This window comes from Dendrobates tinctorius, unplaced genomic scaffold (genome assembly GCF_039654945.1).
Source record: "Dendrobates tinctorius isolate UK_male_01 unplaced genomic scaffold, ASM3965494v1 ptg000213l, whole genome shotgun sequence".
NCBI classification, from domain to species: domain Eukaryota; kingdom Metazoa; phylum Chordata; class Amphibia; order Anura; family Dendrobatidae; genus Dendrobates; species Dendrobates tinctorius.
The window spans coordinates 7,850,165-8,138,522 of record NW_027361880.1 but is presented as its reverse complement, the minus strand read 5'-3'; positions in this window follow the sequence as shown (position 1 = coordinate 8,138,522).

The window sequence follows — 288,358 nt, the reverse complement described above, 5'->3', positions numbered from 1 at the left end:
CGTGTATTTGTGAAAAAAGCAGAAATTTGGCGAAAATTTTGAAAATTTCGCAAGTTTCAATTTTTATGCCCTTAAATCACAGAGATACGGCACAAAGAAACCTAATAAGTAACATTTCCCACATGTTTACTTTACATCAGCACAATTTTGGAATCAAAATTTTTTTTTGTTAGGAATTTATAAGGGTTAAAAGATAACCAGCGATTTCTCATTTTTACAACACCATTTTATTTTTACGGACCACATCACATTTGAAGCCACTTTGAGGGGTCTATATGATAGAAAATACCCAAAAGTGACACCATTCTAAAAACTGCACCCCTCAGGGTGCTCAAAACCACATTCAAGAAGTTTATTAACCCTTCAGGTGCTTCACAGGAATTTTTTGAATATTTAAAAAAAAATGAACATTTAACTTTTTTTCACAAAAAAAAATTTCAGGTTCAATTTTTTTTTTAACAAGGGTAAATGGAGAAATTGGACTGGAAAAGTTATTGTGCAATTTGTCCTGAGTACGCTGATACCTGATATGTGGGGGGGAACCACTGTTTCGGCACATGGCAAAGCTCAGAAGGAAAGGAGCGCCGTTTGACTTTTTCAATGCAAAATTGGCTGGAATTCTGATCGGACGCCATGTCACATTTGGAGAGCCCCTGATGTACCTAAACAGTGGAAACCCCCCACAAGTGACCCCATTTTAGAAACTAGACCCCCCAAGGAACTTACCTAGATAAGGGCTTCACAGAAGTTTATAACGTACAGCGGTACAATTAAAAAATCATATTTTTTCCACAAAAATGATATTTTCACCCCCAATTTTTATTTTCCCAAGGGTAACAGGACCCTAAAAGTTATTGTGCAATTTGTCCTGAGTACGCTGATACCCCATATGTGGGTGTAAATGACTATTTGGGCGCATGGCAGAGCTTGGAAGGGAAGCAGCGCCATTTGACTTTTTTGGCTGGAATTGAGATCGGACACCATGTCGCGTTTGGAAAGCCCCTGATGTACCAAAACAGTGGAAACCTCCCACAAGTGACACCACTTTGGAAACTAGACCCCCCCAAGGAACTTATCTAGATGTTTGGTGAGAACTTTGAACCCCCAAGGGCTTCACAGAAGTTTATAACGTACAGCCGTACAATTATAAAATCATATTTTTTCCACAAAAATGATCTTTTCACCCTCAATTCTTACTTTCCCAAGGGTAACAGGACCCTAAAAGTTATTGTGCAATTTGTCCTGAGTACGCTGATACCCTATATGTGGGGGTAAACCACTATTTGGGCGCATGGCAGAGCTTGGAAGGGATGCAGCGCCATTTGACATTTTTTGCTGGAATTGAGATCGGACACCATGTCGCGTTTGGAAAGCCCCTGATGTACCTAAACAGTGGAATCCCCCCACAAGTGACCCCATTTTGGAAACTAGACCCCCTAAGGAACTTATCAAGATGTGTGATGAGCACTTTGAACTCCCCCAGTGCTTCACAGAAGTTTATAACGCCCGGGCGTGAAAATAAAAAAAATCATATTTTTTCCACAAACATGATCATTTAGTCCCCAATTTTTTTATTTTCCCAAGGGTACCAGGAGAAAATGTACCCCAAAAGTTGTTGTCCAATTTGTCCTGAGCACCCTGATACCCCATGGAGAAAACTACTGTATGGGCCCACGTCGGGGCTCGGAAGGGAAGTAGTGACATTTTGGAATGCAGACTTTGATGGAATGGTCTGCGGGTGTCATGTTGCCTTTGGAGAGCCCCTAATGTACCTAAACAGTGGAAACCCCCCACAAATGACACCATTTTGGAAACTAGACCCCCTAAGAAACTTATCTAAGTGTGTGGTGAGCACTTTGAACTCCCCCAGTGCTTCACAGAAGTTTATAACGCCCGGACGTGAAAATGAAAAAATCATATTTTTTCCACAAACATGATCATTTAGTCCCCATTTTTTTTATTTTCCCAAGGGTACCAGATGAAAATGGACCGCAAAAGTTGTTGTCCAATTTGTCCTGAGTACACTGATACCCCATATGTGGGAGAAAACTACTGTATGGGCACACGTCGGGACTCGGAAGGGAAGCAGTGACGTTTTGGAATGCAGACTTTGATGGAATGGTCTGCAGGTGTCATGTTGCTTTTGGAGAGCCCCTGATGTACCTAAACAGTGGAAACCCCCCGACAAATGACACCATTTTGGAAACTAGACCCCCTAAGGAACTTGTCTAGATGTGTGGTGAGCATTTTGAACCCCCAAGGGCTTCACAGAAGTTTATAATGCCCGGTCGTGAAAATAAAAAAATCGTATGTTTTCCACAAACATGATCATTTAGTCCCCAATTTTTTTATTTTCCCAAGGGTTTATCCTGAGTACCCTGATACCCCATATGTGGGAGAAAACTACTGTATGGGCCCACGTCGGGGCTCGGAAGGGAAGTAGTGACGTTTTGGAATGCAGACTTTGATGGAATGCTCTGCGGGTGTCATGTTGCCTTTGGAGAGCCCCTGATGTACCTAAACAGTGGAAACCCCCCACAAATGACACCATTTTGGAAATTAGACCCCCTAAGGAACTTATCTAGATGTGTGGTGAGCATTTTGAACCCCCAAGGGCTTCACAGACGTTTATAATGCCCGGGCGTGAAAATAAAAAAATCGTATTTTTTCCTCAAACATGATCATTTAGTCCCCAATTTTTATATTTTCCCAAGGGTACCAGGAGAAAATGGATCCCTAAAGTTGTTGTCCAATTTGTCCTGAGTACCCGGATACCCCATATGTGGGAGAAAACTACTGTATGGGCCCACGTGGGGGCTCGGAAGGGAAGTAGTGACATTTTGGAATGCAGACTTTGATGGAATGCTCTGTGAGTGTCATGTTGCCTTTGGAGAGTCCCTGATGTACCTAAACAGTGGAAAACCCCACAAATGACACCATTTTGGAAAATAGAGCCCCTTAGGAACTTATCTAGATGTGTGGTGAGCACTTTGAACCCCCAAGGGCTTCACAGAAGTTTATAACTCCCGGGCGTGAAAATAAAAAAATCATATTTTTTTCCCACAAAAATGATATTTTTGCCCCCAATTTTTTATTTTCCTAAGGGCAACAGGAGAAATACGGCCCCAAAAGTTGTTTTGCAATTTGTCCTGAGTAGGCTGATACCCCATATGTGGGGGTAAAACACTGTTTGGGCGCAAGGCAGAGCTTGGAAGGGAAGGAGCACCATTTGACTTTTTCAACGCAGAATTGGCTGGAATTGAGATCAGACGCCATGTTGCGTTTGGAGAGCACCTGATGTGCCCAAACAGTGGAAACCCCCCAATTCTAACTCCAGCCCTAACCCCAACACACCCCTAACCCTAGCTCAGCCCTAACCCTAGCCCTAACTCTAATGGGAAAATGGAAATAAATACATTTTTTTAATTTTATTATTTTTCTCTAACTAAGGGGGTGATAATGGGGGGTTTGATTTACTATTCATGGAGGTTTTTATTTTTGGCAGCTGTCACACGCTAAAAGACGCTTTTTATTGTAAAAATAGTTTTTGCATCACCACATATTGAGAGCTATAATTTTTCCATATTTTGACCCACTGAGTTATGTGCGGTCTTATTTTTTGCAGGACGAGTTGACGTTTTTATTGGTATCATGTTCGGGCACGTGACATTTTTTGATCGCTTTTTATTCCGATTTTTGGGACGCAGAAAGAACAAAAACCAGCGTTTCATGAATTTCTTTTGGGGGGTGCGTTTACACCGTTCCACGTGCGGTAAAATTGATAAAGCGGTTTTATTCTTCGGGTCAGTACGGTTACAGCGATACCTCATTTAATGTCATTTTTTTATGTTTTCGTGCTTTTATGCAATAAAAACAATTTTATATAAAAAATAATTATTTTTGCATCGCTTTATTCTGCGAACTGTAACTTTTTTATTTTTTCTCTGATAATGCTGTGTGGCAGCTCGTTTTTTGTGGGACAAGATGACGTTTTCAGCGGTACCATGGATATTTATATGCGTCTTTTTGATCGCGCGTTATTGCACTTTTTGTTTGGCGGTATGATAATAAATCATTATTTTTTGCTTCGTTTTTTATTTTTATTTTTTAAGGGGTTCGCTAAAGGGGTTAACTAATGGGACAGTTTTATAGGGCAGGTCATTGCGGACACGGCAATACCAAAAATATGTGTACTTTTATTGTTTTTTTGTTTTTTTTTATTTCCAAAAAATGAATTTATTAGGGAATATTTTTTTTTTTTTTTTATTTAGCGATTTTTAAAAAAAAAAAAAATTTTTACATTTTTTTTTTTTTTTAACTTTATTAGGTTGTCCCAGGGGGGACATCACTGTCCTGTGACAAATCGCTGATCTGTCACATCACAGATCACTGTGACAGATCAGCAATCTGTCACAGGCAGTGTGCAGGTCTCCTCTTTGCCTGCGCTTTGCAGGCACTGAGGAAGCCAGCTCCCTACAGGCCCGCGAAGGTCCCTGTCGCCATCTTGGATCCGGGGACCTGTAGGGAAAGAGCCCTCCGCAGCAGCGCTGCACATTGCGCTGCTGAGGGGGGCACAGGGAAGCACGGAGGGAGCCCCCTCCCTGCCGATGCTCCCCTTTAACCTCCGGTACACCGCGATCGTGTTTGATCGCGGTGTACAAGGGGTTAACGTGTCGGGGGCGGTCCGTGACCGCCCCTGACACATAGTGCCGGGTGTCATCTGTCATAATCAGCTGACACCCGGCCGCGATCAGCGGCGCTCACCATGTGGGCGCTGCTGATCGCGCTAGACGTACTATCCCGACCATGGACATAGGGGCCCGTGTCCCATGGGCAGGATAGTACGTCTGATGTCAGAAAGGGGATAAAGACTCTATAGAAACAGGGTCTGTTCCTTTTGATTGGCGGCAAGCAAATGTGGTACCAATATTCAAAAAGGCGTGTAAATGGGAACCTGGAAACTATAGGCCGGTAAGCTTAACATCTGTTGTGGGTAAAATTTTTGAAGGGTTTCTAAGGGATACCATTATGGAATATCTCAATGTTAATAAATGTTTAACTCCATATAAACATGGATTTATGAAGGATCACTCCTGTCAAACTAACCTGATCAGCTTCTATGAGGATGTAAACTCTCAAATGGACCAAGGAGAATCATTGGATGTCATTTATCTCAACTTCTCTAAAGCATTTGACACTATCCCACATAAAAGATTGGTAAGTAAGATGAGAAAGCTTGGGCTACGGGAAAATGTGTGTAGATGGGTAGGTAGCTGGCTTAGTGATAGAAAACAAAGAGTGGTTATTAATGGTGCATACTCAGATTGGGCAAGGGTTACTAGTGGGGTACCACAGGGTTCTGTATTGGGCCCCCTACTATTTAATATATTTATTAATGATAAATGATTAATGATAAGTAAGGTAGTTAACACAAAGGAGGACAGTTTGCAACTACAGACAGATTTGAGTAAATTGGAGCATTGGGCTGAAAAATGGCAAATGAGGTTTAACACAGATAAGTGTAAAGTTATGCACATGGGAAGGAGAAACAGATGCTATAATTACTTACTAAATGGGAAACTGCTGGGGAAATCAGACATGGAAAAAGACTTAGGCATCTTAGTCAATAAGAAGCTAAATTGGAGTGCCCAGTGTCAGGCAGCTGCCACCAAAGCAAATAGGGTCATGGGATGCATTGGAAGAGGTCTGGGAACACGAGATGAAAACATAATTCTCCCTCTGTACAAATCACTCGTCAGACCACACTTGGAGTATTGTGTGCAATTTTGGACGCCGGTGTTCAAGAAAGACATTACTGAACTTGAAAGGGTTCAAAGGCGGGCTACTAAAATGATAAATGGAGTTGGTTCACTACAATACCCAGAAAGGTTGTCAAAATTAGGTTTATTTACTCTAGAAAAGAGAAGACTTAGGGGAGACTTAATATATATGTACAAGTATATCAGAGGGCAATACAGAGATCTCTCCAATGAACTGTTTGTACCAAGGACTGTGACAAGAACAGGGGGCATTCTCTTCGTTTGCAGGAAACACAATTTCTGCACCAGCATAGAAGAGGGTTCTTCACGGTAAGAACAGTGAGGCTCTGGAATTCTCTTCCTGAGGAAGTGGTGATGGCCAACTCACTGAATGAATTTAAGAAAGGAATGGATGCTTTTCTTGTGAGTAACAGTATAGAAGGTTACGAATAACAGAATATTATAGGTAGATGGTTGACCCAGCTTAGGGGAAGGAATTTTTTTCCTTATGGAGAAAATTGGCTTCTACTCTGTGGGTTTTTTGCCTTCCCCAGGATCAACAATGCAGAACAGCTGCACTAAAAATAGGCTGAACGAGATGGACATAAGGTCTTCCTTCAGCCTTCAAAACTATGTTACTATGTATGTTACTATGTAGTATATAGAGGATGTGTCCCGCGTGGTGTAGTATATAGAGGATGTGTCCCGTGTGGTGTAGTATATAGAGGATGTGTCCTGTGTGGTGTAGTATATAGAGAATGTGTCCCATGTGGTCTAGTATATAGAGGATGTATCCCGTGTGGTGTAGTGTACAGAGGATGTGTCCCGTGTGGTGTAGTGTACAGAGGATGTGTCCCGTGTGATGTAGTGTACAGAGGATGTGTCCCGTGTGGTGTAGTGTGCAGAGGATGTGTCCCGTGTGGTGTAGTATACAGAGGATGTGTCCTGTGTGGTTCAGTATATAGAGGATGTATCCTGTGTGGTGTAGTGTATAGAGGATGTGTCCCGTGTGGTGTAGTATATAGAGGATGTGTCCCGTGTGGTGTAGTGATCAGAGGATGTGTCCCGTGTGGTGTAGTAACAGAGGATGTGTCCTGTGTGGTGTAGTATATAGAGGATGTGTCCCTTGTGGTGTAGTATACAGAGGATGTGTCCTGTGTGGTGTAGAATATAGAGGATGTGTCCTGTGTGGTATAGTATATAGAGGATGTGTCCTGGGTGGTGTAGTATATAGAGGATGTGTCCTGTGTGGTGTATATAGAGGATATGTCCCGTGTGGTGTAGTATATAGAGGATGTGTCCCGTGTGGTGTAGTATATAGAGGATGTGCCCTGTGTGGTGTAGTATATAGAGGATGTGTCCCGTGTGGTGTAGTATACAGAGGATGTGTCCTGTGTGGTTTAGTATGTAGAGGATGTGTCCTGTGTGGCGTAGCATATAGAGGATGTGTCCCTTGAGATGTAGTATATAGAGGATGTGTCCCGCGTGGTGTATTATATAGAGGGTGTGTCCCGTGTGGTGTATATAGAGAATGTGTCCTGTGTGGTTTAGAATATAGAGGATGTGTCCCACGTGGTGTAGTATATAGAGGGTGTGTCCCGTGTGGTGTATATAGAGAATGTGTCCTGTGTGGTTTAGTATATAGAGAATATGTCCTGTGTCGTGTATATAGAGGATGTGTCCTGTGTGGTTTAGTACATAGAGGATGTGTCCTGTGTGGTGCAGTATATATAGGATGTGTCCTGTGTGGTGTAGTGTATAGAGGATGTGTCCTGTGTGGTGTAGTATATAGAGGATGTGTCCCGTGTGGTGTAGTGTAGTGTGCAGAGGATGTGTCCCGTGTGGTGTAGTGTACAGAGGATGTGTCCTGTGTGGTATAGTATACAGAGGATGTGTCCTGTGTGGTTCAGTATATAGAGGATGTGTCCTGTGTGGTGTAGTGTATAGAGGATGTGTCCCGTGTGGTGTAGTATATAAAGGATGTGTCCCGTGTGGTGTAGTGTACAGAGAATGTGTCCCATGTGGTGTAGTATACAGAGGATGTGTCATGTGTGGTTTAGTACATAGAGGATGTGTTCTGTGTGGTGTAGTATATAGAGGGTGTGTCCCGTGTGGTGTAGTATATAGAGGATGTGTCCCGTGTGGTGTAGTATACAGAGGATGTGTCCCGTGTGGTGTAGTATACAGAGGATGTGTCCCCTGTGGTGTAGAATATAGAGGATGTTTCCTGTGTTGTTAGGGCTGGCGGAACCCACCAAATAATAAAGATGGTAACAAGGTGCGTTCGCAGCCCGGGGTCCACCGTGCCGGGGTGGTAACCTGCTGCTCAGTAATGGCGGATGCTATATGGTGGTTTACTATAAGAACACACGCGGGTTATCGTCACCCGGTGTGTACAGAGGTGGACTCTGTTGCTTCACAGAGCTGCACTACCGCTGAACATAAACGCCGGAGCCTGTTTGTGCTCACAGAGCTCGGCTAAAAGAGCGCACAGTGTACGGCCACAGAACGCTACCCCAAGGACACAGGGTTAGAGTCCCTGTAGGCCCACTGAGCGCGCGGCGTCGCTGCCACGAGCGCCGCTAAAGACGCTGGCAGTGGAGTGTGGAGCACGTGCACTGAGGCGTGCTGGATCACTGGTGAGGACCAATGTCTGACTCAAACCCTGACCTACCTACACCTAAGCCTGGGCGCTAGCAGGCTAGGCTGCACAACACATGCGTACCAAGGGTTGGGGTTTCATAATGAGTCAGTCACCAGATTCATTCATGCGTGCATACATCTCTCACACCTTATAGTCTGTAAATACAGTATCCTAGCGCATGGGCGAGCGGCCATGCGAACCTTTTATAGCCACGGGCGTCCGGGACCTTCCTGGCTTCTCAAATGGGCCAATCCGAACACGAGCAGGACCTGAGCACGTGACCCTCGATCTCCAATGGGAGATCACTCCACAGGCATGCTCAGTGGCCCGACATGAGGACTTAGTCCCTGGAGAATCTTACTGCTGAGCAACATGCATTGTCATAGCTGTGCCAGAGGTGGCAGCAGCAAGCAAATCCACGGAGTTGACCTGGGCAGAGCGCCGGGACCAACGAATCTGCTGAGCAGGCTCCACTGCGGCCGAAGAAGAATAGGAGACCACTGGGGGCAAGGCTCTGGATTCCTGCTGTGCAGTGGCAGGAACCCGACGCCTAACATTACCCCCCCTCCTAGGGCCCCCTCCGAGCCTTGCTACGCTCAAACACCGCAATGAGGAGCGGAGCGTGGATGTTCTCCACTGGCTCCCAGGTCCGAGCCTCTGGACCATGACCCTTCCAATCCACCAAATAAAACTTTTTGCCCCTCATCACCTTGCATCCCATGATGGCATTGACCTCAAACTCGTCCGAAGACAAGTCTGATGTCCCGGCAGATGACTCGGAGAACCGGGACAAGTGAACAGGCTCGAAGGGCCAGACGGTAGACCACAGAGCTGATATGCTCGAGGACCTTGAAGCGGCCAATGTAGCGCGGTGCGAACTTAGCGGACTCTACCCGCAGCCTGATGTTTCGGGCGGAGAGCCGCACCAAGTCGCCAGGGGCAAAAGTCGGAGCAGGGCGCCGGTGTGCGTCAGCGGAGGTCCTCATTCTCTTTTTGGAAGCCCGGATAGCATCCTGGGTGCAGTCCCAAATGTCGCGTGCCTCCACCGCCCAGTCTGCCACCCTGGAGTTGGTGGATGACACGGGCATGGGCACAGGGACGCGCTGATGCTGGCCGTAATTTAGGAGGAATGGGGTCTGACCGGTGGAGTCGGCCACAGCACTGTTCAAAGCGAACTCTGCCCACGGCAGCAAAGATGCCCAGTCGTCCTGCCTGGCCGAGACAAAATGTTGAAGATATGTTATCAGGGTCTGGTTGGCTCTCTCTACCAACCCGTTCATCTCGGGATGATAGGCCGAGGAGAGATTCAGCTCTATGCTGAGCAGGGAACAAAGCTCTCTCCAAAACCGGGACGCAAACTGAGGACCCCGGTCACTGACGATCTTGTCCGGCATGCCATGCAGGCGGAAATGTGCTTAATGAACAACACTGCCAGGTCCCGCGCAGAAGGTAACCGGGAGAGAGGTATCAGGTGCACCATCTTAGAGAAATGGTCGGTGACAACCCAAATGACCGTGCTGCCACTGGACTTGGGTAGCCCCACCACAAAGTCCATACCGACCATCTCCCAGGGCCTGTCCGCTACAGGCAGAGGATAAAGAAGCCCAGCGGGCCGCTGCCAAGAGGACCTATTCTGGGCGCAAGAGACGCACGCCTGAATATAGTCCCTGACGTCACGGGCCATATGTCCCGAAATGTCCACCCACCCTGGACGAATGAGCCCAAGAGAGGACCTCCGGTCGCAGACGGGCAGGGCCAAATGTCTTGCCCGGAGGTACTGACTCAAGGGCAACTGGAGCCACAGTCCTCAGGCTCTCGGATGGGACGATCAGCCGAGGTTCCTCTTCCTCCGATGACACTACGGAGCGGGATAGAGCATCGGCCCGGACGTTCTTCTCCCCGGAGAGAAAATGGAGGGTGAAGTGGAACCGGGAAAAGAACAAAGACGATCTGGCCTGGTGAGAGTTTAGCCGCTGGGCTGTTTGCAAATACACCAAGTTTTTGAGGTCGGTGAACACCCAGAAAGGGTGGCGATCCCCCTCCAGGAGGTGCCTCCACTCCGAGAAAGCCAACTTCATCGCTAGCAACTCCCTGTCCCCGATGGCATAATTCCTCTCCGCCGGTGTGAAGGTCTTGGAGAAAAAGAAGCATGGGTGCTTCCGACCTTGCGTGTCCTTCTGAAACAGGACCTCTCCAGCACCGAAGGAAGAGGCATCCACTTCCAGAATGAAGGGCTTATCTACATCTGGGCGATGTAGAATGGGAGCGCTAGCGAAATGGCTAGCGAAATGGCCGGGGCATTACAGAGGCCGAAGGGCATCACCAGGTATTCATAGTGCCCATCCCTGGTGTTAAATGCCGTCTTCCATTCGTCCCTATCACGGATGCGAATCAGGTTGTGAGCCTCCTGCAGATCAAGTTTGGAAAACACCCTCGCTCCCCGTAGCCTATCAAACAGCTCTTATATCAGGGGCAGAGTATACTTATTCTTAACGGTGATGGCGTTAAGACCCCTGTAATCAATGCAAGGACGTAGTTCCCCACTCTTCTTCTGGACGAAGAAGAATCCCGCCCCTGCTGGCGACACTGACTTCCTAATGAATCCTCTTGCCAGATTCTCCCTGATGTATTGAGACATGGCCTCTGTCTCCGGGAGAGATAGGGGATAGGCTCGACCCCGGGGAGGCTCAGCACCAGGCAAGAGGTCAATAGAACAGTCATAGGGGCTATGCGGTTGAAGTGTCTCCGCCTCCTTTTTGGAGAACACGTCGCATACTGTCGGTAGTGTTTGGGGAGCGAGGAGAGATCTGCGGGAACCTCGGTGGAGGCAACCTGAACGCATTCCCTCAGACATCTACCCTCACATGATTTACTCCACCCAATAATCCTCCCTGAGGACCACTCTATATGGGGGGAGTGGTACCGCAACCAGGGGACCCCTAGAAGTACCTGGTCAATACCCTCTGGCATGACGAGGAAGGATATCGTCTCCTGATGAGATGGAGCCACTGAGAGTATCAAGGGGGCGGTCTGGTGGGTTATCTGTGAGGGTAAAGTGGGGTCGTTCACCACTCTGACGGTGACTGGTGTAGACATCATAACCAGGGGTATAGCGTGCCGTTGAGCGAAGGCTGACGACATAAAATTGCCCTCTGCCCTAGAATCCATGCAAACCTCCACCGCCAGAGTGGAAGAATCAAACTCAAGTGTCCCCTTAAAGGACAGCTTGGAGGAAAATGCCGCTGATTCTAGTGCGCCGCCTCCTACGGCCACTAGGCGCGAGCGTTCTCCCAGCTGCTATGGGCACCGGTTGGCAAGGTGACCGGACTGCCGGCAAACATGACAGTTCACAGGATCTCGAGTGGACCGGGGCCTGGATCCCTCACGGGAAGCCCCCTGACGCTCGGACGCCCGATCGGAAGATTCCAGAGGTTTAGCAAAACTAGGTGCCAACCTAAACCTCTGCCTACACTGGTCCCGCTCCAACCTTCGCTCGGCGAAGCGAAGATCAGTACGGGTGGAGACAGTGATAAGCTCCTCCAGTGTAGCGGGAATCTCCCTGGTGGCCAGAGCGTCCTTCACATGGCCAGCCAAACCTCTCCAGAATGCCGGAATGAGGACCTTATCTGGTCACTCTAACTCTGAGGCAAGCGTCCGGAACTGGTTGGCAAAGTGGCTGACCATGGACGAGCCCTGTGACAATGCCAGCAGCTGGAGCGCGGTGTCATGGGTGACTCGTGGTCCCAGGAAGACCTTCTTCAGAGTGTCCAAGAACCGCAAGACACTCTGCACCACATGATCACCACGCTCCCACAGCGGTGTGGCCCACTCCAAAGCCCTGCCCGACAAGAGGGAAATAATAAATCCCACTTTAGCCCGCTCAGAGGGGAATCGTGCGGCCCGCAGCTCCAGCTGTATAGAGCACTGGCTTACGAAACCGCTACAAGAAGCACTATCACCCGAGAACTTCTCGGGAGGCGGGACAAAGTCGGGGCAGGGATGGCTGTGGCCACACGGGAGACAGCCTCTGTGGCTGCCTGAACAGCGACCGCAGTAACATCCGCAGCTGAGGCTGAACGCTCGAGAGCCTCCAACCTGCCCTGCAGCTGCCGGATGTACTGCAGCAGTCGCTGTTCATCCGCCATTTCTAGCCAGACCCTGGAGCTAGGATAATGTTAGGGCTGGCGGAACGCACCAAATAATAAAGATGGTAATAAAGTGCGTTCGCAGCCCGGGGTCCACCGTGCAGGGGTGGTAATCTGCTCAGTAATAGCGGATGCTATATGGTGGTATACTATAAGAACACACGCGGGTTATCGTCACCCGGTGTGTACAGGGGCGGACTCTGTTGCTTCACAGAGCCGCATTACTGCTGAACATAAACGCCGGAGCCTGTTTGTGCTCACAGAGCTCGGCTAAAAGAGCGCACAGTGTACGGCCACAGAACGCTACCCCAAAGACACAGGGTTAGAGTCCCTGTAGGCCCACTGAGCGCACGGCGACGCTGCCACGTGCGCTGCTAAAGACGCTGGCAGTGGAGTGTGGAGCACGTGCACTGAGGCGTGCTGGATCACTGGTGAGGACCAATGTCTGACTCAAACCCTGACCTACCTACACCTAAGCCTGGGCGCTAGCACGCTAGGCTGCACAACACATGCGTATTAAGGGTAGGGGTTTCATAATGAGTCAGTCACCAGATACATTCATACGTGCATACATCTCTCACACCTTATAGTCTGTAAATACAGTCTATCCTAGCGCATGGGCGAGCGGCCATGCGAACCTTTTATAGCCACGGGCATCCGGGACCTTCCTGGCTTCTCGAATGGGCCAATCCGAACACGAGCAGGACCTGAGCACGTGACCCTCGATCTCCAAGATACAGAGGATGTGTCCCATGTGGTGTAGTATACAGAGGATGTGTCCCGTGTGGTGTAGTATACAGAGGATGTGTTCTGTGTGGTGTTGTATATAGAGGATGTGTCCTGTGTGGCATAGTATATAGAGGATGTGACCCATGTGGTGTAGTATATAGAGAATCTGTCAGATCTCCTGTGTGGTGCAGTATATAGAGGATCTGTTAGCTCTCCTGTGTGGTGTAGTATATAGAGGATCTCAGCTCTCCTGTGTGGTGTAGTATATAGAGGATGTGTCCCGTGTGGTGTAGTATATAGCTCTCACGTGTGGTGCAGTATATAGAGGATCTGTCGGCTCTCCTGTGTGGTGTAGTATATAGAGGATCTGTCAGCTCTCCTGTGTGGTGTATATAGAGAATCTGTCGGCTCTCCTGTGTAGTGTAGTATATAGAGGATCTGTTAGCTCTCCTGTGTGGTGTATATAGAGAATCTGTCGGCTCTCCTGTGTGGTGCAGTATATAGAGGATCTGTCAGCTCTACTGTGTGGTGTAGTATATAGAGGATCTGTCAGCTCTCCTGTTTGGTGTAGTATATAGAGGATCTGTCGGCTCTCCTGTGTGGTGTAGTATATAGAGGATCTGTCAGCTCTCCTGTGTGGTGTGTATATACAGAATCTGTAAGCTCTCCTGTGTGGTGTAGTATATAGAGGATCGGTCAGCTCTCCTGTGTGGTGTATATATAGAGGATCTGTCAGCTCTCCTGTGTGGTGTAGTATATAGAGCAGGGGTGGGGAATCTTTTTTCTGCCAAGGGCCATTTTGATATTTATACCATCCTTCGGGGGGGGGGGGGGATGGGGGGCATACAAACTCCGCCCACAAAGTGCATCCTGACTCTGGCACTGGTTTCATGACTTAATCTTTCATTGCATGCCCTTCAATGTTCAGTAGAGCACTGCGTGTGTGCTAACAGAGCAAGAAGAAATTAATGAGATTGAGGCAATCAAAATACAGCTCCCTGTCAAAGAATGCGACCCCTGAGAATCTGCTCGGGGGCCTGATAAAAGGTAATCGAGGGCCGTAAATGGCCCTGGGGCCTGAGGTTCCCCACCCCTGATATAGAGGATCTGTCAGCTCTCCTGTGTGGTGTAGTATATAGAGGATCTGTCAGCTCTCCTGTGTGGTGCAGTATATAGAGGATCTGTCAGCTCTCCTGTGTGGTGTAGTATATAGAGGATCTCAGCTCTCCTGTGTGGTGTAGTATATAGAGGATGTGTCCCGTGTGGTGTAGTATATAGATCTCACGTGTGGTGCAGTATATAGAGGATCTGTCGGCTCTCCTGTGTGGTGTATATAGAGGATCTGTCAGCTCTCCTGTGTGGTGTATATAGAGAATCTGTCGGCTCTCCTGTGTGGTGTAGTATATAGAGGATCTGTCAGCTCTCCTGTGTGGTGTATATAGAGAATCTGTCGGCTCTCCTGTGTGGTGCAGTATATAGAGGATCTGTCAGCTCTCCTGTGTGGTATATATACAGAATCTGTAAGCTCCTGTGTGGTGTAGTATATAGAGGATCGGTCAGCTCTCCTGTGTGGTGTATATATAGAGGATCTGTCAGCTCTCCTGTGTGGTGTAGTATATAGAGCAGGGGTGGGGAATCTTTTTTCTGCCAAGGGCCATTTGGATATTTATACCATCCTTCGGGTGGGGGGGCATACAAACTCCGCCCACAAAGTGCATCCTGACTCTGGCACTGGTTTCATGACTTAATCTTTCATTGCATGCCCTTCAATGTTCAGTAGAGCACTGCGTGTGTGCTAACAGAGCAAGAAGAAATTAATGAGATTGAGGCAATCAAAATACAGCTCCCTGTCAAAGAATGCGACCCCTGAGAATCTGCTCGGGGGCCTGATAAAAGGTAATCGAGGGCCGTAAATGGCCCTGGGGCCTGAGGTTCCCCACCCCTGATATAGAGGATCTGTCAGCTCTCCTGTGTGGTGTAGTATATAGAGGATCTGTCAGCTCTCCTGTGTGGTGTAGTATATAGAGGATGTCGGCTCTCCTGTGTGGTGTAGTATATAGAGGATCTGTCAGCTCTCCTGTGTGGTGTAGTATATAGAGGATCTGTCGGCTCTGCTGTGGGGTGTAGTATATAGAGGATCTGTCGGCTCTCCTGTGTGATGTAGTATATAGAGGATCTGTCGGCTCTCCTGTGTGGTGTAGTATATAGAAGATCTGTCGGCTCTCCTGTGTGGTGTAGTATATAGAGGATCTGTCAGCTCTCCTGTGTGGTGTAGTATATAGAGGATCTGTCGGCTCTCCTGTGTGGTGTAGTATATAGAGGATCTGTCGGCTCTCCTGTGTGGTGTAGTATATAGAGGATCTGTCGGCTCTCCTGTGTGGTGTAGTATATAGAGGATCTGTCGGCTCTCCTGTGTGGTGTAGTATATAGAGGATCTGTCAGCTCTCCTGTGTGGTGTAGTATATAGAGGATCTGTCGGCTCTCCTGTGTGGTGTAGTATATAGAGGATCTGTCAGCTCTCCTGTGTGGTGTAGTATATAGAGGATCTGTCGGCTCTCCCGTGTGGTGTAGTATATAGGATCTATCATGTGTGATATTTTTATATAACTGCATGGTGGGCCCCAAGAATGATTTTTCTCTGGTGAGCCCAAGGTCATCCAGTCCGACGTTGTTCCCACATATATAATGTCCCCCACAGACCCCCATACATAATGTTCCCACATATATAATGTCCCCCACAGACCTCCATATATAATGTCCCCCACTGACCCACATATGATATAATGTCCCCTATATACTCACATATATAATATCCCCCCACAGACCCCCATACATAATGTTCCCACATATATGATGTCCCGCACATGATATAATGTCCCCCACATTCTCACATATAATGTCCCCCACAGACCCCCATATATAATGTGCCCAAATATATAATGTCTCCCACAGATCCTCCCTAGTCAGTGGCCAAATAACAAAAGGAAAAGATACAAACCCTTATACTCCCCTAATCCAGGCTCCGGGACCACCACAGCCTCCATCTCCTCGTCTGTCTCTTCTCTCAGCCGACGCTGGCCAGTGCCATGCAATGACGTCATCGTGACACCGGCCTGCAACGGCTAGAAGTAGCCTGCGTCCTGCTGAGGTAACAAGGGGAGCTCCTTAGTTTCTGTCCTGGGCGGTGCTGACAGAGCAGGGAGGTACCGACGGCTGGGGGCAGGGAGCGGTGTTAGGGACCGCCTGCGCTGCGGCCGTCTCTTGGCTGGTGCCGGATGGAGGAACCTGATGGCGACGCTGGCACATGACAGCTGGTGACTTTTTTTAATTTTTTTAAATTGCACCCTCTACCGCCCGGTAAGTGAATACACAGGACATATAATGTTCGGCTTTCTGCTGCTCGCTCCTGTGCTCCCTCTACTAGTACTAGCGGCTGCTGGTAGCCGTCATGTCGCCGTTAGTACCAGGATGTCCATATTTCTAGAGTCTACCCTGTGCACAATAGCAGTGATTCTGGGGCTCATCCTGTGTTGTGATGTTGGGGGTGGTTCTATCAGAAAGAAGCCTCTAAATAAATATTTATTACAGGTCACAAGCAAGATGTTTTCAATGCAGTGAACATAATGTGCTTCTGTAAGAGATATTGCTGTGCTAGTCCTGGGCTTCACTCTTCTCTTATGACATCATAGCCTTCTCTTTATGACATCATCGCCTTCTCTCTTATGACACAGTTCCATCGCCAGTCGCACCAGTTGCAGCCGATCGCTGTAGCAGATCAGTCGTCTCCCCAGCAGTTGTGTCCAAACAAGACCAGAGGTTTCTCCAGGCCACAGATGGAAGATTGGGATTTACTAAGTGACGGATAGGTATCAGTGATCCGTTTCTGTATTCCTCCCTCCGCTGTCTTCCCGCCATCCTGGGGACACATTCACACACACAGATTATGGCCTGGATTTGTGTTTTGGAATTTGTAAGCCAAAACCAGGAGTGTGTTCAAAACACAACAGAGGTGCAGATCACTCCAAAATAGGTTCCATCTGTTTAGGTTTCACTCCTGGGTTTTCTCTTAAAAATACTGATGTGATCCATAGTGTACTTGTGATGGATGTACATGTGTAGTGTAGATGTGCTGTCCTTTTACACACAGTATGTGTAGTGTAAGTGTAGTGTTAGTGTATTGGTATGTGTATATAACGTGTGCAGTTTATATTTGTATGTGAATATGGGGCAGTGTATTATGTGTCCTATGGATATCCAGTCTGTGCACTATGTGTATATACAATGGAGAAAATAAGTACCATATTTTTCTGACTGTAAAAGGAAAATAGAAAAAAAATGAATAAAAATATGTGGTCACAGCGCACTGTTCTGAGTGGGGATATCTGCTGCTGACACTGTTATACGAGTATTGTCCTCCAGTTCTGTACTAATATCCCCCATCCTGATATATGTCCCCTTCCTGTTATATATGTCCCCATCCAGGTATACATGGCCCCCAACCCTGGTATGCACTCCCCATCCTGGTATATATAGCCCCATCCTTATATACATGGCCCCCCATCCCCATCTTGGTATACATGGTCCCCTTGCCAATCCTGATGTACATGGTCCCCCATCCCCATCTTGGTATCCATTGTCCCCTCATCCCCACTCTGGTATACGTAGTCCCTTCATCACCATCCTGTTATACCTGATCCTCTCATCCTCATCCTGGTATACACGGCTCCCATCCCCATCCCCATCCTGGTATTCATGGTCCACTCATCCCCTTCCTGGTATACATGGCCCTCATATCCCCATCGTGGCATACATGGTCCCCTCATCCTCATCCTGGTATACATAGTACACTGATCCCCATTCTGGTATACATGGTCCCCTCATCCCCAATCTGGTATGCATGGTCTCCTTATCTTCATACTGGTATACATGGCCCCCATCACCATCCTGATATATATGGCCCCCATCCTGGTATACATGGTCCACTCATTCCCATCCTGGTATACATGGTACACTGATCCCCATCCTGGTATACATGGTCCCCTCATCCGCTTTCTGGTATACATGGTTCCCTCATCCCCATTCTGGTATACATGGTTTCCTCATCCTCATCCTGGTATACATGGTCCCTTCATCCCCATTCCGGTATGCATGGTCTCCTCATCTTCATACTGGTATACATGACCCCCATCACCATCCTGGTATACATGGCCCCCATCCTGGTATACATAGCCCCTATCCCCATCCTGGTATACATGGTACACTCATTCAATAAATATTTAAATAAATATTAAATATTTATTACAGGTCACAAAATAATTAAGATGTTTTCAATGCAGTGAACATAATGTATTTCTGTAGGAGAAATTGCTGTGCTCGTCCTGGAATTCTCTCTTCTCTTATGACATCATCGCCTTCTCTTTATGACATCATCGCCTTCTGCTTTATGACACAGCTCCAGCCGCACCAGTTGCAGCCGATCACTGGAGCAGATCAGTCATCTCCCCAGCAGTTGTGTCCAAACAAGACCAGAGGTTTCTCCATGCCACAGGTGGAAGATTGGGATTTACTAAGTGACGGATAAGTATCAGTGATCCGTTTCTGTATTCCTCCCTCCGCTGTCTTCCCGCCATCCTGGGGACACATTCACACACACAGATTATGGCCTGGATTTGTGTTTTGGAATTTGTAAGCCAAAACCAGGAGTGTGTTCAAAACACAACAGAGGTGCAGATCACTCCAAAATAGGTTCCATCTGTTTAGGTTTCACTCCTGGGTTTTCTCTTAAAAATACTGATGTGATCCATAGTGTACTTGTGATGGATGTACATGTGTAGTGTAGATGTGCTGTCCTTTTACACACAGTATGTGTAGTGTAAGTGTAGTGTTAGTGTATTGGTATGTGTATATAACGTGTGCAGTTTATATTTGTATGTGAATATGGGGCAGTGTATTATGTGTCCTATGGATATCCAGTCTGTGCACTATGTGTATATACAATGGAGAAAATAAGTACCATATTTTTCTGACTGTAAAAGGAAAATAGAAAAAAAATGAATAAAAATATGTGGTCACAGCGCACTGTTCTGAGTGGGGATATCTGCTGCTGACACTGTTATACGAGTATTGTCCTCCAGTTCTGTACTAATATCCCCCATCCTGATATATGTCCCCTTCCTGTTATATATGTCCCCATCCAGGTATACATGGCCCCCAACCCTGGTATGCACTCCCCATCCTGGTATATATAGCCCCATCCTTATATACATGGCCCCCCATCCCCATCTTGGTATACATTGTCCCCTCATCCCCACTCTGGTATACGTAGTCCCTTCATCACCATCCTGTTATACCTGATCCTCTCATCCTCATCCTGGTATACACGGCTCCCATCCCCATCCCCATCCTGGTATTCATGGTCCACTCCTCCCCATCCTGGTATACATGGCCCTCATATCCCCATCGTGGCATACATGGTCCCCTCATCCTCATCCTGGTATACATAGTACACTGATCCCCATTCTGGTATACATGGTCCCCTCATCCCCAATCTGGTATGCATGGTCTCCTTATCTTCATACTGGTATACATGGCCCCCATCACCATCCTGATATATATGGCCCCCATCCTGGTATACATGGTCCACTCATTCCCATCCTGGTATACATGGTACACTGATCCCCATCCTGGTATACATGGTCCCCTCATCCGCTTTCTGGTATACATGGTTCCCTCATCCCCATTCTGGTATACATGGTTTCCTCATCCTCATCCTGGTATACATGGTCCCTTCATCCCCATTCCGGTATGCATGGTCTCCTCATCTTCATACTGGTATACATGACCCCCATCACCATCCTGGTATACATGGCCCCCATCCTGGTATACATAGCCCCTATCCCCATCCTGGTATACATGGTACACTCATTCAATAAATATTTAAATAAATATTAAATATTTATTACAGGTCACAAAATAATTAAGATGTTTTCAATGCAGTGAACATAATGTATTTCTGTAGGAGAAATTGCTGTGCTCGTCCTGGAATTCTCTCTTCTCTTTTGACATCATCGCCTTCTCTTTATGACATCATCGCCTTCTGCTTTATGACACAGCTCCAGCCGCACCAGTTGCAGCCGATCACTGGAGCAGATCAGTCGTCTCCCCAGCAGTTGTGTCCAAACAAGACCAGAGGTTTCTCCATGCCACAGGTGGAAGATTGGGATTTACTAAGTGACGGATAAGTATCAGTGATCCGTTTCTGTATTCCTCCCTCCGCTGTCTTCCCGCCATCCTGGGGACACATTCACACACACAGATTATGGCCTGGATTTGTGTTTTGGAATTTGTAAGCCAAAACCAGGAGTGTGTTCAAAACACAACAGAGGTGCAGATCACTCCAAAATAGGTTCCATCTGTTTAGGTTTCACTCCTGGGTTTTCTCTTAAAAATACTGATGTGATCCATAGTGTACTTGTGATGGATGTACATGTGTAGTGTAGATGTGCTGTCCTTTTACACACAGTATGTGTAGTGTAAGTGTAGTGTTAGTGTATTGGTATGTGTATATAACGTGTGCAGTTTATATTTGTATGTGAATATGGGGCAGTGTATTATGTGTCCTATGGATATCCAGTCTGTGCACTATGTGTATATACAATGGAGAAAATAAGTACCATATTTTTCTGACTGTAAAAGGAAAATAGAAAAAAAATGAATAAAAATATGTGGTCACAGCGCACTGTTCTGAGTGGGGATATCTGCTGCTGACACTGTTATACGAGTATTGTCCTCCAGTTCTGTACTAATATCCCCCATCCTGATATATGTCCCCTTCCTGTTATATATGTCCCCATCCAGGTATACATGGCCCCCAACCCTGGTATGCACTCCCCATCCTGGTATATATAGCCCCATCCTTATATACATGGCCCCCCATCCCCATCTTGGTATACATGGTCCCCTTGCCAATCCTGATGTACATGGTCCCCCATCCCCATCTTGGTATCCATTGTCCCCTCATCCCCACTCTGGTATACGTAGTCCCTTCATCACCATCCTGTTATACCTGATCCTCTCATCCTCATCCTGGTATACACGGCTTCCATCCCCATCCCCATCCTGGTATTCATGGTCCACTCATCCCCATCCTGGTATACATGGCCCTCATATCCCCATCGTGGCATACATGGTCCCCTCATCCTCATCCTGGTATACATAGTACACTGATCCCCATTCTGGTATACATGGTCCCCTCATCCCCAATCTGGTATGCATGGTCTCCTTATCTTCATACTGGTATACATGGCCCCCATCACCATCCTGATATATATGGCCCCCATCCTGGTATACATGGTCCACTCATTCCCATCCTGGTATACATGGTACACTGATCCCCATCCTGGTATACATGGTCCCCTCATCCGCTTTCTGGTATACATGGTTCCCTCATCCCCATTCTGGTATACATGGTTTCCTCATCCTCATCCTGGTATACATGGTCCCTTCATCCCCATTCCGGTATGCATGGTCTCCTCATCTTCATACTGGTATACATGACCCCCATCACCATCCTGGTATACATGGCCCCCATCCTGGTATACATAGCCCCTATCCCCATCCTGGTATACATGGTACACTCATTCAATAAATATTTAAATAAATATTAAATATTTATTACAGGTCACAAAATAATTAAGATGTTTTCAATGCAGTGAACATAATGTATTTCTGTAGGAGAAATTGCTGTGCTCGTCCTGGAATTCTCTCTTTTATGACATCATCGCCTTCTCTTTATGACATCATCGCCTTCTGCTTTATGACACAGCTCCAGCCGCACCAGTTGCAGCCGATCACTGGAGCAGATCAGTCGTCTCCCCAGCAGTTGTGTCCAAACAAGACCAGAGGTTTCTCCAGGCCACAGGTGGAAGATTGGGATTTACTAAGTGACGGATAAGTATCAGTGATCCGTTTCTGTATTCCTCCCTCCGCTGTCTTCCCGCCATCCTGGGGACACATTCACACACACAGATTATGGCCTGGATTTGGGTTTTTAAATTTGTAAGCCAAAACCAGGAGTGTGTGCAAAACACAACAGAGGTGCAGATCGCTCCAAAATAGGTTTCATCTGTTTGGTTTCACTCCTGGTTTTCTCTTAAAAATCCTGATGTGATCCATAGTGTACATGTGATGGATGTATGTGTAGTGGAGATGTGCTCTCTACTTACACACAGTAACGTGTGCAGTTTATAATAAGTGTATGTGACTGTGGTGCAGTGTATTACTGTATGTGTCATGGATATTCTGTTCAGCATCTATCATCCTATCTACATACATACACATACATATATGAGCTCATTTACCTGATGTAGAGATCTGATTTCTCTCCATGCTGCATACATTGATTAAAGGGAATCTATCACCTATTTTTTGCCCTATGAGATGTGGCCACCGCCATCAGGGGCTTATCTACAGCATTCTGTAATGCTGTAGATAAGCCCCTGATGTAACCTGAAAGATAAGAAAAACGAGTTAGATTATACTCACCGGTGGGGGGGAACGATCCGGGTCCGATGGGTGTCGGGGTCCGGGTCTGGCACCTCCTATCTTCTAGCGATGATGTCCTGCTCCTTGCTTCATGCCACGCTCCTGCACAGGCGTACTGATCTGCCCTGTTGAGGGCAAAGCAGAGAACTGCAGTGCGCAGGCCTCGGGAAAGGTCAGAGAAGTCCGGCGCCTGCGCACTGCAGTACTCTGGTCTGTCCTCAACAGGGCAGATCTGTACGCCTGCACAGGAGCGCGGCATGAAGCAAGGAGAAGGACGTCATCGCTAGAAGATAGGAGGCGCCGGACCCGGACCGTGATATCCATCGGACCCGGACCGTATCAGAACGCCCCCCCCTCCGGAGAGTATAATCTAACTTGTTTTTCTTATCTTTCAGGTTACATTGGGGGCTTATCTACAGCATTACAGAATGCTGTAGATAGGACCCTGATGGCAGTGGCCATAGGGCAAAAAATAGGTGACAGATTCCCTTTAAAGGGATAATTCCTATATGTCCAAAAGGTCAGTCATCGTTAGACACTTCAAAACCAAATACCTCAACCTGGTCTATTACGGTTAATAGCCGTTAGACAAGAAGAGATTCCAACAAAAAATTATTACATTTAAAAATACATATTTATTCATAAAAATAAGATAAAACACGATAATGAGATAATTAAAAAGACAGGGCAAAAAGAAAAACCTCCAAAAAGAGAGGGAGATGCACAGTATAATTGCCTGGAAAGTGCAAAGGGACCAAAAGAAAATGTACCTAAGTTACTTAAGAACCACTAAGACTTATATCTGAATGCAAAAAATGAATATCATATCAAAGCATAAGAACGTGCGATGTGCTGGTATAAAGGGCTGTTTAGTGAATGAAGTAAAAGTAGTAGAAAAAAATATTTCAAGTAGTTCAATAGTGTTAACCCCTGGAAGTATTTTCCGCTCCCCTTCTTCCCAGAGCCATAACTTTTTTATTTTTCCATCAATATGGCCATGTGAGGGCTTGCTTTTTGCGGGATTAGTTGTACTTTTGAACGACAACATTGGTTTTACCAATTAAGTGCAGTGAAATTGCAAAAAAAGTGCAATCCCACCCACACTAGTTTTTTGTTTGGCTTTTTTACTAGGTTCACTAAATGCAAAAACTGACCTGCCATTATGATTCTCCAGGTCATTATAAGTTCATAGACACCAAACATGTCTAGGTTCTTTTTTATATAAGTGGTGAAAAGAAATTCCAAACTTTGTTAAAAAAAAAACGCCATTTTCCGATACCCATAGCTTCTCCATTTTTCATGATCTCGGGTTGGGTGAATGCTTATTTTTTGCGCGCTGAGCTGACGTTTTTAATGATACTATTTTGGTGCAGCAACGATCTTTTGATCGCCTGTTATTGCATTTTAACCCCTTAAATGGCCGCCGATGCACCTTTTAACAGTGGTAGTTAAGGGTACTTAAACCACAGCGCCGCATTTTAAGTGCGCCCGCCGATATCTGTTTGTATGTTCTCCCCGTGTTTGCGTGGGTTGCTCCCACATTCCAAAGACATACTGATAGGGAATTTAGATTGTGAGCCCCATCGGGGACAGTGCCAATAATGTCTGTAAAGCGCTGTGGAATTAATGGCGCTATATAAATGAGTATAATAAATACATACACTGTTTGCTAAACACTCGCACACAGCTTTCCTCATACACAAAAACTCATATTAGCAACACATACAGCTCCTGTATGTACACTCACAAACAGATATATATATATCTAATATATAAAGCTCAAAGTGTGTATGTATGTGTGTATGTATGTATGTATGTGTGTGTGTGTGTGTGTATGTGTATATGTCCGGGATAGGCATCCGCACCGTCGCAGCTACAGCCACAAAATTTGGCACAGTCACACGTCTGGACCCCGAGAGCGTCCTATGCTATGTTGTGAGGCGAAATTTTAACCCCGCGCGTTCCAATTCACCATACAATTTTGCCCCCGTCTACATACTGGGGAAAAAGTGTGTGCGCGTCAAGCCCCTCCCCTCATTATGATGTCATAATGCCCCTATTTACTTTAGTTACTATGCCCGGGCAGCGCCGGGCTCTTCAGCTAGTATATATATATATATATATATATATATATATATACAAACACATATACATCAACACAACCCCTGTATACATTACCACATTTTGAAATTCCTTTCAAGAATGTGACTGATCACATGCTGTGAAAGGGCCTTCAGCTACACAGGACGTGCAGTATCCCTGCAGGTCCCAGTTTCATTCTCTCCAGTACAGCACCAATCAGATAGATCAGTGTAGGGCAATAACAGAGAAAACAGTTCTCTCAGTGATCAGGAAGGATGTTGTCAGCATATTGCTCATTCAGAATAAGCTGCCTCTAGACTGTAACACACATACACTTTTTAGTAAGATTTTTCTTTGCTAAATATGCTAATTATTGTCTAGTTAAGGGTTCCCCAACTCCGGTCCTCAAGGCCCACCAACAGGTCATGTTGTCAGGATTTCCCTTGTATTGTACAGGTGATGCAATTCACCTGGGCAATACTGAGGAAATCCTGAAAACATGACCTGTTGGTGACCTTGAGGACCGGAGTTGGGGAGCCCTGGTCTAGTTGATATAGGAGTTAAAAAGTACAATTGTTTACACAGAGTCAAAACCTAGAGTTTTAGCATCCTGGGTTCTGTTGTGGTGCCTTTACCATTGATAAGATGTCACATCCTTGCCTATAATTTTAGTATTACTCCAGTAAGCTTTATATGCCTGACAGCCTCTTTATATAGCATATTGAGATGTAATTAAGTGCTTGGGACCCGTTAAATGCCATTGATGGTGCCCATTTCTGGAGATGGATGGTGAAGGCCACCTAATTTTATATTAATACCTACTAAAAAACAAAGTAGTGTAGGTCAGGCATAGAGAAAATATTACAACTAGTGTTTAATAGGCTGACCTCACATGTAGAGTATCCATGATATACCTTCCAGCTACTTTATCTAAATTAGAAGCAAATTGTTTGAAGATTACTTCTACCTAAATGGCAGAAAGCGCACCTATCTTGGTGATGGATAGGACAGCTTCAGGGGATATGGAGGTGGCTGTTTTTTTGATAGGTGTAATGTAAACATTTTGCTATTAATTTATGTAAAATTTCAAAGTTTTCTAACTATTAGACACACGTTAATTTTAAACACACCCCCAGGTTTACTTAGTAAAAATATAGGATAAAAACTTTTGCAACTAATTAAAATTTCCCACAGGAATAAATTTGTAGGGGATTTGATAACACTAACTTTTCTGCTGTAGGGAATAATATAGTGGATAGAGATCTAATGTTAGTATTTCTCTGGAGCATGTATGTTATACATGTGTACCTTTGCAGCAGGCAGTTTATATGCATTTTCTGGAGCACATGCGTAATTACATCACTACTGCATGCACAGTATATGCACACTAAGCTCTGCTATGCATACGCACATGTCTGCAACATACATACACACATTTCAGTTACACACAGCTGTCTTGCATACACACACCTCTCCAACACACACACAGCTCAGCTACATAGAAACACACAACTCTCCTATGTTCACACACACACACCTTTCCTATATAACACTCAGCTCTCACACGTACACATATATGGTTTTCCCACATTCACATACAGCTCTTCGACTTACACAAACACAGCTACCCAAAAACAAACACGGCTTTGAAACATGCACACACACATATGTGCTACTTACATCGGCACGGTACCTCAGTGGTTAGTCCCTCAGCGATGCGGTCCTTAGTTCAAATCCCAAAAGGACAACATCTGCAAAGAGTTTGTATGTTCTCCCCGTGTTTGCGTGGGTTGCTCCCACATTCCAAAGACATACAGATAGTGAATTTAGATTGTGAGCCCCATCGGGGACAGTGCCAATAATGTCTGTAAAGCGCTGTGGAATTAATGGCGCTATATAAATGAGTATAATAAATACACTGTTTGCTAAACACTCGCACACAGCTTTCCTCATACACAAAAAACTCATATTAGCAACACATACAGCTCCTCTATGTAAACTCACACAAACAGATTATATATATATATATATATATATATATATATACACACAAACACATATACATCAACACAACCCCTGTATACATTACCACATTTTGAAATTCCTTTCAAGAATGTGACTGATCACATGCTGTGAAAGGGCCTTCAGCTACACAGGACGTGCAGTATCCCTGCAGGTCCCAGTTTCATTCTCTCCAGTACAGCACCAATCAGATAGATCAGTGTAGGGCAAGAACAGAGAAAACAGTTCTCTCAGTGATCAGGAAGGATGTTGTCAGCATATTGCTCATTCAGAATAAGCTGCCTCTAGACTGTAACACACATACACTTTTTAGTAAGATTTTTCTTTGCTAAATATGCTAATTATTGTCTAGTTAAGGGTTCCCCAACTCCGGTCCTCAAGGCCCACCAACAGGTCATGTTGTCAGGATTTCCCTTGTATTGTACAGGTGATGCAATTCACCTGGGCAATACTGAGGAAATCCTGAAAACATGACCTGTTGGTGACCTTGAGGACCGGAGTTGGGGAGCCCTGGTCTAGTTGATACAGGAGTTAAAAAGTTCAATTGTTTACACAGAGTCAAAACCTAGAGTTTTAGCATCCTGGGTTCTGTTGTGGTGCCTTTACCATTGATAAGATGTCACATCCTTGCCTATAATTTTAGTATTACTCCAGTAAGCTTTATATGCCTGACAGCCTCTTTATATGGCATATTGAGATGCAATTAAGTGCTTGGGACCCGTTAAATGCCATTGATGGTGCCCATTTCTGGAGATGGATGGTGAAGGCCACCTAATTTTATACTAATACCTACTAAAAAACAAAGTAGTGTAGGTCAGGCATAGAGAAAATGGAAGTTTTGTAAACACATATTACAACTAGTGTTTAATAGGCTGACCTCACATGTAGAGTATCCATGATATACCTTCCAGCTACTTTATCTAAATTAGAAGCAAATTGTTTGAAGATTACTTCTACCTAAATGGCAGAAAGCGCACCTATCTTGGTGATGGATAGGACAGCTTGAGGGGATATGGAGGTGGCTGTTTTTTTGATAGGTGTTATGTAAACATTTTGCTATTAATTTATGTAAAATTTCAAAGTTTTCTAACTATTAGACACACGTTAATTTTAAACACACCCCCAGGTTTACTTAGTAAAAATATAGGATAAAAACTTTTGCAACTAATTAAAATTTCCCACAGGTATAAATTTGTAGGGGATTTGATAACACTAACTTTACTGCTTAGCGTACATTTTTTTGCAAAAAAACGTATCAACAAAATACCCTGGTTTTGCTAACATCTTTTACTAGCACTTGCTACTTACAGTTACGTATATTTTACAACAGAGTATTTATGCACGTTTGTCATACTGTGTTCTGTTTCTGTGTCTTAGTTCTTGGGTGGTGTGAACAGGGTCTTATTGACCCGTTCAGTTTTTGTGCATGTGTCATGTGTTCTGACTTTACTGCTGTTGGGAAGAATATAGTGGATAGAGATCTAATGTTAGTATTTCTCTGCAGCATGTATATTATACATGTGTACCTTTGCAGCAGGCAGTTTATATGCATATTCTGGAGCACATGCGTAATCACATCACTACTGCATGCACAGTATATGCACACTAAGCTCTGCTATGCATACGCACATGTCTGCAACATACATACACACATTTCAGTTACACACAGCTGTCTTACATACACACACCTCTCCAACACACACACAGCTCAGCTACATAGAAACACACAGCTCTCCTATGTTCACACACACACACACACCTTTCCTATATAACACTCAGCTCTCACACGTACACATATACGGTTTTCCCACATTCACATACAGCTCTTCTACTTACACAAACACAGCTACCCAAAAACAAACACGGTTTTGAAACATGCACACACACACATATGTGCTACTTACATCGGCACGGTACCTCAGTGGTTGGTCCCTCAGCGATGGGGTCCTTAGTTCAAATCCCACCAAGGACAACATCTGGAAGGAGTTTGTATATTCTCCCCGTATTTGCGTGGGTTTCCTCCTACATACCAAAGACATACTGATAGGAAATTTAATTTGTAAGCCCTATCGAGGACAGTGGCAATAATGTCTGTAAAGCGCTGTGGAATTAATGGCGCTATATAAATGAGTAAGGAGTTTGTATGTTCTCCCCGTGTTTGCGTGGGTTGCTCCCACATTCCAAAGACATACTGATAGGGAATTTAGATTGTGAGCCCCATCGGGGACAGTGCCAATAATGTCTGTAAAGCGCTGTGGAATTAATGGCGCTATATAAATGAGTAAAATAAATACATACACTGTTTGCTAAACACTCGCACACAGCTTTCCTCATACACAAAAAACTTATATAAGCAGCACATACAGCTCCTCTATGTACACTCACACAAACAGATATATATATATAAACACATATACATCAGCACAACCCCTGTATACATTACCACATTTTGAAATTCCTTTCAAGAATGTGACTGATCACATGCTGTGAAAGGGCCTTCAGCTACACAGGACGTGCAGTATCCCTGCAGGTCCCAGTTTCATTCTCTCCAGTACAGCACCAATCAGATAGATCAGTGTGGGGCAAGAACAGAGAAAACAGTTCTCTCAGTGATCAGGAATGATGTTGTCAGCATTCTGCTCATTCAGAATAAGCTGCCTCTAGACTGTAACACACATACACTTTTTAGTAAGATTTTTCTTTGCTAAATATGCTAATTATTGTCTAGTTAAGGGTTCCCCAACTCCGGTCCTCAAGGCCCACCAACAGGTCATATTGTCAGGATTTCCCTTGTATTGTACAGGTGATGCAATTCACCTGGGCAATACTGAGGAAATCCTGAAAACATGACCTGTTGGTGACCTTGAGGACCGGAGTTGGGGAGCCCTGGTCTAGTTGATACAGGAGTTAAAAAGTACAATTGTTTACAAAGAGTCAAAACCTAGAGTTTTAGCATCCTGGGTTTTGTTTTGGTGCCTTTATCATTGATAAGATGTCACATCCTTGCCTATAATTTTAGTATTACTCCAGTAAGCTTTATATGCCTGACAGCCTCTTTATATAGCATATTGAGATGTAATTAAGTGCTTGGGACCCGTTAAATGCCATTGATGGTGCCCATTTCAGGAGATGGATGGTGAAAGCCACCTAATTTTATACTAATACCTACTAAAAAACAAAGTAGTGTAGGTCAGGCATAGAGAAAATATTACAACTAGTGTTTAATAGGCTGACCTCACATGTAGAGTATCCATGATATACCTTCCAGCTACTTTATCTAAATTAGAAGCAAATTGTTTGACGATTACTTCTACCTAAATGGCAGAAAGCGCACCTATCTTGGTGATGGATAGGACAGCTTCAGGGGATATGGAGGTGGCTGTTTTTTTGATAGGTGTAGTGTAAACATTTTGCTATTAATTTATGTAAAATTTCAAAGTTTTCTAACTATTAGACACACGTTAGTTTTAAGCACACCCCCAGGTTTACTTAGTAAAAATATAGGATAAAAACTTTTGCAACTAATTAAAATTTCCCACAGGTATAAATTTGTAGGGGATTTAATAACACTAACTTTACTGCTGTAGGGAAGAATATAGTGGATAGAGATCTAATGTTAGTATTTCTCTGCAGCATGTATATTATACATGTGTACCTTTGCAGCAGGCAGTTTATATGCATTTTCTGGAGCACATGCGTAATTACATCACTACTGCATGCACAGTATATGCACACTAAGCTCTGCTATGCATACGCACATGTCTGCAACATACATACACACATTTCAGTTACACACAGCTGTCTTACATACACACACCTCTCCAACACACACACAGCTCAGCTACATAGAAACACACAGCTCTCCTATGTTCACACACACACACCTTTCCTATATAACACTCAGCTCTCGCACGTACACATATACAGTTTTCCCACATTCACATACAGCTCTTCTACTTACACAAACACAGCTACCCAAAAACAAACACGGCTTTGAAACATGCACACACACATATGTGCTACTTACATCGGCACGGTACGTCAGTGGTTAGTCCCTCAGCGATGGGGTCCTTAGTTCAAATCCCACCAAGGACAACATCTGCAAAGAGTTTGTATATTCTCCCCGTATTTGCGTGGGTTTCCTCCTACATACCAATGACATACTAATAGGAAATTTAAATTGTAAGCCCTATCGAGGACAGTGCCAACAATGTCTGTAAAGCGCTGTGGAATTAATGGCGCTATATAAATGAGTAAGGAGTTTGTATGTTCTCCCCGTGTTTGCGTGGGTTGCTCCCACATTCCAAAGACATACAGATAGTGAATTTAGATTGTGAGCCCCATCGGGGACAGTGCCAATAATGTCTGTAAAGCGCTGTGGAATTAATGGCGCTATATAAATGAGTATAATAAATACATACACTGTTTGCTAAACACTCGCACACAGCTTTCCTCATACACAAAAAACTCATATTAGCAACACATACAGCTCCTCTATGTGCACTCAGACAAACAGATATATATATATATATATATATATATATATACACACACAGACACATATACATCAACACAACCCCTGTATACATTACCACATTTTGAAATTCCTTTCAAGAATGTGACTGATTATATGCTGTGAAAGGGCCTTCAGCTACACAGGACGTGCAGTATCCCTGCAGGTCCCAGTTTCATTCTCTTCAGTACAGCACCAATCAGATAGATCAGTGTAGGGCAAGAACAGAGAAAACAGTTCTCTCAGTGATCAGGAAGGATGTTGTCAGCATTCTGCTCATTCAGAATAAGCTGCCTCTAGACTGTAACACACATACACTTTTTAGTAAGATTTTTCTTTGCTAAATATGCTAATTATTGTCTAGTTAAGGGTTCCCCAACTCCGGTCCTCTAGGCCCACCAACAGGTCATGTTGTCAGGATTTCCCTTGTATTGTACAGGTGATGCAATTCACCTGGGCAATACTGAGGAAATCCTGAAAACATGACCTGTTGGTGACCTTGAGGACCGGATTTGGGGAGCCCTGGTCTAGTTGATACAGGAGTTAAAAAGTACAATTGTTTACACAGAGTCAAAACCTAGAGTTTTAGCATCCTGGGTTCTGTTGTGGTGCCTTTACCATTGATAAGATGTCACATCCTTGCCTATAATTTTAGTATTACTCCAGTAAGCTTTATATGCCTGACAGCCTCTTTATATGGCATATTGAGATGCAATTAAGTGCTTGGGACCCGTTAAATGCCATTGATGGTGCCCATTTCTGGAGATGGATGGTGAAGGCCACCTCATTTTATACTAATACCTACTAAAAAACAAAGTAGTGTAGGTCAGGCATAGAGAAAATGGAAGTTTTGTAAACACATATTACAACTAGAAGTGTGTCCTAGAAGTGTTAAGATAAATTTTAGAATTAAAACCAGAATTGAACCAGAAGGGAACTGAAGGTAACTGTACACAGTCATTGTAAACAGTGTTTCTGTTTGTTTTCACTTTCACCCCAATAATCCTTCACTTTCTGCTAATTCTCCTAATCCCTACTCCTAGTAAGGAACTGTTCATCTCTTCTTCCATCCTCCCCATCCACCTCGCCTCCTCCTCAAAACTGTTCCTTAGCATACAATCCTCTGTCTCCAAACACAGACAGCCCCCTCATGCCCTCTCCTGCTCCCACCTGCTAACACTTTCTCTGCTCCTTCTCACTGCTGGTGATATCTCTCCAAATCCTGGTCCTCCTCACCACATTCCCACAGTCATTTCTACCTCCCGTCCACGCTCTATCACAACCTTCCGTAACCACTCCAACCTTATACCCATTCACCCAGCCCCCGCTTCCCCAGTCCCACTAACAGGAGCTCTGTGGAACGCTCGCTCTCTCTGCAACAAGCTTTCCTACATCCATGATCTTTTTGTTACTACCAAACTTTCCTTCCTCGCCATCACCGAAACCTGGCTCACCCCTTTTGACACAGCCTCTCCTGCTGCACTTTCATATGGTGGCTTCCACCTTTCTCACACTCCCCGCCCCACCAGCAAACATGGCGGAGGAGTTGGTCTTCTCCTGTCAGATACCTGCTCCTTCACCCCAATCCCACTGCCACCCTCTGTTACTCTCCCTCCCTTTGAGGTGCACTCTGTGCGCATCTACTCCCCCTCCAACCTCCAACTGGCTGTCATCTACCGGCCCCCAGGGCCTGCCACCACCTTCTTTGACCACTTCACCACCTGGCTACTCCATTTCCTTTCCGCGGACATCCCTACTATCATCATGGGCGACTTCAACATCCCCATTGACACTTCCCTCTCAGCTTCCACTAAACTTCTATCTCTCACTTCCTCCTTCGGCCTCACTCAATGGTCTTCTACAGCCACCCACAAAGATGGCCACACACTGGACCTCATCTTCACCCGCCTCTGCTCCCTATCTAACCTCTCTAACTCACCTCTTCCCCTCTCTGACCACAACCTTCTCACATTCTCTTCCCTCTCCACTCCATGTCTACAATCCCCACCCCACAAACTTTCACACCCTCGCAGAAATCTTAAACACCTTGACCTACACTCATTCTCTGAATCCCTCCTCCCTCTCACAGATATAAGTTCCTTACACAATGCGGATGACGCTGCTCTATATAACACCACCATAGCTGTAGCTTTGGAATCTGCTGCCCCACTTACACATACCAAAGCTCGCAAAATCAACAGACAGCCCTGGCACACCAGCCTGACCAAAGAACTGAGGCGAGCTTCCAGGGCTGCTGAGCGCAGATGGAAAAGATCCCACTCCAACGAGCACTTCATCGCATTCAAACAGTCTCTCACTACTTTCAAGACCACACTCGCCACAGCTAAACAAACCTACTTCTCATCGCTCATATCCGCCCTGTCTCACAACCCTAAACAGCTATTCAACACCTTCAACTCTCTCCTCCATCCCCCAGCACCTCCTCCCTCCCCACTCATCTCAGCTGAAGACTTTGCCTCATTTTTCAAGCAGAAGATTGCTACCATCAGAGACAGTTTTGGTCAACAACCCCCAGAGCCCCTTCTCCCGTCTTCCCAGCCCTCCACCTCCAAAACCAACTTCTCCACCATTACAGAAGATCGACTCTCCACTCTACTCTCAAGATCACATCTCACCACTTGTGCACTTGACCCGATCCCTTCCCACTTCATCCCAAACCTCACCACAGTCTTCATCCCAACCCTAACCCATCTCTTCAACCTATCACTAACAACTGGTGTTTTCCCCTCAAGCTTTAAACATGCCTCAATCACACCTATCCTCAAAAAGCCCTCTCTTGACCCATCCTCTGTATCTAGCTATCGCCCTATATCACTTCTCCCCTATGCCTCCAAGCTACTGGAACAACACGTCTACCTTGAACTGTCCTCCCATCTCTCTTCTTGCTCCCTCTTCGACCGCTTACAATCTGGCTTCCGGTCACACCACTCCACCAAAACTGCCCTTACTAAGGTCACCAATGACCTCTTAACCGCCAAGAGATAGCGACACTACTCTGTCCTCCTCCTCCTGGACCTGTCGGCAGCCTTTGACACAGTGGACCATTCCCTACTATTACAGACCCTCTCATGCCTTGGCATCACAGACTTGGCCTTGTCCTGGATCTCATCATACCTAACAGACCGGACAATCAGCGTCTCCCACTCACACACCACCTCCTCACCTCACCCCCTATCTGTCGGAGTCCCACAAGGTTCAGTCCTAGGACCCCTGCTCTTCTCCATTTACACCTTTGGCCTGGGACAGCTTATAGAATCTCATGGCTTTCAGTATCATCTCTATGCTGATGACACACAGATCTACATCTCTGGACCAGATATCACCTCCCTGCTAACCAGAATCCCTCAATGTCTGTCCACTATTTCATCCTTCTTCTCTACCAGATTTCTGAAACTTAACATGGACAAAACAGAATTCATCATCTTTCCCCCATCTCACGTGACCACCCCAACGAACCTATCCATTACAGTAAATGGCTGCCCACTCTCCACAGTTCCACAAGCTCGCTGCCTCGGGGTAATCCTTGATGCTGATCTCTCCTTCAAACCACATATCCAAGCCCTTTCGACTTCCTGCCGACTTCAACTCAAAAATATTTCACGAATCCGTTCATTCCTCAACCAAGAATCTGCAAAAACCCTAGTACATGCCCTCATTATCTCTCGCCTTGACTACTGCAACCTCCTGCTCAGTGGCCTCCCCTCGAACACTCGCACCCCTCCAATCTAATCTAAACTCCGCTGCCCGACTAATACACCTGTCCCCCCGCTATTCCCCAGCTTCTCCCCTCTGTCAATCCCTTCACTGGCTCCCCATTGCCCAGAGACTCCAGTACAAAACCCTAACCATGACATACAAAGCCATCCACAACCTGTCTCCTCCATACATCTGTGACCTTGTCTCCCGGTACTTCCCTGCACGCCATCTCCGATCCTCACAAGATCTCCTTCTCTACTCCCCTCTTATCTCCTCTTCCCACAATCGCATACAAGATTTCTCTCGTGAATCACCCCTACTCTGGAACTCTCTACCACAACATATCAGACTCTCACCTACCATCGCAACCTTCAAAAAGAGCCTGAAGACCCACCTCTTCCGACAAGCCTATAACCTGCAGTAACCACCGATCGACCAAACCGCTGCATGACCAGCTCTACCCTCGCCTACTGTATTTTCACCCATCCCTTGTAGATTGTGAGCCTTTGTGGGCAGGGTCCTCTCTCCTCCTGTACCAGTTATGACTTGTATTGTTCAACATTATTGTACTTGTTTTTATGTATACCCCTCCCTACATGTAAAGCGCCATGGAATAAATGGCGCTATAACAATAAATAATAATAATAATAATAATAATAATAACTAGTGTTTAATAGGCTGACCTCACATGTAGAGTATCCATGATATACCTTCCAGCTACTTTATCTAAATTAGAAGCAAATTGTTTGAAGATTACTTCTACCTAAATGGCAGAAAGCGCACCTATCTTGGTGATGGATAGGACAGCTTGAGGGGATATGGAGGTGGCTGTTTTTTTGATAGGTGTTATGTAAACATTTTGCTATTAATTTATGTAAAATTTCAAAGTTTTCTAACTATTAGACACACGTTAATTTTAAACACCCCCCCAGGTTTACTTAGTAAAAATATAGGATAAAAACTTTTGCAACTAATTAAAATTTCCCACAGGTATAAATTTGTAGGGGATTTGATAACACTAACTTTACTGCTTAGCGTACATTTTTTTGCAAAAAAACGTATCAACAAAATACCCTGGTTTTGCTAACATCTTTTACTAGCACTTGCTACTTACAGTTACGTATATTTTGCAACAGAGTATTTATGCACGTTTGTCATAGTGTTCTGTTTCTGTGTCTTAGTTCTTGGGTGGTGTGAACAGGGTCTTATTGACCCGTTCAGTTTTTGTGCATGTGTCATGTGTTCTGACTTTACTGCTGTTGGGAAGAATATAGTGGATAGAGATCTAATGTTAGTATTTCTCTGCAGCATGTATATTATACATGTGTACCTTTGCAGCAGGCAGTTTATATGCATTTTCTGGAGCACATGCGTAATCACATCACTACTGCATGCACAGTATATGCACACTAAGCTCTGCTATGCATACGCACATGTCTGCAACATACATACACACATTTCAGTTACACACAGCTGTCTTACATACACACACCTCTCCAACACACACACAGCTCAGCTACATAGAAACACACAGCTCTCCTATGTTCACACACACACACCTTTCCTATATAACACTCAGCTCTCACACGTACACATATACGGTTTTCCCACATTCACATACAGCTCTTCTACTTACACAAACACAGCTACCCAAAAGCAAACACGGTTTTGAAACATGCACACACACACATATGTGCTACTTACATCGGCACGGTACCTCAGTGGTTAGTCCCTCAGCGATGGGGTCCTTAGTTCAAATCCCACCAAGGACAACATCTGCAAGGAGTTTGTATATTCTCCCCGTATTTGCGTGGGTTTCCTCCTACATACCAAAGACATACTGATAGGAAATTTAAATTGTAAGCCCTATCGAGGACAGTGCCAATAATGTCTGTAAAGCGCTGTGGAATTAATGGCGCTATATAAATGAGTAAGGAGTTTGTATGTTCTCCCCGTGTTTGCGTGGGTTGCTCCCACATTCCAAAGACATACTGATAGGGAATTTAAATTGTGAGCCCCATCGGGGACAGTGCCAATAATGTCTGTAAAGCTATGTGGAATTAATGGCGCTATATAAATGAGTAAAATAAATACATACACTGTTTGCTAAACACTCGCACATAGCTTTCCTCATACACAAAAAACTCATATAAGCAGCACATACAGCTCCTCTATGTACACTCACACAAACAGATATATATATACACAAACACATATACATCAACACAACCCCTGTATACATTACCACATTTTGAAATTCCTTTCAAGAATGTGACTGATCACATGCTGTGAAAGGGCCTTCAGCTACACAGGACGTGCAGTATCCCTGCAGGTCCCAGTTTCATTCTCTCCAGTACAGCACCAATCAGATAGATCAGTGTGGGGCAAGAACAGAGAAAACAGTTCTCTCAGTGATCAGGAATGATGTCAGCATTCTGCTCATTCAGACTAAGCTGCCTCTAGACTGTAACACACATACACTTTTTTGTAAGATTTTTCTTTGCTAAATATGCTAATTATTGTCTAGTTAAGGGTTCCCCAACTCCGGTCCTCAAGGCCCACCAACAGGTCATGTTGTCAGGATTTCCCTTGTATTGTACAGGTGATGCAATTCACCTGGGCAATACTGAGGAAATCCTGAAAACATGACCTGTTGGTGACCTTGAGGACCGGAGTTGGGGAGCCCTGGTCTAGTTGATACAGGAGTTAAAAAGTACAATTGTTTACACAGAGTCAAAACCTAGAGTTTTAGCATCCTGGATTCTGTTGTGGTGCCTTTACCATTGATAAGATGTCACATCCTTGCCTATAATTTTAGTATTACTCCAGTAAGCTTTATATGCCTGACAGGCTCTTTATATGGCATATTGAGATGTAATTAAGTGCTTGGGACCCGTTAAATACCATTGATGGTGCCCATTTCTGGAGATGGATGGTGAAGGCCACCTAATTTTATACTAATAACTACTAAAAAACAAAGTAGTGTAGGTCAGGCATAGAGAAAATGGAAGTTTTGTAAACACATATTACAACTAGTGTTTAATAGGCTGACCTCACATGTAGAGTATCCATGATATACCTTCCAGCTACTTTATCTAAATTAGAAGCAAATTGTTTGAAGATTACTTCTACCTAAATGGCAGAAAGCGCACCTATCTTGGTGATGGATAGGACAGCTTCAGGGGATATGGAGGTGGCTGTTTTTTTGATAGGTGTAATGTAAACATTTTGCTATTAATTTATGTAAAATTTCAAAGTTTTCTAACTATTAGACACACGTTAATTTTAAACACACCCCCAGGTTTACTTAGTAAAAATATAGGATAAAAACTTTTGCAACTAATTAAAATTTCCCACAGGTATAAATTTGTAGGGGATTTGATAACACTAACTTTACTGCTTAGCGTACATTTTTTTGCAAAAAAAACGTATCAACAAAATACCCTGGTTTTGCTAACATCTTTTACTAGCACTTGCTACTTACAGTTACGTATATTTTACAACAGAGTATTTATGCACGTTTGTCATACTGTGTCTGTTTCTGTACCTTAGTTCTTGGGTGGTGTGAACAGGGTCTTATTGACCCGTTCAGTTTTTGTGCATGTGTCATGTGTTCTGACTTTACTGCTGTAGGGAAGAATATAGTGGATAGAGATCTAATGTTAGTATTTCTCTGCAGCATGTATATTATACATGTGTACCTTTGCAGCAGGCAGTTTATATACATTTTCTGGAGCACATGCGTAATCATATCACTACTGCATGCACAGTATATGCACACTAAGCTCTGCTATGCATACACACATGTCTGCAACATACATACACACATTTCAGTTACACACAGCTGTCTTACATACACACACCTCTCCAACACACACACAGCTCAGCTACATAGAAACACACAGCTCTCTTATGTTCACACACACACACCTTTCCTATATAACACTCAGCTCTCACATGTACACATATACGGTTTTCCCACATTCACATACAGCTCTTCTACTTACACAAACACAGCTACCCAAAAACAAACACGGCTTTGAAACATGCACACACAAATATGTGCTACTTACTTTGGCACGGTACCTCAGTGGTTAGTCCCTCAGCGATGGAGTCCTTAGTTCAAATCCCACCAAGGACAACATCTGCAAGGAGTTTGTATATTCTCCCCGTATTTGCGTGGGTTTCCTCCTACATACCAAAGACATACTGATAGGAAATTTAAATTGTAAGCCCTATCGAGGACAGTGCCAATAATGTCTGTAAAGCGCTGTGGAATTAATGGCGCTATATAAATGAGTAAGGAGTTTGTATGTTCTCCCCGTTTTTGCGTGGGTTGCTCCCACATTCCAAAGACATACAGATAGTGAATTTAGATTGTGAGCCCCATCGGGGACAGTGCCAATAATGTCTGTAAAGCGCTGTGGAATTAATGGCGCTATATAAATGAGTAAGGAGTTTGTATGTTCTCCCCGTGTTTGCCTGGGTTGCTCCCACATTCCAAAGACATACTGATAGGGAATTTAGATTGTGAGCCCCATCGGGGACAATGCCAATAATGTCTGTAAAGCGCTGTGGAATTAATGGCGCTATATAAATGAGTATAATAAATACATACACTGTTTGCTAAACACTCGCACACAGCTTTCCTCATACACAAAAAACTCATATAAGCAGCACATACAGCTCATCTATGTACACTCACACAAACAGATATATATATATATACACGAACACATATACATCAACACAACCCCTGTATACATTACCACATTTTGAAATTCCTTTCAAGAATGTGACTGATCACATGTTGTGAAAGGGCCTTCAGCTATACAGGACGTGCAGTATCCCTGCAGGTCCCAGTTTCATTCTCTCCAGTACAGCACCAATCAGATAGATCAGTGTGGGGCAAGAACAGAGAAAACAGTTCTCTCAGTGATCAGGAAGGATGTTGTCAGCATTCTGCTCATTCAGAATAAGCTGCCCCTAGACTGTAAAACACATACACTTTTTAGTAAGATTTTTCTTTCCTAAATATGCTAATTGTTGTCTAGTTAGGGGTTCCCCAACTCCGGTCCTCAAGGCCCACCAACAGGTCATGTTGTCAGGATTTCCCTTGTATTGTACAGGTGATGCAATTCACCTGGGCAATACTGAGGAAAACCTGAAAACATGACCTGTTGGTGACCTTGAGGACCGGAGTTGGGGAGCCCTGGTCTAGTTGATACAGGAGTTAAAAAGTACAATTGTTTACACAGAGTCAAAACCTAGAGTTTTAGCATCCTGGGTTCTGTTGTGGTGCCTTTACCATTGATAAGATGTCACATCCTTGCCTATAATTTTAGTATTACTCCAGTAAGCTTTATATGCCTGACAGCCTCTTTATATGGCATATTGAGATGTAATTAAGTGCTTGGGACCCGTTAAATGCCATTGATGGTGCCCATTTCAGGAGATGGATGGTGAAGGCCACCTAATTTTATACTAATACCTACTAAAAAACAAAGTAGTGTAGGTCAGGCATAAAGAAAATGGAAGTTTTGTAAACACATATTACAACTAGTGTTTAATAGGCTGACCTCACATGTAGAGTATCCATGATATACCTTCCAGTTACTTTATCTAAATTAGAAGCAAATTGTTTGAAGATTACTTCTACCTAAATGGCAGAAAGCGCACCTATCTTGGTGATGGATAGGACAGCTTGAGGGGATATGGAGGTGGCTGTTTTTTTGATAGGTGTTATGTAAACATTTTGCTATTAATTTATGTAAAATTTCAAAGTTTTCTAACTATTAGACACACGTTAATTTTAAACACACCCCCAGGTTTACTTAGTAAAAATATAGGATAAAAACTTTTGCAACTAATTAAAATTTCTCACAGGTTTAAATTTGTAGGGGATTTGATAACAGTAACTTTACTGCTTAGCGTACATTTTTTTGCAAAAAAACGTATGAACAAAATACCCTGGTTTTGCTAACATCTTTTACTAGCATTTGCTACTTACAGTTACGTATATTTTACAACAGAGTATTTATGCACGTTTGTCATACTGTGTTCTGTTTCTGTGTCTTAGTTCTTGGGTGGTGTGAACAGGGTCTTATTGACCCGTTCAGTTTTTGTGCATGTGTCATGTGTTCTGACTTTACTGCTGTAGGGAAGAATATAGTGGATAGAGATCTAATGTTAGTATTTCTCTGCAGCATGTATATTATACATGTGTACCTTTGCAGCAGGCAGTTTATATGCATTTTCTGGAGCACATGCGTAATCACATCACTACTGCATGCACAGTATATGCACACTAAGCTCTGCTATGCATACGCACATGTCTGCAACATACATACACACATTTCAGTTACACACAGCTGTCTTACATACACACACCTCTCCAACACACACACAGCTCAGCTACATAGAAACACACAGCTCTCCTATGTTCACACACACACACACACCTTTCCTATATAACACTCAGCTCTCACACGTACACATATACGGTTTTCCCACATTCACATACAGCTCTTCTACTTACACAAACACAGCTACCCAAAAACAAACACGGTTTTGAAACATGCACACACACACATATGTGCTACTTACATCGGCACGGTACCTCAGTGGTTAGTCCCTCAGCGATGGGGTCCTTAGTTCAAATCCCACCAAGGACAACATCTGCAAGGAGTTTGTATATTCTCCCCGTATTTGCGTGGGTTTCCTCCTACATACCAAAGACATACTGATAGGAAATTTAAATTGTAAGCCCTATCGAGGACAGTGCCAATAATGTCTGTAAAGCGCTGTGGAATTAATGGCGCTATATAAATGAGTTAAGGAGTTTGTATGTTCTCCCCGTGTTTGCCTGGGTTGCTCCCACATTCCAAAGACATACTGATAGGGAATTTAGATTGTGAGCCCCATCGGGGACAGTGCCAATAATGTCTGTAAAGCGCTGTGGAATTAATGGCGCTATATAAATGAGTAAAATAAATACATACACTGTTTGCTTAACACTCGCACACAGCTTTCCTCATACACAAAAAACTCATATAAGCAGCACATACAGCTCCTCTATGTACACTCACACAAACAGATATATATATATACACAAACACATATACATCAACACAACCCCTGTATACATTACCACATTTTGAAATTCCTTTCAAGAATGTGACTGATCACATGCTGTGAAAGGGCCTTCAGCTACACAGGACATGCAGTATCCCTGCAGGTCCCAGTTTCATTCTCTCCAGTACAGCACCAATCAGATAGATCAGTGTGGGGCAAGAACAGAGAAAACAGTTCTCTCAGTGATCAGGAATGATGTTGTCAGCATTCTGCTCATTCAGAATAAGGTGCCTCTAGACTGTAACACACATACACTTTTTAGTAAGATTTTTCTTTGCTAAATATGCTAATTATTGTCTAGTTAAGGGTTCCCCAACTCCGGTCCTCAAGGCCCACCAACAGGTCATGTTGTCAGGATTTCCCTTGTATTGTACAGGTGATGCAATTCACCTGGGTAATACTGAGGAAATCCTGAAAACATGACCTGTTGGTGACCTTGAGGACCGGAGTTGGGGAGCCCTGGTCTAGTTGATACAGGAGTTAAAAAGTACAATTGTTTACGCAGAGTCAAAACCTAGAGTTTTAGCATCCTGGGTTCTGTTGTGGTGCCTTTACCATTGATAAGATGTCACATCCTTGCCTATAATTTTAGTATTAGTCCAGTAAGCTTTATATGCCTGACAGCCTCTTTATATGGCATATTGAGATGTAATTAAGTGCTTGGGACCCGTTAAATGCCATTGATGGTGTCCATTTCTGGAGATGGATGGTGAAGGCCACCTCATTTTATACTAATACCTACTAAAAAACAAAGTAGTGTAGGTCAGGCATAGAGAAAATGGAAGTTTTGTAAACACATATCACAACTAGTGTTTAATAGGCTGACCTCACATGTAGAGTATCCATGATATACCTTCCAGCTACTTTATCTAAATTAGAAGCAAATTGTTTGAAGATTACTTCTACCTAAATGGCAGAAAGCGCACCTATCTTGGTGATGGATAGGACAGCTTGAGGGGATATGGAGGTGGCTGTTTTTTTGATAGGTGTAATGTAAACATTTTGCTATTAATTTATGTAAAATTTCAAAGTTTTCTAACTATTAGACACACGTTAATTTTAAACACACCCCCCGGTTTGTAAGGAGTTTGTTCTCCCCGTGTTTGCGTGGGTTGCTCCCACATTCCAAAGACATACAGATAGTGAATTTAGATTGTGAGCCCCATCGGGGACAGTGCCAATAATGTCTGTAAAGCGCTGTGGAATTAATGGCGCTATATAAATGAGTATAATAAATACATACACTGTTTGCTAAACACTCGCACACAGCTTTCCTCATACACAAAAAACTCATATTAGCAACACATACAGCTTCTCTATGTACGCTCACACAAACAGATATAATTAATATTTCCCACAGGTGTAAATTTGTAGGGGATTTGATAACACTAACTTTTCTGCTGAAGGGAAGAATATAGTGGATAGAGATCTAATGTTAGTATTTCTCTGCAGCATGTATATTATTCTTGTGTACCTTTGCAGCAGGCAGTTTATATGCATTCTCTGGAGCACATATGTATTCACATCACTACTGCATGCACAGTATATGCACACTAAGCTCTGCTATGCATACATACATGTCTGCAACATACATACACACATTTCAGTTACACACAGCTGTCTTAAATACACAGACCTCCAACACACACAGCTACATAGAAACATACAGCTCTCCTATGTTCACACACACACACCTTTCGTATATAACACTCACCTCTCACACATACACTTATACAGTTTTCCGGCTACTTTATCTAAATTAGAAGCAAATTGTTTGAAGATTACTTCTACCTAAATGGCAGAAAGCGCACCTATCTTGGTGATGGATAGGACAGCTTGAGGGGATATGGAGGAGGTTTTTTTTGATAGGTGTAATGTAAACATTTTGCTATTAATTTATGTAAAGTTTCAAAGTTTTTTAACTATTAGACACACCTTAATTTTAAACACACCCCCAGGTTTACTTAGTGTCCCGTGAGATGTAGTATATAGAGGATGTGTCCCGTAGGTGTAGAATATAGAGTATGTGTCCCGTGTGGTGTAGTGTACAGAGGATGTGTCCAGTGTGGTGTAGTGTACAGAGGATGTTTCCCGTGTGGTGTAGTATACAGAGGATGTGTCCTGTGTGGTTCAGTATATAGAGGATGTGTCCTGTGTGGTGTAGTGTATAGAGGATGAGTCCCATGTGGTGTAGTATATAGAGGATGTGTCCCGTGTGGTGTATTGTACAGAGGATGTGTCCCGTGTGGTGTAGTAACAGGATGTGTCCTGTGTGGTTTAGTATGTAGAGAATGTGTCCCGTGTGGTGTACTATGCAGAGGATGTGTTCTGTGTGGTTCAGTATATAGAGGATGTGTCCTGTGAGATGTAGTATATAGAGGATGTGTCCCACGTGGTGTAGTATATACAGGATGTGTCCCGTGTACTGTAGTATATAGAGGATGTGTCCTGTGTGGTGTATATAAAGGATGTGTCCCGTGTGGTCTAGTATATAGCAGATGTATCCTGTGTGGTGTAGTGTGCAGAGGATGTGTCCCGTGTGATGTAGTGTACATAGGATGTGTCCCGTGTGGTGTAGTGTACAGAGGATGTGTCCCGTGTGGTGTTGTATACAGAGGATGTGTCCTGTGTGGTTCAGTATATAGAGGATGTGTCCAATGTGGTGTAGTGTACAGAGGATGTGTCCCATGTGGTGTAGTATACAGAGGATGTGTCCTGTGTGGTTTAGTATATAGAGGATGTGTCCTGTGTGGTGTATAGAATCATAGAATCGTAGAGTTGGAAGGGACCTCCTGGGCCATATGGTCCAACCCCCTGCTCAAAGCATGATTCGCTAAATCATCCCAGTCAGATGTCTGTCCAGACTCTGTTTGAAGACTTCCATTGAAGGAGAACTCACCACTTCTCGTCGCAGCCTGTTCCACTCATTGATCACTCTAACTGTCAAAAAGTGTTTTCTAATATCTAATCTGTGTCTCCTCCCATTCAGTTTCATCCCTTTGCTTCTAGTCTTTCCTTGTGCAAATGAGAATAAAGTTGATCCTTCTACAATGTGACAGCCCTTGAGATATTTGTAGACAGCTATTAAGTCTCCTCTCAGTCTTCTCTTTTGCAAACTAAACATTCCCAAATCCTGCAACTTTTCCTCATAAGACAGGGTTTGCAGACCGGTCACCATTCTGGTCGCTCTTTTCTGAACTTGCTCCAGTTTGTTGATGTCTTTTTTAAAATGTGGTGCCCAAAACTGGACACAATATTCCAGATGAGGTCTGAGCAAAGAGGAGTAGAGGGAAATAGTGACTTCACGTGATCTAGACTGTATGCTTCTGTTAATACATCCTAGAATTGCATTTGCCTTTTTTGCTGCTGCATCACACTGTTGACTCATATTCAGTCGTGATCTATTAGTATACCCAAGTCTTTTTCACATGTGCTGTTGCTTAGCCCTATTCCTCCCATTCTGTATATGCTTTTTTCATTTTTATTGCCCAGATGTAGTACTTTGCATTTTTCCCTGTTAAAACCATTCTGTTAGTTGCTGCCCATTTCTCCAGTTTATTTATATCTTTTTGAATCCTCTCTCTCTTCTCTAGTATTAGCTATCCCTCCTAGCTTTGTGTCATCAGCAAATTTAATCAGTTTACCCTCAATTCCTTCATCTAAATCGTTGATAAAGTATTGAACAATACAGGGCCCAGGACAGAGCCCTGTGGTACCCCACTTGAGACATTCTTCCAACTGGATGTGCAGCCATTTACGACCACTCTTTGGGTCCGATCACTAAGCCAGTTATGAATCCACCTAACAGTTGCCTTGTCCATTCAATACTTAGTCATTTTTTCAATAAGGATTGTATGAGATACTTTGTCAAATGCTTTGCTGAAGTCAAGATATACTATATCTACAGCATTTTCTTGATCCACCCAATCAGTGATTCCATCATAGAAGGAAATTAAGTTAGTCTGACATGACTTATTAGTTACAAACCCATGCTGACTTTGTTTAATCACTTCATTATCCACGTACTGACATACATGTTGTTTAATAATTTGTTCAAAGATCTTTCCTGGTATAGAAGTCAGACTCACCGGCCTAGTATAGTATATATAGGATGTGTCCTGTGTGGTGTAGTATATAGAGGATGTGTCCCGTGTGTTGTAGTATACAGAGGATGTGTCCCGTGTGGTGTAGAATATAGAGGATGTGTCCTGTGTGGCGTAGTATATAGAGGATGTGTCCTGTGTGGTGTAGTATATAGAGGATGTGTCCTGCGTGGTGTAGTATATAAAGGATGTGTCCCGTGTTGTGTAGTATATAGAGGATGTGTCCCGTGTGGTGTAGTATATAGAGTATGTGTCCTGTGTGGTGTAGTATATATAGGATGAGTCCCGTGTGGTGTAATATACAGAGGATGTGTCCCGTGTGGTTTAGTATATAGAGGATGTGTCCTGTATGGTGTATATAGCGGATGTGTCCCGTGTGGTGTAGTATACAGAGGATGTGTCCTGTGTGGTGTAGTATATAGAGGATGTGTCCCATGTGGTGTAGTATACAGAGGATGTGTCCCGTGTGGTGTAGTATACAGAGGATGTGTACCGTGTGGTGTTGTATATAGAGGATGTGTCCTGTGTGGCGTAGTATATAGAGGATGTGTCCCATGTGGTGTAGTATACAGAGGATGTGACCCATGCGGTGTATATTGAGAATCTGTCAGATCTCCTGTGTGGTGCAGTATATAGAGGATCTGTCAGCTCTCCTGTGTGGTGTAGTTTATAGAGGATCTGTCAGCTCTCCTGTGTGGTGTAGTATATAGAGGATGTGTCCCGTGTGGTGTAGTATATAGCTCTCCCGTGTGGTACAGTATATAGAGGATCGGTTAGCTTTCCTGTTTGGTGTAGTATATAGAGGATCTGTCAGCTCTCCCGTGTGGTGTAGTATATAGAGGATCTGTCAGCTCTCCTGTGTGGTGTAGTATATAGAGGATCTGTCGGCTCTCCTGTGTGGTGTAGTATATAGAGGATCTGTCGGCTCTCCCGTGTGGTGTAGTATATAGAAGATCTGTCGGCTCTCCTGTGTGGTGTAGTATATAGAGGATCTGTCGGCTCTCCTGTGTGGTGTAGTATATAGAGGATCTGTCGGCTCTCCCGTGTGGTGTAGTATATAGGATCTGTCATGTGTGATATTTTTATATAATTGCATGGTGGGCCCCAAGAATGATTTTTCTCTGGTGAGCCCAAGGTCATTCAGTCCGACGCTGTTCCCACATATATAATGTCCCCCACAGACCCCCATACATAATGTTCCCATACATATAATGTCCCCCACAGACCTCCATATATAACGTCCCCCACTGACCCACATATGATATAATGTCCCCTACATACATATATAATGTCCCCCACAGACCCCCATACATAATGCTCCCACATATATAATGTCCCGCACATGATATAATGTCCCCCACATACTCACATATATAATGTCCCCCACAGACCCTCCATATATAATGTGCCCAAATATATAATGTCCCCCACAGATCCTCCCCGGTCAGTGGCCAAATAACAAAAGGAAAAAATACAAAGCCTTATACTCCCCTAATCCAGGCTCCGGGACCACCACAGCCTCCATCTCCTCGTCTGTCTCTTCTCTCAGCCGACGCTGGCCAGTGCCATGCAGTGACGTCATCGTGACACCGGCCTGCAACGGCTAGAAGTAGCCTGCGTCCTGCTGAGGTAACAAGGGGAGCTCCTTAGTTTCTGTCCTGGGCGGTGCTGACAGAGCAGGGAGGTACCGACGGCTGGGGGCAGGGAGCGGTGTTAGGGACCGCCTGCGCTGCGGCCGTCTCTTGGCTGCTGCCGGATGGAGGAACCTGATGGCGACGCTGGCACATGACAGCTGGTGACTTTTTTTATTTTTTTAAATTGCGCCCTCTACCGCCCGGTAAGTGAATACACAGGACATATAATGTTCGGCTTTCTGCTGCTCGCTCCTGCGCTCCCTCTACTAGTACTAGCGGCTGCTGGTAGCCGTCATGTCGCCGTTAGTACCAGGATGTCCTTATTTCTAGAGTCTACCCTGTGCACAATAGCAGTGATTCTGGGGCTCATCCTGTGTTGTGATGTTGGGGGTGGTTCTATCAGAAAGAAGCCTCTAAATAAATATTTATTACAGGTCACAAGCAAGATGTTTTCAATGCAGTGAACATAATGTGCTTCTGTAGGAGATATTGCTGTGCTAGTCCTGGGCTTCTCTCTTCTCTTATGACATCATAGCCTTCTCTTTATGACATCATCGCCTTCTCTCTTATGACACAGTTCCATCGCCAGTCGCACCAGTTGCAGCCGATCGCTGTAGCAGATCAGTCGTCTCCCCAGCAGTTGTGTCCAAACAAGACCAGAGGTTTCTCCAGGCCACAGGTGGAAGATTGGGATTTACTAAGTGACGAATAGGTATCAGTGATCCGTTTCTATATTCCTCCCTCCGCTGTCTTCCCGCCATCCTGGGGACACATTCACACACACAGATTATGGCCTGGATTTGTGTTTTGGAATTTGTAAGCCAAAACCAGGAGTGTGTTCAAAACACAACAGAGGTGCAGATCGCTCCAAAATAGGTTCCATCTGTTTAGGTTTCACTCCTGGTTTTCTCTTAAAAATACTGATGTGATCCATAGTGTACATGTGATGGATGTACATGTGTAGTGTAGATGTGCTGTCCTTTTACACACAGTATGTGTAGTGTAAGTGTAGTGTTAGTGTATAGGTATGTGTATATGACGTGTGCAGTTTATAATAAGTGTACAGGTGCTTATCACAAAATTAGAATAACATCAAAAAGTTATTTCAGTTCTTCAATACACAAAGTGAAACTCGTATATTATATAGAGCCATTACACACCGAGTGATCTATTTCATGGGTTTATTTCTGTTAATGTTGAGGATTTTGGCTTACAGCCAATGAAAACCCAAAATTCATTATCTCAGTGAATTAGAATACTTTATAACACCAGCTTGAAAAATGATTTTAAAATCCAAAATGTTGGCCTACTGAAATGTATGTTCAGTAATTGCACCTCTAAATAAATATTCCAGATTATAAAACATATTACAATATTTTCAATGATCATAATACATTTCTGTAGGAGAAATTGCTGTGCTAGTCCTGGGATTCTTTCTTCTCTTATGACATCATCGCCTTCTCTTTATGACATCATCGCCTTCTGCCTTATGACACAGCTCCATCCGCCAGCCGCACCAGTTGCAGCCGATCACTGGAGCAGAGCAGTCGTCTCCCCGGCAGTTGTGTCCAAACAAGACCAGAGGTTTCTCCAGGCCACAGATGGAAGATTTGGATTTACTAAGTGACGGATAAGTACCATTGACCCGTTTTCGTATTCCTCCCTCCACTGTCTTCCCTGAGGTGTAACTTTATAGGACCCCCGTACAAAGGCCGCCGTACTGCAGTATACAAGCATAGCACCAAGTTTCACCCCTCACCCAGGATCATATCTGTTTACTGTGTCTGAAGCTGCAGGGACTATGGGAGAAATGATAAAAGCACTATCCCATTACGGCTGCCATCCTGGGGCCACTTTCACACACACACAGATTATGGCCTGGTTTTGGAATTTGTAAGCCAAAACCTGGAGTGTGTGCAAAACACCACAGAGGTGCACATCGCTCCAAACTAGGTTTCATCTGTTTAGGTTTCACTCCTGGTTTTCTCTTAAAACTACTGATGTGATCCATAGTGTACATGTGATGGATGTATGTGTAGTGTAGATGTGCTGTCTACTTACACACAGTATGCGTGGTGTAAGTATATAGATATGTGTATATAACGTGTGCAGTTTATAATAAGTGTATGTGACTATGGTGCAGTGTATTACTGTATGTGTCATGGATATTCTGTTCAGCATCTATCATCCTATCTACATACATACACATACATATATGAGCTCATTTACCTGTTGTAGAGATCTGATTTCTCTCCATGCTGCATACATTGATTAAAGGGAATCTATCACCTATTTTTTGCCCTATGAGATGTGGCCACCGCCATCAGGGGCTTATCTACAGCATTCTGTAATGCTGTAGATAAGCCCCTGATGTAACCTGAAAGATAAGAAAAACGAGTTAGATTATACTCACCGGTGGGGGGGAACAATTCGGGTCCGATGGGTGTCGGGGTCCGGGTCCTGCACCTCCTATCTTCTAGCGATGATGTCCTCCTCCTTGCTTCATGCCACGCTACTGCACAGGCGTACTGATCTGCCCAAAGCAGAGAACTGCAGTACACAGGCCCCGGGAAAGGTCAGAGAAGTCCGGCGCCTGCGCACTGCAGTCTCTGGTCTGTCCTCAACAGAGCAGATCAGTACATGAAGCAAGGAGAAGGACGTCATCGCTAGAAGATAGGAGGCGCCGGCCCCGGACCGTGATACCCATGGTAAATGCCTTTACCATTGATAAGATGTCACATCCTTGCCTATAATTTTAGTATTACTCCAGTAAGCTTTATATGCCTGACAGCCTCTTTATATGGCATATTGAGATGTAATTAAGTGCTTGAGACCCGTTAAATGCCACTGATGGTGCCCATTTCAGGAGATGGATGGTGAAGGCCACCTCATTTTATACTAATACCTACTAAAAACAAAGTAGTGTAGGTCAGGCATAGAGAAAATGGAAGTTTTGTAACACATATTACAACTAGTGTTTAATAGGCTGACCTCACATGTAGAGTATCCATGATATACCTTCCAGCTACTTTATCTAAATTAGAAGCAAATTGTTTGAAGATTACTTCTACCTAAATGGCAGAAAGCACACCTATCTTGGTGATGGATAGGACAGCTTGAGGGGATATGGAGGTGGCTGTTTTTTTGATAGGTGTAATGTAAACATTTTGCTATTAATTTATGTAAAATTTCAAAGTTTTCTAACTATTAGACACACGTTAATTTTAAACACACCCCCAGGTTTCCTTAGTAAAAATATAGGATAAAAACTTTTGCAACTAATTAAAATTTCCCACAGGTATAAATTTGTAGGGGATTTGATAACACTAACTTTACTGCTGTAGGGAAGAATATAGTGGATAGAGATCTAATGTTAGTATTTCTCTGCAGCATGTATATTATACATGTGTACCTTTGCAGCAGGCAGTTTATATGCATATTCTGGAGCACATGCGTAATCACATCACTACTGCATGCACAGTATATGCACACTAAGCTCTGCTATGCATACGCACATGTCTGCAACATACATACACACATTTCAGTTACACACAGCTGTCTTACATACACACACCTCTCCAACACACACACAGCTCAGCTACATAGAAACACACAGCTCTCCTATGTTCACGCACACACACCTTTCCTATATAACACTCAGCTCTCGCACGTACACATATACGGTTTTCCCACATTCACATACAGCTCTTCTACTTACACAAACACAGCTACCCAAAAACAAACCTTCTTTGAAACATGCACACACACATATGTGCTACTTACATTGACACGGTACCTCAGTGGTTAGTCCCTCAGTGATGGGGTCCTTAGTTCAAATCCCACCAAGGACAACATCTGCAAGGAGTTTGTATATTCTCCCCGTATTTGCGTGGGTTTCCTCCTACATACCAAAGACATACTGATAGGAAATTTAAATTGTAAGCCCTATCGAGGACAGTGCCAATAATGTCTGTAAAGCGCTGGGGAATTAATGGCGCTATATAAATGAGTAAGGAGTTTGTATGTTCTCCCCGTGTTTGCGTGGGTTGCTCCCACATTCCAAAGACATACTGATAGGGAATTTAGATTGTGAGCTCCATCGGGGACAGGGCCAATAATGTCTGTAAAGCGCTGTGGAATTAATGGCGCTATATAAATGAGTAAAATAAATACATACACTGTTTGCTAAACACTCGCACACAGCTTTCCTCATACACAAAAAACTCATATAAGCAGCACATACAGCTCCTCTATGTACACTCACACAAACAGATATATATATACAGTGGGGCAAAAAAGTATTTAGTCAGTCAGCAATAGTGCAAGTTCCACCACTTAAAAAGATGAGAGGCGTCTGTAATTTACATCATAGGTAGACCTCAACTATGGGAGACAAACTGAGAAAAAAAAATCCAGAAAATCACATTGTCTGTTTTTTTTTCATTTTATGTGCATATTATGGTGGAAAATAAGTATTTGGTCAGAAACAAGCAATCAAGATTTCTGGCTCTCACAGACCTGTAACTTCTTCTTTAAGAGTCTCCTCTTTCCTCCACTCATTACCTGTAGTAATGGCACCTGTTTAAACTTGTTATCAGTATAAAAAGACACCTGTGCACACCCTCAAACAGTCTGACTCCAAACTCCACTATGGTGAAGACCAAAGAGCTGTCAAAGGACACCAGAAACAAAATTGTAGCCCTGCACCAGGCTGGGAAGACTGAATCTGCAATAGCCAACCAGCTTGGAGTGAAGAAATCAACTGTGGGAGCAATAATTAGAAAATGGAAGACATACAAGACCACTGATAATCTCCCTCGATCTGGTGCTCCACGCAAAATCCCACACCGTGGGGTCAGAATGATCACAAGAACGGTGAGCAAAAATCCCAGAACCACGCGGGGGGACCTAGTGAATGAACTGCAGAGCTGGGACCAATGTACCAAGGCCTACCATAAGTAACACACTACGCCACCATGGACTCAGATCCTGCAGTGCCAGACGTGTCCCACTGCTTAAGCCTGTACATGTCCGGGCCCGTCTGAAGTTTGCTAGAGAGCATTTGGATGATCCAGAGGAGTTTTGGGAGAATGTCCTATGGTCTGATGAAACCAAACTGGAACTGTTTGGTAGAAACACAACTTGTCGTGTTTGGAGGAAAAAGAATACTGAGTTGCATCCATCAAACACCATACCTACTGTAAAGCATGGTGGTGGAAACATCATGCTTTGGGGCTGTTTCTCTGCAAAGGGGCCAGGACAACTGATCCGGGTACATGAAAGAATGAATGGGGCCATGTATCGTGAGATTTTGAGTGCAAACCTCCTTCCATCAGCAAGGGCATTGATGATGAAACGTGGCTGGGTCTTTCAACATGACAATGATCCAAAGCACACCGCCAGGGCAACGAAGGAGTGGCTTCGTAAGAAGCATTTCAAGGTCCTGGAGTGGCCTAGCCAGTCTCCAGATCTCAACCCTATAGAAAACCTTTGGAGGGAGTTGAAAGTCCGTGTTGCCAAGCGAAAAGCCAAAAACATCACTGCTCTAGAGGAGATCTGCATGGAGGAATGGGCCAACATACCAACAACAGTGTGTGGCAACCTTGTGAAGACTTACAGAAAACGTTTGACCTCTGTCATTGCCAACAAAGGATATATCACAAAGTATTGAGATGAAATTTTGTTTCTGACCAAATACTTATTTTCCACCATAATATGCAAATAAAATGAAAAAAAAACAGACAATGTGATTTTCTGGATTTTTTTTTCTCAGTTTGTCTCCCATAGTTGAGGTTTACCTATGATGTAAATTACAGACACCTCTCATCTTTTTAAGTGGTGGAACTTGCACTATTGCTGACTGACTAAATACTTTTTTGCCCCACTGTAGATATACACAAACATATACATCAACACAACCCCTGTATACATTACCACATTTTGAAATTCCTTTCAAGAATGTGACTGATCACATGCTGTGAAAGGGCCTTCAGCTACACAGGACGTGCAGTATCCCTGCAGGTCCCAGTTTCATTCTCTCCAGTACAGCACCAATCAGATAGATCAGTGTGGGGCAAGAACAGAGAAAACAGTTCTCTCAGTGATCAGGAATGATGTTTTCAGCATTCTGCTCATTCAGAATAAGCTGCCTCTAGACTGTAACACACATACACTTTTTAGTAAGATTTTTCTTTGCTAAATATGCTAATTATTGTCTAGTTAAGGGTTCCCCAACTCCGGTCCTCAAGGCCCACCAACAGGTCATGTTGTCAGGATTTCCCTTGTATTGTACAGGTGATGCAATTCACCTGGGCAATACTGAGGAAATCCTGAAAACATGACCTGTTGGTGACCTTGAGGACCGGAGTTGGGGAGCCCTGGTCTAGTTGATACAAGAGTTAAAAAGTACAATTGTTTACACAGAGTCAAAACCTAGAGTTTTAGCATCCTGGGTTCTGTTGTGGTTCCTTTACCATTGATAAGATGTCACATCCTTGCCTATAATTTTAGTATTACTCCAGTAAGCTTTATATGCCTGACAGCCTCTTTATATGGCATATTGAGATGTAATTAAGTGCTTGGGACCCGTTAAATGCCACTGATGGTGCCCATTTCAGGAGATGGATGGTGAAGGCCACCTCATTTTATACTAATACCTACTAAAAAACAAAGTAGTGTAGGTCAGGCATAGAGAAAATGGAAGTTTTGTAAACACATATTACACCTAGTGTTTAATAGGCTGACCTCACATGTAGAGTATCCATGATATACCTTCGAGCTACTTTATCTAAATTAGAAGCAAATTGTTTGAAGATTAGTTCTTCCTAAATGGCAGAAAGCGCACCTATCTTGGTGATGGATAGGACAGCTTGAGGGGATATGGAGGTGGCTGTTTTTTTGATAGGTGTAATGTAAACATTTTGCTATTAATTTATGTAAAATTTCATAGTTTTCTAACTATTAGACACACGTTAATTTTAAACACACCTCCAGGTTTACTTAGTAAAAATATAGGATAAAAACTTTTGCAACTAATTAAAATTTCCCACAGGTATAAATTTGTAGGGGATTTGATAACACTAACTTTACTGCTTAGCGTACATTTTTTTGCAAAAAAACGTATCAACAAAATACCCTGGTTTTGCTAACATCTTTTACTAGCACTTGCTACTTACAGTTACGTATATTTTACAACAGAGTATTTTTGCACGTTTGTCATACTGTGTTCTGTTTCTGTGTCTTAGTTCTTGGGTGGTGTGAACAGGGTCTTATTGACCCGTTCAGTTTTTATGCATGTGTCATGTGTTCTGACTTTACTGCTGTAGGGAAGAATATAGTGGATAGAGATCTAATTTTAGTATTTCTCTGCATCATGTATATTATACATGTGTACCTTTGCAGCAGGCAGTTTATATGCATTTTCTGGAGCACATGCGAAATCACGTCACTGCTGCATGCACAGTATATGCACACTAAGCTCTGCTATGCATACGCACATGTCTGCAACATACTTACACACATTTCAGTTACACACAGCTGTCTTACATACACACACCTCTCCAACACACACACAGCTCAGCTACATAGAAACACACAGCTCTCCTATGTTGGCACACACACACCTTTCCTATATAACACTCAGCTCTCACACGTACACATATACGGTTTTCCCACATTCACATACAGCTCTTCTACTTACACAAACACAGCTACCCAAAAACAAACACGTCTTTGAAACATGCACACACACATATGTGCTACTTACATTGGCACGGTACCTCAGTGGTTAGTCCCTCAGCGATGGGGTCCTTAGTTCAAATCCCACCATGGACAACATCTGCAAGGAGTTTGTATATTCTCCCCGTATTTGCGTGGGTTTCCTCCTACATACCAAAGACATACTGATAGGAAATTTAAATTGTAAGCCCTATCGAGGACAGTGCCAAAAATGTCTGTAAAGCGCTGTGGAATAAATGGCGCTATATAAATGAGTAAGGAGTTTGTATGTTCTCCCCGTGTTTGCGTGGGTTGCTCCCACATTCCAAAGACATACTGATAGGGAATTTAGATTGTGAGCCTCATCGGGGACAGTGCCAATAATGTCTGTAAAGCGCTGTGGAATTAATGGCGCTATATAAATGAGTAAAATAAATACATACACTGTTTGCTAAACACTCGCACACAGCTTTCCTCATACACAAAAAACTCATATAAGCAGCACATACAGCTCTATGTACACTCACACAAACAGATATATATATATACACAAACACATATACATCAACACAACCCCTGTATACATTACCACATTTTGAAATTCCTTTCAAGAATGTGACTGATCACACATGCTGTGAAAGGGCCTTCAGCTACACAGGACGTGCATTATCCCTGCAGGTCCCAGTTTCATTCTCTCCAGTACAGCACCAATCAGATAGATCAGTGTGGGGCAAGAACAGAGAAAACAGTTCTCTCAGTGATCAGGAATGATGTTGTCAGCATTCTGCTCATTCAGAATAAGCTGCCTCTAGACTGTAACACACATACACTTTTTAGTAAGATTTTTCTTTGCTAAATATGCTAATTATTGTCTAGTTAAGGGTTCCCCAACTCCGGTCCTCAAGGCCCACCAACCGGTCATGTTGTCAGGATTTCCCTTGTATTGTACAGGTGATGCAATTCACCTGGGCAATACTGAGGAAATCCTGAAAACATGACCTGTTGGTGACCTTGAGGACCGGAGTTGGGGAGCCCTGGTCTAGTTGATACAGGAGTTAAAAAGTATAATTGTTTACACAGAGTCAAAACCTAGAGTTTTAGCATCCTGGGTTCTGTTGTGGTGCCTTTACCATTGATAAGATGTCACATCCTTGCCTATAGTTTTAGTATTACTCCAGTAAGCTTTATATGCCTGACAGCCTCTTTATATGGCATATTGAGATGTAATTAAGTGCTTGGGACCCGTTAAATGCCATTGATGGTGCCCATTTCAGGAGATGGATGGTGAAGGCCACCTCATTTTTTACTAATACCTACTAAAAAACAAAGTAGTGTAGGTCAGGCATAGAGAAAATGGAAGTTTTGTAAACACATATTACAACTAGTGTTTAATAGGCTGACCTCACATGTAGAGTATCCATGATATACCTTCCAGCTACTTTATCTAAATTAGAAGCAAATTGTTTGAATCATAGAATCATAGAATCGTAGAGTTGGAAGGGACCTCCTGGGCCATCTGGTCCAACCCCCTGCTCAAAGCAGGATTCGCTAAATCATCCCAGTCAGATGTCTGTCCAGCCTCTGTTTGAAGACTTCCATTGAAGGAGAACTCACCACTTCTCGTGGCAGCCTGTTCCACTCATTGATCACTCTAACTGTCAAAAAGTTTTTTCTAATATCTAATCTGTGTCTCTTCCCATTCAGTTTCATCCCATTGCTTCTAGTCTTTCCTTGTGCAAATGAGAATAAAATTGATCCTTCTACAATGTGACAGCCCTTGAGATATTTGTAGACAGCTATTAAGTCTCCTCTCAGTCTTCTCTTTTGCAAACTAAACATTCCCAAATCCTGCAACCTTTCCTCATAAGACAGGGTTTGCAGACCGGTCACCATTCTGGTCGCTCTTTTCTGAACTTGCTCCAGTTTGTTGATGTCTTTTTTAAAATGTGGTGCCCAAAACTGGACACAATATTCCAGATGAGGTCTGACCAAAGAGGAGTAGAGGGAAATAATGACTTCACGTGATCTAGACTGTATGCTTCTGTTAATACATCCTAGAATTGCATTTGCCTTTTTTGCTGCTGCATCACACTGTTGACTCATATTCAGTCTGTGATCTATTAGTATACCCAAGTCTTTTTCACATGTGCTGTCACTTAGCCCTATTCCTCCCATTCTATATATGCTTTTTTCATTTTTATTGCCCAGATGTAGTACTTTGCATTTCTCCCTGTTAAAAACCATTCTGTTAGTTGCTGCCCACTTCTCCAGTTTATTTAAATCTTTTTGAATCCTCTCTCTCTCTTCTCTAGTATTAGCTATCCCTCCTAGCTTTGTGTCATCAGCAAATTTAATCAGTTTACCCTCAATTCCTTCATCTAAATCGTTGATAAAGATGTTGAACAATACAGGGCCCAGGACAGAGCCCTGTGGTACCCCACTTGAGACATTCTTCCAACTGGATGTGCAGCCATTTACGACCACTCTTTGGGTCCGATTACTAAGCCAGTTATGAATCCACCTAACAGTTGCCTTGTCCATTCCATACTTAGTCATTTTTTCAATAAGGATTGTATGAGAGACTTTGTCAAATGCTTACAGATTACTTCTACCTAAATGGCAGAAAGCGCACCTATCTTGGTGATGGATAGGACAGCTTGAGGGGATATGGAGGTGGCTGTTTTTTTGATAGGTGTAATGTAAACATTTTGCTATTAATTTATGTAAAATTTCAAAGTTTTCTAACTATTAGACACACGTTAATTTTAAACACACCCCCAGGTTTACTTAGTAAAAATATAGGATAAAAACTTTTGCAACTAATTAAAATTTCCCACAGGTATAAATTTGTAGGGGATTTGATAACACTAACTTTACTGCTTAGCGTAAATTTTTTTGCAAAAAAAGTATCAACAAAATACCCTGGTTTTGCTAACATCTTTTACTAGCACTTGCTACTTACAGTTACGTATATTTTACAACAGAGTATTTATGCACGTTTGTCATACTGTGTTCTGTTTCTGTGTCTTAGTTCTTGGGTGGTGTGAACAGGGTCTTATTGACCCGTTCAGTTTTTGTGCATGTGTCATGTGTTCTGACTTTACTGCTGTAGGGAAGAATATAGTGGATAGAGATCTAATGTTAGTATTTCTCTGCAGCATGTATATTATACATGTGTACCTTTGCAGCAGGCAGTTTATATGCATTTTCTGGAGCACATGCGTAATCACATCACTACTGCATGCACAGTATATGCACACTAAGCTCTGCTATGCATACGCACATGTCTGCAACATACATACACACATTTCAGTTACACACAGCTGTCTTACATACACACACCTCTCCAACACACACACAGCTCAGCTACATAGAAACAAACAGCTCTCCTATGTTCACACACACACACCTTTCCTATATAACAGTCAGCTCTCACACGTACACATATACGGTTTTCCCACATTCACATACAGCTCTTCTACTTACACAAACACAGCTACCCAAAAACAAACACGGCTTTGAAACATGCACACACACATATGTGCTACTTACATTGACACGGTACCTCAGTGGTTAGTCCCTCAGCGATGGGGTCCTTAGTTCAAATCCCACCAAGGACAACATCTGCAAGGAGTTTGTATATTCTCCCCGTATTTGCGTGGGTTTCCTCCTACATACCAAAGACATACTGATAGGAAATTTAAATTGTAAGCCCTATCGAGGACAGTGCCAATAATGTCTGTAAAGCGCTGTGGAATTAATGGCGCTATATAAATGAGTAAGGAGTTTGTATGTTCTCCCCGTGTTTGCGTGGGTTGCTCCCACATTCCAAAGACTTACTGATAGGGAATTTAGATTGTGAGCCCCATCGGGGACAGTGCCAATAATGTCTGTAAAGCGCTGTGGAATTAATGGCGCTATATAAATGAGTAAAATAAATACATACACTGTTTGCTAAACACTCGCACACAGCTTTCCTCATACACAAAAAACTCATATAAGCAGCACATACAGCTCCTCTATGTACACTCACACAAACAGATATATATATATACACAAACACATATACATCAACACAACCCCTGTATACATTACCACATTTTGAAATTCCTTTCAAGAATGTGACTGATCACATGCTGTGAAAGGGCCTTCAGCTACACAGGACGTGCAGTATTCCTGCAGGTCCCAGTTTCATTCTCTCCAGTACAGCACCAATCAGATTGATCAGTGTTGGGCAAGAACAGAGAAAACAGTTCTCTCAGTGATCAGGAAGGATGTTGTCAGCATTCTGCTCATTCAGAATAAGCTGCCTCTAGACTGTAACACACATACACTTTTTAGTAAGATTTTTCTTTGCTAAATATGCTAATTATTGTCTAGTTAAGGGTTCCCCAACTCCGGTCCTCAAGGCCCACCAACAGGTCATGTTGTCAGGATTTCCCTTGTATTGTACAGGTGATGCAATTCACCTGGGCAATACTGAGGAAATCCTGAAAACATGACCTGTTGGTGACCTTGAGGACCGGAGTTGGGGAGCCCTGGTCTAGTTGATACAGGAGTTAAAAAGTACAATTGTTTACACAGAGTCAAAACCTAGAGTTTTAGCATCCTGGGTTCTGTTGTGGTGCCTTTTACCATTGATAAGATGTCACATCCTTGCCTATAATTTTAGTATTACTCCAGTAAGCTTTATATGCCTGACAGCCTCTTTATATGGCATATTGAGATGTAATTAAGTGCCTGGGACCCGTTAAATGCCATTGATGGTGCCCATTTCAGGAGATGGATGGTGAAGGCCACCTCATTTTATACTAATACCTACTAAAAAACAAAGTAGTGTAGGTCAGGTATAGAGAAAATGGAAGTTTTGTAAACACATATTACAACTAGTGTTTAATAGGCTGACCTCACATGTAGAGTATCCATGATATACCTTCCAGCTACTTTATCTAAATTAGAAGCAAATTGTTTGAAGATTACTTCTACCTAAATGGCAGAAAGCGCACCTATCTTGGTGATGGATAGGACAGCTTGAGGGGATATGGAGGTGGCTGTTTTTTTGATAGGTGTAATGTAAACATTTTGCTATTAATTTATGTAAAATTTCAAAGTTTTCTAACTATTAAACACACGTTAATTTTAAACACACCCCCAGGTTTACTTAGTAGAAATATAGGATAAAAACTTTTGCAACTAATTAAAATTTCCCACAGGTATAAATTTGTAGGGGATTTGATAACACTAACTTTACTGCTTAGCGTACATTTTTTTGCAAAAAAAGTATCAACAAAATACCCTGGTTTTGCTAACATCTTTTACTAGCACTTGCTACTTACAGTTACGTATATTTTACAACAGATTATTTATGCACGTTTGTCATACTGTGTTCTGTTTCTGTGTCTTAGTTCTTGGGTGGTGTGAACAGGGTCTTATTGACCCGTTCAGTTTTTGTGCATGTGTCATGTGTTCTGACTTTACTGCTGTAGGGAAGAATATAGTGGATAGAGATCTAATGTTAGTATTTCTCTGCAGCATGTATATTATACATGTGTACCTTTGCAGCAGGCAGTTTATATGCATTTTCTGGAGCACATGCGTAGTCACATCACTACTGCATGCACAGTATATGCACACTAAGCTCTGCTATGCATACGCACATGTCTGCAACATACATACACACATTTCAGTTACACACAGCTGTCTTACATACACACACCTCTCCAACACACACACAGCTCAGCTACATAGAAACACACAGCTCTCCTATGTTCACACACACGCACCTTTCCTATATAACAGTCAGCTCTCACACGTACACATATACGGTTTTCCCACATTCACATACAGCTCTTCTACTTACACAAACACAGCTACCCAAAAACAAACCCGTCTTTGAAACATGCACACACACATATGTGCTACTTACATTGGCACGGTACCTCAGTGGTTAGTCCCTCAGCGATGGGGTCCTTAGTTCAAATCCCACCAAGGACAACATCTGCAAAGAGTTTGTATATTCTCCCCGTATTTGCGTGGGTTTCCTCCTACATACCAAAGACATACTGATAGGAAATTTAAATTGTAAGCCCTATCGAGGACAGTGCCAATAATGTCTGTAAAGCGCTGTGGAATTAATGGCGCTATATAAATGAGTAAGGAGTTTGTATGTTCTCCCCGTGTTTGCGTGGGTTGCTCCCACATTCCGAAGACTTACTGATAGGGAATTTAGATTGTGAGCCCCATCGGGGACAGTGCCAATAATGTCTGTAAAGCGCTGTGGAATTAATGGCGCTATATAAATGAGTAAAATAAATACATACACTGTTTGCTAAACACTCGCACACAGCTTTCCTCATACACAAAAAACTCATATAAGCAGCACATACAGCTCCTCTATGTACACTCACACAAACATATATATATATATACACAAACACATATACATCAACACAACCCCTGTATACATTACCACATTTTGAAATTCCTTTCAAGAATGTGACTGATCACATGCTGTGAAAGGGCCTTCAGCTACACAGGACGTGCAGTATTCCTGCAGGTCCCAGTTTCATTCTCTCCAGTACAGCACCAATCAGATAGATCAGTGTGGGGCAAGAACAGAGAAAACAGTTCTCTCAGTGATCAGGAAGGATGTTGTCAGCATTCTGCTCATTCAGAATAAGCTGCCTCTAGACTGTAACACACATACACTTTTTAGTAAGATTTTTCTTTGCTAAATATGCTAATTATTGTCTAGTTACGGGTTCCCCAACTCCGGTCCTCAAGGCCCACCAACAGGTCATGTTGTCAGGATTTCCCTTGTATTGTACAGGTGATGCAATTCACCTGGGCAATACTGAGGAAATCCTGAAAACATGACCTGTTGGTGACCTTGAGGACCGGAGTTCGGGAGCCCTGGTCTAGTTGATACAGGAGTTAAAAAGTACAATTGTTTACACAGAGTCAAAACCTAGAGTTTTAGCATCCTGGGTTCTGTTGTGGTGCCTTTACCATTGATAAGATGTCACATCCTTGCCTATAATTTTAGTATTACTCCAGTAAGCTTTATATGCCTGACAGCCTCTTTATATGGCATATTGAGATGTAATTAAGTGCCTGGGACCCGTTAAATGCCATTGATGGTGCCCATTTCAGGAGATGGATGGTGAAGGCCATCTCATTTTATACTAATATCTACTAAAAAACAAAGTAGTGTAGGTCAGGTATAGAGAAAATGGAAGTTTTGTAAACACATATTACAACTAGTGTTTAATAGGCTGACCTCACATGTAGAGTATCCATGATATACCTTCCAGCTACTTTATCTAAATTAGAAGCAAATTGTTTGAAGATTACTTCTACCTAAATGGCAGAAAGCGCACCTATCTTGGTGATAGATAGTACAGCTTGAGGGGATATGGAGGTGGCTGTTTTTTTGATAGGTGTAATGTAAACATTTTGCTATTAATTTATGTAAAATTTCAACGTTTTCTAACTATTAGACACACGTTAATTTTAAACACACCCCCAGGTTTACTTAGTAGAAATATAGGATAAAAACTTTTGCAACTAATTAAAATTTCCCACAGGTATAAATTTGTAGGGGATTTGATAACACTAACTTTACTGCTTAGCGTACATTTTTTTGCAAAAAAAGTATCAACAAAATACCCTGGTTTTGCTAACATCTTTTACTAGCACTTGCTACTTACAGTTACGTATATTTTACAACAGAGTATTTATGCACGTTTGTCATACTGTGTTCTGTTTCTGTGTCTTAGTTCTTGGGTGGTGTGAACAGGGTCTTATTGACCCGTTCAGTTTTTGTGCATGTGTCATGTGTTCTGACTTTACTGCTGTAGGGAAGAATATAGTGGATAGAGATCTAATGTTAGTATTTCTCTGCAGCATGTATATTATACATGTGTACCTTTGCAGCAGGCAGTTTATATGCATTTTCTGGAGCACATGCGTAATCACATCACTACTGCATGCACAGTATATGCACACTAAGCTCTGCTATGCATACGCACATGTCTGCAACATACATACACACATTTCAGTTACACACAGCTGTCTTACATACACACACCTCTCCAACACACACACAGCTCAGCTACATAGAAACACACAGCTCTCCTATGTTCACACACACACACACACACCTTTCCTATATAACAGTCAGCTCTCACACGTACACATATACGGTTTTCCCACATTCACATACAGCTCTTCTACTTACACAAACACAGCTACCCAAAAACAAACCCGGCTTTGAAACATGCACACACACATATGTGCTACTTACATTGGCACGGTACCTCAGTGGTTAGTCCCTCAGCGATGGGGTCCTTAGTTCAAATCCCACCAAGGACAACATCTGCAAAGAGTTTGTATATTCTCCCCGTATTTGCGTGGGTTTCCTCCTACATACCAAAGACATACTGATAGGAAATTTAAATTGTAAGCCCTATCGAGGACAGTGCCAATAATGTCTGTAAAGCGCTGTGGAATTAATGGCGCTATATAAATGAGTAAGGAGTTTGTATGTTCTCCCCGTGTTTGCGTGGGTTGCTCCCACATTCCAAAGACTTACTGATAGGGAATTTAGATTGTGAGCCCCATCGGGGACAGTGCCAATAATGTCTGTAAAGCGCTGTGGAATTAATGGCGCTATATAAATGAGTAAAATAAATACATACACTGTTTGCTAAACACTCGCACACAGCTTTCCTCATACACAAAAAACTCATATAAGCAGCACATACAGCTCCTCTATGTACACTCACACAAACAGATATATATATATACACAAACACATATACATCAACACAACCCCTGTATACATTACCACATTTTGAAATTCCTTTCAAGAATGTGACTGATCACATGCTGTGAAAGGGCCTTCAGCTACACAGGACGTGCAGTATTCCTGCAGGTCCCAGTTTCATTCTCTCCAGTACAGCACCAATCAGATAGATCAGTGTGGGGCAAGAACAGAGAAAACAGTTCTCTCAGTGATCAGGAAGGATGTTGTCAGCATTCTGCTCATTCAGAATAAGCTGCCTCTAGACTGTAACACACATACACTTTTTAGTAAGATTTTTCTTTGCTAAATATGCTAATTATTGTCTAGTTACGGGTTCCCCAACTCCGGTCCTCAAGGCCCACCAACAGGTCATGTTGTCAGGATTTCCCTTGTATTGTACAGGTGATGCAATTCACCTGGGCAATACTGAGGAAATCCTGAAAACATGACCTGTTGGTGACCTTGAGGACCGGAGTTCGGGAGCCCTGGTCTAGTTGATACAGGAGTTAAAAAGTACAATTGTTTACACAGAGTCAAAACCTAGAGTTTTAGCATCCTGGGTTCTGTTGTGGTGCCTTTACCATTGATAAGATGTCACATCCTTGCCTATAATTTTAGTATTACTCCAGTAAGCTTTATATGCCTGACAGCCTCTTTATATGGCATATTGAGATGTAATTAAGTGCCTGGGACCCGTTAAATGCCATTGATGGTGCCCATTTCAGGAGATGGATGGTGAAGGCCATCTCATTTTATACTAATATCTACTAAAAAACAAAGTAGTGTAGGTCAGGTATAGAGAAAATGGAAGTTTTGTAAACACATATTACAACTAGTGTTTAATAGGCTGACCTCACATGTAGAGTATCCATGATATACCTTCCAGCTACTTTATCTAAATTAGAAGCAAATTGTTTGAAGATTACTTCTACCTAAATGGCAGAAAGCGCACCTATCTTGGTGATGGATAGGACAGCTTGAGGGGATATGGAGGTGGCTGTTTTTTTGATAGGTGTAATGTAAACATTTTGCTATTAATTTATGTAAAATTTCAACGTTTTCTAACTATTAGACACACGTTAATTTTAAACACACCCCCAGGTTTACTTAGTAGAAATATAGGATAAAAACTTTTGCAACTAATTAAAATTTCCCACAGGTATAAATTTGTAGGGGATTTGATAACACTAACTTTACTGCTTAGCGTACATTTTTTTGCAAAAAAAGTATCAACAAAATACCCTGGTTTTGCTAACATCTTTTACTAGCACTTGCTACTTACAGTTACGTATATTTTACAACAGAGTATTTATGCACGTTTGTCATACTGTGTTCTGTTTCTGTGTCTTAGTTCTTGGGTGGTGTGAACAGGGTCTTATTGACCTGTTCAGTTTTTGTGCATGTGTCATGTGTTCTGACTTTACTGCTGTAGGGAAGAATATAGTGGATAGAGATCTAATGCTAGTATTTCTCTGCAGCATGTATATTATACATGTGTACCTTTGCAGCAGGCAGTTTATATGCATTTTCTGGAGCACATGCGTAATCACATCACTACTGCATGCACAGTATATGCACACTAAGCTCTGCTATGCATACGCACATGTCTGCAACATACATACACACATTTCAGTTACACACAGCTGTCTTACATACACACACCTCTCCAACACACACACAGCTCAGCTACATAGAAACACACAGCTCTCCTATGTTCACACACACACACACCTTTCCTATATAACAGTCAGCTCTCACACGTACACATATACGGTTTTCCCACATTCACATACAGCTCTTCTACTTACACAAACACAGCTACCCAAAAACAAACACGGCTTTGAAACATGCACACACACATATGTGCTACTTACATTGGCACGGTACCTCAGTGGTTAGTCCCTCAGCGATGGGGTCCTTAGTTCAAATCCCACCAAGGACAACATCTGCAAGGAGTTTGTATATTCTCCCCGTATTTGCGTGGGTTTCCTCCTACATACCAAAGACATACTGATAGGAAATTTAAATTGTAAGCCCTATCGAGGACAGTGCCAATAATGTCTGTAAAGCGCTGTGGAATTAATGGCGCTATATAAATGAGTAAGGAGTTTGTATGTTCTCCCCGTGTTTGCGTGGGTTGCTCCCACATTCCAAAGACTTACTGATAGGGAATTTAGATTGTGAGCCCCATCGGGGACAGTGCCAATAATGTCTGTAAAGCGCTGTGGAATTAATGGCGCTATATAAATGAGTAAAATAAATACATACACTGTTTGCTAAACACTCGCACACAGCTTTCTTCATACACAAAAAACTCATATAAGCAGCACATACAGCTCCTCTATGTACACTCACACAAACAGATATATATATATACACAAACACATATACATCAACACAACTCCTGTATACATTACCACATTTTGAAATTCCTTTCAAGAATGTGACTGATCACATGCTGTGAAAGGGCCTTCAGCTACACAGGACGTGCAGTATTCCTGCAGGTCCCAGTTTCATTCTCTCCAGTACAGCACCAATCAGATAGATCAGTGTGGGGCAAGAACAGAGAAAACAGTTCTCTCAGTGATCAGGAAGGATGTTGTCAGCATTCTGCTCATTCAGAATAAGCTGCCTCTAGACTGTAACACACATACACTTTTTAGTAAGATTTTTCTTTGCTAAATATGCTAATTATTGTCTAGTTAAGGGTTCCCCAACTCCGGTCCTCAAGGCCCACCAACAGGTCATGTTGTCAGGATTTCCCTTGTATTGTACAGGTGATGCAATTCACCTGGGCAATACTGAGGAAATCCTGAAAACATGACCTGTTGGTGACCTTGAGGACCGGAGTTGGGGAGCCCTGGTCTAGTTGATACAGGAGTTAAAAAGTACAATTGTTTACACAGAATCATAACCTAGAGTTTTAGCATCCTGGGTTCTGTTGTGGTGCCTTTACCATTGATAAGATGTCACATCCTTGCCTATAATTTTAGTATTACTCCAGTAAGCTTTATATGCCTGACAGCCTCTTTATATGGCATATTGAGATGTAATTAAGTGCTTGGGACCCGTTAAATGCCATTGCTGGTGCCCATTTCAGGAGATGGATGGTGAAGGCCACCTCATTTTATACTAATACCTACTAAAAAACAAAGTAGTGTAGGTCAGGCATAGAGAAAATGGAAGTTTTGTAAACACATATTACAACTAGTGTTTAATAGGCTGACCTCACATGTAGAGTATCCATGATATACCTTCCAGCTACTTTATCTAAATTAGAAGCAAATTGTTTGAAGATTACTTCTACCTAAATGGCAGAAAGCGCACCTATCTTGGTGATGGATAGGACAGCTTGAGGGGATATGGAGGTGGCTGTTTTTTTGATAGGTGTAATGTAAACATTTTGCTATTAATTTATGTAAAATTTCAAAGTTTTCTAACTATTAGACACATGTTAATTTTAAACACACCCCCAGGTTTACTTAGTAAAAATATAGGATAAAAACTTTTGCAACTAATTAAAATTTCCCACAGGTATAAATTTGTAGGGGATATGATAACACTAACTTTACTGCTTAGCGTAAATTTTTTTGCAAAAAAACGTATCAACAAAATACCCTGGTTTTGCTAACATCTTTTACTAGCACTTGCTACTTACAGTTACGTATATTTTACAACAGAGTATTTATGCACGTTTGTCATACTGTGTTCTGTTTCTGTGTCTTAGTTCTTGGGTGGTGTGAACAGGGTCTTATTGACCCGTTCAGTTTTTGTGCATGTGTCATGTGTTCTGACTTTACTGCTGTAGGGAAGAATATAGTGGATAGAGATCTAATGTTAGTATTTCTCTGCAGCATGTATATTATACATGTGTACCTTTGCAGCAGGCAGTTTATATGCATTTTCTGGAGCACATGCGTAATCACATCACTACTGCATGCACAGTATATGCACACTAAGCTCTGCTATGCATACGCACATGTCTGCAACATACATACACACATTTCAGTTACACACAGCTGTCTTACATACACACACCTCTCCAACACACACACAGCTCAGCTACATAGAAACACACAGCTCTCCTATGTTCACACACACACACCTTTCCTATATAACAGTCAGCTCTCACACGTACACATATACGGTTTTCCCACATTCACATACAGCTCTTCTACTTACACAAACACAGCTACCCAAAAACAAACACGGCTTTGAAACATGCACACACACATATGTGCTACTTACATTGGCACGGTACCTCAGTGGTTAGTCCCTCAGCGATGGGGTCCTTAGTTCAAATCCCACCAAGGACAACATCTGCAAGGAGTTTGTATATTCTCCCCGTATTTGCGTGGGTTTCCTCCTACATACCAAAGACATACTGATAGGAAATTTAAATTGTAAGCCCTATCGAGGACAGTGCCAATAATGTCTGTAAAGCGCTGTGGAATTAATGGCGCTATATAAATGAGTAAGGAGTTTGTATGTTCTCCCCGTGTTTGCGTGGGTTGCTCCCACATTCCAAAGACTTACTGATAGGGAATTTAGATTGTGAGCCCCATCGGGGACAGTGCCAATAATGTCTGTAAAGCGCTGTGGAATTAATGGCGCTATATAAATGAGTAAAATAAATACATACACTGTTTGCTAAACACTCGCACACAGCTTTCCTCATACACAAAAAACTCATATAAGCAGCACATACAGCTCCTCTATGTACACTCACACAAACAGATATGTATATACACAAACACATATACATCAACACAACCCCTGTATACATTACCACATTTTGAAATTCCTTTCAAGAATGTGACTGATCACATGCTGTGAAAGGGCCTTCAGCTACACAGGACGTGCAGTATTCATGCAGGTCCCAGTTTCATTCTCTCCAGTACAGCACCAATCAGATTGATCAGTGTGGGGCAAGAACAGAGAAAACAGTTCTCTCAGTGATCAGGAAGGATGTTGTCAGCATTCTGCTCATTCAGAATAAGCTGCCTCTAGAATGTAACACACATACACTTTTTAGTAAGATTTTTCTTTGCTAAATATGCTAATTATTGTCTAGTTAAGGGTTCCCCAACTCTGGTCCTCAAGGCCCACCAACAGGTCATGTTGTCAGGATTTCCCTTGTATTGTACAGGTGATGCAATTCACCTGGGCAATACTGAGGAAATCCTGAAAACATGACCTGTTGGTGACCTTGAGGACCGGAGTTGGGGAGCCCTGGTCTAGTTGATACAGGAGTTAAAAAGTACAATTGTTTACACAGAGTCAAAACCTAGAGTTTTAGCATCCTGGGTTCTGTTGTGGTGCCTTTACCATTGATAAGATGTCACATCCTTGCCTATAATTTTAGTATTACTCCAGTAAGCTTTATATGCCTGACAGCCTCTTTATATGGCATATTGAGATGTAATTAAGTGCCTGAGACCCATTAAATGCCATTGATGGTGCCCATTTCAGGAGATGGATGGTGAAGGCCACCTCATTTTATACTAATACCTACTAAAAAACAAAGTAGTGTAGGTCAGGCATAGAGAAAATGGAAGTTTTGTAAACACATATTACAACTAGTGTTTAATAGGCTGACCTCACATGTAGAGTATCCATGATATACCTTCCAGCTACTTTATCTAAATTAGAAGCAAATTGTTTGAAGATTACTTCTACCTAAATGGCAGAAAGCGCACCTATCTTGGTGATGGTTAGGACAGCTTGAGGGGATATGGAGGTGGCTGTTTTTTTGATAGGTGTATTGTAAACATTTTGCTATTAATTTATGTAAAATTTCAAAGTTTTCTAACTATTAGACACACGTTAATTTTAAACACACCCCCAGGTTTACTTAGTAGAAATATAGGATAAAAACTTTTGCAACTAATTAAAATTTCCCACAGGTATAAATTTGTAGGGGATTTGATAACACTAACTTTACTGCTTAGCGTACATTTTTTTGCAAAAAAAGTATCAACAAAATACCCTGGTTTTGCTAACATCTTTTACTAGCACTTGCTACTTACAGTTACGTATATTTTACAACAGAGTATTTATGCACGTTTGTCATACTGTGTTCTGTTTCTGTGTCTTAGTTCTTGGGTGGTGTGAACAGGGTCTTATTGACCGTTCAGTTTTTGTGCATGTGTCATGTGTTCTGACTTTACTGCTGTAGGGAAGAATATAGTGGATAGAGATCTAATGTTAGTATTTCTCTGCAGCATGTATATTATACATGTGTACCTTTGCAGCAGGCAGTTTATATGCATTTTCTGGAGCACATGCGTAATCACATCACTACTGCATGCACAGTATATGCACACTAAGCTCTGCTATGCATACGCACATGTCTGCAACATACATACACACATTTCAGTTACACACAGCTGTCTTACATACACACACCTCTCCAACACACACACAGCTCAGCTACATAGAAACACACAGCTCTCCTATGTTCACACACACACCTTTCCTATATAACAGTCAGCTCTCACACGTACACATATACGGTTTTCCCACATTCACATACAGCTCTCCTACTTACACAAACACAGCTACCCAAAAACAAACACGGCTTTGAAACATGCACACACACATATGTGCTACTTACATTGGCACGGTACCTCAGTGGTTAGTCCCTCAGCGATGGGGTCCTTAGTTCAAATCCCACCAAGGACAACATCTGCAAGGAGTTTGTATATTCTCCCCGTATTTGCGTGGGTTTCCTCCTACATACCAAAGACATACTGATAGGAAATTTAAATTGTAAGCCCTATCGAGGACAGTGCCAATAATGTCTGTAAAGCGCTGTGGAATTAATGGCGCTATATAAATGAGTAAGGAGTTTGTATGTTCTCCCCGTGTTTGCGTGGGTTGCTCCCACATTCCAAAGACTTACTGATAGGGAATTTAGATTGTGAGCCCCATCGGGGACAGTGCCAATAATGTCTGTAAAGCGCTGTGGAATTAATGGCGCTATATAAATGAGTAAAATAAATACATACACTGTTTGCTAAACACTCGCACACAGCTTTCCTCATACACAAAAAACTCATATAAGCAGCACATACAGCTCCTCTATGTACACTCACACAAACAGATATATATATATATATATATACACAAACACATATACATCAACACAACCCCTGTATACATTACCACATTTTGAAATTCCTTTCAAGAATGTGACTGATCACATGCTGTGAAAGGGCCTTCAGCTACACAGGACGTGCAGTATTCCTGCAGGTCCTAGTTTCATTCTCTCCAGTACAGCACCAATCAGATAGATCAGTGTGGGGCAAGAACAGAGAAAACAGTTCTCTCAGTGATCAGGAAGGATGTTGTCAGCATTCTGCTCATTCAGAATAAGCTGCCTCTAGAATGTAACACACATACACTTTTTAGTAAGATTTTTCTTTGCTAAATATGCTAATTATTGTCTAGTTAAGGGTTCCCCAACTCCGGTCCTCAAGGCCCACCAACAGGTCATGTTGTCAGGATTTCCCTTGTATTGTACAGGTGATGCAATTCACCTGGGCAATACTGAGGAAATCCTGAAAACATGACCTGTTGGTGACCTTGAGGACCGGAGTTGGGGAGCCCTGGTCTAGTTGATACAGGAGTTAAAAAGTACAATTGTTTACACAGAGTCAAAACCTAGAGTTTTAGCATCCTGGGTTCTGTTGTGGTGCCTTTACCATTGATAAGATGTCACATCCTTGCCTATAATTTTAGTATTACTCCAGTAAGCTTTATATGCCTGACAGCCTCTTTATATGGCATATTGAGATGTAATTAAGTGCCTGAGACCCGTTAAATGCCATTGATGGTGCCCATTTCAGGAGATGGATGGTGAAGGCCACCTCATTTTATACTAATACCTACTAAAAAACAAAGTAGTGTAGGTCAGGCATAGAGAAAATGGAAGTTTTGTAAACACATATTACAACTAGTGTTTAATAGGCTGACCTCACATGTAGAGTATCCATGATATACCTTCCAGCTACTTTATCTAAATTAGAAGCAAATTGTTTGAAGATTACTTCTACCTAAATGGCAGAAAGCGCACCTATCTTGGTGATGGATAGGACAGCTTGAGGGGATATGGAGGTGGCTGTTTTTTTGATAGGTGTATTGTAAACATTTTGCTATTAATTTATGTAAAATTTCAAAGTTTTCTAACTATTAGACACACGTTAATTTTAAACACACCCCCAGGTTTACTTAGTAGAAATATAGGATAAAAACTTTTGCAACTAATTAAAATTTCCCACAGGTATAAATTTGTAGGGGATTTGATAACACTAACTTTACTGCTTAGCGTACATTTTTTTGCAAAAAAAGTATCAACAAAATACCCTGGTTTTACTAACATCTTTTACTAGCACTTGCTACTTACAGTTACGTATATTTTACAACAGAGTATTTATGCACGTTTGTCATACTGTGTTCTGTTTCTGTGTCTTAGTTCTTGGGTGGTGTGAACAGGGTCTTATTGACCCGTTCAGTTTTTGTGCATGTGTCATGTGTTCTGACTTTACTGCTGTAGGGAAGAATATAGTGGATAGAGATCTAATGTTAGTATTTCTCTGCAGCATGTATATTATTCATGTGTACCTTTGCAGCAGGCAGTTTATATGCATTTTCTGGAGCACATGCGTAATCACATCACTACTGCATGCACAGTATATGCACACTAAGCTCTGCTATGCATACGCACATGTCTGCAACATACATACACACATTTCAGTTACACACAGCTGTCTTACATACACACACCTCTCCAACACACACACAGCTCAGCTACATAGAAACACACAGCTCTCCTATGTTCACGCACACACACCTTTCCTATATAACAGTCAGCTCTCACACGTACACATATACAGTTTTCCCACATTCACATACAGCTCTTCTACTTACACAAACACAGCTACCCAAAAACAAACACGGCTTTGAAACATGCACACACACATATGTGCTACTTACATTGGCACGGTACCTCAGTGGTTATTCCCTCAGCGATGGGGTCCTTAGTTCAAATCCCACCAAGGACAACATCTGCATGGAGTTTGTATATTCTCCCCGTATTTGCGTGGGTTTCCTCCTACATACCAAAGACATACTGATAGGAAATTTAAATTGTAAGCCCTATAGAGGACAGTGCCAATAATGTCTGTAAAGCGCTGTGGAATTAATGGCGCTATATAAATGAGTAAGGAGTTTGTATGTTCTCCCCGTGTTTGCGTGGGTTGCTCCCACATTCCAAAGACTTACTGATAGGGAATTTAGATTGTGAGCCCCATCGGGGACAGTGCCAATAATGTCTGTAAAGCGCTGTGGAATTAATGGCGCTATATAAATGAGTAAGGAGTTTGTATGTTCTCCCCGTGTTTGCGTGGGTTGCTCCCACATTCCAAAGACTTACTGATAGGGAATTTAGATTGTGAGTCCCATCGGGGACAGTGCCAATAATGTCTGTAAAGCGCTGTGGAATTAATGGCGCTATATAAATGAGTAAAATAAATACATACACTGTGTGCTAAACACTCGCACACAGCTTTCCTCATACACAAAAAACTCATATAAGCAGCACATACAGCTCCTCTATGTACACTCACACAAACAGATATATATATATACACAAACACATATACATCAACACAACCCCTGTATACATTACCACATTTTGAAATTCCTTTCAAGAATGTGACTGATCACATGCTGTGAAAGGGCCTTCAGCTACACAGGACGTGCAGTATTCCTGCAGGTCCCAGTTTCATTCTCTCCAGTACAGCACCAATCAGATTGATCAGTGTGGGGCAAGAACAGAGAAAACAGTTCTCTCAGTGATCAGGAAGGATGTTGTCAGCATTCTGCTCATTCAGAATAAGCTGCCTCTAGAATGTAACACACATACACTTTTTAGTAAGATTTTTCTTTGCTAAATATGCTAATTAATGTCTAGTTAAGGGTTCCCCAACTCCGGTCCTCAAGGCCCACCAACAGGTCATGTTGTCAGGATTTCCCTTGTATTGTACAGGTGATGCAATTCACCTGGGCAATACTGAGGAAATCCTGAAAACATGACCTGTTGGTGACCTTGAGGACCGGAGTTGGGGAGCCCTGGTCTAGTTGATACAGGAGTTAAAAAGTACAATTGTTTACACAGAGTCAAAACCTAGAGTTTTAGCATCCTGGGTTCTGTTGTGGTGCCTTTACCATTGATAAGATGTCACATCCTTGCCTATAATTTTAGTATTACTCCAGTAAGCTTTATATGCCTGACAGCCTCTTTATATGGCATATTGAGATGTAATTAAGTGCCTGAGACCCATTAAATGCCATTGATGGTGCCCATTTCAGGAGATGGATGGTGAAGGCCACCTCATTTTATACTAATACCTACTAAAAAAAAAAAAAGTAGTGTAGGTCAGGCATAGAGAAAATGGAAGTTTTGTAAACACATATTACAACTAGTGTTTAATAGGCTGACCTCACATGTAGAGTATCCATGATATACCTTCCAGCTACTTTATCTAAATTAGAAGCAAATTGTTTGAAGATTACTTCTACCTAAATGGCAGAAAGCGCACCTATCTTGGTGATGGATAGGACAGCTTGAGGGGATATGGAGGTGGCTGTTTTTTTGATAGGTGTATTGTAAACATTTTGCTATTAATTTATGTAAAATTTCAAAGTTTTCTAACTATTAGACACACGTTAATTTTAAACACACCCCCAGGTTTACTTAGTAGAAATATAGGATAAAAACTTTTGCAACTAATTAAAATTTCCCACAGGTATAAATTTGTAGGGGATTTGATAACACTTACTTTACTGCTTAGCGTACATTTTTTTGCAAAAAAAAGTATCAACAAAATACCCTGGTTTTGCTAACATCTTTTACTAGCACTTCCTACTTACAGTTACGTATATTTTACAACAGAGTATTTATGCACGTTTGTCATACTGTGTTCTGTTTCTGTGTCTTAGTTCTTGGGTGGTGTGAACAGGGTCTTATTGACCCGTTCAGTTTTTGTGCATGTGTCATGTGTTCTGACTTTACTGCTGTAGGGAAGAATATAGTGGATAGAGATCTAATGTTAGTATTTCTCTGCAGCATGTATATTATACATGTGTACCTTTGCAGCAGGCAGTTTATATGCATTTTCTGGAGCACATGCGTAATCACATCACTACTGCATGCACAGTATATGCACACTAAGCTCTGCTATGCATACGCACATGTCTGCAACATACATACACACATTTCAGTTACACACAGCTGTCTTACATACACACACCTCTCCAACACACACACAGCTCAGCTACATAGAAACACACAGCTCTCCTATGTTCACACACACACACCTTTCCTATATAACAGTCAGCTCTCACACGTACACATATACGGTTTTCCCACATTCACATACAGCTCTTCTACTTACACAAACACAGCTACCCAAAAACAAACACGGCTTTGAAACATGCACACACACATATGTGCTACTTACATTGGCACGGTACCTCAGTGGTTAGTCCCTCAGCGATGGGGTCCTTAGTTCAAATCCCACCAAGGACAACATCTGCAAGGAGTTTGTATATTCTCCCCGTATTTGCGTGGGTTTCCTCCTACATACCAAAGACATACTGATAGGAAATTTAAATTGTAAGCCCTATCGAGGACAGTGCCAATAATGTCTGTAAAGCGCTGTGGAATTAATGGCGCTATATAAATGAGTAAGGAGTTTGTATGTTCTCCCCGTGTTTGCGTGGGTTGCTCCCACATTCCAAAGACTTACTGATAGGGAATTTAGATTGTGAGCCCCATCGGTGACAGTGCCAATAATGTCTGTAAAGCGCTGTGGAATTAATGGCGCTATATAAATGAGTAAAATAAATACATACACTGTTTGCTAAACACTCGCACACAGCTTTCCTCATACACAAAAAACTCATATAAGCAGCACATACAGCTCCTCTATGTACACTCACACAAACAGATATATATATACACAAACACATATACATCAACACAACCCCTGTATACATTACCACATTTTGAAATTCCTTTCAAGAATGTGACTGATCACATGCTGTGAAAGGGCCTTCAGCTACACAGGACGTGCAGTATTCCTGCAGGTCCCAGTTTCATTCTCTCCAGTACAGCACCAATCAGATAGATCAGTGTGGGGCAAGAACAGAGAAAACAGTTCTCTCAGTGATCAGGAAGGATGTTGTCAGCATTCTGCTCATTCAGAATAAGCTGCCTCTAGACTGTAACACACATACACTTTTTAGTAAGATTTTTCTTTGCTAAATATGCTAATTATTGTCTAGTTAAGGGTTCCCCAACTCCGGTCCTCAAGGCCCACCAACAGGTCATGTTGTCAGGATTTCCCTTGTATTGTACAGGTGATGCAATTCACCTGGGCAATACTGAGGAAATCCTGAAAACATGACCTGTTGGTGACCTTGAGGACCGGAGTTGGGGAGCCCTGGTCTAGTTGATACAGGAGTTAAAAAGTACAATTGTTTACAGAGTCAAAACCTAGAGTTTTAGCATCCTGGGTTCTGTTGTGGTGCCTTTACCATTGATAAGATGTCACATCCTTGCCTATAATTTTAGTATTACTCCAGTAAGCTTTATATGCCTGACAGCCTCTTTATATGGCATATTGAGATGTAATTAAGTGCTTGGGACCCGTTAAATGCCATTGATGGTGCCCATTTCAGGAGATGGATGGTGAAGGCCACCTCATTTTATACTAATACCTACTAAAAAACAAAGTAGTGTAGGTCAGGCATAGAGAAAATGGAAGTTTTGTAAACACATATTACAACTAGTGTTTAATAGGCTGACCTCACATGTAGAGTATCCATGATATACCTTCCAGCTACTTTATCTAAATTAGAAGCAAATTGTTTGAAGATTACTTCTACCTAAATGGCAGAAAGCGCACCTATCTTGGTGATGGATAGGACAGCTTGAGGGGATATGGAGGTGGCTGTTTTTTTGATAGGTGTAATGTAAACATTTTGCTATTAATTTATGTAAAATTTCAAAGTTTTCTAACTATTAGACACACGTTAATTTTAAACACACCCCCAGGTTTACTTAGTAAAAATATAGGATAAAAACTTTTGCAACTAATTAAAATTTCCCACAGGTATAAATTTGTAGGGGATTTGATAACACTAACTTTACTGCTTAGCGTACATTTTTTTTGCAAAAAAAGTATCAACAAAATACCCTGGTTTTGCTAACATCTTTTACTAGCACTTGCTACTTACAGTTACGTATATTTTACAACAGAGTATTTATGCACGTTTGTCATACTGTGTTCTGTTTCTGTGTCTTAGTTCTTGGGTGGTGTGAACAGGGTCTTATTGACCCGTTCAGTTTTTGTGCATGTGTCATGTGTTCTGACTTTACTGCTGTAGGGAAGAATATAGTGGATAGAGATCTAATGTTAGTATTTCTCTGCAGCATGTACACTCACTGGCCACTTTATTAGGTACACCTGTCCAACTGTGTGTTAAGACTTAATTTCTAATCAGCCAATCACATGGCGGCAACTCAGTGCATTTAGGCATGTAGACATGGTCAAGACAATCTCCTGCAGTTCAAACCGAGCATCAGTGTGGGGAAGAAAGGTGATTTGAGTGCCTTTGAACGTGGCATGATTGTTGGTGCCAGAAGGGCTGGTCTGAGAATTTCAGAAACTGCTGATCTACTGGGATTTTCACGCACAACCATCTCTAGGGTTTACAGAGAATGGTCCGAAAAAGAAAAAAAAACCAGTGAGCGGCAGTTCTGTGGCCGGAAATGCCTTGTTGATGCCAGAGGTCAGAGGAGAATGGGCATACTGGTTCGAGCTGATAGAAAGGCAACAGTGACTCAAATTGCCACCCGTTACAACCAAGGTAGGCAGAAGAGCATCTCTGAACGTACAGTGCGTCGAACTTTGAGGCAGATGGGCTACAGCAGCAGAAGACCACACTGGGTACCACTCCTCTCAGCTAAGAACAGGAAACTGAGGCTAAAATTTGCACAAGCTCATCGAAATTGGACAGTAGAAGATTGGAAAAACGTTGCCTGGTCTGATGAGTCTCGATTTCTGCTGCGACATTCGGATGGTAGGGTCAGAATTTGGCGTAAACAACATGAAAGCATGGATCCATCCTGCCTTGTATCAACGGTTCAGGCTGGTGGTGGTGGTGTCATGGTGTGGGGAATTTTTTCTTGGCACTCTTTGGGCCCCTTGGTACCAATTGAGCATCGTTGCAACGCCACAGCCTACCTGAGTATTGTTGCTGACCATGTCCATCCCTTTATGACCACAATGTACCCAACATCTGATGGCTACATTCAGCAGGATAATGCGCCATGTCATAAAGCTCGAATCATCTCAGATTGGTTTCTTGAACATGACAATGAGTTCACTGTACTCAAATGGCCTCCTCAGTCACCAGATCTCAATCCAATAGAGCATCTTTGGGATGTGGTGGAACGGGAGATTCGCATCAGGGATGTGCAGCCGACAAATCTGCGCCAACTGTGTGATGCCATCATGTCAATATGGTCCAAAATCTCTGAGGAATGCTTCCAGCACCTTGTTGAATCTCTGCCACGAAGAATTGAGGCAGTTCTGAAGGCAAAAGGGGGTCCAACCCCTTACTAGCATGGTGTACCTAATAAAGTGGCCAGTGAGTGTATATTATACATGTGTACCTTTGCAGCAGGCAGTTTATATGCATTTTCTGGAGCACATGCATAATCACATCACTACTGCATGCACAGTATATGCACACTAAGCTCTGCTATGCATACGCACATGTCTGCAACATACATACACACATTTCAGTTACACACAGCTGTCTTACATACACACACCTCTCCAACACACAGCTCAGCTACATAGAAACACACAGCTCTCCTATGTTCACACACACACACCTTTCCTATATAACAGTCAGCTCTCACACGTACACATATACGGTTTTCCCACATTCACATACAGCTCTTCTACTTACACAAACACAGCTACCCAAAAACAAACACGGCTTTGAAACATGCACACACACATATGTGCTACTTACATTGGCACGGTACCTCAGTGGTTAGTCCCTCAGCGATGGGGTCCTTAGTTCAAATCCCACCAAGGACAACATCTGCAAGGAGTTTGTATATTCTCCCCGTATTTGCGTGGGTTTCCTCCTACATACCAAAGACATACTGATAGGAAATTTAAATTGTAAGCCCTATCGAGGACAGTGACAATAATGTCTGTAAAGCGCTGTGGAATTAATGGCGCTATATAAATGAGTAAGGAGTTTGTATGTTCTCCCCGTGTTTGCGTGGGTTGCTCCCACATTCCAAAGACTTACTGATAGGGAATTTAGATTGTGAGCCCCATCGGGGACAGTGCCAATAATGTCTGTAAAGCGCTGTGGAATTAATGGCGCTATATAAATGAGTAAAATAAATACATACACTGTTTGCTAAACACTCGCACACAGCTTTCCTCATACACAAAAAACTCATAAGCAGCACATACAGCTCCTCTATGTACACTCACACAAACAGATATATATATATACACAAACACATATACATCAACACAACCCCTGTATACATTACCACATTTTGAAATTCCTTTCAAGAATGTGACTGATCACATGCTGTGAAAGGGCCTTCAGCTACACAGGACGTGCAGTATTCCTGCAGGTCCCAGTTTCATTCTCTCCAGTACAGCACCAATCAGATTGATCAGTGTGGGGCAAGAACAGAGAAAACAGTTCTCTCAGTGATCAGGAAGGATGTCAGCATTCTGCTCATTCAGAATAAGCTGCCTCTAGAATGTAACACACATACACTTTTTAGTAATATTTTTCTTTGCTAAATATGCTAATTATTGTCTAGTTAAGGGTTCCCCAACTCCGGTCCTCAAGGCCCACCAACAGGTCATGTTGTCAGGATTTCCCTTGTATTGTACAGGTGATGCAATTCACCTGGGCAATACTGAGGAAATCCTGAAAACATGACCTGTTCATGACCTTGAGGACCGGAGTTGGGGAGCCCTGGTCTAGTTGATACAGGAGTTAAAAAGTACAATTGTTTACACAGAGTCAAAACCTAGAGTTTTAGCATCCTGGGTTCTGTTGTGGTGCCTTTACCATTGATAAGATGTCACATCCTTGCCTATACTTTTAGTATTACTCCAGTAAGCTTTATATGCCTGACAGCCTCTTTATATGGCATATTGAGATGTAATTAAGTGCCTGAGACCCGTTAAATGCCATTGATGGTGCCCATTTCAGGAGATGGATGGTGAAGGCCACCTCATTTTATACTAATACCTACTAAAAAACAAAGTAGTGTAGGTCAGGCATAGAGAAAATGGAAGTTTTGTAAACACATATTACAACTAGTGTTTAATAGGCTGACCTCACATGTAGAGTATCCATGATATACCTTCCAGCTACTTTATCTAAATTAGAAGCAAATTGTTTGAAGATTACTTCTACCTAAATGGCAGAAAGCGCACCTATCTTGGTGATGGATAGGACAGCTTGAGGGGATATGGAGGTGGCTGTTTTTTTGATAGGTGTATTGTAAACATTTTGCTACTAATTTATGTAAAATTTCAAAGTTTTCTAACTATTAGACACACGTTAATTTTAAACACACCCCCAGGTTTACTTAGTAGAAATATAGGATAAAAACTTTTGCAACTAATTAAAATTTCCCACAGGTATAGATTTGTAGGGGATTTGATAACACTAACTTTACTGCTTAGCGTACATTTTTTTGCAAAAAAAGTATCAACAAAATACCCTGGTTTTGCTAACATCTTTTACTAGCACTTGCTACTTACAGTTACGTATATTTTACAACAGAGTATTTATGCACGTTTGTCATACTGTGTTCTGTTTCTGTGTCTTAGTTCTTGGGTGGTGTGAACAGGGTCTTATTGACCCGTTCAGTTTTTGTGCATGTGTCATGTGTTCTGACTTTACTGCTGTAGGGAAGAATATAGTGGATAGAGATCTAATGTTAGTATTTCTCTGCAGCATGTATATTATACATGTGTACCTTTGCAGCAGGCAGTTTATATGCATTTTCTGGAGCACATGCGTAATCACATCACTACTGCATGCACAGTATATGCACACTAAGCTCTGCTATGCATACGCACATGTCTGCAACATACATACACACATTTCAGTTACACACAGCTGTCTTACATACACACACCTCTCCAACACACACACAGCTCAGCTACATAGAAACACACAGCTCTCCTATGTTCACACCACACCTTTCCTATATAACAGTCAGCTCTCACACGTACACATATACGGTTTTCCCACATTCACATACAGCTCTTCTACTTACACAAACACAGCTACCCAAAAACAAACACGGCTTTGAAACATGCACACACACATATGTGCTACTTACATTGGCACGGTACCTCAGTGGTTAGTCCCTCAGCGATGGGGTCCTTAGTTCAAATCCCACCAAGGACAACATCTGCAAGGAGTTTGTATATTCTCCCCGTATTTGCGTGGGTTTCCTCCTACATACCAAAGACATACTGATAGGAAATTTAAATTGTAAGCCCTATCGAGGACAGCGCCAATAATGTCTGTAAAGCGCTGTGGAATTAATGGCGCTATATAAATGAGTAAGGAGTTTGTATGTTCTCCTCGTGTTTGCGTGGGTTGCTCCCACATTCCAAAGACTTACTGATAGGGAATTTAGATTGTGAGCCCCATCGGGGACAGTGCCAATAATGTCTGTAAAGCGCTGTGGAATTAATGGCGCTATATAAATGAGTAAAATAAATACATACACTGTTTGCTAAACACTCGCACACAGCTTTCCTCATACACAAAAAACTCATATAAGCAGCACATACAGCTCCTCTATGTACACTCACACAAACAGATATATATATATATATACACAAACACATATACATCAACACAACCCCTGTATACATTACCACATTTTGAAATTCCTTTCAAGAATGTGACTGATCACATGCTGTGAAAGGGCCTTCAGCTACACAGGACGTGCAGTATTCCTGCAGGTCCCAGTTTCATTCTCTCCAGTACAGCACCAATCAGATTGATCAGTGTGGGGCAAGAACAGAGAAAACAGTTCTCTCAGTGATCAGGAAGGATGTTGTCAGCATTCTGCTCATTCAGAATAAGCTGCCTCTAGAATGTAACACACATACACTTTTTAGTAAGATTTTTCTTTGCTAAATATGCTAATTATTGTCTAGTTAAGGGTTCCCCAACTCCGGTCCTCAAGGCCCACCAACAGGTCATGTTGTCAGGATTTCCCTTGTATTGTACAGGTGATGCAATTCACCTGGGCAATACTGAGGAAATCCTGAAAACATGACCTGTTGGTGACCTTGAGGACCGGAGTTGGGGAGCCCTGGTCTAGTTAATACAGGAGTTAAAAAGTACAATTGTTTACACAGAGTCAAAACCTAGAGTTTTAGCATCCTGGGTTCTGTTGTGGTGCCTTTACCATTGATAAGATGTCACATCCTTGCCTATAATTTTAGTATTACTCCAGTAAGCTTTATATGCCTGACAGCCTCTTTATATGGCATATTGAGATGTAATTAAGTGCCTGAGACCCGTTAAATGCCATTGATGGTGCCCATTTCAGGAGATGGATGGTGAAGGCCACCTCATTTTATACTAATACCTACTAAAAAACAAAGTAGTGTAGGTCAGGCATAGAGAAAATGGAAGTTTTGTAAACACATATTACAACTAGTGTTTAATAGGCTGACCTCACATGTAGAGTATCCATGATATACCTTCCAGCTACTTTATCTAAATTAGAAGCAAATTGTTTGAAGATTACTTCTACCTAAATGGCAGAAAGCGCACCTATCTTGGTGATGGATAGGACAGCTTGAGGGGATATGGAGGTGGCTGTTTTTTTGATAGGTGTATTGTAAACATTTTGCTACTAATTTATGTAAAATTTCAAAGTTTTCTAACTATTAGACACACGTTAATTTTAAACACACCCCCAGGTTTACTTAGTAGAAATATAGGATAAAAACTTTTGCAACTAATTAAAATTTCCCACAGGTATAAATTTGTAGGGGATTTGATAACACTAACTTTACTGCTTAGCGTACATTTTTTTGCAAAAAAAGTATCAACAAAATACCCTGGTTTTGCTAACATCTTTTACTAGCACTTGCTACTTACAGTTACGTATATTTTACAACAGAGAATTTATGCACGTTTGTCATACTGTGTTCTGTTTCTGTGTCTTAGTTCTTGGGTGGTGTGAACAGGGTCTTATTGACCTGTTCAGTTTTTGTGCATGTGTCATGTGTTCTGACTTTACTGCTGTAGGGAAGAATATAGTGGATAGAGATCTAATGTTAGTATTTCTCTGCAGCATGTATATTATACATGTGTACCTTTGCAGCAGGCAGTTTATATGCATTTTCTGGAGCACATGCGTAATCACATCACTACTGCATGCACAGTATATGCACACTAAGCTCTGCTATGCATACGCACATGTCTGCAACATACATACACACATTTCAGTTACACACAGCTGTCTTACATACACACACCTCTCCAACACACACACAGCTCAGCTACATAGAAACACACAGCTCTCCTATGTTCACACACACACCTTTCCTATATAACAGTCAGCTCTCACACGTACACATATACGGTTTTCCCACATTCACATACAGCTCTTCTACTTACACAAACACAGCTACCCAAAAACAAACACGGCTTTGAAACATGCACACACACATATGTGCTACTTACATTGGCACGGTACCTCAGTGGTTAGTCCCTCAGCGATGGGGTCCTTAGTTCAAATCCCACCAAGGACAACATCTGCAAGGAGTTTGTATATTCTCCCCGTATTTGCGTGGGTTTCCTCCTACATACCAAAGACATACTGATAGGAAATTTAAATTGTAAGCCCTATCGAGGACAGCGCCAATAATGTCTGTAAAGCGCTGTGGAATTAATGGCGCTATATAAATGAGTAAGGAGTTTGTATGTTCTCCTCGTGTTTGCGTGGGTTGCTCCCACATTCCAAAGACTTACTGATAGGGAATTTAGATTGTGAGCCCCATCGGGGACAGTGCCAATAATGTCTGTAAAGCGCTGTGGAATTAATGGCGCTATATAAATGAGTAAAATAAATACATACACTGTTTGCTAAACACTCGCACACAGCTTTCCTCATACACAAAAAACTCATATAAGCAGCACATACAGCTCCTCTATGTACACTCACACAAACAGATATATATATATATATACACAAACACATATACATCAACACAACCCCTGTATACATTACCACATTTTGAAATTCCTTTCAAGAATGTGACTGATCACATGCTGTGAAAGGGCCTTCAGCTACACAGGACGTGCAGTATTCCTGCAGGTCCCAGTTTCATTCTCTCCAGTACAGCACCAATCAGATAGATCAGTGTGGGGCAAGAACAGAGAAAACAGTTCTCTCAGTGATCAGGAAGGATGTTGTCAGCATTCTGCTCATTCAGAATAAGCTGCCTCTAGAATGTAACACACATACACTTTTTAGTAAGATTTTTCTTTGCTAAATATGCTAATTATTGTCTAGTTAAGGGTTCCCCAACTCCGGTCCTCAAGGCCCACCAACAGGTCATGTTGTCAGGATTTCCCTTGTATTGTACAGGTGATGCAATTCACCTGGGCAATACTGAGGAAATCCTGAAAACATGACCTGTTGGTGACCTTGAGGACCGGAGTTGGGGAGCCCTGGTCTAGTTAATACAGGAGTTAAAAAGTACAATTGTTTACACAGAGTCAAAACCTAGAGTTTTAGCATCCTGGGTTCTGTTGTGGTGCCTTTACCATTGATAAGATGTCACATCCTTGCCTATAATTTTAGTATTACTCCAGTAAGCTTTATATGCCTGACAGCCTCTTTATATGGCATATTGAGATGTAATTAAGTGCCTGAGACCCGTTAAATGCCATTGATGGTGCCCATTTCAGGAGATGGATGGTGAAGGCCACCTCATTTTATACTAATACCTACTAAAAAACAAAGTAGTGTAGGTCAGGCATAGAGAAAATGGAAGTTTTGTAAACACATATTACAACTAGTGTTTAATAGGCTGACCTCACATGTAGAGTATCCATGATATACCTTCCAGCTACTTTATCTAAATTAGAAGCAAATTGTTTGAAGATTACTTCTACCTAAATGGCAGAAAGCGCACCTATCTTGGTGATGGATAGGACAGCTTGAGGGGATATGGAGGTGGCTGTTTTTTGATAGGTGTATTGTAAACATTTTGCTACTAATTTATGTAAAATTTCAAAGTTTTCTAACTATTAGACACACGTTAATTTTAAACACACCCCCAGGTTTACTTAGTAGAAATATAGGATAAAAACTTTTGCAACTAATTAAAATTTCCCACAGGTATAAATTTGTAGGGGATTTGATAACACTAACTTTACTGCTTAGCGTACATTTTTTTGCAAAAAAAGTATCAACAAAATACCCTGGTTTTGCTAACATCTTTTACTAGCACTTGCTACTTACAGTTACGTATATTTTACAACAGAGAATTTATGCACGTTTGTCATACTGTGTTCTGTTTCTGTGTCTTAGTTCTTGGGTGGTGTGAACAGGGTCTTATTGACCCGTTCAGTTTTTGTGCATGTGTCATGTGTTCTGACTTTACTGCTGTAGGGAAGAATATAGTGGATAGAGATCTAATGTTAGTATTTCTCTGCAGCATGTATATTATACATGTGTACCTTTGCAGCAGGCAGTTTATATGCATTTTCTGGAGCACATGCATAATCACATCACTACTGCATGCACAGTATATGCACACTAAGCTCTGCTATGCATACGCACATGTCTGCAACATACATACACACATTTCAGTTACACACAGCTGTCTTACATACACACACCTCTCCAACACACACACAGCTCAGCTACATAGAAACACACAGCTCTCCTATGTTCACACACACACACCTTTCCTATATAACAGTCAGCTCTCACACGTACACATATACGGTTTTCCCACATTCACATACAGCTCTTCTACTTACACAAACACAGCTACCCAAAAACAAACACGGCTTTGAAACATGCACACACACATATGTGCTACTTACATTGGCACGGTACCTCAGTGGTTAGTCCCTCAGCGATGGGGTCCTTAGTTCAAATCCCACCAAGGACAACATCTGCAAGGAGTTTGTATATTCTCCCCGTATTTGCGTGGGTTTCCTCCTACATACCAAAGACATACTGATAGGAAATTTAAATTGTAAGCCCTATCGAGGACAGTGACAATAATGTCTGTAAAGCGCTGTGGAATTAATGGCGCTATATAAATGAGTAAGGAGTTTGTTCTCCCTGTGTTTGCGTGGGTTGCTCCCACATTCCAAAGACTTACTGATAGGGAATTTAGATTGTGAGCCCCATCGGGGACAGTGCCAATAATGTCTGTAAAGCGCTGTGGAATTAATGGCGCTATATAAATGAGTAAAATAAATACATACACTGTTTGCTAAACACTCGCACACAGCTTTCCTCATACACAAAAAACTCATATAAGCAGCACATACAGCTCCTCTATGTACACTCACACAAACAGATATATATATATATACACAAACACATATACATCAACACAACCCCTGTATACATTACCACATTTTGAAATTCCTTTCAAGAATGTGACTGATCACATGCTGTGAAAGGGCCTTCAGCTACACAGGACGTGCAGTATTCCTGCAGATCCCAGTTTCATTCTCTCCAGTACAGCACCAATCAGATTGATCAGTGTGGGGCAAGAACAGAGAAAACAGTTCTCTCAGTGATCAGGAAGGATGTTGTCAGCATTCTGCTCATTCAGAATAAGCTGCCTCTAGACTGTAACACACATACACTTTTTAGTAAGATTTTTCTTTGCTAAATATGCTAATTATTGTCTAGTTAAGGGTTCCCCAACTCCGGTCCTCAAGGCCCACCAACAGGTCATGTTGTCAGGATTTCCCTTGTATTGTACAGGTGATGGAATTCACCTGGGCAATACTGAGGAAATCCTGAAAACATGACCTGTTGGTGACCTTGAGGACCGGAGTTGGGGAGCCCTGGTCTAGTTGATACAGGAGTTAAAAAGTACAATTGTTTACAGAGTCAAAACCTAGAGTTTTAGCATCCTGGGTTCTGTTGTGGTGCCTTTACCATTGATAAGATGTCACATCCTTGCCTATAATTTTAGTATTACTCCAGTAAGCTTTATATGCCTGACAGCCTCTTTATATGGCATATTGAGATGTAATTAAGTGCTTGGGACCCGTTAAATGCCATTGATGGTGCCCATTTCAGGAGATGGATGGTGAAGGCCACCTCATTTTATACTAATACCTACTAAAAAACAAAGTAGTGTAGGTCAGGCATAGAGAAAATGGAAGTTTTGTAAACACATATTACAACTAGTGTTTAATAGGCTGACCTCACATGTAGAGTATCCATGATATACCTTCCAGCTACTTTATCTAAATTAGAAGCAAATTGTTTGAAGATTACTTCTACCTAAATGGCAGAAAGCGCACCTATCTTGGTGATGGATAGGACAGCTTGAGGGGATATGGAGGTGGCTGTTTTTTTGATAGGTGTAATTTAAACATTTTGCTATTAATTTATGTAAAATGTCAAAGTTTTCTAACTATTAGACACACGTTAATTTTAAACACACCCCCAGGTTTACTTAGTAAAAATATAGGATAAAAACTTTTGCAACTAATTAAAATTTCCCACAGGTATAAATTTGTAGGGGATTTGATATCACTAACTTTACTGCTTAGCGTACATTTTTTTGCAAAAAAAGTATCAACAAAATACCCTGGTTTTGCTAACATCTTTTACTAGCACTTGCTACTTACAGTTACGTATATTTTACAACAGAGTATTTATGCACGTTTGTCATACTGTGTTCTGTTTCTGTGTCTTAGTTCTTGGGTGGTGTGAACAGGGTCTTATTGACCCGTTCAGTTTTTGTGCATGTGTCATGTGTTCTGACTTTACTGCTGTAGGGAAGAATATAGTGGATAGAGATCTAATGTTAGTATTTCTCTGCAGCATGTATATTATACATGTGTACCTTTGCAGCAGGCAGTTTATATGCATTTTCTGGAGCACATGCGTATTCACATCACTACTGCATGCACAGTATATGCACACTAAGCTCTGCTATGCATACGCACATGTCTGCAACATACATACACACATTTCAGTTACACACAGCTGTCTTACATACACACACCTCTCCAACACACACACAGCTCAGCTACATAGAAACACACAGCTCTCCTATGTTCACACACACACCTTTCCTATATAACAGTCAGCTCTCACACGTACACATATACGGTTTTCCCACGTTCACATACAGCTCTCCTACTTACACAAACACAGCTACCCAAAAACAAACACGGCTTTCAAACATGCACACACACATATGTGCTACTTACATTGGCACAGTACCTCAGTGGTTAGTCCCTCAGCGATGGGGTCCTTAGTTCAAATCCCACCAAGGACAACATCTGCAAGGAGTTTGTATATTCTCCCCGTATTTGCGTGGGTTTCCTCCTACATACCAAAGACATACTGATAGGAAATTTAAATTGTAAGCCCTATCGAGGACAGTGCCAATAATGTCTGTAAAGCGCTGTGGAATTAATGGCGCTATATAAATGAGTAAGGAGTTTGTATGTTCTCCCCGTGTTTGCGTGGGTTGCTCCCACATTCCAAAGACTTACTGATAGGGAATTTAGATTGTGAGCCCCATCGGGGACAGTGCCAATAATGTCTGTAAAGCGCTGTGGAATTAATGGCGCTATATAAATGAGTAAAATAAATACATACACTGTTTGCTAAACACTCGCACACAGCTTTCCTCATACACAAAAAACTCATATAGGCAGCACATACAGCTCCTCTATGTACACTCACACAAACAGATATATATATATACACAAACACATATACATCAACACAACCCCTGTATACATTACCACATTTTGAAATTCCTTTCAAGAATGTGACTGATCACATGCTGTGAAAGGGCCTTCAGCTACACAGGACGTGCAGTATTCCTGCAGGTCCTAGTTTCATTCTCTCCAGTACAGCACCAATCAGATAGATCAGTGTGGGGCAAGAACAGAGAAAACAGTTCTCTCAGTGATCAGGAAGGATGTTGTCAGCATTCTGCTCATTCAGAATAAGCTGCCTCTAGAATGTAACACACATACACTTTTTAGTAAGATTTTTCTTTGCTAAATATGCTAATTATTGTCTAGTTAAGGGTTCCCCAACTCCGGTCCTCAAGGCCCACCAACAGGTCATGTTGTCAGGATTTCCCTTGTATTGTACAGGTGATGCAATTCACCTGGGCAATACTGAGGAAATCCTGAAAACATGACCTGTTGGTGACCTTGAGGACCGGAGTTGGGGAGCCCTGGTCTAGTTGATACAGGAGTTAAAAAGTACAATTGTTTACACAGAGTCAAAACCTAGAGTTTTAGCATCCTGGGTTCTGTTGTGGTGCCTTTACCATTGATAAGATGTCACATCCTTGCCTATAATTTTAGTATTACTCCAGTAAGCTTTATATGCCTGACAGCCTCTTTATATGGCATATTGAGATGTAATTAAGTGCCTGAGACCCGTTAAATGCCATTGATGGTGCCCATTTCAGGAGATGGATGGTGAAGGCCACCTCATTTTATACTAATACCTACTAAAAAACAAAGTAGTGTAGGTCAGGCATAGAGAAAATGGAAGTTTTGTAAACACATATTACAACTAGTGTTTAATAGGCTGACCTCACATGTAGAGTATCCATGATATACCTTCCAGCTACTTTATCTAAATTAGAAGCAAATTGTTTGAAGATTACTTCTACCTAAATGGCAGAAAGCGCACCTATCTTGGTGATGGATAGGACAGCTTGAGGGGATATGGAGGTGGCTGTTTTTTTGATAGGTGTATTGTAAACATTTTGCTATTAATTTATGTAAAATTTCAAAGTTTTCTAACTATTAGACACACGTTAATTTTAAACACCCCCCCCAGGTTTACTTAGTAGAAATATAGGATAAAAACTTTTGCAACTAATTAAAATTTCCCACAGGTATAAATTTGTAGGGGATTTGATAACACTAACTTTACTGCTTAGCGTACATTTTTTTGCAAAAAAAGTATCAACAAAATACCCTGGTTTTGCTAACATCTTTTACTAGCACTTGCTACTTACAGTTACGTATATTTTACAACAGAGTATTTATGCACGTTTGTCATACTGTGTTCTGTTTCTGTGTCTTAGTTCTTGGGTGGTGTGAACAGGGTCTTATTGACCCGTTCAGTTTTTGTGCATGTGTCATGTGTTCTGACTTTACTGCTGTAGGGAAGAATATAGTGGATAGAGATCTAATGTTAGTATTTCTCTGCAGCATGTATATTATACATGTGTACCTTTGCAGCAGGCAGTTTATATGCATTTTCTGGAGCACATGCGTAATCACATCACTACTGCATGCACAGTATATGCACACTAAGCTCTGCTATGCATACGCACATGTCTGCAACATACATACACACATTTCAGTTACACACAGCTGTCTTACATACACACACCTCTCCAACACACACATAGCTCAGCTACATAGAAACAAACAGCTCTCCTATGTTCACACACACACACCTTTCCTATATAACAGTCAGCTCTCACACGTACACATATACGGTTTTCCCACATTCACATACAGCTCTTCTACTTACACAAACACAGCTACCCAAAAACAAACACGGCTTTGAAACATGCACACACACATATGTGCTACTTACATTGGCACGGTACCTCAGTGGTTAGTCCCTCAGCGATGGGGTCCTTAGTTCAAATCCCACCAAGGACAACATCTGCAAGGAGTTTGTATATTCTCCCCGTATTTGCGTGGGTTTCCTCCTACATACCAAAGACATACTGATAGGAAATTTAAATTGTAAGCCCTATCGAGGACAGTGCCAATAATGTCTGTAAAGCGCTGTGGAATTAATGGCGCTATATAAATGAGTAAGGAGTTTGTATGTTCTCCCCGTGTTTGCGTGGGTTGCTCCCACATTCCAAAGACTTACTGATAGGGAATTTAGATTGTGAGCCCCATCGGGGACAGTGCCAATAATGTCTGTAAAGCGCTGTGGAATTAATGGCGCTATATAAATGAGTAAAATAAATACATACACTGTTTGCTAAACACTCGCACACAGCTTTCCTCATACACAAAAAACTCATATAAGCAGCACATACAGCTCCTCTATGTACACTCACACAAACAGATATATATATATATACACAAACACATATACATCAACACAACCCCTGTATACATTACCACATTTTGAAATTCCTTTCAAGAATGTGACTGATCACATGCTGTGAAAGGGCCTTCAGCTACACAGGACGTGCAGTATTCCTGCAGGTCCCAGTTTCATTCTCTCCAGTACAGCACCAATCAGATAGATCAGTGTGGGGCAAGAACAGAGAAAACAGTTCTCTCAGTGATCAGGAAGGATGTTGTCAGCATTCTGCTCATTCAGAATAAGCTGCCTCTAGAATGTAACACACATACACTTTTTAGTAAGATTTTTCTTTGCTAAATATGCTAATTATTGTCTAGTTAAGGGTTCCCCAACTCCGGTCCTCAAGGCCCACCAACAGGTCATGTTGTCAGGATTTCCCTTGTATTGTACAGGTGATGCAATTCACCTGGGCAATACTGAGGAAATCCTGAAAACATGACCTGTTGGTGACCTTGAGGACCGGAGTTGGGGAGCCCTGGTCTAGTTGATACAGGAGTTAAAAAGTACAATTGTTTACAGAGTCAAAACCTAGAGTTTTAGCATCCTGGGTTCTGTTGTGGTGCCTTTACCATTGATAAGATGTCACATCCTTGCCTATAATTTTAGTATTACTCCAGTAAGCTTTATATGCCTGACAGCCTCTTTATATGGCATGTTGAGATGTAATTAAGTGCCTGAGATCCGTTAAATGCCATTGATGGTGCCCATTTCAGGAGATGGATGGTGAAGGCCACCTCATTTTATACTAATACCTACCAAAAAACAAAGTAGTGTAGGTCAGGCATAGAGAAAATGGAAGTTTTGTAAACACATATTACAACTAGTGTTTAATAGGCTGACCTCACATGTAGAGTATCCATGATATACCTTCCAGCTACTTTATCTAAATTAGAAGCAAATTGTTTGAAGATTACTTCTACCTAAATGGCAGAAAGCGCACCTATCTTGGTGATGGATAGGACAGCTTGAGGGGATATGGAGGTGGCTGTTTTTTTGATAGGTGTATTGTAAACATTTTGCTATTAATTTATGTAAAATTTCAAAGTTTTCTAACTATTAGACACACGTTAATTTTAAACACACCCCCAGGTTTACTTAGTAGAAATATAGGATAAAAACTTTTGCAACTAATTAAAATTTCCCACAGGTATAAATTTGTAGGGGATTTGATAACACTAACTTTACTGCTTAGCGTACTTTTTTTGCAAAAAAAGTATCAACAAAATACCCTGGTTTTGCTAACATCTTTTACTAGCACTTGCTACTTACAGTTACGTATATTTTACAACAGAGTATTTATGCACGTTTGTCATACTGTGTTCTGTTTCTGTGTCTTAGTTCTTGGGTGGTGTGAACAGGGTCTTATTGACCCGTTCAGTTTTTCTGCATGTGTCATGTCTTCTGACTTTACTGCTGTAGGAAAGAATATAGTGGATAGAGATGTAATGTTAATATTTCTCTGCAGCACGTATATTATACATGTGTACCTTTGCAGCAGGCAGTTTATATGCATTTTCTGGAGCACATGCGTAATCACATCACTACTGCATGCACAGTATATGCACACTAAGCTCTGCTATGCATACGCACATGTCTGCAACATACATACACACATTTCAGTTACACACAGCTGTCTTACATACACACACCTCTCCAACACACACACAGCTCAGCTATATAGAAACACACAGCTCTCCTATGTTCACACACACATTTCCTATATAACAGTCAGCTCTCACACGTACACATATATGGTTTTCCCACATTCACATACAGCTCTTCTACTTACACAAACACAGCTACCCAAAAACAAACACGGCTTTGAAACATGCACACACACATATGTGCTACTTACATTGGCACGGTACCTCAGTGGTTATTCCCTCAGTGATGGGGTCCTTAGTTCAAATCCCACCAAGGACAACATCTGCAAGGAGTTTGTATATTCTCCCCGTATTTGCGTGGGTTTCCTCCTACATACCAAAGACATACTGATAGGAAATTTAAATTGTAAGCCCTATCGAGGACAGTGCCAATAATGTCTGTAAAGCGCTGTGGAATTAATGGCGCTATATAAATGAGTAAGGAGTTTGTATGTTCTCCCCGTGTTTGCGTGGGTTGCTCCCACATTCCAAAGACTTACTGATAGGGAATTTAGATTGTGAGCCCCATCGGGGACAGTGCCAATAATGTCTGTAAAGCGCTGTGGAATTAATGGCGCTATATAAATGAGTAAAATAAATACATACACTGTTTGCTAAACACTCGCACACACCTTTCCTCATACACAAAAAACTCATATAAGCAGCACATACAGCTCCTCTATGTACACTCACACAAACAGATATATATATATATACACAAACACATATACATCAACACAACCCCTGTATACATTACCACATTTTGAAATTCCTTTCAAGAATGTGACTGATCACATGCTGTGAAAGGGCCTTCAGCTACACAGAACGTGCAGTATTCCTGCAGGTCCCAGTTTCATTCTCTCCAGTACAGCACCAATCAGATAGATCAGTGTGGGGCAAGAACAGAGAAAACAGTTCTCTCAGTGATCAGCAAGGATGTTGTCAGCATTCTGCTCATTCAGAATAAGCTGCCTCTAGACTGTAACACACATACACTTTTTAGTAAGATTTTTCTTTGCTAAATATGCTAATTATTGTCTAGTTAAGGGTTCCCCAACTCCGGTCCTCAAGGCCCACCAACAGGTCATGTTGTCAGGATTTCCCTTGTATTGTACAGGTGATGCAATTCACCTGGGCAATACTGAGGAAATCCTGAAAACATGACCTGTTGGTGACCTTGAGGACCGGAGTTGGGGAGCCCTGGTCTAGTTGATACAGGAGTTAAAAAGTACAATTGTTTACAGAGTCAAAACCTAGAGTTTTAGCATCCTGGGTTCTGTTGTGGTGCCTTTACCATTGATAAGATGTCACATCCTTGCCTATAATTTTAGTATTACTCCAGTAAGCTTTATATGCCTGACAGCCTCTTTATATGGCATATTGAGATGTAATTAAGTGCTTGGGACCCGTTAAATGCCATTGATGGTGCCCATTTCAGGAGATGGATGGTGAAGGCCACCTCATTTTATACTAATACCTACTAAAAAACAAAGTAGTGTAGGTCAGGCATAGAGAAAATGGAAGTTTTGTAAACACATATTACAACTAGTGTTTAATAGGCTGACCTCACATGTAGAGTATCCATGATATACCTTCCAGCTACTTTATCTAAATTAGAAGCAAATTGTTTGAAGATTACTTCTACCTAAATGGCAGAAAGCGCACCTATCTTGGTGATGGATAGGACAGCTTGAGGGGATATGGAGGTGGCTGTTTTTTGATAGGTGTATTGTAAACATTTTGCTATTAATTTATGTAAAATTTCAAAGTTTTCTAACTATTAGACACATGTTAATTTTAAACACACCCCCAGGTTTACTTAGTAGAAATATAGGATAAAAACTTTTGCAACTAATTAAAATTTCCCACAGGTATAAATTTGTAGGGGATTTGATAACACTAACTTTACTGCTTAGCGTACATTTTTTTGCAAAAAAAGTATCAACAAAATACCCTGGTTTTGCTAACATCTTTTACTAGCACTTGCTACTTACAGTTACGTATAATTTACAACAGAGTATTTATGCACGTTTGTCATACTGTGTTCTGTTTCTGTGTCTTAGTTCTTGGGTGGTGTGAACAGGGTCTTATTGACCCGTTCAGTTTTTGTGCATGTGTCATGTGTTCTGACTTTACTGCTGTAGGGAAGAATATAGTGGATAGAGATCTAATGTTAGTATTTCTCTGCAGCATGTATATTATACATGTGTACCTTTGCAGCAGGCAGTTTATATGCATTTTCTGGAGCACATGCGTAATCACATCACTACTGCATGCACAGTATATGCACACTAAGCTCTGCTATGCATACGCACATGTCTGCAACATACATACACACATTTCAGTTACACACAGCTGTCTTACATACACACACCTCTCCAACATACACACAGCTCAGCTACATAGAAACACACAGCTCTCCTATGTTCACACACACACACCTTTCCTATATAACAGTCAGCTCTCACACGTACACATATACGGTTTTCCCACATTCACATACAGCTCTTCTACTTACACAAACACAGCTACCCAAAAACAAACACGGCTTTGAAACATGCACACACACATATGTGCTACTTACATTGGCACGGTACCTCAGTGGTTAGTCCCTCAGCGATGGGGTCCTTAGTTCAAATCCCACCAAGGACAACATCTGCAAGGAGTTTGTATATTCTCCCCGTATTTGCGTGGGTTTCCTCCTACATACCAAAGACATACTGATAGGAAATTTAAATTGTAAGCCCTATCGAGGACAGTGCCAATAATGTCTGTAAAGCGCTGTGGAATTAATGGCGCTATATAAATGAGTAAGGAGTTTGTATGTTCTCCCCGTGTTTGCGTGGGTTGCTCCCACATTCCAAAGACTTACTGATAGGGAATTTAGATTGTGAGCCCCATCGGGGACAGTGCCAATAATGTCTGTAAAGCGCTGTGGAATTAATGGCGCTATATAAATGAGTAAAATAAATACATACACTGTTTGCTAAACACTCGCACACAGCTTTCCTCATACACAAAAAACTCATATAAGCAGCACATACAGCTCCTCTATGTACACTCACACAAACAGATATATATATATATACACAAACACATATACATCAACACAACCCCTGTATACATTACCACATTTTGAAATTCCTTTCAAGAATGTGACTGATCACATGCTGTGAAAGGGCCTTCAGCTACACAGGACGTGCAGTATTCCTGCAGGTCCCAGTTTCATTCTCTCCAGTACAGCACCAATCAGATAGATCAGTGTGGGGCAAGAACAGAGAAAACAGTTCTCTCAGTGATCAGGAAGGATGTTGTCAGCATTCTGCTCATTCAGAATAAGCTGCCTCTAGAATGTAACACACATACACTTTTTAGTAAGATTTTTCTTTGCTAAATATGCTAATTATTGTCTAGTTAAGGGTTCCCCAACTCCGGTCCTCAAGGCCCACCAACAGGTCATGTTGTCAGGATTTCCCTTGTACAGGTGATGCAATTCACCTGGGCAATACTGAGGAAATCCTGAAAACATGACCTGTTGGTGACCTTGAGGACCGGAGTTGGGGAGCCCTGGTCTAGTTGATACAGGAGTTAAAAAGTACAATTGTTTACAGAGTCAAAACCTAGAGTTTTAGCATCCTGGGTTCTGTTGTGGTGCCTTTACCATTGATAAGATGTCACATCCTTGCCTATAATTTTAGTATTACTCCAGTAAGCTTTATATGCCTGACAGCCTCTTTATATGGCATGTTGAGATGTAATTAAGTGCCTGAGATCCGTTAAATGCCATTGATGGTGCCCATTTCAGGAGATGGATGGTGAAGGCCACCTCATTTTATACTAATACCTACTAAAAAACAAAGTAGTGTAGGTCAGGCATAGAGAAAATGGAAGTTTTGTAAACACATATTACAACTAGTGTTTAATAGGCTGACCTCACATGTAGAGTATCCATGATATACCTTCCAGCTACTTTATCTAAATTAGAAGCAAATTGTTTGAAGATTACTTCTACCTAAATGGCAGAAAGCGCACCTATCTTGGTGATGGATAGGACAGCTTGAGGGGATATGGAGGTGGCTGTTTTTTTGATAGGTGTATTGTAAACATTTTGCTATTAATTTATGTAAAATTTCAAAGTTTTCTAACTATTAGACACACGTTAATTTTAAACACACCCCCAGGTTTACTTAGTAGAAATATAGGATAAAAACTTTTGCAACTAATTAAAATTTCCCACAGGTATAAATTTGTAGGGGATTTGATAACACTAACTTTACTGCTTAGCGTACTTTTTTTGCAAAAAAAGTATCAACAAAATACCCTGGTTTTGCTAACATCTTTTACTAGCACTTGCTACTTACAGTTACGTATATTTTACAACAGAGTATTTATGCACGTTTGTCATACTGTGTTCTGTTTCTGTGTCTTAGTTCTTGGGTGGTGTGAACAGGGTCTTATTGACCCGTTCAGTTTTTCTGCATGTGTCATGTCTTCTGACTTTACTGCTGTAGGAAAGAATATAGTGGATAGAGATGTAATGTTAATATTTCTCTGCAGCACGTATATTATACATGTGTACCTTTGCAGCAGGCAGTTTATATGCATTTTCTGGAGCACATGCGTAATCACATCACTACTGCATGCACAGTATATGCACACTAAGCTCTGCTATGCATACGCACATGTCTGCAACATACATACACACATTTCAGTTACACACAGCTGTCTTACATACACACACCTCTCCAACACACACACAGCTCAGCTATATAGAAACACACAGCTCTCCTATGTTCACACACACCTTTCCTATATAACAGTCAGCTCTCACACGTACACATATATGGTTTTCCCACATTCACATACAGCTCTTCTACTTACACAAACACAGCTACCCAAAAACAAACACGGCTTTGAAACATGCACACACACATATGTGCTACTTACATTGGCACGGTACCTCAGTGGTTATTCCCTCAGCGATGGGGTCCTTAGTTCAAATCCCACCAAGGACAACATCTGCAAGGAGTTTGTATATTCTCCCCGTATTTGCGTGGGTTTCCTCCTACATACCAAAGACGTACTGATAGGAAATTTAAATTGTAAGCCCTATCGAGGACAGTGCCAATAATGTCTGTAAAGCGCTGTGGAATTAATGGCGCTATATAAATGAGTAAGGAGTTTGTATGTTCTCCCCGTGTTTGCGTGGGTTGCTCCCACATTCCAAAGACTTACTGATAGGGAATTTAGATTGTGAGCCCCATCGGGGACAGTGCCAATAATGTCTGTAAAGCGCTGTGGAATTAATGGCGCTATATAAATGAGTAAAATAAATACATACACTGTTTGCTAAACACTCGCACACACCTTTCCTCATACACAAAAAACTCATATAAGCAGCACATACAGCTCCTCTATGTACACTCACACAAACAGATATATATATATATACACAAACACATATACATCAACACAACCCCTGTATACATTACCACATTTTGAAATTCCTTTCAAGAATGTGACTGATCACATGCTGTGAAAGGGCCTTCAGCTACACAGAACGTGCAGTATTCCTGCAGGTCCCAGTTTCATTCTCTCCAGTACAGCACCAATCAGATAGATCAGTGTGGGGCAAGAACAGAGAAAACAGTTCTCTCAGTGATCAGCAAGGATGTTGTCAGCATTCTGCTCATTCAGAATAAGCTGCCTCTAGACTGTAACACACATACACTTTTTAGTAAGATTTTTCTTTGCTAAATATGCTAATTATTGTCTAGTTAAGGGTTCCCCAACTCCGGTCCTCAAGGCCCACCAACAGGTCATGTTGTCAGGATTTCCCTTGTATTGTACAGGTGATGCAATTCACCTGGGCAATACTGAGGAAATCCTGAAAACATGACCTGTTGGTGACCTTGAGGACCGGAGTTGGGGAGCCCTGGTCTAGTTGATACAGGAGTTAAAAAGTACAATTGTTTACAGAGTCAAAACCTAGAGTTTTAGCATCCTGGGTTCTGTTGTGGTGCCTTTACCATTGATAAGATGTCACATCCTTGCCTATAATTTTAGTATTACTCCAGTAAGCTTTATATGCCTGACAGCCTCTTTATATGGCATATTGAGATGTAATTAAGTGCTTGGGACCCGTTAAATGCCATTGATGGTGCCCATTTCAGGAGATGGATGGTGAAGGCCACCTCATTTTATACTAATACCTACTAAAAAACAAAGTAGTGTAGGTCAGGCATAGAGAAAATGGAAGTTTTGTAAACACATATTACAACTAGTGTTTAATAGGCTGACCTCACATGTAGAGTATCCATGATATACCTTCCAGCTACTTTATCTAAATTAGAAGCAAATTGTTTGAAGGTTACTTCTACCTAAATGGCAGAAAGCGCACCTATCTTGGTGATGGATAGGACAGCTTGAGGGGATATGGAGGTGGCTGTTTTTTTGATAGGTGTATTGTAAACATTTTGCTATTAATTTATGTAAAATTTCAAAGTTTTCTAACTATTAGACACATGTTAATTTTAAACACACCCCCAGGTTTACTTAGTAGAAATATAGGATAAAAACTTTTGCAACTAATTAAAATTTCCCACAGGTATAAATTTGTAGGGGATTTGATAACACTAACTTTACTGCTTAGCGTACATTTTTTTGCAAAAAAAGTATCAACAAAATACCCTGGTTTTGCTAACATCTTTTACTAGCACTTGCTACTTACAGTTACGTATAATTTACAACAGAGTATTTATGCACGTTTGTCATACTGTGTTCTGTTTCTGTGTCTTAGTTCTTGGGTGGTGTGAACAGGGTCTTATTGACCCGTTCAGTTTTTGTGCATGTGTCATGTGTTCTGACTTTACTGCTGTAGGGAAGAATATAGTGGATAGAGATCTAATGTTAGTATTTCTCTGCAGCATGTATATTATACATGTGTACCTTTGCAGCAGGCAGTTTATATGCATTTTCTGGAGCACATGCGTAATCACATCACTACTGCATGCACAGTATATGCACACTAAGCTCTGCTATGCATACGCACATGTCTGCAACATACATACACACATTTCAGTTACACACAGCTGTCTTACATACACACACCTCTCCAACATACACACAGCTCAGCTACATAGAAACACACAGCTCTCCTATGTTCACACACACACACCTTTCCTATATAACAGTCAGCTCTCACACGTACACATATACGGTTTTCCCACATTCACATACAGCTCTTCTACTTACACAAACACAGCTACCCAAAAACAAACACGGCTTTGAAACATGCACACACACATATGTGCTACTTACATTGGCACGGTACCTCAGTGGTTAGTCCCTCAGCGATGGGGTCCTTAGTTCAAATCCCACCAAGGACAACATCTGCAAGGAGTTTGTATATTCTCCCCGTATTTGCGTGGGTTTCCTCCTACATACCAAAGACATACTGATAGGAAATTTAAATTGTAAGCCCTATCGAGGACAGTGCCAATAATGTCTGTAAAGCGCTGTGGAATTAATGGCGCTATATAAATGAGTAAGGAGTTTGTATGTTCTCCCCGTGTTTGCGTGGGTTGCTCCCACATTCCAAAGACTTACTGATAGGGAATTTAGATTGTGAGCCCCATCGGGGACAGTGCCAATAATGTCTGTAAAGCGCTGTGGAATTAATGGCGCTATATAAATGAGTAAAATAAATACATACACTGTTTGCTAAACACTCGCACACAGCTTTCCTCATACACAAAAAACTCATATAAGCAGCACATACAGCTCCTCTATGTACACTCACACAAACAGATATATATATATATACACAAACACATATACATCAACACAACCCCTGTATACATTACCACATTTTGAAATTCCTTTCAAGAATGTGACTGATCACATGCTGTGAAAGGGCCTTCAGCTACACAGGACGTGCAGTATTCCTGCAGGTCCCAGTTTCATTCTCTCCAGTACAGCACCAATCAGATAGATCAGTGTGGGGCAAGAACAGAGAAAACAGTTCTCTCAGTGATCAGGAAGGATGTTGTCAGCATTCTGCTCATTCAGAATAAGCTGCCTCTAGAATGTAACACACATACACTTTTTAGTAAGATTTTTCTTTGCTAAATATGCTAATTATTGTCTAGTTAAGGGTTCCCCAACTCCGGTCCTCAAGGCCCACCAACAGGTCATGTTGTCAGGATTTCCCTTGTATTGTACAGGTGATGCAATTCACCTGGGCAATACTGAGGAAATCCTGAAAACATGACCTGTTGGTGACCTTGAGGACCGGAGTTGGGGAGCCCTGGTCTAGTTGATACAGGAGTTAAAAAGTACAATTGTTTACAGAGTCAAAACCTAGAGTTTTAGCATCCTGGGTTCTGTTGTGGTGCCTTTACCATTGATAAGATGTCACATCCTTGCCTATAATTTTAGTATTACTCCAGTAAGCTTTATATGCCTGACAGCCTCTTTATATGGCATGTTGAGATGTAATTAAGTGCCTGAGATCCGTTAAATGCCATTGATGGTGCCCATTTCAGGAGATGGATGGTGAAGGCCACCTCATTTTATACTAATACCTACTAAAAAACAAAGTAGTGTAGGTCAGGCATAGAGAAAATGGAAGTTTTGTAAACACATATTACAACTAGTGTTTAATAGGCTGACCTCACATGTAGAGTATCCATGATATACCTTCCAGCTACTTTATCTAAATTAGAAGCAAATTGTTTGAAGATTACTTCTACCTAAATGGCAGAAAGCGCACCTATCTTGGTGATGGATAGGACAGCTTGAGGGGATATGGAGGTGGCTGTTTTTTTGATAGGTGTATTGTAAACATTTTGCTATTAATTTATGTAAAATTTCAAAGTTTTCTAACTATTAGACACACGTTAATTTTAAACACACCCCCAGGTTTACTTAGTAGAAATATAGGATAAAAACTTTTGCAACTAATTAAAATTTCCCACAGGTATAAATTTGTAGGGGATTTGATAACACTAACTTTACTGCTTAGCGTACTTTTTTTGCAAAAAAAGTATCAACAAAATACCCTGGTTTTGCTAACATCTTTTACTAGCACTTGCTACTTACAGTTACGTATATTTTACAACAGAGTATTTATGCACGTTTGTCATACTGTGTTCTGTTTCTGTGTCTTAGTTCTTGGGTGGTGTGAACAGGGTCTTATTGACCCGTTCAGTTTTTGTGCATGTGTCATGTGTTCTGACTTTACTGCTGTAGGGAAGAATATAGTGGATAGAGATCTAATGTTAGTATTTCTCTGCAGCATGTATATTATACATGTGTACCTTTGCAGCAGGCAGTTTATATGCATTTTCTGGAGCACATGCGTAATCACATCACTACTGCATGCACAGTATATGCACACTAAGCTCTGCTATGCATACGCACATGTCTGCAACATACATACACACATTTCAGTTACACACAGCTGTCTTACATACACACACCTCTCCAACACACACACAGCTCAGCTATATAGAAACACACAGCTCTCCTATGTTCACACACACCTTTCCTATATAACAGTCAGCTCTCACACGTACACATATATGGTTTTCCCACATTCACATACAGCTCTTCTACTTACACAAACACAGCTACCCAAAAACAAACACGGCTTTGAAACATGCACACACACATATGTGCTACTTACATTGGCACGGTACCTCAGTGGTTATTCCCTCAGCGATGGGGTCCTTAGTTCAAATCCCACCAAGGACAACATCTGCAAGGAGTTTGTATATTCTCCCCGTATTTGCGTGGGTTTCCTCCTACATACCAAAGACGTACTGATAGGAAATTTAAATTGTAAGCCCTATCGAGGACAGTGCCAATAATGTCTGTAAAGCGCTGTGGAATTAATGGCGCTATATAAATGAGTAAGGAGTTTGTATGTTCTCCCCGTGTTTGCGTGGGTTGCTCCCACATTCCAAAGACTTACTGATAGGGAATTTAGATTGTGAGCCCCATCGGGGACAGTGCCAATAATGTCTGTAAAGCGCTGTGGAATTAATGGCGCTATATAAATGAGTAAAATAAATACATACACTGTTTGCTAAACACTCGCACACACCTTTCCTCATACACAAAAAACTCATATAAGCAGCACATACAGCTCCTCTATGTACACTCACACAAACAGATATATATATATATACACAAACACATATACATCAACACAACCCCTGTATACATTACCACATTTTGAAATTCCTTTCAAGAATGTGACTGATCACATGCTGTGAAAGGGCCTTCAGCTACACAGAACGTGCAGTATTCCTGCAGGTCCCAGTTTCATTCTCTCCAGTACAGCACCAATCAGATAGATCAGTGTGGGGCAAGAACAGAGAAAACAGTTCTCTCAGTGATCAGCAAGGATGTTGTCAGCATTCTGCTCATTCAGAATAAGCTGCCTCTAGACTGTAACACACATACACTTTTTAGTAAGATTTTTCTTTGCTAAATATGCTAATTATTGTCTAGTTAAGGGTTCCCCAACTCCGGTCCTCAAGGCCCACCAACAGGTCATGTTGTCAGGATTTCCCTTGTATTGTACAGGTGATGCAATTCACCTGGGCAATACTGAGGAAATCCTGAAAACATGACCTGTTGGTGACCTTGAGGACCGGAGTTGGGGAGCCCTGGTCTAGTTGATACAGGAGTTAAAAAGTACAATTGTTTACAGAGTCAAAACCTAGAGTTTTAGCATCCTGGGTTCTGTTGTGGTGCCTTTACCATTGATAAGATGTCACATCCTTGCCTATAATTTTAGTATTACTCCAGTAAGCTTTATATGCCTGACAGCCTCTTTATATGGCATATTGAGATGTAATTAAGTGCTTGGGACCCGTTAAATGCCATTGATGGTGCCCATTTCAGGAGATGGATGGTGAAGGCCACCTCATTTTATACTAATACCTACTAAAAAACAAAGTAGTGTAGGTCAGGCATAGAGAAAATGGAAGTTTTGTAAACACATATTACAACTAGTGTTTAATAGGCTGACCTCACATGTAGAGTATCCATGATATACCTTCCAGCTACTTTATCTAAATTAGAAGCAAATTGTTTGAAGGTTACTTCTACCTAAATGGCAGAAAGCGCACCTATCTTGGTGATGGATAGGACAGCTTGAGGGGATATGGAGGTGGCTGTTTTTTTGATAGGTGTATTGTAAACATTTTGCTATTAATTTATGTAAAATTTCAAAGTTTTCTAACTATTAGACACATGTTAATTTTAAACACACCCCCAGGTTTACTTAGTAGAAATATAGGATAAAAACTTTTGCAACTAATTAAAATTTCCCACAGGTATAAATTTGTAGGGGATTTGATAACACTAACTTTACTGCTTAGCGTACATTTTTTTGCAAAAAAAGTATCAACAAAATACCCTGGTTTTGCTAACATCTTTTACTAGCACTTGCTACTTACAGTTACGTATAATTTACAACAGAGTATTTATGCACGTTTGTCATACTGTGTTCTGTTTCTGTGTCTTAGTTCTTGGGTGGTGTGAACAGGGTCTTATTGACCCGTTCAGTTTTTGTGCATGTGTCATGTGTTCTGACTTTACTGCTGTAGGGAAGAATATAGTGGATAGAGATCTAATGTTAGTATTTCTCTGCAGCATGTATATTATACATGTGTACCTTTGCAGCAGGCAGTTTATATGCATTTTCTGGAGCACATGCGTAATCACATCACTACTGCATGCACAGTATATGCACACTAAGCTCTGCTATGCATACGCACATGTCTGCAACATACATACACACATTTCAGTTACACACAGCTGTCTTACATACACACACCTCTCCAACATACACACAGCTCAGCTACATAGAAACACACAGCTCTCCTATGTTCACACACACACACCTTTCCTATATAACAGTCAGCTCTCACACGTACACATATACGGTTTTCCCACATTCACATACAGCTCTTCTACTTACACAAACACAGCTACCCAAAAACAAACACGGCTTTGAAACATGCACACACACATATGTGCTACTTACATTGGCACGGTACCTCAGTGGTTAGTCCCTCAGCGATGGGGTCCTTAGTTCAAATCCCACCAAGGACAACATCTGCAAGGAGTTTGTATATTCTCCCCGTATTTGCGTGGGTTTCCTCCTACATACCAAAGACATACTGATAGGAAATTTAAATTGTAAGCCCTATCGAGGACAGTGCCAATAATGTCTGTAAAGCGCTGTGGAATTAATGGCGCTATATAAATGAGTAAGGAGTTTGTATGTTCTCCCCGTGTTTGCGTGGGTTGCTCCCACATTCCAAAGACTTACTGATAGGGAATTTAGATTGTGAGCCCCATCGGGGACAGTGCCAATAATGTCTGTAAAGCGCTGTGGAATTAATGGCGCTATATAAATGAGTAAAATAAATACATACACTGTTTGCTAAACACTCGCACACAGCTTTCCTCATACACAAAAAACTCATATAAGCAGCACATACAGCTCCTCTATGTACACTCACACAAACAGATATATATATATATATACACAAACACATATACATCAACACAACCCCTGTATACATTACCACATTTTGAAATTCCTTTCAAGAATGTGACTGATCACATGCTGTGAAAGGGCCTTCAGCTACACAGGACGTGCAGTATTCCTGCAGGTCCCAGTTTCATTCTCTCCAGTACAGCACCAATCAGATTGATCAGTGTGGGGCAAGAACAGAGAAAACAGTTCTCTCAGTGATCAGGAAGGATGTTGTCAGCATTCTGCTCATTCAGAATAAGCTGCCTCTAGAATGTAACACACATACACTTTTTAGTAAGATTTTTCTTTGCTAAATATGCTAATTATTGTCTAGTTAAGGGTTCCCCAACTCCGGTCCTCAAGGCCCACCAACAGGTCATGTTGTCAGGATTTCCCTTGTATTGTACAGGTGATGCAATTCACCTGGGCAATACTGAGGAAATCCTGAAAACATGACCTGTTGGTGACCTTGAGGACCGGAGTTGGGGAGCCCTGGTCTAGTTAATACAGGAGTTAAAAAGTACAGTTGTTTACACAGAGTCAAAACCTAGAGTTTTAGCATCCTGGGTTCTGTTGTGGTGCCTTTACCATTGATAAGATGTCACATCCTTGCCTATAATTTTAGTATTACTCCAGTAAGCTTTATATGCCTGACAGCCTCTTTATATGGCATATTGAGATGTAATTAAGTGCCTGAGACCCGTTAAATGCCATTGATGGTGCCCATTTCAGGAGATGGATGGTGAAGGCCACCTCATTTTATACTAATACCTACTAAAAAACAAAGTAGTGTAGGTCAGGCATAGAGAAAATGGAAGTTTTGTAAACACATATTACAACTAGTGTTTAATAGGCTGACCTCACATGTAGAGTATCCATGATATACCTTCCAGCTACTTTATCTAAATTAGAAGCAAATTGTTTGAAGATTACTTCTACCTAAATGGCAGAAAGCGCACCTATCTTGGTGATGGATAGGACAGCTTGAGGGGATATGGAGGTGGCTGTTTTTTTGATAGGTGTATTGTAAACATTTTGCTACTAATTTATGTAAAATTTCAAAGTTTTCTAACTATTAGACACACGTTAATTTTAAACACACCCCCAGGTTTACTTAGTAGAAATATAGGATAAAAACTTTTGCAACTAATTAAAATTTCCCACAGGTATAAATTTGTAGGGGATTTGATAACACTAACTTTACTGCTTAGCGTACATTTTTTTGCAAAAAAAGTATCAACAAAATACCCTGGTTTTGCTAACATCTTTTACTAGCACTTGCTACTTACAGTTACGTATATTTTACAACAGAGAATTTATGCACGTTTGTCATACTGTGTTCTGTTTCTGTGTCTTAGTTCTTGGGTGGTGTGAACAGGGTCTTATTGACCCGTTCAGTTTTTGTGCATGTGTCATGTGTTCTGACTTTACTGCTGTAGGGAAGAATATAGTGGATAGAGATCTAATGTTAGTATTTCTCTGCAGCATGTATATTATACATGTGTACCTTTGCAGCAGGCAGTTTATATGCATTTTCTGGAGCACATGCGTAATCACATCACTACTGCATGCACAGTATATGCACACTAAGCTCTGCTATGCATACGCACATGTCTGCAACATACATACACACATTTCAGTTACACACAGCTGTCTTACATACACACACCTCTCCAACACACACACAGCTCAGCTACATAGAAACACACAGCTCTCCTATGTTCACACACACACCTTTCCTATATAACAGTCAGCTCTCACACGTACACATATACGGTTTTCCCACATTCACATACAGCTCTTCTACTTACACAAACACAGCTACCCAAAAACAAACACGGCTTTGAAACATGCACACACACATATGTGCTACTTACATTGGCACGGTACCTCAGTGGTTAGTCCCTCAGCGATGGGGTCCTTAGTTCAAATCCCACCAAGGACAACATCTGCAAGGAGTTTGTATATTCTCCCCGTATTTGCGTGGGTTTCCTCCTACATACCAAAGACATACTGATAGGAAATTTAAATTGTAAGCCCTATCGAGGACAGCGCCAATAATGTCTGTAAAGCGCTGTGGAATTAATGGCGCTATATAAATGAGTAAGGAGTTTGTATGTTCTCCTCGTGTTTGCGTGGGTTGCTCCCACATTCCAAAGACTTACTGATAGGGAATTTAGATTGTGAGCCCCATCGGGGACAGTGCCAATAATGTCTGTAAAGCGCTGTGGAATTAATGGCGCTATATAAATGAGTAAAATAAATACATACACTGTTTGCTAAACACTCGCACACAGCTTTCCTCATACACAAAAAACTCATATAAGCAGCACATACAGCTCCTCTATGTACACTCACACAAACAGATATATATATATATATATACACAAACACATATACATCAACACAACCCCTGTATACATTACCACATTTTGAAATTCCTTTCAAGAATGTGACTGATCACATGCTGTGAAAGGGCCTTCAGCTACACAGGACGTGCAGTATTCCTGCAGGTCCCAGTTTCATTCTCTCCAGTACAGCACCAATCAGATTGATCAGTGTGGGGCAAGAACAGAGAAAACAGTTCTCTCAGTGATCAGGAAGGATGTTGTCAGCATTCTGCTCATTCAGAATAAGCTGCCTCTAGAATGTAACACACATACACTTTTTAGTAAGATTTTTCTTTGCTAAATATGCTAATTATTGTCTAGTTAAGGGTTCCCCAACTCCGGTCCTCAAGGCCCACCAACAGGTCATGTTGTCAGGATTTCCCTTGTATTGTACAGGTGATGCAATTCACCTGGGCAATACTGAGGAAATCCTGAAAACATGACCTGTTGGTGACCTTGAGGACCGGAGTTGGGGAGCCCTGGTCTAGTTAATACAGGAGTTAAAAAGTACAATTGTTTACACAGAGTCAAAACCTAGAGTTTTAGCATCCTGGGTTCTGTTGTGGTGCCTTTACCATTGATAAGATGTCACATCCTTGCCTATAATTTTAGTATTACTCCAGTAAGCTTTATATGCCTGACAGCCTCTTTATATGGCATATTGAGATGTAATTAAGTGCCTGAGACCCGTTAAATGCCATTGATGGTGCCCATTTCAGGAGATGGATGGTGAAGGCCACCTCATTTTATACTAATACCTACTAAAAAACAAAGTAGTGTAGGTCAGGCATAGAGAAAATGGAAGTTTTGTAAACACATATTACAACTAGTGTTTAATAGGCTGACCTCACATGTAGAGTATCCATGATATACCTTCCAGCTACTTTATCTAAATTAGAAGCAAATTGTTTGAAGATTACTTCTACCTAAATGGCAGAAAGCGCACCTATCTTGGTGATGGATAGGACAGCTTGAGGGGATATGGAGGTGGCTGTTTTTTGATAGGTGTATTTTAAACATTTTGCTACTAATTTATGTAAAATTTCAAAGTTTTCTAACTATTAGACACACGTTAATTTTAAACACACCCCCAGGTTTACTTAGTAGAAATATAGGATAAAAACTTTTGCAACTAATTAAAATTTCCCACAGGTATAAATTTGTAGGGGATTTGATAACACTAACTTTACTGCTTAGCGTACATTTTTTTGCAAAAAAAGTATCAACAAAATACCCTGGTTTTGCTAACATCTTTTACTAGCACTTGCTACTTACAGTTACGTATATTTTACAACAGAGTATTTATGCACGTTTGTCATACTGTGTTCTGTTTCTGTGTCTTAGTTCTTGGGTGGTGTGAACAGGGTCTTATTGACCCGTTCAGTTTTTGTGCATGTGTCATGTGTTCTGAATTTACTGCTGTACGGAAGAATATAGTGGATAGAGATCTAATGTTAGTATTTCTCTGCAGCATGTATATTATACATGTGTACCTTTGCAGCAGGCAGTTTATATGCATTTTCTGGAGCACATGCGTAATCACATCACTACTGCATGCACAGTATATGCACACTAAGCTCTGCTATGCATACGCACATGTCTGCAACATACATACACACATTTCAGTTACACACAGCTGTCTTACATACACACATCTCTCCAACACACACACAGCTCAGCTATATAGAAACACACAGCTCTCCTATGTTCACACACACCTTTCCTATATAACAGTCAGCTCTCACACGTACACATATATGGTTTTCCCACATTCACATACAGCTCTTCTACTTACACAAACACAGCTACCCAAAAACAAACACGGCTTTGAAACATACACACACACATATGTGCTACTTACATTGGCACGGTACCTCAGTGGTTATTCCCTCAGCGATGGGGTCCTTAGTTCAAATCCCACCAAGGACAACATCTGCAAGGAGTTTGTATATTCTCCCCGTATTTGCGTGGGTTTCCTCCTACATACCAAAGACATACTGATAGGAAATTTAAATTGTAAGCCCTATCGAGGACAGTGCCAATAATGTCTGTAAAGCGCTGTGGAATTAATGGCGCTATATAAATGAGTAAGGAGTTTGTATGTTCTCCCCGTGTTTGCGTGGGTTGCTCCCACATTCCAAAGACTTACTGATAGGGAATTTAGATTGTGAGCCCCATCGGGGACAGTGCCAATAATGTCTGTAAAGCGCTGTGGAATTAATGGCGCTATATAAATGAGTAAAATAAATACATACACTGTTTGCTAAACACTCGCACACACCTTTCCTCATACACAAAAAACTCATATAAGCAGCACATACAGCTCCTCTATGTACACTCACACAAACAGATATATATATATATATACACAAACACATATACATCAACACAACCCCTGTATACATTACCACATTTTGAAATTCCTTTCAAGAATGTGACTGATCACATGCTGTGAAAGGGCCTTCAGCTACACAGGACGTGCAGTATTCCTGCAGGTCCCAGTTTCATTCTCTCCAGTACAGCACCAATCAGATAGATCAGTGTGGGGCAAGAACAGAGAAAACAGTTCTCTCAGTGATCAGGAAGGATGTTGTCAGCATTCTGCTCATTCAGAATAAGCTGCCTCTAGACTGTAACACACATACACTTTTTAGTAAGATTTTTCTTTGCTAAATATGCTAATTATTGTCTAGTTAAGGGTTCCCCAACTCCGGTCCTCAAGGCCCACCAACAGGTCATGTTGTCAGGATTTCCCTTGTATTGTACAGGTGATGCAATTCACCTGGGCAATACTGAGGAAATCCTGAAAACATGACCTGTTGGTGACCTTGAGGACCGGAGTTGGGGAGCCCTGGTCTAGTTGATACAGGAGTTAAAAAGTACAATTGTTTACAGAGTCAAAACCTAGAGTTTTAGCATCCTGGGTTCTGTTGTGGTGCCTTTACCATTGATAAGATGTCACATCCTTGCCTATAATTTTAGTATTACTCCAGTAAGCTTTATATGCCTGACAGCCTCTTTATATGGCATATTGAGATGTAATTAAGTGCTTGGGACCCGTTAAATGCCATTGATGGTGCCCATTTCAGGAGATGGATGGTGAAGGCCACCTCATTTTATACTAATACCTACTAAAAAACAAAGTAGTGTAGGTCAGGCATAGAGAAAATGGAAGTTTTGTAAACACATATTACAACTAGTGTTTAATAGGCTGACCTCACATGTAGAGTATCCATGATATACCTTCCAGCTACTTTATCTAAATTAGAAGCAAATTGTTTGAAGATTACTTCTACCTAAATGGCAGAAAGCGCACCTATCTTGGTGATGGATAGGACAGCTTGAGGGGATATGGAGGTGGATGTTTTTTTGATAGGTGTAATTTAAACATTTTGCTATTAATTTATGTAAAATGTCAAAGTTTTCTAACTATTAGACACACGTTAATTTTAAACACACCCCCAGGTTTACTTAGTAAAAATATAGGATAAAAACTTTTGCAACTAATTAAAATTTCCCACAGGTATAAATTTGTAGGGGATTTGATATCACTAACTTTACTGCTTAGCGTACATTTTTTTGCAAAAAAAGTATCAACAAAATACCCTGGTTTTGCTAACATCTTTTACTAGCACTTGCTACTTACAGTTACGTATATTTTACAACAGAGTATTTATGCACGTTTGTCATACTGTGTTCTGTTTCTGTGTCTTAGTTCTTGGGTGGTGTGAACAGGGTCTTATTGACCCGTTCAGTTTTTGTGCATGTGTCATGTGTTCTGACTTTACTGCTGTAGGGAAGAATATAGTGGATAGAGATCTAATGTTAGTATTTCTCTGCAGCATGTATATTATACATGTGTACCTTTGCAGCAGGCAGTTTATATGCATTTTCTGGAGCACATGCGTATTCACATCACTACTGCATGCACAGTATATGCACACTAAGCTCTGCTATGCATACGCACATGTCTGCAACATACATACACACATTTCAGTTACACACAGCTGTCTTACATACACACACCTCTCCAACACACACACAGCTCAGCTACATAGAAACACACAGCTCTCCTATGTTCACACACACACCTTTCCTATATAACAGTCAGCTCTCACACGTACACATATACGGTTTTCCCACGTTCACATACAGCTCTCCTACTTACACAAACACAGCTACCCAAAAACAAACACGGCTTTGAAACATGCACACACACATATGTGCTACTTACATTGGCACAGTACCTCAGTGGTTAGTCCCTCAGCGATGGGGTCCTTAGTTCAAATCCCACCAAGGACAACATCTGCAAGGAGTTTGTATATTCTCCCCGTATTTGCGTGGGTTTCCTCCTACATACCAAAGACATACTGATAGGAAATTTAAATTGTAAGCCCTATCGAGGACAGTGCCAATAATGTCTGTAAAGCGCTGTGGAATTAATGGCGCTATATAAATGAGTAAGGAGTTTGTATGTTCTCCTCGTGTTTGCGTGGGTTGCTCCCACATTCCAAAGACTTACTGATAGGGAATTTAGATTGTGAGCCCCATCGGGGACAGTGCCAATAATGTCTGTAAAGCGCTGTGGAATTAATGGCGCTATATAAATGAGTAAAATAAATACATACACTGTTTGCTAAACACTCGCACACAGCTTTCCTCATACACAAAAAACTCATATAAGCAGCACATACAGCTCCTCTATGTACACTCACACAAACAGATATATATATATATATATACACAAACACATATACATCAACACAACCCCTGTATACATTACCACATTTTGAAATTCCTTTCAAGAATGTGACTGATCACATGCTGTGAAAGGGCCTTCAGCTACACAGGACGTGCAGTATTCCTGCAGGTCCCAGTTTCATTCTCTCCAGTACAGCACCAATCAGATTGATCAGTGTGGGGCAAGAACAGAGAAAACAGTTCTCTCAGTGATCAGGAAGGATGTTGTCAGCATTCTGCTCATTCAGAATAAGCTGCCTCTAGAATGTAACACACATACACTTTTTAGTAAGATTTTTCTTTGCTAAATATGCTAATTATTGTCTAGTTAAGGGTTCCCCAACTCCGGTCCTCAAGGCCCACCAACAGGTCATGTTGTCAGGATTTCCCTTGTATTGTACAGGTGATGCAATTCACCTGGGCAATACTGAGGAAATCCTGAAAACATGACCTGTTGGTGACCTTGAGGACCGGAGTTGGGGAGCCCTGGTCTAGTTAATACAGGAGTTAAAAAGTACAATTGTTTACACAGAGTCAAAACCTAGAGTTTTAGCATCCTGGGTTCTGTTGTGGTGCCTTTACCATTGATAAGATGTCACATCCTTGCCTATAATTTTAGTATTACTCCAGTAAGCTTTATATGCCTGACAGCCTCTTTATATGGCATATTGAGATGTAATTAAGTGCCTGAGACCCGTTAAATGCCATTGATGGTGCCCATTTCAGGAGATGGATGGTGAAGGCCACCTCATTTTATACTAATACCTACTAAAAAACAAAGTAGTGTAGGTCAGGCATAGAGAAAATGGAAGTTTTGTAAACACATATTACAACTAGTGTTTAATAGGCTGACCTCACATGTAGAGTATCCATGATATACCTTCCAGCTACTTTATCTAAATTAGAAGCAAATTGTTTGAAGATTACTTCTACCTAAATGGCAGAAAGCGCACCTATCTTGGTGATGGATAGGACAGCTTGAGGGGATATGGAGGTGGCTGTTTTTTGATAGGTGTATTGTAAACATTTTGCTACTAATTTATGTAAAATTTCAAAGTTTTCTAACTATTAGACACACGTTAATTTTAAACACACCCCCAGGTTTACTTAGTAGAAATATAGGATAAAAACTTTTGCAACTAATTAAAATTTCCCACAGGTATAAATTTGTAGGGGATTTGATAACACTAACTTTACTGCTTAGCGTACATTTTTTTGCAAAAAAAGTATCAACAAAATACCCTGGTTTTGCTAACATCTTTTACTAGCACTTGCTACTTACAGTTACGTATATTTTACAACAGAGTATTTATGCACGTTTGTCATACTGTGTTCTGTTTCTGTGTCTTAGTTCTTGGGTGGTGTGAACAGGGTCTTATTGACCCGTTCAGTTTTTGTGCATGTGTCATGTGTTCTGAATTTACTGCTGTACGGAAGAATATAGTGGATAGAGATCTAATGTTAGTATTTCTCTGCAGCATGTATATTATACATGTGTACCTTTGCAGCAGGCAGTTTATATGCATTTTCTGGAGCACATGCGTAATCACATCACTACTGCATGCACAGTATATGCACACTAAGCTCTGCTATGCATACGCACATGTCTGCAACATACATACACACATTTCAGTTACACACAGCTGTCTTACATACACACATCTCTCCAACACACACACAGCTCAGCTATATAGAAACACACAGCTCTCCTATGTTCACACACACCTTTCCTATATAACAGTCAGCTCTCACACGTACACATATATGGTTTTCCCACATTCACATACAGCTCTTCTACTTACACAAACACAGCTACCCAAAAACAAACACGGCTTTGAAACATACACACACACATATGTGCTACTTACATTGGCACGGTACCTCAGTGGTTATTCCCTCAGCGATGGGGTCCTTAGTTCAAATCCCACCAAGGACAACATCTGCAAGGAGTTTGTATATTCTCCCCGTATTTGCGTGGGTTTCCTCCTACATACCAAAGACGTACTGATAGGAAATTTAAATTGTAAGCCCTATCGAGGACAGTGCCAATAATGTCTGTAAAGCGCTGTGGAATTAATGGCGCTATATAAATGAGTAAGGAGTTTGTATGTTCTCCCCGTGTTTGCGTGGGTTGCTCCCACATTCCAAAGACTTACTGATAGGGAATTTAGATTGTGAGCCCCATCGGGGACAGTGCCAATAATGTCTGTAAAGCGCTGTGGAATTAATGGCGCTATATAAATGAGTAAAATAAATACATACACTGTTTGCTAAACACTCGCACACACCTTTCCTCATACACAAAAAACTCATATAAGCAGCACATACAGCTCCTCTATGTACACTCACACAAACAGATATATATATATATACACAAACACATATACATCAACACAACCCCTGTATACATTACCACATTTTGAAATTCCTTTCAAGAATGTGACTGATCACATGCTGTGAAAGGGCCTTCAGCTACACAGGACGTGCAGTATTCCTGCAGGTCCCAGTTTCATTCTCTCCAGTACAGCACCAATCAGATAGATCAGTGTGGGGCAAGAACAGAGAAAACAGTTCTCTCAGTGATCAGGAAGGATGTTGTCAGCATTCTGCTCATTCAGAATAAGCTGCCTCTAGACTGTAACACACATACACTTTTTAGTAAGATTTTTCTTTGCTAAATATGCTAATTATTGTCTAGTTAAGGGTTCCCCAACTCCGGTCCTCAAGGCCCACCAACAGGTCATGTTGTCAGGATTTCCCTTGTATTGTACAGGTGATGCAATTCACCTGGGCAATACTGAGGAAATCCTGAAAACATGACCTGTTGGTGACCTTGAGGACCGGAGTTGGGGAGCCCTGGTTTAGTTGATACAGGAGTTAAAAAGTACAATTGTTTACAGAGTCAAAACCTAGAGTTTTAGCATCCTGGGTTCTGTTGTGGTGCCTTTACCATTGATAAGATGTCACATCCTTGCCTATAATTTTAGTATTACTCCAGTAAGCTTTATATGCCTGACAGCCTCTTTATATGGCATATTGAGATGTAATTAAGTGCTTGGGACCCGTTAAATGCCATTGATGGTGCCCATTTCAGGAGATGGATGGTGAAGGCCACCTCATTTTATACTAATACCTACTAAAAAACAAAGTAGTGTAGGTCAGGCATAGAGAAAATGGAAGTTTTGTAAACACATATTACAACTAGTGTTTAATAGGCTGGCCTCACATGTAGAGTATCCATGATATACCTTCCAGCTACTTTATCTAAATTAGAAGCAAATTGTTTGAAGATTACTTCTACCTAAATGGCAGAAAGCGCACCTATCTTGGTGATGGATAGGACAGCTTGAGGGGATATGGAGGTGGCTGTTCTTTTGATAGGTGTAATGTAAACATTTTGCTATTAATTTATGTAAAATGTCAAAGTTTTCTAACTATTAGACACACGTTAATTTTAAACACACCCCCAGGTTTACTTAGTAAAAATATAGGATAAAAACTTTTGCAACTAATTAATATTTCCCACAGGTATAAATTTGTAGGGGATTTGATAACACTAACTTTACTGCTTAGCGTACATTTTTTTGCAAAAAAAGTATCAACAAAATACCCTGGTTTTGCTAACATCTTTTACTAGCACTTGCTACTTACAGTTACGTATATTTTACAACAGAGTATTTATGCACGTTTGTCATACTGTGTTCTGTTTCTGTGTCTTAGTTCTTGGGTGGTGTGAACAGGGTCTTATTGACCCGTTCAGTTTTTGTGCATGTGTCATGTGTTCTGACTTTACTGCTGTAGGGAAGAATATAGTGGATAGAGATCTAATGTTAGTATTTCTCTGCAGCATGTATATTATACATGTGTACCTTTGCAGCAGGCAGTTTATATGCATTTTCTGGAGCACATGCATAATCACATCACTACTGCATGCACAGTATATGCACACTAAGCTCTGCTATGCATACGCACATGTCTGCAACATACATACACACATTTCAGTTACACACAGCTGTCTTACATACACACACCTCTCCAACACACACACAGCTCAGCTACATAGAAACACACAGCTCTCCTATGTTCACACACACACACCTTTCCTATATAACAGTCAGCTCTCACACGTACACATATACGGTTTTCCCACATTCACATACAGCTCTTCTACTTACACAAACACAGCTACCCAAAAACAAACACGGCTTTGAAACATGCACACACACATATGTGCTACTTACATTGGCACGGTACCTCAGTGGTTAGTCCCTCAGCGATGGGGTCCTTAGTTCAAATCCCACCAAGGACAACATCTGCAAGGAGTTTGTATATTCTCCCCGTATTTGCGTGGGTTTCCTCCTACATACCAAAGACATACTGATAGGAAATTTAAATTGTAAGCCCTATCGAGGACAGTGACAATAATGTCTGTAAAGCGCTGTGGAATTAATGGCGCTATATAAATGAGTAAGGAGTTTGTTCTCCCTGTGTTTGCGTGGGTTGCTCCCACATTCCAAAGACTTACTGATAGGGAATTTAGATTGTGAGCCCCATCGGGGACAGTGCCAATAATGTCTGTAAAGCGCTGTGGAATTAATGGCGCTATATAAATGAGTAAAATAAATACATACACTGTTTGCTAAACACTCGCACACAGCTTTCCTCATACACAAAAAACTCATATAAGCAGCACATACAGCTCCTCTATGTACACTCACACAAACAGATATATATATATACACAAACACATATACATCAACACAACCCCTGTATACATTACCACATTTTGAAATTCCTTTCAAGAATGTGACTGATCACATGCTGTGAAAGGGCCTTCAGCTACACAGGACGTGCAGTATTCCTGCAGATCCCAGTTTCATTCTCTCCAGTACAGCACCAATCAGATTGATCAGTGTGGGGCAAGAACAGAGAAAACAGTTCTCTCAGTGATCAGGAAGGATGTTGTCAGCATTCTGCTCATTCAGAATAAGCTGCCTCTAGACTGTAACACACATACACTTTTTAGTAAGATTTTTCTTTGCTAAATATGCTAATTATTGTCTAGTTAAGGGTTCCCCAACTCCGGTCCTCAAGGCCCACCAACAGGTCATGTTGTCAGGATTTCCCTTGTATTGTACAGGTGATGGAATTCACCTGGGCAATACTGAGGAAATCCTGAAAACATGACCTGTTGGTGACCTTGAGGACCGGAGTTGGGGAGCCCTGGTCTAGTTGATACAGGAGTTAAAAAGTACAATTGTTTACAGAGTCAAAACCTAGAGTTTTAGCATCCTGGGTTCTGTTGTGGTGCCTTTACCATTGATAAGATGTCACATCCTTGCCTATAATTTTAGTATTACTCCAGTAAGCTTTATATGCCTGACAGCCTCTTTATATGGCATATTGAGATGTAATTAAGTGCTTGGGACCCGTTAAATGCCATTGATGGTGCCCATTTCAGGAGATGGATGGTGAAGGCCACCTCATTTTATACTAATACCTACTAAAAAACAAAGTAGTGTAGGTCAGGCATAGAGAAAATGGAAGTTTTGTAAACACATATTACAACTAGTGTTTAATAGGCTGACCTCACATGTAGAGTATCCATGATATACCTTCCAGCTACTTTATCTAAATTAGAAGCAAATTGTTTGAAGATTACTTCTACCTAAATGGCAGAAAGCGCACCTATCTTGGTGATGGATAGGACAGCTTGAGGGGATATGGAGGTGGCTGTTTTTTTGATAGGTGTAATTTAAACATTTTGCTATTAATTTATGTAAAATGTCAAAGTTTTCTAACTATTAGACACACGTTAATTTTAAACACACCCCCAGGTTTACTTAGTAAAAATATAGGATAAAAACTTTTGCAACTAATTAAAATTTCCCACAGGTATAAATTTGTAGGGGATTTGATATCACTAACTTTACTGCTTAGCGTACATTTTTTTGCAAAAAAAGTATCAACAAAATACCCTGGTTTTGCTAACATCTTTTACTAGCACTTGCTACTTACAGTTACGTATATTTTACAACAGAGTATTTATGCACGTTTGTCATACTGTGTTCTGTTTCTGTGTCTTAGTTCTTGGGTGGTGTGAACAGGGTCTTATTGACCCGTTCAGTTTTTGTGCATGTGTCATGTGTTCTGACTTTACTGCTGTAGGGAAGAATATAGTGGATAGAGATCTAATGTTAGTATTTCTCTGCAGCATGTATATTATACATGTGTACCTTTGCAGCAGGCAGTTTATATGCATTTTCTGGAGCACATGCGTATTCACATCACTACTGCATGCACAGTATATGCACACTAAGCTCTGCTATGCATACGCACATGTCTGCAACATACATACACACATTTCAGTTACACACAGCTGTCTTACATACACACACCTCTCCAACACACACACAGCTCAGCTACATAGAAACACACAGCTCTCCTATGTTCACACACACACCTTTCCTATATAACAGTCAGCTCTCACACGTACACATATACGGTTTTCCCACGTTCACATACAGCTCTCCTACTTACACAAACACAGCTACCCAAAAACAAACACGGCTTTGAAACATGCACACACACATATGTGCTACTTACATTGGCACAGTACCTCAGTGGTTAGTCCCTCAGCGATGGGGTCCTTAGTTCAAATCCCACCAAGGACAACATCTGCAAGGAGTTTGTATATTCTCCCCGTATTTGCGTGGGTTTCCTCCTACATACCAAAGACATACTGATAGGAAATTTAAATTGTAAGCCCTATCGAGGACAGTGCCAATAATGTCTGTAAAGCGCTGTGGAATTAATGGCGCTATATAAATGAGTAAGGAGTTTGTATGTTCTCCCCGTGTTTGCGTGGGTTGCTCCCACATTCCAAAGACTTACTGATAGGGAATTTAGATTGTGAGCCCCATCGGGGACAGTGCCAATAATGTCTGTAAAGCGCTGTGGAATTAATGGCGCTATATAAATGAGTAAAATAAATACATACACTGTTTGCTAAACACTCGCACACAGCTTTCCTCATACACAAAAAACTCATATAGGCAGCACATACAGCTCCTCTATGTACACTCACACAAACAGATATATATATATACACAAACACATATACATCAACACAACCCCTGTATACATTACCACATTTTGAAATTCCTTTCAAGAATGTGACTGATCACATGCTGTGAAAGGGCCTTCAGCTACACAGGACGTGCAGTATTCCTGCAGGTCCTAGTTTCATTCTCTCCAGTACAGCACCAATCAGATAGATCAGTGTGGGGCAAGAACAGAGAAAACAGTTCTCTCAGTGATCAGGAAGGATGTTGTCAGCATTCTGCTCATTCAGAATAAGCTGCCTCTAGAATGTAACACACATACACTTTTTAGTAAGATTTTTCTTTGCTAAATATGCTAATTATTGTCTAGTTAAGGGTTCCCCAACTCCGGTCCTCAAGGCCCACCAACAGGTCATGTTGTCAGGATTTCCCTTGTATTGTACAGGTGATGCAATTCACCTGGGCAATACTGAGGAAATCCTGAAAACATGACCTGTTGGTGACCTTGAGGACCGGAGTTGGGGAGCCCTGGTCTAGTTGATACAGGAGTTAAAAAGTACAATTGTTTACAGAGTCAAAACCTAGAGTTTTAGCATCCTGGGTTCTGTTGTGGTGCCTTTACCATTGATAAGATGTCACATCCTTGCCTATAATTTTAGTATTACTCCAGTAAGCTTTATATGCCTGACAGCCTCTTTATATGGCATGTTGAGATGTAATTAAGTGCCTGAGATCCGTTAAATGCCATTGATGGTGCCCATTTCAGGAGATGGATGGTGAAGGCCACCTCATTTTATACTAATACCTACTAAAAAACAAAGTAGTGTAGGTCAGGCATAGAGAAAATGGAAGTTTTGTAAACACATATTACAACTAGTGTTTAATAGGCTGACCTCACATGTAGAGTATCCATGATATACCTTCCAGCTACTTTATCTAAATTAGAAGCAAATTGTTTGAAGATTACTTCTACCTAAATGGCAGAAAGCGCACCTATCTTGGTGATGGATAGGACAGCTTGAGGGGATATGGAGGTGGCTGTTTTTTTGATAGGTGTATTGTAAACATTTTGCTATTAATTTATGTAAAATTTCAAAGTTTTCTAACTATTAGACACACGTTAATTTTAAACACACCCCCAGGTTTACTTAGTAGAAATATAGGATAAAAACTTTTGCAACTAATTAAAATTTCCCACAGGTATAAATTTGTAGGGGATTTGATAACACTAACTTTACTGCTTAGCGTACTTTTTTTGCAAAAAAAGTATCAACAAAATACCCTGGTTTTGCTAACATCTTTTACTAGCACTTGCTACTTACAGTTACGTATATTTTACAACAGAGTATTTATGCACGTTTGTCATACTGTGTTCTGTTTCTGTGTCTTAGTTCTTGGGTGGTGTGAACAGGGTCTTATTGACCCGTTCAGTTTTTCTGCATGTGTCATGTCTTCTGACTTTACTGCTGTAGGAAAGAATATAGTGGATAGAGATGTAATGTTAATATTTCTCTGCAGCACGTATATTATACATGTGTACCTTTGCAGCAGGCAGTTTATATGCATTTTCTGGAGCACATGCGTAATCACATCACTACTGCATGCACAGTATATGCACACTAAGCTCTGCTATGCATACGCACATGTCTGCAACATACATACACACATTTCAGTTACACACAGCTGTCTTACATACACACACCTCTCCAACACACACACAGCTCAGCTATATAGAAACACACAGCTCTCCTATGTTCACACACACCTTTCCTATATAACAGTCAGCTCTCACACGTACACATATATGGTTTTCCCACATTCACATACAGCTCTTCTACTTACACAAACACAGCTACCCAAAAACAAACACGGCTTTGAAACATGCACACACACATATGTGCTACTTACATTGGCACGGTACCTCAGTGGTTATTCCCTCAGTGATGGGGTCCTTAGTTCAAATCCCACCAAGGACAACATCTGCAAGGAGTTTGTATATTCTCCCCGTATTTGCGTGGGTTTCCTCCTACATACCAAAGACATACTGATAGGAAATTTAAATTGTAAGCCCTATCGAGGACAGTGCCAATAATGTCTGTAAAGCGCTGTGGAATTAATGGCGCTATATAAATGAGTAAGGAGTTTGTATGTTCTCCCCGTGTTTGCGTGGGTTGCTCCCACATTCCAAAGACTTACTGATAGGGAATTTAGATTGTGAGCCCCATCGGGGACAGTGCCAATAATGTCTGTAAAGCGCTGTGGAATTAATGGCGCTATATAAATGAGTAAAATAAATACATACACTGTTTGCTAAACACTCGCACACACCTTTCCTCATACACAAAAAACTCATATAAGCAGCACATACAGCTCCTCTATGTACACTCACACAAACAGATATATATATATATACACAAACACATATACATCAACACAACCCCTGTATACATTACCACATTTTGAAATTCCTTTCAAGAATGTGACTGATCACATGCTGTGAAAGGGCCTTCAGCTACACAGAACGTGCAGTATTCCTGCAGGTCCCAGTTTCATTCTCTCCAGTACAGCACCAATCAGATAGATCAGTGTGGGGCAAGAACAGAGAAAACAGTTCTCTCAGTGATCAGCAAGGATGTTGTCAGCATTCTGCTCATTCAGAATAAGCTGCCTCTAGACTGTAACACACATACACTTTTTAGTAAGATTTTTCTTTGCTAAATATGCTAATTATTGTCTAGTTAAGGGTTCCCCAACTCCGGTCCTCAAGGCCCACCAACAGGTCATGTTGTCAGGATTTCCCTTGTATTGTACAGGTGATGCAATTCACCTGGGCAATACTGAGGAAATCCTGAAAACATGACCTGTTGGTGACCTTGAGGACCGGAGTTGGGGAGCCCTGGTCTAGTTGATACAGGAGTTAAAAAGTACAATTGTTTACAGAGTCAAAACCTAGAGTTTTAGCATCCTGGGTTCTGTTGTGGTGCCTTTACCATTGATAAGATGTCACATCCTTGCCTATAATTTTAGTATTACTCCAGTAAGCTTTATATGCCTGACAGCCTCTTTATATGGCATATTGAGATGTAATTAAGTGCTTGGGACCCGTTAAATGCCATTGATGGTGCCCATTTCAGGAGATGGATGGTGAAGGCCACCTCATTTTATACTAATACCTACTAAAAAACAAAGTAGTGTAGGTCAGGCATAGAGAAAATGGAAGTTTTGTAAACACATATTACAACTAGTGTTTAATAGGCTGACCTCACATGTAGAGTATCCATGATATACCTTCCAGCTACTTTATCTAAATTAGAAGCAAATTGTTTGAAGATTACTTCTACCTAAATGGCAGAAAGCGCACCTATCTTGGTGATGGATAGGACAGCTTGAGGGGATATGGAGGTGGCTGTTTTTTTGATAGGTGTATTGTAAACATTTTGCTATTAATTTATGTAAAATTTCAAAGTTTTCTAACTATTAGACACATGTTAATTTTAAACACACCCCCAGGTTTACTTAGTAGAAATATAGGATAAAAACTTTTGCAACTAATTAAAATTTCCCACAGGTATAAATTTGTAGGGGATTTGATAACACTAACTTTACTGCTTAGCGTACATTTTTTTGCAAAAAAAGTATCAACAAAATACCCTGGTTTTGCTAACATCTTTTACTAGCACTTGCTACTTACAGTTACGTATAATTTACAACAGAGTATTTATGCACGTTTGTCATACTGTGTTCTGTTTCTGTGTCTTAGTTCTTGGGTGGTGTGAACAGGGTCTTATTGACCCGTTCAGTTTTTGTGCATGTGTCATGTGTTCTGACTTTACTGCTGTAGGGAAGAATATAGTGGATAGAGATCTAATGTTAGTATTTCTCTGCAGCATGTATATTATACATGTGTACCTTTGCAGCAGGCAGTTTATATGCATTTTCTGGAGCACATGCGTAATCACATCACTACTGCATGCACAGTATATGCACACTAAGCTCTGCTATGCATACGCACATGTCTGCAACATACATACACACATTTCAGTTACACACAGCTGTCTTACATACACACACCTCTCCAACATACACACAGCTCAGCTACATAGAAACACACAGCTCTCCTATGTTCACACACACACACCTTTCCTATATAACAGTCAGCTCTCACACGTACACATATACGGTTTTCCCACATTCACATACAGCTCTTCTACTTACACAAACACAGCTACCCAAAAACAAACACGGCTTTGAAACATGCACACACACATATGTGCTACTTACATTGGCACGGTACCTCAGTGGTTAGTCCCTCAGCGATGGGGTCCTTAGTTCAATTCCCACCAAGGACAACATCTGCAAGGAGTTTGTATATTCTCCCCGTATTTGCGTGGGTTTTCTCCTACATACCAAAGACATACTGATAGGAAATTTAAATTGTAAGCCCTATCGAGGACAGTGCCAATAATGTCTGTAAAGCGCTGTGGAATTAATGGCGCTATATAAATGAGTAAGGAGTTTGTATGTTCTCCCCGTGTTTGCGTGGGTTGCTCCCACATTCCAAAGACTTACTGATAGGGAATTTAGATTGTGAGCCCCATCGGGGACAGTGCCAATAATGTCTGTAAAGCGCTGTGGAATTAATGGCGCTATATAAATGAGTAAAATAAATACATACACTGTTTGCTAAACACTCGCACACAGCTTTCCTCATACACAAAAAACTCATATAAGCAGCACATACAGCTCCTCTATGTACACTCACACAAACAGATATATATATATATATACACAAACACATATACATCAACACAACCCCTGTATACATTACCACATTTTGAAATTCCTTTCAAGAATGTGACTGATCACATGCTGTGAAAGGGCCTTCAGCTACACAGGACGTGCAGTATTCCTGCAGGTCCCAGTTTCATTCTCTCCAGTACAGCACCAATCAGATTGATCAGTGTGGGGCAAGAACAGAGAAAACAGTTCTCTCAGTGATCAGGAAGGATGTTGTCAGCATTCTGCTCATTCAGAATAAGCTGCCTCTAGAATGTAACACACATACACTTTTTAGTAAGATTTTTCTTTGCTAAATATGCTAATTATTGTCTAGTTAAGGGTTCCCCAACTCCGGTCCTCAAGGCCCACCAACAGGTCATGTTGTCAGGATTTCCCTTGTATTGTACAGGTGATGCAATTCACCTGGGCAATACTGAGGAAATCCTGAAAACATGACCTGTTGGTGACCTTGAGGACCGGAGTTGGGGAGCCCTGGTCTAGTTAATACAGGAGTTAAAAAGTACAATTGTTTACACAGAGTCAAAACCTAGAGTTTTAGCATCCTGGGTTCTGTTGTGGTGCCTTTACCATTGATAAGATGTCACATCCTTGCCTATAATTTTAGTATTACTCCAGTAAGCTTTATATGCCTGACAGCCTCTTTATATGGCATATTGAGATGTAATTAAGTGCCTGAGACCCGTTAAATGCCATTGATGGTGCCCATTTCAGGAGATGGATGGTGAAGGCCACCTCATTTTATACTAATACCTACTAAAAAACAAAGTAGTGTAGGTCAGGCATAGAGAAAATGGAAGTTTTGTAAACACATATTACAACTAGTGTTTAATAGGCTGACCTCACATGTAGAGTATCCATGATATACCTTCCAGCTACTTTATCTAAATTAGAAGCAAATTGTTTGAAGATTACTTCTACCTAAATGGCAGAAAGCGCACCTATCTTGGTGATGGATAGGACAGCTTGAGGGGATATGGAGGTGGCTGTTTTTTTGATAGGTGTATTGTAAACATTTTGCTACTAATTTATGTAAAATTTCAAAGTTTTCTAACTATTAGACACACGTTAATTTTAAACACACCCCCAGGTTTACTTAGTAGAAATATAGGATAAAAACTTTTGCAACTAATTAAAATTTCCCACAGGTATAAATTTGTAGGGGATTTGATAACACTAACTTTACTGCTTAGCGTACATTTTTTTGCAAAAAAAGTATCAACAAAATACCCTGGTTTTGCTAACATCTTTTACTAGCACTTGCTACTTACAGTTACGTATATTTTACAACAGAGAATTTATGCACGTTTGTCATACTGTGTTCTGTTTCTGTGTCTTAGTTCTTGGGTGGTGTGAACAGGGTCTTATTGACCCGTTCAGTTTTTGTGCATGTGTCATGTGTTCTGACTTTACTGCTGTAGGGAAGAATATAGTGGATAGAGATCTAATGTTAGTATTTCTCTGCAGCATGTATATTATACATGTGTACCTTTGCAGCAGGCAGTTTATATGCATTTTCTGGAGCACATGCGTAATCACATCACTACTGCATGCACAGTATATGCACACTAAGCTCTGCTATGCATACGCACATGTCTGCAACATACATACACACATTTCAGTTACACACAGCTGTCTTACATACACACACCTCTCCAACACACACACAGCTCAGCTACATAGAAACACACAGCTCTCCTATGTTCACACACACACCTTTCCTATATAACAGTCAGCTCTCACACGTACACATATACGGTTTTCCCACATTCACATACAGCTCTTCTACTTACACAAACACAGCTACCCAAAAACAAACACGGCTTTGAAACATGCACACACACATATGTGCTACTTACATTGGCACGGTACCTCAGTGGTTAGTCCCTCAGCGATGGGGTCCTTAGTTCAAATCCCACCAAGGACAACATCTGCAAGGAGTTTGTATATTCTCCCCGTATTTGCGTGGGTTTCCTCCTACATACCAAAGACATACTGATAGGAAATTTAAATTGTAAGCCCTATCGAGGACAGCGCCAATAATGTCTGTAAAGCGCTGTGGAATTAATGGCGCTATATAAATGAGTAAGGAGTTTGTATGTTCTCCTCGTGTTTGCGTGGGTTGCTCCCACATTCCAAAGACTTACTGATAGGGAATTTAGATTGTGAGCCCCATCGGGGACAGTGCCAATAATGTCTGTAAAGCGCTGTGGAATTAATGGCGCTATATAAATGAGTAAAATAAATACATACACTGTTTGCTAAACACTCGCACACAGCTTTCCTCATACACAAAAAACTCATATAAGCAGCACATACAGCTCCTCTATGTACACTCACACAAACAGATATATATATATATATACACAAACACATATACATCAACACAACCCCTGTATACATTACCACATTTTGAAATTCCTTTCAAGAATGTGACTGATCACATGCTGTGAAAGGGCCTTCAGCTACACAGGACGTGCAGTATTCCTGCAGGTCCCAGTTTCATTCTCTCCAGTACAGCACCAATCAGATTGATCAGTGTGGGGCAAGAACAGAGAAAACAGTTCTCTCAGTGATCAGGAAGGATGTTGTCAGCATTCTGCTCATTCAGAATAAGCTGCCTCTAGAATGTAACACACATACACTTTTTAGTAAGATTTTTCTTTGCTAAATATGCTAATTATTGTCTAGTTAAGGGTTCCCCAACTCCGGTCCTCAAGGCCCACCAACAGGTCATGTTGTCAGGATTTCCCTTGTATTGTACAGGTGATGCAATTCACCTGGGCAATACTGAGGAAATCCTGAAAACATGACCTGTTGGTGACCTTGAGGACCGGAGTTGGGGAGCCCTGGTCTAGTTAATACAGGAGTTAAAAAGTACAATTGTTTACACAGAGTCAAAACCTAGAGTTTTAGCATCCTGGGTTCTGTTGTGGTGCCTTTACCATTGATAAGATGTCACATCCTTGCCTATAATTTTAGTATTACTCCAGTAAGCTTTATATGCCTGACAGCCTCTTTATATGGCATATTGAGATGTAATTAAGTGCCTGAGACCCGTTAAATGCCATTGATGGTGCCCATTTCAGGAGATGGATGGTGAAGGCCACCTCATTTTATACTAATACCTACTAAAAAACAAAGTAGTGTAGGTCAGGCATAGAGAAAATGGAAGTTTTGTAAACACATATTACAACTAGTGTTTAATAGGCTGACCTCACATGTAGAGTATCCATGATATACCTTCCAGCTACTTTATCTAAATTAGAAGCAAATTGTTTGAAGATTACTTCTACCTAAATGGCAGAAAGCGCACCTATCTTGGTGATGGATAGGACAGCTTGAGGGGATATGGAGGTGGCTGTTTTTTGATAGGTGTATTGTAAACATTTTGCTACTAATTTATGTAAAATTTCAAAGTTTTCTAACTATTAGACACACGTTAATTTTAAACACACCCCCAGGTTTACTTAGTAGAAATATAGGATAAAAACTTTTGCAACTAATTAAAATTTCCCACAGGTATAAATTTGTAGGGGATTTGATAACACTAACTTTACTGCTTAGCGTACATTTTTTTGCAAAAAAAGTATCAACAAAATACCCTGGTTTTGCTAACATCTTTTACTAGCACTTGCTACTTACAGTTACGTATATTTTACAACAGAGTATTTATGCACGTTTGTCATACTGTGTTCTGTTTCTGTGTCTTAGTTCTTGGGTGGTGTGAACAGGGTCTTATTGACCCGTTCAGTTTTTGTGCATGTGTCATGTGTTCTGAATTTACTGCTGTACGGAAGAATATAGTGGATAGAGATCTAATGTTAGTATTTCTCTGCAGCATGTATATTATACATGTGTACCTTTGCAGCAGGCAGTTTATATGCATTTTCTGGAGCACATGCGTAATCACATCACTACTGCATGCACAGTATATGCACACTAAGCTCTGCTATGCATACGCACATGTCTGCAACATACATACACACATTTCAGTTACACACAGCTGTCTTACATACACACATCTCTCCAACACACACACAGCTCAGCTATATAGAAACACACAGCTCTCCTATGTTCACACACACCTTTCCTATATAACAGTCAGCTCTCACACGTACACATATATGGTTTTCCCACATTCACATACAGCTCTTCTACTTACACAAACACAGCTACCCAAAAACAAACACGGCTTTGAAACATACACACACACATATGTGCTACTTACATTGGCACGGTACCTCAGTGGTTATTCCCTCAGCGATGGGGTCCTTAGTTCAAATCCCACCAAGGACAACATCTGCAAGGAGTTTGTATATTCTCCCCGTATTTGCGTGGGTTTCCTCCTACATACCAAAGACATACTGATAGGAAATTTAAATTGTAAGCCCTATCGAGGACAGTGCCAATAATGTCTGTAAAGCGCTGTGGAATTAATGGCGCTATATAAATGAGTAAGGAGTTTGTATGTTCTCCCCGTGTTTGCCTGGGTTGCTCCCACATTCCAAAGACATACTGATAGGGAATTTAGATTGTGAGCCCCATCGGGGACAATGCCAATAATGTCTGTAAAGCGCTGTGGAATTAATGGCGCTATATAAATGAGTATAATAAATACATACACTGTTTGCTAAACACTCGCACACAGCTTTCCTCATACACAAAAAACTCATATAAGCAGCACATACAGCTCATCTATGTACACTCACACAAACAGATATATATATATATACACGAACACATATACATCAACACAACCCCTGTATACATTACCACATTTTGAAATTCCTTTCAAGAATGTGACTGATCACATGTTGTGAAAGGGCCTTCAGCTATACAGGACGTGCAGTATCCCTGCAGGTCCCAGTTTCATTCTCTCCAGTACAGCACCAATCAGATAGATCAGTGTGGGGCAAGAACAGAGAAAACAGTTCTCTCAGTGATCAGGAAGGATGTTGTCAGCATTCTGCTCATTCAGAATAAGCTGCCCCTAGACTGTAAAACACATACACTTTTTAGTAAGATTTTTCTTTCCTAAATATGCTAATTGTTGTCTAGTTAGGGGTTCCCCAACTCCGGTCCTCAAGGCCCACCAACAGGTCATGTTGTCAGGATTTCCCTTGTATTGTACAGGTGATGCAATTCACCTGGGCAATACTGAGGAAAACCTGAAAACATGACCTGTTGGTGACCTTGAGGACCGGAGTTGGGGAGCCCTGGTCTAGTTGATACAGGAGTTAAAAAGTACAATTGTTTACACAGAGTCAAAACCTAGAGTTTTAGCATCCTGGGTTCTGTTGTGGTGCCTTTACCATTGATAAGATGTCACATCCTTGCCTATAATTTTAGTATTACTCCAGTAAGCTTTATATGCCTGACAGCCTCTTTATATGGCATATTGAGATGTAATTAAGTGCTTGGGACCCGTTAAATGCCATTGATGGTGCCCATTTCAGGAGATGGATGGTGAAGGCCACCTAATTTTATACTAATACCTACTAAAAAACAAAGTAGTGTAGGTCAGGCATAAAGAAAATGGAAGTTTTGTAAACACATATTACAACTAGTGTTTAATAGGCTGACCTCACATGTAGAGTATCCATGATATACCTTCCAGTTACTTTATCTAAATTAGAAGCAAATTGTTTGAAGATTACTTCTACCTAAATGGCAGAAAGCGCACCTATCTTGGTGATGGATAGGACAGCTTGAGGGGATATGGAGGTGGCTGTTTTTTTGATAGGTGTTATGTAAACATTTTGCTATTAATTTATGTAAAATTTCAAAGTTTTCTAACTATTAGACACACGTTAATTTTAAACACACCCCCAGGTTTACTTAGTAAAAATATAGGATAAAAACTTTTGCAACTAATTAAAATTTCTCACAGGTTTAAATTTGTAGGGGATTTGATAACAGTAACTTTACTGCTTAGCGTACATTTTTTTGCAAAAAAACGTATGAACAAAATACCCTGGTTTTGCTAACATCTTTTACTAGCATTTGCTACTTACAGTTACGTATATTTTACAACAGAGTATTTATGCACGTTTGTCATACTGTGTTCTGTTTCTGTGTCTTAGTTCTTGGGTGGTGTGAACAGGGTCTTATTGACCCGTTCAGTTTTTGTGCATGTGTCATGTGTTCTGACTTTACTGCTGTAGGGAAGAATATAGTGGATAGAGATCTAATGTTAGTATTTCTCTGCAGCATGTATATTATACATGTGTACCTTTGCAGCAGGCAGTTTATATGCATTTTCTGGAGCACATGCGTAATCACATCACTACTGCATGCACAGTATATGCACACTAAGCTCTGCTATGCATACGCACATGTCTGCAACATACATACACACATTTCAGTTACACACAGCTGTCTTACATACACACACCTCTCCAACACACACACAGCTCAGCTACATAGAAACACACAGCTCTCCTATGTTCACACACACACACACACCTTTCCTATATAACACTCAGCTCTCACACGTACACATATACGGTTTTCCCACATTCACATACAGCTCTTCTACTTACACAAACACAGCTACCCAAAAACAAACACGGTTTTGAAACATGCACACACACACATATGTGCTACTTACATCGGCACGGTACCTCAGTGGTTAGTCCCTCAGCGATGGGGTCCTTAGTTCAAATCCCACCAAGGACAACATCTGCAAGGAGTTTGTATATTCTCCCCGTATTTGCGTGGGTTTCCTCCTACATACCAAAGACATACTGATAGGAAATTTAAATTGTAAGCCCTATCGAGGACAGTGCCAATAATGTCTGTAAAGTGCTGTGGAATTAATGGCGCTATATAAATGAGTTAAGGAGTTTGTATGTTCTCCCCGTGTTTGCCTGGGTTGCTCCCACATTCCAAAGACATACTGATAGGGAATTTAGATTGTGAGCCCCATCGGGGACAGTGCCAATAATGTCTGTAAAGCGCTGTGGAATTAATGGCGCTATATAAATGAGTAAAATAAATACATACACTGTTTGCTTAACACTCGCACACAGCTTTCCTCATACACAAAAAACTCATATAAGCAGCACATACAGCTCCTCTATGTACACTCACACAAACAGATATATATATACACAAACACATATACATCAACACAACCCCTGTATACATTACCACATTTTGAAATTCCTTTCAAGAATGTGACTGATCACATGCTGTGAAAGGGCCTTCAGCTACACAGGACATGCAGTATCCCTGCAGGTCCCAGTTTCATTCTCTCCAGTACAGCACCAATCAGATAGATCAGTGTGGGGCAAGAACAGAGAAAACAGTTCTCTCAGTGATCAGGAATGATGTTGTCAGCATTCTGCTCATTCAGAATAAGGTGCCTCTAGACTGTAACACACATACACTTTTTAGTAAGATTTTTCTTTGCTAAATATGCTAATTATTGTCTAGTTAAGGGTTCCCCAACTCCGGTCCTCAAGGCCCACCAACAGGTCATGTTGTCAGGATTTCCCTTGTATTGTACAGGTGATGCAATTCACCTGGGTAATACTGAGGAAATCCTGAAAACATGACCTGTTGGTGACCTTGAGGACCGGAGTTGGGGAGCCCTGGTCTAGTTGATACAGGAGTTAAAAAGTACAATTGTTTACGCAGAGTCAAAACCTAGAGTTTTAGCATCCTGGGTTCTGTTGTGGTGCCTTTACCATTGATAAGATGTCACATCCTTGCCTATAATTTTAGTATTAGTCCAGTAAGCTTTATATGCCTGACAGCCTCTTTATATGGCATATTGAGATGTAATTAAGTGCTTGGGACCCGTTAAATGCCATTGATGGTGTCCATTTCTGGAGATGGATGGTGAAGGCCACCTCATTTTATACTAATACCTACTAAAAAACAAAGTAGTGTAGGTCAGGCATAGAGAAAATGGAAGTTTTGTAAACACATATTACAACTAGTGTTTAATAGGCTGACCTCACATGTAGAGTATCCATGATATACCTTCCAGCTACTTTATCTAAATTAGAAGCAAATTGTTTGAAGATTACTTCTACCTAAATGGCAGAAAGCGCACCTATCTTGGTGATGGATAGGACAGCTTGAGGGGATATGGAGGTGGCTGTTTTTTTGATAGGTGTAATGTAAACATTTTGCTATTAATTTATGTAAAATTTCAAAGTTTTCTAACTATTAGACACACGTTAATTTTAAACACACCCCCCGGTTTGTAAGGAGTTTGTTCTCCCCGTGTTTGCGTGGGTTGCTCCCACATTCCAAAGACATACAGATAGTGAATTTAGATTGTGAGCCCCATCGGGGACAGTGCCAATAATGTCTGTAAAGCGCTGTGGAATTAATGGCGCTATATAAATGAGTATAATAAATACATACACTGTTTGCTAAACACTCGCACACAGCTTTCCTCATACACAAAAAACTCATATTAGCAACACATACAGCTTCTCTATGTACGCTCACACAAACAGATATAATTAATATTTCCCACAGGTGTAAATTTGTAGGGGATTTGATAACACTAACTTTTCTGCTGAAGGGAAGAATATAGTGGATAGAGATCTAATGTTAGTATTTCTCTGCAGCATGTATATTATTCTTGTGTACCTTTGCAGCAGGCAGTTTATATGCATTCTCTGGAGCACATATGTATTCACATCACTACTGCATGCACAGTATATGCACACTAAGCTCTGCTATGCATACATACATGTCTGCAACATACATACACACATTTCAGTTACACACAGCTGTCTTAAATACACAGACCTCCAACACACACAGCTACATAGAAACATACAGCTCTCCTATGTTCACACACACACACCTTTCGTATATAACACTCACCTCTCACACATACACTTATACAGTTTTCCGGCTACTTTATCTAAATTAGAAGCAAATTGTTTGAAGATTACTTCTACCTAAATGGCAGAAAGCGCACCTATCTTGGTGATGGATAGGACAGCTTGAGGGGATATGGAGGAGGTTTTTTTTGATAGGTGTAATGTAAACATTTTGCTATTAATTTATGTAAAGTTTCAAAGTTTTTTAACTATTAGACACACCTTAATTTTAAACACACCCCCAGGTTTACTTAGTGTCCCGTGAGATGTAGTATATAGAGGATGTGTCCCGTAGGTGTAGAATATAGAGTATGTGTCCCGTGTGGTGTAGTGTACAGAGGATGTGTCCAGTGTGGTGTAGTGTACAGAGGATGTTTCCCGTGTGGTGTAGTATACAGAGGATGTGTCCTGTGTGGTTCAGTATATAGAGGATGTGTCCTGTGTGGTGTAGTGTATAGAGGATGAGTCCCATGTGGTGTAGTATATAGAGGATGTGTCCCGTGTGGTGTATTGTACAGAGGATGTGTCCCGTGTGGTGTAGTAACAGGATGTGTCCTGTGTGGTTTAGTATGTAGAGAATGTGTCCCGTGTGGTGTACTATGCAGAGGATGTGTTCTGTGTGGTTCAGTATATAGAGGATGTGTCCTGTGAGATGTAGTATATAGAGGATGTGTCCCACGTGGTGTAGTATATACAGGATGTGTCCCGTGTACTGTAGTATATAGAGGATGTGTCCTGTGTGGTGTAGTATATAAAGGATGTGTCCCGTGTGGTCTAGTATATAGCAGATGTATCCTGTGTGGTGTAGTGTGCAGAGGATGTGTCCCGTGTGATGTAGTGTACATAGGATGTGTCCCGTGTGGTGTAGTGTACAGAGGATGTGTCCCGTGTGGTGTTGTATACAGAGGATGTGTCCTGTGTGGTTCAGTATATAGAGGATGTGTCCAATGTGGTGTAGTGTACAGAGGATGTGTCCCATGTGGTGTAGTATACAGAGGATGTGTCCTGTGTGGTTTAGTATATAGAGGATGTGTCCTGTGTGGTGTATAGAATCATAGAATCGTAGAGTTGGAAGGGACCTCCTGGGCCATATGGTCCAACCCCCTGCTCAAAGCATGATTCGCTAAATCATCCCAGTCAGATGTCTGTCCAGACTCTGTTTGAAGACTTCCATTGAAGGAGAACTCACCACTTCTCGTCGCAGCCTGTTCCACTCATTGATCACTCTAACTGTCAAAAAGTGTTTTCTAATATCTAATCTGTGTCTCCTCCCATTCAGTTTCATCCCTTTGCTTCTAGTCTTTCCTTGTGCAAATGAGAATAAAGTTGATCCTTCTACAATGTGACAGCCCTTGAGATATTTGTAGACAGCTATTAAGTCTCCTCTCAGTCTTCTCTTTTGCAAACTAAACATTCCCAAATCCTGCAACTTTTCCTCATAAGACAGGGTTTGCAGACCGGTCACCATTCTGGTCGCTCTTTTCTGAACTTGCTCCAGTTTGTTGATGTCTTTTTTAAAATGTGGTGCCCAAAACTGGACACAATATTCCAGATGAGGTCTGAGCAAAGAGGAGTAGAGGGAAATAGTGACTTCACGTGATCTAGACTGTATGCTTCTGTTAATACATCCTAGAATTGCATTTGCCTTTTTTGCTGCTGCATCACACTGTTGACTCATATTCAGTCGTGATCTATTAGTATACCCAAGTCTTTTTCACATGTGCTGTTGCTTAGCCCTATTCCTCCCATTCTGTATATGCTTTTTTCATTTTTATTGCCCAGATGTAGTACTTTGCATTTTTCCCTGTTAAAACCATTCTGTTAGTTGCTGCCCATTTCTCCAGTTTATTTATATCTTTTTGAATCCTCTCTCTCTTCTCTAGTATTAGCTATCCCTCCTAGCTTTGTGTCATCAGCAAATTTAATCAGTTTACCCTCAATTCCTTCATCTAAATCGTTGATAAAGTATTGAACAATACAGGGCCCAGGACAGAGCCCTGTGGTACCCCACTTGAGACATTCTTCCAACTGGATGTGCAGCCATTTACGACCACTCTTTGGGTCCGATCACTAAGCCAGTTATGAATCCACCTAACAGTTGCCTTGTCCATTCAATACTTAGTCATTTTTTCAATAAGGATTGTATGAGATACTTTGTCAAATGCTTTGCTGAAGTCAAGATATACTATATCTACAGCATTTTCTTGATCCACCCAATCAGTGATTCCATCATAGAAGGAAATTAAGTTAGTCTGACATGACTTATTAGTTACAAACCCATGCTGACTTTGTTTAATCACTTCATTATCCACGTACTGACATACATGTTGTTTAATAATTTGTTCAAAGATCTTTCCTGGTATAGAAGTCAGACTCACCGGCCTAGTATAGTATATATAGGATGTGTCCTGTGTGGTGTAGTATATAGAGGATGTGTCCCGTGTGTTGTAGTATACAGAGGATGTGTCCCGTGTGGTGTAGAATATAGAGGATGTGTCCTGTGTGGCGTAGTATATAGAGGATGTGTCCTGTGTGGTGTAGTATATAGAGGATGTGTCCTGCGTGGTGTAGTATATAAAGGATGTGTCCCGTGTTGTGTAGTATATAGAGGATGTGTCCCGTGTGGTGTAGTATATAGAGTATGTGTCCTGTGTGGTGTAGTATATATAGGATGAGTCCCGTGTGGTGTAATATACAGAGGATGTGTCCCGTGTGGTTTAGTATATAGAGGATGTGTCCTGTATGGTGTATATAGCGGATGTGTCCCGTGTGGTGTAGTATACAGAGGATGTGTCCTGTGTGGTGTAGTATATAGAGGATGTGTCCCATGTGGTGTAGTATACAGAGGATGTGTCCCGTGTGGTGTAGTATACAGAGGATGTGTACCGTGTGGTGTTGTATATAGAGGATGTGTCCTGTGTGGCGTAGTATATAGAGGATGTGTCCCATGTGGTGTAGTATACAGAGGATGTGACCCATGCGGTGTATATTGAGAATCTGTCAGATCTCCTGTGTGGTGCAGTATATAGAGGATCTGTCAGCTCTCCTGTGTGGTGTAGTTTATAGAGGATCTGTCAGCTCTCCTGTGTGGTGTAGTATATAGAGGATGTGTCCCGTGTGGTGTAGTATATAGCTCTCCCGTGTGGTACAGTATATAGAGGATCGGTTAGCTTTCCTGTTTGGTGTAGTATATAGAGGATCTGTCAGCTCTCCCGTGTGGTGTAGTATATAGAGGATCTGTCAGCTCTCCTGTGTGGTGTAGTATATAGAGGATCTGTCGGCTCTCCTGTGTGGTGTAGTATATAGAGGATCTGTCGGCTCTCCTGTGTGGTGTAGTATATAGAGGATCTGTCGGCTCTCCCGTGTGGTGTAGTATATAGAAGATCTGTCGGCTCTCCTGTGTGGTGTAGTATATAGAGGATCTGTCGGCTCTCCTGTGTGGTGTAGTATATAGAGGATCTGTCGGCTCTCCCGTGTGGTGTAGTATATAGGATCTGTCATGTGTGATATTTTTATATAATTGCATGGTGGGCCCCAAGAATGATTTTTCTCTGGTGAGCCCAAGGTCATTCAGTCCGACGCTGTTCCCACATATATAATGTCCCCCACAGACCCCCATACATAATGTTCCCATACATATAATGTCCCCCACAGACCTCCATATATAACGTCCCCCACTGACCCACATATGATATAATGTCCCCTACATACATATATAATGTCCCCCACAGACCCCCATACATAATGCTCCCACATATATAATGTCCCGCACATGATATAATGTCCCCCACATACTCACATATATAATGTCCCCCACAGACCCTCCATATATAATGTGCCCAAATATATAATGTCCCCCACAGATCCTCCCCGGTCAGTGGCCAAATAACAAAAGGAAAAAATACAAAGCCTTATACTCCCCTAATCCAGGCTCCGGGACCACCACAGCCTCCATCTCCTCGTCTGTCTCTTCTCTCAGCCGACGCTGGCCAGTGCCATGCAGTGACGTCATCGTGACACCGGCCTGCAACGGCTAGAAGTAGCCTGCGTCCTGCTGAGGTAACAAGGGGAGCTCCTTAGTTTCTGTCCTGGGCGGTGCTGACAGAGCAGGGAGGTACCGACGGCTGGGGGCAGGGAGCGGTGTTAGGGACCGCCTGCGCTGCGGCCGTCTCTTGGCTGCTGCCGGATGGAGGAACCTGATGGCGACGCTGGCACATGACAGCTGGTGACTTTTTTTATTTTTTTAAATTGCGCCCTCTACCGCCCGGTAAGTGAATACACAGGACATATAATGTTCGGCTTTCTGCTGCTCGCTCCTGCGCTCCCTCTACTAGTACTAGCGGCTGCTGGTAGCCGTCATGTCGCCGTTAGTACCAGGATGTCCTTATTTCTAGAGTCTACCCTGTGCACAATAGCAGTGATTCTGGGGCTCATCCTGTGTTGTGATGTTGGGGGTGGTTCTATCAGAAAGAAGCCTCTAAATAAATATTTATTACAGGTCACAAGCAAGATGTTTTCAATGCAGTGAACATAATGTGCTTCTGTAGGAGATATTGCTGTGCTAGTCCTGGGCTTCTCTCTTCTCTTATGACATCATAGCCTTCTCTTTATGACATCATCGCCTTCTCTCTTATGACACAGTTCCATCGCCAGTCGCACCAGTTGCAGCCGATCGCTGTAGCAGATCAGTCGTCTCCCCAGCAGTTGTGTCCAAACAAGACCAGAGGTTTCTCCAGGCCACAGGTGGAAGATTGGGATTTACTAAGTGACGAATAGGTATCAGTGATCCGTTTCTATATTCCTCCCTCCGCTGTCTTCCCGCCATCCTGGGGACACATTCACACACACAGATTATGGCCTGGATTTGTGTTTTGGAATTTGTAAGCCAAAACCAGGAGTGTGTTCAAAACACAACAGAGGTGCAGATCGCTCCAAAATAGGTTCCATCTGTTTAGGTTTCACTCCTGGTTTTCTCTTAAAAATACTGATGTGATCCATAGTGTACATGTGATGGATGTACATGTGTAGTGTAGATGTGCTGTCCTTTTACACACAGTATGTGTAGTGTAAGTGTAGTGTTAGTGTATAGGTATGTGTATATGACGTGTGCAGTTTATAATAAGTGTACAGGTGCTTATCACAAAATTAGAATAACATCAAAAAGTTATTTCAGTTCTTCAATACACAAAGTGAAACTCGTATATTATATAGAGCCATTACACACCGAGTGATCTATTTCATGGGTTTATTTCTGTTAATGTTGAGGATTTTGGCTTACAGCCAATGAAAACCCAAAAGTCATTATCTCAGTGAATTAGAATACTTTATAACACCAGCTTGAAAAATGATTTTAAAATCCAAAATGTTGGCCTACTGAAATGTATGTTCAGTAATTGCACCTCTAAATAAATATTCCAGATTATAAAACATATTACAATATTTTCAATGATCATAATACATTTCTGTAGGAGAAATTGCTGTGCTAGTCCTGGGATTCTTTCTTCTCTTATGACATCATCGCCTTCTCTTTATGACATCATCGCCTTCTGCCTTATGACACAGCTCCATCCGCCAGCCGCACCAGTTGCAGCCGATCACTGGAGCAGAGCAGTCGTCTCCCCGGCAGTTGTGTCCAAACAAGACCAGAGGTTTCTCCAGGCCACAGATGGAAGATTTGGATTTACTAAGTGACGGATAAGTACCATTGACCCGTTTTCGTATTCCTCCCTCCACTGTCTTCCCTGAGGTGTAACTTTATAGGACCCCCGTACAAAGGCCGCCGTACTGCAGTATACAAGCATAGCACCAAGTTTCACCCCTCACCCAGGATCATATCTGTTTACTGTGTCTGAAGCTGCAGGGACTATGGGAGAAATGATAAAAGCACTATCCCATTACGGCTGCCATCCTGGGGCCACTTTCACACACACACAGATTATGGCCTGGTTTTGGAATTTGTAAGCCAAAACCTGGAGTGTGTGCAAAACACCACAGAGGTGCACATCGCTCCAAACTAGGTTTCATCTGTTTAGGTTTCACTCCTGGTTTTCTCTTAAAACTACTGATGTGATCCATAGTGTACATGTGATGGATGTATGTGTAGTGTAGATGTGCTGTCTACTTACACACAGTATGCGTGGTGTAAGTATATAGATATGTGTATATAACGTGTGCAGTTTATAATAAGTGTATGTGACTATGGTGCAGTGTATTACTGTATGTGTCATGGATATTCTGTTCAGCATCTATCATCCTATCTACATACATACACATACATATATGAGCTCATTTACCTGTTGTAGAGATCTGATTTCTCTCCATGCTGCATACATTGATTAAAGGGAATCTATCACCTATTTTTTGCCCTATGAGATGTGGCCACCGCCATCAGGGGCTTATCTACAGCATTCTGTAATGCTGTAGATAAGCCCCTGATGTAACCTGAAAGATAAGAAAAACGAGTTAGATTATACTCACCGGTGGGGGGGAACAATTCGGGTCCGATGGGTGTCGGGGTCCGGGTCCTGCACCTCCTATCTTCTAGCGATGATGTCCTCCTCCTTGCTTCATGCCACGCTACTGCACAGGCGTACTGATCTGCCCAAAGCAGAGAACTGCAGTACACAGGCCCCGGGAAAGGTCAGAGAAGTCCGGCGCCTGCGCACTGCAGTCTCTGGTCTGTCCTCAACAGGGCAGATCAGTACATGAAGCAAGGAGAAGGACGTCATCGCTAGAAGATAGGAGGCGCCGGCCCCGGACCGTGATACCCATGGTAAATGCCTTTACCATTGATAAGATGTCACATCCTTGCCTATAATTTTAGTATTACTCCAGTAAGCTTTATATGCCTGACAGCCTCTTTATATGGCATATTGAGATGTAATTAAGTGCTTGAGACCCGTTAAATGCCACTGATGGTGCCCATTTCAGGAGATGGATGGTGAAGGCCACCTCATTTTATACTAATACCTACTAAAAACAAAGTAGTGTAGGTCAGGCATAGAGAAAATGGAAGTTTTGTAACACATATTACAACTAGTGTTTAATAGGCTGACCTCACATGTAGAGTATCCATGATATACCTTCCAGCTACTTTATCTAAATTAGAAGCAAATTGTTTGAAGATTACTTCTACCTAAATGGCAGAAAGCACACCTATCTTGGTGATGGATAGGACAGCTTGAGGGGATATGGAGGTGGCTGTTTTTTTGATAGGTGTAATGTAAACATTTTGCTATTAATTTATGTAAAATTTCAAAGTTTTCTAACTATTAGACACACGTTAATTTTAAACACACCCCCAGGTTTCCTTAGTAAAAATATAGGATAAAAACTTTTGCAACTAATTAAAATTTCCCACAGGTATAAATTTGTAGGGGATTTGATAACACTAACTTTACTGCTGTAGGGAAGAATATAGTGGATAGAGATCTAATGTTAGTATTTCTCTGCAGCATGTATATTATACATGTGTACCTTTGCAGCAGGCAGTTTATATGCATATTCTGGAGCACATGCGTAATCACATCACTACTGCATGCACAGTATATGCACACTAAGCTCTGCTATGCATACGCACATGTCTGCAACATACATACACACATTTCAGTTACACACAGCTGTCTTACATACACACACCTCTCCAACACACACACAGCTCAGCTACATAGAAACACACAGCTCTCCTATGTTCACGCACACACACCTTTCCTATATAACACTCAGCTCTCGCACGTACACATATACGGTTTTCCCACATTCACATACAGCTCTTCTACTTACACAAACACAGCTACCCAAAAACAAACCTTCTTTGAAACATGCACACACACATATGTGCTACTTACATTGACACGGTACCTCAGTGGTTAGTCCCTCAGTGATGGGGTCCTTAGTTCAAATCCCACCAAGGACAACATCTGCAAGGAGTTTGTATATTCTCCCCGTATTTGCGTGGGTTTCCTCCTACATACCAAAGACATACTGATAGGAAATTTAAATTGTAAGCCCTATCGAGGACAGTGCCAATAATGTCTGTAAAGCGCTGGGGAATTAATGGCGCTATATAAATGAGTAAGGAGTTTGTATGTTCTCCCCGTGTTTGCGTGGGTTGCTCCCACATTCCAAAGACATACTGATAGGGAATTTAGATTGTGAGCTCCATCGGGGACAGGGCCAATAATGTCTGTAAAGCGCTGTGGAATTAATGGCGCTATATAAATGAGTAAAATAAATACATACACTGTTTGCTAAACACTCGCACACAGCTTTCCTCATACACAAAAAACTCATATAAGCAGCACATACAGCTCCTCTATGTACACTCACACAAACAGATATATATATACAGTGGGGCAAAAAAGTATTTAGTCAGTCAGCAATAGTGCAAGTTCCACCACTTAAAAAGATGAGAGGCGTCTGTAATTTACATCATAGGTAGACCTCAACTATGGGAGACAAACTGAGAAAAAAAAATCCAGAAAATCACATTGTCTGTTTTTTTTTCATTTTATGTGCATATTATGGTGGAAAATAAGTATTTGGTCAGAAACAAGCAATCAAGATTTCTGGCTCTCACAGACCTGTAACTTCTTCTTTAAGAGTCTCCTCTTTCCTCCACTCATTACCTGTAGTAATGGCACCTGTTTAAACTTGTTATCAGTATAAAAAGACACCTGTGCACACCCTCAAACAGTCTGACTCCAAACTCCACTATGGTGAAGACCAAAGAGCTGTCAAAGGACACCAGAAACAAAATTGTAGCCCTGCACCAGGCTGGGAAGACTGAATCTGCAATAGCCAACCAGCTTGGAGTGAAGAAATCAACTGTGGGAGCAATAATTAGAAAATGGAAGACATACAAGACCACTGATAATCTCCCTCGATCTGGTGCTCCACGCAAAATCCCACACCGTGGGGTCAGAATGATCACAAGAACGGTGAGCAAAAATCCCAGAACCACGCGGGGGGACCTAGTGAATGAACTGCAGAGCTGGGACCAATGTACCAAGGCCTACCATAAGTAACACACTACGCCACCATGGACTCAGATCCTGCAGTGCCAGACGTGTCCCACTGCTTAAGCCTGTACATGTCCGGGCCCGTCTGAAGTTTGCTAGAGAGCATTTGGATGATCCAGAGGAGTTTTGGGAGAATGTCCTATGGTCTGATGAAACCAAACTGGAACTGTTTGGTAGAAACACAACTTGTCGTGTTTGGAGGAAAAAGAATACTGAGTTGCATCCATCAAACACCATACCTACTGTAAAGCATGGTGGTGGAAACATCATGCTTTGGGGCTGTTTCTCTGCAAAGGGGCCAGGACAACTGATCCGGGTACATGAAAGAATGAATGGGGCCATGTATCGTGAGATTTTGAGTGCAAACCTCCTTCCATCAGCAAGGGCATTGATGATGAAACGTGGCTGGGTCTTTCAACATGACAATGATCCAAAGCACACCGCCAGGGCAACGAAGGAGTGGCTTCGTAAGAAGCATTTCAAGGTCCTGGAGTGGCCTAGCCAGTCTCCAGATCTCAACCCTATAGAAAACCTTTGGAGGGAGTTGAAAGTCCGTGTTGCCAAGCGAAAAGCCAAAAACATCACTGCTCTAGAGGAGATCTGCATGGAGGAATGGGCCAACATACCAACAACAGTGTGTGGCAACCTTGTGAAGACTTACAGAAAACGTTTGACCTCTGTCATTGCCAACAAAGGATATATCACAAAGTATTGAGATGAAATTTTGTTTCTGACCAAATACTTATTTTCCACCATAATATGCAAATAAAATGAAAAAAAAACAGACAATGTGATTTTCTGGATTTTTTTTTCTCAGTTTGTCTCCCATAGTTGAGGTTTACCTATGATGTAAATTACAGACACCTCTCATCTTTTTAAGTGGTGGAACTTGCACTATTGCTGACTGACTAAATACTTTTTTGCCCCACTGTAGATATACACAAACATATACATCAACACAACCCCTGTATACATTACCACATTTTGAAATTCCTTTCAAGAATGTGACTGATCACATGCTGTGAAAGGGCCTTCAGCTACACAGGACGTGCAGTATCCCTGCAGGTCCCAGTTTCATTCTCTCCAGTACAGCACCAATCAGATAGATCAGTGTGGGGCAAGAACAGAGAAAACAGTTCTCTCAGTGATCAGGAATGATGTTTTCAGCATTCTGCTCATTCAGAATAAGCTGCCTCTAGACTGTAACACACATACACTTTTTAGTAAGATTTTTCTTTGCTAAATATGCTAATTATTGTCTAGTTAAGGGTTCCCCAACTCCGGTCCTCAAGGCCCACCAACAGGTCATGTTGTCAGGATTTCCCTTGTATTGTACAGGTGATGCAATTCACCTGGGCAATACTGAGGAAATCCTGAAAACATGACCTGTTGGTGACCTTGAGGACCGGAGTTGGGGAGCCCTGGTCTAGTTGATACAAGAGTTAAAAAGTACAATTGTTTACACAGAGTCAAAACCTAGAGTTTTAGCATCCTGGGTTCTGTTGTGGTTCCTTTACCATTGATAAGATGTCACATCCTTGCCTATAATTTTAGTATTACTCCAGTAAGCTTTATATGCCTGACAGCCTCTTTATATGGCATATTGAGATGTAATTAAGTGCTTGGGACCCGTTAAATGCCACTGATGGTGCCCATTTCAGGAGATGGATGGTGAAGGCCACCTCATTTTATACTAATACCTACTAAAAAACAAAGTAGTGTAGGTCAGGCATAGAGAAAATGGAAGTTTTGTAAACACATATTACACCTAGTGTTTAATAGGCTGACCTCACATGTAGAGTATCCATGATATACCTTCGAGCTACTTTATCTAAATTAGAAGCAAATTGTTTGAAGATTAGTTCTTCCTAAATGGCAGAAAGCGCACCTATCTTGGTGATGGATAGGACAGCTTGAGGGGATATGGAGGTGGCTGTTTTTTTGATAGGTGTAATGTAAACATTTTGCTATTAATTTATGTAAAATTTCAAAGTTTTCTAACTATTAGACACATGTTAATTTTAAACACACCCCCAGGTTTACTTAGTAAAAATATAGGATAAAAACTTTTGCAACTAATTAAAATTTCCCACAGGTATAAATTTGTAGGGGATATGATAACACTAACTTTACTGCTTAGCGTAAATTTTTTTGCAAAAAAACGTATCAACAAAATACCCTGGTTTTGCTAACATCTTTTACTAGCACTTGCTACTTACAGTTACGTATATTTTACAACAGAGTATTTATGCACGTTTTTCATACTGTGTTCTGTTTCTGTGTCTTAGTTCTTGGGTGGTGTGAACAGGGTCTTATTGACCCGTTCAGTTTTTGTGCATGTGTCATGTGTTCTGACTTTACTGCTGTAGGGAAGAATATAGTGGATAGAGATCTAATGTTAGTATTTCTCTGCAGCATGTATATTATACATGTGTACCTTTGCAGCAGGCAGTTTATATGCATTTTCTGGAGCACATGCGTAATCACATCACTACTGCATGCACAGTATATGCACACTAAGCTCTGCTATGCATACGCACATGTCTGCAACATACATACACACATTTCAGTTACACACAGCTGTCTTACATACACACACCTCTCCAACACACACACAGCTCAGCTACATAGAAACACACAGCTCTCCTATGTTCACACACACACACCTTTCCTATATAACAGTCAGCTCTCACACGTACACATATACGGTTTTCCCACATTCACATACAGCTCTTCTACTTACACAAACACAGCTACCCAAAAACAAACACGGCTTTGAAACATGCACACACACATATGTGCTACTTACATTGGCACGGTACCTCAGTGGTTAGTCCCTCAGCGATGGGGTCCTTAGTTCAAATCCCACCAAGGACAACATCTGCAAGGAGTTTGTATATTCTCCCCGTATTTGCGTGGGTTTCCTCCTACATACCAAACACATACTGATAGGAAATTTAAATTGTAAGCCCTATCGAGGACAGTGCCAATAATGTCTGTAAAGCGCTGTGGAATTAATGGCGCTATATAAATGAGTAAGGAGTTTGTATGTTCTCCCCGTGTTTGCGTGGGTTGCTCCCACATTCCAAAGACTTACTGATAGGGAATTTAGATTGTGAGCCCCATCGGGGACAGTGCCAATAATGTCTGTAAAGCGCTGTGGAATTAATGGCGCTATATAAATGAGTAAAATAAATACATACACTGTTTGCTAAACACTCGCACACAGCTTTCCTCATACACAAAAAACTCATATAAGCAGCACATACAGCTCCTCTATGTACACTCACACAAACAGATATGTATATACACAAACACATATACATCAACACAACCCCTGTATACATTACCACATTTTGAAATTCCTTTCAAGAATGTGACTGATCACATGCTGTGAAAGGGCCTTCAGCTACACAGGACGTGCAGTATTCATGCAGGTCCCAGTTTCATTCTCTCCAGTACAGCACCAATCAGATTGATCAGTGTGGGGCAAGAACAGAGAAAACAGTTCTCTCAGTGATCAGGAAGGATGTTGTCAGCATTCTGCTCATTCAGAATAAGCTGCCTCTAGAATGTAACACACATACACTTTTTAGTAAGATTTTTCTTTGCTAAATATGCTAATTATTGTCTAGTTAAGGGTTCCCCAACTCTGGTCCTCAAGGCCCACCAACAGGTCATGTTGTCAGGATTTCCCTTGTATTGTACAGGTGATGCAATTCACCTGGGCAATACTGAGGAAATCCTGAAAACATGACCTGTTGGTGACCTTGAGGACCGGAGTTGGGGAGCCCTGGTCTAGTTGATACAGGAGTTAAAAAGTACAATTGTTTACACAGAGTCAAAACCTAGAGTTTTAGCATCCTGGGTTCTGTTGTGGTGCCTTTACCATTGATAAGATGTCACATCCTTGCCTATAATTTTAGTATTACTCCAGTAAGCTTTATATGCCTGACAGCCTCTTTATATGGCATATTGAGATGTAATTAAGTGCCTGAGACCCATTAAATGCCATTGATGGTGCCCATTTCAGGAGATGGATGGTGAAGGCCACCTCATTTTATACTAATACCTACTAAAAAACAAAGTAGTGTAGGTCAGGCATAGAGAAAATGGAAGTTTTGTAAACACATATTACAACTAGTGTTTAATAGGCTGACCTCACATGTAGAGTATCCATGATATACCTTCCAGCTACTTTATCTAAATTAGAAGCAAATTGTTTGAAGATTACTTCTACCTAAATGGCAGAAAGCGCACCTATCTTGGTGATGGTTAGGACAGCTTGAGGGGATATGGAGGTGGCTGTTTTTTTGATAGGTGTATTGTAAACATTTTGCTATTAATTTATGTAAAATTTCAAAGTTTTCTAACTATTAGACACACGTTAATTTTAAACACACCCCCAGGTTTACTTAGTAGAAATATAGGATAAAAACTTTTGCAACTAATTAAAATTTCCCACAGGTATAAATTTGTAGGGGATTTGATAACACTAACTTTACTGCTTAGCGTACATTTTTTTGCAAAAAAAGTATCAACAAAATACCCTGGTTTTGCTAACATCTTTTACTAGCACTTGCTACTTACAGTTACGTATATTTTACAACAGAGTATTTATGCACGTTTGTCATACTGTGTTCTGTTTCTGTGTCTTAGTTCTTGGGTGGTGTGAACAGGGTCTTATTGACCGTTCAGTTTTTGTGCATGTGTCATGTGTTCTGACTTTACTGCTGTAGGGAAGAATATAGTGGATAGAGATCTAATGTTAGTATTTCTCTGCAGCATGTATATTATACATGTGTACCTTTGCAGCAGGCAGTTTATATGCATTTTCTGGAGCACATGCGTAATCACATCACTACTGCATGCACAGTATATGCACACTAAGCTCTGCTATGCATACGCACATGTCTGCAACATACATACACACATTTCAGTTACACACAGCTGTCTTACATACACACACCTCTCCAACACACACACAGCTCAGCTACATAGAAACACACAGCTCTCCTATGTTCACACACACACCTTTCCTATATAACAGTCAGCTCTCACACGTACACATATACGGTTTTCCCACATTCACATACAGCTCTCCTACTTACACAAACACAGCTACCCAAAAACAAACACGGCTTTGAAACATGCACACACACATATGTGCTACTTACATTGGCACGGTACCTCAGTGGTTAGTCCCTCAGCGATGGGGTCCTTAGTTCAAATCCCACCAAGGACAACATCTGCAAGGAGTTTGTATATTCTCCCCGTATTTGCGTGGGTTTCCTCCTACATACCAAAGACATACTGATAGGAAATTTAAATTGTAAGCCCTATCGAGGACAGTGCCAATAATGTCTGTAAAGCGCTGTGGAATTAATGGCGCTATATAAATGAGTAAGGAGTTTGTATGTTCTCCCCGTGTTTGCGTGGGTTGCTCCCACATTCCAAAGACTTACTGATAGGGAATTTAGATTGTGAGCCCCATCGGGGACAGTGCCAATAATGTCTGTAAAGCGCTGTGGAATTAATGGCGCTATATAAATGAGTAAAATAAATACATACACTGTTTGCTAAACACTCGCACACAGCTTTCCTCATACACAAAAAACTCATATAAGCAGCACATACAGCTCCTCTATGTACACTCACACAAACAGATATATATATATATATACACAAACACATATACATCAACACAACCCCTGTATACATTACCACATTTTGAAATTCCTTTCAAGAATGTGACTGATCACATGCTGTGAAAGGGCCTTCAGCTACACAGGACGTGCAGTATTCCTGCAGGTCCTAGTTTCATTCTCTCCAGTACAGCACCAATCAGATAGATCAGTGTGGGGCAAGAACAGAGAAAACAGTTCTCTCAGTGATCAGGAAGGATGTTGTCAGCATTCTGCTCATTCAGAATAAGCTGCCTCTAGAATGTAACACACATACACTTTTTAGTAAGATTTTTCTTTGCTAAATATGCTAATTATTGTCTAGTTAAGGGTTCCCCAACTCCGGTCCTCAAGGCCCACCAACAGGTCATGTTGTCAGGATTTCCCTTGTATTGTACAGGTGATGCAATTCACCTGGGCAATACTGAGGAAATCCTGAAAACATGACCTGTTGGTGACCTTGAGGACCGGAGTTGGGGAGCCCTGGTCTAGTTGATACAGGAGTTAAAAAGTACAATTGTTTACACAGAGTCAAAACCTAGAGTTTTAGCATCCTGGGTTCTGTTGTGGTGCCTTTACCATTGATAAGATGTCACATCCTTGCCTATAATTTTAGTATTACTCCAGTAAGCTTTATATGCCTGACAGCCTCTTTATATGGCATATTGAGATGTAATTAAGTGCCTGAGACCCGTTAAATGCCATTGATGGTGCCCATTTCAGGAGATGGATGGTGAAGGCCACCTCATTTTATACTAATACCTACTAAAAAACAAAGTAGTGTAGGTCAGGCATAGAGAAAATGGAAGTTTTGTAAACACATATTACAACTAGTGTTTAATAGGCTGACCTCACATGTAGAGTATCCATGATATACCTTCCAGCTACTTTATCTAAATTAGAAGCAAATTGTTTGAAGATTACTTCTACCTAAATGGCAGAAAGCGCACCTATCTTGGTGATGGATAGGACAGCTTGAGGGGATATGGAGGTGGCTGTTTTTTTGATAGGTGTATTGTAAACATTTTGCTATTAATTTATGTAAAATTTCAAAGTTTTCTAACTATTAGACACACGTTAATTTTAAACACACCCCCAGGTTTACTTAGTAGAAATATAGGATAAAAACTTTTGCAACTAATTAAAATTTCCCACAGGTATAAATTTGTAGGGGATTTGATAACACTAACTTTACTGCTTAGCGTACATTTTTTTGCAAAAAAAGTATCAACAAAATACCCTGGTTTTACTAACATCTTTTACTAGCACTTGCTACTTACAGTTACGTATATTTTACAACAGAGTATTTATGCACGTTTGTCATACTGTGTTCTGTTTCTGTGTCTTAGTTCTTGGGTGGTGTGAACAGGGTCTTATTGACCCGTTCAGTTTTTGTGCATGTGTCATGTGTTCTGACTTTACTGCTGTAGGGAAGAATATAGTGGATAGAGATCTAATGTTAGTATTTCTCTGCAGCATGTATATTATACATGTGTACCTTTGCAGCAGGCAGTTTATATGCATTTTCTGGAGCACATGCGTAATCACATCACTACTGCATGCACAGTATATGCACACTAAGCTCTGCTATGCATACGCACATGTCTGCAACATACATACACACATTTCAGTTACACACAGCTGTCTTACATACACACACCTCTCCAACACACACACAGCTCAGCTACATAGAAACACACAGCTCTCCTATGTTCACGCACACACACCTTTCCTATATAACAGTCAGCTCTCACACGTACACATATACAGTTTTCCCACATTCACATACTGCTCTTCTACTTACACAAACACAGCTACCCAAAAACAAACACGGCTTTGAAACATGCACACACACATATGTGCTACTTACATTGGCACGGTACCTCAGTGGTTATTCCCTCAGCGATGGGGTCCTTAGTTCAAATCCCACCAAGGACAACATCTGCATGGAGTTTGTATATTCTCCCCGTATTTGCGTGGGTTTCCTCCTACATACCAAAGACATACTGATAGGAAATTTAAATTGTAAGCCCTATAGAGGACAGTGCCAATAATGTCTGTAAAGCGCTGTGGAATTAATGGCGCTATATAAATGAGTAAGGAGTTTGTATGTTCTCCCCGTGTTTGCGTGGGTTGCTCCCACATTCCAAAGACTTACTGATAGGGAATTTAGATTGTGAGCCCCATCGGGGACAGTGCCAATAATGTCTGTAAAGCGCTGTGGAATTAATGGCGCTATATAAATGAGTAAGGAGTTTGTATGTTCTCCCCGTGTTTGCGTGGGTTGCTCCCACATTCCAAAGACTTACTGATAGGGAATTTAGATTGTGAGTCCCATCGGGGACAGTGCCAATAATGTCTGTAAAGCGCTGTGGAATTAATGGCGCTATATAAATGAGTAAAATAAATACATACACTGTGTGCTAAACACTCGCACACAGCTTTCCTCATACACAAAAAACTCATATAAGCAGCACATACAGCTCCTCTATGTACACTCACACAAACAGATATATATATATACACAAACACATATACATCAACACAACCCCTGTATACATTACCACATTTTGAAATTCCTTTCAAGAATGTGACTGATCACATGCTGTGAAAGGGCCTTCAGCTACACAGGACGTGCAGTATTCCTGCAGGTCCCAGTTTCATTCTCTCCAGTACAGCACCAATCAGATTGATCAGTGTGGGGCAAGAACAGAGAAAACAGTTCTCTCAGTGATCAGGAAGGATGTTGTCAGCATTCTGCTCATTCAGAATAAGCTGCCTCTAGAATGTAACACACATACACTTTTTAGTAAGATTTTTCTTTGCTAAATATGCTAATTATTGTCTAGTTAAGGGTTCCCCAACTCCGGTCCTCAAGGCCCACCAACAGGTCATGTTGTCAGGATTTCCCTTGTATTGTACAGGTGATGCAATTCACCTGGGCAATACTGAGGAAATCCTGAAAACATGACCTGTTGGTGACCTTGAGGACCGGAGTTGGGGAGCCCTGGTCTAGTTGATACAGGAGTTAAAAAGTACAATTGTTTACACAGAGTCAAAACCTAGAGTTTTAGCATCCTGGGTTCTGTTGTGGTGCCTTTACCATTGATAAGATGTCACATCCTTGCCTATAATTTTAGTATTACTCCAGTAAGCTTTATATGCCTGACAGCCTCTTTATATGGCATATTGAGATGTAATTAAGTGCCTGAGACCCATTAAATGCCATTGATGGTGCCCATTTCAGGAGATGGATGGTGAAGGCCACCTCATTTTATACTAATACCTACTAAAAAAAAAAAAAGTAGTGTAGGTCAGGCATAGAGAAAATGGAAGTTTTGTAAACACATATTACAACTAGTGTTTAATAGGCTGACCTCACATGTAGAGTATCCATGATATACCTTCCAGCTACTTTATCTAAATTAGAAGCAAATTGTTTGAAGATTACTTCTACCTAAATGGCAGAAAGCGCACCTATCTTGGTGATGGATAGGACAGCTTGAGGGGATATGGAGGTGGCTGTTTTTTTGATAGGTGTATTGTAAACATTTTGCTATTAATTTATGTAAAATTTCAAAGTTTTCTAACTATTAGACACACGTTAATTTTAAACACACCCCCAGGTTTACTTAGTAGAAATATAGGATAAAAACTTTTGCAACTAATTAAAATTTCCCACAGGTATAAATTTGTAGGGGATTTGATAACACTTACTTTACTGCTTAGCGTACATTTTTTTGCAAAAAAAAGTATCAACAAAATACCCTGGTTTTGCTAACATCTTTTACTAGCACTTCCTACTTACAGTTACGTATATTTTACAACAGAGTATTTATGCACGTTTGTCATACTGTGTTCTGTTTCTGTGTCTTAGTTCTTGGGTGGTGTGAACAGGGTCTTATTGACCCGTTCAGTTTTTGTGCATGTGTCATGTGTTCTGACTTTACTGCTGTAGGGAAGAATATAGTGGATAGAGATCTAATGTTAGTATTTCTCTGCAGCATGTATATTATACATGTGTACCTTTGCAGCAGGCAGTTTATATGCATTTTCTGGAGCACATGCGTAATCACATCACTACTGCATGCACAGTATATGCACACTAAGCTCTGCTATGCATACGCACATGTCTGCAACATACATACACACATTTCAGTTACACACAGCTGTCTTACATACACACACCTCTCCAACACACACACAGCTCAGCTACATAGAAACACACAGCTCTCCTATGTTCACACACACACACCTTTCCTATATAACAGTCAGCTCTCACACGTACACATATACGGTTTTCCCACATTCACATACAGCTCTTCTACTTACACAAACACAGCTACCCAAAAACAAACACGGCTTTGAAACATGCACACACACATATGTGCTACTTACATTGGCACGGTACCTCAGTGGTTAGTCCCTCAGCGATGGGGTCCTTAGTTCAAATCCCACCAAGGACAACATCTGCAAGGAGTTTGTATATTCTCCCCGTATTTGCGTGGGTTTCCTCCTACATACCAAAGACATACTGATAGGAAATTTAAATTGTAAGCCCTATCGAGGACAGTGCCAATAATGTCTGTAAAGCGCTGTGGAATTAATGGCGCTATATAAATGAGTAAGGAGTTTGTATGTTCTCCCCGTGTTTGCGTGGGTTGCTCCCACATTCCAAAGACTTACTGATAGGGAATTTAGATTGTGAGCCCCATCGGTGACAGTGCCAATAATGTCTGTAAAGCGCTGTGGAATTAATGGCGCTATATAAATGAGTAAAATAAATACATACACTGTTTGCTAAACACTCGCACACAGCTTTCCTCATACACAAAAAACTCATATAAGCAGCACATACAGCTCCTCTATGTACACTCACACAAACAGATATATATATACACAAACACATATACATCAACACAACCCCTGTATACATTACCACATTTTGAAATTCCTTTCAAGAATGTGACTGATCACATGCTGTGAAAGGGCCTTCAGCTACACAGGACGTGCAGTATTCCTGCAGGTCCCAGTTTCATTCTCTCCAGTACAGCACCAATCAGATAGATCAGTGTGGGGCAAGAACAGAGAAAACAGTTCTCTCAGTGATCAGGAAGGATGTTGTCAGCATTCTGCTCATTCAGAATAAGCTGCCTCTAGACTGTAACACACATACACTTTTTAGTAAGATTTTTCTTTGCTAAATATGCTAATTATTGTCTAGTTAAGGGTTCCCCAACTCCGGTCCTCAAGGCCCACCAACAGGTCATGTTGTCAGGATTTCCCTTGTATTGTACAGGTGATGCAATTCACCTGGGCAATACTGAGGAAATCCTGAAAACATGACCTGTTGGTGACCTTGAGGACCGGAGTTGGGGAGCCCTGGTCTAGTTGATACAGGAGTTAAAAAGTACAATTGTTTACAGAGTCAAAACCTAGAGTTTTAGCATCCTGGGTTCTGTTGTGGTGCCTTTACCATTGATAAGATGTCACATCCTTGCCTATAATTTTAGTATTACTCCAGTAAGCTTTATATGCCTGACAGCCTCTTTATATGGCATATTGAGATGTAATTAAGTGCTTGGGACCCGTTAAATGCCATTGATGGTGCCCATTTCAGGAGATGGATGGTGAAGGCCACCTCATTTTATACTAATACCTACTAAAAAACAAAGTAGTGTAGGTCAGGCATAGAGAAAATGGAAGTTTTGTAAACACATATTACAACTAGTGTTTAATAGGCTGACCTCACATGTAGAGTATCCATGATATACCTTCCAGCTACTTTATCTAAATTAGAAGCAAATTGTTTGAAGATTACTTCTACCTAAATGGCAGAAAGCGCACCTATCTTGGTGATGGATAGGACAGCTTGAGGGGATATGGAGGTGGCTGTTTTTTTGATAGGTGTAATGTAAACATTTTGCTATTAATTTATGTAAAATTTCAAAGTTTTCTAACTATTAGACACACGTTAATTTTAAACACACCCCCAGGTTTACTTAGTAAAAATATAGGATAAAAACTTTTGCAACTAATTAAAATTTCCCACAGGTATAAATTTGTAGGGGATTTGATAACACTAACTTTACTGCTTAGCGTACATTTTTTTTGCAAAAAAAGTATCAACAAAATACCCTGGTTTTGCTAACATCTTTTACTAGCACTTGCTACTTACAGTTACGTATATTTTACAACAGAGTATTTATGCACGTTTGTCATACTGTGTTCTGTTTCTGTGTCTTAGTTCTTGGGTGGTGTGAACAGGGTCTTATTGACCCGTTCAGTTTTTGTGCATGTGTCATGTGTTCTGACTTTACTGCTGTAGGGAAGAATATAGTGGATAGAGATCTAATGTTAGTATTTCTCTGCAGCATGTACACTCACTGGCCACTTTATTAGGTACACCTGTCCAACTGTGTGTTAAGACTTAATTTCTAATCAGCCAATCACATGGCGGCAACTCAGTGCATTTAGGCATGTAGACATGGTCAAGACAATCTCCTGCAGTTCAAACCGAGCATCAGTGTGGGGAAGAAAGGTGATTTGAGTGCCTTTGAACGTGGCATGATTGTTGGTGCCAGAAGGGCTGGTCTGAGAATTTCAGAAACTGCTGATCTACTGGGATTTTCACGCACAACCATCTCTAGGGTTTACAGAGAATGGTCCGAAAAAGAAAAAAAAACCAGTGAGCGGCAGTTCTGTGGCCGGAAATGCCTTGTTGATGCCAGAGGTCAGAGGAGAATGGGCATACTGGTTCGAGCTGATAGAAAGGCAACAGTGACTCAAATTGCCACCCGTTACAACCAAGGTAGGCAGAAGAGCATCTCTGAACGTACAGTGCGTCGAACTTTGAGGCAGATGGGCTACAGCAGCAGAAGACCACACTGGGTACCACTCCTCTCAGCTAAGAACAGGAAACTGAGGCTAAAATTTGCACAAGCTCATCGAAATTGGACAGTAGAAGATTGGAAAAACGTTGCCTGGTCTGATGAGTCTCGATTTCTGCTGCGACATTCGGATGGTAGGGTCAGAATTTGGCGTAAACAACATGAAAGCATGGATCCATCCTGCCTTGTATCAACGGTTCAGGCTGGTGGTGGTGGTGTCATGGTGTGGGGAATTTTTTCTTGGCACTCTTTGGGCCCCTTGGTACCAATTGAGCATCGTTGCAACGCCACAGCCTACCTGAGTATTGTTGCTGACCATGTCCATCCCTTTATGACCACAATGTACCCAACATCTGATGGCTACTTTCAGCAGGATAATGCGCCATGTCATAAAGCTCGAATCATCTCAGATTGGTTTCTTGAACATGACAATGAGTTCACTGTACTCAAATGGCCTCCTCAGTCACCAGATCTCAATCCAATAGAGCATCTTTGGGATGTGGTGGAACGGGAGATTCGCATCAGGGATGTGCAGCCGACAAATCTGCGCCAACTGTGTGATGCCATCATGTCAATATGGTCCAAAATCTCTGAGGAATGCTTCCAGCACCTTGTTGAATCTCTGCCACGAAGAATTGAGGCAGTTCTGAAGGCAAAAGGGGGTCCAACCCCTTACTAGCATGGTGTACCTAATAAAGTGGCCAGTGAGTGTATATTATACATGTGTACCTTTGCAGCAGGCAGTTTATATGCATTTTCTGGAGCACATGCATAATCACATCACTACTGCATGCACAGTATATGCACACTAAGCTCTGCTATGCATACGCACATGTCTGCAACATACATACACACATTTCAGTTACACACAGCTGTCTTACATACACACACCTCTCCAACACACACACAGCTCAGCTACATAGAAACACACAGCTCTCCTATGTTCACACACACACACCTTTCCTATATAACAGTCAGCTCTCACACGTACACATATACGGTTTTCCCACATTCACATACAGCTCTTCTACTTACACAAACACAGCTACCCAAAAACAAACACGGCTTTGAAACATGCACACACACATATGTGCTACTTACATTGGCACGGTACCTCAGTGGTTAGTCCCTCAGCGATGGGGTCCTTAGTTCAAATCCCACCAAGGACAACATCTGCAAGGAGTTTGTATATTCTCCCCGTATTTGCGTGGGTTTCCTCCTACATACCAAAGACATACTGATAGGAAATTTAAATTGTAAGCCCTATCGAGGACAGTGACAATAATGTCTGTAAAGCGCTGTGGAATTAATGGCGCTATATAAATGAGTAAGGAGTTTGTATGTTCTCCCCGTGTTTGCGTGGGTTGCTCCCACATTCCAAAGACTTACTGATAGGGAATTTAGATTGTGAGCCCCATCGGGGACAGTGCCAATAATGTCTGTAAAGCGCTGTGGAATTAATGGCGCTATATAAATGAGTAAAATAAATACATACACTGTTTGCTAAACACTCGCACACAGCTTTCCTCATACACAAAAAACTCATAAGCAGCACATACAGCTCCTCTATGTACACTCACACAAACAGATATATATATATACACAAACACATATACATCAACACAACCCCTGTATACATTACCACATTTTGAAATTCCTTTCAAGAATGTGACTGATCACATGCTGTGAAAGGGCCTTCAGCTACACAGGACGTGCAGTATTCCTGCAGGTCCCAGTTTCATTCTCTCCAGTACAGCACCAATCAGATTGATCAGTGTGGGGCAAGAACAGAGAAAACAGTTCTCTCAGTGATCAGGAAGGATGTCAGCATTCTGCTCATTCAGAATAAGCTGCCTCTAGAATGTAACACACATACACTTTTTAGTAATATTTTTCTTTGCTAAATATGCTAATTATTGTCTAGTTAAGGGTTCCCCAACTCCGGTCCTCAAGGCCCACCAACAGGTCATGTTGTCAGGATTTCCCTTGTATTGTACAGGTGATGCAATTCACCTGGGCAATACTGAGGAAATCCTGAAAACATGACCTGTTCATGACCTTGAGGACCGGAGTTGGGGAGCCCTGGTCTAGTTGATACAGGAGTTAAAAAGTACAATTGTTTACACAGAGTCAAAACCTAGAGTTTTAGCATCCTGGGTTCTGTTGTGGTGCCTTTACCATTGATAAGATGTCACATCCTTGCCTATACTTTTAGTATTACTCCAGTAAGCTTTATATGCCTGACAGCCTCTTTATATGGCATATTGAGATGTAATTAAGTGCCTGAGACCCGTTAAATGCCATTGATGGTGCCCATTTCAGGAGATGGATGGTGAAGGCCACCTCATTTTATACTAATACCTACTAAAAAACAAAGTAGTGTAGGTCAGGCATAGAGAAAATGGAAGTTTTGTAAACACATATTACAACTAGTGTTTAATAGGCTGACCTCACATGTAGAGTATCCATGATATACCTTCCAGCTACTTTATCTAAATTAGAAGCAAATTGTTTGAAGATTACTTCTACCTAAATGGCAGAAAGCGCACCTATCTTGGTGATGGATAGGACAGCTTGAGGGGATATGGAGGTGGCTGTTTTTTTGATAGGTGTATTGTAAACATTTTGCTACTAATTTATGTAAAATTTCAAAGTTTTCTAACTATTAGACACACGTTAATTTTAAACACACCCCCAGGTTTACTTAGTAGAAATATAGGATAAAAACTTTTGCAACTAATTAAAATTTCCCACAGGTATAGATTTGTAGGGGATTTGATAACACTAACTTTACTGCTTAGCGTACATTTTTTTGCAAAAAAAGTATCAACAAAATACCCTGGTTTTGCTAACATCTTTTACTAGCACTTGCTACTTACAGTTACGTATATTTTACAACAGAGTATTTATGCACGTTTGTCATACTGTGTTCTGTTTCTGTGTCTTAGTTCTTGGGTGGTGTGAACAGGGTCTTATTGACCCGTTCAGTTTTTGTGCATGTGTCATGTGTTCTGACTTTACTGCTGTAGGGAAGAATATAGTGGATAGAGATCTAATGTTAGTATTTCTCTGCAGCATGTATATTATACATGTGTACCTTTGCAGCAGGCAGTTTATATGCATTTTCTGGAGCACATGCGTAATCACATCACTACTGCATGCACAGTATATGCACACTAAGCTCTGCTATGCATACGCACATGTCTGCAACATACATACACACATTTCAGTTACACACAGCTGTCTTACATACACACACCTCTCCAACACACACACAGCTCAGCTACATAGAAACACACAGCTCTCCTATGTTCACACCACACCTTTCCTATATAACAGTCAGCTCTCACACGTACACATATACGGTTTTCCCACATTCACATACAGCTCTTCTACTTACACAAACACAGCTACCCAAAAACAAACACGGCTTTGAAACATGCACACACACATATGTGCTACTTACATTGGCACGGTACCTCAGTGGTTAGTCCCTCAGCGATGGGGTCCTTAGTTCAAATCCCACCAAGGACAACATCTGCAAGGAGTTTGTATATTCTCCCCGTATTTGCGTGGGTTTCCTCCTACATACCAAAGACATACTGATAGGAAATTTAAATTGTAAGCCCTATCGAGGACAGCGCCAATAATGTCTGTAAAGCGCTGTGGAATTAATGGCGCTATATAAATGAGTAAGGAGTTTGTATGTTCTCCTCGTGTTTGCGTGGGTTGCTCCCACATTCCAAAGACTTACTGATAGGGAATTTAGATTGTGAGCCCCATCGGGGACAGTGCCAATAATGTCTGTAAAGCGCTGTGGAATTAATGGCGCTATATAAATGAGTAAAATAAATACATACACTGTTTGCTAAACACTCGCACACAGCTTTCCTCATACACAAAAAACTCATATAAGCAGCACATACAGCTCCTCTATGTACACTCACACAAACAGATATATATATATATATACACAAACACATATACATCAACACAACCCCTGTATACATTACCACATTTTGAAATTCCTTTCAAGAATGTGACTGATCACATGCTGTGAAAGGGCCTTCAGCTACACAGGACGTGCAGTATTCCTGCAGGTCCCAGTTTCATTCTCTCCAGTACAGCACCAATCAGATTGATCAGTGTGGGGCAAGAACAGAGAAAACAGTTCTCTCAGTGATCAGGAAGGATGTTGTCAGCATTCTGCTCATTCAGAATAAGCTGCCTCTAGAATGTAACACACATACACTTTTTAGTAAGATTTTTCTTTGCTAAATATGCTAATTATTGTCTAGTTAAGGGTTCCCCAACTCCGGTCCTCAAGGCCCACCAACAGGTCATGTTGTCAGGATTTCCCTTGTATTGTACAGGTGATGCAATTCACCTGGGCAATACTGAGGAAATCCTGAAAACATGACCTGTTGGTGACCTTGAGGACCGGAGTTGGGGAGCCCTGGTCTAGTTAATACAGGAGTTAAAAAGTACAATTGTTTACACAGAGTCAAAACCTAGAGTTTTAGCATCCTGGGTTCTGTTGTGGTGCCTTTACCATTGATAAGATGTCACATCCTTGCCTATAATTTTAGTATTACTCCAGTAAGCTTTATATGCCTGACAGCCTCTTTATATGGCATATTGAGATGTAATTAAGTGCCTGAGACCCGTTAAATGCCATTGATGGTGCCCATTTCAGGAGATGGATGGTGAAGGCCACCTCATTTTATACTAATACCTACTAAAAAACAAAGTAGTGTAGGTCAGGCATAGAGAAAATGGAAGTTTTGTAAACACATATTACAACTAGTGTTTAATAGGCTGACCTCACATGTAGAGTATCCATGATATACCTTCCAGCTACTTTATCTAAATTAGAAGCAAATTGTTTGAAGATTACTTCTACCTAAATGGCAGAAAGCGCACCTATCTTGGTGATGGATAGGACAGCTTGAGGGGATATGGAGGTGGCTGTTTTTTTGATAGGTGTATTGTAAACATTTTGCTACTAATTTATGTAAAATTTCAAAGTTTTCTAACTATTAGACACACGTTAATTTTAAACACACCCCCAGGTTTACTTAGTAGAAATATAGGATAAAAACTTTTGCAACTAATTAAAATTTCCCACAGGTATAAATTTGTAGGGGATTTGATAACACTAACTTTACTGCTTAGCGTACATTTTTTTGCAAAAAAAGTATCAACAAAATACCCTGGTTTTGCTAACATCTTTTACTAGCACTTGCTACTTACAGTTACGTATATTTTACAACAGAGAATTTATGCACGTTTGTCATACTGTGTTCTGTTTCTGTGTCTTAGTTCTTGGGTGGTGTGAACAGGGTCTTATTGACCTGTTCAGTTTTTGTGCATGTGTCATGTGTTCTGACTTTACTGCTGTAGGGAAGAATATAGTGGATAGAGATCTAATGTTAGTATTTCTCTGCAGCATGTATATTATACATGTGTACCTTTGCAGCAGGCAGTTTATATGCATTTTCTGGAGCACATGCGTAATCACATCACTACTGCATGCACAGTATATGCACACTAAGCTCTGCTATGCATACGCACATGTCTGCAACATACATACACACATTTCAGTTACACACAGCTGTCTTACATACACACACCTCTCCAACACACACACAGCTCAGCTACATAGAAACACACAGCTCTCCTATGTTCACACACACACCTTTCCTATATAACAGTCAGCTCTCACACGTACACATATACGGTTTTCCCACATTCACATACAGCTCTTCTACTTACACAAACACAGCTACCCAAAAACAAACACGGCTTTGAAACATGCACACACACATATGTGCTACTTACATTGGCACGGTACCTCAGTGGTTAGTCCCTCAGCGATGGGGTCCTTAGTTCAAATCCCACCAAGGACAACATCTGCAAGGAGTTTGTATATTCTCCCCGTATTTGCGTGGGTTTCCTCCTACATACCAAAGACATACTGATAGGAAATTTAAATTGTAAGCCCTATCGAGGACAGCGCCAATAATGTCTGTAAAGCGCTGTGGAATTAATGGCGCTATATAAATGAGTAAGGAGTTTGTATGTTCTCCTCGTGTTTGCGTGGGTTGCTCCCACATTCCAAAGACTTACTGATAGGGAATTTAGATTGTGAGCCCCATCGGGGACAGTGCCAATAATGTCTGTAAAGCGCTGTGGAATTAATGGCGCTATATAAATGAGTAAAATAAATACATACACTGTTTGCTAAACACTCGCACACAGCTTTCCTCATACACAAAAAACTCATATAAGCAGCACATACAGCTCCTCTATGTACACTCACACAAACAGATATATATATATACACAAACACATATACATCAACACAACCCCTGTATACATTACCACATTTTGAAATTCCTTTCAAGAATGTGACTGATCACATGCTGTGAAAGGGCCTTCAGCTACACAGGACGTGCAGTATTCCTGCAGGTCCCAGTTTCATTCTCTCCAGTACAGCACCAATCAGATTGATCAGTGTGGGGCAAGAACAGAGAAAACAGTTCTCTCAGTGATCAGGAAGGATGTCAGCATTCTGCTCATTCAGAATAAGCTGCCTCTAGAATGTAACACACATACACTTTTTAGTAATATTTTTCTTTGCTAAATATGCTAATTATTGTCTAGTTAAGGGTTCCCCAACTCCGGTCCTCAAGGCCCACCAACAGGTCATGTTGTCAGGATTTCCCTTGTATTGTACAGGTGATGCAATTCACCTGGGCAATACTGAGGAAATCCTGAAAACATGACCTGTTCATGACCTTGAGGACCGGAGTTGGGGAGCCCTGGTCTAGTTGATACAGGAGTTAAAAAGTACAATTGTTTACACAGAGTCAAAACCTAGAGTTTTAGCATCCTGGGTTCTGTTGTGGTGCCTTTACCATTGATAAGATGTCACATCCTTGCCTATACTTTTAGTATTACTCCAGTAAGCTTTATATGCCTGACAGCCTCTTTATATGGCATATTGAGATGTAATTAAGTGCCTGAGACCCGTTAAATGCCATTGATGGTGCCCATTTCAGGAGATGGATGGTGAAGGCCACCTCATTTTATACTAATACCTACTAAAAAACAAAGTAGTGTAGGTCAGGCATAGAGAAAATGGAAGTTTTGTAAACACATATTACAACTAGTGTTTAATAGGCTGACCTCACATGTAGAGTATCCATGATATACCTTCCAGCTACTTTATCTAAATTAGAAGCAAATTGTTTGAAGATTACTTCTACCTAAATGGCAGAAAGCGCACCTATCTTGGTGATGGATAGGACAGCTTGAGGGGATATGGAGGTGGCTGTTTTTTTGATAGGTGTATTGTAAACATTTTGCTACTAATTTATGTAAAATTTCAAAGTTTTCTAACTATTAGACACACGTTAATTTTAAACACACCCCCAGGTTTACTTAGTAGAAATATAGGATAAAAACTTTTGCAACTAATTAAAATTTCCCACAGGTATAGATTTGTAGGGGATTTGATAACACTAACTTTACTGCTTAGCGTACATTTTTTTGCAAAAAAAGTATCAACAAAATACCCTGGTTTTGCTAACATCTTTTACTAGCACTTGCTACTTACAGTTACGTATATTTTACAACAGAGTATTTATGCACGTTTGTCATACTGTGTTCTGTTTCTGTGTCTTAGTTCTTGGGTGGTGTGAACAGGGTCTTATTGACCCGTTCAGTTTTTGTGCATGTGTCATGTGTTCTGACTTTACTGCTGTAGGGAAGAATATAGTGGATAGAGATCTAATGTTAGTATTTCTCTGCAGCATGTATATTATACATGTGTACCTTTGCAGCAGGCAGTTTATATGCATTTTCTGGAGCACATGCGTAATCACATCACTACTGCATGCACAGTATATGCACACTAAGCTCTGCTATGCATACGCACATGTCTGCAACATACATACACACATTTCAGTTACACACAGCTGTCTTACATACACACACCTCTCCAACACACACACAGCTCAGCTACATAGAAACACACAGCTCTCCTATGTTCACACCACACCTTTCCTATATAACAGTCAGCTCTCACACGTACACATATACGGTTTTCCCACATTCACATACAGCTCTTCTACTTACACAAACACAGCTACCCAAAAACAAACACGGCTTTGAAACATGCACACACACATATGTGCTACTTACATTGGCACGGTACCTCAGTGGTTAGTCCCTCAGCGATGGGGTCCTTAGTTCAAATCCCACCAAGGACAACATCTGCAAGGAGTTTGTATATTCTCCCCGTATTTGCGTGGGTTTCCTCCTACATACCAAAGACATACTGATAGGAAATTTAAATTGTAAGCCCTATCGAGGACAGCGCCAATAATGTCTGTAAAGCGCTGTGGAATTAATGGCGCTATATAAATGAGTAAGGAGTTTGTATGTTCTCCTCGTGTTTGCGTGGGTTGCTCCCACATTCCAAAGACTTACTGATAGGGAATTTAGATTGTGAGCCCCATCGGGGACAGTGCCAATAATGTCTGTAAAGCGCTGTGGAATTAATGGCGCTATATAAATGAGTAAAATAAATACATACACTGTTTGCTAAACACTCGCACACAGCTTTCCTCATACACAAAAAACTCATATAAGCAGCACATACAGCTCCTCTATGTACACTCACACAAACAGATATATATATATATATACACAAACACATATACATCAACACAACCCCTGTATACATTACCACATTTTGAAATTCCTTTCAAGAATGTGACTGATCACATGCTGTGAAAGGGCCTTCAGCTACACAGGACGTGCAGTATTCCTGCAGGTCCCAGTTTCATTCTCTCCAGTACAGCACCAATCAGATTGATCAGTGTGGGGCAAGAACAGAGAAAACAGTTCTCTCAGTGATCAGGAAGGATGTTGTCAGCATTCTGCTCATTCAGAATAAGCTGCCTCTAGAATGTAACACACATACACTTTTTAGTAAGATTTTTCTTTGCTAAATATGCTAATTATTGTCTAGTTAAGGGTTCCCCAACTCCGGTCCTCAAGGCCCACCAACAGGTCATGTTGTCAGGATTTCCCTTGTATTGTACAGGTGATGCAATTCACCTGGGCAATACTGAGGAAATCCTGAAAACATGACCTGTTGGTGACCTTGAGGACCGGAGTTGGGGAGCCCTGGTCTAGTTAATACAGGAGTTAAAAAGTACAATTGTTTACACAGAGTCAAAACCTAGAGTTTTAGCATCCTGGGTTCTGTTGTGGTGCCTTTACCATTGATAAGATGTCACATCCTTGCCTATAATTTTAGTATTACTCCAGTAAGCTTTATATGCCTGACAGCCTCTTTATATGGCATATTGAGATGTAATTAAGTGCCTGAGACCCGTTAAATGCCATTGATGGTGCCCATTTCAGGAGATGGATGGTGAAGGCCACCTCATTTTATACTAATACCTACTAAAAAACAAAGTAGTGTAGGTCAGGCATAGAGAAAATGGAAGTTTTGTAAACACATATTACAACTAGTGTTTAATAGGCTGACCTCACATGTAGAGTATCCATGATATACCTTCCAGCTACTTTATCTAAATTAGAAGCAAATTGTTTGAAGATTACTTCTACCTAAATGGCAGAAAGCGCACCTATCTTGGTGATGGATAGGACAGCTTGAGGGGATATGGAGGTGGCTGTTTTTTTGATAGGTGTATTGTAAACATTTTGCTACTAATTTATGTAAAATTTCAAAGTTTTCTAACTATTAGACACACGTTAATTTTAAACACACCCCCAGGTTTACTTAGTAGAAATATAGGATAAAAACTTTTGCAACTAATTAAAATTTCCCACAGGTATAAATTTGTAGGGGATTTGATAACACTAACTTTACTGCTTAGCGTACATTTTTTTGCAAAAAAAGTATCAACAAAATACCCTGGTTTTGCTAACATCTTTTACTAGCACTTGCTACTTACAGTTACGTATATTTTACAACAGAGAATTTATGCACGTTTGTCATACTGTGTTCTGTTTCTGTGTCTTAGTTCTTGGGTGGTGTGAACAGGGTCTTATTGACCTGTTCAGTTTTTGTGCATGTGTCATGTGTTCTGACTTTACTGCTGTAGGGAAGAATATAGTGGATAGAGATCTAATGTTAGTATTTCTCTGCAGCATGTATATTATACATGTGTACCTTTGCAGCAGGCAGTTTATATGCATTTTCTGGAGCACATGCGTAATCACATCACTACTGCATGCACAGTATATGCACACTAAGCTCTGCTATGCATACGCACATGTATGCAACATACATACACACATTTCAGTTACACACAGCTGTCTTACATACACACACCTCTCCAACACACACACAGCTCAGCTACATAGAAACACACAGCTCTCCTATGTTCACACACACACCTTTCCTATATAACAGTCAGCTCTCACACGTACACATATACGGTTTTCCCACATTCACATACAGCTCTTCTACTTACACAAACACAGCTACCCAAAAACAAACACGGCTTTGAAACATGCACACACACATATGTGCTACTTACATTGGCACGGTACCTCAGTGGTTAGTCCCTCAGCGATGGGGTCCTTAGTTCAAATCCCACCAAGGACAACATCTGCAAGGAGTTTGTATATTCTCCCCGTATTTGCGTGGGTTTCCTCCTACATACCAAAGACATACTGATAGGAAATTTAAATTGTAAGCCCTATCGAGGACAGCGCCAATAATGTCTGTAAAGCGCTGTGGAATTAATGGCGCTATATAAATGAGTAAGGAGTTTGTATGTTCTCCTCGTGTTTGCGTGGGTTGCTCCCACATTCCAAAGACTTACTGATAGGGAATTTAGATTGTGAGCCCCATCGGGGACAGTGCCAATAATGTCTGTAAAGCGCTGTGGAATTAATGGCGCTATATAAATGAGTAAAATAAATACATACACTGTTTGCTAAACACTCGCACACAGCTTTCCTCATACACAAAAAACTCATATAAGCAGCACATACAGCTCCTCTATGTACACTCACACAAACAGATATATATATATACACAAACACATATACATCAACACAACCCCTGTATACATTACCACATTTTGAAATTCCTTTCAAGAATGTGACTGATCACATGCTGTGAAAGGGCCTTCAGCTACACAGGACGTGCAGTATTCCTGCAGGTCCCAGTTTCATTCTCTCCAGTACAGCACCAATCAGATTGATCAGTGTGGGGCAAGAACAGAGAAAACAGTTCTCTCAGTGATCAGGAAGGATGTCAGCATTCTGCTCATTCAGAATAAGCTGCCTCTAGAATGTAACACACATACACTTTTTAGTAATATTTTTCTTTGCTAAATATGCTAATTATTGTCTAGTTAAGGGTTCCCCAACTCCGGTCCTCAAGGCCCACCAACAGGTCATGTTGTCAGGATTTCCCTTGTATTGTACAGGTGATGCAATTCACCTGGGCAATACTGAGGAAATCCTGAAAACATGACCTGTTCATGACCTTGAGGACCGGAGTTGGGGAGCCCTGGTCTAGTTGATACAGGAGTTAAAAAGTACAATTGTTTACACAGAGTCAAAACCTAGAGTTTTAGCATCCTGGGTTCTGTTGTGGTGCCTTTACCATTGATAAGATGTCACATCCTTGCCTATACTTTTAGTATTACTCCAGTAAGCTTTATATGCCTGACAGCCTCTTTATATGGCATATTGAGATGTAATTAAGTGCCTGAGACCCGTTAAATGCCATTGATGGTGCCCATTTCAGGAGATGGATGGTGAAGGCCACCTCATTTTATACTAATACCTACTAAAAAACAAAGTAGTGTAGGTCAGGCATAGAGAAAATGGAAGTTTTGTAAACACATATTACAACTAGTGTTTAATAGGCTGACCTCACATGTAGAGTATCCATGATATACCTTCCAGCTACTTTATCTAAATTAGAAGCAAATTGTTTGAAGATTACTTCTACCTAAATGGCAGAAAGCGCACCTATCTTGGTGATGGATAGGACAGCTTGAGGGGATATGGAGGTGGCTGTTTTTTTGATAGGTGTATTGTAAACATTTTGCTACTAATTTATGTAAAATTTCAAAGTTTTCTAACTATTAGACACACGTTAATTTTAAACACACCCCCAGGTTTACTTAGTAGAAATATAGGATAAAAACTTTTGCAACTAATTAAAATTTCCCACAGGTATAGATTTGTAGGGGATTTGATAACACTAACTTTACTGCTTAGCGTACATTTTTTTGCAAAAAAAGTATCAACAAAATACCCTGGTTTTGCTAACATCTTTTACTAGCACTTGCTACTTACAGTTACGTATATTTTACAACAGAGTATTTATGCACGTTTGTCATACTGTGTTCTGTTTCTGTGTCTTAGTTCTTGGGTGGTGTGAACAGGGTCTTATTGACCCGTTCAGTTTTTGTGCATGTGTCATGTGTTCTGACTTTACTGCTGTAGGGAAGAATATAGTGGATAGAGATCTAATGTTAGTATTTCTCTGCAGCATGTATATTATACATGTGTACCTTTGCAGCAGGCAGTTTATATGCATTTTCTGGAGCACATGCGTAATCACATCACTACTGCATGCACAGTATATGCACACTAAGCTCTGCTATGCATACGCACATGTCTGCAACATACATACACACATTTCAGTTACACACAGCTGTCTTACATACACACACCTCTCCAACACACACACAGCTCAGCTACATAGAAACACACAGCTCTCCTATGTTCACACACACACCTTTCCTATATAACAGTCAGCTCTCACACGTACACATATACGGTTTTCCCACATTCACATACAGCTCTTCTACTTACACAAACACAGCTACCCAAAAACAAACACGGCTTTGAAACATGCACACACACATATGTGCTACTTACATTGGCACGGTACCTCAGTGGTTAGTCCCTCAGCGATGGGGTCCTTAGTTCAAATCCCACCAAGGACAACATCTGCAAGGAGTTTGTATATTCTCCCCGTATTTGCGTGGGTTTCCTCCTACATACCAAAGACATACTGATAGGAAATTTAAATTGTAAGCCCTATCGAGGACAGCGCCAATAATGTCTGTAAAGCGCTGTGGAATTAATGGCGCTATATAAATGAGTAAGGAGTTTGTATGTTCTCCTCGTGTTTGCGTGGGTTGCTCCCACATTCCAAAGACTTACTGATAGGGAATTTAGATTGTGAGCCCCATCGGGGACAGTGCCAATAATGTCTGTAAAGCGCTGTGGAATTAATGGCGCTATATAAATGAGTAAAATAAATACATACACTGTTTGCTAAACACTCGCACACAGCTTTCCTCATACACAAAAAACTCATATAAGCAGCACATACAGCTCCTCTATGTACACTCACACAAACAGATATATATATATATATACACAAACACATATACATCAACACAACCCCTGTATACATTACCACATTTTGAAATTCCTTTCAAGAATGTGACTGATCACATGCTGTGAAAGGGCCTTCAGCTACACAGGACGTGCAGTATTCCTGCAGGTCCCAGTTTCATTCTCTCCAGTACAGCACCAATCAGATAGATCAGTGTGGGGCAAGAACAGAGAAAACAGTTCTCTCAGTGATCAGGAAGGATGTTGTCAGCATTCTGCTCATTCAGAATAAGCTGCCTCTAGAATGTAACACACATACACTTTTTAGTAAGATTTTTCTTTGCTAAATATGCTAATTATTGTCTAGTTAAGGGTTCCCCAACTCCGGTCCTCAAGGCCCACCAACAGGTCATGTTGTCAGGATTTCCCTTGTATTGTACAGGTGATGCAATTCACCTGGGCAATACTGAGGAAATCCTGAAAACATGACCTGTTGGTGACCTTGAGGACCGGAGTTGGGGAGCCCTGGTCTAGTTAATACAGGAGTTAAAAAGTACAATTGTTTACACAGAGTCAAAACCTAGAGTTTTAGCATCCTGGGTTCTGTTGTGGTGCCTTTACCATTGATAAGATGTCACATCCTTGCCTATAATTTTAGTATTACTCCAGTAAGCTTTATATGCCTGACAGCCTCTTTATATGGCATATTGAGATGTAATTAAGTGCCTGAGACCCGTTAAATGCCATTGATGGTGCCCATTTCAGGAGATGGATGGTGAAGGCCACCTCATTTTATACTAATACCTACTAAAAAACAAAGTAGTGTAGGTCAGGCATAGAGAAAATGGAAGTTTTGTAAACACATATTACAACTAGTGTTTAATAGGCTGACCTCACATGTAGAGTATCCATGATATACCTTCCAGCTACTTTATCTAAATTAGAAGCAAATTGTTTGAAGATTACTTCTACCTAAATGGCAGAAAGCGCACCTATCTTGGTGATGGATAGGACAGCTTGAGGGGATATGGAGGTGGCTGTTTTTTGATAGGTGTATTGTAAACATTTTGCTACTAATTTATGTAAAATTTCAAAGTTTTCTAACTATTAGACACACGTTAATTTTAAACACACCCCCAGGTTTACTTAGTAGAAATATAGGATAAAAACTTTTGCAACTAATTAAAATTTCCCACAGGTATAAATTTGTAGGGGATTTGATAACACTAACTTTACTGCTTAGCGTACATTTTTTTGCAAAAAAAGTATCAACAAAATACCCTGGTTTTGCTAACATCTTTTACTAGCACTTGCTACTTACAGTTACGTATATTTTACAACAGAGAATTTATGCACGTTTGTCATACTGTGTTCTGTTTCTGTGTCTTAGTTCTTGGGTGGTGTGAACAGGGTCTTATTGACCCGTTCAGTTTTTGTGCATGTGTCATGTGTTCTGACTTTACTGCTGTAGGGAAGAATATAGTGGATAGAGATCTAATGTTAGTATTTCTCTGCAGCATGTATATTATACATGTGTACCTTTGCAGCAGGCAGTTTATATGCATTTTCTGGAGCACATGCATAATCACATCACTACTGCATGCACAGTATATGCACACTAAGCTCTGCTATGCATACGCACATGTCTGCAACATACATACACACATTTCAGTTACACACAGCTGTCTTACATACACACACCTCTCCAACACACACACAGCTCAGCTACATAGAAACACACAGCTCTCCTATGTTCACACACACACACCTTTCCTATATAACAGTCAGCTCTCACACGTACACATATACGGTTTTCCCACATTCACATACAGCTCTTCTACTTACACAAACACAGCTACCCAAAAACAAACACGGCTTTGAAACATGCACACACACATATGTGCTACTTACATTGGCACGGTACCTCAGTGGTTAGTCCCTCAGCGATGGGGTCCTTAGTTCAAATCCCACCAAGGACAACATCTGCAAGGAGTTTGTATATTCTCCCCGTATTTGCGTGGGTTTCCTCCTACATACCAAAGACATACTGATAGGAAATTTAAATTGTAAGCCCTATCGAGGACAGTGACAATAATGTCTGTAAAGCGCTGTGGAATTAATGGCGCTATATAAATGAGTAAGGAGTTTGTTCTCCCTGTGTTTGCGTGGGTTGCTCCCACATTCCAAAGACTTACTGATAGGGAATTTAGATTGTGAGCCCCATCGGGGACAGTGCCAATAATGTCTGTAAAGCGCTGTGGAATTAATGGCGCTATATAAATGAGTAAAATAAATACATACACTGTTTGCTAAACACTCGCACACAGCTTTCCTCATACACAAAAAACTCATATAAGCAGCACATACAGCTCCTCTATGTACACTCACACAAACAGATATATATATATATATACACAAACACATATACATCAACACAACCCCTGTATACATTACCACATTTTGAAATTCCTTTCAAGAATGTGACTGATCACATGCTGTGAAAGGGCCTTCAGCTACACAGGACGTGCAGTATTCCTGCAGATCCCAGTTTCATTCTCTCCAGTACAGCACCAATCAGATTGATCAGTGTGGGGCAAGAACAGAGAAAACAGTTCTCTCAGTGATCAGGAAGGATGTTGTCAGCATTCTGCTCATTCAGAATAAGCTGCCTCTAGACTGTAACACACATACACTTTTTAGTAAGATTTTTCTTTGCTAAATATGCTAATTATTGTCTAGTTAAGGGTTCCCCAACTCCGGTCCTCAAGGCCCACCAACAGGTCATGTTGTCAGGATTTCCCTTGTATTGTACAGGTGATGGAATTCACCTGGGCAATACTGAGGAAATCCTGAAAACATGACCTGTTGGTGACCTTGAGGACCGGAGTTGGGGAGCCCTGGTCTAGTTGATACAGGAGTTAAAAAGTACAATTGTTTACAGAGTCAAAACCTAGAGTTTTAGCATCCTGGGTTCTGTTGTGGTGCCTTTACCATTGATAAGATGTCACATCCTTGCCTATAATTTTAGTATTACTCCAGTAAGCTTTATATGCCTGACAGCCTCTTTATATGGCATATTGAGATGTAATTAAGTGCTTGGGACCCGTTAAATGCCATTGATGGTGCCCATTTCAGGAGATGGATGGTGAAGGCCACCTCATTTTATACTAATACCTACTAAAAAACAAAGTAGTGTAGGTCAGGCATAGAGAAAATGGAAGTTTTGTAAACACATATTACAACTAGTGTTTAATAGGCTGACCTCACATGTAGAGTATCCATGATATACCTTCCAGCTACTTTATCTAAATTAGAAGCAAATTGTTTGAAGATTACTTCTACCTAAATGGCAGAAAGCGCACCTATCTTGGTGATGGATAGGACAGCTTGAGGGGATATGGAGGTGGCTGTTTTTTTGATAGGTGTAATTTAAACATTTTGCTATTAATTTATGTAAAATGTCAAAGTTTTCTAACTATTAGACACACGTTAATTTTAAACACACCCCCAGGTTTACTTAGTAAAAATATAGGATAAAAACTTTTGCAACTAATTAAAATTTCCCACAGGTATAAATTTGTAGGGGATTTGATATCACTAACTTTACTGCTTAGCGTACATTTTTTTGCAAAAAAAGTATCAACAAAATACCCTGGTTTTGCTAACATCTTTTACTAGCACTTGCTACTTACAGTTACGTATATTTTACAACAGAGTATTTATGCACGTTTGTCATACTGTGTTCTGTTTCTGTGTCTTAGTTCTTGGGTGGTGTGAACAGGGTCTTATTGACCCGTTCAGTTTTTGTGCATGTGTCATGTGTTCTGACTTTACTGCTGTAGGGAAGAATATAGTGGATAGAGATCTAATGTTAGTATTTCTCTGCAGCATGTATATTATACATGTGTACCTTTGCAGCAGGCAGTTTATATGCATTTTCTGGAGCACATGCGTATTCACATCACTACTGCATGCACAGTATATGCACACTAAGCTCTGCTATGCATACGCACATGTCTGCAACATACATACACACATTTCAGTTACACACAGCTGTCTTACATACACACACCTCTCCAACACACACACAGCTCAGCTACATAGAAACACACAGCTCTCCTATGTTCACACACACACCTTTCCTATATAACAGTCAGCTCTCACACGTACACATATACGGTTTTCCCACGTTCACATACAGCTCTCCTACTTACACAAACACAGCTACCCAAAAACAAACACGGCTTTGAAACATGCACACACACATATGTGCTACTTACATTGGCACAGTACCTCAGTGGTTAGTCCCTCAGCGATGGGGTCCTTAGTTCAAATCCCACCAAGGACAACATCTGCAAGGAGTTTGTATATTCTCCCCGTATTTGCGTGGGTTTCCTCCTACATACCAAAGACATACTGATAGGAAATTTAAATTGTAAGCCCTATCGAGGACAGTGCCAATAATGTCTGTAAAGCGCTGTGGAATTAATGGCGCTATATAAATGAGTAAGGAGTTTGTATGTTCTCCCCGTGTTTGCGTGGGTTGCTCCCACATTCCAAAGACTTACTGATAGGGAATTTAGATTGTGAGCCCCATCGGGGACAGTGCCAATAATGTCTGTAAAGCGCTGTGGAATTAATGGCGCTATATAAATGAGTAAAATAAATACATACACTGTTTGCTAAACACTCGCACACAGCTTTCCTCATACACAAAAAACTCATATAGGCAGCACATACAGCTCCTCTATGTACACTCACACAAACAGATATATATATATACACAAACACATATACATCAACACAACCCCTGTATACATTACCACATTTTGAAATTCCTTTCAAGAATGTGACTGATCACATGCTGTGAAAGGGCCTTCAGCTACACAGGACGTGCAGTATTCCTGCAGGTCCTAGTTTCATTCTCTCCAGTACAGCACCAATCAGATAGATCAGTGTGGGGCAAGAACAGAGAAAACAGTTCTCTCAGTGATCAGGAAGGATGTTGTCAGCATTCTGCTCATTCAGAATAAGCTGCCTCTAGAATGTAACACACATACACTTTTTAGTAAGATTTTTCTTTGCTAAATATGCTAATTATTGTCTAGTTAAGGGTTCCCCAACTCCGGTCCTCAAGGCCCACCAACAGGTCATGTTGTCAGGATTTCCCTTGTATTGTACAGGTGATGCAATTCACCTGGGCAATACTGAGGAAATCCTGAAAACATGACCTGTTGGTGACCTTGAGGACCGGAGTTGGGGAGCCCTGGTCTAGTTGATACAGGAGTTAAAAAGTACAATTGTTTACACAGAGTCAAAACCTAGAGTTTTAGCATCCTGGGTTCTGTTGTGGTGCCTTTACCATTGATAAGATGTCACATCCTTGCCTATAATTTTAGTATTACTCCAGTAAGCTTTATATGCCTGACAGCCTCTTTATATGGCATATTGAGATGTAATTAAGTGCCTGAGACCCGTTAAATGCCATTGATGGTGCCCATTTCAGGAGATGGATGGTGAAGGCCACCTCATTTTATACTAATACCTACTAAAAAACAAAGTAGTGTAGGTCAGGCATAGAGAAAATGGAAGTTTTGTAAACACATATTACAACTAGTGTTTAATAGGCTGACCTCACATGTAGAGTATCCATGATATACCTTCCAGCTACTTTATCTAAATTAGAAGCAAATTGTTTGAAGATTACTTCTACCTAAATGGCAGAAAGCGCACCTATCTTGGTGATGGATAGGACAGCTTGAGGGGATATGGAGGTGGCTGTTTTTTTGATAGGTGTATTGTAAACATTTTGCTATTAATTTATGTAAAATTTCAAAGTTTTCTAACTATTAGACACACGTTAATTTTAAACACCCCCCCCAGGTTTACTTAGTAGAAATATAGGATAAAAACTTTTGCAACTAATTAAAATTTCCCACAGGTATAAATTTGTAGGGGATTTGATAACACTAACTTTACTGCTTAGCGTACATTTTTTTGCAAAAAAAGTATCAACAAAATACCCTGGTTTTGCTAACATCTTTTACTAGCACTTGCTACTTACAGTTACGTATATTTTACAACAGAGTATTTATGCACGTTTGTCATACTGTGTTCTGTTTCTGTGTCTTAGTTCTTGGGTGGTGTGAACAGGGTCTTATTGACCCGTTCAGTTTTTGTGCATGTGTCATGTGTTCTGACTTTACTGCTGTAGGGAAGAATATAGTGGATAGAGATCTAATGTTAGTATTTCTCTGCAGCATGTATATTATACATGTGTACCTTTGCAGCAGGCAGTTTATATGCATTTTCTGGAGCACATGCGTAATCACATCACTACTGCATGCACAGTATATGCACACTAAGCTCTGCTATGCATACGCACATGTCTGCAACATACATACACACATTTCAGTTACACACAGCTGTCTTACATACACACACCTCTCCAACACACACACAGCTCAGCTACATAGAAACACACAGCTCTCCTATGTTCACACACACACACCTTTCCTATATAACAGTCAGCTCTCACACGTACACATATACGGTTTTCCCACATTCACATACAGCTCTTCTACTTACACAAACACAGCTACCCAAAAACAAACACGGCTTTGAAACATGCACACACACATATGTGCTACTTACATTGGCACGGTACCTCAGTGGTTAGTCCCTCAGCGATGGGGTCCTTAGTTCAAATCCCACCAAGGACAACATCTGCAAGGAGTTTGTATATTCTCCCCGTATTTGCGTGGGTTTCCTCCTACATACCAAAGACATACTGATAGGAAATTTAAATTGTAAGCCCTATCGAGGACAGTGACAATAATGTCTGGAAAGCTCTGTGGAATTAATGGCGCTATATAAATGAGTAAGGAGTTTGTATGTTCTCCCCGTGTTTGCGTGGGTTGCTCCCACATTCCAAAGACTTACTGATAGGGAATTTAGATTGTGAGCCCCATCGGGGACAGTGCCAATAATGTCTGTAAAGCGCTGTGGAATTAATGGCGCTATATAAATGAGTAAAATAAATACATACACTGTTTGCTAAACACTCGCACACAGCTTTCCTCATACACAAAAAACTCATATAAGCAGCACATACAGCTCCTCTATGTACACTCACACAAACAGATATATATATATACACAAACACATATACATCAACACAACCCCTGTATACATTACCACATTTTGAAATTCCTTTCAAGAATGTGACTGATCACATGCTGTGAAAGGGCCTTCAGCTACACAGGACGTGCAGTATTCCTGCAGATCCCAGTTTCATTCTCTCCAGTACAGCACCAATCAGATTGATCAGTGTGGGGCAAGAACAGAGAAAACAGTTCTCTCAGTGATCAGGAAGGATGTTGTCAGCATTCTGCTCATTCAGAATAAGCTGCCTCTAGACTGTAACACACATACACTTTTTAGTAAGATTTTTCTTTGCTAAATATGCTAATTATTGTCTAGTTAAGGGTTCCCCAACTCCGGTCCTCAAGGCCCACCAACAGGTCATGTTGTCAGGATTTCCCTTGTATTGTACAGGTGATGGAATTCACCTGGGCAATACTGAGGAAATCCTGAAAACATGACCTGTTGGTGACCTTGAGGACCGGAGTTGGGGAGCCCTGGTCTAGTTGATACAGGAGTTAAAAAGTACAATTGTTTACAGAGTCAAAACCTAGAGTTTTAGCATCCTGGGTTCTGTTGTGGTGCCTTTACCATTGATAAGATGTCACATCCTTGCCTATAATTTTAGTATTACTCCAGTAAGCTTTATATGCCTGACAGCCTCTTTATATGGCATATTGAGATGTAATTAAGTGCTTGGTACCCGTTAAATGCCATTGATGGTGCCCATTTCAGGAGATGGATGGTGAAGGCCACCTCATTTTATACTAATACCTACTAAAAAACAAAGTAGTGTAGGTCAGCCATAGAGAAAATGGAAGTTTTGTAAACACATATTACAACTAGTGTTTAATAGGCTGACCTCACATGTAGAGTATCCATGATATACCTTCCAGCTACTTTATCTAAATTAGAAGCAAATTGTTTGAAGATTACGTCTACCTAAATGGCAGAAAGCGCACCTATCTTGGTGATGGATAGGACAGCTTGAGGGGATATGGAGGTGGCTGTTTTTTTGATAGGTGTAATGTAAACATTTTGCTATTAATTTATGTAAAATTTCAAAGTTTTCTAACTATTAGACACACGTTAATTTTAAACACACCCCCAGGTTTACTTAGTAAAAATATAGGATAAAAACTTTTGCAACTAATTAAAATTTCCCACAGGTATAAATTTGTAGGGGATTTGATATCACTAACTTTACTGCTTAGCGTACATTTTTTTGCAAAAAAACGTATCAACAAAATACCCTGGTTTTGCTAACATCTTTTACTAGCACTTGCTACTTACAGTTACGTATATTTTACAACAGAGTATTTATGCACGTTTGTCATACTGTGTTCTGTTTCTGTGTCTTAGTTCTTGGGTGGTGTGAACAGGGTCTTATTGACCCGTTCAGTTTTTGTGCATGTGTCATGTGTTCTGACTTTACTGCTGTAGGGAAGAATATAGTGGATAGAGATCTAATGTTAGTATTTCTCTGCAGCATGTATATTATACATGTGTACCTTTGCAGCAGGCAGTTTATATGCATTTTCTGGAGCACATGCGTAATCACATCACTACTGCATGCACAGTATATGCACACTAAGCTCTGCTATGCATACGCACATGTCTGCAACATACATACACACATTTCAGTTACACACAGCTGTCTTACATACACACACCTCTCCAACATACACACAGCTCAGCTACATAGAAACACACAGCTCTCCTATGTTCACACACACACACCTTTCCTATATAACAGTCAGCTCTCACACGTACACATATACGGTTTTCCCACATTCACATACAGCTCTTCTACTTACACAAACACAGCTACCCAAAAACAAACACGGCTTTGAAACATGCACACACACATATGTGCTACTTACATTGGCACGGTACCTCAGTGGTTAGTCCCTCAGCGATGGGGTCCTTAGTTCAAATCCCACCAAGGACAACATCTGCAAGGAGTTTGTATATTCTCCCCGTATTTGCGTGGGTTTCCTCCTACATACCAAAGACATACTGATAGGAAATTTAAATTGTAAGCCCTATCGAGGACAGTGCCAATAATGTCTGTAAAGCGCTGTGGAATTAATGGCGCTATATAAATGAGTAAGGAGTTTGTATGTTCTCCCCGTGTTTGCGTGGGTTGCTCCCACATTCCAAAGACTTACTGATAGGGAATTTAGATTGTGAGCCCCATCGGGGACAGTGCCAATAATGTCTGTAAAGCGCTGTGGAATTAATGGCGCTATATAAATGAGTAAAATAAATACATACACTGTTTGCTAAACACTCGCACACAGCTTTCCTCATACCCAAAAAACTCATATAAGCAGCACATACAGCTCCTCTATGTACACTCACACAAACAGATATATATATACACAAACACATATACATCAACACAACCCCTGTATACATTACCACATTTTGAAATTCCTTTCAAGAATGTGACTGATCACATGCTGTGAAAGGGCCTTCAGCTACACAGGACGTGCAGTATTCCTGCAGGTCCCAGTTTCATTCTCTCCAGTACAGCACCAATCAGATTGATCAGTGTGGGGCAAGAACAGAGAAAACAGTTCTCTCAGTGATCAGGAAGGATGTTGTCAGCATTCTGCTCATTCAGAATAAGCTGCCTCTAGAATGTAACACACATACACTTTTTAGTAAGATTTTTCTTTGCTAAATATGCTAATTATTGTCTAGTTAAGGGTTCCCCAACTCCGGTCCTCAAGGCCCACCAACAGGTCATGTTGTCAGGATTTCCCTTGTATTGTACAGGTGATGCAATTCACCTGGGCAATACTGATTAAATCCTGAAAACATGACCTGTTGGTGACCTTGAGGACCGGAGTTGGGGAGCCCTGGTCTAGTTGATACAGGAGTTAAAAAGTACAATTGTTAACACAGAGTCAAAACCTAAAGTTTTAGCATCCTGGGTTCTGTTGTGGTGCCTTTACCATTGATAAGATGTCACATCCTTGCCTATAATTTTAGTATTACTCCAGTTAGCTTTATATGCCTGACAGCCTCTTTATATGGCATATTGAGATGTAATTAAGTGCCTGAGACCCGTTAAATGCCATTGATGGTGCCCATTTCAGGAGATGGATGGTGAAGGCCACCTCATTTTATACTAATACCTACTAAAAAACAAAGTAGTGTAGGTCAGGCATAGAGAAAATGGAAGTTTTGTAAACACATATTACAACTAGTGTTTAATAGGCTGACCTCACATGTAGAGTATCCATGATATACCTTCCAGCTACTTTATCTAAATTAGAAGCAAATTGTTTGAAGGTTACTTCTACCTAAATGGCAGAAAGCGCACCTATCTTGGTGATGGATAGGACAGCTTGAGGGGATATGGAGGTGGCTGTTTTTTTGATAGGTGTATTGTAAACATTTTGCTATTAATTTATGTAAAATTTCAAAGTTTTCTAACTATTAGACACAAGTTAATTTTAAACACACCCCCAGGTTTACTTAGTAGAAATATAGGATAAAAACTTTTGCAACTAATTAAAATTTCCCACAGGTATAAATTTGTAGGGGATTTGATAACACTAACTTTACTGCTTAGCGTACATTTTTTTGCAAAAAAAGTATCAACAAAATACCCTGGTTTTGCTAACATCTTTTACTAGCACTTGCTACTTACAGTTACGTATATTTTACAACAGAGTATTTATGCACGTTTGTCATACTGTGTTCTGTTTCTGTGTCTTAGTTCTTGGGTGGTGTGAACAGGGTCTTATTGACCCGTTCAGTTTTTGTGCATGTGTCATGTGTTCTGAATTTACTGCTGTACGGAAGAATATAGTGGATAGAGATCTAATGTTAGTATTTCTCTGCAGCATGTATATTATACATGTGTACCTTTGCAGCAGGCAGTTTATATGCATTTTCTGGAGCACATGCGTAATCACATCACTACTGCATGCACAGTATATGCACACTAAGCTCTGCTATGCATACGCACATGTCTGCAACATACATACACACATTTCAGTTACACACAGCTGTCTTACATACACACACCTCTCCAACACACACACAGCTCAGCTACATAGAAACACACAGCTCTCCTATGTTCACACACACCTTTCCTATATAACAGTCATCTCTCACACGTACACATATATGGTTTTCCCACATTCACATACAGCTCTTCTACTTACACAAACACAGCTACCCAAAAACAAACACGGCTTTGAAACATGCACACACACATATGTGCTACTTACATTGGCACGGTACCTCAGTGGTTATTCCCTCAGCGATGGGGTCCTTAGTTCAAATCCCACCAAGGACAACATCTGCAAGGAGTTTGTATATTCTCCCCGTATTTGCGTGGGTTTCCTCCTACATACCAAAGACATGCTGATAGGAAATTTAAATTGTAAGCCCTATCGAGGACAGTGCCAATAATGTCTGTAAAGCGCTGTGGAATTAATGGCGCTATATAAATGAGTGAGGAGTTTGTATGTTCTCCCCGTGTTTGCGTGGGTTGCTCCCACATTCCAAAGACTTACTGATAGGGAATTTAGATTGTGAGCCCCATCGGGGACAGTGCCAATAATGTCTGTAAAGCGCTGTGGAATTAATGGCGCTATATAAATGAGTAAAATAATTACATACACTGTTTGCTAAACACTCGCACACACCTTTCCTCATACACAAAAAACTCATATAAGCAGCACATACAGCTCCTCTATGTACACTCACACAAACAGATATATATATATACACAAACACATATACATCAACACAACCCCTGTATACATTACCACATTTTGAAATTCCTTTCAAGAATGTGACTGATCACATGCTGTGAAAGGGCCTTCAGCTACACAGGACGTGCAGTATTCCTGCAGGTCCCAGTTTCATTCTCTCCAGTACAGCACCAATCAGATAGATCAGTGTGGGGCAAGAACAGAGAAAACAGTTCTCTCAGTGATCAGGAAGGATGTTGTCAGCATTCTGCTCATTCAGAATAAGCTGCCTCTAGACTGTAACACACATACACTTTTTAGTAAGATTTTTCTTTGCTAAATATGCTAATTATTGTCTAGTTAAGGGTTCCCCAACTCCGGTCCTCAAGGCCCACCAACAGGTCATGTTGTCAGGATTTCCCTTGTATTGTACAGGTGATGCAATTCACCTGGGCAATACTGAGGAAATCCTGAAAACATGACCTGTTGGTGACCTTGAGGACCGGAGTTGGGGAGCCCTGGTCTAGTTGATACAGGAGTTAAAAAGTACAATTGTTTACAGAGTCAAAACCTAGAGTTTTAGCATCCTGGGTTCTGTTGTGGTGCCTTTACCATTGATAAGATGTCACATCCTTGCCTATAATTTTAGTATTACTCCAGTAAGCTTTATATGCCTGACAGCCTCTTTATATGGCATATTGAGATGTAATTAAGTGCTTGGGACCCGTTAAATGCCATTGATGGTGCCCATTTCAGGAGATGGATGGTGAAGGCCACCTCATTTTATACTAATACCTACTAAAAAACAAAGTAGTGTAGGTCAGGCATAGAGAAAATGGAAGTTTTGTAAACACATATTACAACTAGTGTTTAATAGGCTGACCTCACATGTAGAGTATCCATGATATACCTTCCAGCTACTTTATCTAAATTAGAAGCAAATTGTTTGAAGATTACTTCTACCTAAATGGCAGAAAGCGCACCTATCTTGGTGATGGATAGGACAGCTTGAGGGGATATGGAGGTGGCTGTTTTTTTGATAGGTGTAATGTAAACATTTTGCTATTAATTTATGTAAAATGTCAAAGTTTTCTAACTATTAGACACATGTTAATTTTAAACACACCCCCAGGTTTACTTAGTAAAAATATAGGATAAAAACTTTTGCAACTAATTAAAATTTCCCACAGGTATAAATTTGTAGGGGATTTGATAACACTAACTTTACTGCTTAGCGTACATTTTTTTGCAAAAAAAGTATCAACAAAATACCCTGGTTTTGCTAACATCTTTTACTAGCACTTGCTACTTACAGTTACGTATATTTTACAACAGAGTATTTATGCACGTTTGTCATACTGTGTTCTGTTTCTGTGTCTTAGTTCTTGGGTGGTGTGAACAGGGTCTTATTGACCCGTTCAGTTTTTGTGCATGTGTCATGTGTTCTGACTTTACTGCTGTAGGGAAGAATATAGTGGATAGAGATCTAATGTTAGTATTTCTCTGCAGCATGTATATTATACATGTGTACCTTTGCAGCAGGCAGTTTATATGCATTTTCTGGAGCACATGCATAATCACATCACTACTGCATGCACAGTATATGCACACTAAGCTCTGCTATGCATACGCACATGTCTGCAACATACATACACACATTTCAGTTACACACAGCTGTCTTACATACACACACCTCTCCAACACACACACAGCTCAGCTACATAGAAACACACAGCTCTCCTATGTTCACACACACACACCTTTCCTATATAACAGTCAGCTCTCACACGTACACATATACGGTTTTCCCACATTCACATACAGCTCTTCTACTTACACAAACACAGCTACCCAAAAACAAACACGGCTTTGAAACATGCACACACACATATGTGCTACTTACATTGGCACGGTACCTCAGTGGTTAGTCCCTCAGCGATGGGGTCCTTAGTTCAAATCCCACCAAGGACAACATCTGCAAGGAGTTTGTATATTCTCCCCGTATTTGCGTGGGTTTCCTCCTACATACCAAAGACATACTGATAGGAAATTTAAATTGTAAGCCCTATCGAGGACAGTGACAATAATGTCTGGAAAGCTCTGTGGAATTAATGGCGCTATATAAATGAGTAAGGAGTTTGTATGTTCTCCCCGTGTTTGCGTGGGTTGCTCCCACATTCCAAAGACTTACTGATAGGGAATTTAGATTGTGAGCCCCATCGGGGACAGTGCCAATAATGTCTGTAAAGCGCTGTGGAATTAATGGCGCTATATAAATGAGTAAAATAAATACATACACTGTTTGCTAAACACTCGCACACAGCTTTCCTCATACACAAAAAACTCATATAAGCAGCACATACAGCTCCTCTATGTACACTCACACAAACAGATATATATATATACACAAACACATATACATCAACACAACCCCTGTATACATTACCACATTTTGAAATTCCTTTCAAGAATGTGACTGATCACATGCTGTGAAAGGGCCTTCAGCTACACAGGACGTGCAGTATTCCTGCAGATCCCAGTTTCATTCTCTCCAGTACAGCACCAATCAGATTGATCAGTGTGGGGCAAGAACAGAGAAAACAGTTCTCTCAGTGATCAGGAAGGATGTTGTCAGCATTCTGCTCATTCAGAATAAGCTGCCTCTAGACTGTAACACACATACACTTTTTAGTAAGATTTTTCTTTGCTAAATATGCTAATTATTGTCTAGTTAAGGGTTCCCCAACTCCGGTCCTCAAGGCCCACCAACAGGTCATGTTGTCAGGATTTCCCTTGTATTGTACAGGTGATGGAATTCACCTGGGCAATACTGAGGAAATCCTGAAAACATGACCTGTTGGTGACCTTGAGGACCGGAGTTGGGGAGCCCTGGTCTAGTTGATACAGGAGTTAAAAAGTACAATTGTTTACAGAGTCAAAACCTAGAGTTTTAGCATCCTGGGTTCTGTTGTGGTGCCTTTACCATTGATAAGATGTCACATCCTTGCCTATAATTTTAGTATTACTCCAGTAAGCTTTATATGCCTGACAGCCTCTTTATATGGCATATTGAGATGTAATTAAGTGCTTGGTACCCGTTAAATGCCATTGATGGTGCCCATTTCAGGAGATGGATGGTGAAGGCCACCTCATTTTATACTAATACCTACTAAAAAACAAAGTAGTGTAGGTCAGCCATAGAGAAAATGGAAGTTTTGTAAACACATATTACAACTAGTGTTTAATAGGCTGACCTCACATGTAGAGTATCCATGATATACCTTCCAGCTACTTTATCTAAATTAGAAGCAAATTGTTTGAAGATTACGTCTACCTAAATGGCAGAAAGCGCACCTATCTTGGTGATGGATAGGACAGCTTGAGGGGATATGGAGGTGGCTGTTTTTTTGATAGGTGTAATGTAAACATTTTGCTATTAATTTATGTAAAATTTCAAAGTTTTCTAACTATTAGACACACGTTAATTTTAAACACACCCCCAGGTTTACTTAGTAAAAATATAGGATAAAAACTTTTGCAACTAATTAAAATTTCCCACAGGTATAAATTTGTAGGGGATTTGATATCACTAACTTTACTGCTTAGCGTACATTTTTTTGCAAAAAAACGTATCAACAAAATACCCTGGTTTTGCTAACATCTTTTACTAGCACTTGCTACTTACAGTTACGTATATTTTACAACAGAGTATTTATGCACGTTTGTCATACTGTGTTCTGTTTCTGTGTCTTAGTTCTTGGGTGGTGTGAACAGGGTCTTATTGACCCGTTCAGTTTTTGTGCATGTGTCATGTGTTCTGACTTTACTGCTGTAGGGAAGAATATAGTGGATAGAGATCTAATGTTAGTATTTCTCTGCAGCATGTATATTATACATGTGTACCTTTGCAGCAGGCAGTTTATATGCATTTTCTGGAGCACATGCGTAATCACATCACTACTGCATGCACAGTATATGCACACTAAGCTCTGCTATGCATACGCACATGTCTGCAACATACATACACACATTTCAGTTACACACAGCTGTCTTACATACACACACCTCTCCAACATACACACAGCTCAGCTACATAGAAACACACAGCTCTCCTATGTTCACACACACACACCTTTCCTATATAACAGTCAGCTCTCACACGTACACATATACGGTTTTCCCACATTCACATACAGCTCTTCTACTTACACAAACACAGCTACCCAAAAACAAACACGGCTTTGAAACATGCACACACACATATGTGCTACTTACATTGGCACGGTACCTCAGTGGTTAGTCCCTCAGCGATGGGGTCCTTAGTTCAAATCCCACCAAGGACAACATCTGCAAGGAGTTTGTATATTCTCCCCGTATTTGCGTGGGTTTCCTCCTACATACCAAAGACATACTGATAGGAAATTTAAATTGTAAGCCCTATCGAGGACAGTGCCAATAATGTCTGTAAAGCGCTGTGGAATTAATGGCGCTATATAAATGAGTAAGGAGTTTGTATGTTCTCCCCGTGTTTGCGTGGGTTGCTCCCACATTCCAAAGACTTACTGATAGGGAATTTAGATTGTGAGCCCCATCGGGGACAGTGCCAATAATGTCTGTAAAGCGCTGTGGAATTAATGGCGCTATATAAATGAGTAAAATAAATACATACACTGTTTGCTAAACACTCGCACACAGCTTTCCTCATACCCAAAAAACTCATATAAGCAGCACATACAGCTCCTCTATGTACACTCACACAAACAGATATATATATACACAAACACATATACATCAACACAACCCCTGTATACATTACCACATTTTGAAATTCCTTTCAAGAATGTGACTGATCACATGCTGTGAAAGGGCCTTCAGCTACACAGGACGTGCAGTATTCCTGCAGGTCCCAGTTTCATTCTCTCCAGTACAGCACCAATCAGATTGATCAGTGTGGGGCAAGAACAGAGAAAACAGTTCTCTCAGTGATCAGGAAGGATGTTGTCAGCATTCTGCTCATTCAGAATAAGCTGCCTCTAGAATGTAACACACATACACTTTTTAGTAAGATTTTTCTTTGCTAAATATGCTAATTATTGTCTAGTTAAGGGTTCCCCAACTCCGGTCCTCAAGGCCCACCAACAGGTCATGTTGTCAGGATTTCCCTTGTATTGTACAGGTGATGCAATTCACCTGGGCAATACTGATTAAATCCTGAAAACATGACCTGTTGGTGACCTTGAGGACCGGAGTTGGGGAGCCCTGGTCTAGTTGATACAGGAGTTAAAAAGTACAATTGTTAACACAGAGTCAAAACCTAAAGTTTTAGCATCCTGGGTTCTGTTGTGGTGCCTTTACCATTGATAAGATGTCACATCCTTGCCTATAATTTTAGTATTACTCCAGTTAGCTTTATATGCCTGACAGCCTCTTTATATGGCATATTGAGATGTAATTAAGTGCCTGAGACCCGTTAAATGCCATTGATGGTGCCCATTTCAGGAGATGGATGGTGAAGGCCACCTCATTTTATACTAATACCTACTAAAAAACAAAGTAGTGTAGGTCAGGCATAGAGAAAATGGAAGTTTTGTAAACACATATTACAACTAGTGTTTAATAGGCTGACCTCACATGTAGAGTATCCATGATATACCTTCCAGCTACTTTATCTAAATTAGAAGCAAATTGTTTGAAGGTTACTTCTACCTAAATGGCAGAAAGCGCACCTATCTTGGTGATGGATAGGACAGCTTGAGGGGATATGGAGGTGGCTGTTTTTTTGATAGGTGTATTGTAAACATTTTGCTATTAATTTATGTAAAATTTCAAAGTTTTCTAACTATTAGACACAAGTTAATTTTAAACACACCCCCAGGTTTACTTAGTAGAAATATAGGATAAAAACTTTTGCAACTAATTAAAATTTCCCACAGGTATAAATTTGTAGGGGATTTGATAACACTAACTTTACTGCTTAGCGTACATTTTTTTGCAAAAAAAGTATCAACAAAATACCCTGGTTTTGCTAACATCTTTTACTAGCACTTGCTACTTACAGTTACGTATATTTTACAACAGAGTATTTATGCACGTTTGTCATACTGTGTTCTGTTTCTGTGTCTTAGTTCTTGGGTGGTGTGAACAGGGTCTTATTGACCCGTTCAGTTTTTGTGCATGTGTCATGTGTTCTGAATTTACTGCTGTACGGAAGAATATAGTGGATAGAGATCTAATGTTAGTATTTCTCTGCAGCATGTATATTATACATGTGTACCTTTGCAGCAGGCAGTTTATATGCATTTTCTGGAGCACATGCGTAATCACATCACTACTGCATGCACAGTATATGCACACTAAGCTCTGCTATGCATACGCACATGTCTGCAACATACATACACACATTTCAGTTACACACAGCTGTCTTACATACACACACCTCTCCAACACACACACAGCTCAGCTACATAGAAACACACAGCTCTCCTATGTTCACACACACCTTTCCTATATAACAGTCATCTCTCACACGTACACATATATGGTTTTCCCACATTCACATACAGCTCTTCTACTTACACAAACACAGCTACCCAAAAACAAACACGGCTTTGAAACATGCACACACACATATGTGCTACTTACATTGGCACGGTACCTCAGTGGTTATTCCCTCAGCGATGGGGTCCTTAGTTCAAATCCCACCAAGGACAACATCTGCAAGGAGTTTGTATATTCTCCCCGTATTTGCGTGGGTTTCCTCCTACATACCAAAGACATGCTGATAGGAAATTTAAATTGTAAGCCCTATCGAGGACAGTGCCAATAATGTCTGTAAAGCGCTGTGGAATTAATGGCGCTATATAAATGAGTGAGGAGTTTGTATGTTCTCCCCGTGTTTGCGTGGGTTGCTCCCACATTCCAAAGACTTACTGATAGGGAATTTAGATTGTGAGCCCCATCGGGGACAGTGCCAATAATGTCTGTAAAGCGCTGTGGAATTAATGGCGCTATATAAATGAGTAAAATAATTACATACACTGTTTGCTAAACACTCGCACACACCTTTCCTCATACACAAAAAACTCATATAAGCAGCACATACAGCTCCTCTATGTACACTCACACAAACAGATATATATATATACACAAACACATATACATCAACACAACCCCTGTATACATTACCACATTTTGAAATTCCTTTCAAGAATGTGACTGATCACATGCTGTGAAAGGGCCTTCAGCTACACAGGACGTGCAGTATTCCTGCAGGTCCCAGTTTCATTCTCTCCAGTACAGCACCAATCAGATAGATCAGTGTGGGGCAAGAACAGAGAAAACAGTTCTCTCAGTGATCAGGAAGGATGTTGTCAGCATTCTGCTCATTCAGAATAAGCTGCCTCTAGACTGTAACACACATACACTTTTTAGTAAGATTTTTCTTTGCTAAATATGCTAATTATTGTCTAGTTAAGGGTTCCCCAACTCCGGTCCTCAAGGCCCACCAACAGGTCATGTTGTCAGGATTTCCCTTGTATTGTACAGGTGATGCAATTCACCTGGGCAATACTGAGGAAATCCTGAAAACATGACCTGTTGGTGACCTTGAGGACCGGAGTTGGGGAGCCCTGGTCTAGTTGATACAGGAGTTAAAAAGTACAATTGTTTACAGAGTCAAAACCTAGAGTTTTAGCATCCTGGGTTCTGTTGTGGTGCCTTTACCATTGATAAGATGTCACATCCTTGCCTATAATTTTAGTATTACTCCAGTAAGCTTTATATGCCTGACAGCCTCTTTATATGGCATATTGAGATGTAATTAAGTGCTTGGGACCCGTTAAATGCCATTGATGGTGCCCATTTCAGGAGATGGATGGTGAAGGCCACCTCATTTTATACTAATACCTACTAAAAAACAAAGTAGTGTAGGTCAGGCATAGAGAAAATGGAAGTTTTGTAAACACATATTACAACTAGTGTTTAATAGGCTGACCTCACATGTAGAGTATCCATGATATACCTTCCAGCTACTTTATCTAAATTAGAAGCAAATTGTTTGAAGATTACTTCTACCTAAATGGCAGAAAGCGCACCTATCTTGGTGATGGATAGGACAGCTTGAGGGGATATGGAGGTGGCTGTTTTTTTGATAGGTGTAATGTAAACATTTTGCTATTAATTTATGTAAAATGTCAAAGTTTTCTAACTATTAGACACATGTTAATTTTAAACACACCCCCAGGTTTACTTAGTAAAAATATAGGATAAAAACTTTTGCAACTAATTAAAATTTCCCACAGGTATAAATTTGTAGGGGATTTGATAACACTAACTTTACTGCTTAGCGTACATTTTTTTGCAAAAAAAGTATCAACAAAATACCCTGGTTTTGCTAACATCTTTTACTAGCACTTGCTACTTACAGTTACGTATATTTTACAACAGAGTATTTATGCACGTTTGTCATACTGTGTTCTGTTTCTGTGTCTTAGTTCTTGGGTGGTGTGAACAGGGTCTTATTGACCCGTTCAGTTTTTGTGCATGTGTCATGTGTTCTGACTTTACTGCTGTAGGGAAGAATATAGTGGATAGAGATCTAATGTTAGTATTTCTCTGCAGCATGTATATTATACATGTGTACCTTTGCAGCAGGCAGTTTATATGCATTTTCTGGAGCACATGCATAATCACATCACTACTGCATGCACAGTATATGCACACTAAGCTCTGCTATGCATACGCACATGTCTGCAACATACATACACACATTTCAGTTACACACAGCTGTCTTACATACACACACCTCTCCAACACACACACAGCTCAGCTACATAGAAACACACAGCTCTCCTATGTTCACACACACACACCTTTCCTATATAACAGTCAGCTCTCACACGTACACATATACGGTTTTCCCACATTCACATACAGCTCTTCTACTTACACAAACACAGCTACCCAAAAACAAACACGGCTTTGAAACATGCACACACACATATGTGCTACTTACATTGGCACGGTACCTCAGTGGTTAGTCCCTCAGCGATGGGGTCCTTAGTTCAAATCCCACCAAGGACAACATCTGCAAGGAGTTTGTATATTCTCCCCGTATTTGCGTGGGTTTCCTCCTACATACCAAAGACATACTGATAGGAAATTTAAATTGTAAGCCCTATCGAGGACAGTGACAATAATGTCTGGAAAGCTCTGTGGAATTAATGGCGCTATATAAATGAGTAAGGAGTTTGTATGTTCTCCCCGTGTTTGCGTGGGTTGCTCCCACATTCCAAAGACTTACTGATAGGGAATTTAGATTGTGAGCCCCATCGGGGACAGTGCCAATAATGTCTGTAAAGCGCTGTGGAATTAATGGCGCTATATAAATGAGTAAAATAAATACATACACTGTTTGCTAAACACTCGCACACAGCTTTCCTCATACACAAAAAACTCATATAAGCAGCACATACAGCTCCTCTATGTACACTCACACAAACAGATATATATATATACACAAACACATATACATCAACACAACCCCTGTATACATTACCACATTTTGAAATTCCTTTCAAGAATGTGACTGATCACATGCTGTGAAAGGGCCTTCAGCTACACAGGACGTGCAGTATTCCTGCAGATCCCAGTTTCATTCTCTCCAGTACAGCACCAATCAGATTGATCAGTGTGGGGCAAGAACAGAGAAAACAGTTCTCTCAGTGATCAGGAAGGATGTTGTCAGCATTCTGCTCATTCAGAATAAGCTGCCTCTAGACTGTAACACACATACACTTTTTAGTAAGATTTTTCTTTGCTAAATATGCTAATTATTGTCTAGTTAAGGGTTCCCCAACTCCGGTCCTCAAGGCCCACCAACAGGTCATGTTGTCAGGATTTCCCTTGTATTGTACAGGTGATGGAATTCACCTGGGCAATACTGAGGAAATCCTGAAAACATGACCTGTTGGTGACCTTGAGGACCGGAGTTGGGGAGCCCTGGTCTAGTTGATACAGGAGTTAAAAAGTACAATTGTTTACAGAGTCAAAACCTAGAGTTTTAGCATCCTGGGTTCTGTTGTGGTGCCTTTACCATTGATAAGATGTCACATCCTTGCCTATAATTTTAGTATTACTCCAGTAAGCTTTATATGCCTGACAGCCTCTTTATATGGCATATTGAGATGTAATTAAGTGCTTGGTACCCGTTAAATGCCATTGATGGTGCCCATTTCAGGAGATGGATGGTGAAGGCCACCTCATTTTATACTAATACCTACTAAAAAACAAAGTAGTGTAGGTCAGCCATAGAGAAAATGGAAGTTTTGTAAACACATATTACAACTAGTGTTTAATAGGCTGACCTCACATGTAGAGTATCCATGATATACCTTCCAGCTACTTTATCTAAATTAGAAGCAAATTGTTTGAAGATTACTTCTACCTAAATGGCAGAAAGCGCACCTATCTTGGTGATGGATAGGACAGCTTGAGGGGATATGGAGGTGGCTGTTTTTTTGATAGGTGTATTGTAAACATTTTGCTACTAATTTATGTAAAATTTCAAAGTTTTCTAACTATTAGACACACGTTAATTTTAAACACACCCCCAGGTTTACTTAGTAGAAATATAGGATAAAAACTTTTGCAACTAATTAAAATTTCCCACAGGTATAAATTTGTAGGGGATTTGATAACACTAACTTTACTGCTTAGCGTACATTTTTTTGCAAAAAAAGTATCAACAAAATACCCTGGTTTTGCTAACATCTTTTACTAGCACTTGCTACTTACAGTTACGTATATTTTACAACAGAGAATTTATGCACGTTTGTCATACTGTGTTCTGTTTCTGTGTCTTAGTTCTTGGGTGGTGTGAACAGGGTCTTATTGACCTGTTCAGTTTTTGTGCATGTGTCATGTGTTCTGACTTTACTGCTGTAGGGAAGAATATAGTGGATAGAGATCTAATGTTAGTATTTCTCTGCAGCATGTATATTATACATGTGTACCTTTGCAGCAGGCAGTTTATATGCATTTTCTGGAGCACATGCGTAATCACATCACTACTGCATGCACAGTATATGCACACTAAGCTCTGCTATGCATACGCACATGTCTGCAACATACATACACACATTTCAGTTACACACAGCTGTCTTACATACACACACCTCTCCAACACACACACAGCTCAGCTACATAGAAACACACAGCTCTCCTATGTTCACACACACACCTTTCCTATATAACAGTCAGCTCTCACACGTACACATATACGGTTTTCCCACATTCACATACAGCTCTTCTACTTACACAAACACAGCTACCCAAAAACAAACACGGCTTTGAAACATGCACACACACATATGTGCTACTTACATTGGCACGGTACCTCAGTGGTTAGTCCCTCAGCGATGGGGTCCTTAGTTCAAATCCCACCAAGGACAACATCTGCAAGGAGTTTGTATATTCTCCCCGTATTTGCGTGGGTTTCCTCCTACATACCAAAGACATACTGATAGGAAATTTAAATTGTAAGCCCTATCGAGGACAGCGCCAATAATGTCTGTAAAGCGCTGTGGAATTAATGGCGCTATATAAATGAGTAAGGAGTTTGTATGTTCTCCTCGTGTTTGCGTGGGTTGCTCCCACATTCCAAAGACTTACTGATAGGGAATTTAGATTGTGAGCCCCATCGGGGACAGTGCCAATAATGTCTGTAAAGCGCTGTGGAATTAATGGCGCTATATAAATGAGTAAAATAAATACATACACTGTTTGCTAAACACTCGCACACAGCTTTCCTCATACACAAAAAACTCATATAAGCAGCACATACAGCTCCTCTATGTACACTCACACAAACAGATATATATATATATATACACAAACACATATACATCAACACAACCCCTGTATACATTACCACATTTTGAAATTCCTTTCAAGAATGTGACTGATCACATGCTGTGAAAGGGCCTTCAGCTACACAGGACGTGCAGTATTCCTGCAGGTCCCAGTTTCATTCTCTCCAGTACAGCACCAATCAGATAGATCAGTGTGGGGCAAGAACAGAGAAAACAGTTCTCTCAGTGATCAGGAAGGATGTTGTCAGCATTCTGCTCATTCAGAATAAGCTGCCTCTAGAATGTAACACACATACACTTTTTAGTAAGATTTTTCTTTGCTAAATATGCTAATTATTGTCTAGTTAAGGGTTCCCCAACTCCGGTCCTCAAGGCCCACCAACAGGTCATGTTGTCAGGATTTCCCTTGTATTGTACAGGTGATGCAATTCACCTGGGCAATACTGAGGAAATCCTGAAAACATGACCTGTTGGTGACCTTGAGGACCGGAGTTGGGGAGCCCTGGTCTAGTTAATACAGGAGTTAAAAAGTACAATTGTTTACACAGAGTCAAAACCTAGAGTTTTAGCATCCTGGGTTCTGTTGTGGTGCCTTTACCATTGATAAGATGTCACATCCTTGCCTATAATTTTAGTATTACTCCAGTAAGCTTTATATGCCTGACAGCCTCTTTATATGGCATATTGAGATGTAATTAAGTGCCTGAGACCCGTTAAATGCCATTGATGGTGCCCATTTCAGGAGATGGATGGTGAAGGCCACCTCATTTTATACTAATACCTACTAAAAAACAAAGTAGTGTAGGTCAGGCATAGAGAAAATGGAAGTTTTGTAAACACATATTACAACTAGTGTTTAATAGGCTGACCTCACATGTAGAGTATCCATGATATACCTTCCAGCTACTTTATCTAAATTAGAAGCAAATTGTTTGAAGATTACTTCTACCTAAATGGCAGAAAGCGCACCTATCTTGGTGATGGATAGGACAGCTTGAGGGGATATGGAGGTGGCTGTTTTTTGATAGGTGTATTGTAAACATTTTGCTACTAATTTATGTAAAATTTCAAAGTTTTCTAACTATTAGACACACGTTAATTTTAAACACACCCCCAGGTTTACTTAGTAGAAATATAGGATAAAAACTTTTGCAACTAATTAAAATTTCCCACAGGTATAAATTTGTAGGGGATTTGATAACACTAACTTTACTGCTTAGCGTACATTTTTTTGCAAAAAAAGTATCAACAAAATACCCTGGTTTTGCTAACATCTTTTACTAGCACTTGCTACTTACAGTTACGTATATTTTACAACAGAGAATTTATGCACGTTTGTCATACTGTGTTCTGTTTCTGTGTCTTAGTTCTTGGGTGGTGTGAACAGGGTCTTATTGACCCGTTCAGTTTTTGTGCATGTGTCATGTGTTCTGACTTTACTGCTGTAGGGAAGAATATAGTGGATAGAGATCTAATGTTAGTATTTCTCTGCAGCATGTATATTATACATGTGTACCTTTGCAGCAGGCAGTTTATATGCATTTTCTGGAGCACATGCATAATCACATCACTACTGCATGCACAGTATATGCACACTAAGCTCTGCTATGCATACGCACATGTCTGCAACATACATACACACATTTCAGTTACACACAGCTGTCTTACATACACACACCTCTCCAACACACACACAGCTCAGCTACATAGAAACACACAGCTCTCCTATGTTCACACACACACACCTTTCCTATATAACAGTCAGCTCTCACACGTACACATATACGGTTTTCCCACATTCACATACAGCTCTTCTACTTACACAAACACAGCTACCCAAAAACAAACACGGCTTTGAAACATGCACACACACATATGTGCTACTTACATTGGCACGGTACCTCAGTGGTTAGTCCCTCAGCGATGGGGTCCTTAGTTCAAATCCCACCAAGGACAACATCTGCAAGGAGTTTGTATATTCTCCCCGTATTTGCGTGGGTTTCCTCCTACATACCAAAGACATACTGATAGGAAATTTAAATTGTAAGCCCTATCGAGGACAGTGACAATAATGTCTGTAAAGCGCTGTGGAATTAATGGCGCTATATAAATGAGTAAGGAGTTTGTTCTCCCTGTGTTTGCGTGGGTTGCTCCCACATTCCAAAGACTTACTGATAGGGAATTTAGATTGTGAGCCCCATCGGGGACAGTGCCAATAATGTCTGTAAAGCGCTGTGGAATTAATGGCGCTATATAAATGAGTAAAATAAATACATACACTGTTTGCTAAACACTCGCACACAGCTTTCCTCATACACAAAAAACTCATATAAGCAGCACATACAGCTCCTCTATGTACACTCACACAAACAGATATATATATATATATACACAAACACATATACATCAACACAACCCCTGTATACATTACCACATTTTGAAATTCCTTTCAAGAATGTGACTGATCACATGCTGTGAAAGGGCCTTCAGCTACACAGGACGTGCAGTATTCCTGCAGATCCCAGTTTCATTCTCTCCAGTACAGCACCAATCAGATTGATCAGTGTGGGGCAAGAACAGAGAAAACAGTTCTCTCAGTGATCAGGAAGGATGTTGTCAGCATTCTGCTCATTCAGAATAAGCTGCCTCTAGACTGTAACACACATACACTTTTTAGTAAGATTTTTCTTTGCTAAATATGCTAATTATTGTCTAGTTAAGGGTTCCCCAACTCCGGTCCTCAAGGCCCACCAACAGGTCATGTTGTCAGGATTTCCCTTGTATTGTACAGGTGATGGAATTCACCTGGGCAATACTGAGGAAATCCTGAAAACATGACCTGTTGGTGACCTTGAGGACCGGAGTTGGGGAGCCCTGGTCTAGTTGATACAGGAGTTAAAAAGTACAATTGTTTACAGAGTCAAAACCTAGAGTTTTAGCATCCTGGGTTCTGTTGTGGTGCCTTTACCATTGATAAGATGTCACATCCTTGCCTATAATTTTAGTATTACTCCAGTAAGCTTTATATGCCTGACAGCCTCTTTATATGGCATATTGAGATGTAATTAAGTGCTTGGGACCCGTTAAATGCCATTGATGGTGCCCATTTCAGGAGATGGATGGTGAAGGCCACCTCATTTTATACTAATACCTACTAAAAAACAAAGTAGTGTAGGTCAGGCATAGAGAAAATGGAAGTTTTGTAAACACATATTACAACTAGTGTTTAATAGGCTGACCTCACATGTAGAGTATCCATGATATACCTTCCAGCTACTTTATCTAAATTAGAAGCAAATTGTTTGAAGATTACTTCTACCTAAATGGCAGAAAGCGCACCTATCTTGGTGATGGATAGGACAGCTTGAGGGGATATGGAGGTGGCTGTTTTTTTGATAGGTGTAATTTAAACATTTTGCTATTAATTTATGTAAAATGTCAAAGTTTTCTAACTATTAGACACACGTTAATTTTAAACACACCCCCAGGTTTACTTAGTAAAAATATAGGATAAAAACTTTTGCAACTAATTAAAATTTCCCACAGGTATAAATTTGTAGGGGATTTGATATCACTAACTTTACTGCTTAGCGTACATTTTTTTGCAAAAAAAGTATCAACAAAATACCCTGGTTTTGCTAACATCTTTTACTAGCACTTGCTACTTACAGTTACGTATATTTTACAACAGAGTATTTATGCACGTTTGTCATACTGTGTTCTGTTTCTGTGTCTTAGTTCTTGGGTGGTGTGAACAGGGTCTTATTGACCCGTTCAGTTTTTGTGCATGTGTCATGTGTTCTGACTTTACTGCTGTAGGGAAGAATATAGTGGATAGAGATCTAATGTTAGTATTTCTCTGCAGCATGTATATTATACATGTGTACCTTTGCAGCAGGCAGTTTATATGCATTTTCTGGAGCACATGCGTATTCACATCACTACTGCATGCACAGTATATGCACACTAAGCTCTGCTATGCATACGCACATGTCTGCAACATACATACACACATTTCAGTTACACACAGCTGTCTTACATACACACACCTCTCCAACACACACACAGCTCAGCTACATAGAAACACACAGCTCTCCTATGTTCACACACACACCTTTCCTATATAACAGTCAGCTCTCACACGTACACATATACGGTTTTCCCACGTTCACATACAGCTCTCCTACTTACACAAACACAGCTACCCAAAAACAAACACGGCTTTGAAACATGCACACACACATATGTGCTACTTACATTGGCACAGTACCTCAGTGGTTAGTCCCTCAGCGATGGGGTCCTTAGTTCAAATCCCACCAAGGACAACATCTGCAAGGAGTTTGTATATTCTCCCCGTATTTGCGTGGGTTTCCTCCTACATACCAAAGACATACTGATAGGAAATTTAAATTGTAAGCCCTATCGAGGACAGTGCCAATAATGTCTGTAAAGCGCTGTGGAATTAATGGCGCTATATAAATGAGTAAGGAGTTTGTATGTTCTCCCCGTGTTTGCGTGGGTTGCTCCCACATTCCAAAGACTTACTGATAGGGAATTTAGATTGTGAGCCCCATCGGGGACAGTGCCAATAATGTCTGTAAAGCGCTGTGGAATTAATGGCGCTATATAAATGAGTAAAATAAATACATACACTGTTTGCTAAACACTCGCACACAGCTTTCCTCATACACAAAAAACTCATATAGGCAGCACATACAGCTCCTCTATGTACACTCACACAAACAGATATATATATATACACAAACACATATACATCAACACAACCCCTGTATACATTACCACATTTTGAAATTCCTTTCAAGAATGTGACTGATCACATGCTGTGAAAGGGCCTTCAGCTACACAGGACGTGCAGTATTCCTGCAGGTCCTAGTTTCATTCTCTCCAGTACAGCACCAATCAGATAGATCAGTGTGGGGCAAGAACAGAGAAAACAGTTCTCTCAGTGATCAGGAAGGATGTTGTCAGCATTCTGCTCATTCAGAATAAGCTGCCTCTAGAATGTAACACACATACACTTTTTAGTAAGATTTTTCTTTGCTAAATATGCTAATTATTGTCTAGTTAAGGGTTCCCCAACTCCGGTCCTCAAGGCCCACCAACAGGTCATGTTGTCAGGATTTCCCTTGTATTGTACAGGTGATGCAATTCACCTGGGCAATACTGAGGAAATCCTGAAAACATGACCTGTTGGTGACCTTGAGGACCGGAGTTGGGGAGCCCTGGTCTAGTTGATACAGGAGTTAAAAAGTACAATTGTTTACACAGAGTCAAAACCTAGAGTTTTAGCATCCTGGGTTCTGTTGTGGTGCCTTTACCATTGATAAGATGTCACATCCTTGCCTATAATTTTAGTATTACTCCAGTAAGCTTTATATGCCTGACAGCCTCTTTATATGGCATATTGAGATGTAATTAAGTGCCTGAGACCCGTTAAATGCCATTGATGGTGCCCATTTCAGGAGATGGATGGTGAAGGCCACCTCATTTTATACTAATACCTACTAAAAAACAAAGTAGTGTAGGTCAGGCATAGAGAAAATGGAAGTTTTGTAAACACATATTACAACTAGTGTTTAATAGGCTGACCTCACATGTAGAGTATCCATGATATACCTTCCAGCTACTTTATCTAAATTAGAAGCAAATTGTTTGAAGATTACTTCTACCTAAATGGCAGAAAGCGCACCTATCTTGGTGATGGATAGGACAGCTTGAGGGGATATGGAGGTGGCTGTTTTTTTGATAGGTGTATTGTAAACATTTTGCTATTAATTTATGTAAAATTTCAAAGTTTTCTAACTATTAGACACACGTTAATTTTAAACACCCCCCCCAGGTTTACTTAGTAGAAATATAGGATAAAAACTTTTGCAACTAATTAAAATTTCCCACAGGTATAAATTTGTAGGGGATTTGATAACACTAACTTTACTGCTTAGCGTACATTTTTTTGCAAAAAAAGTATCAACAAAATACCCTGGTTTTGCTAACATCTTTTACTAGCACTTGCTACTTACAGTTACGTATATTTTACAACAGAGTATTTATGCACGTTTGTCATACTGTGTTCTGTTTCTGTGTCTTAGTTCTTGGGTGGTGTGAACAGGGTCTTATTGACCCGTTCAGTTTTTGTGCATGTGTCATGTGTTCTGACTTTACTGCTGTAGGGAAGAATATAGTGGATAGAGATCTAATGTTAGTATTTCTCTGCAGCATGTATATTATACATGTGTACCTTTGCAGCAGGCAGTTTATATGCATTTTCTGGAGCACATGCGTAATCACATCACTACTGCATGCACAGTATATGCACACTAAGCTCTGCTATGCATACGCACATGTCTGCAACATACATACACACATTTCAGTTACACACAGCTGTCTTACATACACACACCTCTCCAACACACACATAGCTCAGCTACATAGAAACAAACAGCTCTCCTATGTTCACACACACACACCTTTCCTATATAACAGTCAGCTCTCACACGTACACATATACGGTTTTCCCACATTCACATACAGCTCTTCTACTTACACAAACACAGCTACCCAAAAACAAACACGGCTTTGAAACATGCACACACACATATGTGCTACTTACATTGGCACGGTACCTCAGTGGTTAGTCCCTCAGCGATGGGGTCCTTAGTTCAAATCCCACCAAGGACAACATCTGCAAGGAGTTTGTATATTCTCCCCGTATTTGCGTGGGTTTCCTCCTACATACCAAAGACATACTGATAGGAAATTTAAATTGTAAGCCCTATCGAGGACAGTGCCAATAATGTCTGTAAAGCGCTGTGGAATTAATGGCGCTATATAAATGAGTAAGGAGTTTGTATGTTCTCCCCGTGTTTGCGTGGGTTGCTCCCACATTCCAAAGACTTACTGATAGGGAATTTAGATTGTGAGCCCCATCGGGGACAGTGCCAATAATGTCTGTAAAGCGCTGTGGAATTAATGGCGCTATATAAATGAGTAAAATAAATACATACACTGTTTGCTAAACACTCGCACACAGCTTTCCTCATACACAAAAAACTCATATAAGCAGCACATACAGCTCCTCTATGTACACTCACACAAACAGATATATATATATATACACAAACACATATACATCAACACAACCCCTGTATACATTACCACATTTTGAAATTCCTTTCAAGAATGTGACTGATCACATGCTGTGAAAGGGCCTTCAGCTACACAGGACGTGCAGTATTCCTGCAGGTCCCAGTTTCATTCTCTCCAGTACAGCACCAATCAGATAGATCAGTGTGGGGCAAGAACAGAGAAAACAGTTCTCTCAGTGATCAGGAAGGATGTTGTCAGCATTCTGCTCATTCAGAATAAGCTGCCTCTAGAATGTAACACACATACACTTTTTAGTAAGATTTTTCTTTGCTAAATATGCTAATTATTGTCTAGTTAAGGGTTCCCCAACTCCGGTCCTCAAGGCCCACCAACAGGTCATGTTGTCAGGATTTCCCTTGTATTGTACAGGTGATGCAATTCACCTGGGCAATACTGAGGAAATCCTGAAAACATGACCTGTTGGTGACCTTGAGGACCGGAGTTGGGGAGCCCTGGTCTAGTTGATACAGGAGTTAAAAAGTACAATTGTTTACAGAGTCAAAACCTAGAGTTTTAGCATCCTGGGTTCTGTTGTGGTGCCTTTACCATTGATAAGATGTCACATCCTTGCCTATAATTTTAGTATTACTCCAGTAAGCTTTATATGCCTGACAGCCTCTTTATATGGCATGTTGAGATGTAATTAAGTGCCTGAGATCCGTTAAATGCCATTGATGGTGCCCATTTCAGGAGATGGATGGTGAAGGCCACCTCATTTTATACTAATACCTACTAAAAAACAAAGTAGTGTAGGTCAGGCATAGAGAAAATGGAAGTTTTGTAAACACATATTACAACTAGTGTTTAATAGGCTGACCTCACATGTAGAGTATCCATGATATACCTTCCAGCTACTTTATCTAAATTAGAAGCAAATTGTTTGAAGATTACTTCTACCTAAATGGCAGAAAGCGCACCTATCTTGGTGATGGATAGGACAGCTTGAGGGGATATGGAGGTGGCTGTTTTTTTGATAGGTGTATTGTAAACATTTTGCTATTAATTTATGTAAAATTTCAAAGTTTTCTAACTATTAGACACACGTTAATTTTAAACACACCCCCAGGTTTACTTAGTAGAAATATAGGATAAAAACTTTTGCAACTAATTAAAATTTCCCACAGGTATAAATTTGTAGGGGATTTGATAACACTAACTTTACTGCTTAGCGTACTTTTTTTGCAAAAAAAGTATCAACAAAATACCCTGGTTTTGCTAACATCTTTTACTAGCACTTGCTACTTACAGTTACGTATATTTTACAACAGAGTATTTATGCACGTTTGTCATACTGTGTTCTGTTTCTGTGTCTTAGTTCTTGGGTGGTGTGAACAGGGTCTTATTGACCCGTTCAGTTTTTCTGCATGTGTCATGTCTTCTGACTTTACTGCTGTAGGAAAGAATATAGTGGATAGAGATGTAATGTTAATATTTCTCTGCAGCACGTATATTATACATGTGTACCTTTGCAGCAGGCAGTTTATATGCATTTTCTGGAGCACATGCGTAATCACATCACTACTGCATGCACAGTATATGCACACTAAGCTCTGCTATGCATACGCACATGTCTGCAACATACATACACACATTTCAGTTACACACAGCTGTCTTACATACACACACCTCTCCAACACACACACAGCTCAGCTATATAGAAACACACAGCTCTCCTATGTTCACACACACATTTCCTATATAACAGTCAGCTCTCACACGTACACATATATGGTTTTCCCACATTCACATACAGCTCTTCTACTTACACAAACACAGCTACCCAAAAACAAACACGGCTTTGAAACATGCACACACACATATGTGCTACTTACATTGGCACGGTACCTCAGTGGTTATTCCCTCAGTGATGGGGTCCTTAGTTCAAATCCCACCAAGGACAACATCTGCAAGGAGTTTGTATATTCTCCCCGTATTTGCGTGGGTTTCCTCCTACATACCAAAGACATACTGATAGGAAATTTAAATTGTAAGCCCTATCGAGGACAGTGCCAATAATGTCTGTAAAGCGCTGTGGAATTAATGGCGCTATATAAATGAGTAAGGAGTTTGTATGTTCTCCCCGTGTTTGCGTGGGTTGCTCCCACATTCCAAAGACTTACTGATAGGGAATTTAGATTGTGAGCCCCATCGGGGACAGTGCCAATAATGTCTGTAAAGCGCTGTGGAATTAATGGCGCTATATAAATGAGTAAAATAAATACATACACTGTTTGCTAAACACTCGCACACACCTTTCCTCATACACAAAAAACTCATATAAGCAGCACATACAGCTCCTCTATGTACACTCACACAAACAGATATATATATATATACACAAACACATATACATCAACACAACCCCTGTATACATTACCACATTTTGAAATTCCTTTCAAGAATGTGACTGATCACATGCTGTGAAAGGGCCTTCAGCTACACAGAACGTGCAGTATTCCTGCAGGTCCCAGTTTCATTCTCTCCAGTACAGCACCAATCAGATAGATCAGTGTGGGGCAAGAACAGAGAAAACAGTTCTCTCAGTGATCAGCAAGGATGTTGTCAGCATTCTGCTCATTCAGAATAAGCTGCCTCTAGACTGTAACACACATACACTTTTTAGTAAGATTTTTCTTTGCTAAATATGCTAATTATTGTCTAGTTAAGGGTTCCCCAACTCCGGTCCTCAAGGCCCACCAACAGGTCATGTTGTCAGGATTTCCCTTGTATTGTACAGGTGATGCAATTCACCTGGGCAATACTGAGGAAATCCTGAAAACATGACCTGTTGGTGACCTTGAGGACCGGAGTTGGGGAGCCCTGGTCTAGTTGATACAGGAGTTAAAAAGTACAATTGTTTACAGAGTCAAAACCTAGAGTTTTAGCATCCTGGGTTCTGTTGTGGTGCCTTTACCATTGATAAGATGTCACATCCTTGCCTATAATTTTAGTATTACTCCAGTAAGCTTTATATGCCTGACAGCCTCTTTATATGGCATATTGAGATGTAATTAAGTGCTTGGGACCCGTTAAATGCCATTGATGGTGCCCATTTCAGGAGATGGATGGTGAAGGCCACCTCATTTTATACTAATACCTACTAAAAAACAAAGTAGTGTAGGTCAGGCATAGAGAAAATGGAAGTTTTGTAAACACATATTACAACTAGTGTTTAATAGGCTGACCTCACATGTAGAGTATCCATGATATACCTTCCAGCTACTTTATCTAAATTAGAAGCAAATTGTTTGAAGATTACTTCTACCTAAATGGCAGAAAGCGCACCTATCTTGGTGATGGATAGGACAGCTTGAGGGGATATGGAGGTGGCTGTTTTTTTGATAGGTGTATTGTAAACATTTTGCTATTAATTTATGTAAAATTTCAAAGTTTTCTAACTATTAGACACATGTTAATTTTAAACACACCCCCAGGTTTACTTAGTAGAAATATAGTATAAAAACTTTTGCAACTAATTAAAATTTCCCACAGGTATAAATTTGTAGGGGATTTGATAACACTAACTTTACTGCTTAGCGTACATTTTTTTGCAAAAAAAGTATCAACAAAATACCCTGGTTTTGCTAACATCTTTTACTAGCACTTGCTACTTACAGTTACGTATAATTTACAACAGAGTATTTATGCACGTTTGTCATACTGTGTTCTGTTTCTGTGTCTTAGTTCTTGGGTGGTGTGAACAGGGTCTTATTGACCCGTTCAGTTTTTGTGCATGTGTCATGTGTTCTGACTTTACTGCTGTAGGGAAGAATATAGTGGATAGAGATCTAATGTTAGTATTTCTCTGCAGCATGTATATTATACATGTGTACCTTTGCAGCAGGCAGTTTATATGCATTTTCTGGAGCACATGCGTAATCACATCACTACTGCATGCACAGTATATGCACACTAAGCTCTGCTATGCATACGCACATGTCTGCAACATACATACACACATTTCAGTTACACACAGCTGTCTTACATACACACACCTCTCCAACATACACACAGCTCAGCTACATAGAAACACACAGCTCTCCTATGTTCACACACACACACCTTTCCTATATAACAGTCAGCTCTCACACGTACACATATACGGTTTTCCCACATTCACATACAGCTCTTCTACTTACACAAACACAGCTACCCAAAAACAAACACGGCTTTGAAACATGCACACACACATATGTGCTACTTACATTGGCACGGTACCTCAGTGGTTAGTCCCTCAGCGATGGGGTCCTTAGTTCAAATCCCACCAAGGACAACATCTGCAAGGAGTTTGTATATTCTCCCCGTATTTGCGTGGGTTTCCTCCTACATACCAAAGACATACTGATAGGAAATTTAAATTGTAAGCCCTATCGAGGACAGTGCCAATAATGTCTGTAAAGCGCTGTGGAATTAATGGCGCTATATAAATGAGTAAGGAGTTTGTATGTTCTCCCCGTGTTTGCGTGGGTTGCTCCCACATTCCAAAGACTTACTGATAGGGAATTTAGATTGTGAGCCCCATCGGGGACAGTGCCAATAATGTCTGTAAAGCGCTGTGGAATTAATGGCGCTATATAAATGAGTAAAATAAATACATACACTGTTTGCTAAACACTCGCACACAGCTTTCCTCATACACAAAAAACTCATATAAGCAGCACATACAGCTCCTCTATGTACACTCACACAAACAGATATATATATATATATACACAAACACATATACATCAACACAACCCCTGTATACATTACCACATTTTGAAATTCCTTTCAAGAATGTGACTGATCACATGCTGTGAAAGGGCCTTCAGCTACACAGGACGTGCAGTATTCCTGCAGGTCCCAGTTTCATTCTCTCCAGTACAGCACCAATCAGATAGATCAGTGTGGGGCAAGAACAGAGAAAACAGTTCTCTCAGTGATCAGGAAGGATGTTGTCAGCATTCTGCTCATTCAGAATAAGCTGCCTCTAGAATGTAACACACATACACTTTTTAGTAAGATTTTTCTTTGCTAAATATGCTAATTATTGTCTAGTTAAGGGTTCCCCAACTCCGGTCCTCAAGGCCCACCAACAGGTCATGTTGTCAGGATTTCCCTTGTATTGTACAGGTGATGCAATTCACCTGGGCAATACTGAGGAAATCCTGAAAACATGACCTGTTGGTGACCTTGAGGACCGGAGTTGGGGAGCCCTGGTCTAGTTGATACAGGAGTTAAAAAGTACAATTGTTTACAGAGTCAAAACCTAGAGTTTTAGCATCCTGGGTTCTGTTGTGGTGCCTTTACCATTGATAAGATGTCACATCCTTGCCTATAATTTTAGTATTACTCCAGTAAGCTTTATATGCCTGACAGCCTCTTTATATGGCATGTTGAGATGTAATTAAGTGCCTGAGATCCGTTAAATGCCATTGATGGTGCCCATTTCAGGAGATGGATGGTGAAGGCCACCTCATTTTATACTAATACCTACTAAAAAACAAAGTAGTGTAGGTCAGGCATAGAGAAAATGGAAGTTTTGTAAACACATATTACAACTAGTGTTTAATAGGCTGACCTCACATGTAGAGTATCCATGATATACCTTCCAGCTACTTTATCTAAATTAGAAGCAAATTGTTTGAAGATTACTTCTACCTAAATGGCAGAAAGCGCACCTATCTTGGTGATGGATAGGACAGCTTGAGGGGATATGGAGGTGGCTGTTTTTTTGATAGGTGTATTGTAAACATTTTGCTATTAATTTATGTAAAATTTCAAAGTTTTCTAACTATTAGACACACGTTAATTTTAAACACACCCCCAGGTTTACTTAGTAGAAATATAGGATAAAAACTTTTGCAACTAATTAAAATTTCCCACAGGTATAAATTTGTAGGGGATTTGATAACACTAACTTTACTGCTTAGCGTACTTTTTTTGCAAAAAAAGTATCAACAAAATACCCTGGTTTTGCTAACATCTTTTACTAGCACTTGCTACTTACAGTTACGTATATTTTACAACAGAGTATTTATGCACGTTTGTCATACTGTGTTCTGTTTCTGTGTCTTAGTTCTTGGGTGGTGTGAACAGGGTCTTATTGACCCGTTCAGTTTTTCTGCATGTGTCATGTCTTCTGACTTTACTGCTGTAGGAAAGAATATAGTGGATAGAGATGTAATGTTAATATTTCTCTGCAGCACGTATATTATACATGTGTACCTTTGCAGCAGGCAGTTTATATGCATTTTCTGGAGCACATGCGTAATCACATCACTACTGCATGCACAGTATATGCACACTAAGCTCTGCTATGCATACGCACATGTCTGCAACATACATACACACATTTCAGTTACACACAGCTGTCTTACATACACACACCTCTCCAACACACACACAGCTCAGCTATATAGAAACACACAGCTCTCCTATGTTCACACACACCTTTCCTATATAACAGTCATCTCTCACACGTACACATATATGGTTTTCCCACATTCACATACAGCTCTTCTACTTACACAAACACAGCTACCCAAAAACAAACACGGCTTTGAAACATGCACACACACATATGTGCTACTTACATTGGCACGGTACCTCAGTGGTTATTCCCTCAGCGATGGGGTCCTTAGTTCAAATCCCACCAAGGACAACATCTGCAAGGAGTTTGTATATTCTCCCCGTATTTGCGTGGGTTTCCTCCTACATACCAAAGACATGCTGATAGGAAATTTAAATTGTAAGCCCTATCGAGGACAGTGCCAATAATGTCTGTAAAGCGCTGTGGAATTAATGGCGCTATATAAATGAGTGAGGAGTTTGTATGTTCTCCCCGTGTTTGCGTGGGTTGCTCCCACATTCCAAAGACTTACTGATAGGGAATTTAGATTGTGAGCCCCATCGGGGACAGTGCCAATAATGTCTGTAAAGCGCTGTGGAATTAATGGCGCTATATAAATGAGTAAAATAATTACATACACTGTTTGCTAAACACTCGCACACACCTTTCCTCATACACAAAAAACTCATATAAGCAGCACATACAGCTCCTCTATGTACACTCACACAAACAGATATATATATATACACAAACACATATACATCAACACAACCCCTGTATACATTACCACATTTTGAAATTCCTTTCAAGAATGTGACTGATCACATGCTGTGAAAGGGCCTTCAGCTACACAGGACGTGCAGTATTCCTGCAGGTCCCAGTTTCATTCTCTCCAGTACAGCACCAATCAGATAGATCAGTGTGGGGCAAGAACAGAGAAAACAGTTCTCTCAGTGATCAGGAAGGATGTTGTCAGCATTCTGCTCATTCAGAATAAGCTGCCTCTAGACTGTAACACACATACACTTTTTAGTAAGATTTTTCTTTGCTAAATATGCTAATTATTGTCTAGTTAAGGGTTCCCCAACTCCGGTCCTCAAGGCCCACCAACAGGTCATGTTGTCAGGATTTCCCTTGTATTGTACAGGTGATGCAATTCACCTGGGCAATACTGAGGAAATCCTGAAAACATGACCTGTTGGTGACCTTGAGGACCGGAGTTGGGGAGCCCTGGTCTAGTTGATACAGGAGTTAAAAAGTACAATTGTTTACAGAGTCAAAACCTAGAGTTTTAGCATCCTGGGTTCTGTTGTGGTGCCTTTACCATTGATAAGATGTCACATCCTTGCCTATAATTTTAGTATTACTCCAGTAAGCTTTATATGCCTGACAGCCTCTTTATATGGCATATTGAGATGTAATTAAGTGCTTGGGACCCGTTAAATGCCATTGATGGTGCCCATTTCAGGAGATGGATGGTGAAGGCCACCTCATTTTATACTAATACCTACTAAAAAACAAAGTAGTGTAGGTCAGGCATAGAGAAAATGGAAGTTTTGTAAACACATATTACAACTAGTGTTTAATAGGCTGACCTCACATGTAGAGTATCCATGATATACCTTCCAGCTACTTTATCTAAATTAGAAGCAAATTGTTTGAAGATTACTTCTACCTAAATGGCAGAAAGCGCACCTATCTTGGTGATGGATAGGACAGCTTGAGGGGATATGGAGGTGGCTGTTTTTTTGATAGGTGTAATGTAAACATTTTGCTATTAATTTATGTAAAATGTCAAAGTTTTCTAACTATTAGACACATGTTAATTTTAAACACACCCCCAGGTTTACTTAGTAAAAATATAGGATAAAAACTTTTGCAACTAATTAAAATTTCCCACAGGTATAAATTTGTAGGGGATTTGATAACACTAACTTTACTGCTTAGCGTACATTTTTTTGCAAAAAAAGTATCAACAAAATACCCTGGTTTTGCTAACATCTTTTACTAGCACTTGCTACTTACAGTTACGTATATTTTACAACAGAGTATTTATGCACGTTTGTCATACTGTGTTCTGTTTCTGTGTCTTAGTTCTTGGGTGGTGTGAACAGGGTCTTATTGACCCGTTCAGTTTTTGTGCATGTGTCATGTGTTCTGACTTTACTGCTGTAGGGAAGAATATAGTGGATAGAGATCTAATGTTAGTATTTCTCTGCAGCATGTATATTATACATGTGTACCTTTGCAGCAGGCAGTTTATATGCATTTTCTGGAGCACATGCATAATCACATCACTACTGCATGCACAGTATATGCACACTAAGCTCTGCTATGCATACGCACATGTCTGCAACATACATACACACATTTCAGTTACACACAGCTGTCTTACATACACACACCTCTCCAACACACACACAGCTCAGCTACATAGAAACACACAGCTCTCCTATGTTCACACACACACACCTTTCCTATATAACAGTCAGCTCTCACACGTACACATATACGGTTTTCCCACATTCACATACAGCTCTTCTACTTACACAAACACAGCTACCCAAAAACAAACACGGCTTTGAAACATGCACACACACATATGTGCTACTTACATTGGCACGGTACCTCAGTGGTTAGTCCCTCAGCGATGGGGTCCTTAGTTCAAATCCCACCAAGGACAACATCTGCAAGGAGTTTGTATATTCTCCCCGTATTTGCGTGGGTTTCCTCCTACATACCAAAGACATACTGATAGGAAATTTAAATTGTAAGCCCTATCGAGGACAGTGACAATAATGTCTGGAAAGCTCTGTGGAATTAATGGCGCTATATAAATGAGTAAGGAGTTTGTATGTTCTCCCCGTGTTTGCGTGGGTTGCTCCCACATTCCAAAGACTTACTGATAGGGAATTTAGATTGTGAGCCCCATCGGGGACAGTGCCAATAATGTCTGTAAAGCGCTGTGGAATTAATGGCGCTATATAAATGAGTAAAATAAATACATACACTGTTTGCTAAACACTCGCACACAGCTTTCCTCATACACAAAAAACTCATATAAGCAGCACATACAGCTCCTCTATGTACACTCACACAAACAGATATATATATATACACAAACACATATACATCAACACAACCCCTGTATACATTACCACATTTTGAAATTCCTTTCAAGAATGTGACTGATCACATGCTGTGAAAGGGCCTTCAGCTACACAGGACGTGCAGTATTCCTGCAGATCCCAGTTTCATTCTCTCCAGTACAGCACCAATCAGATTGATCAGTGTGGGGCAAGAACAGAGAAAACAGTTCTCTCAGTGATCAGGAAGGATGTTGTCAGCATTCTGCTCATTCAGAATAAGCTGCCTCTAGACTGTAACACACATACACTTTTTAGTAAGATTTTTCTTTGCTAAATATGCTAATTATTGTCTAGTTAAGGGTTCCCCAACTCCGGTCCTCAAGGCCCACCAACAGGTCATGTTGTCAGGATTTCCCTTGTATTGTACAGGTGATGGAATTCACCTGGGCAATACTGAGGAAATCCTGAAAACATGACCTGTTGGTGACCTTGAGGACCGGAGTTGGGGAGCCCTGGTCTAGTTGATACAGGAGTTAAAAAGTACAATTGTTTACAGAGTCAAAACCTAGAGTTTTAGCATCCTGGGTTCTGTTGTGGTGCCTTTACCATTGATAAGATGTCACATCCTTGCCTATAATTTTAGTATTACTCCAGTAAGCTTTATATGCCTGACAGCCTCTTTATATGGCATATTGAGATGTAATTAAGTGCTTGGTACCCGTTAAATGCCATTGATGGTGCCCATTTCAGGAGATGGATGGTGAAGGCCACCTCATTTTATACTAATACCTACTAAAAAACAAAGTAGTGTAGGTCAGCCATAGAGAAAATGGAAGTTTTGTAAACACATATTACAACTAGTGTTTAATAGGCTGACCTCACATGTAGAGTATCCATGATATACCTTCCAGCTACTTTATCTAAATTAGAAGCAAATTGTTTGAAGATTACGTCTACCTAAATGGCAGAAAGCGCACCTATCTTGGTGATGGATAGGACAGCTTGAGGGGATATGGAGGTGGCTGTTTTTTTGATAGGTGTAATGTAAACATTTTGCTATTAATTTATGTAAAATTTCAAAGTTTTCTAACTATTAGACACACGTTAATTTTAAACACACCCCCAGGTTTACTTAGTAAAAATATAGGATAAAAACTTTTGCAACTAATTAAAATTTCCCACAGGTATAAATTTGTAGGGGATTTGATATCACTAACTTTACTGCTTAGCGTACATTTTTTTGCAAAAAAACGTATCAACAAAATACCCTGGTTTTGCTAACATCTTTTACTAGCACTTGCTACTTACAGTTACGTATATTTTACAACAGAGTATTTATGCACGTTTGTCATACTGTGTTCTGTTTCTGTGTCTTAGTTCTTGGGTGGTGTGAACAGGGTCTTATTGACCCGTTCAGTTTTTGTGCATGTGTCATGTGTTCTGACTTTACTGCTGTAGGGAAGAATATAGTGGATAGAGATCTAATGTTAGTATTTCTCTGCAGCATGTATATTATACATGTGTACCTTTGCAGCAGGCAGTTTATATGCATTTTCTGGAGCACATGCGTAATCACATCACTACTGCATGCACAGTATATGCACACTAAGCTCTGCTATGCATACGCACATGTCTGCAACATACATACACACATTTCAGTTACACACAGCTGTCTTACATACACACACCTCTCCAACATACACACAGCTCAGCTACATAGAAACACACAGCTCTCCTATGTTCACACACACACACCTTTCCTATATAACAGTCAGCTCTCACACGTACACATATACGGTTTTCCCACATTCACATACAGCTCTTCTACTTACACAAACACAGCTACCCAAAAACAAACACGGCTTTGAAACATGCACACACACATATGTGCTACTTACATTGGCACGGTACCTCAGTGGTTAGTCCCTCAGCGATGGGGTCCTTAGTTCAAATCCCACCAAGGACAACATCTGCAAGGAGTTTGTATATTCTCCCCGTATTTGCGTGGGTTTCCTCCTACATACCAAAGACATACTGATAGGAAATTTAAATTGTAAGCCCTATCGAGGACAGTGCCAATAATGTCTGTAAAGCGCTGTGGAATTAATGGCGCTATATAAATGAGTAAGGAGTTTGTATGTTCTCCCCGTGTTTGCGTGGGTTGCTCCCACATTCCAAAGACTTACTGATAGGGAATTTAGATTGTGAGCCCCATCGGGGACAGTGCCAATAATGTCTGTAAAGCGCTGTGGAATTAATGGCGCTATATAAATGAGTAAAATAAATACATACACTGTTTGCTAAACACTCGCACACAGCTTTCCTCATACCCAAAAAACTCATATAAGCAGCACATACAGCTCCTCTATGTACACTCACACAAACAGATATATATATACACAAACACATATACATCAACACAACCCCTGTATACATTACCACATTTTGAAATTCCTTTCAAGAATGTGACTGATCACATGCTGTGAAAGGGCCTTCAGCTACACAGGACGTGCAGTATTCCTGCAGGTCCCAGTTTCATTCTCTCCAGTACAGCACCAATCAGATTGATCAGTGTGGGGCAAGAACAGAGAAAACAGTTCTCTCAGTGATCAGGAAGGATGTTGTCAGCATTCTGCTCATTCAGAATAAGCTGCCTCTAGAATGTAACACACATACACTTTTTAGTAAGATTTTTCTTTGCTAAATATGCTAATTATTGTCTAGTTAAGGGTTCCCCAACTCCGGTCCTCAAGGCCCACCAACAGGTCATGTTGTCAGGATTTCCCTTGTATTGTACAGGTGATGCAATTCACCTGGGCAATACTGATTAAATCCTGAAAACATGACCTGTTGGTGACCTTGAGGACCGGAGTTGGGGAGCCCTGGTCTAGTTGATACAGGAGTTAAAAAGTACAATTGTTAACACAGAGTCAAAACCTAAAGTTTTAGCATCCTGGGTTCTGTTGTGGTGCCTTTACCATTGATAAGATGTCACATCCTTGCCTATAATTTTAGTATTACTCCAGTTAGCTTTATATGCCTGACAGCCTCTTTATATGGCATATTGAGATGTAATTAAGTGCCTGAGACCCGTTAAATGCCATTGATGGTGCCCATTTCAGGAGATGGATGGTGAAGGCCACCTCATTTTATACTAATACCTACTAAAAAACAAAGTAGTGTAGGTCAGGCATAGAGAAAATGGAAGTTTTGTAAACACATATTACAACTAGTGTTTAATAGGCTGACCTCACATGTAGAGTATCCATGATATACCTTCCAGCTACTTTATCTAAATTAGAAGCAAATTGTTTGAAGGTTACTTCTACCTAAATGGCAGAAAGCGCACCTATCTTGGTGATGGATAGGACAGCTTGAGGGGATATGGAGGTGGCTGTTTTTTTGATAGGTGTATTGTAAACATTTTGCTATTAATTTATGTAAAATTTCAAAGTTTTCTAACTATTAGACACAAGTTAATTTTAAACACACCCCCAGGTTTACTTAGTAGAAATATAGGATAAAAACTTTTGCAACTAATTAAAATTTCCCACAGGTATAAATTTGTAGGGGATTTGATAACACTAACTTTACTGCTTAGCGTACATTTTTTTGCAAAAAAAGTATCAACAAAATACCCTGGTTTTGCTAACATCTTTTACTAGCACTTGCTACTTACAGTTACGTATATTTTACAACAGAGTATTTATGCACGTTTGTCATACTGTGTTCTGTTTCTGTGTCTTAGTTCTTGGGTGGTGTGAACAGGGTCTTATTGACCCGTTCAGTTTTTGTGCATGTGTCATGTGTTCTGAATTTACTGCTGTACGGAAGAATATAGTGGATAGAGATCTAATGTTAGTATTTCTCTGCAGCATGTATATTATACATGTGTACCTTTGCAGCAGGCAGTTTATATGCATTTTCTGGAGCACATGCGTAATCACATCACTACTGCATGCACAGTATATGCACACTAAGCTCTGCTATGCATACGCACATGTCTGCAACATACATACACACATTTCAGTTACACACAGCTGTCTTACATACACACACCTCTCCAACACACACACAGCTCAGCTACATAGAAACACACAGCTCTCCTATGTTCACACACACCTTTCCTATATAACAGTCATCTCTCACACGTACACATATATGGTTTTCCCACATTCACATACAGCTCTTCTACTTACACAAACACAGCTACCCAAAAACAAACACGGCTTTGAAACATGCACACACACATATGTGCTACTTACATTGGCACGGTACCTCAGTGGTTATTCCCTCAGCGATGGGGTCCTTAGTTCAAATCCCACCAAGGACAACATCTGCAAGGAGTTTGTATATTCTCCCCGTATTTGCGTGGGTTTCCTCCTACATACCAAAGACATGCTGATAGGAAATTTAAATTGTAAGCCCTATCGAGGACAGTGCCAATAATGTCTGTAAAGCGCTGTGGAATTAATGGCGCTATATAAATGAGTGAGGAGTTTGTATGTTCTCCCCGTGTTTGCGTGGGTTGCTCCCACATTCCAAAGACTTACTGATAGGGAATTTAGATTGTGAGCCCCATCGGGGACAGTGCCAATAATGTCTGTAAAGCGCTGTGGAATTAATGGCGCTATATAAATGAGTAAAATAATTACATACACTGTTTGCTAAACACTCGCACACACCTTTCCTCATACACAAAAAACTCATATAAGCAGCACATACAGCTCCTCTATGTACACTCACACAAACAGATATATATATATACACAAACACATATACATCAACACAACCCCTGTATACATTACCACATTTTGAAATTCCTTTCAAGAATGTGACTGATCACATGCTGTGAAAGGGCCTTCAGCTACACAGGACGTGCAGTATTCCTGCAGGTCCCAGTTTCATTCTCTCCAGTACAGCACCAATCAGATAGATCAGTGTGGGGCAAGAACAGAGAAAACAGTTCTCTCAGTGATCAGGAAGGATGTTGTCAGCATTCTGCTCATTCAGAATAAGCTGCCTCTAGACTGTAACACACATACACTTTTTAGTAAGATTTTTCTTTGCTAAATATGCTAATTATTGTCTAGTTAAGGGTTCCCCAACTCCGGTCCTCAAGGCCCACCAACAGGTCATGTTGTCAGGATTTCCCTTGTATTGTACAGGTGATGCAATTCACCTGGGCAATACTGAGGAAATCCTGAAAACATGACCTGTTGGTGACCTTGAGGACCGGAGTTGGGGAGCCCTGGTCTAGTTGATACAGGAGTTAAAAAGTACAATTGTTTACAGAGTCAAAACCTAGAGTTTTAGCATCCTGGGTTCTGTTGTGGTGCCTTTACCATTGATAAGATGTCACATCCTTGCCTATAATTTTAGTATTACTCCAGTAAGCTTTATATGCCTGACAGCCTCTTTATATGGCATATTGAGATGTAATTAAGTGCTTGGGACCCGTTAAATGCCATTGATGGTGCCCATTTCAGGAGATGGATGGTGAAGGCCACCTCATTTTATACTAATACCTACTAAAAAACAAAGTAGTGTAGGTCAGGCATAGAGAAAATGGAAGTTTTGTAAACACATATTACAACTAGTGTTTAATAGGCTGACCTCACATGTAGAGTATCCATGATATACCTTCCAGCTACTTTATCTAAATTAGAAGCAAATTGTTTGAAGATTACTTCTACCTAAATGGCAGAAAGCGCACCTATCTTGGTGATGGATAGGACAGCTTGAGGGGATATGGAGGTGGCTGTTTTTTTGATAGGTGTAATGTAAACATTTTGCTATTAATTTATGTAAAATGTCAAAGTTTTCTAACTATTAGACACATGTTAATTTTAAACACACCCCCAGGTTTACTTAGTAAAAATATAGGATAAAAACTTTTGCAACTAATTAAAATTTCCCACAGGTATAAATTTGTAGGGGATTTGATAACACTAACTTTACTGCTTAGCGTACATTTTTTTGCAAAAAAAGTATCAACAAAATACCCTGGTTTTGCTAACATCTTTTACTAGCACTTGCTACTTACAGTTACGTATATTTTACAACAGAGTATTTATGCACGTTTGTCATACTGTGTTCTGTTTCTGTGTCTTAGTTCTTGGGTGGTGTGAACAGGGTCTTATTGACCCGTTCAGTTTTTGTGCATGTGTCATGTGTTCTGACTTTACTGCTGTAGGGAAGAATATAGTGGATAGAGATCTAATGTTAGTATTTCTCTGCAGCATGTATATTATACATGTGTACCTTTGCAGCAGGCAGTTTATATGCATTTTCTGGAGCACATGCATAATCACATCACTACTGCATGCACAGTATATGCACACTAAGCTCTGCTATGCATACGCACATGTCTGCAACATACATACACACATTTCAGTTACACACAGCTGTCTTACATACACACACCTCTCCAACACACACACAGCTCAGCTACATAGAAACACACAGCTCTCCTATGTTCACACACACACACCTTTCCTATATAACAGTCAGCTCTCACACGTACACATATACGGTTTTCCCACATTCACATACAGCTCTTCTACTTACACAAACACAGCTACCCAAAAACAAACACGGCTTTGAAACATGCACACACACATATGTGCTACTTACATTGGCACGGTACCTCAGTGGTTAGTCCCTCAGCGATGGGGTCCTTAGTTCAAATCCCACCAAGGACAACATCTGCAAGGAGTTTGTATATTCTCCCCGTATTTGCGTGGGTTTCCTCCTACATACCAAAGACATACTGATAGGAAATTTAAATTGTAAGCCCTATCGAGGACAGTGACAATAATGTCTGGAAAGCTCTGTGGAATTAATGGCGCTATATAAATGAGTAAGGAGTTTGTATGTTCTCCCCGTGTTTGCGTGGGTTGCTCCCACATTCCAAAGACTTACTGATAGGGAATTTAGATTGTGAGCCCCATCGGGGACAGTGCCAATAATGTCTGTAAAGCGCTGTGGAATTAATGGCGCTATATAAATGAGTAAAATAAATACATACACTGTTTGCTAAACACTCGCACACAGCTTTCCTCATACACAAAAAACTCATATAAGCAGCACATACAGCTCCTCTATGTACACTCACACAAACAGATATATATATATACACAAACACATATACATCAACACAACCCCTGTATACATTACCACATTTTGAAATTCCTTTCAAGAATGTGACTGATCACATGCTGTGAAAGGGCCTTCAGCTACACAGGACGTGCAGTATTCCTGCAGATCCCAGTTTCATTCTCTCCAGTACAGCACCAATCAGATTGATCAGTGTGGGGCAAGAACAGAGAAAACAGTTCTCTCAGTGATCAGGAAGGATGTTGTCAGCATTCTGCTCATTCAGAATAAGCTGCCTCTAGACTGTAACACACATACACTTTTTAGTAAGATTTTTCTTTGCTAAATATGCTAATTATTGTCTAGTTAAGGGTTCCCCAACTCCGGTCCTCAAGGCCCACCAACAGGTCATGTTGTCAGGATTTCCCTTGTATTGTACAGGTGATGGAATTCACCTGGGCAATACTGAGGAAATCCTGAAAACATGACCTGTTGGTGACCTTGAGGACCGGAGTTGGGGAGCCCTGGTCTAGTTGATACAGGAGTTAAAAAGTACAATTGTTTACAGAGTCAAAACCTAGAGTTTTAGCATCCTGGGTTCTGTTGTGGTGCCTTTACCATTGATAAGATGTCACATCCTTGCCTATAATTTTAGTATTACTCCAGTAAGCTTTATATGCCTGACAGCCTCTTTATATGGCATATTGAGATGTAATTAAGTGCTTGGTACCCGTTAAATGCCATTGATGGTGCCCATTTCAGGAGATGGATGGTGAAGGCCACCTCATTTTATACTAATACCTACTAAAAAACAAAGTAGTGTAGGTCAGCCATAGAGAAAATGGAAGTTTTGTAAACACATATTACAACTAGTGTTTAATAGGCTGACCTCACATGTAGAGTATCCATGATATACCTTCCAGCTACTTTATCTAAATTAGAAGCAAATTGTTTGAAGATTACGTCTACCTAAATGGCAGAAAGCGCACCTATCTTGGTGATGGATAGGACAGCTTGAGGGGATATGGAGGTGGCTGTTTTTTTGATAGGTGTAATGTAAACATTTTGCTATTAATTTATGTAAAATTTCAAAGTTTTCTAACTATTAGACACACGTTAATTTTAAACACACCCCCAGGTTTACTTAGTAAAAATATAGGATAAAAACTTTTGCAACTAATTAAAATTTCCCACAGGTATAAATTTGTAGGGGATTTGATATCACTAACTTTACTGCTTAGCGTACATTTTTTTGCAAAAAAACGTATCAACAAAATACCCTGGTTTTGCTAACATCTTTTACTAGCACTTGCTACTTACAGTTACGTATATTTTACAACAGAGTATTTATGCACGTTTGTCATACTGTGTTCTGTTTCTGTGTCTTAGTTCTTGGGTGGTGTGAACAGGGTCTTATTGACCCGTTCAGTTTTTGTGCATGTGTCATGTGTTCTGACTTTACTGCTGTAGGGAAGAATATAGTGGATAGAGATCTAATGTTAGTATTTCTCTGCAGCATGTATATTATACATGTGTACCTTTGCAGCAGGCAGTTTATATGCATTTTCTGGAGCACATGCGTAATCACATCACTACTGCATGCACAGTATATGCACACTAAGCTCTGCTATGCATACGCACATGTCTGCAACATACATACACACATTTCAGTTACACACAGCTGTCTTACATACACACACCTCTCCAACATACACACAGCTCAGCTACATAGAAACACACAGCTCTCCTATGTTCACACACACACACCTTTCCTATATAACAGTCAGCTCTCACACGTACACATATACGGTTTTCCCACATTCACATACAGCTCTTCTACTTACACAAACACAGCTACCCAAAAACAAACACGGCTTTGAAACATGCACACACACATATGTGCTACTTACATTGGCACGGTACCTCAGTGGTTAGTCCCTCAGCGATGGGGTCCTTAGTTCAAATCCCACCAAGGACAACATCTGCAAGGAGTTTGTATATTCTCCCCGTATTTGCGTGGGTTTCCTCCTACATACCAAAGACATACTGATAGGAAATTTAAATTGTAAGCCCTATCGAGGACAGTGCCAATAATGTCTGTAAAGCGCTGTGGAATTAATGGCGCTATATAAATGAGTAAGGAGTTTGTATGTTCTCCCCGTGTTTGCGTGGGTTGCTCCCACATTCCAAAGACTTACTGATAGGGAATTTAGATTGTGAGCCCCATCGGGGACAGTGCCAATAATGTCTGTAAAGCGCTGTGGAATTAATGGCGCTATATAAATGAGTAAAATAAATACATACACTGTTTGCTAAACACTCGCACACAGCTTTCCTCATACCCAAAAAACTCATATAAGCAGCACATACAGCTCCTCTATGTACACTCACACAAACAGATATATATATACACAAACACATATACATCAACACAACCCCTGTATACATTACCACATTTTGAAATTCCTTTCAAGAATGTGACTGATCACATGCTGTGAAAGGGCCTTCAGCTACACAGGACGTGCAGTATTCCTGCAGGTCCCAGTTTCATTCTCTCCAGTACAGCACCAATCAGATTGATCAGTGTGGGGCAAGAACAGAGAAAACAGTTCTCTCAGTGATCAGGAAGGATGTTGTCAGCATTCTGCTCATTCAGAATAAGCTGCCTCTAGAATGTAACACACATACACTTTTTAGTAAGATTTTTCTTTGCTAAATATGCTAATTATTGTCTAGTTAAGGGTTCCCCAACTCCGGTCCTCAAGGCCCACCAACAGGTCATGTTGTCAGGATTTCCCTTGTATTGTACAGGTGATGCAATTCACCTGGGCAATACTGATTAAATCCTGAAAACATGACCTGTTGGTGACCTTGAGGACCGGAGTTGGGGAGCCCTGGTCTAGTTGATACAGGAGTTAAAAAGTACAATTGTTAACACAGAGTCAAAACCTAAAGTTTTAGCATCCTGGGTTCTGTTGTGGTGCCTTTACCATTGATAAGATGTCACATCCTTGCCTATAATTTTAGTATTACTCCAGTTAGCTTTATATGCCTGACAGCCTCTTTATATGGCATATTGAGATGTAATTAAGTGCCTGAGACCCGTTAAATGCCATTGATGGTGCCCATTTCAGGAGATGGATGGTGAAGGCCACCTCATTTTATACTAATACCTACTAAAAAACAAAGTAGTGTAGGTCAGGCATAGAGAAAATGGAAGTTTTGTAAACACATATTACAACTAGTGTTTAATAGGCTGACCTCACATGTAGAGTATCCATGATATACCTTCCAGCTACTTTATCTAAATTAGAAGCAAATTGTTTGAAGGTTACTTCTACCTAAATGGCAGAAAGCGCACCTATCTTGGTGATGGATAGGACAGCTTGAGGGGATATGGAGGTGGCTGTTTTTTTGATAGGTGTATTGTAAACATTTTGCTATTAATTTATGTAAAATTTCAAAGTTTTCTAACTATTAGACACAAGTTAATTTTAAACACACCCCCAGGTTTACTTAGTAGAAATATAGGATAAAAACTTTTGCAACTAATTAAAATTTCCCACAGGTATAAATTTGTAGGGGATTTGATAACACTAACTTTACTGCTTAGCGTACATTTTTTTGCAAAAAAAGTATCAACAAAATACCCTGGTTTTGCTAACATCTTTTACTAGCACTTGCTACTTACAGTTACGTATATTTTACAACAGAGTATTTATGCACGTTTGTCATACTGTGTTCTGTTTCTGTGTCTTAGTTCTTGGGTGGTGTGAACAGGGTCTTATTGACCCGTTCAGTTTTTGTGCATGTGTCATGTGTTCTGAATTTACTGCTGTACGGAAGAATATAGTGGATAGAGATCTAATGTTAGTATTTCTCTGCAGCATGTATATTATACATGTGTACCTTTGCAGCAGGCAGTTTATATGCATTTTCTGGAGCACATGCGTAATCACATCACTACTGCATGCACAGTATATGCACACTAAGCTCTGCTATGCATACGCACATGTCTGCAACATACATACACACATTTCAGTTACACACAGCTGTCTTACATACACACACCTCTCCAACACACACACAGCTCAGCTACATAGAAACACACAGCTCTCCTATGTTCACACACACCTTTCCTATATAACAGTCATCTCTCACACGTACACATATATGGTTTTCCCACATTCACATACAGCTCTTCTACTTACACAAACACAGCTACCCAAAAACAAACACGGCTTTGAAACATGCACACACACATATGTGCTACTTACATTGGCACGGTACCTCAGTGGTTATTCCCTCAGCGATGGGGTCCTTAGTTCAAATCCCACCAAGGACAACATCTGCAAGGAGTTTGTATATTCTCCCCGTATTTGCGTGGGTTTCCTCCTACATACCAAAGACATGCTGATAGGAAATTTAAATTGTAAGCCCTATCGAGGACAGTGCCAATAATGTCTGTAAAGCGCTGTGGAATTAATGGCGCTATATAAATGAGTGAGGAGTTTGTATGTTCTCCCCGTGTTTGCGTGGGTTGCTCCCACATTCCAAAGACTTACTGATAGGGAATTTAGATTGTGAGCCCCATCGGGGACAGTGCCAATAATGTCTGTAAAGCGCTGTGGAATTAATGGCGCTATATAAATGAGTAAAATAATTACATACACTGTTTGCTAAACACTCGCACACACCTTTCCTCATACACAAAAAACTCATATAAGCAGCACATACAGCTCCTCTATGTACACTCACACAAACAGATATATATATATACACAAACACATATACATCAACACAACCCCTGTATACATTACCACATTTTGAAATTCCTTTCAAGAATGTGACTGATCACATGCTGTGAAAGGGCCTTCAGCTACACAGGACGTGCAGTATTCCTGCAGGTCCCAGTTTCATTCTCTCCAGTACAGCACCAATCAGATAGATCAGTGTGGGGCAAGAACAGAGAAAACAGTTCTCTCAGTGATCAGGAAGGATGTTGTCAGCATTCTGCTCATTCAGAATAAGCTGCCTCTAGACTGTAACACACATACACTTTTTAGTAAGATTTTTCTTTGCTAAATATGCTAATTATTGTCTAGTTAAGGGTTCCCCAACTCCGGTCCTCAAGGCCCACCAACAGGTCATGTTGTCAGGATTTCCCTTGTATTGTACAGGTGATGCAATTCACCTGGGCAATACTGAGGAAATCCTGAAAACATGACCTGTTGGTGACCTTGAGGACCGGAGTTGGGGAGCCCTGGTCTAGTTGATACAGGAGTTAAAAAGTACAATTGTTTACAGAGTCAAAACCTAGAGTTTTAGCATCCTGGGTTCTGTTGTGGTGCCTTTACCATTGATAAGATGTCACATCCTTGCCTATAATTTTAGTATTACTCCAGTAAGCTTTATATGCCTGACAGCCTCTTTATATGGCATATTGAGATGTAATTAAGTGCTTGGGACCCGTTAAATGCCATTGATGGTGCCCATTTCAGGAGATGGATGGTGAAGGCCACCTCATTTTATACTAATACCTACTAAAAAACAAAGTAGTGTAGGTCAGGCATAGAGAAAATGGAAGTTTTGTAAACACATATTACAACTAGTGTTTAATAGGCTGACCTCACATGTAGAGTATCCATGATATACCTTCCAGCTACTTTATCTAAATTAGAAGCAAATTGTTTGAAGATTACTTCTACCTAAATGGCAGAAAGCGCACCTATCTTGGTGATGGATAGGACAGCTTGAGGGGATATGGAGGTGGCTGTTTTTTTGATAGGTGTAATGTAAACATTTTGCTATTAATTTATGTAAAATGTCAAAGTTTTCTAACTATTAGACACATGTTAATTTTAAACACACCCCCAGGTTTACTTAGTAAAAATATAGGATAAAAACTTTTGCAACTAATTAAAATTTCCCACAGGTATAAATTTGTAGGGGATTTGATAACACTAACTTTACTGCTTAGCGTACATTTTTTTGCAAAAAAAGTATCAACAAAATACCCTGGTTTTGCTAACATCTTTTACTAGCACTTGCTACTTACAGTTACGTATATTTTACAACAGAGTATTTATGCACGTTTGTCATACTGTGTTCTGTTTCTGTGTCTTAGTTCTTGGGTGGTGTGAACAGGGTCTTATTGACCCGTTCAGTTTTTGTGCATGTGTCATGTGTTCTGACTTTACTGCTGTAGGGAAGAATATAGTGGATAGAGATCTAATGTTAGTATTTCTCTGCAGCATGTATATTATACATGTGTACCTTTGCAGCAGGCAGTTTATATGCATTTTCTGGAGCACATGCATAATCACATCACTACTGCATGCACAGTATATGCACACTAAGCTCTGCTATGCATACGCACATGTCTGCAACATACATACACACATTTCAGTTACACACAGCTGTCTTACATACACACACCTCTCCAACACACACACAGCTCAGCTACATAGAAACACACAGCTCTCCTATGTTCACACACACACACCTTTCCTATATAACAGTCAGCTCTCACACGTACACATATACGGTTTTCCCACATTCACATACAGCTCTTCTACTTACACAAACACAGCTACCCAAAAACAAACACGGCTTTGAAACATGCACACACACATATGTGCTACTTACATTGGCACGGTACCTCAGTGGTTAGTCCCTCAGCGATGGGGTCCTTAGTTCAAATCCCACCAAGGACAACATCTGCAAGGAGTTTGTATATTCTCCCCGTATTTGCGTGGGTTTCCTCCTACATACCAAAGACATACTGATAGGAAATTTAAATTGTAAGCCCTATCGAGGACAGTGACAATAATGTCTGGAAAGCTCTGTGGAATTAATGGCGCTATATAAATGAGTAAGGAGTTTGTATGTTCTCCCCGTGTTTGCGTGGGTTGCTCCCACATTCCAAAGACTTACTGATAGGGAATTTAGATTGTGAGCCCCATCGGGGACAGTGCCAATAATGTCTGTAAAGCGCTGTGGAATTAATGGCGCTATATAAATGAGTAAAATAAATACATACACTGTTTGCTAAACACTCGCACACAGCTTTCCTCATACACAAAAAACTCATATAAGCAGCACATACAGCTCCTCTATGTACACTCACACAAACAGATATATATATATACACAAACACATATACATCAACACAACCCCTGTATACATTACCACATTTTGAAATTCCTTTCAAGAATGTGACTGATCACATGCTGTGAAAGGGCCTTCAGCTACACAGGACGTGCAGTATTCCTGCAGATCCCAGTTTCATTCTCTCCAGTACAGCACCAATCAGATTGATCAGTGTGGGGCAAGAACAGAGAAAACAGTTCTCTCAGTGATCAGGAAGGATGTTGTCAGCATTCTGCTCATTCAGAATAAGCTGCCTCTAGACTGTAACACACATACACTTTTTAGTAAGATTTTTCTTTGCTAAATATGCTAATTATTGTCTAGTTAAGGGTTCCCCAACTCCGGTCCTCAAGGCCCACCAACAGGTCATGTTGTCAGGATTTCCCTTGTATTGTACAGGTGATGGAATTCACCTGGGCAATACTGAGGAAATCCTGAAAACATGACCTGTTGGTGACCTTGAGGACCGGAGTTGGGGAGCCCTGGTCTAGTTGATACAGGAGTTAAAAAGTACAATTGTTTACAGAGTCAAAACCTAGAGTTTTAGCATCCTGGGTTCTGTTGTGGTGCCTTTACCATTGATAAGATGTCACATCCTTGCCTATAATTTTAGTATTACTCCAGTAAGCTTTATATGCCTGACAGCCTCTTTATATGGCATATTGAGATGTAATTAAGTGCTTGGTACCCGTTAAATGCCATTGATGGTGCCCATTTCAGGAGATGGATGGTGAAGGCCACCTCATTTTATACTAATACCTACTAAAAAACAAAGTAGTGTAGGTCAGCCATAGAGAAAATGGAAGTTTTGTAAACACATATTACAACTAGTGTTTAATAGGCTGACCTCACATGTAGAGTATCCATGATATACCTTCCAGCTACTTTATCTAAATTAGAAGCAAATTGTTTGAAGATTACGTCTACCTAAATGGCAGAAAGCGCACCTATCTTGGTGATGGATAGGACAGCTTGAGGGGATATGGAGGTGGCTGTTTTTTTGATAGGTGTAATGTAAACATTTTGCTATTAATTTATGTAAAATTTCAAAGTTTTCTAACTATTAGACACACGTTAATTTTAAACACACCCCCAGGTTTACTTAGTAAAAATATAGGATAAAAACTTTTGCAACTAATTAAAATTTCCCACAGGTATAAATTTGTAGGGGATTTGATATCACTAACTTTACTGCTTAGCGTACATTTTTTTGCAAAAAAACGTATCAACAAAATACCCTGGTTTTGCTAACATCTTTTACTAGCACTTGCTACTTACAGTTACGTATATTTTACAACAGAGTATTTATGCACGTTTGTCATACTGTGTTCTGTTTCTGTGTCTTAGTTCTTGGGTGGTGTGAACAGGGTCTTATTGACCCGTTCAGTTTTTGTGCATGTGTCATGTGTTCTGACTTTACTGCTGTAGGGAAGAATATAGTGGATAGAGATCTAATGTTAGTATTTCTCTGCAGCATGTATATTATACATGTGTACCTTTGCAGCAGGCAGTTTATATGCATTTTCTGGAGCACATGCGTAATCACATCACTACTGCATGCACAGTATATGCACACTAAGCTCTGCTATGCATACGCACATGTCTGCAACATACATACACACATTTCAGTTACACACAGCTGTCTTACATACACACACCTCTCCAACATACACACAGCTCAGCTACATAGAAACACACAGCTCTCCTATGTTCACACACACACACCTTTCCTATATAACAGTCAGCTCTCACACGTACACATATACGGTTTTCCCACATTCACATACAGCTCTTCTACTTACACAAACACAGCTACCCAAAAACAAACACGGCTTTGAAACATGCACACACACATATGTGCTACTTACATTGGCACGGTACCTCAGTGGTTAGTCCCTCAGCGATGGGGTCCTTAGTTCAAATCCCACCAAGGACAACATCTGCAAGGAGTTTGTATATTCTCCCCGTATTTGCGTGGGTTTCCTCCTACATACCAAAGACATACTGATAGGAAATTTAAATTGTAAGCCCTATCGAGGACAGTGCCAATAATGTCTGTAAAGCGCTGTGGAATTAATGGCGCTATATAAATGAGTAAGGAGTTTGTATGTTCTCCCCGTGTTTGCGTGGGTTGCTCCCACATTCCAAAGACTTACTGATAGGGAATTTAGATTGTGAGCCCCATCGGGGACAGTGCCAATAATGTCTGTAAAGCGCTGTGGAATTAATGGCGCTATATAAATGAGTAAAATAAATACATACACTGTTTGCTAAACACTCGCACACAGCTTTCCTCATACCCAAAAAACTCATATAAGCAGCACATACAGCTCCTCTATGTACACTCACACAAACAGATATATATATACACAAACACATATACATCAACACAACCCCTGTATACATTACCACATTTTGAAATTCCTTTCAAGAATGTGACTGATCACATGCTGTGAAAGGGCCTTCAGCTACACAGGACGTGCAGTATTCCTGCAGGTCCCAGTTTCATTCTCTCCAGTACAGCACCAATCAGATTGATCAGTGTGGGGCAAGAACAGAGAAAACAGTTCTCTCAGTGATCAGGAAGGATGTTGTCAGCATTCTGCTCATTCAGAATAAGCTGCCTCTAGAATGTAACACACATACACTTTTTAGTAAGATTTTTCTTTGCTAAATATGCTAATTATTGTCTAGTTAAGGGTTCCCCAACTCCGGTCCTCAAGGCCCACCAACAGGTCATGTTGTCAGGATTTCCCTTGTATTGTACAGGTGATGCAATTCACCTGGGCAATACTGATTAAATCCTGAAAACATGACCTGTTGGTGACCTTGAGGACCGGAGTTGGGGAGCCCTGGTCTAGTTGATACAGGAGTTAAAAAGTACAATTGTTAACACAGAGTCAAAACCTAAAGTTTTAGCATCCTGGGTTCTGTTGTGGTGCCTTTACCATTGATAAGATGTCACATCCTTGCCTATAATTTTAGTATTACTCCAGTTAGCTTTATATGCCTGACAGCCTCTTTATATGGCATATTGAGATGTAATTAAGTGCCTGAGACCCGTTAAATGCCATTGATGGTGCCCATTTCAGGAGATGGATGGTGAAGGCCACCTCATTTTATACTAATACCTACTAAAAAACAAAGTAGTGTAGGTCAGGCATAGAGAAAATGGAAGTTTTGTAAACACATATTACAACTAGTGTTTAATAGGCTGACCTCACATGTAGAGTATCCATGATATACCTTCCAGCTACTTTATCTAAATTAGAAGCAAATTGTTTGAAGGTTACTTCTACCTAAATGGCAGAAAGCGCACCTATCTTGGTGATGGATAGGACAGCTTGAGGGGATATGGAGGTGGCTGTTTTTTTGATAGGTGTATTGTAAACATTTTGCTATTAATTTATGTAAAATTTCAAAGTTTTCTAACTATTAGACACAAGTTAATTTTAAACACACCCCCAGGTTTACTTAGTAGAAATATAGGATAAAAACTTTTGCAACTAATTAAAATTTCCCACAGGTATAAATTTGTAGGGGATTTGATAACACTAACTTTACTGCTTAGCGTACATTTTTTTGCAAAAAAAGTATCAACAAAATACCCTGGTTTTGCTAACATCTTTTACTAGCACTTGCTACTTACAGTTACGTATATTTTACAACAGAGTATTTATGCACGTTTGTCATACTGTGTTCTGTTTCTGTGTCTTAGTTCTTGGGTGGTGTGAACAGGGTCTTATTGACCCGTTCAGTTTTTGTGCATGTGTCATGTGTTCTGAATTTACTGCTGTACGGAAGAATATAGTGGATAGAGATCTAATGTTAGTATTTCTCTGCAGCATGTATATTATACATGTGTACCTTTGCAGCAGGCAGTTTATATGCATTTTCTGGAGCACATGCGTAATCACATCACTACTGCATGCACAGTATATGCACACTAAGCTCTGCTATGCATACGCACATGTCTGCAACATACATACACACATTTCAGTTACACACAGCTGTCTTACATACACACACCTCTCCAACACACACACAGCTCAGCTACATAGAAACACACAGCTCTCCTATGTTCACACACACCTTTCCTATATAACAGTCATCTCTCACACGTACACATATATGGTTTTCCCACATTCACATACAGCTCTTCTACTTACACAAACACAGCTACCCAAAAACAAACACGGCTTTGAAACATGCACACACACATATGTGCTACTTACATTGGCACGGTACCTCAGTGGTTATTCCCTCAGCGATGGGGTCCTTAGTTCAAATCCCACCAAGGACAACATCTGCAAGGAGTTTGTATATTCTCCCCGTATTTGCGTGGGTTTCCTCCTACATACCAAAGACATGCTGATAGGAAATTTAAATTGTAAGCCCTATCGAGGACAGTGCCAATAATGTCTGTAAAGCGCTGTGGAATTAATGGCGCTATATAAATGAGTGAGGAGTTTGTATGTTCTCCCCGTGTTTGCGTGGGTTGCTCCCACATTCCAAAGACTTACTGATAGGGAATTTAGATTGTGAGCCCCATCGGGGACAGTGCCAATAATGTCTGTAAAGCGCTGTGGAATTAATGGCGCTATATAAATGAGTAAAATAATTACATACACTGTTTGCTAAACACTCGCACACACCTTTCCTCATACACAAAAAACTCATATAAGCAGCACATACAGCTCCTCTATGTACACTCACACAAACAGATATATATATATACACAAACACATATACATCAACACAACCCCTGTATACATTACCACATTTTGAAATTCCTTTCAAGAATGTGACTGATCACATGCTGTGAAAGGGCCTTCAGCTACACAGGACGTGCAGTATTCCTGCAGGTCCCAGTTTCATTCTCTCCAGTACAGCACCAATCAGATAGATCAGTGTGGGGCAAGAACAGAGAAAACAGTTCTCTCAGTGATCAGGAAGGATGTTGTCAGCATTCTGCTCATTCAGAATAAGCTGCCTCTAGACTGTAACACACATACACTTTTTAGTAAGATTTTTCTTTGCTAAATATGCTAATTATTGTCTAGTTAAGGGTTCCCCAACTCCGGTCCTCAAGGCCCACCAACAGGTCATGTTGTCAGGATTTCCCTTGTATTGTACAGGTGATGCAATTCACCTGGGCAATACTGAGGAAATCCTGAAAACATGACCTGTTGGTGACCTTGAGGACCGGAGTTGGGGAGCCCTGGTCTAGTTGATACAGGAGTTAAAAAGTACAATTGTTTACAGAGTCAAAACCTAGAGTTTTAGCATCCTGGGTTCTGTTGTGGTGCCTTTACCATTGATAAGATGTCACATCCTTGCCTATAATTTTAGTATTACTCCAGTAAGCTTTATATGCCTGACAGCCTCTTTATATGGCATATTGAGATGTAATTAAGTGCTTGGGACCCGTTAAATGCCATTGATGGTGCCCATTTCAGGAGATGGATGGTGAAGGCCACCTCATTTTATACTAATACCTACTAAAAAACAAAGTAGTGTAGGTCAGGCATAGAGAAAATGGAAGTTTTGTAAACACATATTACAACTAGTGTTTAATAGGCTGACCTCACATGTAGAGTATCCATGATATACCTTCCAGCTACTTTATCTAAATTAGAAGCAAATTGTTTGAAGATTACTTCTACCTAAATGGCAGAAAGCGCACCTATCTTGGTGATGGATAGGACAGCTTGAGGGGATATGGAGGTGGCTGTTTTTTTGATAGGTGTAATGTAAACATTTTGCTATTAATTTATGTAAAATGTCAAAGTTTTCTAACTATTAGACACATGTTAATTTTAAACACACCCCCAGGTTTACTTAGTAAAAATATAGGATAAAAACTTTTGCAACTAATTAAAATTTCCCACAGGTATAAATTTGTAGGGGATTTGATAACACTAACTTTACTGCTTAGCGTACATTTTTTTGCAAAAAAAGTATCAACAAAATACCCTGGTTTTGCTAACATCTTTTACTAGCACTTGCTACTTACAGTTACGTATATTTTACAACAGAGTATTTATGCACGTTTGTCATACTGTGTTCTGTTTCTGTGTCTTAGTTCTTGGGTGGTGTGAACAGGGTCTTATTGACCCGTTCAGTTTTTGTGCATGTGTCATGTGTTCTGACTTTACTGCTGTAGGGAAGAATATAGTGGATAGAGATCTAATGTTAGTATTTCTCTGCAGCATGTATATTATACATGTGTACCTTTGCAGCAGGCAGTTTATATGCATTTTCTGGAGCACATGCATAATCACATCACTACTGCATGCACAGTATATGCACACTAAGCTCTGCTATGCATACGCACATGTCTGCAACATACATACACACATTTCAGTTACACACAGCTGTCTTACATACACACACCTCTCCAACACACACACAGCTCAGCTACATAGAAACACACAGCTCTCCTATGTTCACACACACACACCTTTCCTATATAACAGTCAGCTCTCACACGTACACATATACGGTTTTCCCACATTCACATACAGCTCTTCTACTTACACAAACACAGCTACCCAAAAACAAACACGGCTTTGAAACATGCACACACACATATGTGCTACTTACATTGGCACGGTACCTCAGTGGTTAGTCCCTCAGCGATGGGGTCCTTAGTTCAAATCCCACCAAGGACAACATCTGCAAGGAGTTTGTATATTCTCCCCGTATTTGCGTGGGTTTCCTCCTACATACCAAAGACATACTGATAGGAAATTTAAATTGTAAGCCCTATCGAGGACAGTGACAATAATGTCTGGAAAGCTCTGTGGAATTAATGGCGCTATATAAATGAGTAAGGAGTTTGTATGTTCTCCCCGTGTTTGCGTGGGTTGCTCCCACATTCCAAAGACTTACTGATAGGGAATTTAGATTGTGAGCCCCATCGGGGACAGTGCCAATAATGTCTGTAAAGCGCTGTGGAATTAATGGCGCTATATAAATGAGTAAAATAAATACATACACTGTTTGCTAAACACTCGCACACAGCTTTCCTCATACACAAAAAACTCATATAAGCAGCACATACAGCTCCTCTATGTACACTCACACAAACAGATATATATATATACACAAACACATATACATCAACACAACCCCTGTATACATTACCACATTTTGAAATTCCTTTCAAGAATGTGACTGATCACATGCTGTGAAAGGGCCTTCAGCTACACAGGACGTGCAGTATTCCTGCAGATCCCAGTTTCATTCTCTCCAGTACAGCACCAATCAGATTGATCAGTGTGGGGCAAGAACAGAGAAAACAGTTCTCTCAGTGATCAGGAAGGATGTTGTCAGCATTCTGCTCATTCAGAATAAGCTGCCTCTAGACTGTAACACACATACACTTTTTAGTAAGATTTTTCTTTGCTAAATATGCTAATTATTGTCTAGTTAAGGGTTCCCCAACTCCGGTCCTCAAGGCCCACCAACAGGTCATGTTGTCAGGATTTCCCTTGTATTGTACAGGTGATGGAATTCACCTGGGCAATACTGAGGAAATCCTGAAAACATGACCTGTTGGTGACCTTGAGGACCGGAGTTGGGGAGCCCTGGTCTAGTTGATACAGGAGTTAAAAAGTACAATTGTTTACAGAGTCAAAACCTAGAGTTTTAGCATCCTGGGTTCTGTTGTGGTGCCTTTACCATTGATAAGATGTCACATCCTTGCCTATAATTTTAGTATTACTCCAGTAAGCTTTATATGCCTGACAGCCTCTTTATATGGCATATTGAGATGTAATTAAGTGCTTGGTACCCGTTAAATGCCATTGATGGTGCCCATTTCAGGAGATGGATGGTGAAGGCCACCTCATTTTATACTAATACCTACTAAAAAACAAAGTAGTGTAGGTCAGGCATAGAGAAAATGGAAGTTTTGTAAACACATATTACAACTAGTGTTTAATAGGCTGACCTCACATGTAGAGTATCCATGATATACCTTCCAGCTACTTTATCTAAATTAGAAGCAAATTGTTTGAAGATTACTTCTACCTAAATGGCAGAAAGCGCACCTATCTTGGTGATGGATAGGACAGCTTGAGGGGATATGGAGGTGGCTGTTTTTTTGATAGGTGTAATGTAAACATTTTGCTATTAATTTATGTAAAATTTCAAAGTTTTCTAACTATTAGACACACGTTAATTTTAAACACACCCCCAGGTTTACTTAGTAAAAATATAGGATAAAAACTTTTGCAACTAATTAAAATTTCCCACAGGTATAAATTTGTAGGGGATTTGATATCACTAACTTTACTGCTTAGCGTGCATTTTTTTGCAAAAAAACGTATCAACAAAATACCCTGGTTTTGCTAACATCTTTTACTAGCACTTGCTACTTACAGTTACGTATATTTTACAACAGAGTATTTATGCACGTTTGTCATACTGTGTTCTGTTTCTGTGTCTTAGTTCTTGGGTGGTGTGAACAGGGTCTTATTGACCCGTTCAGTTTTTGTGCATGTGTCATGTGTTCTGACTTTACTGCTGTAGGGAAGAATATAGTGGATAGAGATCTAATGTTAGTATTTCTCTGCAGCATGTATATTATACCTGTGTACCTTTGCAGCAGGCAGTTTATATGCATTTTCTGGAGCACATGCGTAATCACATCACTACTGCATGCACAGTATATGCACACTAAGCTCTGCTATGCATACGCACATGTCTGCAACATACATACACACATTTCAGTTACACACAGCTGTCTTACATACACACACCTCTCCAACATACACACAGCTCAGCTACATAGAAACACACAGCTCTCCTATGTTCACACACACACACCTTTCCTATATAACAGTCAGCTCTCACACGTACACATATACGGTTTTCCCACATTCACATACAGCTCTTCTACTTACACAAACACAGCTACCCAAAAACAAACACGGCTTTGAAACATGCACACACACATATGTGCTACTTACATTGGCACGGTACCTCAGTGGTTAGTCCCTCAGCGATGGGGTCCTTAGTTCAAATCCCACCAAGGACAACATCTGCAAGGAGTTTGTATATTCTCCCCGTATTTGCGTGGGTTTCCTCCTACATACCAAAGACATACTGATAGGAAATTTAAATTGTAAGCCCTATCGAGGACAGTGCAAATAATGTCTGGAAAGCGCTGTGGAATTAATGGCGCTATATAAATGAGTAAGGAGTTTGTATGTTCTCCCCGTGTTTGCGTGGGTTGCTCCCACATTCCAAAGACTTACTGATAGGGAATTTAGATTGTGAGCCCCATCGGGGACAGTGCCAATAATGTCTGTAAAGCGCTGTGGAATTAATGGCGCTATATAAATGAGTAAAATAAATACATACACTGTTTGCTAAACACTCGCACACAGCTTTCCTCATACCCAAAAAACTCATATAAGCAGCACATACAGCTCCTCTATGTACACTCACACAAACAGATATATATATACACAAACACATATACATCAACACAACCCCTGTATACATTACCACATTTTGAAATTCCTTTCAAGAATGTGACTGATCACATGCTGTGAAAGGGCCTTCAGCTACACAGGACGTGCAGTATTCCTGCAGGTCCCAGTTTCATTCTCTCCAGTACAGCACCAATCAGATTGATCAGTGTGGGGCAAGAACAGAGAAAACAGTTCTCTCAGTGATCAGGAAGGATGTTGTCAGCATTCTGCTCATTCAGAATAAGCTGCCTCTAGAATGTAACACACATACACTTTTTAGTAAGATTTTTCTTTGCTAAATATGCTAATTATTGTCTAGTTAAGGGTTCCCCAACTCCGGTCCTCAAGGCCCACCAACAGGTCATGTTGTCAGGATTTCCCTTGTATTGTACAGGTGATGCAATTCACCTGGGCAATACTGATTAAATCCTGAAAACATGACCTGTTGGTGACCTTGAGGACCGGAGTTGGGGAGCCCTGGTCTAGTTGATACAGGAGTTAAAAAGTACAATTGTTAACACAGAGTCAAAACCTAAAGTTTTAGCATCCTGGGTTCTGTTGTGGTGCCTTTACCATTGATAAGATGTCACATCCTTGCCTATAATTTTAGTATTACTCCAGTTAGCTTTATATGCCTGACAGCCTCTTTATATGGCATATTGAGATGTAATTAAGTGCCTGAGACCCGTTAAATGCCATTGATGGTGCCCATTTCAGGAGATGGATGGTGAAGGCCACCTCATTTTATACTAATACCTACTAAAAAACAAAGTAGTGTAGGTCAGGCATAGAGAAAATGGAAGTTTTGTAAACACATATTACAACTAGTGTTTAATAGGCTGACCTCACATGTAGAGTATCCATGATATACCTTCCAGCTACTTTATCTAAATTAGAAGCAAATTGTTTGAAGGTTACTTCTACCTAAATGGCAGAAAGCGCACCTATCTTGGTGATGGATAGGACAGCTTGAGGGGATATGGAGGTGGCTGTTTTTTTGATAGGTGTATTGTAAACATTTTGCTATTAATTTATGTAAAATTTCAAAGTTTTCTAACTATTAGACACACGTTAATTTTAAACACACCCCCAGGTTTACTTAGTAGAAATATAGGATAAAAACTTTTGCAACTAATTAAAATTTCCCACAGGTATAAATTTGTAGGGGATTTGATAACACTAACTTTACTGCTTAGCGTACATTTTTTTGCAAAAAAAGTATCAACAAAATACCCTGGTTTTGCTAACATCTTTTACTAGCACTTGCTACTTACAGTTACGTATATTTTACAACAGAGTATTTATGCACGTTTGTCATACTGTGTTCTGTTTCTGTGTCTTAGTTCTTGGGTGGTGTGAACAGGGTCTTATTGACCCGTTCAGTTTTTGTGCATGTGTCATGTGTTCTGACTTTACTGCTGTAGGGAAGAATATAGTGGATAGAGATCTAATGTTAGTATTTCTCTGCAGCATGTATATTATACATGTGTACCTTTGCAGCAGGCAGTTTATATGCATTTTCTGGAGCACATGCGTAATCACATCACTACTGCATGCACAGTATATGCACACTAAGCTCTGCTATGCATACGCACATGTCTGCAACATACATACACACATTTCAGTTACACACAGCTGTCTTACATACACACACCTCTCCAACACACACACAGCTCAGCTACATAGAAACACACAGCTCTCCTATGTTCACACACACACCTTTCCTATATAACAGTCAGCTCTCACACGTACACATATACGGTTTTCCCACATTCACATACAGCTCTTCTACTTACACAAACACAGCTACCCAAAAACAAACACGGCTTTGAAACATGCACACACACATATGTGCTACTTACATTGGCACGGTACCTCAGTGGTTAGTCCCTCAGCGATGGGGTCCTTAGTTCAAATCCCACCAAGGACAACATCTGCAAGGAGTTTGTATATTCTCCCCGTATTTGCGTGGGTTTCCTCCTACATACCAAAGACATACTGATAGGAAATTTAAGTTGTAAGCCCTATCGAGGACAGTGCCAATAATGTCTGTAAAGCGCTGTGGAATTAATGGCGCTATATAAATGAGTAAGGAGTTTGTATGTTCTCCTCGTGTTTGCGTGGGTTGCTCCCACATTCCAAAGACTTACTGATAGGGAATTTAGATTGTGAGCCCCATCGGGGACAGTGCCAATAATGTCTGTAAAGCGCTGTGGAATTAATGGCGCTATATAAATGAGTAAAATAAATACATACACTGTTTGCTAAACACTCGCACACAGCTTTCCTCATACACAAAAAACTCATATAAGCAGCACATACAGCTCCTCTATGTACACTCACACAAACAGATATATATATATACACAAACACATATACATCAACACAACCCCTGTATACATTACCACATTTTGAAATTCCTTTCAAGAATGTGACTGATCACATGCTGTGAAAGGGCCTTCAGCTACACAGGACGTGCAGTATTCCTGCAGGTCCCAGTTTCATTCTCTCCAGTACAGCACCAATCAGATTGATCAGTGTGGGGCAAGAACAGAGAAATCAGTTCTCTCAGTGATCAGGAAGGATGTTGTCAGCATTCTGCTCATTCAGAATAAGCTGCCTCTAGAATGTAACACACATACACTTTTTAGTAAGATTTTTCTTTGCTAAATATGCTAATTATTGTCTAGTTAAGGGTTCCCCAACTCCGGTCCTCAAGGCCCACCAACAGGTCATGTTGTCAGGATTTCCCTTGTATTGTACAGGTGATGCAATTCACCTGGGCAATACTGAGGAAATCCTGAAAACATGACCTGTTGGTGACCTTGAGGACCGGAGTTGGGGAGCCCTGGTCTAGTTAATACAGGAGTTAAAAAGTACAATTGTTTACACAGAGTCAAAACCTAGAGTTTTAGCATCCTGGGTTCTGTTGTGGTGCCTTTACCATTGATAAGATGTCACATCCTTGCCTATAATTTTAGTATTACTCCAGTAAGCTTTATATGCCTGACAGCCTCTTTATATGGCATATTGAGATGTAATTAAGTGCCTGAGACCCGTTAAATGCCATTGATGGTGCCCATTTCAGGAGATGGATGGTGAAGGCCACCTCATTTTATACTAATACCTACTAAAAAACAAAGTAGTGTAGGTCAGGCATAGAGAAAATGGAAGTTTTGTAAACACATATTACAACTAGTGTTTAATAGGCTGACCTCACATGTAGAGTATCCATGATATACCTTCCAGCTACTTTATCTAAATTAGAAGCAAATTGTTTGAAGATTACTTCTACCTAAATGGCAGAAAGCGCACCTATCTTGGTGATGGATAGGACAGCTTGAGGGGATATGGAGGTGGCTGTTTTTTTGATAGGTGTATTGTAAACATTTTGCTATTAATTTATGTAAAATTTCAAAGTTTTCTAACTATTAGACACAAGTTAATTTTAAACACACCCCCAGGTTTACTTAGTAGAAATATAGGATAAAAACTTTTGCAACTAATTAAAATTTCCCACAGGTATAAATTTGTAGGGAATTTGATAACACTAACTTTACTGCTTAGCGTACATTTTTTTGCAAAAAAAGTATCAACAAAAGACCCTGGTTTTGCTAACATCTTTTACTAGCACTTGCTACTTACAGTTACGTATATTTTACAACAGAGTATTTATGCACGTTTGTCATACTGTGTTCTGTTTCTGTGTCTTAGTTCTTGGGTGGTGTGAACAGGGTCTTATTGACCCGTTCAGTTTTTGTGCATGTGTCATGTGTTCTGAATTTACTGCTGTACGGAAGAATATAGTGGATAGAGATCTAATGTTAGTATTTCTCTGCAGCATGTATATTATACATGTGTACCTTTGCAGCAGGCAGTTTATATGCATTTTCTGGAGCACATGCGTAATCACATCACTACTGCATGCACAGTATATGCACACTAAGCTCTGCTATGCATACGCACATGTCTGCAACATACATACACACATTTCAGTTACACACAGCTGTCTTACATACACACACCTCTCCAACACACACACAGCTCAGCTACATAGAAACACACAGCTCTCCTATGTTCACACACACCTTTCCTATATAACAGTCAGCTCTCACACGTACACATATATGGTTTTCCCACATTCACATACAGCTCTTCTACTTACACAAACACAGCTACCCAAAAACAAACACGGCTTTGAAACATGCACACACACATATGTGCTACTTACATTGGCACGGTACCTCAGTGGTTATTCCCTCAGCGATGGGGTCCTTAGTTCAAATCCCACCAAGGACAACATCTGCAAGGAGTTTGTATATTCTCCCCGTATTTGCGTGGGTTTCCTCCTACATACCAAAGACATGCTGATAGGAAATTTAAATTGTAAGCCCTATCGAGGACAGTGCCAATAATGTCTGTAAAGCGCTGTGGAATTAATGGCGCTATATAAATGAGTGAGGAGTTTGTATGTTCTCCCCGTGTTTGCGTGGGTTGCTCCCACATTCCAAAGACTTACTGATAGGGAATTTAGATTGTGAGCCCCATCGGGGACAGTGCCAATAATGTCTGTAAAGCGCTGTGGAATTAATGGCGCTATATAAATGAGTAAAATAATTACATACACTGTTTGCTAAACACTCGCACACACCTTTCCTCATACACAAAAAACTCATATAAGCAGCACATACAGCTCCTCTATGTACACTCACACAAACAGATATATATATATACACAAACACATACATCAACACAACCCCTGTATACATTACCACATTTTGAAATTCCTTTCAAGAATGTGACTGATCACATGCTGTGAAAGGGCCTTCAGCTACACAGGACGTGCAGTATTCCTGCAGGTCCCAGTTTCATTCTCTCCAGTACAGCACCAATCAGATAGATCAGTGTGGGGCAAGAACAGAGAAAACAGTTCTCTCAGTGATCAGGAAGGATGTTGTCAGCATTCTGCTCATTCAGAATAAGCTGCCTCTAGACTGTAACACACATACACTTTTTAGTAAGATTTTTCTTTGCTAAATATGCTAATTATTGTCTAGTTAAGGGTTCCCCAACTCCGGTCCTCAAGGCCCACCAACAGGTCATGTTGTCAGGATTTCCCTTGTATTGTACAGGTGATGCAATTCACCTGGGCAATACTGAGGAAATCCTGAAAACATGACCTGTTGGTGACCTTGAGGACCGGAGTTGGGGAGCCCTGGTCTAGTTGATACAGGAGTTAAAAAGTACAATTGTTTACAGAGTCAAAACCTAGAGTTTTAGCATCCTGGGTTCTGTTGTGGTGCCTTTACCATTGATAAGATGTCACATCCTTGCCTATAATTTTAGTATTACTCCAGTAAGCTTTATATGCCTGACAGCCTCTTTATATGGCATATTGAGATGTAATTAAGTGCTTGGGACCCGTTAAATGCCATTGATGGTGCCCATTTCAGGAGATGGATGGTGAAGGCCACCTCATTTTATACTAATACCTACTAAAAAACAAAGTAGTGTAGGTCAGGCATAGAGAAAATGGAAGTTTTGTAAACACATATTACAACTAGTGTTTAATAGGCTGACCTCACATGTAGAGTATCCATGATATACCTTCCAGCTACTTTATCTAAATTAGAAGCAAATTGTTTGAAGATTACTTCTACCTAAATGGCAGAAAGCGCACCTATCTTGGTGATGGATAGGACAGCTTGAGGGGATATGGAGGTGGCTGTTTTTTTGATAGGTGTAATGTAAACATTTTGCTATTAATTTATGTAAAATGTCAAAGTTTTCTAACTATTAGACACATGTTAATTTTAAACACACCCCCAGGTTTACTTAGTAAAAATATAGGATAAAAACTTTTGCAACTAATTAAAATTTCCCCACAGGTATAAATTTGTAGGGGATTTGATAACACTAACTTTACTGCTTAGCGTACATTTTTTTGCAAAAAAAGTATCAACAAAATACCCTGGTTTTGCTAACATCTTTTACTAGCACTTGCTACTTACAGTTACGTATATTTTACAACAGAGTATTTATGCACGTTTGTCATACTGTGTTCTGTTTCTGTGTCTTAGTTCTTGGGTGGTGTGAACAGGGTCTTATTGACCCGTTCAGTTTTTGTGCATGTGTCATGTATTCTGACTTTACTGCTGTAGGGAAGAATATAGTGGATAGAGATCTAATGTTAGTATTTCTCTGCAGCATGTATATTATACATGTGTACCTTTGCAGCAGGCAGTTTATATGCATTTTCTGGAGCACATGCATAATCACATCACTACTGCATGCACAGTATATGCACACTAAGCTCTGCTATGCATACGCACATGTCTGCAACATACATACACACATTTCAGTTACACACAGCTGTCTTACATACACACACCTCTCCAACATACACACAGCTCAGCTACATAGAAACACACAGCTCTCCTATGTTCACACACACCTTTCCTATATAACAGTCAGCTCTCACACGTACACATATACGGTTTTCCCACATTCACATACAGCTCTTCTACTTACACAAACACAGCTACCCAAAAACAAACACGGCTTTGAAACATGCACACACACATATGTGCTACTTACATTGGCACGGTACCTCAGTGGTTAGTCCCTCAGCGATGGGGTCCTTAGTTCAAATCCCACCAAGGACAACATCTGCAAGGAGTTTGTATATTCTCCCCGTATTTGCGTGGGTTTCCTCCTACATACCAAAGACATACTGATAGGAAATTTAAATTGTAAGCCCTATCGAGGACAGTGCCAATAATGTCTATAAAGCGCTGTGGAATTAATGGCGCTATATAAATGAGTAAGGAGTTTGTATGTTCTCCCCGTGTTTGCGTGGGTTGCTCCCACATTCCAAAGTCTTACTGATAGGGAATTTAGATTGTGAGCCCCATCGGGGACAGTGCCAATAATGTCTGTAAAGCGCTGTGGAATTAATGGCGCTATATAAATGAGTAAAATAAATACATACACTGTTTGCTAAACACTCGCACACAGCTTTCCTCATACACAAAAAACTCATATAAGCAGCACATACAGCTCCTCTATGTACACTCACACAAACAGATATATATATATACACAAACACATATACATCAACACAACCCCTGTATACATTACCACATTTTGAAATTCCTTTCAAGAATGTGACTGATCACATGCTGTGAAAGGGCCTTCAGCTACACAGGACGTGCAGTATTCCTGCAGGTCCCAGTTTCATTCTCTCCAGTACAGCACCAATCAGATTGATCAGTGTGGGGCAAGAACAGAGAAAACAGTTCTCTCAGTGATCAGGAAGGATGTCAGCATTCTGCTCATTCAGAATAAGCTGCCTCTAGAATGTAACACACATACACTTTTTAGTAATATTTTTCTTTGCTAAATATGCTAATTATTGTCTAGTTAAGGGTTCCCCAACTCCGGTCCTCAAGGCCCACCAACAGGTCATGTTGTCAGGATTTCCCTTGTATTGTACAGGTGATGCAATTCACCTGGGCAATACTGAGGAAATCCTGAAAACATGACCTGTTGGTGACCTTGAGGACCGGAGTTGGGGAGCCCTGGTCTAGTTGATACAGGAGTTAAAAAGTACAATTGTTTACACAGAGTCAAAACCTAGAGTTTTAGCATCCTGGGTTCTGTTGTGGTGCCTTTACCATTGATAAGATGTCACATCCTTGCCTATAATTTTAGTATTACTCCAGTAAGCTTTATATGCCTGACAGCCTCTTTATATGGCATATTGAGATGTAATTAAGTGCCTGAGACCTGTTAAATGCCATTGATGGTGCCCATTTCAGGAGATGGATGGTGAAGGCCACCTCATTTTATACTAATACCTACTAAAAAACAAAGTAGTGTAGGTCAGGCATAGAGAAAATAGAAGTTTTGTAAACACATATTACAACTAGTGTTTAATAGGCTGACCTCACATGTAGAGTATCCATGATATACCTTCCAGCTACTTTATCTAAATTAGAAGCAAATTGTTTGAAGGTTACTTCTACCTAAATGGCAGAAAGCGCACCTATCTTGGTGATGGATAGGACAGCTTGAGGGGATATGGAGGTGGCTGTTTTTTTGATAGGTGTATTGTAAACATTTTGCTATTAATTTATGTAAAATTTCAAAGTTTTCTAACTATTAGACACACGTTAATTTTAAACACACCCCCAGGTTTACTTAGTAGAAATATAGGATAAAAACTTTTGCAACTAATTAAAATTTCCCACAGGTATAAATTTGTAGGGGATTTGATAACACTAACTTTACTGCTTAGCGTACATTTTTTTGCAAAAAAAGTATCAACAAAATACCCTGGTTTTGCTAACATCTTTTACTAGCACTTGCTACTTACAGTTACGTATATTTTACAACAGAGTATTTATGCACGTTTGTCATACTGTGTTCTGTTTCTGTGTCTTAGTTCTTGGGTGGTGTGAACAGGGTCTTATTGACCCGTTCAGTTTTTGTGCATGTGTCATGTGTTCTGACTTTACTGCTGTAGGGAAGAATATAGTGGATAGAGATCTAATGTTAGTATTTCTCTGCAGCATGTATATTATACATGTGTACCTTTGCAGCAGGCAGTTTATATGCATTTTCTGGAGCACATGCGTAATCACATCACTACTGCATGCACAGTATATGCACACTAAGCTCTGCTATGCATACGCACATGTCTGCAACATACATACACACATTTCAGTTACACACAGCTGTCTTACATACACACACCTCTCCAACACACACACAGCTCAGCTACATAGAAACACACAGCTCTCCTATGTTCACACACACACACCTTTCCTATATAACAGTCAGCTCTCACACGTACACATATACGGTTTTCCCACATTCACATACAGCTCTTCTACTTACACAAACACAGCTACCCAAAAACAAACACGGCTTTGAAACATGCACACACACATATGTGCTACTTACATTGGCACGGTACCTCAGTGGTTATTCCCTCAGCGATGGGGTCCTTAGTTCAAATCCCACCAAGGACAACATCTGCAAGGAGTTTGTATATTCTCCCCGTATTTGCGTGGGTTTCCTCCTACATACCAAAGACATACTGATAGGAAATTTAAATTGTAAGCCCTATCGAGGACAGTGCCAATAATGTCTGTAAAGCGCTGTGGAATTAATGGCGCTATATAAATGAGTAAGGAGTTTGTATGTTCTCCCCGTGTTTGCGTGGGTTGCTCCCACATTCCAAAGACTTACTGATAGGGAATTTAGATTGTGAGCCCCATCGGGGACAGTGCCAATAATGTCTGTAAAGCGCTGTGGAATTAATGGCGCTATATAAATGAGTAAAATAAATACATACACTGTTTGCTAAACACTCGCACACAGCTTTCCTCATACCCAAAAAACTCATATAAGCAGCACATACAGCTCCTCTATGTACACTCACACAAACAGATATATATATACACAAACACATATACATCAACACAACCCCTGTATACATTACCACATTTTGAAATTCCTTTCAAGAATGTGACTGATCACATGCTGTGAAAGGGCCTTCAGCTACACAGGACGTGCAGTATTCCTGCAGGTCCCAGTTTCATTCTCTCCAGTACAGCACCAATCAGATTGATCAGTGTGGGGCAAGAACAGAGAAAACAGTTCTCTCAGTGATCAGGAAGGATGTTGTCAGCATTCTGCTCATTCAGAATAAGCTGCCTCTAGAATGTAACACACATACACTTTTTAGTAATATTTTTCTTTGCTAAATATGCTAATTATTGTCTAGCTAAGGGTTCCCCAACTCCGGTCCTCAAGGCCCACCAACAGGTCATGTTGTCAGGATTTCCCTTGTATTGTACAGGTGATGCAATTCACCTGGGCAATACTGAGGAAATCCTGAAAACATGACCTGTTGGTGACCTTGAGGACCGGAGTTGGGGAGCCCTGGTCTAGTTGATACAGGAGTTAAAAAGTACAATTGTTTACACAGAGTCAAAACCTAGAGTTTTAGCATCCTGGGTTCTGTTGTGGTGCCTTTACCATTGATAAGATGTCACATCCTTGCCTATAATTTTAGTATTACTCCAGTAAGCTTTATATGCCTGACAGCCTCTTTATATGGCATATTGAGATGTAATTAAGTGCCTGAGACCCGTTAAATGCCATTGATGGTGCCCATTTCAGGAGATGGATGGTGAAGGCCACCTCATTTTATACTAATACCTACTAAAAAACAAAGTAGTGTAGGTCAGGCATAGAGAAAATGGAAGTTTTGTAAACACATATTACAACTAGTGTTTAATAGGCTGACCTCACATGTAGAGTATCCATGATATACCTTCCAGCTACTTTATCTAAATTAGAAGCAAATTGTTTGAAGATTACTTCTACCTAAATGGCAGAAAGCGCACCTATCTTGGTGATGGATAGGACAGCTTGAGGGGATATGGAGGTGGCTGTTTTTTTGATAGGTGTATTGTAAACATTTTGCTATTAATTTATGTAAAATTTCAAAGTTTTCTAACTATTAGACACACGTTAATTTTAAACACACCCCCAGGTTTACTTAGTAGAAATATAGGATAAAAACTTTTGCAACTAATTAAAATTTCCCACAGGTATAAATTTGTAGGGGATTTGATAACACTAACTTTACTGCTTAGCGTACATTTTTTTGCAAAAAAAGTATCAACAAAATACCCTGGTTTTGCTAACATCTTTTACTAGCACTTGCTACTTACAGTTACGTATATTTTACAACAGAGTATTTATGCACGTTTGTCATACTGTGTTCTGTTTCTGTGTCTTAGTTCTTGGGTGGTGTGAACAGGGTCTTATTGACCCGTTCAGTTTTTGTGCATGTGTCATGTGTTCTGACTTTACTGCTGTAGGGAAGAATATAGTGGATAGAGATCTAATGTTAGTATTTCTCTGCAGCATGTATATTATACATGTGTACCTTTGCAGCAGGCAGTTTATATGCATTTTCTGGAGCACATGCGTAATCACATCACTACTGCATGCACAGTATATGCACACTAAGCTCTGCTATGCATACGCACATGTCTGCAACATACATACACACATTTCAGTTACACACAGCTGTCTTACATACACACACCTCTCCAACACACACACAGCTCAGCTACATAGAAACACACAGCTCTCCTATGTTCACACACACACCTTTCCTATATAACAGTCAGCTCTCACACGTACACATATACGGTTTTCCCACATTCACATACAGCTCTTCTACTTACACAAACACAGCTACCCAAAAACAAACACGGCTTTGAAACATGCACACACACATATGTGCTACTTACATTGGCACGGTACCTCAGTGGTTAGTCCCTCAGTGATGGGGTCCTTAGTTCAAATCCCACCAAGGACAACATCTGCAAGGAGTTTGTATATTCTCCCCGTATTTGCGTGGGTTTCCTCCTACATACCAAAGACATACTGATAGGAAATTTAAATTGTAAGCCCTATCGAGGACAGTGCCAATAATGTCTGTAAAGCGCTGTGGAATTAATGGCGCTATATAAATGAGTAAGGAGTTTGTATGTTCTCCTCGTGTTTGCGTGGGTTGCTCCCACATTCCAAAGACTTACTGATAGGGAATTTAGATTGTGAGCCCCATCGGGGACAGTGCCAATAATGTCTGTAAAGCGCTGTGGAATTAATGGCGCTATATAAATGAGTAAAATAAATACATACACTGTTTGCTAAACACTCGCACACAGCTTTCCTCATACACAAAAAACTCATATAAGCAGCACATACAGCTCCTCTATGTACACTCACACAAACAGATATATATATATACACAAACACATATACATCAACACAACCCCTGTATACATTACCACATTTTGAAATTCCTTTCAAGAATGTGACTGATCACATGCTGTGAAAGGGCCTTCAGCTACACAGGACGTGCAGTATTCCTGCAGGTCCCAGTTTCATTCTCTCCAGTACAGCACCAATCAGATTGATCAGTGTGGGGCAAGAACAGAGAAAACAGTTCTCTCAGTGATCAGGAAGGATGTTGTCAGCATTCTGCTCATTCAGAATAAGCTGCCTCTAGAATGTAACACACATACACTTTTTAGTAAGATTTTTCTTTGCTAAATATGCTAATTATTGTCTAGTTAAGGGTTCCCCAACTCCGGTCCTCAAGGCCCACCAACAGGTCATGTTGTCAGGATTTCCCTTGTATTGTACAGGTGATGCAATTCACCTGGGCAATACTGAGGAAATCCTGAAAACATGACCTGTTGGTGACCTTGAGGACCGGAGTTGGGGAGCCCTGGTCTAGTTAATACAGGAGTTAAAAAGTACAATTGTTTACACAGAGTCAAAACCTAGAGTTTTAGCATCCTGGGTTCTGTTGTGGTGCCTTTACCATTGATAAGATGTCACATCCTTGCCTATAATTTTAGTATTACTCCAGTAAGCTTTATATGCCTGACAGCCTCTTTATATGGCATATTGAGATGTAATTAAGTGCCTGAGACCCGTTAAATGCCATTGATGGTGCCCATTTCAGGAGATGGATGGTGAAGGCCACCTCATTTTATACTAATACCTACTAAAAAACAAAGTAGTGTAGGTCAGGCATAGAGAAAATGGAAGTTTTGTAAACACATATTACAACTAGTGTTTAATAGGCTGACCTCACATGTAGAGTATCCATGATATACCTTCCAGCTACTTTATCTAAATTAGAAGCAAATTGTTTGAAGATTACTTCTACCTAAATGGCAGAAAGCGCACCTATCTTGGTGATGGATAGGACAGCTTGAGGGGATATGGAGGTGGCTGTTTTTTTGATAGGTGTATTGTAAACATTTTGCTATTAATTTATGTAAAATTTCAAAGTTTTCTAACTATTAGACACAAGTTAATTTTAAACACACCCCCAGGTTTACTTAGTAGAAATATAGGATAAAAACTTTTGCAACTAATTAAAATTTCCCACAGGTATAAATTTGTAGGGGATTTGATAACACTAACTTTACTGCTTAGCGTACATTTTTTTGCAAAAAAAGTATCAACAAAATACCCTGGTTTTGCTAACATCTTTTACTAGCACTTGCTACTTACAGTTACGTATATTTTACAACAGAGTATTTATGCACGTTTGTCATACTGTGTTCTGTTTCTGTGTCTTAGTTCTTGGGTGGTGTGAACAGGGTCTTATTGACCCGTTCAGTTTTTGTGCATGTGTCATGTGTTCTGAATTTACTGCTGTACGGAAGAATATAGTGGATAGAGATCTAATGTTAGTATTTCTCTGCAGCATGTATATTATACATGTGTACCTTTGCAGCAGGCAGTTTATATGCATTTTCTGGAGCACATGCGTAATCACATCACTACTGCATGCACAGTATATGCACACTAAGCTCTGCTATGCATACGCACATGTCTGCAACATACATACACACATTTCAGTTACACACAGCTGTCTTACATACACACACCTCTCCAACACACACACAGCTCAGCTACATAGAAACACACAGCTCTCCTATGTTCACACACACCTTTCCTATATAACAGTCATCTCTCACACGTACACATATATGGTTTTCCCACATTCACATACAGCTCTTCTACTTACACAAACACAGCTACCCAAAAACAAACACGGCTTTGAAACATGCACACACACATATGTGCTACTTACATTGGCACGGTACCTCAGTGGTTATTCCCTCAGCGATGGGGTCCTTAGTTCAAATCCCACCAAGGACAACATCTGCAAGGAGTTTGTATATTCTCCCCGTATTTGCGTGGGTTTCCTCCTACATACCAAAGACATGCTGATAGGAAATTTAAATTGTAAGCCCTATCGAGGACAGTGCCAATAATGTCTGTAAAGCGCTGTGGAATTAATGGCGCTATATAAATGAGTGAGGAGTTTGTATGTTCTCCCCGTGTTTGCGTGGGTTGCTCCCACATTCCAAAGACTTACTGATAGGGAATTTAGATTGTGAGCCCCATCGGGGACAGTGCCAATAATGTCTGTAAAGCGCTGTGGAATTAATGGCGCTATATAAATGAGTAAAATAATTACATACACTGTTTGCTAAACACTCGCACACACCTTTCCTCATACACAAAAAACTCATATAAGCAGCACATACAGCTCCTCTATGTACACTCACACAAACAGATATATATATATACACAAACACATATACATCAACACAACCCCTGTATACATTACCACATTTTGAAATTCCTTTCAAGAATGTGACTGATCACATGCTGTGAAAGGGCCTTCAGCTACACAGGACGTGCAGTATTCCTGCAGGTCCCAGTTTCATTCTCTCCAGTACAGCACCAATCAGATAGATCAGTGTGGGGCAAGAACAGAGAAAACAGTTCTCTCAGTGATCAGGAAGGATGTTGTCAGCATTCTGCTCATTCAGAATAAGCTGCCTCTAGACTGTAACACACATACACTTTTTAGTAAGATTTTTCTTTGCTAAATATGCTAATTATTGTCTAGTTAAGGGTTCCCCAACTCCGGTCCTCAAGGCCCACCAACAGGTCATGTTGTCAGGATTTCCCTTGTATTGTACAGGTGATGCAATTCACCTGGGCAATACTGAGGAAATCCTGAAAACATGACCTGTTGGTGACCTTGAGGACCGGAGTTGGGGAGCCCTGGTCTAGTTGATACAGGAGTTAAAAAGTACAATTGTTTACAGAGTCAAAACCTAGAGTTTTAGCATCCTGGGTTCTGTTGTGGTGCCTTTACCATTGATAAGATGTCACATCCTTGCCTATAATTTTAGTATTACTCCAGTAAGCTTTATATGCCTGACAGCCTCTTTATATGGCATATTGAGATGTAATTAAGTGCTTGGGACCCGTTAAATGCCATTGATGGTGCCCATTTCAGGAGATGGATGGTGAAGGCCACCTCATTTTATACTAATACCTACTAAAAAACAAAGTAGTGTAGGTCAGGCATAGAGAAAATGGAAGTTTTGTAAACACATATTACAACTAGTGTTTAATAGGCTGACCTCACATGTAGAGTATCCATGATATACCTTCCAGCTACTTTATCTAAATTAGAAGCAAATTGTTTGAAGATTACTTCTACCTAAATGGCAGAAAGCGCACCTATCTTGGTGATGGATAGGACAGCTTGAGGGGATATGGAGGTGGCTGTTTTTTTGATAGGTGTAATGTAAACATTTTGCTATTAATTTATGTAAAATGTCAAAGTTTTCTAACTATTAGACACATGTTAATTTTAAACACACCCCCAGGTTTACTTAGTAAAAATATAGGATAAAAACTTTTGCAACTAATTAAAATTTCCCACAGGTATAAATTTGTAGGGGATTTGATAACACTAACTTTACTGCTTAGCGTACATTTTTTTGCAAAAAAAGTATCAACAAAATACCCTGGTTTTGCTAACATCTTTTACTAGCACTTGCTACTTACAGTTACGTATATTTTACAACAGAGTATTTATGCACGTTTGTCATACTGTGTTCTGTTTCTGTGTCTTAGTTCTTGGGTGGTGTGAACAGGGTCTTATTGACCCGTTCAGTTTTTGTGCATGTGTCATGTGTTCTGACTTTACTGCTGTAGGGAAGAATATAGTGGATAGAGATCTAATGTTAGTATTTCTCTGCAGCATGTATATTATACATGTGTACCTTTGCAGCAGGCAGTTTATATGCATTTTCTGGAGCACATGCATAATCACATCACTACTGCATGCACAGTATATGCACACTAAGCTCTGCTATGCATACGCACATGTCTGCAACATACATACACACATTTCAGTTACACACAGCTGTCTTACATACACACACCTCTCCAACACACACACAGCTCAGCTACATAGAAACACACAGCTCTCCTATGTTCACACACACACACCTTTCCTATATAACAGTCAGCTCTCACACGTACACATATACGGTTTTCCCACATTCACATACAGCTCTTCTACTTACACAAACACAGCTACCCAAAAACAAACACGGCTTTGAAACATGCACACACACATATGTGCTACTTACATTGGCACGGTACCTCAGTGGTTAGTCCCTCAGCGATGGGGTCCTTAGTTCAAATCCCACCAAGGACAACATCTGCAAGGAGTTTGTATATTCTCCCCGTATTTGCGTGGGTTTCCTCCTACATACCAAAGACATACTGATAGGAAATTTAAATTGTAAGCCCTATCGAGGACAGTGACAATAATGTCTGGAAAGCTCTGTGGAATTAATGGCGCTATATAAATGAGTAAGGAGTTTGTATGTTCTCCCCGTGTTTGCGTGGGTTGCTCCCACATTCCAAAGACTTACTGATAGGGAATTTAGATTGTGAGCCCCATCGGGGACAGTGCCAATAATGTCTGTAAAGCGCTGTGGAATTAATGGCGCTATATAAATGAGTAAAATAAATACATACACTGTTTGCTAAACACTCGCACACAGCTTTCCTCATACACAAAAAACTCATATAAGCAGCACATACAGCTCCTCTATGTACACTCACACAAACAGATATATATATATACACAAACACATATACATCAACACAACCCCTGTATACATTACCACATTTTGAAATTCCTTTCAAGAATGTGACTGATCACATGCTGTGAAAGGGCCTTCAGCTACACAGGACGTGCAGTATTCCTGCAGATCCCAGTTTCATTCTCTCCAGTACAGCACCAATCAGATTGATCAGTGTGGGGCAAGAACAGAGAAAACAGTTCTCTCAGTGATCAGGAAGGATGTTGTCAGCATTCTGCTCATTCAGAATAAGCTGCCTCTAGACTGTAACACACATACACTTTTTAGTAAGATTTTTCTTTGCTAAATATGCTAATTATTGTCTAGTTAAGGGTTCCCCAACTCCGGTCCTCAAGGCCCACCAACAGGTCATGTTGTCAGGATTTCCCTTGTATTGTACAGGTGATGGAATTCACCTGGGCAATACTGAGGAAATCCTGAAAACATGACCTGTTGGTGACCTTGAGGACCGGAGTTGGGGAGCCCTGGTCTAGTTGATACAGGAGTTAAAAAGTACAATTGTTTACAGAGTCAAAACCTAGAGTTTTAGCATCCTGGGTTCTGTTGTGGTGCCTTTACCATTGATAAGATGTCACATCCTTGCCTATAATTTTAGTATTACTCCAGTAAGCTTTATATGCCTGACAGCCTCTTTATATGGCATATTGAGATGTAATTAAGTGCTTGGTACCCGTTAAATGCCATTGATGGTGCCCATTTCAGGAGATGGATGGTGAAGGCCACCTCATTTTATACTAATACCTACTAAAAAACAAAGTAGTGTAGGTCAGGCATAGAGAAAATGGAAGTTTTGTAAACACATATTACAACTAGTGTTTAATAGGCTGACCTCACATGTAGAGTATCCATGATATACCTTCCAGCTACTTTATCTAAATTAGAAGCAAATTGTTTGAAGATTACTTCTACCTAAATGGCAGAAAGCGCACCTATCTTGGTGATGGATAGGACAGCTTGAGGGGATATGGAGGTGGCTGTTTTTTTGATAGGTGTAATGTAAACATTTTGCTATTAATTTATGTAAAATTTCAAAGTTTTCTAACTATTAGACACACGTTAATTTTAAACACACCCCCAGGTTTACTTAGTAAAAATATAGGATAAAAACTTTTGCAACTAATTAAAATTTCCCACAGGTATAAATTTGTAGGGGATTTGATATCACTAACTTTACTGCTTAGCGTGCATTTTTTTGCAAAAAAACGTATCAACAAAATACCCTGGTTTTGCTAACATCTTTTACTAGCACTTGCTACTTACAGTTACGTATATTTTACAACAGAGTATTTATGCACGTTTGTCATACTGTGTTCTGTTTCTGTGTCTTAGTTCTTGGGTGGTGTGAACAGGGTCTTATTGACCCGTTCAGTTTTTGTGCATGTGTCATGTGTTCTGACTTTACTGCTGTAGGGAAGAATATAGTGGATAGAGATCTAATGTTAGTATTTCTCTGCAGCATGTATATTATACCTGTGTACCTTTGCAGCAGGCAGTTTATATGCATTTTCTGGAGCACATGCATAATCACATCACTACTGCATGCACAGTATATGCACACTAAGCTCTGCTATGCATACGCACATGTCTGCAACATACATACACACATTTCAGTTACACACAGCTGTCTTACATACACACACCTCTCCAACATACACACAGCTCAGCTACATAGAAACACACAGCTCTCCTATGTTCACACACACACACCTTTCCTATATAACAGTCAGCTCTCACACGTACACATATACGGTTTTCCCACATTCACATACAGCTCTTCTACTTACACAAACACAGCTACCCAAAAACAAACACGGCTTTGAAACATGCACACACACATATGTGCTACTTACATTGGCACGGTACCTCAGTGGTTAGTCCCTCAGCGATGGGGTCCTTAGTTCAAATCCCACCAAGGACAACATCTGCAAGGAGTTTGTATATTCTCCCCGTATTTGCGTGGGTTTCCTCCTACATACCAAAGACATACTGATAGGAAATTTAAATTGTAAGCCCTATCGAGGACAGTGCCAATAATGTCTGGAAAGCGCTGTGGAATTAATGGCGCTATATAAATGAGTAAGGAGTTTGTATGTTCTCCCCGTGTTTGCGTGGGTTGCTCCCACATTCCAAAGACTTACTGATAGGGAATTTAGATTGTGAGCCCCATCGGGGACAGTGCCAATAATGTCTGTAAAGCGCTGTGGAATTAATGGCGCTATATAAATGAGTAAAATAAATACATACACTGTTTGCTAAACACTCGCACACAGCTTTCCTCATACACAAAAAACTCATATAAGCAGCACATACAGCTCCTCTATGTACACTCACACAAACAGATATATATATACACAAACACATATACATCAACACAACCCCTGTATACATTACCACATTTTGAAATTCCTTTCAAGAATGTGACTGATCACATGCTGTGAAAGGGCCTTCAGCTACACAGGACGTGCAGTATTCCTGCAGGTCCCAGTTTCATTCTCTCCAGTACAGCACCAATCAGATTGATCAGTGTGGGGCAAGAACAGAGAAAACAGTTCTCTCAGTGATCAGGAAGGATGTTGTCAGCATTCTGCTCATTCAGAATAAGCTGCCTCTAGAATGTAACACACATACACTTTTTAGTAAGATTTTTCTTTGCTAAATATGCTAATTATTGTCTAGTTAAGGGTTCCCCAACTCCGGTCCTCAAGGCCCACCAACAGGTCATGTTGTCAGGATTTCCCTTGTATTGTACAGGTGATGCAATTCACCTGGGCAATACTGATTAAATCCTGAAAACATGACCTGTTGGTGACCTTGAGGACCGGAGTTGGGGAGCCCTGGTCTAGTTGATACAGGAGTTAAAAAGTACAATTGTTAACACAGAGTCAAAACCTAAAGTTTTAGCATCCTGGGTTCTGTTGTGGTGCCTTTACCATTGATAAGATGTCACATCCTTGCCTATAATTTTAGTATTACTCCAGTTAGCTTTATATGCCTGACAGCCTCTTTATATGGCATATTGAGATGTAATTAAGTGCCTGAGACCCGTTAAATGCCATTGATGGTGCCCATTTCAGGAGATGGATGGTGAAGGCCACCTCATTTTATACTAATACCTACTAAAAAACAAAGTAGTGTAGGTCAGGCATAGAGAAAATGGAAGTTTTGTAAACACATATTACAACTAGTGTTTAATAGGCTGACCTCACATGTAGAGTATCCATGATATACCTTCCAGCTACTTTATCTAAATTAGAAGCAAATTGTTTGAAGGTTACTTCTACCTAAATGGCAGAAAGCGCACCTATCTTGGTGATGGATAGGACAGCTTGAGGGGATATGGAGGTGGCTGTTTTTTTGATAGGTGTATTGTAAACATTTTGCTATTAATTTATGTAAAATTTCAAAGTTTTCTAACTATTAGACACACGTTAATTTTAAACACACCCCCAGGTTTACTTAGTAGAAATATAGGATAAAAACTTTTGCAACTAATTAAAATTTCCCACAGGTATAAATTTGTAGGGGATTTGATAACACTAACTTTACTGCTTAGCGTACATTTTTTTGCAAAAAAAGTATCAACAAAATACCCTGGTTTTGCTAACATCTTTTACTAGCACTTGCTACTTACAGTTACGTATATTTTACAACAGAGTATTTATGCACGTTTGTCATACTGTGTTCTGTTTCTGTGTCTTAGTTCTTGGGTGGTGTGAACAGGGTCTTATTGACCCGTTCAGTTTTTGTGCATGTGTCATGTGTTCTGACTTTACTGCTGTAGGGAAGAATATAGTGGATAGAGATCTAATGTTAGTATTTCTCTGCAGCATGTATATTATACATGTGTACCTTTGCAGCAGGCAGTTTATATGCATTTTCTGGAGCACATGCGTAATCACATCACTACTGCATGCACAGTATATGCACACTAAGCTCTGCTATGCATACGCACATGTCTGCAACATACATACACACATTTCAGTTACACACAGCTGTCTTACATACACACACCTCTCCAACACACACACAGCTCAGCTACATAGAAACACACAGCTCTCCTATGTTCACACACACACCTTTCCTATATAACAGTCAGCTCTCACACGTACACATATACGGTTTTCCCACATTCACATACAGCTCTTCTACTTACACAAACACAGCTACCCAAAAACAAACACGGCTTTGAAACATGCACACACACATATGTGCTACTTACATTGGCACGGTACCTCAGTGGTTAGTCCCTCAGCGATGGGGTCCTTAGTTCAAATCCCACCAAGGACAACATCTGCAAGGAGTTTGTATATTCTCCCCGTATTTGCGTGGGTTTCCTCCTACATACCAAAGACATACTGATAGGAAATTTAAGTTGTAAGCCCTATCGAGGACAGTGCCAATAATGTCTGTAAAGCGCTGTGGAATTAATGGCGCTATATAAATGAGTAAGGAGTTTGTATGTTCTCCTCGTGTTTGCGTGGGTTGCTCCCACATTCCAAAGACTTACTGATAGGGAATTTAGATTGTGAGCCCCATCGGGGACAGTGCCAATAATGTCTGTAAAGCGCTGTGGAATTAATGGCGCTATATAAATGAGTAAAATAAATACATACACTGTTTGCTAAACACTCGCACACAGCTTTCCTCATACACAAAAAACTCATATAAGCAGCACATACAGCTCCTCTATGTACACTCACACAAACAGATATATATATATACACAAACACATATACATCAACACAACCCCTGTATACATTACCACATTTTGAAATTCCTTTCAAGAATGTGACTGATCACATGCTGTGAAAGGGCCTTCAGCTACACAGGACGTGCAGTATTCCTGCAGGTCCCAGTTTCATTCTCTCCAGTACAGCACCAATCAGATTGATCAGTGTGGGGCAAGAACAGAGAAATCAGTTCTCTCAGTGATCAGGAAGGATGTTGTCAGCATTCTGCTCATTCAGAATAAGCTGCCTCTAGAATGTAACACACATACACTTTTTAGTAAGATTTTTCTTTGCTAAATATGCTAATTATTGTCTAGTTAAGGGTTCCCCAACTCCGGTCCTCAAGGCCCACCAACAGGTCATGTTGTCAGGATTTCCCTTGTATTGTACAGGTGATGCAATTCACCTGGGCAATACTGAGGAAATCCTGAAAACATGACCTGTTGGTGACCTTGAGGACCGGAGTTGGGGAGCCCTGGTCTAGTTAATACAGGAGTTAAAAAGTACAATTGTTTACACAGAGTCAAAACCTAGAGTTTTAGCATCCTGGGTTCTGTTGTGGTGCCTTTACCATTGATAAGATGTCACATCCTTGCCTATAATTTTAGTATTACTCCAGTAAGCTTTATATGCCTGACAGCCTCTTTATATGGCATATTGAGATGTAATTAAGTGCCTGAGACCCGTTAAATGCCATTGATGGTGCCCATTTCAGGAGATGGATGGTGAAGGCCACCTCATTTTATACTAATACCTACTAAAAAACAAAGTAGTGTAGGTCAGGCATAGAGAAAATGGAAGTTTTGTAAACACATATTACAACTAGTGTTTAATAGGCTGACCTCACATGTAGAGTATCCATGATATACCTTCCAGCTACTTTATCTAAATTAGAAGCAAATTGTTTGAAGATTACTTCTACCTAAATGGCAGAAAGCGCACCTATCTTGGTGATGGATAGGACAGCTTGAGGGGATATGGAGGTGGCTGTTTTTTTGATAGGTGTATTGTAAACATTTTGCTATTAATTTATGTAAAATTTCAAAGTTTTCTAACTATTAGACACAAGTTAATTTTAAACACACCCCCAGGTTTACTTAGTAGAAATATAGGATAAAAACTTTTGCAACTAATTAAAATTTCCCACAGGTATAAATTTGTAGGGAATTTGATAACACTAACTTTACTGCTTAGCGTACATTTTTTTGCAAAAAAAGTATCAACAAAAGACCCTGGTTTTGCTAACATCTTTTACTAGCACTTGCTACTTACAGTTACGTATATTTTACAACAGAGTATTTATGCACGTTTGTCATACTGTGTTCTGTTTCTGTGTCTTAGTTCTTGGGTGGTGTGAACAGGGTCTTATTGACCCGTTCAGTTTTTGTGCATGTGTCATGTGTTCTGAATTTACTGCTGTACGGAAGAATATAGTGGATAGAGATCTAATGTTAGTATTTCTCTGCAGCATGTATATTATACATGTGTACCTTTGCAGCAGGCAGTTTATATGCATTTTCTGGAGCACATGCGTAATCACATCACTACTGCATGCACAGTATATGCACACTAAGCTCTGCTATGCATGCGCACATGTCTGCAACATACATACACACATTTCAGTTACACACAGCTGTCTTACATACACACACCTCTCCAACACACACACAGCTCAGCTACATAGAAACACACAGCTCTCCTATGTTCACACACACCTTTCCTATATAACAGTCAGCTCTCACACGTACACATATATGGTTTTCCCACATTCACATACAGCTCTTCTACTTACACAAACACAGCTACCCAAAAACAAACACGGCTTTGAAACATGCACACACACATATGTGCTACTTACATTGGCACGGTACCTCAGTGGTTATTCCCTCAGCGATGGGGTCCTTAGTTCAAATCCCACCAAGGACAACATCTGCAAGGAGTTTGTATATTCTCCCCGTATTTGCGTGGGTTTCCTCCTACATACCAAAGACATGCTGATAGGAAATTTAAATTGTAAGCCCTATCGAGGACAGTGCCAATAATGTCTGTAAAGCGCTGTGGAATTAATGGCGCTATATAAATGAGTGAGGAGTTTGTATGTTCTCCCCGTGTTTGCGTGGGTTGCTCCCACATTCCAAAGACTTACTGATAGGGAATTTAGATTGTGAGCCCCATCGGGGACAGTGCCAATAATGTCTGTAAAGCGCTGTGGAATTAATGGCGCTATATAAATGAGTAAAATAATTACATACACTGTTTGCTAAACACTCGCACACACCTTTCCTCATACACAAAAAACTCATATAAGCAGCACATACAGCTCCTCTATGTACACTCACACAAACAGATATATATATATACACAAACACATACATCAACACAACCCCTGTATACATTACCACATTTTGAAATTCCTTTCAAGAATGTGACTGATCACATGCTGTGAAAGGGCCTTCAGCTACACAGGACGTGCAGTATTCCTGCAGGTCCCAGTTTCATTCTCTCCAGTACAGCACCAATCAGATAGATCAGTGTGGGGCAAGAACAGAGAAAACAGTTCTCTCAGTGATCAGGAAGGATGTTGTCAGCATTCTGCTCATTCAGAATAAGCTGCCTCTAGACTGTAACACACATACACTTTTTAGTAAGATTTTTCTTTGCTAAATATGCTAATTATTGTCTAGTTAAGGGTTCCCCAACTCCGGTCCTCAAGGCCCACCAACAGGTCATGTTGTCAGGATTTCCCTTGTATTGTACAGGTGATGCAATTCACCTGGGCAATACTGAGGAAATCCTGAAAACATGACCTGTTGGTGACCTTGAGGACCGGAGTTGGGGAGCCCTGGTCTAGTTGATACAGGAGTTAAAAAGTACAATTGTTTACAGAGTCAAAACCTAGAGTTTTAGCATCCTGGGTTCTGTTGTGGTGCCTTTACCATTGATAAGATGTCACATCCTTGCCTATAATTTTAGTATTACTCCAGTAAGCTTTATATGCCTGACAGCCTCTTTATATGGCATATTGAGATGTAATTAAGTGCTTGGGACCCGTTAAATGCCATTGATGGTGCCCATTTCAGGAGATGGATGGTGAAGGCCACCTCATTTTATACTAATACCTACTAAAAAACAAAGTAGTGTAGGTCAGGCATAGAGAAAATGGAAGTTTTGTAAACACATATTACAACTAGTGTTTAATAGGCTGACCTCACATGTAGAGTATCCATGATATACCTTCCAGCTACTTTATCTAAATTAGAAGCAAATTGTTTGAAGATTACTTCTACCTAAATGGCAGAAAGCGCACCTATCTTGGTGATGGATAGGACAGCTTGAGGGGATATGGAGGTGGCTGTTTTTTTGATAGGTGTAATGTAAACATTTTGCTATTAATTTATGTAAAATGTCAAAGTTTTCTAACTATTAGACACATGTTAATTTTAAACACACCCCCAGGTTTACTTAGTAAAAATATAGGATAAAAACTTTTGCAACTAATTAAAATTTCCCCACAGGTATAAATTTGTAGGGGATTTGATAACACTAACTTTACTGCTTAGCGTACATTTTTTTGCAAAAAAAGTATCAACAAAATACCCTGGTTTTGCTAACATCTTTTACTAGCACTTGCTACTTACAGTTACGTATATTTTACAACAGAGTATTTATGCACGTTTGTCATACTGTGTTCTGTTTCTGTGTCTTAGTTCTTGGGTGGTGTGAACAGGGTCTTATTGACCCGTTCAGTTTTTGTGCATGTGTCATGTGTTCTGACTTTACTGCTGTAGGGAAGAATATAGTGGATAGAGATCTAATGTTAGTATTTCTCTGCAGCATGTATATTATACATGTGTACCTTTGCAGCAGGCAGTTTATATGCATTTTCTGGAGCACATGCATAATCACATCACTACTGCATGCACAGTATATGCACACTAAGCTCTGCTATGCATACGCACATGTCTGCAACATACATACACACATTTCAGTTACACACAGCTGTCTTACATACACACACCTCTCCAACATACACACAGCTCAGCTACATAGAAACACACAGCTCTCCTATGTTCACACACACCTTTCCTATATAACAGTCAGCTCTCACACGTACACATATACGGTTTTCCCACATTCACATACAGCTCTTCTACTTACACAAACACAGCTACCCAAAAACAAACACGGCTTTGAAACATGCACACACACATATGTGCTACTTACATTGGCACGGTACCTCAGTGGTTAGTCCCTCAGCGATGGGGTCCTTAGTTCAAATCCCACCAAGGACAACATCTGCAAGGAGTTTGTATATTCTCCCCGTATTTGCGTGGGTTTCCTCCTACATACCAAAGACATACTGATAGGAAATTTAAATTGTAAGCCCTATCGAGGACAGTGCCAATAATGTCTATAAAGCGCTGTGGAATTAATGGCGCTATATAAATGAGTAAGGAGTTTGTATGTTCTCCCCGTGTTTGCGTGGGTTGCTCCCACATTCCAAAGTCTTACTGATAGGGAATTTAGATTGTGAGCCCCATCGGGGACAGTGCCAATAATGTCTGTAAAGCGCTGTGGAATTAATGGCGCTATATAAATGAGTAAAATAAATACATACACTGTTTGCTAAACACTCGCACACAGCTTTCCTCATACACAAAAAACTCATATAAGCAGCACATACAGCTCCTCTATGTACACTCACACAAACAGATATATATATATACACAAACACATATACATCAACACAACCCCTGTATACATTACCACATTTTGAAATTCCTTTCAAGAATGTGACTGATCACATGCTGTGAAAGGGCCTTCAGCTACACAGGACGTGCAGTATTCCTGCAGGTCCCAGTTTCATTCTCTCCAGTACAGCACCAATCAGATTGATCAGTGTGGGGCAAGAACAGAGAAAACAGTTCTCTCAGTGATCAGGAAGGATGTCAGCATTCTGCTCATTCAGAATAAGCTGCCTCTAGAATGTAACACACATACACTTTTTAGTAATATTTTTCTTTGCTAAATATGCTAATTATTGTCTAGTTAAGGGTTCCCCAACTCCGGTCCTCAAGGCCCACCAACAGGTCATGTTGTCAGGATTTCCCTTGTATTGTACAGGTGATGCAATTCACCTGGGCAATACTGAGGAAATCCTGAAAACATGACCTGTTGGTGACCTTGAGGACCGGAGTTGGGGAGCCCTGGTCTAGTTGATACAGGAGTTAAAAAGTACAATTGTTTACACAGAGTCAAAACCTAGAGTTTTAGCATCCTGGGTTCTGTTGTGGTGCCTTTACCATTGATAAGATGTCACATCCTTGCCTATAATTTTAGTATTACTCCAGTAAGCTTTATATGCCTGACAGCCTCTTTATATGGCATATTGAGATGTAATTAAGTGCCTGAGACCTGTTAAATGCCATTGATGGTGCCCATTTCAGGAGATGGATGGTGAAGGCCACCTCATTTTATACTAATACCTACTAAAAAACAAAGTAGTGTAGGTCAGGCATAGAGAAAATAGAAGTTTTGTAAACACATATTACAACTAGTGTTTAATAGGCTGACCTCACATGTAGAGTATCCATGATATACCTTCCAGCTACTTTATCTAAATTAGAAGCAAATTGTTTGAAGGTTACTTCTACCTAAATGGCAGAAAGCGCACCTATCTTGGTGATGGATAGGACAGCTTGAGGGGATATGGAGGTGGCTGTTTTTTTCATAGGTGTATTGTAAACATTTTGCTATTAATTTATGTAAAATTTCAAAGTTTTCTAACTATTAGACACACGTTAATTTTAAACACACCCCCAGGTTTACTTAGTAGAAATATAGGATAAAAACTTTTGCAACTAATTAAAATTTCCCACAGGTATAAATTTGTAGGGGATTTGATAACACTAACTTTACTGCTTAGCGTACATTTTTTTGCAAAAAAAGTATCAACAAAATACCCTGGTTTTGCTAACATCTTTTACTAGCACTTGCTACTTACAGTTACGTATATTTTACAACAGAGTATTTATGCACGTTTGTCATACTGTGTTCTGTTTCTGTGTCTTAGTTCTTGGGTGGTGTGAACAGGGTCTTATTGACCCGTTCAGTTTTTGTGCATGTGTCATGTGTTCTGACTTTACTGCTGTAGGGAAGAATATAGTGGATAGAGATCTAATGTTAGTATTTCTCTGCAGCATGTATATTATACATGTGTACCTTTGCAGCAGGCAGTTTATATGCATTTTCTGGAGCACATGCGTAATCACATCACTACTGCATGCACAGTATATGCACACTAAGCTCTGCTATGCATACGCACATGTCTGCAACATACATACACACATTTCAGTTACACACAGCTGTCTTACATACACACACCTCTCCAACACACACACAGCTCAGCTACATAGAAACACACAGCTCTCCTATGTTCACACACACACACCTTTCCTATATAACAGTCAGCTCTCACACGTACACATATACGGTTTTCCCACATTCACATACAGCTCTTCTACTTACACAAACACAGCTACCCAAAAACAAACACGGCTTTGAAACATGCACACACACATATGTGCTACTTACATTGGCACGGTACCTCAGTGGTTATTCCCTCAGCGATGGGGTCCTTAGTTCAAATCCCACCAAGGACAACATCTGCAAGGAGTTTGTATATTCTCCCCGTATTTGCGTGGGTTTCCTCCTACATACCAAAGACATACTGATAGGAAATTTAAATTGTAAGCCCTATCGAGGACAGTGCCAATAATGTCTGTAAAGCGCTGTGGAATTAATGGCGCTATATAAATGAGTAAGGAGTTTGTATGTTCTCCCCGTGTTTGCGTGGGTTGCTCCCACATTCCAAAGACTTACTGATAGGGAATTTAGATTGTGAGCCCCATCGGGGACAGTGCCAATAATGTCTGTAAAGCGCTGTGGAATTAATGGCGCTATATAAATGAGTAAAATAAATACATACACTGTTTGCTAAACACTCGCACACAGCTTTCCTCATACCCAAAAAACTCATATAAGCAGCACATACAGCTCCTCTATGTACACTCACACAAACAGATATATATATACACAAACACATATACATCAACACAACCCCTGTATACATTACCACATTTTGAAATTCCTTTCAAGAATGTGACTGATCACATGCTGTGAAAGGGCCTTCAGCTACACAGGACGTGCAGTATTCCTGCAGGTCCCAGTTTCATTCTCTCCAGTACAGCACCAATCAGATTGATCAGTGTGGGGCAAGAACAGAGAAAACAGTTCTCTCAGTGATCAGGAAGGATGTTGTCAGCATTCTGCTCATTCAGAATAAGCTGCCTCTAGAATGTAACACACATACACTTTTTAGTAATATTTTTCTTTGCTAAATATGCTAATTATTGTCTAGCTAAGGGTTCCCCAACTCCGGTCCTCAAGGCCCACCAACAGGTCATGTTGTCAGGATTTCCCTTGTATTGTACAGGTGATGCAATTCACCTGGGCAATACTGAGGAAATCCTGAAAACATGACCTGTTGGTGACCTTGAGGACCGGAGTTGGGGAGCCCTGGTCTAGTTGATACAGGAGTTAAAAAGTACAATTGTTTACACAGAGTCAAAACCTAGAGTTTTAGCATCCTGGGTTCTGTTGTGGTGCCTTTACCATTGATAAGATGTCACATCCTTGCCTATAATTTTAGTATTACTCCAGTAAGCTTTATATGCCTGACAGCCTCTTTATATGGCATATTGAGATGTAATTAAGTGCCTGAGACCCGTTAAATGCCATTGATGGTGCCCATTTCAGGAGATGGATGGTGAAGGCCACCTCATTTTATACTAATACCTACTAAAAAACAAAGTAGTGTAGGTCAGGCATAGAGAAAATGGAAGTTTTGTAAACACATATTACAACTAGTGTTTAATAGGCTGACCTCACATGTAGAGTATCCATGATATACCTTCCAGCTACTTTATCTAAATTAGAAGCAAATTGTTTGAAGATTACTTCTACCTAAATGGCAGAAAGCGCACCTATCTTGGTGATGGATAGGACAGCTTGAGGGGATATGGAGGTGGCTGTTTTTTTGATAGGTGTATTGTAAACATTTTGCTATTAATTTATGTAAAATTTCAAAGTTTTCTAACTATTAGACACACGTTAATTTTAAACACACCCCCAGGTTTACTTAGTAGAAATATAGGATAAAAACTTTTGCAACTAATTAAAATTTCCCACAGGTATAAATTTGTAGGGGATTTGATAACACTAACTTTACTGCTTAGCGTACATTTTTTTGCAAAAAAAGTATCAACAAAATACCCTGGTTTTGCTAACATCTTTTACTAGCACTTGCTACTTACAGTTACGTATATTTTACAACAGAGTATTTATGCACGTTTGTCATACTGTGTTCTGTTTCTGTGTCTTAGTTCTTGGGTGGTGTGAACAGGGTCTTATTGACCCGTTCAGTTTTTGTGCATGTGTCATGTGTTCTGACTTTACTGCTGTAGGGAAGAATATAGTGGATAGAGATCTAATGTTAGTATTTCTCTGCAGCATGTATATTATACATGTGTACCTTTGCAGCAGGCAGTTTATATGCATTTTCTGGAGCACATGCGTAATCACATCACTACTGCATGCACAGTATATGCACACTAAGCTCTGCTATGCATACGCACATGTCTGCAACATACATACACACATTTCAGTTACACACAGCTGTCTTACATACACACACCTCTCCAACACACACACAGCTCAGCTACATAGAAACACACAGCTCTCCTATGTTCACACACACACCTTTCCTATATAACAGTCAGCTCTCACACGTACACATATACGGTTTTCCCACATTCACATACAGCTCTTCTACTTACACAAACACAGCTACCCAAAAACAAACACGGCTTTGAAACATGCACACACACATATGTGCTACTTACATTGGCACGGTACCTCAGTGGTTAGTCCCTCAGTGATGGGGTCCTTAGTTCAAATCCCACCAAGGACAACATCTGCAAGGAGTTTGTATATTCTCCCCGTATTTGCGTGGGTTTCCTCCTACATACCAAAGACATACTGATAGGAAATTTAAATTGTAAGCCCTATCGAGGACAGTGCCAATAATGTCTGTAAAGCGCTGTGGAATTAATGGCGCTATATAAATGAGTAAGGAGTTTGTATGTTCTCCTCGTGTTTGCGTGGGTTGCTCCCACATTCCAAAGACTTACTGATAGGGAATTTAGATTGTGAGCCCCATCGGGGACAGTGCCAATAATGTCTGTAAAGCGCTGTGGAATTAATGGCGCTATATAAATGAGTAAAATAAATACATACACTGTTTGCTAAACACTCGCACACAGCTTTCCTCATACACAAAAAACTCATATAAGCAGCACATACAGCTCCTCTATGTACACTCACACAAACAGATATATATATATACACAAACACATATACATCAACACAACCCCTGTATACATTACCACATTTTGAAATTCCTTTCAAGAATGTGACTGATCACATGCTGTGAAAGGGCCTTCAGCTACACAGGACGTGCAGTATTCCTGCAGGTCCCAGTTTCATTCTCTCCAGTACAGCACCAATCAGATTGATCAGTGTGGGGCAAGAACAGAGAAAACAGTTCTCTCAGTGATCAGGAAGGATGTTGTCAGCATTCTGCTCATTCAGAATAAGCTGCCTCTAGAATGTAACACACATACACTTTTTAGTAAGATTTTTCTTTGCTAAATATGCTAATTATTGTCTAGTTAAGGGTTCCCCAACTCCGGTCCTCAAGGCCCACCAACAGGTCATGTTGTCAGGATTTCCCTTGTATTGTACAGGTGATGCAATTCACCTGGGCAATACTGAGGAAATCCTGAAAACATGACCTGTTGGTGACCTTGAGGACCGGAGTTGGGGAGCCCTGGTCTAGTTAATACAGGAGTTAAAAAGTACAATTGTTTACACAGAGTCAAAACCTAGAGTTTTAGCATCCTGGGTTCTGTTGTGGTGCCTTTACCATTGATAAGATGTCACATCCTTGCCTATAATTTTAGTATTACTCCAGTAAGCTTTATATGCCTGACAGCCTCTTTATATGGCATATTGAGATGTAATTAAGTGCCTGAGACCCGTTAAATGCCATTGATGGTGCCCATTTCAGGAGATGGATGGTGAAGGCCACCTCATTTTATACTAATACCTACTAAAAAACAAAGTAGTGTAGGTCAGGCATAGAGAAAATGGAAGTTTTGTAAACACATATTACAACTAGTGTTTAATAGGCTGACCTCACATGTAGAGTATCCATGATATACCTTCCAGCTACTTTATCTAAATTAGAAGCAAATTGTTTGAAGATTACTTCTACCTAAATGGCAGAAAGCGCACCTATCTTGGTGATGGATAGGACAGCTTGAGGGGATATGGAGGTGGCTGTTTTTTTGATAGGTGTATTGTAAACATTTTGCTATTAATTTATGTAAAATTTCAAAGTTTTCTAACTATTAGACACAAGTTAATTTTAAACACACCCCCAGGTTTACTTAGTAGAAATATAGGATAAAAACTTTTGCAACTAATTAAAATTTCCCACAGGTATAAATTTGTAGGGGATTTGATAACACTAACTTTACTGCTTAGCGTACATTTTTTTGCAAAAAAAGTATCAACAAAATACCCTGGTTTTGCTAACATCTTTTACTAGCACTTGCTACTTACAGTTACGTATATTTTACAACAGAGTATTTATGCACGTTTGTCATACTGTGTTCTGTTTCTGTGTCTTAGTTCTTGGGTGGTGTGAACAGGGTCTTATTGACCCGTTCAGTTTTTGTGCATGTGTCATGTGTTCTGAATTTACTGCTGTACGGAAGAATATAGTGGATAGAGATCTAATGTTAGTATTTCTCTGCAGCATGTATATTATACATGTGTACCTTTGCAGCAGGCAGTTTATATGCATTTTCTGGAGCACATGCGTAATCACATCACTACTGCATGCACAGTATATGCACACTAAGCTCTGCTATGCATACGCACATGTCTGCAACATACATACACACATTTCAGTTACACACAGCTGTCTTACATACACACACCTCTCCAACACACACACAGCTCAGCTACATAGAAACACACAGCTCTCCTATGTTCACACACACCTTTCCTATATAACAGTCATCTCTCACACGTACACATATATGGTTTTCCCACATTCACATACAGCTCTTCTACTTACACAAACACAGCTACCCAAAAACAAACACGGCTTTGAAACATGCACACACACATATGTGCTACTTACATTGGCACGGTACCTCAGTGGTTATTCCCTCAGCGATGGGGTCCTTAGTTCAAATCCCACCAAGGACAACATCTGCAAGGAGTTTGTATATTCTCCCCGTATTTGCGTGGGTTTCCTCCTACATACCAAAGACATGCTGATAGGAAATTTAAATTGTAAGCCCTATCGAGGACAGTGCCAATAATGTCTGTAAAGCGCTGTGGAATTAATGGCGCTATATAAATGAGTGAGGAGTTTGTATGTTCTCCCCGTGTTTGCGTGGGTTGCTCCCACATTCCAAAGACTTACTGATAGGGAATTTAGATTGTGAGCCCCATCGGGGACAGTGCCAATAATGTCTGTAAAGCGCTGTGGAATTAATGGCGCTATATAAATGAGTAAAATAATTACATACACTGTTTGCTAAACACTCGCACACACCTTTCCTCATACACAAAAAACTCATATAAGCAGCACATACAGCTCCTCTATGTACACTCACACAAACAGATATATATATATACACAAACACATATACATCAACACAACCCCTGTATACATTACCACATTTTGAAATTCCTTTCAAGAATGTGACTGATCACATGCTGTGAAAGGGCCTTCAGCTACACAGGACGTGCAGTATTCCTGCAGGTCCCAGTTTCATTCTCTCCAGTACAGCACCAATCAGATAGATCAGTGTGGGGCAAGAACAGAGAAAACAGTTCTCTCAGTGATCAGGAAGGATGTTGTCAGCATTCTGCTCATTCAGAATAAGCTGCCTCTAGACTGTAACACACATACACTTTTTAGTAAGATTTTTCTTTGCTAAATATGCTAATTATTGTCTAGTTAAGGGTTCCCCAACTCCGGTCCTCAAGGCCCACCAACAGGTCATGTTGTCAGGATTTCCCTTGTATTGTACAGGTGATGCAATTCACCTGGGCAATACTGAGGAAATCCTGAAAACATGACCTGTTGGTGACCTTGAGGACCGGAGTTGGGGAGCCCTGGTCTAGTTGATACAGGAGTTAAAAAGTACAATTGTTTACAGAGTCAAAACCTAGAGTTTTAGCATCCTGGGTTCTGTTGTGGTGCCTTTACCATTGATAAGATGTCACATCCTTGCCTATAATTTTAGTATTACTCCAGTAAGCTTTATATGCCTGACAGCCTCTTTATATGGCATATTGAGATGTAATTAAGTGCTTGGGACCCGTTAAATGCCATTGATGGTGCCCATTTCAGGAGATGGATGGTGAAGGCCACCTCATTTTATACTAATACCTACTAAAAAACAAAGTAGTGTAGGTCAGGCATAGAGAAAATGGAAGTTTTGTAAACACATATTACAACTAGTGTTTAATAGGCTGACCTCACATGTAGAGTATCCATGATATACCTTCCAGCTACTTTATCTAAATTAGAAGCAAATTGTTTGAAGATTACTTCTACCTAAATGGCAGAAAGCGCACCTATCTTGGTGATGGATAGGACAGCTTGAGGGGATATGGAGGTGGCTGTTTTTTTGATAGGTGTAATGTAAACATTTTGCTATTAATTTATGTAAAATGTCAAAGTTTTCTAACTATTAGACACATGTTAATTTTAAACACACCCCCAGGTTTACTTAGTAAAAATATAGGATAAAAACTTTTGCAACTAATTAAAATTTCCCACAGGTATAAATTTGTAGGGGATTTGATAACACTAACTTTACTGCTTAGCGTACATTTTTTTGCAAAAAAAGTATCAACAAAATACCCTGGTTTTGCTAACATCTTTTACTAGCACTTGCTACTTACAGTTACGTATATTTTACAACAGAGTATTTATGCACGTTTGTCATACTGTGTTCTGTTTCTGTGTCTTAGTTCTTGGGTGGTGTGAACAGGGTCTTATTGACCCGTTCAGTTTTTGTGCATGTGTCATGTGTTCTGACTTTACTGCTGTAGGGAAGAATATAGTGGATAGAGATCTAATGTTAGTATTTCTCTGCAGCATGTATATTATACATGTGTACCTTTGCAGCAGGCAGTTTATATGCATTTTCTGGAGCACATGCATAATCACATCACTACTGCATGCACAGTATATGCACACTAAGCTCTGCTATGCATACGCACATGTCTGCAACATACATACACACATTTCAGTTACACACAGCTGTCTTACATACACACACCTCTCCAACACACACACAGCTCAGCTACATAGAAACACACAGCTCTCCTATGTTCACACACACACACCTTTCCTATATAACAGTCAGCTCTCACACGTACACATATACGGTTTTCCCACATTCACATACAGCTCTTCTACTTACACAAACACAGCTACCCAAAAACAAACACGGCTTTGAAACATGCACACACACATATGTGCTACTTACATTGGCACGGTACCTCAGTGGTTAGTCCCTCAGCGATGGGGTCCTTAGTTCAAATCCCACCAAGGACAACATCTGCAAGGAGTTTGTATATTCTCCCCGTATTTGCGTGGGTTTCCTCCTACATACCAAAGACATACTGATAGGAAATTTAAATTGTAAGCCCTATCGAGGACAGTGACAATAATGTCTGGAAAGCTCTGTGGAATTAATGGCGCTATATAAATGAGTAAGGAGTTTGTATGTTCTCCCCGTGTTTGCGTGGGTTGCTCCCACATTCCAAAGACTTACTGATAGGGAATTTAGATTGTGAGCCCCATCGGGGACAGTGCCAATAATGTCTGTAAAGCGCTGTGGAATTAATGGCGCTATATAAATGAGTAAAATAAATACATACACTGTTTGCTAAACACTCGCACACAGCTTTCCTCATACACAAAAAACTCATATAAGCAGCACATACAGCTCCTCTATGTACACTCACACAAACAGATATATATATATACACAAACACATATACATCAACACAACCCCTGTATACATTACCACATTTTGAAATTCCTTTCAAGAATGTGACTGATCACATGCTGTGAAAGGGCCTTCAGCTACACAGGACGTGCAGTATTCCTGCAGATCCCAGTTTCATTCTCTCCAGTACAGCACCAATCAGATTGATCAGTGTGGGGCAAGAACAGAGAAAACAGTTCTCTCAGTGATCAGGAAGGATGTTGTCAGCATTCTGCTCATTCAGAATAAGCTGCCTCTAGACTGTAACACACATACACTTTTTAGTAAGATTTTTCTTTGCTAAATATGCTAATTATTGTCTAGTTAAGGGTTCCCCAACTCCGGTCCTCAAGGCCCACCAACAGGTCATGTTGTCAGGATTTCCCTTGTATTGTACAGGTGATGGAATTCACCTGGGCAATACTGAGGAAATCCTGAAAACATGACCTGTTGGTGACCTTGAGGACCGGAGTTGGGGAGCCCTGGTCTAGTTGATACAGGAGTTAAAAAGTACAATTGTTTACAGAGTCAAAACCTAGAGTTTTAGCATCCTGGGTTCTGTTGTGGTGCCTTTACCATTGATAAGATGTCACATCCTTGCCTATAATTTTAGTATTGCTCCAGTAAGCTTTATATGCCTGACAGCCTCTTTATATGGCATATTGAGATGTAATTAAGTGCTTGGTACCCGTTAAATGCCATTGATGGTGCCCATTTCAGGAGATGGATGGTGAAGGCCACCTCATTTTATACTAATACCTACTAAAAAACAAAGTAGTGTAGGTCAGGCATAGAGAAAATGGAAGTTTTGTAAACACATATTACAACTAGTGTTTAATAGGCTGACCTCACATGTAGAGTATCCATGATATACCTTCCAGCTACTTTATCTAAATTAGAAGCAAATTGTTTGAAGATTACTTCTACCTAAATGGCAGAAAGCGCACCTATCTTGGTGATGGATAGGACAGCTTGAGGGGATATGGAGGTGGCTGTTTTTTTGATAGGTGTAATGTAAACATTTTGCTATTAATTTATGTAAAATTTCAAAGTTTTCTAACTATTAGACACACGTTAATTTTAAACACACCCCCAGGTTTACTTAGTAAAAATATAGGATAAAAACTTTTGCAACTAATTAAAATTTCCCACAGGTATAAATTTGTAGGGGATTTGATATCACTAACTTTACTGCTTAGCGTGCATTTTTTTGCAAAAAAACGTATCAACAAAATACCCTGGTTTTGCTAACATCTTTTACTAGCACTTGCTACTTACAGTTACGTATATTTTACAACAGAGTATTTATGCACGTTTGTCATACTGTGTTCTGTTTCTGTGTCTTAGTTCTTGGGTGGTGTGAACAGGGTCTTATTGACCCGTTCAGTTTTTGTGCATGTGTCATGTGTTCTGACTTTACTGCTGTAGGGAAGAATATAGTGGATAGAGATCTAATGTTAGTATTTCTCTGCAGCATGTATATTATACCTGTGTACCTTTGCAGCAGGCAGTTTATATGCATTTTCTGGAGCACATGCATAATCACATCACTACTGCATGCACAGTATATGCACACTAAGCTCTGCTATGCATACGCACATGTCTGCAACATACATACACACATTTCAGTTACACACAGCTGTCTTACATACACACACCTCTCCAACATACACACAGCTCAGCTACATAGAAACACACAGCTCTCCTATGTTCACACACACACACCTTTCCTATATAACAGTCAGCTCTCACACGTACACATATACGGTTTTCCCACATTCACATACAGCTCTTCTACTTACACAAACACAGCTACCCAAAAACAAACACGGCTTTGAAACATGCACACACACATATGTGCTACTTACATTGGCACGGTACCTCAGTGGTTAGTCCCTCAGCGATGGGGTCCTTAGTTCAAATCCCACCAAGGACAACATCTGCAAGGAGTTTGTATATTCTCCCCGTATTTGCGTGGGTTTCCTCCTACATACCAAAGACATACTGATAGGAAATTTAAATTGTAAGCCCTATCGAGGACAGTGCCAATAATGTCTGGAAAGCGCTGTGGAATTAATGGCGCTATATAAATGAGTAAGGAGTTTGTATGTTCTCCCCGTGTTTGCGTGGGTTGCTCCCACATTCCAAAGACTTACTGATAGGGAATTTAGATTGTGAGCCCCATCGGGGACAGTGCCAATAATGTCTGTAAAGCGCTGTGGAATTAATGGCGCTATATAAATGAGTAAAATAAATACATACACTGTTTGCTAAACACTCGCACACAGCTTTCCTCATACACAAAAAACTCATATAAGCAGCACATACAGCTCCTCTATGTACACTCACACAAACAGATATATATATACACAAACACATATACATCAACACAACCCCTGTATACATTACCACATTTTGAAATTCCTTTCAAGAATGTGACTGATCACATGCTGTGAAAGGGCCTTCAGCTACACAGGACGTGCAGTATTCCTGCAGGTCCCAGTTTCATTCTCTCCAGTACAGCACCAATCAGATTGATCAGTGTGGGGCAAGAACAGAGAAAACAGTTCTCTCAGTGATCAGGAAGGATGTTGTCAGCATTCTGCTCATTCAGAATAAGCTGCCTCTAGAATGTAACACACATACACTTTTTAGTAAGATTTTTCTTTGCTAAATATGCTAATTATTGTCTAGTTAAGGGTTCCCCAACTCCGGTCCTCAAGGCCCACCAACAGGTCATGTTGTCAGGATTTCCCTTGTATTGTACAGGTGATGCAATTCACCTGGGCAATACTGATTAAATCCTGAAAACATGACCTGTTGGTGACCTTGAGGACCGGAGTTGGGGAGCCCTGGTCTAGTTGATACAGGAGTTAAAAAGTACAATTGTTAACACAGAGTCAAAACCTAAAGTTTTAGCATCCTGGGTTCTGTTGTGGTGCCTTTACCATTGATAAGATGTCACATCCTTGCCTATAATTTTAGTATTACTCCAGTTAGCTTTATATGCCTGACAGCCTCTTTATATGGCATATTGAGATGTAATTAAGTGCCTGAGACCCGTTAAATGCCATTGATGGTGCCCATTTCAGGAGATGGATGGTGAAGGCCACCTCATTTTATACTAATACCTACTAAAAAACAAAGTAGTGTAGGTCAGGCATAGAGAAAATGGAAGTTTTGTAAACACATATTACAACTAGTGTTTAATAGGCTGACCTCACATGTAGAGTATCCATGATATACCTTCCAGCTACTTTATCTAAATTAGAAGCAAATTGTTTGAAGGTTACTTCTACCTAAATGGCAGAAAGCGCACCTATCTTGGTGATGGATAGGACAGCTTGAGGGGATATGGAGGTGGCTGTTTTTTTGATAGGTGTATTGTAAACATTTTGCTATTAATTTATGTAAAATTTCAAAGTTTTCTAACTATTAGACACACGTTAATTTTAAACACACCCCCAGGTTTACTTAGTAGAAATATAGGATAAAAACTTTTGCAACTAATTAAAATTTCCCACAGGTATAAATTTGTAGGGGATTTGATAACACTAACTTTACTGCTTAGCGTACATTTTTTTGCAAAAAAAGTATCAACAAAATACCCTGGTTTTGCTAACATCTTTTACTAGCACTTGCTACTTACAGTTACGTATATTTTACAACAGAGTATTTATGCACGTTTGTCATACTGTGTTCTGTTTCTGTGTCTTAGTTCTTGGGTGGTGTGAACAGGGTCTTATTGACCCGTTCAGTTTTTGTGCATGTGTCATGTGTTCTGACTTTACTGCTGTAGGGAAGAATATAGTGGATAGAGATCTAATGTTAGTATTTCTCTGCAGCATGTATATTATACATGTGTACCTTTGCAGCAGGCAGTTTATATGCATTTTCTGGAGCACATGCGTAATCACATCACTACTGCATGCACAGTATATGCACACTAAGCTCTGCTATGCATACGCACATGTCTGCAACATACATACACACATTTCAGTTACACACAGCTGTCTTACATACACACACCTCTCCAACACACACACAGCTCAGCTACATAGAAACACACAGCTCTCCTATGTTCACACACACACCTTTCCTATATAACAGTCAGCTCTCACACGTACACATATACGGTTTTCCCACATTCACATACAGCTCTTCTACTTACACAAACACAGCTACCCAAAAACAAACACGGCTTTGAAACATGCACACACACATATGTGCTACTTACATTGGCACGGTACCTCAGTGGTTATTCCCTCAGCGATGGGGTCCTTAGTTCAAATCCCACCAAGGACAACATCTGCAAGGAGTTTGTATATTCTCCCCGTATTTGCGTGGGTTTCCTCCTACATACCAAAGACATACTGATAGGAAATTTAAGTTGTAAGCCCTATCGAGGACAGTGCCAATAATGTCTGTAAAGCGCTGTGGAATTAATGGCGCTATATAAATGAGTAAGGAGTTTGTATGTTCTCCTCGTGTTTGCGTGGGTTGCTCCCACATTCCAAAGACTTACTGATAGGGAATTTAGATTGTGAGCCCCATCGGGGACAGTGCCAATAATGTCTGTAAAGCGCTGTGGAATTAATGGCGCTATATAAATGAGTAAAATAAATACATACACTGTTTGCTAAACACTCGCACACAGCTTTCCTCATACACAAAAAACTCATATAAGCAGCACATACAGCTCCTCTATGTACACTCACACAAACAGATATATATATATACACAAACACATATACATCAACACAACCCCTGTATACATTACCACATTTTGAAATTCCTTTCAAGAATGTGACTGATCACATGCTGTGAAAGGGCCTTCAGCTACACAGGACGTGCAGTATTCCTGCAGGTCCCAGTTTCATTCTCTCCAGTACAGCACCAATCAGATTGATCAGTGTGGGGCAAGAACAGAGAAATCAGTTCTCTCAGTGATCAGGAAGGATGTTGTCAGCATTCTGCTCATTCAGAATAAGCTGCCTCTAGAATGTAACACACATACACTTTTTAGTAAGATTTTTCTTTGCTAAATATGCTAATTATTGTCTAGTTAAGGGTTCCCCAACTCCGGTCCTCAAGGCCCACCAACAGGTCATGTTGTCAGGATTTCCCTTGTATTGTACAGGTGATGCAATTCACCTGGGCAATACTGAGGAAATCCTGAAAACATGACCTGTTGGTGACCTTGAGGACCGGAGTTGGGGAGCCCTGGTCTAGTTAATACAGGAGTTAAAAAGTACAATTGTTTACACAGAGTCAAAACCTAGAGTTTTAGCATCCTGGGTTCTGTTGTGGTGCCTTTACCATTGATAAGATGTCACATCCTTGCCTATAATTTTAGTATTACTCCAGTAAGCTTTATATGCCTGACAGCCTCTTTATATGGCATATTGAGATGTAATTAAGTGCCTGAGACCCGTTAAATGCCATTGATGGTGCCCATTTCAGGAGATGGATGGTGAAGGCCACCTCATTTTATACTAATACCTACTAAAAAACAAAGTAGTGTAGGTCAGGCATAGAGAAAATGGAAGTTTTGTAAACACATATTACAACTAGTGTTTAATAGGCTGACCTCACATGTAGAGTATCCATGATATACCTTCCAGCTACTTTATCTAAATTAGAAGCAAATTGTTTGAAGATTACTTCTACCTAAATGGCAGAAAGCGCACCTATCTTGGTGATGGATAGGACAGCTTGAGGGGATATGGAGGTGGCTGTTTTTTTGATAGGTGTATTGTAAACATTTTGCTATTAATTTATGTAAAATTTCAAAGTTTTCTAACTATTAGACACAAGTTAATTTTAAACACACCCCCAGGTTTACTTAGTAGAAATATAGGATAAAAACTTTTGCAACTAATTAAAATTTCCCACAGGTATAAATTTGTAGGGAATTTGATAACACTAACTTTACTGCTTAGCGTACATTTTTTTGCAAAAAAAGTATCAACAAAAGACCCTGGTTTTGCTAACATCTTTTACTAGCACTTGCTACTTACAGTTACGTATATTTTACAACAGAGTATTTATGCACGTTTGTCATACTGTGTTCTGTTTCTGTGTCTTAGTTCTTGGGTGGTGTGAACAGGGTCTTATTGACCCGTTCAGTTTTTGTGCATGTGTCATGTGTTCTGAATTTACTGCTGTACGGAAGAATATAGTGGATAGAGATCTAATGTTAGTATTTCTCTGCAGCATGTATATTATACATGTGTACCTTTGCAGCAGGCAGTTTATATGCATTTTCTGGAGCACATGCGTAATCACATCACTACTGCATGCACAGTATATGCACACTAAGCTCTGCTATGCATACGCACATGTCTGCAACATACATACACACATTTCAGTTACACACAGCTGTCTTACATACACACACCTCTCCAACACACACACAGCTCAGCTACATAGAAACACACAGCTCTCCTATGTTCACACACACCTTTCCTATATAACAGTCAGCTCTCACACGTACACATATATGGTTTTCCCACATTCACATACAGCTCTTCTACTTACACAAACACAGCTACCCAAAAACAAACACGGCTTTGAAACATGCACACACACATATGTGCTACTTACATTGGCACGGTACCTCAGTGGTTATTCCCTCAGCGATGGGGTCCTTAGTTCAAATCCCACCAAGGACAACATCTGCAAGGAGTTTGTATATTCTCCCCGTATTTGCGTGGGTTTCCTCCTACATACCAAAGACATGCTGATAGGAAATTTAAATTGTAAGCCCTATCGAGGACAGTGCCAATAATGTCTGTAAAGCGCTGTGGAATTAATGGCGCTATATAAATGAGTGAGGAGTTTGTATGTTCTCCCCGTGTTTGCGTGGGTTGCTCCCACATTCCAAAGACTTACTGATAGGGAATTTAGATTGTGAGCCCCATCGGGGACAGTGCCAATAATGTCTGTAAAGCGCTGTGGAATTAATGGCGCTATATAAATGAGTAAAATAATTACATACACTGTTTGCTAAACACTCGCACACACCTTTCCTCATACACAAAAAACTCATATAAGCAGCACATACAGCTCCTCTATGTACACTCACACAAACAGATATATATATATACACAAACACATACATCAACACAACCCCTGTATACATTACCACATTTTGAAATTCCTTTCAAGAATGTGACTGATCACATGCTGTGAAAGGGCCTTCAGCTACACAGGACGTGCAGTATTCCTGCAGGTCCCAGTTTCATTCTCTCCAGTACAGCACCAATCAGATAGATCAGTGTGGGGCAAGAACAGAGAAAACAGTTCTCTCAGTGATCAGGAAGGATGTTGTCAGCATTCTGCTCATTCAGAATAAGCTGCCTCTAGACTGTAACACACATACACTTTTTAGTAAGATTTTTCTTTGCTAAATATGCTAATTATTGTCTAGTTAAGGGTTCCCCAACTCCGGTCCTCAAGGCCCACCAACAGGTCATGTTGTCAGGATTTCCCTTGTATTGTACAGGTGATGCAATTCACCTGGGCAATACTGAGGAAATCCTGAAAACATGACCTGTTGGTGACCTTGAGGACCGGAGTTGGGGAGCCCTGGTCTAGTTGATACAGGAGTTAAAAAGTACAATTGTTTACAGAGTCAAAACCTAGAGTTTTAGCATCCTGGGTTCTGTTGTGGTGCCTTTACCATTGATAAGATGTCACATCCTTGCCTATAATTTTAGTATTACTCCAGTAAGCTTTATATGCCTGACAGCCTCTTTATATGGCATATTGAGATGTAATTAAGTGCTTGGGACCCGTTAAATGCCATTGATGGTGCCCATTTCAGGAGATGGATGGTGAAGGCCACCTCATTTTATACTAATACCTACTAAAAAACAAAGTAGTGTAGGTCAGGCATAGAGAAAATGGAAGTTTTGTAAACACATATTACAACTAGTGTTTAATAGGCTGACCTCACATGTAGAGTATCCATGATATACCTTCCAGCTACTTTATCTAAATTAGAAGCAAATTGTTTGAAGATTACTTCTACCTAAATGGCAGAAAGCGCACCTATCTTGGTGATGGATAGGACAGCTTGAGGGGATATGGAGGTGGCTGTTTTTTTGATAGGTGTAATGTAAACATTTTGCTATTAATTTATGTAAAATGTCAAAGTTTTCTAACTATTAGACACATGTTAATTTTAAACACACCCCCAGGTTTACTTAGTAAAAATATAGGATAAAAACTTTTGCAACTAATTAAAATTTCCCCACAGGTATAAATTTGTAGGGGATTTGATAACACTAACTTTACTGCTTAGCGTACATTTTTTTGCAAAAAAAGTATCAACAAAATACCCTGGTTTTGCTAACATTTTTTACTAGCACTTGCTACTTACAGTTACGTATATTTTACAACAGAGTATTTATGCACGTTTGTCATACTGTGTTCTGTTTCTGTGTCTTAGTTCTTGGGTGGTGTGAACAGGGTCTTATTGACCCGTTCAGTTTTTGTGCATGTGTCATGTGTTCTGACTTTACTGCTGTAGGGAAGAATATAGTGGATAGAGATCTAATGTTAGTATTTCTCTGCAGCATGTATATTATACATGTGTACCTTTGCAGCAGGCAGTTTATATGCATTTTCTGGAGCACATGCATAATCACATCACTACTGCATGCACAGTATATGCACACTAAGCTCTGCTATGCATACGCACATGTCTGCAACATACATACACACATTTCAGTTACACACAGCTGTCTTACATACACACACCTCTCCAACATACACACAGCTCAGCTACATAGAAACACACAGCTCTCCTATGTTCACACACACCTTTCCTATATAACAGTCAGCTCTCACACGTACACATATACGGTTTTCCCACATTCACATACAGCTCTTCTACTTACACAAACACAGCTACCCAAAAACAAACACGGCTTTGAAACATGCACACACACATATGTGCTACTTACATTGGCACGGTACCTCAGTGGTTAGTCCCTCAGCGATGGGGTCCTTAGTTCAAATCCCACCAAGGACAACATCTGCAAGGAGTTTGTATATTCTCCCCGTATTTGCGTGGGTTTCCTCCTACATACCAAAGACATACTGATAGGAAATTTAAATTGTAAGCCCTATCGAGGACAGTGCCAATAATGTCTATAAAGCGCTGTGGAATTAATGGCGCTATATAAATGAGTAAGGAGTTTGTATGTTCTCCCCGTGTTTGCGTGGGTTGCTCCCACATTCCAAAGTCTTACTGATAGGGAATTTAGATTGTGAGCCCCATCGGGGACAGTGCCAATAATGTCTGTAAAGCGCTGTGGAATTAATGGCGCTATATAAATGAGTAAAATAAATACATACACTGTTTGCTAAACACTCGCACACAGCTTTCCTCATACACAAAAAACTCATATAAGCAGCACATACAGCTCCTCTATGTACACTCACACAAACAGATATATATATATACACAAACACATATACATCAACACAACCCCTGTATACATTACCACATTTTGAAATTCCTTTCAAGAATGTGACTGATCACATGCTGTGAAAGGGCCTTCAGCTACACAGGACGTGCAGTATTCCTGCAGGTCCCAGTTTCATTCTCTCCAGTACAGCACCAATCAGATTGATCAGTGTGGGGCAAGAACAGAGAAAACAGTTCTCTCAGTGATCAGGAAGGATGTCAGCATTCTGCTCATTCAGAATAAGCTGCCTCTAGAATGTAACACACATACACTTTTTAGTAATATTTTTCTTTGCTAAATATGCTAATTATTGTCTAGTTAAGGGTTCCCCAACTCCGGTCCTCAAGGCCCACCAACAGGTCATGTTGTCAGGATTTCCCTTGTATTGTACAGGTGATGCAATTCACCTGGGCAATACTGAGGAAATCCTGAAAACATGACCTGTTGGTGACCTTGAGGACCGGAGTTGGGGAGCCCTGGTCTAGTTGATACAGGAGTTAAAAAGTACAATTGTTTACACAGAGTCAAAACCTAGAGTTTTAGCATCCTGGGTTCTGTTGTGGTGCCTTTACCATTGATAAGATGTCACATCCTTGCCTATAATTTTAGTATTACTCCAGTAAGCTTTATATGCCTGACAGCCTCTTTATATGGCATATTGAGATGTAATTAAGTGCCTGAGACCTGTTAAATGCCATTGATGGTGCCCATTTCAGGAGATGGATGGTGAAGGCCACCTCATTTTATACTAATACCTACTAAAAAACAAAGTAGTGTAGGTCAGGCATAGAGAAAATAGAAGTTTTGTAAACACATATTACAACTAGTGTTTAATAGGCTGACCTCACATGTAGAGTATCCATGATATACCTTCCAGCTACTTTATCTAAATTAGAAGCAAATTGTTTGAAGGTTACTTCTACCTAAATGGCAGAAAGCGCACCTATCTTGGTGATGGATAGGACAGCTTGAGGGGATATGGAGGTGGCTGTTTTTTTGATAGGTGTATTGTAAACATTTTGCTATTAATTTATGTAAAATTTCAAAGTTTTCTAACTATTAGACACACGTTAATTTTAAACACACCCCCAGGTTTACTTAGTAGAAATATAGGATAAAAACTTTTGCAACTAATTAAAATTTCCCACAGGTATAAATTTGTAGGGGATTTGATAACACTAACTTTACTGCTTAGCGTACATTTTTTTGCAAAAAAAGTATCAACAAAATACCCTGGTTTTGCTAACATCTTTTACTAGCACTTGCTACTTACAGTTACGTATATTTTACAACAGAGTATTTATGCACGTTTGTCATACTGTGTTCTGTTTCTGTGTCTTAGTTCTTGGGTGGTGTGAACAGGGTCTTATTGACCCGTTCAGTTTTTGTGCATGTGTCATGTGTTCTGACTTTACTGCTGTAGGGAAGAATATAGTGGATAGAGATCTAATGTTAGTATTTCTCTGCAGCATGTATATTATACATGTGTACCTTTGCAGCAGGCAGTTTATATGCATTTTCTGGAGCACATGCGTAATCACATCACTACTGCATGCACAGTATATGCACACTAAGCTCTGCTATGCATACGCACATGTCTGCAACATACATACACACATTTCAGTTACACACAGCTGTCTTACATACACACACCTCTCCAACACACACACAGCTCAGCTACATAGAAACACACAGCTCTCCTATGTTCACACACACACACCTTTCCTATATAACAGTCAGCTCTCACACGTACACATATACGGTTTTCCCACATTCACATACAGCTCTTCTACTTACACAAACACAGCTACCCAAAAACAAACACGGCTTTGAAACATGCACACACACATATGTGCTACTTACATTGGCACGGTACCTCAGTGGTTATTCCCTCAGCGATGGGGTCCTTAGTTCAAATCCCACCAAGGACAACATCTGCAAGGAGTTTGTATATTCTCCCCGTATTTGCGTGGGTTTCCTCCTACATACCAAAGACATACTGATAGGAAATTTAAATTGTAAGCCCTATCGAGGACAGTGCCAATAATGTCTGTAAAGCGCTGTGGAATTAATGGCGCTATATAAATGAGTAAGGAGTTTGTATGTTCTCCCCGTGTTTGCGTGGGTTGCTCCCACATTCCAAAGACTTACTGATAGGGAATTTAGATTGTGAGCCCCATCGGGGACAGTGCCAATAATGTCTGTAAAGCGCTGTGGAATTAATGGCGCTATATAAATGAGTAAAATAAATACATACACTGTTTGCTAAACACTCGCACACAGCTTTCCTCATACCCAAAAAACTCATATAAGCAGCACATACAGCTCCTCTATGTACACTCACACAAACAGATATATATATACACAAACACATATACATCAACACAACCCCTGTATACATTACCACATTTTGAAATTCCTTTCAAGAATGTGACTGATCACATGCTGTGAAAGGGCCTTCAGCTACACAGGACGTGCAGTATTCCTGCAGGTCCCAGTTTCATTCTCTCCAGTACAGCACCAATCAGATTGATCAGTGTGGGGCAAGAACAGAGAAAACAGTTCTCTCAGTGATCAGGAAGGATGTTGTCAGCATTCTGCTCATTCAGAATAAGCTGCCTCTAGAATGTAACACACATACACTTTTTAGTAATATTTTTCTTTGCTAAATATGCTAATTATTGTCTAGCTAAGGGTTCCCCAACTCCGGTCCTCAAGGCCCACCAACAGGTCATGTTGTCAGGATTTCCCTTGTATTGTACAGGTGATGCAATTCACCTGGGCAATACTGAGGAAATCCTGAAAACATGACCTGTTGGTGACCTTGAGGACCGGAGTTGGGGAGCCCTGGTCTAGTTGATACAGGAGTTAAAAAGTACAATTGTTTACACAGAGTCAAAACCTAGAGTTTTAGCATCCTGGGTTCTGTTGTGGTGCCTTTACCATTGATAAGATGTCACATCCTTGCCTATAATTTTAGTATTACTCCAGTAAGCTTTATATGCCTGACAGCCTCTTTATATGGCATATTGAGATGTAATTAAGTGCCTGAGACCCGTTAAATGCCATTGATGGTGCCCATTTCAGGAGATGGATGGTGAAGGCCACCTCATTTTATACTAATACCTACTAAAAAACAAAGTAGTGTAGGTCAGGCATAGAGAAAATGGAAGTTTTGTAAACACATATTACAACTAGTGTTTAATAGGCTGACCTCACATGTAGAGTATCCATGATATACCTTCCAGCTACTTTATCTAAATTAGAAGCAAATTGTTTGAAGATTACTTCTACCTAAATGGCAGAAAGCGCACCTATCTTGGTGATGGATAGGACAGCTTGAGGGGATATGGAGGTGGCTGTTTTTTTGATAGGTGTATTGTAAACATTTTGCTATTAACTTATGTAAAATTTCAAAGTTTTCTAACTATTAGACACACGTTAATTTTAAACACACCCCCAGGTTTACTTAGTAGAAATATAGGATAAAAACTTTTGCAACTAATTAAAATTTCCCACAGGTATAAATTTGTAGGGGATTTGATAACACTATCTTTACTGCTTAGCGTACATTTTTTTGCAAAAAAAGTATCAACAAAATACCCTGGTTTTGCTAACATCTTTTACTAGCACTTGCTACTTACAGTTACGTATATTTTACAACAGAGTATTTATGCACGTTTGTCATACTGTGTTCTGTTTCTGTGTCTTAGTTCTTGGGTGGTGTGAACAGGGTCTTATTGACCCGTTCAGTTTTTGTGCATGTGTCATGTGTTCTGACTTTACTGCTGTAGGGAAGAATATAGTGGATAGAGATCTAATGTTAGTATTTCTCTGCAGCATGTATATTATACATGTGTACCTTTGCAGCAGGCAGTTTATATGCATTTTCTGGAGCACATGCGTAATCACATCACTACTGCATGCGCAGTATATGCACACTAAGCTCTGCTATGCATACGCACATGTCTGCAACATACATACACACATTTCAGTTACACACAGCTGTCTTACATACACACACCTCTCCAACACACACACAGCTCAGCTACATAGAAACACACAGCTCTCCTATGTTCACACACACACACCTTTCCTATATAACAGTCAGCTCTCACACGTACACATATACGGTTTTCCCACATTCACATACAGCTCTTCTACTTACACAAACACAGCTACCCAAAAACAAACACGGCTTTGAAACATGCACACACACATATGTGCTACTTACATTGGCACGGTACCTCAGTGGTTAGTCCCTCAGCGATGGGGTCCTTAGTTCAAATCCCACCAAGGACAACATCTGCAAGGAGTTTGTATATTCTCCCCGTAATTGCGTGGGTTTCCTCCTACATACCAAAGACATACTGATAGGAAATTTAAATTGTAAGCCCTATCGAGGACAGTGCCAATAATGTCTGTAAAGCGCTGTGGAATTAATGGCGCTATATAAATGAGTAAGGAGTTTGTATGTTCTCCCCGTGTTTGCGTGGGTTGCTCCCACATTCCAAAGACTTACTGATAGGGAATTTAGATTGTGAGCCCCATCGGGGACAGTGCCAATAATGTCTGTAAAGCGCTGTGGAATTAATGGCGCTATATAAATGAGTAAAATAAATACATACACTGTTTGCTAAACACTCGCACACAGCTTTCCTCATACCCAAAAAACTCATATAAGCAGCACATACAGCTCCTCTATGTACACTCACACAAACAGATATATATATACACAAACACATATACATCAACACAACCCCTGTATACATTACCACATTTTGAAATTCCTTTCAAGAATGTGACTGATCACATGCTGTGAAAGGGCCTTCAGCTACACAGGACGTGCAGTATTCCTGCAGGTCCCAGTTTCATTCTCTCCAGTACAGCACCAATCAGATTGATCAGTGTGGGGCAAGAACAGAGAAAACAGTTCTCTCAGTGATCAGGAAGGATGTTGTCAGCATTCTGCTCATTCAGAATAAGCTGCCTCTAGAATGTAACACACATACACTTTTTAGTAAGATTTTTCTTTGCTAAATATGCTAATTATTGTCTAGTTAAGGGTTCCCCAACTCCGGTCCTCAAGGCCCACCAACAGGTCATGTTGTCAGGATTTCCCTTGTATTGTACAGGTGATGCAATTCACCTGGGCAATACTGATTAAATCCTGAAAACATGACCTGTTGGTGACCTTGAGGACCGGAGTTGGGGAGCCCTGGTCTAGTTGATACAGGAGTTAAAAAGTACAATTGTTAACACAGAGTCAAAACCTAAAGTTTTAGCATCCTGGGTTCTGTTGTGGTGCCTTTACCATTGATAAGATGTCACATCCTTGCCTATAATTTTAGTATTACTCCAGTTAGCTTTATATGCCTGACAGCCTCTTTATATGGCATATTGAGATGTAATTAAGTGCCTGAGACCCGTTAAATGCCATTGATGGTGCCCATTTCAGGAGATGGATGGTGAAGGCCACCTCATTTTATACTAATACCTACTAAAAAACAAAGTAGTGTAGGTCAGGCATAGAGAAAATGGAAGTTTTGTAAACACATATTACAACTAGTGTTTAATAGGCTGACCTCACATGTAGAGTATCCATGATATACCTTCCAGCTACTTTATCTAAATTAGAAGCAAATTGTTTGAAGGTTACTTCTACCTAAATGGCAGAAAGCGCACCTATCTTGGTGATGGATAGGACAGCTTGAGGGGATATGGAGGTGGCTGTTTTTTTGATAGGTGTATTGTAAACATTTTGCTATTAATTTATGTAAAATTTCAAAGTTTTCTAACTATTAGACACACGTTAATTTTAAACACACCCCCAGGTTTACTTAGTAGAAATATAGGATAAAAACTTTTGCAACTAATTAAAATTTCCCACAGGTATAAATTTGTAGGGGATTTGATAACACTAACTTTACTGCTTAGCGTACATTTTTTTGCAAAAAAAGTATCAACAAAATACCCTGGTTTTGCTAACATCTTTTACTAGCACTTGCTACTTACAGTTACGTATATTTTACAACAGAGTATTTATGCACGTTTGTCATACTGTGTTCTGTTTCTGTGTCTTAGTTCTTGGGTGGTGTGAACAGGGTCTTATTGACCCGTTCAGTTTTTGTGCATGTGTCATGTGTTCTGACTTTACTGCTGTAGGGAAGAATATAGTGGATAGAGATCTAATGTTAGTATTTCTCTGCAGCATGTATATTATACATGTGTACCTTTGCAGCAGGCAGTTTATATGCATTTTCTGGAGCACATGCGTAATCACATCACTACTGCATGCACAGTATATGCACACTAAGCTCTGCTATGCATACGCACATGTCTGCAACATACATACACACATTTCAGTTACACACAGCTGTCTTACATACACACACCTCTCCAACACACACACAGCTCAGCTACATAGAAACACACAGCTCTCCTATGTTCACACACACACCTTTCCTATATAACAGTCAGCTCTCACACGTACACATATACGGTTTTCCCACATTCACATACAGCTCTTCTACTTACACAAACACAGCTACCCAAAAACAAACACGGCTTTGAAACATGCACACACACATATGTGCTACTTACATTGGCACGGTACCTCAGTGGTTAGTCCCTCAGCGATGGGGTCCTTAGTTCAAATCCCACCAAGGACAACATCTGCAAGGAGTTTGTATATTCTCCCCGTATTTGCGTGGGTTTCCTCCTACATACCAAAGACATACTGATAGGAAATTTAAATTGTAAGCCCTATCGAGGACAGTGCCAATAATGTCTGTAAAGCGCTGTGGAATTAATGGCGCTATATAAATGAGTAAGGAGTTTGTATGTTCTCCTCGTGTTTGCGTGGGTTGCTCCCACATTCCAAAGACTTACTGATAGGGAATTTAGATTGTGAGCCCCATCGGGGACAGTGCCAATAATGTCTGTAAAGCGCTGTGGAATTAATGGCGCTATATAAATGAGTAAAATAAATACATACACTGTTTGCTAAACACTCGCACACAGCTTTCCTCATACACAAAAAACTCATATAAGCAGCACATACAGCTCCTCTATGTACACTCACACAAACAGATATATATATATACACAAACACATATACATCAACACAACCCCTGTATACATTACCACATTTTGAAATTCCTTTCAAGAATGTGACTGATCACATGCTGTGAAAGGGCCTTCAGCTACACAGGACGTGCAGTATTCCTGCAGGTCCCAGTTTCATTCTCTCCAGTACAGCACCAATCAGATTGATCAGTGTGGGGCAAGAACAGAGAAAACAGTTCTCTCAGTGATCAGGAAGGATGTTGTCAGCATTCTGCTCATTCAGAATAAGCTGCCTCTAGAATGTAACACACATACACTTTTTAGTAAGATTTTTCTTTGCTAAATATGCTAATTATTGTCTAGTTAAGGGTTCCCCAACTCCGGTCCTCAAGGCCCACCAACAGGTCATGTTGTCAGGATTTCCCTTGTATTGTACAGGTGATGCAATTCACCTGGGCAATACTGAGGAAATCCTGAAAACATGACCTGTTGGTGACCTTGAGGACCGGAGTTGGGGAGCCCTGGTCTAGTTAATACAGGAGTTAAAAAGTACAATTGTTTACACAGAGTCAAAACCTAGAGTTTTAGCATCCTGGGTTCTGTTGTGGTGCCTTTACCATTGATAAGATGTCACATCCTTGCCTATAATTTTAGTATTACTCCAGTAAGCTTTATATGCCTGACAGCCTCTTTATATGGCATATTGAGATGTAATTAAGTGCCTGAGACCCGTTAAATGCCATTGATGGTGCCCATTTCAGGAGATGGATGGTGAAGGCCACCTCATTTTATACTAATACCTACTAAAAAACAAAGTAGTGTAGGTCAGGCATAGAGAAAATGGAAGTTTTGTAAACACATATTACAACTAGTGTTTAATAGGCTGACCTCACATGTAGAGTATCCATGATATACCTTCCAGCTACTTTATCTAAATTAGAAGCAAATTGTTTGAAGATTACTTCTACCTAAATGGCAGAATGCGCACCTATCTTGGTGATGGATAGGACAGCTTGAGGGGATATGGAGGTGGCTGTTTTTTTGATAGGTGTATTGTAAACATTTTGCTATTAATTTATGTAAAATTTCAAAGTTTTCTAACTATTAGACACAAGTTAATTTTAAACACACCCCCAGGTTTACTTAGTAGAAATATAGGATAAAAACTTTTGCAACTAATTAAAATTTCCCACAGGTATAAATTTGTAGGGGATTTGATAACACTAACTTTACTGCTTAGCGTACATTTTTTTGCAAAAAAAGTATCAACAAAATACCCTGGTTTTGCTAACATCTTTTACTAGCACTTGCTACTTACAGTTACGTATATTTTACAACAGAGTATTTATGCACGTTTGTCATACTGTGTTCTGTTTCTGTGTCTTAGTTCTTGGGTGGTGTGAACAGGGTCTTATTGACCCGTTCAGTTTTTGTGCATGTGTCATGTGTTCTGAATTTACTGCTGTACGGAAGAATATAGTGGATAGAGATCTAATGTTAGTATTTCTCTGCAGCATGTATATTATACATGTGTACCTTTGCAGCAGGCAGTTTATATGCATTTTCTGGAGCACATGCGTAATCACATCACTACTGCATGCACAGTATATGCACACTAAGCTCTGCTATGCATACGCACATGTCTGCAACATACATACACACATTTCAGTTACACACAGCTGTCTTACATACACACACCTCTCCAACACACACACAGCTCAGCTACATAGAAACACACAGCTCTCCTATGTTCACACACACCTTTCCTATATAACAGTCATCTCTCACACGTACACATATATGGTTTTCCCACATTCACATACAGCTCTTCTACTTACACAAACACAGCTACCCAAAAACAAACACGGCTTTGAAACATGCACACACACATATGTGCTACTTACATTGGCACGGTACCTCAGTGGTTATTCCCTCAGCGATGGGGTCCTTAGTTCAAATCCCACCAAGGACAACATCTGCAAGGAGTTTGTATATTCTCCCCGTATTTGCGTGGGTTTCCTCCTACATACCAAAGACATGCTGATAGGAAATTTAAATTGTAAGCCCTATCGAGGACAGTGCCAATAATGTCTGTAAAGCGCTGTGGAATTAATGGCGCTATATAAATGAGTGAGGAGTTTGTATGTTCTCCCCGTGTTTGCGTGGGTTGCTCCCACATTCCAAAGACTTACTGATAGGGAATTTAGATTGTGAGCCCCATCGGGGACAGTGCCAATAATGTCTGTAAAGCGCTGTGGAATTAATGGCGCTATATAAATGAGTAAAATAATTACATACACTGTTTGCTAAACACTCGCACACACCTTTCCTCATACACAAAAAACTCATATAAGCAGCACATACAGCTCCTCTATGTACACTCACACAAACAGATATATATATATACACAAACACATATACATCAACACAACCCCTGTATACATTACCACATTTTGAAATTCCTTTCAAGAATGTGACTGATCACATGCTGTGAAAGGGCCTTCAGCTACACAGGACGTGCAGTATTCCTGCAGGTCCCAGTTTCATTCTCTCCAGTACAGCACCAATCAGATAGATCAGTGTGGGGCAAGAACAGAGAAAACAGTTCTCTCAGTGATCAGGAAGGATGTTGTCAGCATTCTGCTCATTCAGAATAAGCTGCCTCTAGACTGTAACACACATACACTTTTTAGTAAGATTTTTCTTTGCTAAATATGCTAATTATTGTCTAGTTAAGGGTTCCCCAACTCCGGTCCTCAAGGCCCACCAACAGGTCATGTTGTCAGGATTTCCCTTGTATTGTACAGGTGATGCAATTCACCTGGGCAATACTGAGGAAATCCTGAAAACATGACCTGTTGGTGACCTTGAGGACCGGAGTTGGGGAGCCCTGGTCTAGTTGATACAGGAGTTAAAAAGTACAATTGTTTACAGAGTCAAAACCTAGAGTTTTAGCATCCTGGGTTCTGTTGTGGTGCCTTTACCATTGATAAGATGTCACATCCTTGCCTATAATTTTAGTATTACTCCAGTAAGCTTTATATGCCTGACAGCCTCTTTATATGGCATATTGAGATGTAATTAAGTGCTTGGGACCCGTTAAATGCCATTGATGGTGCCCATTTCAGGAGATGGAT